Source organism: Myxocyprinus asiaticus, chromosome 14 (assembly GCF_019703515.2).
Source record: "Myxocyprinus asiaticus isolate MX2 ecotype Aquarium Trade chromosome 14, UBuf_Myxa_2, whole genome shotgun sequence".
NCBI lineage: Eukaryota > Metazoa > Chordata > Actinopteri > Cypriniformes > Catostomidae > Myxocyprinus > Myxocyprinus asiaticus.
In genome coordinates, this window is record NC_059357.1 from 34,036,408 (window position 1) to 34,293,431 (window position 257,024).

Sequence of the window (257,024 nt, forward strand, 5' to 3'; positions counted from 1 at the left end):
TCGAGACATGCATAACATAATTCGATGTTCATCGAGAACATGTGTACACAAAACACACAGTGAACATAAGCACCACATGTTGAGCCTGCTTGCTTTCAATTCCCCCCGATGTTCGCACATTCTTCCCCATTCTATGATAGGGAAGATGGTTTATCTGGCATCCTCTGCTGTAAATACATTCAGAGTAACTGCCTGATTGGATTCGGCCTCTGTCTCCACGACCAAGGGTTTCGAGACATGCATAACAGAATTTGATGTCCATCAAACACAAGTGTACACAAAACATACAGTGAACATTAGCACCACACATTGTCCCCCCATAAAGAATGCCGGGGCCATTGTGGCGAACCAGTTTTCTGAAACAAACATTCAACCCAATGTTCATACACTTTTTCCATTCAAATACCCTGTTTTTGATCCTGGAAACTCATTCTCTCTTACAAAATGGGGCAATAGAGGAGATTCCCTCTTCTCAGAGAGAATGTGGCGCTTACAGCCATTATTTTCTGGTCCAAAAAAAGACACCGGCTTGCGTTCCATTTTGGATTTTGAGACGTTTGAATTTGCTCTAATGAAATATCAATTCAGAATGCTGACGCAGAAACAAATAATGTCATAAGTGCAGCCAGGGGACTGGTTTGTGACAATGGATTTGAAGGATGCTTATTTCCATATTCAGATTGCGCCGAAGCACACAGATTCACTTTCGGGGGCAAGTGTATCAATTTTGTGTCCTTCCGTTTGGACTTGCACTGGCAACATGCACTTTCACAAAATGCATGGATGCAGCTTTGATGCCCTTGATGCTTCAAGGCATCTGCATTTGAATTATCTCGACAAATGGTTGGTGTTTGCCCACTCGGAGACTTTGGCTGCCCAACATCGAGATGTCATTCTCAGCCATTTGATCTAGGGCTGTGTGTAACCTAGCCAAGAGTGTCCTGTTGCCAGGGCAACAGACTCTGTTTCTAGGGCTGGAGCTGGATTTGCGAACGATGCAGGCGCATCTGTCTCCAGTTCGTGTTCTGTCATTTCACCAGTGTCTAGTGATGTTCAGATTGGGACGTGTTCTCTCTGTGAGAACATTTGACAGGCTTTTGGGTCTCATGAACTCCACAAAGGGACTTCAATCACTGACACATGCGTTCCATCTCCTCAAAGTGATGTGTGGGCGCTACTGAGCTCTGTTACCATGGAAACGGACCCACCTTTTTATGTCGGGCATTCTGTTGGGACTGGTGTGTCGCCGCAAAGTTATAATGACAGACGCCTCCTCCACGGGTTGTGGCACTGTATACAAGGGTTGTCCAGCCTACGGGGTTTGGACAGGCCAGTGGCAATATTGGCACATAAACTGTCTGGAGATGTTTACGGTGCTGCTGGCGTTAAAGATTTTCTTCCTGGTGATTCAGGGCAGCCATGTCTTCATCCAGTTGGACAACAGGATGGTGGTGTCCTACATCAATTGCCAGGGAGGAGTGCGTTCTCATGCCATGCTGAGACTGGCACGTTGCATTCTTCTGTGGGCACGGGACAATGTACTGTCTCTACGAGCTGTGTATGTCCCGGGCCGGTTGAATTTGGGGGCGGATCTCCTGTCCAGACAGGGCTTGATGCCTGGAGAGTAGACATTACATCCTCAAGGTTATGGAACAAATCTGGACAAGGTTCGCCAGAGCGGAAGTGGACCTGTTAGTTTCGAGCGAGACCTCACACTGTCCCCTCTAGTTTTCCCTCTCGCCCCTGGCACTGCTGGGCATCGATGCATTGGCACATTAGTGCAGACAACACATATTTACACGTTTCCACCGATCAGATTGCTGCACGCAGTTCTGCAGAGAGTTTGGGAGGCTCAGGTTCGGCTTCTGTTAGTGGCACTGTTTTTGCCATCTCAAGTATGGTTTTCGACTCTTGTCTCGCTTCTGGAGGAAATGCCTTGGGAGATTCCTGTCAGAACAGACATATTATCTCAGGCTCGGGGCAGCATTTGGTACTCCTGGCTGGACTTGTGGAAGTATGGGTATGGCACCTCAATGGGGCACTCTTTTGAATAATGGGTTATCCCCCGCTGTGGCTGATACCATTCTGAATGCTAGAGCTCCATCAGTTAGGAAGCGTTATATGTTCAAGTGCCATATTTTTGCTTCTTGGTGTACAGCGCAAGGTGAAAATCCAGTTCACTGCCCTGTCGGTACAGTGCTAGATTTTTTTTGCACTTAAACGCATAAAGTCTATGTTACCGCTGTAGCGGCTGAGCATGGACATTCTCTTATCTCTCATTTTATGCTTGGGGTACGCAGGTTCAGACCTTTTCGTCCCATCCACTTTCCCTTATGGGATTTATCTGTTGTTTTAGAGGTGCTCTTGAGTGCTCCGTTTGAACCCTTGGCAAGTTTCTGACTTTTAAAACGGCTCTGCTAGTAGCATTGGCATCATTTAAAAAGGTTGGTGATTTGCATGCCCTGTTGATAAATCCCTTATGAATGGATTTTGCACCAGGGTGTTTAAGATTGGTGTTAAGACCTCATTTGGGCTATTTGCCCAAGGTCATTTCTACATCATTCGCTAGCAGACTATTAATTTTCAGGCTTCCTATCCTCCACCATTTGAGTTGGAGGAGCATGAAAGATTGCATGTGCTTTGCCCAGTTCAGGCACTGTGAGTTTATGTTGACCGTACTAGCCAGTGGCTTAAGTCAGAACAGTTGTTTGTGTGCTTTGGTGGCCACAACAGGGGAGTTTCGGTGTCCAAGAAAAGGCTGTTTTAATGGCTTACTGATGCAATTCCAAGTGCTTATGAAGCACGTGGTTTACCTTTGCCTTAGGGTATTCGAGCCCATTCTATGAGGAGCATGGCATCCTCAGGGGCTTTGGCTAGAGGTGCATCCTTGGAGGACATTTGTAAGGCAGCAGGGTGGTCCTCTCCACATACATTTGTAGATTTTATAATCTGGATGAGGGTTTGACTCCTGCTTCCCTGGTTCTCTCTGTTGGAACAGGAGTAAACTCATAATTTTCTCTGTTTTATTCAGACACTTCAGCTCGCTTGTGCTGGTCTAGATCACTTAGTCAACAAGATTAAGATATGCAGGATTTTAAGTTCTGCAACAGCACTAAAATTACAGACTATTAAGCAATGAGGCAAGCTGGATCACAAAGCAAATTAACAGGTTTTTAAACCCACTTCATGTGATGCGATGCCGTTCTCTAAACCTGGTGTGCCTACAGTGAAAAATATTAAACATGTTGGATTTTCATTACAGTAATTCTCATTCTCTCTCGATAACCCAGTGAGTCATTTGTGAATTTCCACCATTGTGGAGTAGCTCCCTCCATATACAAAGATCTTGCAGTTAATGCACTTTAAAAAAAATTAATAATACCAGGTTTCCTTTAGATTTCATGCTAATTCAACCTTTCTGGAGCCTTTAAGTGATTGAATGTGTTAAGTCACCATTGTTCTCTCTAACACCACCTTTCAGCATTTCTGACATAATGGCAGCTGTTAAATCTTTGTTACTGTATATATGCCACTGTCTTTAATATAGAGTGGACTGCTGCCCTTTATTTGATCAGTCTTATTTAAACCCTCACACTTATCACATAATGTGAATTCATCCTCTGATTCTATTCTAACATTTTATAAAGGGGCATATTTTCCACCTGCAATTTATTGCCCAACTATATATATATATATATATATATATATATATATATATATATATATATATATATATAAATATATAAACAGTATTTATGTCCAATACAGTTGAATCAAACAAATTAAATACATTCTAAAAAAATCACAATAAATACTGTTCTAGAATATAATTTAAATAATTGGTTGTTCCCTGTGTTCAATTATAAGCTCATTCTGTCACAGTAGAGGGCATGATTTAAGTTTTTTCATAAAAAAATAAAATAAAATAAAAACATTTGGTATTAGCTACATATTCAACAACAATCGCTTTTGATGCCATGAATACATTTATGTGTCTGCATAGGCACTATACTCATAACTAGATAGGCCTAATATTATTTAATGAAATATTTAAAATGCTAGATGACAGATTAAAAAACATATGAATTCACTACTGGGGCATTTTTGGCACCCATATTTGAAGCATGCGAGGCATTTTTGTCACTTTTATTGGCAGTTTTGCCCCAAGCCCTGGTAATATCCTGTTCTAGACTATAAAAGTTCACCTAACCCAAAAAACGTTTTTGTTTTCTGGGGGGATACAAACATTTGAGAGGCTGGGGCGATGAGCAGAGTGGACCAAATTACTGTGAAAATTATTGAGAAGGTGGTTCCTGTGATTACTCAAGCCAACTGACCTAAAACCTCTGCCATCAACTCACAATCTTTATCTAAAAAGTAACATTATGAGAAGTCCACCGACCTAGAGGCAAGTGTTCCTATCTGTTATTATTTTCATGAGAGATAAAAAAACTATTTTGAAGAAAAACATGAAAATGTACAGTATTATTTGGGCCCTTATGTGTTAGAAAAATAGCAATAAATTACTTTTTTGAGGTATATTTATGTTCTTGCCCTTAAGGGTTTTTAGTTTTTTTTTTTTTTTTTGATGTCTTTAATGTCTTCACTGATGTTCATGTTCATGCTGTGATGGATTTGTTATGTTTTTCACATGTACAAAGTGGTACATTGAAAGTTGAAACGCATGACGGTGCTGTGTGGAACACTAGCAAATATGTTGCGGTGACGACTGTTGTGTTTGCTGGTGAGGGATGCGAGTTTAGCATATATGACACATTTTGGACAGGAGTGGGTGTACAGCCCACATGGCAAAATGAGTGGAGAACCTCTGCAAAAGGCTTTTGTTATCCTGAGTAGCAGGCTTTTTGAGAACAACATCATGCTTAACATTGTTTTCAGAGGCTTAGACTGTTGTTTTGCTAATGTCACAGATATACAGTAGTTGCATGCAACAATGTGTTAGGCCATCACTTGGTGCTGGGCCTGGTATTTGTCAATGTTAAGTGTTATCTACAAAAGCATTTTTTTTTTAATCGGTTTTGCTTTAGGACTTTACACTAGACATCAAATGTCAACCCAACACAATATGAAAATTGTCTATTCAATAAAAGTAAACAAAAATATTCTTAAAGGAATATTCCGGGTTCAATACAAGTTAAGCTCTATTGGCAGCATTTGTGGCATAATGTTGATTACCTCAAAAAAGTATTTCGACTCATTCCTCCTTTTCTTTAAAAAAAGCAAAAATTGAAGTTACAGTGAGGCACTCACAATGAAAGTGAATGGGGCCACAAGACAGAAATGTGAAGCTTATAATTTTATAAAAGTACTTACATCAATTCTTCTGTTAAAACTCATGTATTATTTGAGCAGTAAAGTTGTTTAAATTATAATTTTTACAGTAATTTTAGGGTTTTATGATTTGTTGACATTACATCGTCATGGCAACAAATTTGTAAAATTGGTTATAACTTTGTAATGATTCAAGGAATGCATGGGCAAGGAGGAAGCTGGGACAAGCTTAACAAACATGTAGACATTTATTTCTTAAACATAACTTAAATTGGGGGGTCCTGGGTAGCTCAGCGAGTATTGAAGCTGACTACCACCCCTGGAGTCGCGAGTTTGAATCCAGGGTGTGCTGAGTGACTCCAGCCAGGTCTGCTATCAACCAAATTGGCCCAATTGCTAGGGAGGGTAGAGTCACATGGGGTAACCTCCTCGTGGTCATGATTAGTGGTTCTCACTCTCAATGGGGCACGTGGAAAGTTGTGCGTGGATCACGGAGAGCAGCACGAGACTCCACATGCGGAGTCTCCGCAGTGTCATGCACAATGAGCCACGTGATAAGATGCACGGCTTGATGGTCTCAGAAGCGAAGGCAACTGAGACTTGTCCTCTGCCACCTGGATTGAGGTAAGTAACTGCACCACCAGGAGAACCTACTAAGTAGTGGGAATTGGGCATTCCAAATTGGGAGAAAAGGCAGCGGTTCCTCCTTCTCCTGGCAGACAGCAACAGCTCCTCCTTCTCCTGGCGGAAGGCAGTGGCTCCTCCGCTTCCCGGTGGACGGCAGCGGCGATGATTCCACAACAGCACAACCTTCCTCCTTCCTGGGCTTTGGCACCAGTGTAACGGGTTCACAGGATGGGCAAGGAGGAGTCGGGAACCGGCTGAGCATTCAATGTAAACTTTTAATGACACAAATGAACAAAACACAACATAAAATTGACGCGCTGTGGCAGGGTGGAGGGCGGGGCCGGGTCATGATTCCGCATACCCGGCCCCGCCCTCTGTCCTGCCACAAGCGCACACACAACTTTGTGCATCTTTCTCTGTCGAATTGTCCTCTTTATCCCTCTCCCGGCTGATTGGGCTGGTTCAGCACTGGATTTCCATCGTTACGGCCCAGCCACGCCCTCCTCCTTGTCACATACTTTACACAGAAAAAGTTAGTAAGAGATTTAATCACACTAAAATCATGTTAACACACATATTATTTGCGTCTTGTGGCTATACTTTTGAAAAAGTGAGTATTTTAACGTTTACGGATTGGCCCCATTCACTTCCATTGTAAGTGTCTCACTAGAACCCATATTTTTGCTTTTTTTAAAGAAAAGGAGGGACAAATAATTTTTTTGTAGTAATCAATTTTATGCCACAAATTCTGTAGATTGAGCTTGACTTGTATTGAACCTGGAATATTACTTTAAAAGCAAACATAGAAATGTATTACATTTATTTATTTATTAAGCAATTAATTAACAACACAAAACACACTGTGGTTGGCACAAACCATGTTTATTCTCATTACAAGTAAACCCAGATTAATGTAGTATTTTGACCTTGTATAGTATTGTTAATGATTTTCAATATGACAGGATGTTCATGTAGGTATATACCTACAAAGTGGTTCTACAAAGTGGCAGATTAATTTTTGCCAAAATACCATGGAGTTTTATTGTATGCACAGAATAAAAAGATATGGGAAGCTTTTTCTCTTCCCTTTTTTAAAGTTAAGCCTTTTATTTTGTTATCTTAACTATGCACGATACAGTATATGGTTAGTTGCATTTCATTGTTTGCATATATAGCATTATTTTTCCCTGTTGTCCACTATGCTATCAGAACAGACATGGGACTTATTTTTTGGGTTGGAACCCACCAGTTAATTTTTTGTTCAGACTTACTCTTAGTTTTTTATATTCTTTCTTGTTTATGCATCAGCATATTTCATTACTGTAACAGGTTCGTTGACAGAGGAAGAGGAAGCGAGAGTCAGTTCAACAATCCACATAGCTTTTACTTAAAAAACAACAGAAAATGGTCTCTCAGCAAACTCAAAACACCCCGAGCACTCTGCTGCTTGGGTCCGACTCTCTCCCTTCTCTGCCATCTGGCTCACTCTTAAATACCTCTCACACCCTCACTGCAAATGAGAAACAGGTGTTAGAGACAGGTGATAATTTGCGCCGTGCTCATCTCCCGATCTCGCTCTCCATTCACAAACCGGTGCTCAACCATGCCCCCACTACCAAAATTATATTATATTTCTATACATATACTTCTACATACAGTATATAATTTTTCACAATATGCTCCCATTTTCTTTTAGAACTTACATTCGCAAATGTGTTAATGTATAATCACCATCCACCATAGCTGACCCTACAGAGTGTCACTGCTATTTAAATGTTCTACAAAAAAATCTGTTGAAATTCAAATCTAAGACCTCAAAATAGAGAGACTGCATGCTGTTTCAAATGTTGTTATTGATTTTTTATTTTAGTTTTTTCTGTATGAAATTGCCAAAATTTGAGTTCTTTGTGATGTGAGGAATTGGATGTGGGGTGCCTGCAGATGAGCTGAAAAGCCATTTTTTTATTTTGCATCGCTATTTGGCACCCTCAGAATGCAGGAGGAGAAGAAAGACAGCTGAAAAACAGTCTAGATGACCATTAGTGAGAAGTGCCTATTTTGGCACTTTTCCACTGCACGTTACGGTTCGACTTGACTCTGCTCGCTTTACATTTCTGAGCTTGTTTTTCCACTGCAGTTTAGTGCCGCCTCAACATGGGTGGGATTACAGGCTGATCGTCATAGTTGCGCCGCCTCTACTGCCGTGACATCATCTTAAACACGACACAAACATTACTGACCATAAACAATAAAATGACCGCTAGCTGTTAGCTACTAGCTCATTGTGCTGCATAAAGCAGTTGTTGCATGGTGATTTTACACAAGTGTAACAGTTAAATTGGCATGGTTGTTTTAGAAGCAAGCTTTCCAGTAGTTGGTCAACTAAATAAAGTGAAGCTTTAAAGCAGAATATAGTATAGAATATAGAGTTAACATAATAAAACATACCATCCTCCATCGTGGACTCCAACAACGCCGTGGCCGAGTCCAGGGCACTCTCCCTCCCATTGCTCGCCGGTCTATTGCCATAGATATCGTCCATTTGGTCGAACCACTTCCACTTTCTTCTGTTTGAACCACTCCGGCTGTTGTGGTCTTTGATGGTTCTGTAGTCACTTTTAAGATTTTTTAACTTTTCCCTACACTGTTGGTAGGTCCGGTGGTAGCTGTGTGCAGCCAACAGCTGAGACACTTCCTGAAAGACTTTTTCATTTCGCGTCGTTTCGTTCATCACTAACGAGAGGAACGTCTGCACCTCGTTTATTGACCACGGCGTGGTTTTGCGTACAGCCATTTCTTTTTACAATTCGAAAGTCACGTGAACAAATGATACTGCTATTGCTGTTGCTAACTTTAAAACTAGCGGGTTGTTGTCCCGTGTAGCAAATCCAGTGACGCTGGTAGTGACGATTCTCTCTGACCAATCAGTGATCTGCAGGGTTTTGATGGCACATTTAGTATCGGCTCGGCTCACTTGGAACCTCGACCGAGGTGGTACTAAAAAAAGTACCAGGTACCAGGTACTATCCACACTGGAAAACCCCCCAAAAGTGAGCAGAGTCGAGTCGAGTCAAGTCGAGCTGTACCGTGCAGTGGAAAAGCCCTTTAGCTAAGTCCATTGTGAGAGACCCCATTGGACCTGACATAGCCAATGCATATATTATATATATATATATTTCACCAAAAAGTGTAAACACTGACAGGCAAATTCATTAAACATTTGCACCACTCTTGAGCATGGTATTTCACAAAAATTACCTGGCACAATTTATATTGTGCTATTATCGGCAGATGAAAGCATGAGGTAAAATGAATTTTATTTAAAATTAACTGATGCTTTTAGCTGGCGCAATTCATTCTTCGTGAATTCCCTCCTGTGGCTCTGTTGCACTTTCAAGACATCGCTATAATTTCTACTAGTGCCACTATAGTGACACCAAATGTAAAAGCAAAAATAAATGACTAGAAAAAAAATGAATAGATGCAAATTTACAGTTGTAATTACTGTGGAAAAAATGACTTTGGCAATAATCAAATTGCTTTTAAAACACTATAAAATGATTGTTGACTTCAAGTGTGTGATCATCAGAATGGAGCCAGTTTGTCTACTGCTGAGGCAAAGATATGTCATAGTATCACAATACCTGCATTCCCCTGGTTGTTGTTGTTCTGCACAAAGACACTATTAAAAGTCTAAACAAGATAGCTTTGTAGCAGCAGAGCCAAATTACTTCTGATGTTCTGTTGCTGTGGAGCTAATCTAGCACTGTTGATTCTGACACAGTTTCAGTGGCTTAATTGTGCTTCGGGGACTGGTGATAGAATTGTGATTCATCCCGTCTCATTACAATAAACATGTAAGCCATCCTCCTGTTTCATCCCAGAGCCTACTTTCAGGCATTCTTACAGCACTAAGAATGAGGACTGAATTTGAATTGATTTCCAATCAGCAGTGTTGGGCGGGAATGTGGCACTCAACACATACTTCTGGTTTCTGGCAATGTGAGAGATGTTTTTTGGTTTAAAAGGTCATGGTGAAGTGTATCTCAGAAGGATAATACACTTATGAACTGAAAAAGAAACCAGAATTATGACTCCGACAGATAATACTCTTGTAAATAAAAAAAGAATAGAATACTTTGACGGATAATACTCTTGTGATTTGAAAAGAATACAACATTTTGAATCTGATGGCCAGGCAATACTCTTTTGAGTTGAAAAAACAGGTAAAAAAAACATCACTAGCTGCGAGTAAAATGGTCACAAATGCGACAGTGAGTTTTAGGGCCGAAACATACTTTACACAAGTATGTGAATGCAGATGCATCTTGCCACTCAAGTTCAATTACATGTGTTGTTGTGTTCTTAAATGTGTCAGACCACAAAAATATTTTTTTCGCCATCCAGAATAACAGATTAGAGCATTCACATCGGAAGCATCAGCAGTGCGTCAGAGCGTAGCTTGAGCGTTGCGTTGGGGGTTTCGCAGCGCCGCTCACGCTCAATTAAAGTGACCATGCACTGTTAATGGATAAAATGAATGTGATTTGACACAAAAAAGTACACAATGCACAGAATAAGCATATATTAGTAGTCTTTATACTGTATGAATTAAGCACATCTGAAAAACAAATGAAAAGAAAATATGAAATCCCAGGAGATTTTACAATTTAAACCAATTTAAAATATTTTATTTATAGATCTTAATCAGAAGTACGGTTTATCATTTAAAACTACAGTAAACTACAATTTATGAGCCTGAAAATATGGGACATAAAATTGTCTTTTATATACAATTAAACATAGAACAGGTCTATAGGCTTCAGTAATACCCACTCACAGCCGAGTTTGCTTTCATTTGTAAACACATGCACGTGACAGACCGTGACATCGGTAAATTCAGAACATACCTCATTCGTGTTCAACAATGGATAATACAAGACTGATTGTGGAGGTGGAGAAACACAAAGTGCTCTTTTGTTTACCTTTTAGATGCAAATGTGGTCCCCCTCCTCATGTAAATATGATTTCACAACAATCAAGTTTGTAATACTTATCAATGACCCATTCCTAATAACCATTTTATAAGTTATGGACTTTATTAAAATAAATACTCACCATAGTAACATAGAAATCACAGTATCTTTCTGTATAGAACCGCTGCTGTGATGCTATAAAAACGCTTCCAGTGTGAAAGCTTTGTCGTGTCTGCAGCTGCAGTTACGCTGTAGTTAAGCTGACACTATGCTCATGTCTCGCTCAAGCTTGTGATGTGAAATGGGCATAAGTGTATACATGTAGGTGTGTCTGTAATACAAGTGTTAAAATGTTTATTTTTTCAAAAGATGCATTAGATGCATAACATAGCGGAATCTGAGTAATAGACAGAAAAATAAGTGTTTATAAAGTCATAATCAGCCATTGATGAGTGAAAGTGAATAAAACATAGTTGTTGTAGCGCCTCTAGTGTTCATTTCACCTGGAAACTGCAGGGAATTGTACCTGGAGACACGTATAACAAGTTTTGCAAAAATGTACAGTACATAGAGTAACGTTTTCACTATGCAACCAGGTTGTATTTATAGCAACTTACCTGGCACAGATGTTTGAAGTTAACTTTATCGCCCCCTTGACTGCTGAGGTTTGTTACCAGTGGCGTATCCAGGACATTTTTACTGGGGTGGCCAAGATGGGGCACAGACCTAGTGTGGGGTGGCGATACCAGGAGAACCTTTATGAATGGTACATGATCAAAATGTGTAAATATCGCATTGCTTTGCTTCAACATCTACACATGTAGAATAAATGAATTCTTAAACTCATGTTAGCATTCACTGAATTGTTTGTATTCAATATCAGACTGTTGTTTTGACATTTGACAGTTTTCTATTCCTGTTCTATTTCAACCTGTTACAGTTTCTGGGAATCCCTGGTTATTTTAACATAACATCCATTTTTAAATCAGTTCTTGTTTAGGAAAAGTCAGTTCCACATTTTTAAGAGCTATTCTCATTGTAGAGAATTAATCTGCGTATAACATCAGGTATAGTGTATAATCATAAAAAGATACAAGTACAGGTGATAACTGATTGAGGCACAATTCAATCAATCATTCAATCAATTATTCATTCATTCATTCATTAGCTATAACTGCACTGTCCAGCAGAGATATTGTTAAATTGGGTACAAATCAGTGCGTGAAATTGGTTATGAGGGCTTATAGGTGTCTGTCTGGAAACCCCAAAATTGCAGATTGAGCTCTGAATACAGTAAAAAACAAAACTCTATTTACAGTGTCTACTCAGGTTTATTTTCCACATGTTCTGATAGCTTCAATTACTTTGAATATTACCAAATAAAATAGTTAGTCAAATCCTTTGCGGCATTTAAGTGCATTTTGCCCTGCCTCTGCATATTTAAAATGTCGAATAAGGTATAAAAACTTTGAAGATTTTATTGGTCTGACTGACCAATAATACACATAAAGAGCTCATAAATAACTCATGTAAAGATTTAAAGTACAGTCACAGCACAAACCCTTCCATTTCACACACAGGTTAGCCATATATATATAACTTTAGCTATTGAATATACATCTGTAAAATGCTTTACACACCTCCGGCATTAAATCAGAAAACATGGCATTTCATATTTCATGTCAGTATAAAGATAACCTGCTGAATGTGGTGAAGGGTCTAGCTTACTCTTTAACCTAGCTACTGTAACAATGAAAAAATGTTTTCACATTCACATGGAAATTCGGGATAAATTAAACGTTAGATTAGATGAACATACCTCTCAAATAACAGCTTTCTTTTTGACCACAAATCGACGTCGTCAACTCATTGGATGTTGGAGGTAGACGCTAGCTCGTGTCAGCTTCGTGCTTCTGACTGACCATTATACTCCAGACCTGGCGCCCACTGCCCGCGACCTGCGGCACCTGCCTGGCCACCCGCGGCCTGCCCCTCCCCCCACTGATCAAAGATCAGCTCACACAGCTTCAGTCCCACCACTACTATAATGGTCAGAAATATAAAACTGACCCTGGGTCAGTGTGGCTCTAAATCAACAAATGACCTGAGATGTCATCTTTGATTGACAGGTGTTTCTATTGGTTCTTCGTTCTTGTGTAGATGAACATGATGAACTACCAATCAGTTCTGGGGTGGCCACAGGGTGGCCAATGAGATTTCAGGGGTGGCCCAGGCCACCACAGGCCACCCCGTAAAATCGCCACTTTTTGTTACCATCAGGATAAGGCAAGAACGCACATTAAGCATGTTCAACCGGACTGCACATTGGCAATGCGGTGGACAGAGCTGGCATCTGCGTCCATATACTTGCGTAGAGTATGTTTTGGCTTTTATATTACTTTTTAAGACTTTCTGTTCAGTTAAGGAGAGTTCACTGCACTCAGCAAACACAGCACGAGGCATGATGTCCAAATCATGGAAAAAAATTACTCTTTTGAACCATTTTTTTTTTTTTTTAATGAATCAGCAGAAAAGATTCACAAAATAGGTTTGAATTCAGGAGCTCAGGTTAGCAGTTTGAATCAGAGTCACTTTTTCAGTGAATCCTAAAGTGAATCAGCCGTCAAATCAAATCAAATGTGTATTTCATGCTTGTTTACTTTTGTCACGCATTATGTACCAATTTTTTTTCTTACGTTTTTTGTTTGTGTTTTGGTAGCACAATATATAGATATATTATATTATATATATTTTTTATTTATTTTATAATTTATTATTATCATTTTTATTTTTTTACTATCGGCTAATTAATTGGTAAATTGATCATATCTGTAATTTTGCTACTAAAAACAGCCTTTTGGCTCCTAAATGTTTCCTAAATGGCTCCGTATCATTTTTTTTTTTTTTTTTTTTAAGTCTAGAGCACTGTAATGACTACTATATCAATGCTATAATAAGGACTCTTCTTGGAAATTTCTGTTTTACGAATAAAAAATAAGAAGTGAGATTCGAACTTCATAAAATTAGATGGGTATGCTTTTTCCTGGCACTGTTATCTGTCACGACATAATCACTTCAGGGCTTCAAGCTTCAATTTGCACTTTTCATTTTCACACAGCAGCAAGTGAAATGAGAATAATCAAGGCAATAGGGCAACCAGAGTAACACCAAAATATACCAAATTAGGTCTGTGTATCTGCATCTGTGTATCTGGCATTATTAAACCTATGTTTGGCCTCATGTGCTCAGATAGGAGACAAAGGCAGGCCTACACACAGTCATAAAGCCTGACTGAGGCCTGTAGGAACACTCAAAGCCAAATGTTGCCAAAATCAAACAAAGGGAGTCCAAACAGACAACAGATCCCATCAAGCCTTGCTCACTTTACACCTAGGTGTGAAATTCTGAAGGATCGAACTCTCAACTCCTGTTGGATGAAACACACGACAGAAAATGTCTGTCAACCATGATGTCATCGAGAGTATAAAACCCATGAGGTTCCTCCTAAGCTTCTCTTCCAGCGACAGTATTCGCCGCGTCTAGCAGCAGCCCTGCTGCTCCCAGGTGTAGCCTGGCTGCCCAAGGAAGTAACGTACATACCTGAACTTTGGCCATACAATCTCCATCTTGCTGGACGAGCCGAGATTCTCCGTGTTCCACCGAGTATGCTAACGGATCTGAAGGAGACCGCCGAGCAATCCACGTCTCACCCTTTTGCCTGCAGAAGTGAAGAAAGAAGCTTTCTCTACTTCTTCAATCGAGTCGACTTCGCAGATTTTTCGCCAACCCGCTGAGAATCAGCCACTGTACCGCCCACCGACAGAGTAAGGAATAGTCCTCCCATCATCATCTGGGCTTCGAGTAACCGAGTCAGAGTCAAACGACGCATGAACACACATTCTACCCGCGTCCTCATGCGACTCAAATAAGAGGTTTACATCTGGGCAGAGATAGATTATTATAGTGTGTTATTCTTGTGTATCAAGGTTATTGCTTGTACAGTCTACAGACCACTGAGTGTGCTCATTATGCGGCTTATAATACTCAAGGTATTACTATAATTACTGTTACCATGAATGAGATTTGCTGTGTTGTCATCCAGCCATATTGGGCTGTTTGTGCATTTTCGCCATCGCGGGTGAGACCAGCACACTGAGTTTATCCATTAAAGAACCAACGACCGCGGCAGACGGATTACAAGCCATTCACCGCGTCTCTGAGTGATAAAAACTAATGGTTGCCGTCTCTCTCATGATTGCTAAACTGGCTTCGGTGCCGTCACTCTGTTCTCGCTCTCTTGTACTAACCGCACACACACGACCCCTCACAAACATACCCGCACACACATTTGGCAAACAGACAACTTGGCGATAGAGCCCAGCTTTGTCCCTAAGTTATTGTACTAGCGGAGACACGTGTTAAACGGGCAGGAGTCATTAACCGGTCTCTCCGCCCACATTCGCGGCCACATTCTCACTCTCCACGAGAGCCACGGCCGCCATTTTGTGTACTCCTTCACACACACACACACACACACACACACCTCTACACTCCTGTCATGTATTATAGGCTTATCTATTACCATATCTAATCATGTTACTATTTAGTTTGTAGTTGGAAGCCGGAAGTTTATCGACTGCATTGTATTTATTATTAATTGGTATTACTGCATCAATAAACTTTGTTATACTTTAAAGAGAAGTGTTTTGGTATTGTTCTGCATGCATCTGTGCCAAGGGCTGGCAGGGGATATCAGTGCTCGGATTCAAGCCTTCATTGTTCCCTTTTTGAATGTCAATGTTCTCCGGACGTCGACTTTCCTAAGAGAACAATCCTATATTGAGACTGCTATACTGTCTGGTTATTAGTCCCTGATTCCAGGGTGGTGCCCCGGCAATATTAATTCTTATTAATATTCTATTGATTTTGATAATTGATAGTTATCTTTGATGATTGTTGATTTAAAGGATTAATAAGCTAATGTTGATTCTAATCAATGTTTTATTGATTTTAATAGTTAATATTAACTATTAATTATTGCTAATAACCAAAGGAAGCCCCAACACCTAGTATATCTACGCAACTGGGAGAAGAATATTTTAGAGCATAGCTTACATACCACCATTACACAATGTTTATTCTAGGAATGAAGCCAAAAAAAATGCATTTATTTTGACCTAATACATCACAGTTGCTGTGGGGTTGTGCCAGGATTGAAAATTCTACATTAAGCATGCTAGAGAAGTGACAGCTATGCTGGAAATACTTGTATCAACTGGAGTTCTCCACACTGTCCCTCACCCCAGGGACAGAGGCTATGGAATATAATGATTGACACATACTGTCTTATTTGAAGAGTCATACTTGAATACAGACAGGCACTGTCTGTTTAAGGATCTGCCCATATATAAGGACTCAGAAACCTGTTACTTTCTGGTTAGGGTTTTCAAAGTATCTCATCAATAGAGAACCAACAGAGTCAGCATTGAAACATTGATGAAGTCTCAAATAAACTTTGTGTTGTAATAAAGATACTCAGAACCCAGGATGTATGCAAACACCTCATTCCCCCCAATTCCAAAGAAATTAACATCAGTTATGTATTTTATTAGGCATTTCCATTACTTTATAATCCATCCAGTCTTTAATGAGGTGGGCAATGTCTTCAACTAACCCTTTCTGACAATGCACTCACAACCAAAATAAGATATTTTTTCACTGGACAAACGAAGAAAGTAGCACCTTCAAGGGCATATTCTTTCACAGAGTGCATGTCCATCACAGCTTTAACCTAAGCCTAAAAAAGCTCTCTGTTGGCAACCTATCCTCAAAATACTATGACTGAGCCAAGTAGAGAGGAGAAGAGTGTCCTCAGGTGTAGTCTGACAGCAGTGTTGAAGAGAGAAGAGAGAGTGGATAAGGTATAGTGCTGACACACAGGACAGCACGATGGCACTTATCGAGGCAGGCATGACTCACAAGAGCCCAGCATCAGAATCGTAGCCTAAAACCATTATTTTTCATCTTTTTAAGAGAATACTTTAAAGTATTGGCAAGGAATAATAATAATAATAATAATAATAATAATAATATCAGTGGTTAGCACTATCACCTCACAGCAAGAAGGTCCTGGGGTCAAGTCCCAGCTCAACTGGGCCTTTCTGTGTGGAGTTTGCATGTTCTCCCCGTGTTAGTGTGGGTTTCCTCCAGGTGCTCTGGTCTCCCCCACAAGTCCAAAAACATGCAGGTTAAGTGAACTGGAGACTCTAAATTGCCCTGTGAGTGAGAGTCCCCCAGCCACTGGGGTTGTGTCAGGAAGGGCATCTGGCATAAAACCTGTGCCAAGTCAAATATGCAGATCATGAATGGTCTGCTGTGGTGACCCCTAATGGGAGCAGCTGAAAGAAGATAGATCATCTATTTATCTATAATATTGTATTATAATTATAATAATTGCTGAACAATAATAGCAATTTAAAATGTGATATTTTGTTTTTCTGGTTATTTATTTATTTTAAATACTATGATTTCTATGAAAATCTGAATCTGAAAAGAAAAAAAAGAAAAAAAACAGTAAATAAGATGCACTCAACAGCTGCACTCCAAAGAGGTCAGTTGCATGATGCCTGAGATACGTTGATAAGATCCTAGACGCCCTTAGAGGGCATCAGAGGGAAAGCCTGGTCTCTGTCTTACTGTGTAATATGAATTACAATGAATTTGATCAGCCCTTCTATTTACAGCCTACTCATTCAGTGTCTCAAAACCATTCCACCAGAACCCTGCGCATTAACTTATTTGAGAAAGACAGGTGGGATCAGGACAGCTCCACATAGAAATGGTATAATAATTTGCTCATTATTCTTATAAGTGGCACTCATTGAAGTTTCATAAAAGTTGCCCAGGAACACTATGGTCATATTTCTTTCACCCAGGCCAGGACATGAATAACCTGTTAATACACAATTAATAATAGTGATGGATTTAAGACTCAATAGATGTGACCCTGACCACATAATGCACTGGAGGTTTTACATGTACAACAAATCTCAAATCAAAATCAAAATCAAATCACTTTATTGTCACACAGCCATATACACAAGTGCAATGGTGTGTGAAATTCTTGGGTGCAGTTCCAATCAGCATAGCAGTCGTGACAGTGATGAGACATATACCAATTTACAATAACATCAAATTAACACAGCACAATTTAAACATCTGATATACACATAATTACACTCAACAATATACAAATAATAACATACACTGAACAGTATACAATACACACTATATAGATACACATTATTCAATAAAAATAAAAAATAAAAATATATAAACAATGTATATATATATATATATATATATATATATATATATATATATATATATATATATAGAATGTACAGTATTGTACTGTATTGACATTCAGGCTGTCGGTTGATAGTCAGTTGTTAAAAGAGAATATAATATAATAGTAATATAATTTATGACAGTCCGGTGTGAGATATAAGAGTAAGGGTAATAAAGTGCAGTGCTGATGGATTTGATCGTGGGAGATCAAGAGTTCAGAAGTCTGATTGCTTGGGGGAAGAAGCTATCATGGAGACGGCTGGTGCGGGTCCTGATGCTGCGATACCGCCTACCTGATGATAGCAGTGAGAACAGCCCATGGCTCGGGTGGCTGGAGTCTCTGATGATCCTCCGAGCTTTTTTCACACACCGCCTTGTATATATTTCCTGGAGGGAGGGACGCTCACCTCCGATGATGTGTCTGGCAGTTCGCACCACCCTTTGCAGTGCTTTGCGGTTGTGGGTGGTGCTATTGCCGTACCAGGCGGAGATGCAGCCAGTCAGGATGCTCTCTACAGTGCAGGTGTAGAACCGTGTGAGGATGTGGCGGTTCATTCCAAACTTCCTCAGCCGTCTCAGGAAGAAGAGGCGCTGATGAGCCTTCTTCACAACGACTTCAGTGTGGATGGACCATGTGAGTTCCTCAGTGATGTGGACACCCAGGAACTTGAAGCTGCTGACTCTCTCCACTGGTGCTCCATTGATGGTGATGGGACTGTGTTCTCTGTCTTTTCTTCTGAAGTCCACCACAAGCTCCTTTGTCTTACTGACGTTGAGGGAGTGGTTGTGCTCCTGACACCAGTGTGTCAGAGTGTGCACCTCCTCTCTGTAGGCTGTTTCATCATTGTCGGTGATCAGACCTACCACCGTCGTGTCATCAGCAAACTTAATGATGGCATTGGAGCTATGTGTTGCCACACAGTCATGTGTGTACAGGGAATACAGGAGTGGGCTGAGAACACAGCCCTGTGGGGCTCCAGTGTTGAGGGTCAGTGAGGAGGAGATGTTGCTGCCTATTCTAACCACCTGGCGTCTGCTTGACAGGAAGTCCAGGATCCAGCTGCACAGCGAGCTGTTTAAGCCCAGAGCCCGGAGTTTCTCATCTAGCTTGGAGGGCACTATGGTGTTGAATGCTGAGCTGTAGTCTACAAACAGCATTCTCACATAAGTGTTCTTTTTTTCCAGGTGGGAGAGAGCAGTGTGTAATGTAGATGCAATGGCATCATCAGTGGAGCGGTTGTTGCGGTAAGCAAACTGCAGCGGGTCAAGAGAGAGAGGCAATACAGAGCAGATGTAATCTCTGAATAGTCTCACAAAGCATTTGCTGATGATGGGGGTCAGAGCAACAGGACACCAGTCATTTAAGCAAGTTATTTTTGATTGTTTTGGAACAGGCACAATGGTGGATGTTTTAAAGCATGTGGGGACTACAGACAAAGAGAGGGAAAGGTTGAAAATGTCTGTAAAAACACCAGCCAGCTGGTTCACGCACACTCTGATGACGCGGCCTGGAATGCCGTCTGGGCCCGCGGCTTTGCGGATATTCACCCGTCGGAAGGATCGGGTTACATCCGCTACAGAGACGGAGAGTGAACTAACCTCTGTAGCTTCAGCCGCGAGAGCTCTCTCTGCGAGGGCGGTGTTATTTCCCTCGAAACGAGCATAAAAAGTATTTAGCTCATCCGGGAGTGAGGCAGCGGTGTTCATGGCAGAGTTTTTAATTCCCTTTAAAGTCCGTGATGATGTTAATTCCCTGCCACATGCTTCTAGAGTTGGTGGTGTTAAACTGTTCTTCAATCTTGCTCCTGTACTGATGTTTTGCGGTTCTGATAGTTTTTCGGAGGGCATAACTGGCTTGTTTATGCTCCTCCGCGTTCCCGGAATTAAAAGCAGAGGTCCGCACATTAAATGCTGCGCGAACATCGCTATTAATCCAAGGTTTCTGATTCGGATAGATCCATATTGTTCTGGTCGGAACAACATCTACGCACGTTCTGATGAAACATATTACGCTATCAGCGTAAAGCTCGATGTCGTCATCAGAGGCGGACTGGAACATCTCCCAGTCCGTGTGATCAAAACAGTCTTGTAGCGTAGAATCTGATTGGTCCAACCAGCACTGGATCGTTCTGAGGGTGGGTGCTTCCCGTTTCAATTTCTGCCTGTAAGCGGGCAGAAGCAGAATGGAAGAGTGGTCCGATTTGCCAAATGGTGGGCGGGGGAGGGATTTGTAGCCATCCCGGAAGGGATAGTAGCAATGGTCCAAAACCCGGTCCCCTCGCGTGTTGAAACTAATGTGCTGGTGGTATTTTGGTGCGACTGATTTTAAACTGGCTTTATTAAAGTCCCCGGTCACAATGAACACGGCCTCAGGGTGCGCGGTTTCCTGCTCACTTATACTCCCATCCAGTTCCTTGAGTGCCCGGTCTGTGTCGGCTTGTGGGGGAATGTACACAGCTGTGATAATGACCGCTGTGTATTCCCTCGGTAGCCAGAATGGTCGACACAAAAGCATAAGAAATTACAGATCAGGAGAGCAGAAAGACTTGATAGAATGTACGTTCCTCTGATCACACCAGGATTTGTTGATCATAAAACATACACCACCTCCTCTACTTTTACCTGAGAGATCTTTCGCTCTGTCCGCTCGGTGCACGGAGAACCCCGCGGGTTCAATGGCTGAGTCTGGAATCTCCGCAGACATCCAAGTTTCTGTAAGGCAGATAATGCAGCAGTCCCTTGTATCTCGTTGGAAAGAGATCCGTGCTTTCAGCTCACAGAGCTTGTTATCCAGAGACTGAACATTTGCCAGTAGAATAGTGGGTAGCGGGGGTCGATTTGCGCAGCGTCTTACTCTGATGAGAACGCCGGCTCTGTTTCCCCTTTTCCTTTTGCGTTTCCACAGCCGTGCTGCCCAGACAAGGGCTCCGCTTGCGTGTTTGTAAACAGCGGGTCGGCATTGAGGAATGTGAAGTCCAGTTTACGGTGTGAAATTGCTGAACCAATGTCCAAAAGTGTTTGTCTGTCGTAGACAATAAGGCAGACAACATCCAAGACAAAAATAAGAATTGTGAACAAAACAAACAAAACACTACTAAGTTGTGTCAGAGCTCGCAACGCAGCAGCCATACTCGGCGCCATCTTGAGTATGGCTGAGTATAGTATCTAAACACTCCCAATCAAATTCCAGGTAATTAAAGGTGCTGTAAGAGATGTTAGCCATATTAGAAATTCTTTCAGACTTTGCTACTTAATTAGACACGCCCACTCTTTCCAAAACTTACAGCTGTAATCAGAGATGGAACAGGAGAGCAGCAGCGTGTCATCTCAGTGCTGTAAATGTTGTTAAAAGCAACACTTAAGAATATGCGTTAAAGTGGAATGACCTGCTTCAACTACCATACTTCCTTCCACTCATATATGGGCTGCCCTGTGAACGTGCAATATGATTGACAAGCAGAAAGCTTTTCTGAATGACTAAACCGGAGCTAGTGCTGTCACAGAGACAGATGTGGTATTTTAGGACACCTAATTCAGCAATATCTTTCAGGTAATAGGACATTTTCTGCCTGACTTTCCATAAAAAATATAACTTATAGCACCTTTAAATTTAAATATCTTAAATGAATAGTTTACCCCAAAATAAAAATCGTGTCATAATTTACTCTCCCTCGTGCTGCTCCAAACCCATATAACTTTCTTTGTCCTTGGAACACAACAGAAGATGTCAGGAGGAATGTTAGAGACTATCAGCTTCAGTCCCCATTTACTTTCATGGTATCTTTTTTGTGCCATGGAAGAAAGAAAATCATACAGGTTTGGAACATCATGAGGGTGAGTAAATGCATACTGATTGATCAAGGTCTGGGTGTGTTTTTATTCCCAGAGATGATCATTCACAAGTTTACTTCTTCTTTTGAAATTCACATTCTATAAATCATGCATACATGTCATCACGCTAGATGTCTTGGGATAATTTTAATGAGACAGTGACACCAGCACTACATTTCAAAGCACTGCTACTGTCACCATTTGCCAGCACCCTCAAACATTCCCCATCTGTCTCAATGCTGGCAGACCTTGCGATTTACTTTTCCAACAGTTTATTTTCACACTCTCTTCTCTACTGAAACACTGAATGTACTATTCCATCTTAGCGAGAAGGGTGTCTATTTGTTTTGCTCCCATATTCCACTCTGTGTAAATTTACTTTCTCAAGTCGTATATCTCCCTGATCCAGCCAGCAAACAATATTTCTCAGGTTTTATTGCCCTGGTCTCTTCAGCAGAATCGAAGTTGACAAGCTTGTTACACTTGCAGCAACAACAGCATATTCCAAGAGATAAACTGAAATCTCTTAAAGAAGTTTCTTACTTTTCCTCTGTTGTTGTATTTGTGATGGCCAGATGAAGTATTGCAGGTGCTAGGTTTATTTATATGAACATGAATTATTAAAACATTTTCAGCCAGCTATCAATTTGCAATGCATGGACTTTCATTTTGTCACCATTTCAGTTAATTTTACACACTTTACCTCAAACTATAGGGGAAATACAACAAACCTTAGATAATAGTTGTTGTCTACAGAGTTATTCCATAAAATCTGATTCACTTCAGGGAATAAGCCCTTTTCACTCAAGGTACTTTAAAGCTGGTGTTGTTTAATTGCTCATGTTCATGTTAACTCGTGCTATCAATTAGTGTCTAGTACTCTTAGTTCTTATTTATCACATTTTACCTTTTGGGGGGGGGGAGGGGGGGGGTCAGTAGATTCTGTCTGGGCATGCTAAATATAGTCTCATGACAACTCCTAATTATTTGGATGAGATGGCAAAATCGTAAGATATCGTGCAATTTATCGTACGAAATGATATGATTTTTATTCCCTTTGAATTTTAAATCAATACAATAAGGCATAAAATTTTAGCTAGCCTCCTATCCAACACTTTTTTGAAAGGAAATGTCTGTGAACATATTTCATAACTCATTCAGTATTTGTTTATGCAATGCAAATGCATGATGTACGTCAAAAAGCTGTACGTCGTTCCAGATCCGATGTTTTCTTTCTTCTATGGTACACACAAGTATTTTACAATGAATATCATGGTGAAGTTAAGAGTTTTGCTAAGTTTATGGTTAGGCTTAGGTTTTGGTTAGGGGTTGAAATTAGTTAATTTCCTCAATGGGAGTAAAAGACAGACAAGAAGTTTTGGAACAAGTCAACTCGTACGTTTTTTTATTTTATTTTACGATTTTGCTATCTCGTACTATCATTACAACTTGTTATTACACCGGATTAGCATGCTTATGAACCATTCATTTGTCATGGATTTTATCGTGATATTTCTGAATAATATTTGATAAATCTGAATTTAACATTTTGAATAATACAGTTTATCTTATTTCTTGTTGGAACTCATTTTAATCATGATACACAAGAGCTTTGATACTGAAAGAAGTTCCACTACTGGCATGACTTGGTTCATAACATTTACAGTGGCAAGAAAAAGTATGTGAACCCTTTGGAATTAGCTGGTGCTCTGCATTAATTGGTTATAATAAAAATAAAAATAGATCTCATCTTCATCAATGTCACAAGTATAGACAAACACAATACACTTAAGCTAACAACACACAAACAATTATTTTTTTTAATGTCTTTATTGAACACATCCCATTATGCATTCACAGTGCTGTGGAAAATGTAAGTGACCCCTTGGATTTAATAACTGGTCAATCCTCCTTTGGCAGCAATAACTTCCACCAAGCATTTCCGGCAGCTGCGGATTAGACCAGCACAATGTTCAGAAGGAATTTTGGACCATTCTTCCTTACAGAACTGCTTCAGCTCAGCCATATTCCTATTATGTCTGGTGTGAATGGCTCTCTTTAGGTCATTCCACAGCATCTCTATTGTGTTAAGGTCTGGGCTCTGACTGGGCCACTTCAAAAGGTGAAGTCATTCTGTAGTGGATTTATTTCAATGTTTAGGTTCATTATCCTGCTGCATTACCCAACTTCTACTGAACTTTAACTGGCGCACAGCCACCCTGACATTATCCTGCAGGATATCTTAAATTAATTTTTCCCTTGATGATGGCAAGCAGTCCAGGCCCCAAAGCAGCAAAGCAGCCCTAAATCATGATGTTCCTCCACTGTACTTACTGTTGGGATAATGTTTTCATGTTGTTATAAGGTGCATTTTTGCTGCGTGTTCTTCCAAAATAATTCAACCTTAGTTTCATCAGTACACAAAACATTTTGTGGAGTGTCTAGGTGGTCTTTGGCAAACTTCAAGCATGCAGAAATGATTTTGTTGGAAAGCAGCAGCTTCCTTCATGGTGTCCTGCCATGGACACCATGCTTATTTAATGTTTTCCGTATAATAGATTTAATTAACAGAGATGTTAACCAGTTCAGATGATTCCTTCAAATCTTTAGCTGTCACTCTAGGGTTCTTTTTTACCTCACTGAGCATTTTGTAGTGTGCCCTTTGAGACATCTTGGCTGGAAAGCCACTTCTTGGAAGATTAGCCACAGTACTAAATCATATCCATTTATAGATAATTTGTCTTACCATGGACAGATATATATATAAGCTCTTCGAGATAACTTTGTAACCATTTCCAGCTTTATGCAAATATCAAAAATTCTTGATCGTAGGTCTTCTGAGATTGCTTTATTGCGAGACATGATCCACTTCAGCAGATGCTTCTTGTGAATAGCAAACTCAAAATGTATGAAGTCAAAGTAGCTCTAACCACCTCCAATCTTGTTTCATTAATATGATGGCAGGTTTGCCAACTTCTTACTCTAATTAGCTTTTGTTTATGTCATTAGCCTACATACATAAATGCAAGTAATTCCAAGGGTTCACATACTTTTCTTGCCACTGTATGTTGAATATCTCAAAACCAGTGATAAACATTCTATGGTCATAAGTTGTGAAGTGTTATGATGGAGACTGACAAATTATGTTTTTTTTTTTATCTCCTCAAGGTTAGTTAGAATATCCACTTGTTCCCCTGTGACATTGAGACATGACATAAAACATGACTTCAAACCCTCTCACTTTGAAAAAATGGATGTTATCTTAAGGCCAGACTGATTTACAATTATTTGAAGCAGCATGTTTTCTTGTTTTTTTATTATATCTCAGTATGACATTTTCTTTGCGATAAGTTCAGTACCAGTGGTTATAATAAAACCCATTGTAAATAAAATATTTTATACATAAAATGTATGAGAAATAAAAGACTTCAGTCGGAGTGCAGTTTCATTCTGTATGCTCTTGCACAGCTCTACTGTATGCTACTGTGGTGAACACGATGCAGAGCCCAGTTAAATCACAGACATCTATGCAGCCCTGGTCTGAGGCCCTGCATATCTGTGATCAGACAGAGAAATTTAAGTGAGACATAATCTTGCTCTTACATAATCTTGACACCATACCTCACTTACGCTTGCTTGTCAATCATGCATGTGAAGTCATTTCACGTGATTTGCCAGATTGCCCTTTAAAGGATTTCAAATGAAACTGTTACCTTCAAATCAAGGCTAATAAAACCAAAAATATCTATACTTTTGAAAATCAATGTTAAAAGGCTGGGTCATATTTCTGCACACACTTTGCATGGTCTACAAGGCCATGGACTCTCCGGTCTGGTTGGCATGAGTGACACACACCCTTTTGCATGTCAATTAACAATGCGCCATTTTACTCCACCATGGAATGTCATTATGGGCTATTGCAGAATGTGGCATGAATTCTGAAGCCTGGCAGGACTTTAACTGTTGCACTGTAAGAATGCATGGGTGGCACAATCGTTTCGGCTATAAACAGTGGCGTACTCACATCATCATGGGAGGGGCACTAAATTAGATGCAGATGTTCAGCTTTCAGCATCCATCCATTGAAAAGGGTTTCATAACACACCAAATAAAGCTCCCAAAACCTCCCCCATACACACTTTCTGATGCTCTTTTTTCTAATGTTAGCTGTCAGGCAGCATCTGCTTTCCAATCAGTAAACATTTTACAATTAAGGCAAGTGTGTGAGTGTGTTCAGGTATATGTGGTTTACGAGGGCATTTTTTAGGTTACACAATGGTAATTAAGAGGGTATTATACTATAAATGTGGATTATGAGGACACCTCAAGTCGGGGGGGGGAGTGCTGCCCTGGGCAGCTGCCCGTGTCGCCCATGCCTAAATCCACCACTGTGTGTGTGTGTGTGTGTGTGTGTGTGTGTGTGTGTGTGTGTGTGTGTGTGTGTGTGTGTGTGTGTGTGTGTGTGTGTGTGCGCCTGCGTGCACACCTATGCATACTTTACTGTTATATCCAATTTCATCATTAGAAATAGGGCCTAGTTGATTATTCGATTATTGTAACAGAATAAATTAGTGAATCTCAATATGATGACATATTATATAATACGAGTATGATCATTTGTGACTCTCTTGTCTTTATCCAACAGAACATGTAATGCAGCTTTAATTTGACAGACAAATCAGAATAATAATAGTAATAAAGCACACCCCAGCACCCCCTAGATCCACCCCTGCGCCCATGCGCACGTCTTGAGTAGGACGTGACCACAAAGTGTAATTTTGAAGCAGCTTCTGACTCTTTCTGAAAATACAGAAAATTGGGCCTCCACACTCCCCTTTGATTTTCTTCTGTTCCTGACATGGTGAGACATGCATTTTTCTTAGTAATGTCATAAAAAAGCAGCGTATCGCCTGACATACAGAAACAGAAATGCAATACTGCCCTCTTCTGGTGGAGGAAATCTCAATAGTGTATTCATACAGAAAGTTATTCAAAGGGCTTTTTGTATACTCTGTTTTATCACAAAGCTGGATCGTTTAAAATGAACTAGAGGAGGCAAAAAGGTAATTAAAAATTCGGAAAAACTTCTGGGGGAAAATGGTGACCAGTATCAGCTTAAAAAAATCACTACATTATACTTTCCTTATGCATTCGTATCCATTTTAACCAAAAACCTTCATGTTAATTAACAAAAAAGTTTGTGTTATGCATAACTACCCCTAGATTTAAATGCATTACATAATGCTAAGTTTAGTTAATGTTTGGGAAAACATAATAGAAGAAATTATATAAATCTATAAAATGTCCTGGCTCTGACTGGGCCACTCAAGGACATTCACAGAGTTGTCCCTAAGCTACTCTTGTGTTGTCTTGGCTGTGTGCTTAGGGTCGTTGTCCTGTTGGAAGGTGAACCTTCGGTCCAGTCTGAGGTCCTGAGCACTCTGGACTAGGTTTTCATTAAGGATATTTCTGTATTTTGCTGCATTCAGCTTTCCTTCAACCCTGACCAGTCCCCCAGTCCCTGCCACTGAAAAACACCCCCACGGCATGATGCTACCACCACCATGCTTCACCGTTGGGATGGTATTGCGCAGGTGATGAGCGGTGTCTGGTTTCCTCCAGACATGACGCTTGGAATTGAGACCAAACAGTTCAATCTTCATTTCATCAGACCAGAGAATCTTGTTTCTCACAGTCTTAGAGTCATTTAGGTGCTTTTTTGCAAATTCCAAGCAGGCTTTCATGTGTATTGCACTGAGGAGAGGCTTCCGTCTGGCCACTCTGCCATAAAGTCCAGATCGGTGGAGTGTTGCAGTGTCTCCCAGCTCAACCAGAGTGACTCTCAGGTTCTTGGTCACCTCTCTTACCAAGGCACTTCTCCCCCAATTGCCCAGTTTGGCCGGGTGGCCAGTTCTAGGAAGAGTCCTTGTTGTTTTAATCTTCTTCCGTTTAAGAAATATATAGGCCACTGTGCTCTTGGGAACCTTCAATGCAGCTGAACATTTTTTGTAGCCTTCCCCAGATCTGTGCGCTAATATGGGAGGACACAAGGCAGATTATAGGAGAACTCCCCATTTTTACAGGTGGAAAACTATGTTTTATTCCAAAGAATAGCATGTTATTACTAATATATATATATATATATATATATATATATATATATATATATATATATATATATATATATATACACACACACACACACACACACACACACACAGTTGAAGTCGGAAGTTTACATACACTTAGGTTGAAGTCAATAAAACAAATTTTTAACCACGATTAGCAAACTATAGTTTTTGCAAGTCATTTAGGACATCTACTTTGTGCATGACACAAGTAATTTTTCTTTAAACTGTTTACAGACAGATTGTTTACTTTTAATTGACTATATCACAATTCCAGCGGGTCAGAAGTTTACATACTAAGTTAACTGTGCCTTTAAGCAGCTTGGAAAATTCCAGAAAATTATGTCAAGCCTTCAGGCAATTAGCTAATTAGCTTCTGATAGGGTAATTGGAGTCAATTGGAGGTGTACCTGTGGATGTATTTTAAGGCATACCTTCAAACTCAGAGCCTCTTTGCTTGACATCATGGGAAAATCAAAAGAAATCACCCAAGAACTCAGAAAAAAATTGTGGACCTCCACAAGTCTGGTTCATTCTTGGGAGCAATTTCCAAATGCCTGAATGTACCACATTCATCTGCACAAACAATAGCACGCAAGTATGGGACCACGCAGCCATCATACCACTCAGGAAGGAGACGCATTCTGTCTCCTAGAGATGAACATAGTTTGAAGCGAAAAGTGTAAATCAATCCCAGAACAACAGCAAAGGACCTTGTGAAGATTCTGGAGGAAACAGTTAGACAAGTATTTATATCCAAAGTAAAACGAGTCCTATATCGACATAACCTGAAAGGCTGCTCAGCAAGGAAGAACCACTGCTCCAAAACCACCATAAAAAAGCCAGACTACAGTTTGCAAGTGCACATGGGGACAAAGAAATGTCCTCTGGTCTGATAAAACAAATATTGTTTTATCAAACTGTTTGGCCATAATGACCATTGTTATGTTTGGAGGAAAAAGGGTGAGGCTTGCAAGCTGAAGAATACCATCCCAACCTTGAAGCATGGGAGCATCATGTTGTTGGGGTGCTTTGCTGCAGGAGGGATTGGTGCACTTCACAAAATAGATGGCATCATGAGGAAGGAAAACTATGTGGATATATTGAAGCAACATCTCAAGACATCAGCCAGGAAGTTAAAGCTCGGCTGCAACTGGGTCTTCCAAATGGACAAAGACCCCAAGCATACCTCCAAAGTTGTGGCAACATGGCTTGAGGACAATAAAGTCAAGGTAATGGAGTGGCCATCACAAAGCCCTGACTTCAATCCGATATAAAATTTGTGGGCAGAACTGAAAAAGCATGTGCGAGCAAGGAGGCCTACAAACATGACTCACTTACACCAGTTCTGTCTGGAGGAATGGGCCAAAATTCCAGCAACTTATTGTGAGAAACTTGTGGAAGGCTACTCAAAACGTTTGACCCAAGTTAAACAATTTAAAGGCAATGCTACCAAATACTAACAAAGTGTATGTAAACTTCTGACCCACTGGGAATGTGATGAAAGAAATAAAAGTTGAAATAAATCATTCTCTACTATTATTCTGACATTTCACATTCTTAAAATAAATTAGTGATCCTAACTGACCTAAGACAGGGAAGGTTTACTACGATTAAATGTCAGGAATTGTGAAAAGCCTGTCCTGTTCTCTGTGGCTGTCGACAAGCCTGTCCTGTTCTCTGTGGCCGTCGACAAGCCTGTCCAGTTCCCTGTGGTCATTGAGTCTGTCCAGTGCCCTGAGGCTGTCGACGAATCTGTCCAGTTCCCTGAGGCTGTCAACAAGTCCGTCAAGTTCCCTGAGGCTGTCAACGTGTCCATCCAGTTCCCTGAGGCTGTCGACAAGTTGTCCAGTTCCCCGAGGCTGTTGACGAGACTATCCTGTTCCCTGTGGCAGTCAACGAGCCTGTTCAGTTCCCTGTGGCCGTTCCTGACTGCTCCCCAGCGGCAATTCTCCTGTCTGCCCTGCCTATTGTGTCTGCCCTGTCAGCTCTGTTTTCCGTACTTCTTGCACTGTTGAAACCTTCTCCCAGGCCAGCTGACCCTGCTCCGTGCCTGGAGCCGCTTCCATGGCCACCTGACACTGCTCCGTGTCTGATACCTCCATCCTGGTTTCCCCAACCCTCCCTCCCTTGGTCTGTACTGCTGGCTCCACCCTGGTCTATCCTTCCAGCTCCACCCTGGTCTATCCTGCCGTCTCTGCCATGGTCTGTCCTGCCAGCTCCACCCTGGTCTGTCCTGCCGGCACCATCATGGACTGTCCTGCTGGCTCTTCTCTGGTTTCCCTCCCTTTCCTCCCTTTCTTTTGTTCTTTTTGTTCTGTGTTTGTGCCTGTTCTGTTTGTCTTGTGTTTGATGTCTCCCTGGTGGGACGCCAGGTGGTGTCCTTTTTGAGGTATGGGGGGGGGGGGTAATGTCAGGGTTAAGCCACTTTGGTTAGTTATGTTTTTATCGTCTTTGTGGCTGAACTCTGACATTGGAGGCAGTGGAGGCAGCTGAGCCTTCCAGCACCACTGCTGAGCTCAGCAAAACAGCACCTGGAAGCTCAGAGGAGCTCTCAGCTGAGGTTCAACTTTCATCTCCAGCACGTCCTGAACAGGAGGCAGTGGAGGCTGCTGAGCCTTCCAGCATCACTGCTGAGCTCAGCAAAATAGCACCTGAAAGCTCGGAGGAGCTCTTAGCCACGGTTCAACTTCCATTTCCAGCACTTCCTGAACAGGAGGCAGTGGAGGTAGCTGAGCCTTCCAACACCACTGCTGAGCTAAGCAAAACAGCACCTGAGAGCTCAGAGGAGCTCTCAACTGAGGTTCTGCTTCATCTCCTGCCCTTCCTGAACAGGAGGCAGTTGAGGCAGCTGAGCCTTCAAGAACCACTGCTGAGCTCTCACCTGAGGTTCTGTCCACCTCTCCAGTTCTGCCTGAAAAGGCTGCAGTTGAGGCAGCAGGACCAGAGATCGATACTCCTGCAGCCGAAGGGCCTCTCAAATTAGTGCAACGAAGGCTCTCTACAGTGTCCTTTACCTCATGTCCCTCATATATATCTGCCATGTGTTACAACTGGTGTTTTAACTTTTTACAGCACCTGGAGAGAAGATTACATACAGCAGGGAGTTTTTAATGAACTTGCAGTTCATGTCTCCCTGCCTTACAAAACCAGAGGGGCTTCCAGATTATCTAAATGTCTTGAACAAGGTCAATTACAATCTCTTCTCTTTTTCTTATGAAATAGATATAATTTTTACCACATCATTAAATTGACTACAATTGCAGTGAAGGGATATAACCTGCTTGTCCTTTAGAGGGGGTAGATCTAATATGTGTCTGTCTTGCTGATTGACTGCTTTTACAGCCGCATTAACACAAGCTACCCTTGCATCCTGAACCTCAGAGGCCCAAACGCAATGTGCTATCGCTGACAGAAATCTTCAAGAGGCGAATTGGTTTGTCCCTCATGATTATGTCTGTACCCTCAATAGCAAAAGGAACATGTGTTCATGGAACCTGAATGAAAAGTAATTGACCTGAAACCGGACAGTGAGGTGCAGCTTAAAATGACCACAAATGCCTGGAAGCCCAGCATGAAGAGGAGCGAGAAAGCTGAAGATCAGGAGACCCAGAAGACTTGGGTGTGCTCCTTCATTCTGGGTTGAACAAAACACATTTCAGCTAGCCTTTGTTTGATTGAATTTATTTGAAATAAGCAGAGAAAGCATGCTTTGTTGCACCTGTGATTAAATATTTTACAATACGCCTGGAAAACAGAGAGACAGAGAGCAGACTTTAGGATTTATAAACACAGAAGATTGTGCTGAAGAGCATTCAGTGATATGTTCATTGGTGTTTCCTCTAGGAGCTCTACAGAAACTTCAGGAGCATCCGCAACAAACTGACATCTCAGAAATTTGAGCAGCTGATGGCCAAGGTGGCTGACACAGAGGAGAGGCTAATAGGTGTCGCAGACCTGGTCTATGACAAAGCCATTAGGGAGCCGAACTTCTCTGCCACATATGCAAAGATGTGCAACAGTCTTGCCAAAGTGAGCCATACAATTTTGTAATATTGGGTCAGTCTTCAAATTCACAACTCTCCACTACCTAACAATTTCAGTGGGTCATTGGGTTTCTAATAATGAAAAGTTTTTATTTCCAAAACTGTTTTTGGAAATGAATGTTGATTTTTGAATCATATGGTGCTTTAGATTAAATCTTTAGCTCAGAACACATCATGAAGGCTTCACATTCCAATTTCAGTTAATTATGTGTACTGTGTTTGTAGATGTACGTGCGCAACAGTACTGCACAATTTCAGGTGCTGTTGCTAAGACGCTGCAAAAAGCAGTTTTTTTTTAAGGATGAGGGTGTTGACGACACCTTGGCAGTGAAGCAGAGAGAAATGGAGGCAGCCAAATCAGTATGTGCTTCAGTACTCAAAGTATTTACTTAATTTTAGCACAAGGGCTTTGACAATGTGTCTCCAGATGTTGTGTGGGTATTTCTATGCTGATTTAATGTCTTGACTCTCTAGGATTGTTTCTGAGCTCTCTCTCTCCTTCTCTTCTTACACTCAGGCTGAAAACGAAAGATTGAAAGAAGAGTTAGAAGAGGCAAGGAACAAGGCGAAGAGACACTCAATTGGGAATATAAAGTTCATTGGTGAGCTTTTCAACATACAAATGGTTACAGAGGCCATCATGAATGAGTGCGTCGTGCAGTTATTGAAACATCACAACGAAGAATCGCTTTAGTGCCTCTGTAAGCTCCTTACCACAATTGTACAGCACCTGGAGTTTAAGAGCACAAAAGTGAGCCCAGAATCATAATGAATGTACAGTATTTGGGTTAAACATAACCCTGTATTTGCAGGGAGGTGCCAGATAAACTGGTGCCAAACATTATTAATTCCTGAGGTTTGTCAGCAGAATAACAACACCGCATACAGTATTGGACTGTAAATAGTGGTCTGTTATAATATTCATGTCTCAAATGAAGCCTTTGAATCTTACACCTTTTTTTTTTTTTAGTCACAAGTAGTCATCTATTTCAACCAAATAGAGAAATTGGTGAAAGAGTGAAAGACGTCTTTACATCTTCACGTCTTGATGCAGGATGTTATTTAATTGCGTCTGGTGATTTGTGTGTTTTGTGTGTTTCCAATCGTGAAGGTGTGTGAAAATAAAGAGAATAAATGTTATTACTGTTTGAATGTTGTTCTCCACTCTTCTCAGAACAATTGGGTGTCTTGTCAAGCCAATTAAAGTCCCACAATGATCAAACAGATCCACCAAGAAGCTAAGTGGAGGAAAAAGATTAGAAGAGTGTCTACTGACAGACCTGAGAGACTAATAACATCAGGGGACATTTTTAAAATAATGGTGCATTTAAAAAAATGGTGCACTTAAAAACAATGGTGCATTTGGTGCATCAGACACACACATGAATACATAAAACATAAATTAATTAAAAAACAATATCATATCATATATAAAATTCGCCATAATGCTCCCATTCCTGAGTTATCATCTGTCTTTCCTCTCAGAGTTAAGCATTCTAATTGCTGTAGGGACAAAATAATTTCCTAATCTTTTAGTCCTTAATTTTAATGCCCTAAAATGATTTCCAGAGGGCATAAGTTCAAACTGTCCTGACAGTGGATGCTCAGTATGGTTGGTAATATTGTTAGCCTTCCTCATAACCTGCCTTTCGAACATATCTGCTGTACCTGGCTCACCAAAGTAATTTTACTTGCTATTTTAACTTCCTTTTTTTTATTTATTTTTTTAATCTGAGCCGATTTCGAAGGCTAAGTTGACCAAACCATGCTGACATACAAAAGGATGAGACTGATTCAATCACACTATGATAAACCATAGACATCAGCTTTTTACAGACATTAAAATAATACATTTTCCTTAAAAAAAAAACAACCGCTTTTGAACGTTCTTACAGATAACCTCAGTATTTTTCTCAAAACATAACTGGTTATCAATAATGATACTCAAATATTTACGTTTACGCATTTGGCAGATGCTTTTATCAAAAGCAACTTACATTGCACTTATTACAGGGACAATCCCCCTGGAGCAACCTGGAGTTAAGTGCCTTGCTCAGGGACACAATGGTAGTGGCTGTGGGGATCGAATCAGCAACCTTCTGCTTACCAGTTCTGTGCTTTAGCCCACTATGCCACCACCACTCCAAATTTATGGTGTTCTACCATGTCAATTTCATTCCCTTTGATGACAATAGGCTTAGGAACAGACGAACATCTTCTAAAATCAATTACCATGTACTTGGTTTTCGAAATAATCAGTTCAAAATCATTTCTGTCACACCGAGAAACAAAGTCGTCCAAAATAGGCCCATGGTCCTCCTCTTTTCCACGTAACAGACTGACAATGACACAATCATCTGCAAACAATATGTCTGTTTTCATACTGACCGCAGCAGTCATTTGTGTATAATATATACAAAAGTGGAGAGAGTACACAGCCTTGTGGAGAAACTGTGGATGATATAATTGATTCTGAGAGGGTGCCATTCACAGTGACTGAGCCCTATTTAAATGTCCATACACAAAATGAAGCAATGTTAACAGTGCATCATCCACACCCCTGCCGGCTCTACATGCAAGCTGTAAAAGATCTAAAACATACAGAGTCAGTCCATTCATCAAGGGTATTTGCTAATTTCTCAAACACAGTCAAAGTATACCTGTAATGCAAGAGTGTTATCCTTTGTCCAAATCTTAACGTGCCGCACCTCAGGTTACTCTCGTCAATACTGATTTGTAGGTGGGAAATAGATGTATAATCCTGTGGTCTAATTACCCCAGATGAGGGCCCCCTACCGATTTGTATGCCCCCTTTATCGAGCCATAGCACAGTCTTGTTATAGTGTTTAGGACATGTCACATTACTGATAAAAGCTGCTCAAAGTCTTTTTCAGTGAACAGAGAGTGCACTTAAAAACAATGGTGCATGTAAAAAACAATGGTGCATTTTTTATAACAAATGGTGCACGTAAGAAACAATGGTGCATTTTAAAAAATTGTGCACTTAAAAAACAATGGTGCATTTAAAAAATTGTGCACTTAAAAAAAGTTAGAAATAAAATAAAATAAATAAATAAGAACTGTGTGAATATTTATTTATCTGGGACAATAAATTTCAATTAGTGGAACACTGTTATCAGTGCTTGAAATAGAAGACAAAAGTGCAGGTACTCTCTTTGTTAGTATTAAACTTGATATTTTTGTAAATAAAATTATCCTCTGAGACTTCGCTTTTGTTCACAATCTATGTTATTAGTCTATGTTACTATATTTAAAATAAATAAATAAATACATTTGAATGTTTGAACTAAATGGCAGGGCTCTTCAAATAATTTCTTAAAGGTTTGCCAGATTATCTAAGGTTATTGTTTATGAAAACTGAGTTAAAACAGTTTGATCTGTAAAAGCTTTTATCTTTGACAATTTGAACCCACACAGGAAAACAATAGTAATCTAATTTAGAACTGTGTTTTTACATCAAATAAATGTAAAAATCAAGGTTTGTTCTTCTTTTTATCAATCATCCTCCCATTCTATAAAGGGGAAAAAATAGCCTTTCATTGTCTTGCACATACTGTATTGTGAATTTGTGCAAGAGCCAGATACTTGTGTAGATAATCATTAGTAAACGGAAAGCAAACTGATTTGATGATTTTTTGGATTGAGAATGCTGACACACATCTGTATATAGAACCAAACACCATCAGGATATATGCATGCATGCAGATTCATTGAAACTACACATTTTAGCAAGCACTATGACCTTGAATTAATTAGGCACGTGCGTTTAACACTTGAAGAATGGAGAATAAAAGCACACATTTCTGCATATTTTCTTTGAAGGTTAGGTTTTCATCTTTGCTTTTTCTTTTGTTGAAAAGGGTTGTGCATAAGAGCTGATATCACTGTGATCTGACATCACAACAGCTGTGATGTATTCTTTTAAGTCTTTAGTTTTGACTACACCCAGCAGGTATGCAATATGCATAAATACATTTGACTGAATAGTAAGACGCAATAAAATGTGCTTGCTGGTTCATGTTTTGGAGAGCAGTCAGTGTAACTGAACTAAGCCCAGACAAGCTTAAACATGCGTGCTTCTGTCCAGAACTGGACCACCACAAGCACTGTTGCTGATGCACGTGCATGACGCGCTGCTGAGTGTTGTTAAACTCTCCGCTGCACTGAGTTTTGCGCAGAGAGCGCTCGGATGTTTAGACTGTGATTTTACTTGCATTAAATAAAGAAATTACACCATACCATGAGACTCTTGAGAAGTGGTGGTGCTCAAGAAAAACTGCCAGAACAAATTATAGAAGTGCAGGTACTGAGTACCCGCCCACTTCAAGCTCTGACTGTTATATAAATGTGCCAGATTTAGCCAAAGTAGCTAATTTTCTTTTACATTTCTAAAGAAAACACATTGACTTCTAGTAAAAACATATGGAAGTACTGTATATCTAGTCATGGCAAGGGTGTAGCAGCCGCGGGGGACCAAATGGTGGTTCCCTATCTGTCACTCACTCGACGTTGTGTCGCTCAAAGCCACACCCCGCCCCCGTTCCTTTCTTCCCGGAAGTGCATGAAGAGCTGACAAGGTCGCGGGAGGCACTTTTTACTGCCCGGTCCCGATCTTTTCAGCTTCCCCGCCCTCACTGCCCTTGATGGTGGGGCGGCCAAGGGCTATTTGGCAATCACCTGGTGGATAAAGGCGCTATGCACCTATGCCCGCAGAGCACCGCCACCTGGCACGGGTGCCCAAAGCCCCCGTCCATGCCCAGCAGTTCTCGATGGTGGAGCAGTAGACGGATGCTAGCCGGCATATCCTGCCCCGGCGCGGCTCAAGATCCCGCACCCCGTGTACTCATCGCCAAGGGCGTCCCCCTGCAGTGACTGCATCGACTCTGCCGCAGCCCGACCCTTCGGCCCGGCCCCGGCGTGGAGCCCACTGCAGGAAGCAGACGCCACCTGTCTTGCGGGCGACCCAGGGACAACGAAACCCGCTGCTCTGGAGCTGGTAAGCAGATCTCTTTATCTTTTTGTTACCTTTTGCATTTAATTGCACTGCATGCCCAAGTGGCTGCAGTACTCAAGAGCTCAGCAAGAGCGGTTTCCTTGTTCCCTGGGTCACGTATCCGGTGTGCACGGCCGTCATCACGACCACAGTCCACCACTCTATTTGGCAGGTTTGGCGCTCCAGCGGCGGTCTCCCGCCCCTGAGTGCCCAGCTGTGGCACAAATCCACCCCAGATGTGACAGTCTCCACGGGTCACGAGGACAGGCCTCTTCCTCCCCCGTCCCAGGCTGTTCCGGGGGTGGTCACAAGGAGCCAGGTAAGTGCTTCGATGTCCTTAGACTCAACACGGCCACGACGTGGTGTGGCACCTCGAGCTCCGCCCCACCACAAGGCCCCACCTGCCGGTACATCCAATGATGTTGTCCCTTTGGTCCCCCTTGCACGGAACTTGGACACATGGCTTGTGCTTTCCAATCTGTCGCGAGGGCTGGTCCGGACCGTCCGACTCGGCAATGCGATTCACTTCACCGGGCGTCCGCCCAGGTTCAGCGGTGTCCACTTCACCTTGGTACCCTCCTACGGAAGGGCACGATAGAACCTGTCCCTCCAGCCGAGATGAAGTAGGGGTTTTTCAGCCCCTACTTCATCGTACCGAAAAAAGGCAGTGGGTTGCGGCCAATCTTGGACCTGTGAGTGCTGAACTAGGCTTTACACAGACTTCTGTTCAAGATGCCGATGCAAAAACGCATTCTGGGGAGCGTCTGGCATCAAGATTGGTTCGCAGCGGTAGACCAAAAGGATGCGTACTTCCACGTCTCGATCCTTCCTCGACACAGACCCTTCCTGTGGTTTGCGTCCAAGAGTCAGGCGTATCAGTACAAAGTCCTCCCTTTTGGCCTGTCCCTGTCTCCTCGCGTCTTTACGAAGGTCGCAGAGGCTGCCCTTGCCCCGTTAAGGGAGGTGGGCATTCGCATTCTCAACTATCTTGACGACTGGCTGATCCTAGCTCATTCTTGAGACATGTTGTGTGCACACAGGGACCTGGTGCTCTCACACCTCAGGAGAGGTGCTTAGGGCTTCTGGTCAACTGGGAAAAGAGCAAGCTCCTCCCGGTTCAGAGAATCTCTTTTCTTGGTTTGGAGTTGGACTCAGTCTCCTTGACGGCACGCCTTAAGAATGCACCAGTCAGTGCCAGCCGGTGAAGGCGTTCAAACAGAAAACAGCGGTTCCACTGAAACTTTTTCAGAGGCTCCTGGGGCATATGGCATCCTCGGCGGTGGCCACCCCATTCGGGTTGATGCATATGAGGCCGCTTCAGCACTGGCTCCAGACTCGAGTCCCGAGATGGGCATGGCGCCACGGGATACGTTGTGTGGTCATCACGCCGGTCTGTCACCGTCTTTTCAGCCCTTGGACCGACCTCTCGTTTCTACGGGCAGGCGTTCCTCTAGAACTGGTCTCCAGGCACGTCGTGGTCACGACAGACGCCTCCAAAACGGGCTGGGGCGCTGTTTGCAATGGCCATGCAGCCGCCGGCCTCTGGACGGGTCCGCGACAGCATTGGCACATCAACTGCCTCAAGTTGTTGGCAATTCTGCTCGCCCTGCAGAGGTTTTGGCCGTTGATCCAAGGACCTGATGGAGGGAATGAGATGTTGTGTCCCTCCTGTCACAATGCTGAACTACCCGCTGAAATGGCCGTACCTTATATCGGCTCCTCAGCATAAAACCTGAATGAGTGGTTGCATACCAGCTCCTTTTATACCCGTATGTCCGGGGGAGTGGCATGCAAATACCACTCGCCAATTTTCATTGGCCTTTTATCAAAGACCAGAGGTGTCTCGGGCTCTCAAGAGTGACCCCTAGTGTCACTACATCGACACAACATCTCGTTCCCTCCATCAGGGAATGGAGGATACACAAGTAACAATGACGATTTGTATACAGTATTCTTTGTGTTTTGTTACTTTGGCTGATTGAGTGACCATCCATCCAATCACAGGTGAGTTTCATGAGCCGAAACAACCCTTACCTAATAGGCTGTCAGTCAGACAGTCTAATCAACTTGGCTCCATTCATTTCTACAAAGTTGCTTTCAACAATGCTCATTTATCCATTTTTTTTATCGGCATTGATGTTGATCTAAATTAATAATATAGAGATGGGGAACACACAAACGAGAGTTATTTATCGGCATATCATTCTTGCACTGCACTGCAGAAAAAAAACAAAGGACAATCCTTCTTTTAAGCACACATTGTAAGTGGAGTTTCTATCGGCGCATGAGTCTTCATTAAGTTATGCTTTTTACATGTTTGTGAGGTAATAGTTTGATTGGTTCTTTTGTCAATTTAATCAGTTCACTAGATCTGTGTTAAATATGTAAAGTTAATTTTTAATATCAGCTCCTGTTTTTGTTGGTGTGCAGTCAACAAACTGAGAAAATACATGAAAACGTACGGACATTATTGAAACTTATTATAATTATTATAAGACTATTATTGTTGTCTTTTGATAAAAGTCATGCTCAGGAGCTCAAAAACTGTAGGGTAATGATAGATTTGCTTTGTTCTTATAATGCTTAAAACCTCTACTAAAGTCTTTTTGTAGGTCTGTAGACATACAAATTTGAAAGGATTAATATTTTATTTTTATTTTGTTGATTAAGTAACTAACTAATTTCACACAAGACACCCATTTGTCACCACCTTCTGGCATCACCAGAAATTGTCACTGAATCATTAAATGGATCTGAACTAATTTTGCTGAACGTAGTCAAAACACTCGAGCCACTTTTTAAATCCTACACATTTATATCTTACAATGCACAAGCACAGAGTAAAAAATAAAATTGTGTACTTGAACAATTGTCATTATTGTTTCATGTGTGAAACAGAAGTGCTCCACAAGATGCCCTTTATTTTTGCAGCAAATTTTGCAAAATGTTGCAATTATTTTGCAATACTTGAATCTTTAAAATACTACAAATATTAAAAGTAAATAATACGTATATATTAATATAAAACTTATATCATACTTGTATATATTAATATATACTGTAATATATTGTAGGATCTACTGGTTGTTTAGATCAGTGTTACTATCAGAAATAATTAATAATTATTCTTTAGTTATTGATTAATATTTAAATTTAATAATAGAATCTAACTCATTAAAGCCTCATACGGGGCACCAGTAAATGTAGTGCGCTAGGTTCAGGAGCGGATTTGGTTATTAGCAATAATTAATAATTATCAAAGATAATTATCAATTATTAAAATCAATAGAACATTGATTTGAATCAATGTTAGCTCTTTTAATCCTTCACATCAACAATCAAAGATAACCATCAAATTCAATAGAATATTAATTATTATCAAAGATAATCATTAATTATTATAAGCAATGGAACATAGATTAGAATTAACACTAGCTTATTGATCCTTCAAATTCAACAATCATCAAAGATAATTATCAATTATCAAAATCAATAGAATATTAATAAGGATTAATATCACCGGGGCACCACCCTGGAATCAGGGACTAATAACCAGACAGTATAACAGTCTCAATATTAGATTGTTCTCTTAAGAAAATCGACATTCAAAAGGAAACAATGAAGGCTTGAATCCGAGCACTGACATCCCCTGCCAGCATTTGACCCAGGTGTATGCAACACAAACCAAAACACTTCTCTTTGAAATATAACAAAGTTTATTTATACAGTAATATCAATTAATAATCAATACAATGCAGTCAATAAACTTCCGACTTACAACTACAAACTAAACAGTGACATGATTAGATATGGTAACCAAAATAAGCCTATTACACATGAGAGGAAGGTAGGTGTGTGTGTGTGTGTGAATGTGTGAATGGGTGTGTGTGTAAGGTGTGATGCGCACAAAATGGCAGACATGACTCTCGTGGAGAGTACGTCACGCGAGATTTCCGGCCAGAGAATATGGCTGCGAATGTGGGCGGAGAGTAGCCGGTTTATGGCGTCTGCCCATTTACCGCGTCTCCGCTTGTACAATAACTTAGGGACAAAGCTGAGCTTTATCACAAAGTTATCTACTAGCCAAAAGTGTGTGCGAGAATGTTTGTGAGGGGTCACGCGTGTGTGTGTGTGTGTGTGTGTGTGTGGTTAGTACGAGAGAGAGAGAATAAAGTGGCGGCACCAAAGCCGGTTTTGCGATCGTGGGAGAGAAAGCATCTGTTAGTTTATCACTCAGAGACACAGTGGACAGCTCATAAACCATCCCGCGGTCTTTGGTTCTTTAATGGATAAACTCAGCGTGCCGGTCTCACCCGCGATGGCGGAAATACACAACAGTCCAATGTGGTTGGACTACAACACAGCAGATCTCATTCGTGATAACAGTACATTACAGTAATACCTTGAGTATTACTAGCAGCAATGAGCGGACTCAGCGGTCCGTAAACTGTACAAGCAATAACCTTGATACACAAGAATAACACACTATAATATTCTATCTCTGCCCAGACGTAAACCTCTTACTTGAATCACATGAGGACGCAGGTAGAATGTGTGTTCATCCGTCCTCTAACTCCGAATCGGTTCCTCGAGGCTCGGGTGATGACGGCGGGTGGTACAGCTGCTGATTCTCGGCGGGCTGGCGGAGAAATCAGCGACGTTGACTTGATTGACGAGGGAAGAGAAATCTTTTTCTCTTCACTTCTGCAGGCAAATGGATGAAGATGCGGATTGCTCGGCGGTCTCCTTCGGATCCGTTAGAGTGTTCGGTGGAACACAGAGTAATCTCAACTCGTCCAGCGAGATGGAGATTGTATGGCCACAGTTTCAAGTCGGATGTTACTTCCTTGTGCCACGAGGCTACACCTGAGAGCAGCAATGAGCTGCGTCTACACACGGCGAGCAAAGTTGCTGGAAGCAATGCCCGGAAGGGTCTCAGAGTTATATCTACTCCCGAGACTCCCTTTGTTTGATTTTGGCGCGGGTTTTATCAGTAAGATTTATGACTTGTGTGTGGGCCTCAGTCAGGTTTTACGACTGTGTTAGGCCTGCCTTTGTCTTCTATCTGAATACATGAGGCCCAACAATATTAATACTGCACTGTAAGTGTTGGGTCTGTGCGAGCCACCTACTGACAGCTGTGTACTCTTTACATAGGGAAAGACCATTAAGAATTTACATTAAAAGACAAGTAGTTCATCTGAAAATAATATTTTACCAACTCCAAAAAAATCATACTTTGCCATTCCCCCACAATGGTGATACCTAATGTATATTGTATAATGAGGGTATGTATATGCATATATGACTCAGTGTGCCATACTGTGAGAAATGGGCAAGAGATACTGAAAAGGCATATATTAATTCCTGCCCTTGTTGAGGAGCTGCACCTGAAATTCACATTTTCAGCAAGGCAAACTAATTGTGCTCTAAGATTTGCATCAATGACCCCAGACAGGGGGCAAGGACATTACAGAATGGATATTTTCAATGAACTGGAACCCAAGCCTACCTGGACCACACCGGCTATAGAAGCCTCATTGTGCACTGAGGTTCTCATTGAGCTGAAAAAAGAAAATGAGGTGCAGCTGAAAAAGGCAACAAATACCTGGAGGTTGAGGATCCGGAGACCCTGAAGACTGAGGTATGCTCCTTCACTCTGGCTTAAGCCAAATACATATGTCAACCAAACAGACTCTGGCTTTATTTGCAATAGAGAAAACGTGTTCCCTTTCGATTTCGGTCACTTACATCGCGTCGCTGACGTTTATGGAAAAAACTCCTTTTCTCCGATCTCCTATTGGATCACGCCTATTCAGATGCATTGACATTGAGCGCTCTGCGCTCAGCTTTCTATATAAGCGGGCAGCATAACGGCATCAGTCAGAATGTATCTCCTTCACTCCTGGATTTCACCATAGAATCGCACTTACCTGCAGTGGACGGCACTTCCCTTCCTGAAGACGACTGCTCCCCTACCGTGCTCAGGTGAGCTAAAAGAGTTGAATATTTCCACGCTTGCACTGACTGGACTGTCTTTTTCAAGATGCCATCGCGTAAGTGCAGATGTGGGAAACCTGTTCCCACGTCTGATGGCCACAAGAGCTGTGTGTTCTGTCTGGGCCGTGCCCACGCAGAAGCAGAGCTGGTCGAGGCTGAATACCCACATTGCGAGGCAATGTGCCTCAAAATGCTCCGTGCTTGGATAGCGCTATTTAAGCGCAATGACCCGACCGCTCTCGCTCCGTTGTCTCCCCCGTCCCTTGAGGACCTGGGGAATGACGATGCTCAATGCGAGGATATGGAGCAAATGGATTGTGAGGCTGTACCGACGGCTCAGGTCCCGCATTCACCCACACCCCCACACTCTTCTTCCCCCGTCCTGTTCACTAAAAGTGTTCGCCAAGCTGACGGCGCTTCCGCCCTTGTGCAGTTCGGCAGCAGTGAACATAGAGAAGAGGACAATGATGATGCCATATCTCTCACAGCTTCAGACACTGTCACCTCGTCTGTGTCATTAGAGGACGCTGCTTCTCCCCCCCCAAAAGGCGGAGACCGTTCTTTGACGGCGGATGCGGAGCATGTCCACATTCTCACTAAGGCTATAGACAAGCTGGAGCTCGAATGGTCATCTCCATTAGTGCCAACTCATACTCGGCTGGACGAGAGGTTTTTTCCGGGCCGCCAAACCAAGACCACCCCGCATAGACCTGGCCCATTTTTCCCAGAGGTCCACGCTGAACTCACGCTGAATTATGGAGTTCACCATACTCAGTGAGGCTGCACCTCTCCAATACAGCAGCTTTCACATCCGTCGACCATGGAGACCAAATGGGATATATAGCTCGCTTCCCCCTGTTGAACAGACGGTAGCAGCCAACTTATGTCCCTCAACTCAAGCTGGCTTGAGATCCTGCCCACTGCTCCCATCTAAGCCATGCCGGCTTACTGCAACACTAGCGGGACGTGCCTATAATACAGCTGGGAAGCTGGTGCCGCCTTGCACACGATGGCAGTGCTCCAGGTCTACCAGGTCAAAATTCTTAAAAAAATTGATGAATCCGGTCCCAACCCAACCATGTTCAAAGAACTTCACGTCGCGACCGATTTGACGCTAAGAGCAACAAAGGCCTCCGGCGGAGCGATTAGGTGCTCCATGGGAAATCTGGTCATCCTAGACCATCACCTTTGGCTGACGCTGACCGACATGTGCAATGGGGACAAGTCGGCCCTCCTCGATGCGCCAGTATCCCCCGCTGGTCTCTTCAGCAATACAGTGGAAGCCCTATCTGAGCTGCGCATACTCAATTGCTAGACGACTGGCTAATTTTAGCACAGTCAGAGACTGTGGCGCACTCGCACAGGGACAGGCTGCTCACGCATTTGAATACACTTGGCCTACGGGTCAATGTGAGGAAGAGCTCATTAATTCCCAGTCAGGAAATATACTTCCTGGGTTGCGTTTGAACTCCGTAACAATGCGCGCTTCGCTCTCGGCCGAGAGAATACACTCGATATGTCTCACAGCCGGCGCCTAAGAACCAACGGAGGTTGTCAAAGCGCCCCTGAGATGGGCGACCCAGAGACGAGGGAACCCACTCACCTGGAGCTGGTAAAAAGACCACTCCATCCCCCGGTGGAGGGTCGGGCACAAAATCTTTTGTTCCCTTTTTGTTTGATTTCGCCGCATGCCCAAGTGGCTGCGGTACCCAACAGTTCAGCAAAAGAGCAGCTTCTTTCCTCCCTGGGTCACATACCCGGTGTGCATCACCATGACTACCGTCCATGGGTTTTTTCTTGTAGGATTACAAGGCCTTTCTTCCCCTGAGCGCCCAGCTGTGGCACACAGCCGCCCCCGATGTGGCAGTCTCCACGGGTTAAGAGGACAGGCCTCTTCCTCCCCCATCCCAGGCTGTTCAGGGGTGGTCACAAGGAGCCAGGTAAGTGCTTCGATGTCCCTAGACTCAGCACGGCCACGACATGGTGTGGCACCTTGAGCTCCGCCCTGCCGTGAGGCCCCACCTGCCGGTACGTCCGACAACATTGTCCCCTTGGTCCCCCTTGTGCGGAACTTGGACGCGTGGCTCGCGCTTTCCAATCTGTCGCGATGGCTGATCCGAACCGTCCGACTCGGCAACGCGATTCAGTTCGCCAGGCGCCAGCCCAGGTTCAGCGGTATTCACTTGACCTTGGTCAAGAGCGAAAACGTTGCTACCTTGCGCTCGGAGATCGCTACCCTCCTACGGAAGGGCGTGATAGAACCTGTCCCTCCAGCCGAGATGAAGAAGAGGTTTTACAGCCCCTACTTCATCATACCAAAAAAGGCGGTGGGTTGCAGCAAATCTTGGACCTGCGAGTACTGAACCGGGCCTTACACAGACTCCCATTCAAGATGCTGACGCAAAAACGCATTCTGGCAAGTGTCCGACATCAAGATTGGTTCGCGGCGGTAGACCTGAAGGATGCATACTTCCATGTCTCGATCCTTCCTCGACACAGACCCTTCCTGTGGTTTGCATTCGAGGGTCAGGCGTATCAGTACAAAGTCCTCCCTTTCGGCCTGTCCCTGTCTCTTCGCGTCTTCACGAAGGTCGCAGAGGCTGCCCTTGCCCTGCGGTGGTAGACACGATCACTCAGGCTAGGGCCCCCTCTACGAGGTGCCTGTATGCCTTTAAGTGGTGTCTGTTCGTTAAGTGGTGTTCTTCCCGACGGGAAGACCCCCAGAGATGTGCAGTCTGATCAGTGCTTTCCTTCCTGCAGGAGAGGTTGGAAGGGAGGCTGTCCCCTTCCACCTTGAAGGTGTACGTTGCCGCCATAGCAGCACACCACGACACAGTCGACGGTAAGTCCTTAGGGAAGCATGACCTGATCATCAGGTTCCTAAGAGGTGCCAGGAGGCTGAATCCCTCCAGACCGCACCTCGTTCCCTCATGGGACCTCTCTGTAGTTCTTCAGGGTCTACAGAGAGCCCCCTTTGAGCCTTTGCAGTCAGCTGAGCTTAAGGCACTCTCCTTGAAGACTGCCCTCCTGACTGCGCTCACTTCCATCAAGAGGGTAGGAGACCTGCAAGCATTCTCTGTCAGCGAAATGTGTCTGGAGTTCGGTCCGGGCTACTCCCACATGATACTGAGACCCCGATTGGGCTATGTGCCCAAGGTTCCCACCACCCCTTTAAGGGACCAGGTGGTGAACCTGCAAGCGCTGCCCCAGGAGGAGGCAGACCCAGCCCTGTCGTTGCTGTGTCCGGTGCGTGCTTTACGCATCTATTTGGATTGCATGCAGAGCTTTAGAATCTCTGAGCAGCTCTTTGTCTGCTTTGGTGCACAGCGGAAAGGAAGCGCTGTCTCCAAGCAGAGGATCGCCCACTGGCTCATTGACGCCATAACTATGGCATATCATGCCCAGGACATGCCGCCCCAGTAGGGCTATGAGCCCATTCTACCAGGGGTGTAGCGGCTTCCTGGGCCGTGGCCAGGAGTGCCTCTCTAACAGAAATTTGCAGAGCAGCGGGCTGGGCAACACCCAACACCTTCGCAAGGTTCTACAACCTCCGGGTTTCGTCCCAGGTAGTGGCATGCATCACAAGCGGATAAGCCCAGGATAGCCGGCCGGGTGTATCGCTTGCACATAGCACCTTCCACTTCTTTTGAGCTGAAGACGTGCGCCATTAATTCCCAGTAGTGTTCACAAGGTTGTTCCCTGGTTGACTTCCTCCAAGCCTTGTGGCAGTCAAGTTTTTGGAGAGATTTGCTGCCGGCCCAGTACACGTGCTAACTAAGAGCCCTGTTCTGGGGTAGGTGCTCCACATGTGGCGGTTCCCTGTAAGGCTAACCCCATGCGATATGTATCTTCCGCTAATTCGTTTCCCTGTTGGCAAACTGCGTCTTCCTTGGGCAGAGCCCCTCTGCCCCAGTCTCCATGTTTGTAGTAACTCCTCCCCCATTGGGCAGGATCTACCTTGAAGACTCTCCACATGGTTGGAAAGACCATGTGACGTATCCTTCCACTTAAATATCCCCCCCTCTCTTTGGGCAAGGTGTGGTCTCCGCTGTGTCTTCCCCTTGGGAGGGACATCCCCCGACTAGACCTGGCGGCCCAGTCGGATAATCCCCCTTCTTTTTTAGGGAGTGGAAAAAATAGAAGGGGAAAAGAGGCCACGACTGGGTTAAGCCTGTCTCTGTCTCTTGGGTAGTCGACTTGTCCCCCAAAAAAGGGCCGTTCGACACTCATAAATATGTTGGGGGAGGTTACGTGCTGGCTATGCCCACCACACACCTCCAGTTCACGTAACACAGTTCAGCCAATTGTGGCATTTCGTATAGGGACCCCTAGTGTCACTACATCGACACAACATCAAGTGAGTGACAGATAGGGAACGTCATGGTTACTTGTGTAACCTCCATTCCCTGATGGAGGGAACGAGACATTGTGTCCCTCCTGCTACAATGCTGAACTACCTGCTGAAATGGCCGGACCTTATATTGGCTCCTCAGCATAAAACCTGAATGAGTGGTTGCATACCAGCTCCTTTTATACCCGTATGTCCGGGGGAGTGGCATGCAAATACCACTCGCCAATTTTCATTGGCCTTTTATCAAAGACCAGAGGTGTCTTGGGCTCCCAAGAGTGACCCCTAGTGTTACTACATCGACACAACATCTCGTTCCCTCCATCAGGGAACGGAGGTTACACAAGTAACCATGACATTTTACAAGCCTTTAACCCCCATCCCTTTCAGTTAGAAGAGCAATGCTTCCTCCATACGCTTTGTCCAGTCAGAGCGCTACACACCTATGTGTCCCGCATGAGCCAGTTCAGAAAAACGGACCAGCTTTTTGTCTGTTTCGGAGGTCGCTCGAAAGGAATGCCAGTCTCAAAGCAGAGACTGTCACATTGGATTGTCGATGCTATAACACTGGCGTACAAATCTCAGGGAACCTAATGCCCTATTGGCATTAAGGTCCACTCAACGAGAGGTATGGCTGCCTCTTGGGCATGGGAAAATGGTGTTTCCATACAAGAAATCTGCCTGACGGCAGGTTGGGCTTCGCCCAGCGCCTTTGCACGATTTTACAACCTTAACGTGCATTCGGTGGCTTCACAGATATTGTCTGTGCAGCACCATTATTTAATTGTGTTCTAAGGTCCACTTCGAGTACTCGTTGAATTCACTTCACTCCCGGACCGCACACGCCTGTGCAACAATCCAATACTCGGCCCTTCATGTTGAGTGCCATCATACTTCGTTTATACTGCCTAATTACACTACATGCTGTATCTCTTACGTCTCGGCTGTGCTTTAGACATTCAAATGTAAAGCGGTGCCACACTTGGGCCATACCCCATGAATATATATTTACTATGTTTCCCACACAAAAACATTAATATACTTGTGTCTCGATCACACCTTAGACACTCATTCTCTGGTTAAAAGATAGATATGCACTGTGATCCCTTAGTGGAACTCAGCTGTTTCACTACCGGTCTGTGCACCTGGCTGTGCTCTACTAGGTCCGCTTGGAGCTCTCTTAAAGGCAAAGCATTCCACTACTGAGCAATGCGAATGTGCTTGTTACCTCGCCCCCTCAGAACTGTCAGGGCGAGGTTGATTTCTTATACTCTTCCTATAAGCTAAGCGCTGTATCTGTATGACACAGTCTCATGTCCTGCCCCTTCTATACACTCGGGGTAGTTACAACGAGAGTCACTCTTGAGTGTTATGTGTCCTTTGTCCAGTACCGCGGCATGATCGTACACGTTCCCATAAGCGTCAGCGACGCGATGTAAGTGACGTATGTAACCTTGGTTTGCTGAGATGTAGGGAACGAGACATCGCATAGCTAGCCGCGCTACCGGACGTCACTATCAGGCGGCTCAGCCAGCGCTTTCAGTTGATAAATTCTGACTGACTGCATTATGCTGCCCGCTTATATAGAAAGCTGAGCGCCACGCGCTCAATGTCATTGGCTGAGCAGATGAGAACGCCATTGGCTCAATTCAGTTGCATCTGAATTGGCGTGATCCAATAGGAGTTCAGAAATCAGAGAAAAGGAGTTTTTCCCATAAGCATCAGCAACGCGATGTCTCATTCCCTAAATCTCAGGGAACCGAGGTTACATATGTAACCAGAGACGTTTTGTAGCAACTGTGATCTAATAGTTTTTGTGACTTTTTGGTGGGTAAGTACACACTATTGGTACTTAGAATAATAAGGGAAAATAATAAGTATAATACAACACACAGTGGTTTAGACACCAATAGTATAGAACTGCATTCATAAATGGTCACAATAAAAATACAATAAACAGTTAGAAATCAAAAATGTGTGATGTGTGTGTTTTGGTTTTTGTCAGTGTAAGTGTATAATATTGTGTAGGTCCCACTCATGCTGCCAAAACAGCGCCAACCCGCATCTCAGAATAGCATTCTGAGATGCTATTCTTCTTACCACAATTGTACAGAGCGGTTATCTGAGTTAACATAGACTTTGTCAGTTCTGCCGCTCACTGGATGTTTTTTGTTTTTGGCACAATTTGGATTAAATTCTAGAGACTGTTGTGCATGAAAATACCAGGAGATCAACAGTTACAGAAATACTCAAACCAGCCCATCTGGCACTAACAATCATCCATGCAGTTATCTAATCATTCAATCGTGTGGCAGCAGTGTAATGTATAAAATTATACGAGTCAGGAGCTTCAATTAATGTTCACATCAACCATCAGAATGGGGAAAAATGTGATCTCAATGATTTGGATCATGGCATGATTGTTGGTGCATCTCAGTTCAGAGGAATTTGAGTTTTAAGTTTTTCTCAGCTGAGTTAAAACATTTTTGTGTGTTTAGATTGGTTGCGGAGCAATCTTTTAAAAATGAAATGTTCAAGGGGAGAAAATGTTTAGAGTTAAGGTATCAGTCAAATCCAACAAAATATGAGGCTCCTATATGGTCTTCCCACATTATTATGCACTGCATACTACAGGTATGTACATCAGTCAGAGAATGTTAGCTTGTAAAAATTAATTGCGTTTAAATTTATAATTGGGGTCTCTGTGACAACAAACATAAGTAATTTAAAATTTTCATTTACATCGTTGGAAGCATGTTATCAAGTTTTTTTGTTTTTAATAAAATCTACTTTAAAAACAGATTTGGAAAAGTATCATTCAGATACTTAAATGTTAAGTTTGTTTTTTAAAGATATTGTAGCAAAGATAATAACAAAGCATAATATAACAACTGCACATGACCGTAATAATAATTTTGTGATACATTACTGAATACTATACTCTGTGGGGTTTTCTTTATTTTCCCCCCTTTTTTTTTCTTTTTTTTTACAGTGCAGGCTATACTTTGTACACATTATTATTATCTCACACTATTTGTCATTTATCAGTATATATATACCTTTAGTTGTCAAATTGAAAAAAAAAATTATATCCTCTTTTAACTGAAGACTACAACTGTCTTTGTCTCATGTATAAAATATATTATTATTATTATAATTAGTAGTGTATGCTGTCTGTTAATACTGTATGGATTTACACTGACACCTAGTGGTGTGGATGCAGCATCATTCAAATGCAATAGTTTTCAGTTATTGATGCCATTGTAGAAATGTACTACACAGAGTCAGCCATGATTAATTTAATCCATGAGGGAAAGTGTCCAATTACAGGGTGGGTACTTAGATAAAGAGAGTAGTATTCGGCTGGTCACGTGATCATAACATGAGGGGACCCTCTTCATGTAGAATAAAACAGCTTTTATAAGGTTACTGATATGACTGGAGTCTTCATCTCATGTGAGTCGACATAATTATTTACATATGTTTCAAAATAACGATGAATTTCTTTAGGAGTAAAACTTTTAGAATGTGGAATAAATTACTGAGTGCACTTTTAACTCTTTTAAAATACAGCAATACAGATATAGTTCACACAAAATGAAAATTCTGTCATCATTTATTCACCCTCATTTTGTACCAAACCTGTATGATTTACTTGTGGCACACAAAAGGAAATGTTAGGCAGAATGTTTGTCTCAGTCACTATTCACTTTCTTTAAATGGAAAAATGCAATGAAAGTGAATGGTGACTTTCATGTGATGTGAAGAGAAGTGAAGACTAACGTTCTGTCTAACATCCCCTTTGGTGTTCCAAAGAGGATAGAAAGCCATATGGGTTTGGGAAAAAATGAGGATGAGTGAATGATGACAGAACTTTATTTTTTGGGCAAACTTTCCTTTTAATAGGCTATAAAAAATGTTGCATTATTAAGATTTTTTTTAATTTTTAATTTTATTTTGTATATATATATACAGGTGCATCTCAATAAATTAGAATGTCGTGGAAAAGTTCATTTATTTCAGTAATTCAACTCAAATTGTGAAACTCGTGTATTAAATAAATTCAATGCACACAGACTGAAGTAGTTTAAGTCTTTGGTTCTTTTAATTGTGATGATTTTGGCTCACATTTAACAAAAACCCACCAATTCACTATCTCAAAAAATTAGAATATGGTGACATTCCAATCAGCTAATCAACTCAAAACACCTGCAAAGGTTTCCTGAGCCTTCAAAATGGTCTCTCAATTTGGTTCACTAGGCTACACAATCATGGGGAAGACTGCTGATCTGACAGTTGTCCAGAAGACAATCATTGACACCCTTCACAAGGAGGGTAAGCCACAAACATTCATTGCCAAAGAAGCTGGCTGTTCACAGAGTGCTGTATCCAAGCATGTTAACAGAAAGTTGAATGGAAGGAAAAAGTGTGGAAGAAAAATATGCACAACCAACCGAGAGAACTGCAGCCTTATGATTGTCAAGCAAAATCGATTCAAGAATTTGGGTGAACTTCACAAGGAATGGACTGAGGCTGGGGTCAAGGCATCAAGAGCCACCACACACAGACGTGTCAAGGAATTTGGCTACAGTTGTCGTATTCCTCTTGTCAAGCCACTCCTGAACCACAGACAACGTCAGAGGCATCTTACCTGGGCTAAGGAGAAGAAGAACTGGACTGTTGCCCAGTGGTCCAAAGTCCTCTTTTCAGATGAGAGCAAGTTTTGTATTTCATTTGGAAACCAAGGTCCTAGAGTCTGGAGGAAGGGTGGAGAAGCTCATAGCCCAAGTTACTTGAAGTCCAGTGTTAAGTTTCCACAGTCTGTGATGATTTGGGGTGCAATGTCATCTGCTGGTGTTGGTCCATTGTGTTTTTTGAAAACCAAAGTCACTGCACCCGTTTACCAAGACATTTTGGAGCACTTCATGCTTCCTTCTGCTGACCAGCTTTTTAAAGATGCTGATTTCATTTTCCAGCAGGATTTGGCACCTGCCCACACTGCCAAAAGCACCAAAAGTTGGTTAAATGACCATGGTGTTGGTGTGCTTGACTGGCCAGCAAACTCGCCAGACCTGAACCCCATAGAGAATCTATGGGGTATTGTCAAGAGGAAAATGAGAAACAAGAGACCAAAAAATGCAGATGAGCTGAAGGCCACTGTCAAAGAAACCTGGGCTTCCATACCACCTCAGCAGTGCCACAAACTGATCACCTCCATGCCACGCCGAATTGAGGCAGTAATTAAAGCAAAAGGAGCCCCTACCAAGTATTGAGTACATATACAGTAAATGAACATACTTTCCAGAAGGCCAACAATTCACTAAAAATGTTTTTTTTATTGGTCTTATGATGTATTCTAATTTTTTGAGATAGTGAATTGGTGGGTTTTTGTTAAATGTGAGCCAAAATCATCACAATTAAAAGAACCAAAGACTTAAACTACTTCAGTCTGTGTGCATTGAATTTATTTAATACACGAGTTTCACAATTTGAGTTGAATTACTGAAATAAATGAACTTTTCCACGACATTCTAATTTATTGAGATGCACCGTGTATATATATATATATATATATATATAAATGTCATTTTATTGAAATTTTGAGAAGGGACAGGAAACTATGGGGGGAATATGATCAGGAAATGGATTTGAATGCCCATATTAGCACCATCATGAAACATTTCACATGCACAGACCACCAGGCCATAGCTCCAACACAAAATGCTAATATTCATACCTTTTCAGCAGAATTAAATAGAAAAAATAAAAAACTTCAAATATTTCCATACCATACAGCCTACTGTCACGCTTCATTGATTTCATTTTATTCTGCAGTTAGACTGCTTTGTGGTTGCACAGTCAAATTCTAATCTAAATTAATAGCCGATCAGCCACTGTGGCCCCAAAGCCTCTCAGGCAACTGGGGCTCCATCCTGCCCATCATCTTTCGCTGTGTATGAAGCAGAATGTAAAGACACACAGCATGAAAATGAGTCACATCTCACGCCAGCACTCACAGAGATACGACTGGCATCCAGCCTCCAGCCTACCTCCCCCGGCACACCCCCCTGTCCCAAACCACACACTATTCTGGGCTGTGATTAAGCCTCACACCTCCATCAGCAGGGAAGTGTGGGCAATGTGGGATATGATCTTTTAAAACCAACTATGTGGGAGTAGACATGAGAAACAGAAGCATGGAGAGAGAGATAGAGAAACAGAAAGAGAAAAGAGGAAAAAAGAGCAACCTTTCCCATGACTCACACTATCTCAGTTTAGTGTGTTGTTGTGTTGGCTCTCATTTGGTTTGCAGATTATGTGTGATCTCCTGCTTTCTAAAAGGCTATTGAAAGTGTGCTACTGAAGCTTTTGGGTATATCAAGGGCTGTTCTTTATCTCTAATATTATGTAAACTTTATATAATATAATATAATATAATATAATATAATATAATATAATATTATCATATAATATTAGTCTTCCAGGTGTTATTTACTTTAAGGTGTGCCATCATTAACAATGGCATAAAATCAGCAATCAAATATCACATGCATTTGCTCTCTGACATATTGAGGTAACCATAAATATCTTGAATTGAGGTAATCTTATGACTGTAAACAGGACTATTTTAAATACCTGGACTAATCCAGTGAATGATTACATGCAGTACAGTATTTCAACATACTTGCATTTTGCAGTCTTAAATATTTTGCGCAGTCTTTGTATTTGCACTCCCCCTACAAACAGCATTTTTAAAAGATGTTTTATTATTATTATTATTATTATTATTATTATTATTATTATTAGTCTTCTTCTTTATATTTCTTATTTTCTACACTACCAGTCAAAAGTTTTCACACACTTGACTAAATGGATGTTTGTGTGTGTGTGATCTTGACAGTCTTTTGATCTAAAGGCTTATGCTTAATGCTATAAATTAGTATCTGCACCAAGTTATGAAGCATGCAAGCATGAACTGACTTTGGGAGCACACCAGATGGCAGTGTCATATAAAATAAAAAGTTTATGATAGCTCACTATTTCTGTTGCTTTATATATATATATATATATATATATATATATATATATATATATATATATATATATATATATATATAATTTTTTTCAGTTTTCTTTTCTTTTCTTTATTATTATTATTATTATTTATATATATTTTTTTTTCAGTTTATTTTTGTTATTTTTTTTATTTTTTTTTATCCAAATATCTGAATATTGCCTATATTTTTGCTTAACCTTCTTGGACTGATGCTAAACATTTAGCCGTAGGGTTCACCTCATGATCTTAAACTGATCGTATGTGACTTATGAATCCTTTAGCAGTACACTAATACTCATTTCCGTGATATTGCATGTGCATTCATGGGTGATTTTTGTTCACAACATTGTTTCGTTTCGTCGTTTTGAGAATTAATCAGAATAATCGTTTGTAATTGTAGATGAATAATTGATTCTATTTCACTGACTATTGTTTCGCAGTGTAGACGTGGTGTGTCAGTTTTGATGTGTGTTGTGAAGGGTTAACACAACTTCATTACATCATCGGCTCTAGCTAAACACAATAAGAGCGGCCATCTTTCTCCAACACTAACAACTGCTACTCCAGCGAAGAAAGAAAATAAATGTTCAGTCGGAAGTTTCATTTTGTTCTAGATGTGGCCTTTATGTGAACTCAGCTGCTTTGGAAGCCAAAAAGTGAGGTAAGATTTCCTCCTCTCAAGCCCGACTGTTGTCTCCTGTTGCCTGTGTATTACTGTGGGACAAGTGATTGAATGATACACAGTATCTGTCTAGTACATTAGAAGAAGTGCTTTGACAGATTATGAATTGGATACCTGCGCAATCATTTAGAAGAATGATCATAAACTTTATTCTTACCTATCAGAATGACTGTTATTTTTATTTATTTATTTATTTATTTATTTATTTTTACATTTTTTGCTTTCCTAAACATTGTCATTTCAGTCTCAACTCTTTCTAGTAAATTTAGGGGAATGTTTATTTAACAGTTTATCACGTTTAAGAATTGTGCATCAGTAGTTTAAATATAGCAACGTCTGTAATTGTTCTCTAAACTGGAGCCCAAAGATGTCTTGATCACACTTTTTCGAAGGTAGTTAATGTTTTGTCAATTTTAATAATTATTGATTAATTAAAATAAATTAAATAATAATATAAAGTTTGTAATTGTCCTTTGGATTGAAGACAGTCAATAACTTTTTTTAAAGCTATATGTCACCATAAACTTTTTTTTTTTTTTTTTTTTTTAACTATGAGGAAGAGTTTCTCAATTTGGAATTTAAAATGGAATTAATTGCCACTTACCCTTAAAGGGATAGTTCACCCAAAAATATAAAATGTTCTCATTGTTTACTTCCCCTCATGTCATCCCAGATTTGTATGACTTTCTTTCTTCAGTAGAACACAAACAAAGATTTTTAAAATAATATTTTTCAGCTCTGTAGGTCCATACAATGCAAGTGAATGGTGACCAAAACTTAGAAAAAAAGCACACAATGCAGCATAAACATAATCCACACAACTCCAGTGGTTAAATCCATATCTTCAGGAGTGATGTGATAGGTGTGTGTGAGAAACAGATCAATATTTAAGTCTTTTTTTTACTATAAATCTCAACTTTCGCATTCATCTTCTTTTGTTTTTGGCAATTCAAATTTTTTGTGCTTCTCGCCACTAACTGGGTAGGGAGGAGACTTTATAGTAAAAAAAAAAAAAAAATGGCTTAAATATTGATCTGTTTTCTGTCTATACAGAAGATATAGATTCAACCACTGGAGTTGTATGGATTATTTCTATGTTTCCTTTATGCGTTTTTGGACCTTCAAAGTTCTGGTCACCATTCACTTGCATTGTATGGACCTACAGAGCTGAGGTATTCTTCTAAAAAAAATTGTTTGTGTTTAGAAGAAGAAAGAAAGTCGTATACATCTGGGATGGCATGAGGATGAGTAAATGATGAGAGAATTTTTATTTTGGGTTGAACTATCCCTTTAAATCAACATTAACTTATATTTTATGTTATGTGATAATAAACAGTAAATAACTAGGACTATAATAGAATATTAAAAACTATATTAGAGGGGGGCCTGGGTAGCTCAGCGAGTAAAGATGCTGACTACCACCCATGGAATTCGTGAGTTCGAATCCAGGGCATGCTGAGTACCTAGGGAGGGTAGAGTCACATGGCGTAACCTCCTTGTAGTCGCTATAATGTGGTTCACTCTTGGTGGGGTGCGTGGTGAGTTGTGCGTAGATGCCGCGGAGAATAGCATGAAGCCTCCACCTGCTCTGTCTCTGCAGTAACGAGCTCAACAAGCCACGTGGTAAGATGCGCGGTTTGACGGTCTCAGACGTGGAGGCAACTGAGATTCGTCCTCTGCCACCCGGATTGAGGCGAGTCACTACACCACCTACTACTTAGAGCACATTGGGAACTACAAATTGGGGAGAAAAAAAAACTATATTATATGTGCAAATAAAAACAAAAAACAAAATAATTTATTGCAGAGGCATTTTTTGCCCTTATATTTTGAATTTTGGTGGCATTTTTGCCCTGAGCCTCCCTTAATTTTTGAGCCTGATATATACACATTCTGTTCTTACTTCACCACAATAGCTGTGAGGGCATTGATTGCAGTTTGATGTTGTCAGAAAAACTGAATGGCCTTTATACAGCTCATTAAAATGTTGTTAACTATGCACACATTCATGGCATTATGGGTGTGTCTGCAAGGCAGCATTGTTGAGCATTCCCATGCAGTGACCTTTGGCCCCTTTTTTTTTTTTTTTTTTTTATTTGTGTGGAGGTGTGGTGCCTGAAACACTCAGTGTTTACTGCCAGAGGACAGAGGAATTATTCAATACTGCAGAACCCTTAATTTGGTAGCTTTGTTACCTAAATATAAAAAGGGCTGTAGGCTTATTTTTCCTTGCAATATAGAATACTTAAATTCAATTTCATTTTTGAAAAACCTCAGCGAATAACATAGTAAATCATAAAAGGGTGTGGTACACTGACGTATAATGCCACTTGTGTTGCTTTGTTTCTTACAATTTGCAACACACTGTAGCACATTTGAATTCCCAAAGAAATACTTTCTAAATAGACTGAAGCGCAGAGGACTGGAAGAACCAGATTGCCACTATTGAAATTACTTTGGCATCTTTTTATATTAATGAAGTCCACTATAATGTGCTAGGCAAACCAGACAGAATTGTCCAAGAAAGTGAATGTGTGTTATGGTTAAGAATAATATTTGAATGCAGCTTTTAAAAGGCAGGGCCATGTGTTTTAAATCTGTTTATCTGTGCCAGTTTGCCTAGGTTTTATCCCCTAAAGGCTTTGGGGCTACTTCGCTTATATGCACGTCTTTTTTTTCTCTAAATGTTTATTATTATTGTTATTATTATTATTAATATTATTTATTTTTTAATCAAAAATAAACTTTCCTCACCTAAAATAAACAGCTTATTTAAATAAATCAAACATTCCTCTCTGATGGCAGACTGAATTTTACCCACCACAGGTGTCGGTTCACCACAGCATATTTCACATATATGAGTTCTTCCTCAACCAGTACTGAAAGAATTAATGGTCCGGACTGTTCCCTTTCTGTGAATTAAAATCAAAGAAATTCTGACCATGTCGAAAAGAACTGCCTGTGTTTTTATATTGCTTTCCATCCCGCAGTCCATGTCCACATGTCTACAATAGATTTTTTGTGTAGAGAGGACCTTTAGACCACAGCTGTGTTCAAGCAAAACTTAGAGAGTTGGAGGTCCTGGTATTTATAGTGATCGTAAGCATGGTGTGTCCCTGGTGGTCTGGACATTGTTTTCTTTGTCTGCTGTGTTGCCTGTTTGACTTAAAATTTGAGGCTTCAACATTGTTATCGTTACCTGTAATCAACGGGTAAATGTTATTTTGTGCATTTTAACTATAGTTTGGAAAGTTCAGGTTCACAAACAAGATTGAGATCATTGCTTTTTTGTTTAGTTAAACCAAACATCATCCCTGCTCTTTTTCTTTAGATTTCAAACGGATGTCTGGTAAAAAGAGAAATAGGACAAATAAACGTTTTTTTTTTCTTCTGCACAATAACATTCCACTGAGATGTCATGTGATGCCCGTGACCTCATAGGCTTTGATGCTGATGAACCAGATTCAGGTGTCTTTAGATCAAACAAAGTCAACTTAATTAGACAGCCAGCGTCGGCAACCAAAAATGTGAAGCTTCTCAAATGGTCAACAAATTTGCGTGGGATGCCGCTCTCTGATAATATTACTTAAAGAATGCCTTTGGTCTGCTCTCTATGCCTCATGTAGCTGTCTTCTATGAACCCATCTCTATCAGTATATTACAGAGCGTAAAGATGACAGCAGTTCCAGCGGGAATGAACATGAGTAGTTGACGCACAACATGTCCATGTTTAAATTTTTTATAAATGTATAAGAGAAAGTGCATATCTTAGGTCCTGTGGTCGCAATCTCTTTTAAAAGGATAGTCACCCAAAAATGAACATTTCGGTCATTTACTTACCTTTATGTTTATCCAAATACCTGTATGACTTTATTCCGTGCAACAAAAGAGAGAAATATTAGATAGAACGCTCTGTCTCAGTCACCATTTACTTTCATTGCATGTTTATTCATACAACGAAAATGAAAAATGACAGTGGCTGTCTAACATCTCCTTTTGTTTTCCATGGAGAGAAAAAAATGTGAAAAACAAAATGATGACGGATTTACATTTTTGGTTGAACTATTCCTTTAAAGGAATATTCCGGGTTCAGTACAAGTTAAGCTCAATCTACAGTATTTGTGGCATAATGTTGATTACCAGGAAAAAAATTTTTCGACTCATCCCTCATTTTCTTTAAAAAACAAAACAAAAATGTAGTTAAGCTTAGCTTACAGAGAGGCACTTACAATGGAAGTGAATGGGGCCAATTTTTGGAGGGTTTAAAGGCAGAAATGTGAAGCTTATAAATTTATAAATGCACATACATTAATTCTTCTTGACATTACATCATCATGGCAACAAAGTTGCAAAATTGGCTATGACTTTACACAGAAAAGTTTAGTAAGCAATTTTATCACACAAAAATCACATATTGTTTATGTCTTGTGGCTATACTTTTAAAACAGTGAGTATTTTAATGTTTACGGATTAGCCCCCATTGACTTCTATTGCAAGTTCCTCACTGTAACCCAGATTTTAGTTTTTTGTTTTTAAGAAAAGGAGAGACTATTTGAAATGTTTTGTGGTAATCAACATTATGTCATAAATGTTGTTGATTTGAGCTTAATTTATATTGAACCTGGAACATTTCTTTTAAGTTTTTCACCTTTTTGCATTCAGTAGCTCATATTAAATGGTCCTGCAGGGTGGCAACGGATGTTTTTTTTAAAGTACAAATTTTCTAAGTAATCTCTCAATTAAAGTTAGGTCATAAAAGCTGTGTGCATAATTATAAAAGATTTCGTAAAATGCTGTTTTAGATGAAGTATAGCATAAGTATCTCACGTAAATAATTCTAGTAAACAACAAGACTAATCGCAATGCAGTGTGTCGAAAGATGTGCTGCTGAAATCATGTAGCTTACTAAAATTACTGATCCACTGCCCCTAGTGGCCAAAACTAAAACTGTTGTTGAACGTATGGGCACGTGTGAGCTTGAGGTTCTTGGTAATATGTCCACTAAGTGGCGCCAAAAGCAAATTGTATTTTTAGTTGTAAATTATATTATAGTCGACAGGAATGTATATTTTATTAAATCTACCCCCCCCCCCCCCATCCCTAAACCTAACTGTCAGTGAGTAACAGTTTAGTTTTAGAGTGAAAATGCAACCTCTGAATTGTGCATGCCATTGTTTACTTCCTAGTTTGCATTGGATCAGAACCTGTGTCTTGGTGAGTGCTCAAGTAATGCGCTATCAAAAGCACCAGATGGAAAGGTGATTGTTTGAGTTGATGCCAAACTGGGAATGGGGACAATTTCAGGGTGCATTCGGATCCAACATGTTGATTTCCAGTGTGATCATGTTGAAACAACCTTTTCATTAAAAGTCATTGTCATGTTGGCTCTGAATAAGGACTGTGTGTCACTGATGTCTTGTGTTGTTATGTTTCTGTTTACCCAATTATAAAAGAGAACACTATGAAAGCACTTATTTCATCACTTTGGCCATTTTTCAAAATTATCAACAGGTTTTTGTCATTGTTTGCCACATTGTTGCTTGATGAAAATGGCCCACTATCATGAATCATACTGAGATACGTCCGTTGTTCTAAAAAAAGTGAAGTAATGTTTGAGGTTTCATGGAAACCTATTAAAAACAAATAACAAATGCATGTCTCACTTATTGGGTTGAATCGTGTGCTTGTGATAGTGGGAAGTAGAATTGGAGAAGTATTTGTATGGTTTAGAGAAGAACCAGAGAAGTCAGCTTTTAAAACGGATGATTTCATTTTTGAGCATGACTTTTAAGCAAATCTGCATCATTTTGTGGATTGATTGAAAAATTAAATCTATTATGGCCTATCAGCATGGCGATTTGGCTGATAGCAAGCTATTTTGGATTATGGTTTAACAATCTCCTCACTTCGGACTCCCTACTGAGTCCTGCTGTGGCCAATGGGATGAGGGCAAGTGGGAGGGGCAAAGGCCATGTGCACTGCTCAGGGATGGCCCCTTGGGAATTAGCAGGCTTTCTGGGAATGCTGGTTGCAATGTTGGGTCATTTTTGGGAATGGTAAAGGAATTTTCACTCTCTCTTTCCTTTTCCTCACTCAAGCGGGTCTCACAGTGTTTTTTGTGTGCTGACTCCTGATGCCTGCGTTCTCTGCACACACATGGAAAAGCGTTGGAGGGGTTTCTTTTTTATTCCAGATGCTTATTCTGGCTGGTCTCACAACTATATTTAGCAACACAGCTGACCCCCTCTGGTTTACTGTGGATGAGTCATGAAGTGTTTGTGTGGGTTGAAGTTCTCATTGTGTAGTAATGTTGTAATATGGCCATTATATAGTCAGCCAAACACCATTTGGATTCGTGTTTGGACTTTTTGTAACAACTGTTAACTACTCAAATAAACACAATTGAAAAATTGACATTTTGTGATATTTTCCGTTCAACGTAGCGTACTTAGTTTAGAGACTTAAAGGGATAGTTCACCCAAAAATGAAAATTCTGTCATCAATTACTTAATCTCATGCTGTTCCAAACCTGTGTGATTTTTTTTATATATATATATATATATATATATATATATAAATAAATACAATTTTATTTTATGTATTTTTTTCTTCCATGGATCACAAAAGGATGTTAGGGACTAACAACCTCAGTCACCATTCACTTTTATTTCAATTTAACCAATTTATGTTTCAGTTTCAGTTACAATTGAGAGTCCATTGTTATGGAGTAATGTGTGATTGTGTTAATGAGCCCCACACTACAGCCATAATTGGTCTCCCCAGGGAGAGGTAAATGGTTTGCACTGAGTGCTCAGTCATGCACATTCATACTTCCTGTTCTAGGTGGAGTGTAAATGCATCCCAACGCAAAGTATCCACAGCAGATGAGGTGTGGCAGAGCTTGCATTGGCCATCCAAACTAAGTCCAGTTTACTGGCAGCTGGCAATACAACGATGTCCCCACTTGACCCAAGTTTCCTCTTTAAAATATAAAACATAATTCTGTTTGAGGTTCAGAAATCGTGCTGGACTAAGATGAATTGTCAGAGTGTCACTGAGAGGGGCTTATTGCTGATCCTTAGCGAGAAAACAGCAGAAAGTCTTTAAACTCCATTAAATAAGATTGAAAGCAGGGAATGTGAGCAGACAAGAAAGCACACCAAGGGGGTTTGCATGTCTGCTGAAGTTAAGACATTCAACAGCCAGGTTTTTTTTTTTTTTTTTTTTGCAGAAGATAACAAGATCACAGTGCACACTGAGTCACTTAATTTGCCTTCCCTGGCTTTGTTTAACTCCATGAAGCATGACATCCTTTAATCCACACATTTAGGATTACATTTTTATCCATTTGTCATAGAAATCAAAAGCAACAGTTTAGATGAAGCTGGCGTAAGACTTAAAGTATTGTGTTAAAATACTTTCTCTTATCCCAGCTTAATATGCAGATGACAACTATTAGTAAGCCATTCAAAGGTTAATTTTCTCTAAAACTGTAAACACTGTTTCTGTTGCGCTATGAAAATTGCTCTGTTTGAGAGACCCACTTAGACCCGCCCCAACAATGTTACTCAACAAATGGCATGAGCTGGGGTTGGGACAATCTCTTTGTTTGACCAAAGGCATGTATTCAGAAAGCTGCTTAAAAACTATGTTTATTTTTGCAATTTCGTTTGGGGGTGCAGAAATTACATAATTCAGCTTTAACCTCATGTGACTCCGCGAACACATGCGTGGACATTGTATTTTGGCTTCACTGTACGCGACGCATAAATTAAATTGGTTTAAACCGACTGATTTTAGTAAAGAAGACTCTGGGCTGTCAGTAAAGAGTTAGACTTATGGAGTCATGTGACAAAACAGCATGGTGCCAACCACAGCGGAGTTTGCCTTCTGATGGTGACTACATCTGATGGTAAACCTAATTAAGTTTTTACATCAAAAGATTAGAGTCTCTAGTTTCATCCGAAATGCCAGTTTTAAATAGTTTAAGCAGTTAATCGCAGAACGCCACGTTGATAAACCCAATGTACACTAATATATACTTTAGTACTATTTTTCCTTAGAAATCCTATATTTACTGTGCATTGAGAATCAATGGGTTCATCCAAAAGCTGAAAATGTTTTGTATGGAGTTAGGATGAAAATAAGGTGCATTTCAAACTGTTCTGAGACCAGTGCAGACAAACAGCACACTGAAGGTTAAGTCATTCACTAAATAGGGAGCAAAGGAGCATCCTATAGCTCTCTATGCAGCAGACACTAAGTGCATTCAATCCAAACTTCCTATCAAAAGTTCAGTTTCAGGCTGCAAATGATTTTTGTACCACTCAACATTTTTGACAGACATGGGACAATGGTAATCAGTACATAGATTCAGACTTTACAGTGTATTATAAAGTGAATGGATGATGTTAGCCATTACTTTGAATCAGAATTAATTATGCAAATTTCTGATGTAGTATCTGTAACGTCTCAAAAACATGAATAACCAACACTCCTGGAAACATATTAAACAATTTAATAAAAAAATCTGACTTTCTATAGCTTGGTATTAGTTACAATTTCACAACTTAGTCCCGCTGTCCACATATGAGGACATCAATTTTTAGGAAACCTATTTACTTTGTTTATTAGGTGCTACTAGTTACAAATCAAAAAGGGAAATGGAAAATGTGCACAGTAGTCACGCTCTGGTATAAGATACTAATGCTAAATTTCTATTTGGAAGTTGCATTTAAAATCCACTTGGCTTAAAAATCTGTTTGAATGCCACTTTTGATATGTGAGAATAAAGATAAAAAGTAGCCACAGTATTTGTGCAAAAGAGAGCGAGGCCAGCTGAATAATTGTCTTGCTTTAATGAATATTAATGTCTCCCTTGTTTGCGGAGGCTGTGTTTGAGCGTTGAGTGCAGACTATCATGAGCTTGTTTTCCATATCTCTTGATGGCCTCTTATGTGGAGTGGCATACATCCATAAATATCTGTCAAGCTATTGTTTAGCCATTAATCAGCACACAAACAGATTTTCCACAGCAACTGCATTGATTAGAAGCATACCGCCCTTTCTTTTCCTTGTCCCCTTCACTTGCTGTTTTGCCAGCCGGATGGAATGGTGCTGGTTTCACCTGTGGAAAACTGTGCTGATGAGAAGGTTTACAGTATGTAGTTTAAACAAAAGAGAACAACAACAACCGTTTAATGTCAGCATATTCCTGTGTGTTTCAGAGACACCATGACCTAGTGATCTTTAACAGGAGCACAGCGGCACAGAGTGTCCTTCCCCTCCCCAGTCCTCTTCTCTTCTGACAGGTAAATTTCACTCATCTGTTGATTTTTAATTTTTTATTGTAAAACAGTTGATCAACTTTAATGAACAGCTTTTTTTGCTTAAAGGGATAGTTCACCCAAAAATTAAAAAATTAAAATAATAAAAAAAAGGGAACTGCAGATCAATTCAAAGTCCTTCCTGTCGGTCTGTCTCTGGCTCCCTGCACATTCATGAAATGTATTGATGCAGCGTTCACCCCATTGGAAATGAACAGTTTGCGTTTTTTTAATTACCTCAATGATTGGTTAATACTAGCCCAATCAGAGGAACTACTGAGCGAACACAGAGACTTGCTGCTTTGCCATCTGAAAAATCTGGGTCTGAATATCAACTGGGCGAAAAGCACACTTTTCCCCAGCCAGCAAATCTCCTTTTTAGGAGTTTGTCTCGACTCCGTGAGCATGCACATGCACCTCATGAACGAGTGCGTACAGACCATTCTTCGGTGTCTATCTCAGTTCAAACTGGGGAAAACATTGCCACTGAAGTCATTTCAGAGAATGCTGGGTTGCAGTATCTGTTAGGTCTGTTACACATGAGATCTCTCCAGGACTGGCTCAAACGACCCATTCCACTTCGTGCCTGGAGCCTCGTGCGCATGCACATCGCGGTGACTCGCTGCTGTCTGGCTGCTCTAGCACCATGGACAGCACCGGCCTTCTACCAACAGGGTGGAATGCTGTGTAACATTTTCAGAAGTGGTGACCACAGATGCAGCCAACAAATTTTGTGATGGACGCCTGACTTTCGGCACCTGGACAGGTGCGAAACGGGCGAGGCATATCAAGAACCTAGAACTACTGGCTGTCTTTCTAGCCTTGAGAGCTTTTCATTCCGACATTGTGAATCACCACATTCTGATTCGTTTGGACAACACAACAGTAGTGGCGTACATAAATCACCAGGGCAGACACGATCGCCACAATTAATGAGCATGACACAACGCCTCCTCCAATGGAGTGGGTGTCATCTCCTCTCATTGCGTGCAACACATGTCCCAGGCCGTATGAATTTCGGAGCGGATCTGTTTTCACGCCAGGGAGCATTACCAGGGAAATGGAGACTTCATCCTCAGACAGTGATGAGGATTTGGGAAATATTTTGCAAAGCGGAAGTCGAACTATTCGCCACTGCGGAGAATGCCCACTGTCCCTTTTTGTACTCCATGTCCCAAAATGGCCGGCAAAATGCAAGTATGCATTTTCCCCGGTGCGCCGCCTCCATTCTGTCATCAACGAAGTCAGAGTGGACATGGAAACATTTCTGTTAATTGCGCCGAAATGGCCCAATCTGTCCTGGTTTCAGGAGATGACAGAAATACTAGATGGGGAAATACCACTGAAGAAAGACCTTCTCTCTCAAGCGCAAGGCACGATTTGGCATCCCCAGCCAGAGCTGTGAATTGTCTCAGTCAGTGATGAACACCATTTTACAGGCTAGAGCACCGTCCACGAGACACCTCTATGCGCTTAAATGCTGCATGTTTGCAAATTGGTGCTCTTTGCGTAGTAAAGATCTGGTGAATTGCCCCATAGCTGAGATTCTGACATTCCTTCAAGAGCATTTGGATGCTGGTCTTACCCCATCAACGCTCAAGGTTTATGTAGTGACTATTTCAGCATACCACACCCTGGAGTCTGGCTCTTCGATAGGCAAACATAATCTAGTCATAAAGTATCTAATGGGGCTTTTCTACTGCACGGTACAGCTCATCTCAACTCTGCTCGCTTTTTGGGGGTTTTCCACTGTGGATAGTACCCGGTACCTGATACTTCTTTTAGGACCACCTCGGTCGAGGTTCCAAGTGAGCCGAGCCGATACTAAATGTGACGTCAAAACCCTGCAGATCACTGATTTGTCAGAGTAAATCGTCACTACCAGCGTCACTGGATTTGCGACACGGGACATCAACCTGCTAGTTTTAAAGTAAACAACAGCGACAGCAATATCATTTGTTCACGTGACTTTCGAATTGTAAAAAGAAATGGCTGTGCGCAAAACCACGCTATGGTCAATAAACGAGGTGCAGACGGTCCACTGTTTAATTCGGATGAAGAGCAATCTATGCATATGTTATGCCCGGTGAGGGCATTGCATACATATGCTGAGCACACCCGTCAGTTTAGGCTGTTGGATCAGCTCTTTATTTGTAATGGAGTATGCAGAAAAGGAATGTCCGTCTTCAAACAAAGGCTCTCTCATTGGATCGTTGATGCGATTGCCCTCACTTACGAATCACAGGGTGCAAATTGACCTATTGGTGTCAAAGCGCATTCAACCATGAATGCAAGCATGGCCTCTTCATAGGCATGGACAAACGGTGTGTCCTTACAGGACATATATTTGGCAGCAGGATGGTCCTCACAAAACATGTTCATGAGATTTTATAGCCTGGACGTGGCGTCCATCTCCTCACAGTTTCTCTCTGTATAGTAGGGATGTACCGATACCACTTTCTCTTCCGATCCTATTCTGATATCGGAAATCTCGATACCAGTGTTGTTTTTTTGCATAATCAGTTTAGAATATCTTTACATTATTGTGTGGAACTAACTGGGTGTACTCTTTAATATGTAAAGAAACACAAACCTCTAACTACACATTATTTGAATATAAATGTATAGCTTATTAAGAAAAACATTATTGTTAACTAGTATACTGGATAATGTGGCAGCAAAATTAACAGTAATTCCAGTATAAGTCATCTGTAGAAAGGAAGCCGTTTTTTTTTTTGCTAAATTTTTTCAACTTGTATCTGGACTTTTGTTCAATTTAGTTGTAAGATATCAGCTCCATTTTCAATCACACAGTTATTTTTTGGAACCCATTCAACTTGAATATTATTATAATTTATAAACAAATGATAATAATAATAATATATTATAATAGTAATATATAGTAATATATCTCAATTGTGCACCTTTTGTCATGGATCCACCAGTCTCTCTCTCTCTATTTCTTCCTCACTGCCGTCACAGCTCTCACTCTCCCCTGAGTTCTGATTGCATGCACCTGCATATCATTAGTGGCTAATCAAGGACTGCATATATACCCCGCTTTCACACACACTCTTTGTCTGTTCTCATCGATAGTATCTCTGAGACTCCACACCTTTCTACTATGTCAGACATACCTGTGTCTTCATTATTTCCTGCAAGTATCATAAGACTGTTGTGAGTTATCTGTTCATCGTGTCTATACCCTGTCTGGATATTACTCGCCTGCTGTTTGCCACTCTGCTCAATTGGAATTACTCACAATGTTTACATCACTGTTTCAATCATCTTTTCAATAAACCCTGTTACTGAGTTCATATCTCTGCATCTGTGAGTCTCCCCGTGACACCTTTTAACTTTTAAAACCCTCACGCTTTTATCATGACATTCTGAACTCTCCAGGATGTCCTGTGTGTGTCTGTTTGTAGGCAAGTTCACAGTAGTTTAATTTGCTTCTTATTCAAATTCTGCTAAAAATGCACCTCCGGTGCCGTTCTAAATGCATATAAGTGAACCAAACTATTGAGCATCTACATCTGAGATGTTGTTCATGAGTAGTGCTCAAATATTGCGCACCGCTGTGAAGGCTAAAAATAGCCACGGGTGTGTGTAAACAGAGCAGCGCCATTCAATAACGCGCTGGAGCTGTGCTTGCATTTTATATATTAACTTATTAAACACAGCCTTTTGTGATTCACAGAGCTATCGCATGTCTTCAAGTGGCTTTGAATAAAATGCATGAATCATATGAACTACTTTAATTGTGTTTTAATGGTTCGTTTATGTCATTTTTTTGAGCTTGACAGTAACGAACATGACTAACACACAGTATCGGATTTGGATCGGGCTCGTCGGACCGATACCCGATCCATTTAAAAACGTCGGTATCGGAGCCAATACCGATCCAAGTATCGGATCGGTGCATCCCTACTCTATAGAGCGCTTCTTACATTTCAAGCGGGTGAGCCCAAGCACTTATTACGGGTGGGCTACTAACTATAATCAACACAGCCACCTAATTATATGCTGCTGAACTGCCCCTTTAAAAGTCAAAAGCACTCCCATAAGAAATAAAACATACTTTTCCAACTATGTTGTGAGAGGGTTAATTAACCATACTGTGTATATTTATATGATTCATATAGATACCAGACTACATTCATTTCTGTCTGGCATCTGCCATGTGGGACTATTCATATACACTTTAATATGACTTATAAGTCATTGTCCTGTGGCCTGTGTCTCCTTATGAATGTCTCTCTTTATTGTTATAACTCTGGGAGTGCAATGTCACGTTACACATGTAACCTCGGTTCCCTGAGATGAAGGGAATGAGACATTGCGAAAGCTGGCTGCACTACTACTTCAGAGTTTCATAATACGAGTGACCCACTCTTCAGAAAAATCTGAAGAAATGGTGACTGAGCACCCGCTTATATAGGCCAACTGCACGCCTACAGGGGCGGGGCTCAGACACCTTTGCCAAACAAAGGATTGGCGTGATTGTATAAGGGTTTCAACAAGGTCGTGTAGAAGGACAATCCCCATAGTGCTTACAGTAATGTCCTTCATCTCAGGGAACCGAAGTTACATGTGTTACCAGAGATGTTTTTTGCCAACTAGACTACTAACCAAAATATGACCTTGTAACAATGCAGAGTTTTAATTAATTGAGGTTGTCTTTTGCAAGCCATGCCTCTGAAGTCCTCTACATCTTCATCATTATAAAAATGTCATAAGAACTTATATAGCGATAGTAATGCGGAACATAGACTTCTCCAGAAATCAACATAGTAGGCTGGGGATGTTTTGAACACTTGTGCCAAGTTAACGCCAACCCATAAGTACTTTTAGGTGGTTGTGAGACGCATTACTTCAGAACAGAAACATGGGCCCATAGGGATAGGCTTGTGCATGTTCTCACCATAAACCCTGCAGAACTCAAGCCCCCATAGAGAATATCACCATGAGAAGATGGTGGGTGTTGGTTGGGACATCAGTAAAGCAAGTCCTCCTCTGAATACAAAAACAGTTACTTGTCTCACAATGCTTTGTAGTAGATAATAACAGTACTTAGCGATCCTATTAGACAGCTTGGTTTCGTACAGTATTATGATTGGTTAAAGAATAAATTGCTAATGGGTAATTCATATGGTTGATTTGAAATGTTTTTAAAGCTGAATAAAAAAAAATACACACAAGCTTTAATCTTTTCCAATGTAATTTTTTAATGGCTATAAGAAGTCAGTTCACCTCAAGTTCACTCGGGTGTCTGAGCAGAGAAACCACAGGTGTAGTTCTGCACATTAACTATGATTGTGTTCCAGTAAGTTTGAACTAATAAACTTCTGTTTGCTTGTGCTATCATTCTTTAAAATAAATGCCACTTGGTTTGATATTATTTTACCCATTGCAATAGCATTCATACATTTGTATGTGTAGCTTTAGTGTTTAAATACTTTGTGCGGCCACTGTATGTAGAAAATTGAGTCAGTGTGTTTGCTGGAAAGTTGTAGCTCTTTTAGCCTTGAAATCGTAACTTGAAAATGATAGAAATACAAAAGTTCCACACTGATAGACAAAAGAACAGCCAATGAAATTTCTTTAAAGTAATATTTAATTACATTGTAAAGTCATAGAAGAGTGATTAATGGAACCAAACTGGCACTGCGGCTTAGCAGGTTTTTTCTTTATTTTTTTTTAATACACTGGACTGAATTGTAAAGAAGAATCTTCACCCAACAGGCAAGTGTTATCTTAGCTTTTAATTATAAACCTTAAGGGTAAGTGGAACCTAAGCTATAAGAGAAGAAATCTTCCTATTTGATTGGACTACTACACCACCTTATAAAAACTACATATATGCACAGATGAGCCAAAACATTATGACCACCTACCTAATATGCCATTGGTCCTCCGTGTGCCACCAAAACAGCACAGACCCACCAAGGCATGGACTCTACAAGACCCTTCAAGGTGTCCTGTGGGATCTGGCACCAAGACATTAGCAGCAGATCCTTCAAGTCCTGTATTTTGTGAGGTGGAGCCGCCATGGATCGGACTTGTTGGTCCAGCACATCCCACAGCTGCTCAACCGGATTAAAATCTGGGGAATTTGGAGGCCAGGGAAACACCTTGAACTCTTCATCATGTTCCTTTACCATTTCCAAACAATGTGTGCAGTGTGACAGGGCGCATTATCCTGCTGAAAGGGGCCACTGCCATTAGGGAATGCCATTGCCACGAAGGGGTGTACTTGGTCTGCAATGATGTTAAGGTAGGTGGCACATGTCAAATTGACATCCACATGAATGGCTGGACCCAGGGTTTCCCAGCAGAACATTGCCCAGAGCATCACACTCCCTCCACCGGCTTGTTGTCTTCCGACAGTGCATTTTGGTGCCATCGCTTCCCCAGAAAAATGACGCACACGTACATAGCCGTCCATGTAATGTAAAAGAAAACAGGACTCATCAGACCAGGTGACCTTCCACTGCTCCAAGGTCCAGTTCTGACACTTGCCTGCCCATTGTAGGCCTTTTCGACGGTGAACAGGGGTCATCTGTGGCTACGCAGCCCCATACGCAGCAGGCTGTGATGCACTGTGTGTTGTGACACGTTGCTCCCGTAACCATCATTAAAATGTTCTGTAACTTGTGCAACAGTAAACCTTCTGTCAGTTCAGACCAGACGAGATAGCCTTTGTTTCCCTCGCACATCGATGAGCCTTGGGCACCCAACACCCTGTCACCAGTTTGTGGTTTGTCCCTCCTCGTACCACTGTCAGTAGATACTCACCACTGCTGACTGGGAGCACCCCACAAACCTTGCCATTTCAGAGATGCTCTGACCCAGTCATCTGGCCATAACAATTTGGCCCCTGTCAAAGTCACTCAGGTCTTTACTCCTGCCCATTTCTCCTTCATTCAACACGCTGACTACAAGAACTGATTGTACCATCTAATCTACCCAGACCTTGACATGTGGCCTTGTTAGGAGATGATCAACGTTATTCGCTTCACCTGTGAGTGGTCATAATGTTTTGGCTCATCAGTGAATATGTATATTTCTTATATGTTGGTCATAAATTTAGGAAGCGACAAGTTTTGAATCTTGTGTGTCTTGTACTTTATGAAGACCCACTGTAATTTAAAATGTTGTTTCATAAATCTCTATGTCTGAGCTTTGAAATATGTTAAGGTATATTTTTTCTAGTGCAGTACATTGCTAAATTAGACTGAGTAGATCTAAAAAAACATCCTTGTCCTTTGTGGACTCTCGGCCTACCACGATGTAGATCGCATTGCACAGAGAGCATCTGTCAGAATAACACATTAAACAGCTGGCCCAGACTTGCTGCCTGCATATACTCCCATATACCTTGTCTTGGATTGCAGCCACAGCAAGTCTTATAGAATATGCACTTTTTAAACATCAGCCATAAGGATTTAAGAGTTGTTTTTTATAGGGTTTACCGGGAGGACCATCAAACTTATTTGATTAAATACATGGGAGTATATGGTAAATGGTTTGTGGGGGTTGACAGGTCACATTTCTCTTAAGCTATTTAGAGGAAGTTCTGTAAAATAAGAGCATGTCTTGCGTCTCCTGCTTTCATCCTTTTCTTGTGGGTTTATCGCATAATTTGTTCGGAATATAAAAGTACAAATTGAGTTGCCGGTACATGAGCTGCTGAGCTGCATTTTTGGCCTTTTTGAAGTTTATTAAAGGGGATAGTTCACCCACAAATGAAACTTTTGTCATTTACTCACCCTCATGTTATTCCAAAACCATATGACTCTTTCTTCCATGGAACACAAAAAGCCTATCTCTTCCACGGAAGAAAGTGATATGAGTTTGGAACAAAATGAGCTTGATTAAATAATGCAGAAGTTAATATATGGGTGAATGCTCTCTTTAACAATCAATCCACTTACAAGTTAATTAGGTTTGTCACCACAACCCAACAACATCAAATTTCAGCTCCGTTTGCAGTCTTAATAATTATTATTATTATTATTAAATTCTAAAAACTTGAAAGCCTTTTGTTTCTTTCTGGCAGACTGCAGTCCGTGGTTCCCACCAGTTCCGCCCGCTAGCCGTGGTAGTTTCCAGGTAGAGACCTTCGCCTCTCCCCACGCCTGAGGAGATATGGAGCCCCAAGAGAGTCTGGGAATGGAGGGGGACTTTGTTACACTGGGGGTCCTCGTGCCGAGCCCACGGAGTGAAGCGGTGACCCATGACTTGGAGGAACTGTCTCTGCTGCCGGCTCAGAGCCTTCCACCCATTAAAGAGCGCAAGAATGGTAAGTGAGCACATTTGGTCATGCCCTTAGGCCACTACTCTGCTCCCAGGCTCCTATTTCCTCATCATCCATTACACTACCGCCCGATTTGACACTGAGAAAATAAGGCCTGCCAGACTGTTGAGAAATTTGTTTGTGGTAAGATGTGGGGAATTACACAGGAATTGCAAGTGAAAGCCAACATATAATCATGGCTTAGGCGCTCCCTTTAAGTCTTATCCAAAGTGTTCTTGGCTCATGTTAGGGTGCACAACTGGTAAACTAATGTGATAGATTTTGTGTCAAATACAATTGCTGGAAGTCTCTGATATAGAGGAGTCTTATATCGCACTCATGTTGCTGCTATTGTCGTGGCTGGAACTTTACAGTTCTGAAGTATGGTATTGAATCACCTTCATGTTCTGTTTGGGGTTTGAGAGACCGTAATGCCACTGTAATAGCTTGAAAAATATACTTTAAAAAAGGAATTTTTCACCCACAAAAGAAAATTCTGTCATCATTTAGTCACCCATATGACTTTCTTTCTTCTGCGGAACACAAAAGGAGATCTTTAATGAAGATCTCCGTCCTTTCAGTACAATGGCAATGGATAGTGCCTCACTTTGAAGCTTAAAAAAGGACCAGAAAGTCCATTCAGCTTCATATTCCAAGGCATCTGAAAAATCCGGTATTTGAGTCATTCTTCATTAATTCATGATAGAAGCTCATTCACAATGGCTCACATATTCACACGAAAACTTGTGTTTTTTTTATTGCATTAACTATTCCATTAAGTATCAGGATGATTCTAGGGATGGACAATTTTGAGTAATTTTGTAGCAGAGTACACTAACCCACAAAAACGAATAATCGATTGCTCGTAAATTAAAATGTCAGTTTAAAATATAATGTATGACACATACGTGAAATTTTAGATTTAGTTTTATTTACAAACATTACCAAGAATGGTTTCAAAATAAGCTAACTTTAACAAACTATGCTTTTCTTTTGGGGGAAAAATTAAATGAAAAATTTGAATTAAAAAAAAAAAAAAACACTTTTTTAAATAACAGTAAAAAAACATTTGCACTCAACTGGATCTGACTTGGAAACCAATACAATTGGCATTTAGGTACTGCACACAGAATGTCTACACAAGTCTACATAAAGACTATCACATTTTTTATAATTTCACACAATTTTATTTAGAAAACAAGTGTTGAAAGTTGGCTTTTTATAAAATGCGCTCTGCCCCTGTTCATATATTTAACCCACATACCATTCTGATAAGCTTCCAAGTTTCTCGTACTGCTTCGCATTTCCTTTCCACCATAAAAACAGATAATGGTCCTTTGGAATGCATTACTTCAACAAGACCTGAATACCAATAGAGTAAAATTAAATAAGAATCAAAATATTACAAGTATTGCCACACTTGGCTTTGCTTAAAAGCACACAAAGATGGCATAATTTCTCCTTCCAGCATCCAGCAACTCAACGTCACACATCCACAGCACCTCTCAGTGGACTCAATTTTAACTGCGATATTTGGTGAGAGATCCAGCTGGAAAGTACAGGACAATTCAGCGTTGCCCACAGCAGGCCAATGCACAAAGGAAAATAAATGTTTCTTATATGAGTAGTGTTTTTAATAGTTGATTGTCTGATGCAGAACACAATATTTCAAACTTGATAACATGCATCAAATATCATCCATGAAAAATGTTACGTTAGTTATGTTTGGGGTCTCGGAGACCACTGTTATAAAACATGAGTCAATGTGCATACTGAAGTTCTCTGACTTGTGTAAATACTGTAGACAAACTCTCATTCCTGTTGTTTATTTTGATTTTTTTTTTTTTTTTTTTTTCAATGTATTTTGCTGGGGTCAGTTTGACCCCAAACCGAAAAAACATTACTATGTGAGATACTAGTCAAATTTCTGAATGTTCACATTTTCTCTGTAGAACAGTAATACAGCTAAAATAATAACTGCCTGCTGGGTTTTGATTAGGTCAAACCAACATTTGAAGGGAAAATTTGAGGTTAATTTCACAATTACTATTATTACTTTTATATGTACATCATTGGGGTCTGGGGCCCCAAACATAAAAACATTAAAATCAATCTCAATATAACATGAGACTCTTGTCACTGTTATGTTATCATTCTGTCTGGCTCTCCCAATAGTGGCCAAAGCTTCAGTCTGGAAATGTTTACTGGTGTATGAGCCCTAATGGGAAGGCCCAAAAGGGCTGGTCCATTGGGCAGTCTAGCAGTGTAGCACTGAACCATGTCCAGCTACCCTGCAACATCTGTTCGTCTACAAACTGAGCCAACTACAGCAAATGTTTATGTCCCACTCCCTACACACATTCCTGCCCCTGAGAATCTCACTGTGTCCTCGATGCTTCCGGGTAATTTAAGGAAGAAAACAGAGACCCCATCAGGCATGTTTGTATTTCTGCTCCCACTACTTGGCTCTCTTGTCATTACGTTCTGTGCTAATCAGCCGTTTTCTCAGACCTGTTGTATTTAAATAGACATGAAACTTTGACTCACTCAGATACTTCAGTATTTAACATCACCTTGGAATTACCCTGTTTGTTTGTTTGACAATGACAAAAATCATATGTTATTGAAGCCTATAATTCCTGTATGTTAAAACGATATAAATATTTCGCATTGTATTGATGTTTTTGATATAAACATATGAACCAGGTGGGGATGGGCATTTTGTTCATTTTGTTTGCTTTCTATAAATCTTTCAAGTACTATTGAGAGGGTGCACATCTGTAATATTTATATGTGTGTCAGACAGACATCCTCAGCTTTTTCTATATTTAGAAATTATATAGAAATTATTTTTGTTTAGCATGTCTCACATTTTTAAGACGCCGACGTGACTGAAACCTAGCTCGCCATTTTAACCATCTTTAAGTGGTATACATACCTATGTGGCCTTTTGAAAGTATACATTCCCCAACTCTACAAATTAATAAATCAAACTTTTGTTGGGGGTTTAGTGCGTCTCGCACTACACCCCCAACAAAACCAGCGTGGTGCGAGCTGTGAGGTGATCGTCTATGTTCCGTAACTGCTGTCGAGTCCTTGAATAACGTATAACAGTCGAGGAAGGGCAGACGGTGGAGTTTCTGGTGCCCCCCTTGGGGGAGTTAGTGCCCTACGCAGACTGTAATACGTGTATAGGGAGCGGCGGAACTGCTCATGCACTTTACATTCAAAAAAACGATAGCGAGGTGCTTGATACTTAAAGGTTGATAGATTGATACATTTCTCTTTATGATTAACCAATGTTGAAGTTTTTTATTTTTTTTAATTAGACGAGGCAACCTCATGAGCAGGCTAATATGATTAGACAATATAAAAACCTGTCATTTTATTCTTTAGAAAAAAAAATAATATGTTAAGAAAACATTTGAGAACTGGTCAGCGCATTTATATATGGACAATTTATATATATTATAAAGGCCAGAATTTGTCAATGTTAATGCATGAAAAACATACCATACATGTTAGCTAGAGTACTACTAATGGTAAATTGCTCCCAGGTAAAACGGCCTTTTCTTATGAATTGTCTTTTTTAATGAAAAGTTCATTTTGGCAATATCAAGACTATATCAAATGTACATACACAAATGGAATGACATACATCTACTTATTCGGGAAATAAGTAGTGTAGCGTTTGAGTGCGGGTCAAAGCTGTTCGTGAGCAGCCAATGAAGACCAGAGGTGGGCTTTTTGTTACCAAATTACTTGGGTTAGTACAGGAAGTAAGTCTGGAGTTAGTAACGACTCGTTTCAGTTGTTCAGAATCGGTTCTTTCTTTTGGGAGTCAATAACTCCATTTGTCGTGCACTTTGATTTTTGAAACTTTGCAGACTTTTTTACATTCACAAACAGCTATAAAACACACTACATGAAAGGTAATATTTGAAAAACCATAGTAGGTGCTCTTTAAGATGTGTACTAGGTTGTGAAGGATGAAGCAGTATACAGCAAAATAAGAAATGAGGCACTATGTGGAAAAATTTTTGTATTGTCCTTGGATTTTGATCCAAAAGAAAATTTGCTTATGCAGTGAGTATTTTCATGATCAATTATTTCTGTTAGATCCAAGTAATCAGGTACAACCCATTCCTGGTAAAAGGCAAGGATGTAACCAAATATTTAAGGGTGGACAGACCTAAGAGAACATTTGAATTGGAAATTCAATGAAACAGCCATTTTACATGACCTCTAATTAGAGTGGTGTAGCTATATAATGAGAACATTGTGTTCTATCAGTGATAAACCTAACAAACTCACAATAAATCCTAATACAATCAAGGAATCTTTTCTGCTTTTTATCAGTTTTGAGATGCAAGTTATGAGTTTAGTAAATGTCAATTATCAGAACACTTGCACCAATAAATACCTTTAAGGGAACACTGATTTCTTGTATATTTATAAGACAAGCCAAAAATATGTTTAAAACCTATTGTTTTGCTGCCAATAGTGTTTGATTCCAATTGATTCCTGCTCCCTTGAGCCTGGAGATATTTTGGTCTCAGGGAGGGTTTGTGTTACGCGGGGCCACATCAACATGATCTGTTCCTGCTCAAGCTAGGGCACAGATGATACCTGTCCTTCCTCTTTTCAACCCACCCATCTAGCTGTATTGAAATTTTACATCATCACTGTTTCAACAAATTCCCCTTCTAATACACAATTTCCAATAAAATTGCAGTGCCTCTTCATTAATAAGAACTGCAGATCCTGGCATTGAGTCATAACTATTATATGTACAGTATACCACAGAATGGCCAACTGATTGGAAATGAATGATGTTCATGTTCTCAATCTTTGGTTTGATCAGTTTGGCTGAAGAGTTCACAGACACTCCCGAATAAATCCATTCCAGGGCCGTCACTTAAATTCACATGGCCTGGGCTTTTTTATTTGCTGTTGCTTGTTGCTTTTCTCTCGCTTGTCAGGACCATGTGCACACCTGTCTAGTTCGAAATTTGTCTTAAAAATGAACACACTAGAACAGGGCTCCAGACTGCACCAAATGGTCACATTTTGCAACAATTTTTCCTGCTGGCGCAAAAACATTTTGATAGAGGTCGCACTGGTATGACTAAAGTTGGCCAATGCTCTCTCTGTTTATGCGTTGTCTTTTTCTGTAGCATGTTAGGAATGTCAAACGACAAACACTTCAAAAGTGTAACGTATATGCCTCCGCCTCCACATATCCCCACCGCCCGACTCAGGCAGGAGAACCATCCTGCCACTGACTACCAACCCCCCCCATGAAATCAGCCATAGCTATCTGTGCCCACAGCCTGTGGACCACCTCGAATTTAAAGGGCTGAAGTGCCAGATACCAACGAGTGATCGGCACATTAGTATCCTTCATGCTGTGGAGGCATTGGAGCAGTCCATGGTCCGAACAGAGGGTGAAGGCCTTCCCAAGCAGGTAGTACGGAAGAGTGAGGACTGCACACTTGATGGCCAGACACTCCTTTTCTATCGTGCTGTCTCTCTTACCTAGAGCTTTTGGCTAATGTACAGCACGGGCCGTTCCTCACCCTCCACTACCTGGGGCAACACAGCCTCCAACCCCTTGTCCGATGCATCCGTCTGTAAAACAAAAGGGAGAGAGAAGTCAGGGGAATGTAACAGTGGACCGCCACAGAGTGCGGCTTTTACTTGTAAGAAAGCCTGTTGTCATTGCTCCATCCACTGGACCGGGTGTGGCGCTCCCTTTTTAGTGAGATCAGTCAGTGGGCTGGTGACATCCGAATAATTAGGCACAAACCTCCTATAATAGCCAGCCAATCCCAGGAACGGTCTCACCCCCTTTTTGGACTTAGGCCTCGGACAAGCCGCAATGGCTGCTGTATTATCAATTTGGGGACGCACTTGTCCGTGACCCGCCCAATTGCACACTTCTTCATATTTGCCGTGAGTCGCGCCCGCCTCAGCAACCTCAGAACAGCCCTCAGATGCTGGATGTGCTTCTGCCAATCGTTGTTATAGATGATATCATCCAGATAGGAAGTGGCATACACAGCATGTGGGAGAAGGACTTTGTCCATGAGTCGCTGAAACATCGCCGGGGCCCAAAACAAACCGAACGGAAGAGTAACGAATTGGTGTAAGCCAAATGGAGTGGAAAAGGCAGTTTTATCTCGGGACATAGGAGTCAAGGGAATCTGCCAATATCCCTTTGTTAAATCCAGTGTAAAATAATAATAAAAACAAGCCACACCCAACCGATCGAGCAGTTCGTCATTGCAGGGCATTGCAGGGGACATAATTTAGACACCATGTTCCACTTTTTCCATGTTCACCACACAAAAGCGGACCAACCCATCACTCTTAGGGACTAAGACTACTGGACTGGCCCAATCACTGTGGGATTCTTCTATTACCCCCATGTAAAACATAGCCCTCAATTCCTCCCGCACTACCTTTTTTTGTTTTCGGGTAAACGGTAGGGACGACTGCATACCACTACCCTTGGGGTTGTTTCGATATGGTGTTGTATGAGATTTGTATGCCTGGGAAGAGGCGAGAACACATTGGAGAATTCTCCTTGCAACCTGGCAACCTCCGCGATTTGGGACGGTGAGAGGTGGACTCCACAGGGAACCGGGGTGACTTGATCGGTGATTTTTAAATTCACCTCCAGACCAAGCTCCTCCCTCTCCGGGACCACCATCACCAAAGTCATGGGAACCGCCTCTCTCCATAGTTTTAGGAGGTTGAGGTGGTAAATCTGAAGTGCTCCGCTTCTATCCTTGCGTGTCACCTCATAATTGCCTTCCCCAACTCGCCATGTGACAAAGGGCCCTTGCCACTTTGCGAGTAATTTAGAGCTGGATGTGGGTAGTAATATAAGGACTTTATCTCCCTGTGTAAATTCCCGTAGCTGAGCCCCTCTGTTATACAGCCGGGATTGACATTCTTGAGCCTGTAGCAACTTCTCCTGTGATAGCTGCCCCAATGTGTGGAGTTTTGCTCTCAGGTCAAGAATGTATTTCGCTTTTGACACCATCTAAGACACCACGAGGCTTACACCCGTACAATAATTCAAACGGGGAGAACCCCATGGAGGCTTGCGGGACCTCTCACACTGCAAATAATGGGTTCAAGCCACTTTTCCCAATTCCGAGCATCTTCGTGCACAAACTTACAATGTATTCGAGGTTTGATTAAACCATTTGACCAATCTGTCCATTTGCGGGTGGTACACACTTGTCCGAATCAATTTAATACCCAATCATTCGTACAGTTCACGTAGTGTACGTGACATGAAAGTAGTGCCTTGATCAGTGAGGATTTCTTTCGGAATCTCCACTTGAGAGATTATTCTGAAGAGTGCCTTCGCAACACTACGTGCTGAAATGTTGCATAGAGGGACTGCTTCTGGATATCGCATTGCGTAGTCCACCAGAACCAACACAAAGCAGTGTCAGCGTGCCATCTGCTCTAATGGCCCGACGAGGTCCATACCAATTTTTTCAAAGGAAGCAGGCGCAAAGGTGCTCTTGGGGTGGCCAGCAGATTCACCAGCTGACATTCACGGCATGCTGCACTCCACCTGCGAACATCCCTGTGAATGTCTGGCCAATAGAAACATGCCATTAGACGGTTTAATGTTTTTTTCTCGCCTAAGTGCCCCGCCATCGGATTATGATGAGCCGTCTGGAATAACATTTCCCAACGGCTCTTTGGTATCAAAACCTGGGTTGAATCCTCTTTTGTCTGAGAATCCTGCATCACTCGATACAACCGATCATTTATAATAGAAAAGTACGGATATGCGAGTGTAATGTCTGGCTGGAGACATTGACCATCAATCATTTTCACTTGATCAAAGGCGTGCCTAAGGGTGTCGCATCTGCTCCAGAGGGAAATCCCCAGCAGGGAATCCTCTAAGGGCTGGGGAAGCTGGGTCTTCCCCCTCCCTTGCGTCATCCTGACATGGAACTGACACAGATGGCCTGGCTCCACCTCCCCAGCCAGAGAGTCACACACCACACTCTGATACGCTTTGGTGCAGAACCCATCCGCACATAATCTTCCCCCAAAACAACTGAAATGCCTGCCAATTCGTACCCAAAATCAGCCAGTGGGTGAGACAAGGACTAACCGCCACCTCTATTCTACATTTTTGACACTGAAATTGAAAAGCCACAGGCACTAAGGGATATTTATGAACGTCCCCATGCACACACCTCACCTTGACCCAACATGCTGTACCCAAAGCCTCCCATTGAACCAAGCATTGATGAATCGAGGTTTGATTACAACCCAAATCCACCAAGGCTCAGTATGTACCCCCTTGAGTGCTCACAGGTGTCTAGTATGTCCCTGCTTGGTCAGGGGTGCCATGCGGCGCGTCAGGGACCCGGATCAACATGCCCCCATCCATCACTGAACATTGGTCCTGGAAGTGGCCCGGCTCCCCGCAGTGCCAGCACACCGGCCCAGACTTTCCCCCTGCTCTTGCAGCTACAGATTCTCCAATCTGGCGGGAAAGGGAAGGAGACACAGGAGGTGGGGTAGAGGTGCCCGGAACCCCCTGGCCCTGTGGAGCAGGGTTTGGGGAAACAAACCCCTGTCTCTGGGGAGCAGGGACGGGAACAGGGCGAGGTAGGGGAGGGGAAGAGACAGCAGGAGGAGAGAGAGAGAGAGAGAGAAAGCTTGGCCGTCTCCCGAATATGCCATCAAGTGTTCCTCAGCCAGGCGGACTGCATCCTCTAGCGACGTCAGGTGATGGCACCGGACCCACTCCGTGGTCCTTTTGGGTAGTCGGTCAACGAACTCTTCCAGCACCACCAGGTTGACGATTCCCCCGGCATCGCGGTCCTCCGTTAGCAACCACCTCTGGCAGGCATCACGGAGCTGCTGGGTGAAAGGTGCAGGTGTAGCCTCGTGGCACAAGGAAGTAACTTCCGACTTGAAACTGTGGCCATACAATCTCCATCTCGCTGGATGAGTTGAGATAACTCTGTGTTCCAACTGAACACTCTAACGGATCCGAAGGAGACCGTTGAGCAGTCCGCATCTTCATCCATTTGCCTGCAGAAGTGAAGAGATAAAAGATTTCTCTTCCATCTTCAATCAAGTCAATGTCGCTGATTTCTCCGCCAGCCCGCCGAGAATCAGCAGCCATACCGCCAGCCGACAGATTGAGGAGACGGCCTCCCGTCATCACCCGAGCCTCGAGGAACCGAGTCGGAGTGAAACGACGGATGAACACACATTCTAGCTGCATCCTCATGCGATTCAAGTAAGAGGTTTACGTCAGGGCAGAGATAGAATATTATAGTGTGTTATTCTTGTGTATTAAGGTTATTTATAGTTTACGGGCCGCCGAGTCCGCTCATTGCTGCTAATAAAACTCAAGGTATTACTGTAATGTACTGTTATCACGGATGAGATCTGCTGTGTTGTAGTCCAACCGCATTGGACTGTTGTGTATTTCTGCCATCGCGGGTGAGACTGGCACACCGAGTTTATCCATTAAAGAATCAAAGACCGTGGGACGATTTACGAGCCGTCCACCACGTCTCTGAGTGATAAACTATCAGCTGCTTTCTCTCCCATGATCGCAAAAGCGGCTTTGGTGCCATCACTTTATTCTCTCTCTCGTACTAACCACGCACGCACGCACGCGTACGCGACCCCTCACAAACATTCTCGCACACACTTTTGGCTAGTAGATAACTTCGTGATAAAGCTCAGCTTTGTCCCTAAGTTATCGTACAAACGGAGACGCGCGGTAAACGAGCAGACGCCATTGACCGGTTTCTCTCCGCCCACATTCGCGGCCATATTCTCTGGCCGGAAATCTCGCATGACGTACTCTCCATGAGAGTCACGTCCGCCATTTTTTGCGCTTCCCTCCTTACACACACAGACACATTCTCTCTCTCTCTCACACACACACACACACACACACACACACACCTTCCTCATGTGTTATAGGATTATTTTGGTTACCATATCTAATCATATCGCTGTTTAGTTTGTAGTTGTAAGTCGGAAGTTTATTGACTGCATTGTATTGATTATTAATTGATATTACTGCATAAATAAACTTTGTTATATTTCAAAGAGAAGTGTTTTGGTTTGTTTTGCATTCACCTGTGTCAGATGCTTACAGGGGATGTCAGTGCTCGGATTCAAGCCTTCATTGTTTCTTTTCGAAAATCGATATTCGGATGTCGATTTTCCTAAGAGAACAATCTAATATTGAGACTGTTTTACTATCTGGTTATTAGTCTCTTATTCCAGGGTGGTGCCCCGGCAATATTAATCCTCATTCTGTTGATTTTTGATAATTGATAATTATCTTTGATGATCGTTGAATTTGAAGAATCAATAAGCTAGTGTTCATTTTAATCAATGTTTCATTGATGTTAATAATTGATGATTATCTTTGATAATTGTTGATTTAAAGGATTAAAAAAAGCTAACATTGATTCTCATCAATGTTCTATTGATTTTAATAATTAATAATTATCTTTGATAACTATTAATTATTGCTAATAACCAAACCCGCTCCTGAACATAGCGCACTACATTTACTGGAGCCCCATATGAGGTTTTAATGAGTTAGATTCTATTATTTAATTTAAATATTAATTAATAAAGAAATAATTATTAATTATTTCTGATAGTAACACTGATCTAAACAACCAGTAAAGCCCTACAGCTCTCTGTATACACACTGGGACATCCACACCAAAATAAGTTACTTCAGATGTTGAAAACAATTATACAGATAAATAATATAAAAATAAAGTCGCACACAAGTGATCATCACTCGTTTGATGACAGCTAATTTTTCAGTTTAGTCCAATTCAAAATACTTACTTATCCATGACTTGTTTCCAACTATCCGTGCGATCCATGGTTTTCTTGGCTACAACTTCCACAGTTGTAATGAAAAATTCTGTTACAATTAACTGGGATAAATGTAAGTAAGGGTGCAGATGTGTAGATGTGTAAAGTCTTATAACTGATGCTGGTGCTGAGCAGGTGTTTCTATTTCCCTCGTTAGTGCTGTTCAGAATGTCGGCGTTGTCAAGATGTTTCACATGGTTGAACTTCTCCATGGTACTTTAAAATGGCAAATTCTCATGTAAAATTCAAATGGGTCACATGCGCAACGATATCGATGGAAGCCAGAGTTAATTGCACATGTGAGCCAATCTGCGTTTGTCATGAGAGCTCACATTTTAAGGAGTGCCCGGTTGATACGCTCGCACGGATCCTGTCAATGGAGCTCACATTTTGCAGCAAGCCTGGTTGACACGTGCGCACGCCACACGGATAGCAGAGCACAATTTGGCTTCAAAGACCCCGCGCACATCCGTGTCCCACATGAAAAGCATATATAGCTCTCATAAAGTCAAATGAATAAGTTTGCTTCATCACCTGATGGAAATGCGTACGGATATGGCTGACATGAGAGTATTAAAATAAAGGTACATCTTAAAAAAAAAATGTCTATATCGATATTTACACGTTGTATTGATAACATTGGATCGTTGGTCATTGGATCGATGCATCAATCCTGATCGTTACACCCCTAATATGAGGACCATCTTCATGTAGAATAAAACAGCTTTTATAAGGTTACTGATATAACTGGAGTCTTCATTTTAATGTGAGCAGTCATGATTTCCTACATATATTGCAAAATTACAATTCATGTCTTTAGGAGTTAAACTTCTTTAATATGAGGAAAATGAGGGCACCTTTTAAGATTTTATATTTTATAAAATATAAATATCAACTTATGTGTATATTAAACTACACATATCCATATGAACATGTAGTCAGTCACTCTGATTTAAAGGTGCATTCAGCAATGGGTTTTTTGTTTTTTGTTTTTTCATCTTGAAATTACACTGATACCTAGGGGCGTCATTCAAAAACAGTAGTTTTCAGTAAACGGTGCCATTGTAGAAATTCATGAGTGAGAGTGTCCAATAACAGCAGAGTTACTGAGATTAAGCGAGTAGTATTCGGCTGGTCATGTGATTCTAACATGGCAGCCCCCATGTGCGGACCCTCTCCATGTAGAATAAAACAGCTTTTATATAGTTACTGATATGACTGAAGTCTTCATCTCATGTGAGTGGTCATGATTTTATGCATATGTTTCAAAATTATAACTTACTTCAATGGGTAAAACTTTATTTAATGAGAAAAAATGTGTGTTTAAGTCTCTTGAGTTGAAAATGGGGAATTTATCGATTTCATCAAGTTTTTTGATTCAATAAAATGAACCGGCTAATAAGTCATTCATTCGGAAGGTAGCTTTTTTTTTTTTTTGTTGTTGCTTCAAAGGAACTGGCTCATATGAGTCATTCGTTCTGGAATCTGGCTACACTGGTTGTGCTGTATATTTTGCTCTCTAGATTCAAAGAACCAGCTGATATGAGTCATTAATTTGGAAATCGGGCAACACTGGTTGCACTTTATGTTTTGCTCTATTTTATGGCATTGCGATGCCGCTGAATAGCAATGTGGGAAAGATTGACAGAGTGTTCTGTCTACACAGACAGCAGTATGCTCATTGAGAATGAAATCCACTTGGTTTCATTCTCCAAGCTAGATGAGAAACTCCGAGCTCTGGGCTTAAACAGCTCGCTGTGCAGCTGGATCCTGGACTTCCTGTCAAGCAGACGCCAGGTGGTTAGAATAGGCAGCAACATCTCCTCATCACTAACCCTCAACACTGGAGCCCCGCAGGGCTGTGTTCTCAGCCCACTACTGTATTCCTTGTACACACATGACTGTGTGGCAACACATAGCTCCAATGCCATCATTAAGTTTGCTGATGACACGACGGTGGTAGGTCTGATCACTGACAATGATGAAACAGCCTACAGAGAGGAGGTGCACACTCTGACACACTGGTGTCAGGAGCACAACCTCTCCCTCAACGTCAGTAAGACAAAGGAGCTTGTGGTGGACTTCAGAAGAAAAGACAGAGAACACAGTCCCATCACCATCAATGGAGCACCAGTGGAGAGAGTCAGCAGCTTCAAGTTCCTGGGTGTCCACATCACTGAGGAACTCACATGGTCCATCCACACTGAAGTCGTTGTGAAGAAGGCTCATCAGCGCCTCTTCTTCCTGAGACGGCTGAGGAAGTTTGGAATGAACCGCCACATCCTCACACGGTTCTACACCTGAACTGTGGAGAGCATCCTGACTGGATGCATCTCCGCCTGGTACGGCAATAGCACCGCCCACAACCACAGCACTGCAAAGGGTGGTGCGAACTGCCAGACACATCATCGGAGGTGAGCTTCCCTCCCTCCAGGAAATATATACAAGGCGGTGTGTGAAAAAAGCTCGGAGGATCATCAGAGACTCCAGCCACCCGAGCCATGGGCTGTTCTCACTGCTACCATCAGGCAGGCGGTATCGCAGCATCAGGACCCGCACCAGCCGACTCCATGATAGCTTCTTCCCCCAAGCAATCAGACTTCTGAACTCTTGATCTCCCACGATCAAAATACATCAGCACTGCACTTTATTACCCTTACTCTTATGTCTCACACCGGACTGTCATAAATTATATTATTATTATATTATTTTCTCTCTTAACAACTGACTATCAACCGACAGCCTGAATGTCAATACAGTACAATACTGTACATTCTATATATACTATATATACTTTTTTATATATTTTTATTTTTTATTTTTATTGAATAATGTGTATCTATATAGTGCGTATTGTATACTGTACAGTGTATGTTATTATTTGTATATTGTTGAGTGTAATTATGTGTATATCAGATGTTTAAATTGTGCTGTGTTAATTTGATGTTATTGTAAATTGGTATATGTCTCATCACTGTCACGACTGCTATGTTGATCGGAACTGCACCCAAGAATTTCACACACCATTGCACTTGTGTATATGGCTGTGTGACAATAAAAGTGATTTGATTTGATTTGATTTGATTTGGTTTCAGTATTTATTTGTTTTACATGGAAAAAATGGGTTCTCATTTTCCAAACATAGTGACAAGCATATAGTGGTGGATTCCCCCATCCCAAAACCCCCACACACACTACAGATGGTTCTTCTCCATTGTTTAGGTCACTTCAGCTGATTCAGATAGGACTTGTTCCAATATTTTCTTGACTTCTAAGCAATATTAATCTCCAGTGACTGTGTAAGAGAGCACTGAATGTAGATAAGCTCAAATGTAATGTCTTTTTGTGCAGAATCCCTTGAGACACACAGTGCTTTATTAGAAAGGAAGATAGCTGAGATAGCAGTGGGAAAGAGTGAAATATGAAATCTCATCTGTAATCCCTAGATATGATCTGTTTATAGCCACATTGAGTGACAAAGACAAACACCGATATGCCTGGGGCTGCTGTTTGTTTTTGTTGTTTTTGTCATTTTTGTTCCATGATGACATGTTTTTCAAGAACAAAATACCTACAGAATTTATTTTCTCACAGCTAAAACTAATGTAGTGAATATTTTTGCTCTCAGTTCCTCCTTTTATTGTCTAGAATACAGTTTGTTTTTGAAGTATAGAATTTACGCAATGATCAGTGCTGTTGAGGGTTAACCGCTAGAAGCTTTTGTCCCGCCCCTCCTGTCACCCACTGACGGAGCCTGAGCTGAACCGCTGCAGAGAAAGCACACATTCGCTCACTCCACTGAGAACTACACGCCCACAAACACTCACACAAGCAGTCTAGAGACAGAGCCTGTGAAGGAACTTGTCGGAACGGGCTGGGGATTTTCCTGCCAGATCTCGCTGTTTTGCCTCAGTCTTCATTTCCCACAGCAATCCATGGGACTCCAGACACGGCCACTGTCTCATCCATCTCTCAGCTCCATGGCCTGCCTTGAGGTGGAGACCTTGAATGTCTGCAGGGGTAAATCCAATTCATTAGAAACCTTTTTTAAATTCCAGTGTGGATTGCATGTGAGTTTGCATTATGATGGTGATGTTGATAATAAACGTGAGGGAATACATGGAATAGTAGCTGGTAATTATCACTGAACACATCTTGAGAAGATCATGTTGAGTGGTTACAAATTTTGTGTTAAACTAAAGACATTAACTCAATGGAATTATGCCATAATGCCATAAAAAAAGAATTACACTGTGAAAAATGTAAAGTATAAACTGGTTTTATTCAAGTCATAGTAGTATTAAATATGACTGAATCAACTTAAATTCTTTGGGTTACACCAATGGAAATCATTTTTAAGGATCATATCAGGTAGAAATGGCTCCTTAAGCTAACAACAGGGTACCAAATTTTGTGTATTGCAATGATTATAAGGATAATATATATATAAGAATAAAGATGATGGTTGTTAAAAAAAAAAAAAAAGCTTTTTTTTTTTTTTTTTTTTTGGCTTTTTGAGATCTAATTTCACATTTTCTGTAATAACATTCAGGTTTTCATTCAAAAGCACACCCAAACATTACCTCATCGTTCAGTTAATCATTTGGCACCTTTATCGTGTCTCTTCAGGATGTTTATCTGCTTTTAATTCCTTGTGGGAGTAACACCTCTTACTGGTTTACTTAGCAGTAAGACTCAAGCAAACAAAAGATATCAGTGCAACCTTCAGTACTATTGATGTATGGCTTAAGTTATGAGAGTTTTGTGGATGAGTTATTAGTTGTTGGAATAGTGCCCATCGCTGATTGCTGTAAACCAAAGGGTATTTTCATTTATCAAATCTCAGACCTGAGCCAACATACATTAGTCTTCAATCGCTTCACATTATATACGGTTCTTGCAAGAGTCTATGAATATACAGCCATCGGTGGAGCTGGTAAAATATATTTCCTAATGGTAATGTCAACAGAGCGCAGGTCAGTGTCGGAGCTCAGTCAGAGTTAAGAGACTCGGTAGCCATAACAAAGCCCATTCATTGAATTTATGTTGCTAGTGTCTGGTTATGTTGGGCTTAACATAAATAAGTTGGTTACATCTTACAATAAAAATGTGAACATTAACATTAATTTAAACAATATTTACTATTTTGTTAACAATTTACAAAAAGGTTTGTATTTGTTAACATTAACAACATTAGTTAACATGTACTAAGAATGAACAATACATTTACAGCACTTATTAATATTGGTTATTTATTTTTATTTTTTTACATTTAGTTAACATGTACTGACAAATTTTAACATTTACTAATACAATTTACTAATAATTTAAATGAAAAGTTGTATATGTTAAAGGGATAGTTCACCCAAAAATGAAAATTCTCTCATAATTTACTCACCCTCATGCCATCCCATATGTGTATGACTTTCTTTCTTCTGCTGAACACAGAGGTTTCTAGAAGAATATTTCAGTTCTGTAGGTCCATTCTATTCAAGTAAATGGGTGCCAAAAATTTCACTCCAGTGGTTTAATACAGTATATGTCTTCAGAAGCAATATGATAGGCGTGGGTGAGAAACAGATCAATATTTAACTCCTTTTTTTACTATAAATCTCCACTTTCACTTTCACATTCTTCTTTTGTTTTTGGCAATTCACATTCTTTGTGCATATCGCCACCTTCTGGGCAGGGAGGAGAATATAGTAAAAACGACTAAAATATTGATCTTTTCCTCACCCACAGTTATCTTGTCACTTCTGAAGACATTGATTTAACCACTGGAGTCTGGAGCTGCAACATATCACTTGCATTGTATTGACCTACAGAGCTGAAATATTATACAAATCTTAGTGTTGAGCAGAAGAAAGAAAGTCATACACATCTGGGATGGCATGAAGGTGAGTAAATGATGAGAGAATTTTCATTTTTGGGTGAACTATCACTTTAACACCAGTTAATGCTTTGTGAACTAAACCAATAATGAACAGGTTTACTTTCATAAATTAACATTAACCAAGATTAATATATGCTATAAAGATATATCGTTGCTTCGTCCATGATACCTTATGCATTTACTACTGTTAACTAATAGAAAGTTTGTGAAGTGTTGTAGAGTGTTGCTGAAATTTTTAACATTTAAAAGTTGTACATGTTAACATAAGTTAAAGGGACAGTTCACCCAAAAAGTAAAATACTGTATTCTCATGTTGTTCCAAACCTACATGACTTTCTTTCCTTCGTGGAACACAAAAGGAGATGTAAGGCAGAATGACAGCCTCTGTCACTATTCACTTTCATTGCATCTTTTTTTCAATACAATAAAAGTAAATGGAACAACATGAGTATAAGTGAATGATAGAATTTACACCTTTAATGCATTATGCTCTAACAATGAACGCTAGTGCATTTAATCAAATGCTTTTAGAATCACAAAGATTAAGAAATGCTGTTTTAAAAAAAAAAAAAAAAAAAAAATATATATATATATATATATATATATATATATATATATATATATATATATATATATATATATACATACATACACGTATATATGTATGTATGTATGTATATGTACATATGTTTATTTTTAGTTCATGATGCTTAATGCATTAACGTATATGTTTAGAACCTTATTGTAAAGTGTGTTACCAAAAAGTCTGGGGATTTAAGATTGAAAATTGAGAGAGGGTTTTAGGGAAGTAAAACCCAGAGCGATCTAAGCTGCCTTTTGTTTATTGCAGAGATTGAGGGTGAGCTCTGGAGCCAGCTTGAATCTTACAGGGTCAGCCAGGGTTCACCAAAGAACATCAGGGTTGACATCAGCTCAACAAACATTGGGATGACTGCAGGCATGTCTTGTACCTCCGGTCCTGATAAGAAGATAAATTATGGTATTATTTTTCTGCCAATGAAATGCCCCTCTTCCATAAAGTTTCAGTCACCACTTTGTTTAGAAAAAGCCACTTGCTGGTGGTACAGATCTTGATTTGTAATGGATAACTGCTTTAATAATGAAACCCACTACAGAACAACCTTGTGCAGATGCATAATCGAAAATATGGGCTGGGACAGAGTGTTCTGAGCTTTTGGGTTTTAGGGGGCATTGAACGTACAGTCACTCCCCCTTTAGTCTCTATACTGGGTTTTTACCCAGCTGCTATCTGTGATGGAGAATGGATGTGTTCCACACAGCTCCCCCCCATGCCATTTTTAAAATCTTCTGTTTCCCAGGCCTTGTTCTCACAACGGTTTGGTTTATTTTAGCAAGGGTGAGTCAGACAGAATGGTCGCTCTCCTGGGAGCTTGGCAGAACTGTGCTAGGCCTCATTTGGCAGCCAATCAGAATCACTCTCTTCTCCCAGTGCTGATGATGGGCAGAAGGGTTGGGAGGGTGGGTATGTTCCACACTGCACTGTCCCGTTTGTCACCATCAACTGTCACCCTCCTTTTCAAATATTTTTGCAGAGGAGCTGTGTTATTCTGTTGAACAAACATGTCCATGCTTGCTTGTTTATAAATGTATAAACCGAGCCCCATCTGCAGTTTATTAGGATGGTAAAATAGCATTCAGCACTGACCAAAAGGTAGTAGGCTGTGCATAATACATTTCAGCCTTCCACTCAGGCATTCACTGTCTTCTTGATGTTCTTTGATTTTAATGGATCAGTGCTTCCTCATCCAAAGCCAAACTCGAAGCATCTCACTTTTTATGGGCAGCACATGGAAAGCAGATGGTTCTGCCAAGGCTTAAGATGACATCATCATGATAAGTTGATAGGACCACTGCACTGTTTATTATTTTCCCACTTATGTACTTTGGAAGTTCTTTTGTTGTTGATCGCTCTTTATAAATAGCAGTCTGTTATATGATTGCGTTTGAGGTCAGTACTATCGATCTTTTGTTCAATCTGATACTTTTATTACATTCCAACGAATAAATCTTGAGTTGATCTTCAACCCTGTTACATTCAACCCCAAAACATTTAGAATGTAACAGAGTTAGTACAAATTATGTTGAAAGGTAATTTTTTCAAATTATATAAAGTCTGGACTTACGGTGATGTGGTTGAAATAATATTGTACTCTAGGTTAAGGCTTAAGGCCCGGGTATACTTTGTTTTTCTGCGTTCTGGATCGGATCGCACCTGGCACACCACGTTGCCTTTAAAATATACTTTTCTGACCGTGCACAAATACGAATGCGTTTGATGCATGCGAACTACAACTGCTTTGTGATACTCTTTTAGTATATTCAATGGTTGGTGCATATGTCAACGATACACACAGACAAGGACTGCATCCGCGGGTCGAGAAAATCTGGGCCGAGTGTGGTCAGGCTGTGTAGTCTGTGCTGATGACAAAATTTGCATCATGCATACCGTGCACGGAGCGATCAACAATGCAGACAACCAAAGTACGTATGTGTAAGTTTGGCCTTTAGGCTATCAATAAGTAACTATTGGAATTTTTGAAGGCTGTATCTACATATTTAGGATGGTGGTAATAGTTTAAAATGTTGAATACTGATCTGAATATTGGGGGGTAACGAGTTCAGCTGTGGTGGCTCCCAATGATTTCTTGAGTCCCTAGGGGGACAGGGAGGGAATTTAATTGCTGAAATGGTTAAATTAATTGCAAGGGAATGCAAATCTATTTGACTTATTATTATTATTATTATTATTATTATTATTATTATTATTATTATACTATGGTTGAACTTTTTTTTTTTTAGTAAAACCACACTAACCACAACATTTACCAGGGTTGTACTATAGGAACCATATTTTAACCATTATCTTTGTAGGAACCCCCCCCCCCCAAAAAACATGGTTACAATAGTTTGACAATAGTAGCAACGTGGTTAATTTGTGGAAGATGTAACATGCTTTTTAAAACCATCGTAACCATGATCCATTTTCGTACAGGCATGTTTTTTGTTGTTTAAAAAAACATGGTGTTACTATAGTAAAACTGTAACCATGTTTTTTGGCAGAATTATTGATTTTTATTTCTATAGTTTTGGTTTTCCTTTATTATTACTGTGAACAGTAAAGAATGATGCAATGTCTTTATGCATTCATGCATCTGTGGCAGTGTGCAGTTAGGATGGCATGTACCTTGTAGATGGGTTTTTTGCATTTTATGCACACCGTGACAGTTTTAATGTCTCTTGGGTGACAGTCCGCACAGCTTTATTTCTGTTTGTGTGTTTGGGTGGGTGTGTATGTGTGGGTTATGTTGTGGGTTATGCCTCCTGGCTGTTTTAGTCTCACCAATTTATTTCTGTGTATGTTTGTGCATGTTATGCCTTGTGGGTGTTATTTTCTCACCCCCTCATTTCGGAGTGTGTGTGTTTGTTTAGCATTGTGGCTGATTTATTGGATTTATTTGACAAATTAAAAAAAAAAAGTTCTGTGTTATAGTCTCACCAGTTCATGTGTGTGTGAGTGGGTGTGTATGTTTTGCACTCTGAATGTTTTATAGTCTCACCCTTTAATTTCTGTGTGTCTTTTCTGCATTGTGCTGATTTATTGATTGTATTTGATGGATAAAAAATTGCTCTGTGTTATGGTTAAGTCTTGTACTGCACAGATAAAGTGATATTAAATCAGCAAAAGTGATTCTGGTCAAAAATGACCAAAGACCATAGGAGGTTTTAAGAAAGAAAGAAAATAAAATGATGAGAAGTAGGAAATAAAAAATGTCCTAAAATTGTCAGGCACAAAATCATTATTTTCTGAGAATAACACAGATATTTAGCTAGAACAAAGTGGTTGCTCTTGGCCATTGAACCCTGGATGAAGAATCTGATAATGAATGGTTTTGTGGGAAGCGCTCGCAACAATATTTGATTGTATCTAGTGCTATCTCAGGCAATATTTGAAGTGTGAAACTCGCATGTTATACTGAGTTCTGTTTCTTGCTTCCTCCACAGTGCTTCAGCTCAGACTACAGCAGAGGCGCACACGCAAGCAGCTCGCAGACCAGGGCATCATGCCACGTGAGTATGCTTACTTCATGGAAACAGAACGTTTAACTGTCTGTTAATGTTTAGACAAATTTTGCCTACCCGAAGTGGACTTTCATATTACTAAAATCTAAAACTAACCCTTATTAATTTAACACTTAATCCACAGTCATAGACACACAGCCTCACAACTCTGTTAAAACAAATAGCTAAGATCTGGCCTAAGATGTTTGGTTTGGCTTGTCTTAACTGGTCTCCCAACCTGTTAAGACTGGTCAGTAGGCTTTAGTCAGGCTGAGAACACAGCTAAGCACCAGCAAACTATCTTAAAGGGGTAGTTCACCCAAAAATGAAAATTCTCTCATCATTTACTCACCCTCATGACATCCTAGATGTGTATGATTTTCTTTCTTCAGCTGAACACAAAGTTTTTTTTAGAAGAATATTTCGGCTTTTTATGTCCATACAATGCAAGTATGGTGCCAGAACTTTGAAGCTCCAAAAAACACAAAGGCAGCATAAAAGTAATCCATAAGATTCCAGTGGTTAAATTCCTGTCTTCAGAAGTGATATGATGGGTGGAATTGAGAAACAGATCAATATTTAAGTCCTTTTTTTTTTTCTTTTCTTTTTTACCATAAATCTCCACTTTCACTTTCTTCCTTTGTTTTTGGCAACTCTCATTCTTTGTGCTTATCACCACCTTCTGGGCAGGGAGGAGAATTTATAGTAAAAAAGGACTTAAATATTGATCTGTATCTCACCCACTCCTATCATATCGCTTCTGAAGACATTGATTAAACCACTGGAGTCATATGGATTACTTTTATGCTGCCTTTATATGCTTTTTGGACCTTCTGGCCACCATTCACTTGCATTGTATGGACCTACAAAGCTGAGATATTCTTCTAAAAATCTTTGTTTGTGTTCAGCAGAAGAAAGAAAGTCATACACCTCTGGGATGGCATGGGTGAGTAAATAAGAGAATTTTCATTTTAGGGTGAACTATTCCTTAAACCTTGTATACATTTTATTCAACAGGATCATTCTTGATTTTGCACAATTCCATCATCTATGCTCTGCACAAATGCTTTCTCTGAGTAAAGTGGAGCACATTTACCACCAAGCACTTTTTTTTTTTTTTTTTTTTTTTGTAGATTAGTCCTTTGGCAGTAGGGGGATGGGCTAAGTTATAAGTGTCGGTAAGGAGATCAGTTCTAATAAAAGAAAGCGTCTGTTGAGGATACGATCTGATAAGAAAGTGGAGATAGAACAATGGTGTGACTGATCTCTGTCTGAAATAGCGGAAGCTGTCCTGCTGTCTGTAGAGGGCCCCTAACATCACGGTCCAAGCTCCAAGAGTAACAAGAGTGAGTCAGCGACTGAGCTTGCACTTTTGGTCAGCAAGATCTGCGGTTACCTCCCGGGCTTTATAGTCAATGCATAATGGCTCGGATTCTCCCACAAAGACCAGTTATTGGCTTCATAAAGGGATTGTTCATCCAAAAAAATTCTCACCCTTGTGTCGTTCCAAAGTCATATTACTTTATTTCTTTGTGGAACACAAAAGGGGATGTTAGGCATAATTTTAGGGAGTGACATCCTCAGTCACCATTCACTTTCATTGTATCTTTTTTCAAAAAAATGTAAGTGAGTGGTGAATTAAAGTCTTACAGGTTTGGAAAGACTTTTATCATATTAATATCAAGATTTTATATTAGTTGTCATGACTGTTTCAGAGGCAAGGTTTGGTTAGTGATATGAATTATCATAGAGGAGCAAGCAAAATATATCTTGACTAATCAAAACACAGCCACTTTGTCTGGACATGAAGGAGTAGAGCGCTCATTTCCTGTTGATGACAACTCAACTCTCACAGAAATAGTCATAGCAGTACTGTTTCGGTGATGTATTTATTTGTTAAAGGTATAGTTCACCCAAAAATGACAATTCTGTTGTCATTTAGTCATCAGTCACCATTCACTTTCACTGTATGGAACAAAGGTGCAATAAAAGTGAATAGTGACTGAGGCTGGCATTCTGACATACATCGCCTTTTTATGTTCCACAGAAGAAAGCATACAAGTTTGAAAAAATATGAGGATGAATTTTCATTTTTGGGTGAACTACCCTTTTAAGCACAGGTTCTTTGAAGTGTGTCAAATTGCTGACTTTCTGGTTTAACTTTATCAGATAAGATCATTTTAGATGGGTCTTTAGGGCACAACTGCTTAGTATTTCCTTTAGGCAGATATTTTGAACAGTACATGCCACTGCAAAATGTTTTTGAGAAAAAAAGAGGTTTTCACTGTGCTGCTGTTGGAATCAGATCAACAATATCAGCCGATTTACTTGATCTTAGAGGTATTGGAAAAATATGTCTAAAGAGGTATTAGATAAAGATGAAATATTATATAAAGATGTCATGTCATTTGACTTGTATAAATGAAAGTTTTTAGGGGGCCTGGGTAGCTCAGCGAGTACTGACACTGACTACCACCTCTGGAGTCGCGAGTTCGAATCCAGGGTGTGCTGAGTGACTCCAGCCAGGTCTCCTAAGCAACCAAATTGGCGCGCTTGCTAGCGAGGGTAGAGTCACATGGGGTAACCTCCTCGTGGTTGTGATTAGTGGTTCCCGCTCTCAGTGGGGTGCGTGGTAAGTTGTGCGTGGATCGCGGAGAGTAGCATGAGCCTCCACATGCGAAGTCTCCGCGGTGTCATGCACAACAAGCCACGTGATAAGATGCGCGGATTGACAGTCTCAGATGCGGAGGCAACTGGTACTTGTCCTCCGCCACCCGGATTGAGGTGAGTAACCGCTCCACCACGAGGACCTACTAAGTAGTGGGAATTGGGCATTCCAAAATTGGGAGAAAAGGGGATTAAAAAAAAATGAAAATTAAAGTTTTTAATTTGTTGTCCTTTCCAGCATTGAAGACTCCTGCAGCTTTTCATGAGCAGGTCAAAAGTCTAGAGAGGGCAAGGGTAAGACTCAGAAATATTTTTCTTCTTTCATTCTTCATTACTGAACTGACCAATGATAATTATTTAATGTTCCTATGCAAGTTTTGCATCGTAAAATTATGAAAGGATCACTAATCAGTTTGATGCATTGTTGCATAATTGAATGTGCAGGTACAATAATTACATGCCGAGACTTGTTTACTCAAGTTCTGCCATCATATTATTTTTTTACAGACTGAGAATTTCTTGAAACATAAAATTCGGAGCAGACCTGAACGCGCTGAACTCGTCCGAATGCACATCCTGCAAGGTAAGCAACTCACCAATCAGGTGCTGTGATTTAGCATAGTCAGAGCACTTTTGTTCATTAGAAATTAGTGACTAAGGTGTGATATGTGGCTATAATGTGTTTTGAAATTGTTTGTATATTTCAGAAACCCTGGCGGAGCCTTCTTTGCAAGCCACTCAGATGAAACTGAAGAGGGCCCGTCTAGCTGATGATCTCAATGAGAAGATTGCACAGAGGCCTGGACCACTGGAACTGGTGGAGAAGAACATACTTCCTGTTGATTCAAGTGTCAAAGAGGCCATCATTGGTAAATAAAGACAGTGAATAATTTATGTGCTTAATCATTAGAGGCATGTTGCACATAGCTAGTTGAATGAACTCAGAGTTTCAGAGTAAGTTTCAGGTTATTTGTTTAGGTGGAAAGACTCGTCACACAACAAACGTGTCTTTAAAGTGTGAGAATCACCTTACGAACGCTTCTGCAAACAATATATTTTTCTGTGGTTCTCAGCATCACGCACTGCATAAAAGTACAGAATGTAAAGAAATGAAAAGAAATATTTATACATTTTTAATCTGCTGCTCAAAACATACAAGGTTCCCGGATCTTTCAAATAAACCATATTATAATATCTTAATATATAGGTTTAATATATTAAATCTTAATATATAAATCTAAATAAATTAATTATATACATTTCCACATGAAGCGCGCTTTCATTTGGAGCGAGAGATACAGGGGGAGTGACTTTTATTGCATCAGAGATGTCACTTTACTCACAGTTGATTAGTTCAGCATCAGTTTGCAATCTGTTACCCAGAATAAAACTTGTATCAAGCCATGTAGCTTAAGTTGCTATGGCGTTGAACACCAGTAAAAACTGGCCTGCTGCCTTGAGACAAAAAAAACAAAACAGAGCTTACATGGGTAGCCACTGAAGCCAGCTATGTGCAACAGGCCTCAGATTTACTGCAACTAGGGAGAAATTACATCACTATCTTCATATTTGATTGTGTTTTGTTTGTCTTTTTTTTTTTTTTTTTTTTTTTGCCTCGTTTTGTTTTGCCATGCCTTGCCCTGCTATTTTTTTTTTGTTTGTTTTGTTTTTTTGCCTTGCCTTGCCCTGCTTTGCCTGGTTTTGTTTTATTGTTTTTTTTTTTTTATATATATTTTGGTTTTGTTCTGCTTTGTTTCTCTGTATACTGTAGTTGGAGAAGTGAACTACCCGAGGACACTGGATATTTATAACTTTGAAGAGGACAGTAGTGATGCTCTGTCTCCAGAGCAACCGGCTAGTCAGGAGTCTCAGGGCTCTGCATCGTCCCCTATAGAGGCCAGACTCCCTGATGCTTCCTCTGTATCGCCTCCGACTGGCTCCAACCTACAGGTCAGCCTCTCGACAAGCCATTCCATTTACATCCAGTATAGTGACCGATAATGGTACATGAAACATTGGTGTGCTACTTTTTACAGTTAGCTGTTGATAAAAAGGCTTGATATAGAGAATGCTTTCATTAAAGCATATGAAGCAATGTATCAATGAAACAGCTTTCCAGAAGTGCTAAGTAGTTAGCGTCTACTTTTCCTCTGGCAGCTATCCAGACATTAGCCTTGTGCTGCTGGTTAGATTGATGTTTCTCTTCCTATCCTGATGGCCTCATGGTATTTCATCTCATTTTATCACAGTTTTGTCCACCTACAACCCAGTGCACAGATTTCCTGAGTGGAACATCAGTAGGAGATCAAGCAAACAGTCGAGTAATGACTGCCATTCAGCCAGTGACCGCTGCTACTCCCACTAAACCAGGACCCACCCTTGTGAAGGTAAACCATATGTCCCAACCACACTGATGTAATTTCCTGCCCGTGTTTACTCTTTATAGATAATGGCCAGTGACTCACTGCATTACTAGCTGAATTCTCAATAGCAGCTCAAACTAGATGATAAACTATGGCACACAGACTGAGAAACAGAAAGAGTGGTTGTAATGGTTCACAGAAAGCTCAGACCAATGGGAATTTCCATGCTAGTTTATACTGGTTTTTGCTGATCTAGCTGGTGAACCATACATAATCTTAGCTGTTGAGGCTGGCTGAACAGAAAAATTGTTCTGGTCAAGCTGTTTGACCAAGGAAGTATTCCTGGTTTAGCTAGTTAAGATGCCTGGTGGGAACTCCAGCATACTTGTATACCATGCTGAGAACCAGCATCCAGAACATAAGATATGCTGGTGACCATGCTGGTATGCTGGTCTTTTCAGTAGACTTGATGTCAAAGGATTTACTTTACCTTTATAAAACATGCTAACATGGGCATTCATTCAGTAAGCCAAAACATGATCTAGTCTCTTAAGCCTTTTGCACTCGATCCACTCGGTCTATAGTACTGCTTATGTGCAAGAGTGAAAAGATAGGAGATACCTAAAGCTGTAGTTTGTCATTGTAAACAGCCTGTTTAGAGGAACATGTCAGGGTATATTTGGCTAAAAGCTTTAAAAGAGCAGCAGATGTAGAGATAGAACTACCAGCTGACTTATGTCTTCAATTAAAGGTCAAATTAAATATTCACACTCATAATGCGGAGAAGAACAAACTGAAACTGGGGACAAACAAACAAGAGTCCGGCAATAACTTGTGCATTTATCATAATACATACCTTCAAAGCATTCTCCAGATATTTACTTCATGACAGAGGGTCACTGCTGACCCTGTCTCCCAGTCGATCTTGTGCAAGGGAGCACAAACATTTTGAGTCTGTGCGCACATAAACTGGCTTGAAATGGGGTTATTACATCCTGATGGCTTTCAACTGCCTTCAACAGAAGACAAACCATTTTTAATCCTGTATCCTGTGACTCAATCATTTGAAACAATAAAGGTCATGTTCCCTCCATGCATCCTGTTTCCTCTTCCTGTCATTTGGTAGATGTTCGTGCATGTCCCACCTATTCACAGCAGTTACTTGCAGTTTGACCCACAAATCTCTCACCTCATGGTTTTGTAAGAGTGCTGACACCTCTATTAACAAGAGAACTGTGCTAGTGTGGAAGATTTTGGGAGTTATCTGAAATTACAAAGCAAACAGACTGGTGCTAACAAGGCGTTGGCACCAACAAGATAGCTTTGATTGGTAAGTTTGCTGTGAGATTTCAGGTGACGCCTTTAATAATCTTCACTAGCTCAATTCTTGTCCCTGTTCCCCTCTTTCCATGCAGCATAGCCAGCCCAAACAGCCCAGTGACAAGAGCCGCAGTAGGAAGAGTAAAGAACCCAAACCACGGGTCAAGAAGCTCAAGTATCACCAGTACATCCCGCCCGACCAGAAGCAGGAAACCAATGAAGCCCCAATGGACTCTTCATATGCCCGGCTGCTTCAACAACAGCAGCAGTTTCTGCAGCTCCAGATCCTCAGCCAACAGCAACAGCACTACAATTACCAGGCAATACTACCTGCGCCCCTCAAGTATGTGTCACGTTTCCAATAAAGTTAGCATGCAAAACAAATCCAGCCTTATTAGTTTGGTTCCTCATGTAGCTCACAATCCCTTGCTGAACATTTTGAAATTAGACCAGCATACATTTCCATGCTGGTTCAGGCTGGTTTAAGCAGGTTAGTGCTGGTTGGTATAGTAAGTGCTGAATATTAGTTTAGTTCTTGAACTACTTCAGAATCCCCTGCTGAAAAGACCAGCTCAGACCAACATTAATTTCAGGCTGGTTTGTGCTGGTTTGGTTCTGCTCTAGCCAGTGGACCAGCATAATTAAGTTTTCACCAACAAAAAAGCTGTTCAACAGCATGATCTTGCTCATTAAGATATTTAAAAGTCCAGGTAAAAATACCAGCACCCAAAACAACAGAAATGGAAGCGTAAGTGTAGTTCTAGCAGGAAGCCTCAGGATTCTCAAGCATTCATTCAATTCGGGCATCTCATTCAATCACAATACAGCCTCCTCTTTATAAGCTCTGCACAGCTGTCTTTCATCGCTTGTATGCCTCCATTGTTTTCAACCTGCTCCACACCATCACCACCAGTTTAGGTCCCGTCCTGTGTAAGGGTAAGCTTCACTCCCCTGCTGTTATCATCTTCTGGCAGGATCTGACGGTTCGAGCAAGTATCTGAGTGCTGAACCATTGGATGTGGCCTACTTAATGATCTAAATATCTCTACATTCATATTAATTCCAATCCCGAGTTGTTTCTGATAGAAATGCTGGTCATTCAACGATTCAACTGACCTAAATAATTGCGTATGATTTGGATATTTCAGAGTCTACTGACATTTAGAGTAGTATCAGCCTGATTGCTTTTCAAGATAGCTATACAACTCAAAAAGGAATGCAGGCATTGTGTACTAAGAATGATAGCCTTTCAGAAACATGGTTTCACCTATTAATCTTGTCTAACAGACCTGCTATTACCCAAGTCATAGTATGGCAGTTCCTCACATTATTTTCCATTTTGGCTTCTGTTGCCACAAGATATACCTCTGCTTCTATTGTTTGAAAAGGCTGTTGATTGTGAATGATGAGGGAACGGGAAGTTCTCATTGCATTTAAAATCCTGCATACCCCTTTGCAGGTCTGTGGCTGAGAGTCAGAACAGCTGCCCTAATGTCACCCTGAGCAACAGCCCGACTTCAGTTGTGGTGTCTCTACCGAGCGCAGCACCTTCACATCCCAACAACACCTTGACCAGTCGTAAACCGGGGCCTCTGCCCGCCAGCCTGGATGAAATGAAGGTGTGTAATACAGTGGTTCTCAAACCTGTCTTGGAGGCCTCTTAAGGAGACTCCTTAAATTGGGTGTGTCAGAAAAGGGCGACATGCAAAATGTGCAGTGCTGGGGGGCCTCCAGGACCGGTTTGAGAACCACTGGTGTAATACCTGTCCAAGTGTAAATCTCACAAGGTGTCAAAAGGTGTCCAGGTCACATTTTACCCCAATAATCAAAATAATCATTTTATTTTGCATAGACAAAGTATATTATTATTATTATATATTATAGTATATATTAGGACACTTAAAATTGTATACATTGTGACATTGTCCCCATTTACATGCACTTAAGAAAACGGTTTATTCCAGGGTTTTTGCAAAAAGCTGCGTTTTCCTTACACTGCTTAAACGATTAAGGGAAACTTGTTTAACACACCTAGGTGTACATGATCACATTATGCAGTGTTCTCTCCCGGAGAACACTGCTTATGTGATCATGTAAATGCAATTGCGGTGTTCTTAAACATTTTTGAAGAGTGTGCATGTGTGTGGAAAAGACCATAGAACTGAAGTAACGTCACAGATTGTATTGCTGCATCATATCAACAAGTCAAATGGCACACATTCAACATTCCTGGGGGCTGCAGTGTGAAAAGGGTAAATACACACATGAAAACACACAATCAACTAAAACACACCAATTTAAAATATTGATTATTGTCCCTCGGATCTGCGTTTGCGCTCAAGTGTGCCGGGGGAATCACGGAGTATGATGTAAGAGGGAAACCCCACTATTGCAGCACAGTGCAGCGGCAGGCGCAGTTAAAAGTTAAGGAAACAAACACAGCAGAAACTGTGAAACAATTGGAACAAATATAGAGAACAAAAGTAGCACATTTTTCCTCAGATGCCGTGTTTGTTATTTACACAATTATCGCAAGGAAATTACGTGCTGTGGAGAAAGTAGCTTCCTGACCGTGCCGCATGTATCAGCCCCAGTGCGGCTGCTCACCCTGCACTGCATGTAGTTATGCCACTGGTTTTGAATAAATTACTTGACAACTTGAAACAGTGTTTACCTTATTAACAAATAATATTGGTTAGTATTATTTTGGTGTCATCATAACAATGTGTATTTAAATTGTGCATGGTAGATCTTACTATAGCATTATGAAGAAGTAGATCTCATGCCATAGAAGTGTGAGAACCCCTGGTCTAAAGCATGTTTACATAGGAAAACAAGTGAAAAAACATGATGGACTGGCTCAAAAACACGTTCGGTGTGAATGGCCCCTTAGACTATATTGTCTTTATGCCAAATACGATATCTTATATTTTTCTTTTGGTTTTGGTGTGAAATGTGACCTTGACTTTTCTTGACAGGTTTCGCGAGATTCACCTTCATATCCAGCTTGTACACAGTAAGTTGCTTAAGTAGAACTGTTCTTTTGCCCTCTAGGTGGCTGAACTCAAGATGGAGTTGAAGCTGCGTGGACTTCCTGTGTCAGGCACAAAAACAGACCTCATAGAAAGGCTTAGAGCCAACCAGGAGAGTCTTCAACCTGCTTCAGCCATGGACACCAACATCTCCAAATATTCTCTGCAACCAGACAGCATGAGCACAACACCTCCCTTGTCACCAGAGCAGTTGGAGGTCTCTAGTGTCAGTATGGAGGAAAGCAGGAACAGTCCCACCAAATCTCCAGCCCGCCCACCCACCATCACCTCACCCATCAGACCCACACCTGAAAACATGGTAATGGAGACCAAGGTGTCTGAGAAAGACCAACGCCTCCATGAGAAGGAGCGTCAGATTGAGGAGTTGATGCGTAAGCTGGAACAGGAGCAGCGACTGGTGGAGGAGCTGAAGATGCAGTTGGAGGTGGAAAAGAGGAGCCAGCAGGGTGGAGGGCAGCAGCCAGAACCCATATCACTGATCCAGATCAAAGAGGAGAACAGTGCTGCCCCCAGCTGCAGCTCTGAGAACAGTCCCCTGCCACAAACTACAGGTGTGAAACGGGAAGAGCCACATGCCCAGATGCACCACACCCAAGTCCAGCAATTCTATATAAACACCCAGCATGTCCCCCAGACACAGGCCCTGATCAACACTCACTCTGCCACACAGATCCTGCTGCCCATCTCACTGCCCGCCAACATCAGCCTGCCCAGCAACCCCATCACCACACAGGTCTCTTGATATGTCTACTTTGTTTACAGTGTCTCCTGAAGGAAATTATGCAGTATTATTTTGTCTTATTTGGAATTTGTCTGTATACTTTGCAGGCGCATAATATTCTCCAAGGAACAGTGCCCAGGCTGGCTCAAAACCTCATACAAACGGCACTGCTGCAAACACAGACGTCCGACAATACAATGTTACAACAACACTCAAACCAGACGCAATCTGCAAATCAAGTGAGCAAAATTTTCCTTTGTAACACTGGTCAAAACTTAATGGTTGAATGTCCTGTTTTACATAAGTCTTACATTAAAGCAGGCTCTCAAGCCATATCTAGGCACTAGAATACCATAGAGGCTTGGGAATGGGTTCTTCTGACTTAGGTCAGTAGGTTACCACCTAGGAATGCCATAGCAACCCCCCAAACACCCTAGCAACTGCACAACAATTTGGTAACACCACTCACATATCATGACATCGGGGTTTGCATGGAAAAGCACCCATCCCATCTTCTTCAGGAAATGTAAATATCTAGTTTAAGTTCTAGTTCTAAAAAGAAACTGAAATTTGAAACGCAGTTAAAAACTCAACTTAGTTACTTGCATTTGGTTGTGTACAGTATACGTACGATACCAGGTAACTAGGATATGCATTATGCCTAATTCTTATAGAGATACCACAAATCACAAACAATAAAATACATTGTTTTATTGCAATACAACAAGAATTTGAAAAAAATAAACATTTGAACTGTGTTTTATGCATGTATATTTTAGGGTGCTTATAGATCTTATCATAACCTTTCCTCTCGCTCTCAGTGTTCCCACTCGCACTTCATAAATTTAATTCAGCTTACTATTGTGATGACAAGGCCTAGATGCATTTCTCTCTGATTTGGCACATAGGTTGAAATGGAAATCCTCTCTAAGGCCTGATATGTGTTCTGTACTTATCTTTGATGTTGCCAAGGCAATAGCAGTTGAGTTCAGGTGATACATTACCCTCTCAACAACATCAAAAGCAGACCTGAATAAATATGTGACAAAAGTAGAGAGGTAGAGAGAAAAACAGAAAGAGCACTCATCAATAACAAAAGAAACCTGGGCCAAGAACAAGAGACTGCTGTTTACACGCATACAAAAACACACACACATTTTTAAAACATTATGTAGTGGCCTAATACTGCCTCCTGCTGCATGTGTGTACAGCCGTTGCCCTTGTGTGGAAGTTCCTCTCCTGGGTTTGAGTACAGGCAGAACCAGAATCACCCTATGGCCGAGATGCCCCAGTGCTTCCTCAATAACTCGCCCAGAGTCTCACCCAGACACACCCCAAATGGACCCATTAACAAAGTAAGCAAAACTCTGTCCTGTAAGGCCCAAAACATACTTTACGCAAATACACTAACACAAAAAATTTTAGTAACACAAGCTCAATTTCACACATTGTTGCATTGCATATTATATCAGAACACAATTAATAATGCAGCACAGGTGGAGAGCTGTAGTTCCAACCACATAACTTTGCAATGCTGTTTGCGGTTTCGGGAAACACCAAATCGTTGAACTATGTTGGTTACAATGGAACTTGCGAACAGGGACTAAAAATGGTTCAAGGAACGGAAACAAAAACCGAAAACGAACTAATTTTTTAGCAGAATGTAACTGAAAACAGGAACAAAGTGATTTTCAATTGTTCTGGAGTGAAAACTTTATTTTTACATGCTAGAAGCCGGTTATAACCGGTTAATGTTGTTCCAGTAATTTTTTAATGAAACTAAAGGCCAAAGGGTTTATCAGTATATTTTTGGAGCTACACCACTTCATGTTGCCCGAAAAAATGAAACGTGCTTTGAACCTGAAGGAATCTGCTGCATTACACATTTTTTTCTCTAATTGTCCGTTGTAGATGTCATATTCTGTGAATGAGGACCTTTTTAACAACTATGTATAATTACAACATATACATGCATGGCTAATTCAGATACAAGGAAAACATAATTAAATGTAAAAAGTACTTTTCTCAGTTGTTTTAAGTTTAAAAAGTCTTGTTAGTCTTGTATCTAAAATTGTTGTTAGATATGATGCATTAATACAGATTTGATGTAGCCAGGTTTTGACTCAAAGGCAGATTTTTTAAAATGTTACTGAACTGTTAATTAACTGTATGCTTTTATGATTTCTGTTGTGATAAATCTCAAAGTTTTTGTTTATTTTGAGGCAAGTGGCTTATTTTGAGCTTGTTTTTCCAGACCAGTTTGCTTGCTTCTCTTGTGAGATCTGGCAACGCTGCAATTGGTATTTCACCCACCCCTTAGCGCAAAGTACTGTAATTTTAAAATGAACGTTATTAACTGTTCTTTTATTTTGTTCTAACTGGTAACCATTTGGAAATGAGGCTGCAGAAATTCAGTTTTTGCTCAGAACAAACTGAAATGAAAAACATTTTGGTTTTAGTTCCTGCTTGCGACCTATAGTTGGCTAATGATGCTTTTGGAAAATACGCCCCAGTATGACTCTGGAAATGTTGTAAAACCAAATGTTAAAGTCTCTTCAAATATTGTTCACCACAGTCCTTATTTTACTCTTAAATCGAAAAATCCCTATTCTAAAAGCCTATTGGAAATTTCAAAGGCAATACAAGTTTACCTCAGTTGACTGAAGGTAACTCACCCCCTTGAGTACTGAGGTTCGTTACCGCCAACGTAATGTACTGTAGAAACATTACCACACACTTGCAATGCATTGTCCAAGCATTCACATTTGCATACTTGCTTAGTGTAAAGCCTAAATCTACTCATATTCTCTAGCTTTGTTTTCTAGGGCTCCATTATATCTTTATATATTACATTATTTGCTCATTAATGTATATGTTTTGATCAGCCCCCCTCGCCCTGTCAGCACAACTATATTCCCCAGCCATCCACGTTCCCCAATCACCACAGCCCAAAGGGTAAAGACCCACCCCGCTATGAGGAAGCCGTTAAACAGACCCGCAGCCTGCAAGCCACAATGCAGGTAATATAAACATGCAAATATTTTACCATAAAGTGACACAGCAAAGCCTAGCTAATTTACTTGTCAGATTTGCATACTTCACCATGGACTGTCATCATTTACTCCATGTTGTTCAAAATGTGTATGATTTCCTTTTCATTGAAGATAAAAAGGACATAAGTGTGAGTAAATTAATACAGAATTTTCATTTTTGGGTGAACTATCCCTTTTGAACACTTTATATTCCTCCATAAAGGTACCCACTACTACCAGTCAGCACATGGATGATTTGTTTGACGTTTTAATCGAGAGTGGAGGTGAGGACAGTAAACGAAGCTATATTGAGTTCTCTTTTTCCATAGAACATGTCTTTGTTTTCAGCTGCAATGTATTTGTATACGAAAACCATAACAAAACCATCTTACGCTTGTACAGAAATTTCCCCACTGACCAGACATGATCCCTTACTGGAGAAACTTCTCCCAGTGACTGCTAACATCACCACCCTGCCCATCAATACGGTGCTGTCACGCCCTCCCCCACAGATACACATGGCCCACATGCCCAACCAACTCCAAGCACCTCCACTCAGCCTGGTGGCCTTGGCCACAGATAACCAGTTGGAGGCCCTGCTGGAAGATACAGAGCCACGAACCCTACGACTGATGGAAGAGCTGAAGAACCAGCTGCTGGAGCCACACTCCCCAATGGACACTTCAGACCTGACCTTCACCGACAGGCCAACTTCCACCCTCAATCTGCAGGAAGCCACCATGGACAACATGGAGTGGTTAGACCTGACAATGCCTGGAGCTGCAGGTATCTCCTCTCCGGCTGCAGTCTTCTCCTCTGATTTCTTGGACTCACCTGATTTACAGTTACACTGGGAGTGAGGACACAAAGGGAAGGAGATTATGGAATGTCAAAATTCTGAAGTTCTGAAAAAATCTGTTAACTTTAAGGGACCACTAGCACAGAGGCTAAGTGGGCCTGCAATAATAAATGACACGCAGTGCTTAGACTCTGAGAACTGGCTCTGATGATTCGTTGAGCTCCCAGCAACACCCTGGGAACATTAGTTTCTGGTTATAAAAAACGTTAAGAATTGGTTCACAAAAAATAACCAAACGGGAACCATACGCTAATGTTATGGGAACATTTTGTGTTTCCTGGGTTAGAATGTTTGAGCTTACGGGGATCATTGAATCTGGAATGGTCCACTGTGCGCAAACCACAATCTAAACAGTCAGCAACCACTGATAGTTTAGCATCGGCTTTTCTCATTTGTGCCTATAAACACAGGCCTGTACGCGGCAGTATATTGTTACCAACATCTCTTTCCAGACAGACAAAGAATGTAGAGACACTTTTCGCCTATATATGTAGGCAGTTTTGACCTTCTGTTTTTCATATTATGAAGCAATCTTTGAAACATGGGATATATTATATAGAAATGTTAGAATGTTGTTTTCTAGAATTCTGACCAGTATAATTTCTTCGAACTGAGTTTTGGGGAAAGGAAAAATTATACACACATTTAATGTGCCTTTGCTGTTTACATTGCCCAGAAACGTTCTAGTTTTAGAATTTATTAAAGGAATAGTTGAAGATTCTGTCATTATTTACTTCTCCTCATGCCGTTCCAGACCCGTAAGTCTTTTTTTCTTTTGCGAAACACAAAAGGAGATGGTTTAAAGAATAGGGGTCACTTCACGATACGATGCGTACTGAAATACACGTCACGATTCGATATGTTGCGATACATCACGATATCATAATTTGATTTGATTACGAATCGATTCCAATTTCAATTCCAGTTCATTGTGTATGTTTCATTTATATACTGATGTCTGATGAAGACCATGTAGCTCAAAACATCACGTTTTTGTCTCTTGGTGAACTCATTCAATTTATTTGGAAGTAACAATGTGCCAACTTTGTTGTGTGGTTACATTATATGAATAGTTTCATATAAATATCAATACATGGATCCCAAGTATCGGTACAATATCATGAGGAAAAAATATTCCGATATATCGATATTTGATTGTATCGACACCGCCCTATTAAAGAATGCCGGTTTCAATACAATAGAAGTTGATAGTAACTCACTTGTACAGAGTGAGTCATATATAAAGCACCCAAATCAAATATCACAACACATTATACAGTGTTGCATAAGTTACTCAAAGTTGAATTAATCAGTTACTCAAATTACAAATTACTTTTGTAAATCAGATTATTTTAATGATTATGTCATTGAAAAGTAATCACATTACTAATTACTTTTGAAGCAATATTCCATTTTCAATACAAGTTAAGCTAAATCGTCAGCATTTGTGGCATAATGTTGATTACCACAAAATTATTTCAACTCGTCCCTCCTTTAAAAAATAGCAAATATCGAAGTTACATTGAGGCAGTTACAATGGAAGTGAAGGGCAAATTGTTTGAGGGTTTAAAGGCAGAAATGTGAAGCTTATAATTTTATAAAAGCACTTGCAGAAATTTTTGTTAAAACTTGTGTATTATTTGAGCTGTACAGTTGTTTAAATTGTCATTTTAGGGCTTGTTGGCATTACATCATCATGGCAACAAAGTTGTACAATTGGCTATAACTTTACACAGAATAGGTTAGTAAGCGATTTTATCACACTAAAATCATGTTCATCAAGAATTTAAAATGTAATGTGTTTCACTACTTTTTGACTTAAAAGTACATTACAGTTACTAATTACTTTGTAATCAGATTACACCAAACAGTGCACATTAATAACATCAAACCTCACTGGTTCTTGAGCATCTTGACACGAGGTTTGATTTTATTGAAGTATGGATTTAATTGATTGATTTGGGCAATTTGAGTGTCACTCACAATGTAAATTTCAGTCTGTTCATCATACAAAGTGAAGGTATGCCTTCAAAAAAGACTTGGAATATGAACTACTATTATGACACTTGTGGGCGCTTCTTTAAGCTTTAAAGCAAGTCACTATCAACTGCTATTTTCCAGAAATTGGTGATCATGACGTTATTTAAAATACCTCCTTTTCTATTCCACAAAAAAAGAAATAATGGTTTCGGAATGACATGGGTGAGTAATTAATGACAGAATTTCATTTTTGGCTGAACTATTTCTTTACCTCATTGTGTAGAGTTTGCAAATGTCACACATTTGTGAGGGGAAACGTTATGCCATGGTAATTGTTACCCATGTTACATCACCTTTGCTGAAGGAACCTGTCTAGTGGCTTTCTTTAGATTCCCAATCAGTTAACCTTTGCTTTAGGGTACTCTTAATTGTGACAGCTAAATAGTGGCATGCAAGACAAAGAAGAGAAATCTGTGGCAACCTGTTGTCTTTAATTGGTAATACATTTAGATTAATTCACACCAGATCACTTGCAACCAGTACATAGGACGGGTCAAGGTGAGGAAGAGTTTGTTTACCAAAACCAACATGGGGCCAAAGATACACTAGACCTAAAGGGAGGGAGTGGCACACAAATCATCATACCGAACAAAAGAGTATAGGTGGGTCTGGACAAGATTTCGCTCATAAAGACCAGCTGAACTGGCACTGTTGCGTGTCTAGTCTAGGGAAACGACACTAAACAGAACCAGTGAAATGTACATTTCCAGATGAGGTGATCAGAATGAAGCCCACTGCATTTTGATTGGTCAAAGTGTCACGCATTTACTATAATACAGCCCACACTTGTTTCAGTAGAACTGCTGCGACCCAAATTCTGAATATTTCACAGCATAAGAGCTTCTTTTACATAAGCACTGAAATACAGGTAGCTGGCAGTGATATGCCTTTGTGAATGTACCTTAATCACTAAACCTTATTGACTCCGTGGGTAATGTGGAAGTAGTTTAAAGTCTGATTTTAAGTTAGGTTTTTTTTTTCTTTTTTCTACGAAATGTGAAAATGTAGCGACATCTGCTGGACAATTTGGAAAAAGAGCTGAATGAATTTCTTCGAGGAGATACATATTACTCACTCTCTGATTTAGTTATCTGCAATGTTTGTCAGATACGATGGCAGATCTCTCCCTGGACTCTCTGTGAAAAGTATGCCAAAAATGTTGCACTTACTTAACCTTGGACTGAGCATCAACTCATTGACAATCAGTTCCTAATCCAAACACATTGTCCAAGCGAAAGAATGTATTTCTATATTTAGAATTGTTATTTCGAAAGGGATATCATATTTCTGTCTCAACCAGAAATCAAAAACTCTTATGTAAACACACCTGTTTACTGCATTTATGCAGTTCTCACATATTTTAAACATAAAAATATGGCTGTATAAATGTTTTTAGTGTGGGGAAAAAGACCCTTGGTGGAATATCTGTAGCAGTCAAGGCTGTGGAACATAAAGTTAATATTTTAGGTGAGCTTGTAAAGACGATTAGGAGTGTGTCACTTTTCCCTACATGCTCATCAAAGAAATGTATATGTTTTGAAGAGGAATACTAGAGTAGGGAAATATTTCAAATCTTACTAACCCTTTGGAGTATGATGTAGATTGTATGCCTCATATTTTGCATAGTGTATATATTGTTGCATTACATTTGATACAAACATATTTGTGCAACTGTAAATAATGTTTTGAGGTTATCTTTGTACATATCTTTATTGTATATACAGCCTTTTATCATTAAAATGTTTCTTTATTTGAAAAATGACTTGTTTGCTGAATTAGAGTTCTATAACTCTAGAAAGACCCAAGGGGTACTATAAGAGTAAACATTTGACATTTGTTTTAATAGTGATTTATTTTTATTTTTTTCATAAATTATATATTTTATATAAAAATATAATATTCATGTGGGCAGATTATACAGCTGTTTCCAAAACAAGATCATAGAACAATTTTGAATTCAATTTGATCATAGAACTCTTGTTCCATTTCAAGGTCCCATTGTTTAGTGTAGTGTTTTGATCCCACATTTTATATTCCAGTAAACCCTGAAAGTGTTGCGCAAAAATTCAAAATTCTCTGTTTAGCACAGATGTTCTGGTGATGATTCAGTTTAATTCTCTCTGTTGTGTTTTCAAGAGCTTCAACCATCAAAGCTTCTTGCAGGTGTGTATTTTACTCCGACATTTTGGACACTTGTGAACGACATCTCTGAAGGCATCCACACAGAATGGGATCAAGCAGCAGCCAGCTACACAACTATAAATAACCAGAAAGACAACTGTTAAGAACACCAATATATCATCATACATGTCTTCTCTGGATATTTTATTGAATTATACATTTATCTTGAAACAATTGTATAACTTTTCTGTATTCTCTGTAGAAGTTGTTAAGAGTACATGAGTTGGTAAAAGCTGTAGAATCATTGTACATAACAAATATGGTAAACTTTTGTACAATCTAACATAAAATTAACATGAAAAGTAGCTTGTTTTAAACACATCAAATGTCTGTATCCCCCCCTTAAAGGTGTGATTTTGGCCAGTCCTACCCTGAGGTCTTGACATTTTTGGCTGCATCCAAATCATACAACAGTGTCATAATTTTAACAATCTATTGAACTGATATTCAATTCATTGTACTTTTAAAAAAAAAAAATAATAATAAAAAAAATATATATATATAGAAATGTTAGAATGTTGGTCATTTTTAACTAATTTTAATGACCAAAAATGTACTATTTTGCAGTGCATATAACAGTTAAACAAGTTACTGTATGAAAAAATAACCAAACACATATTTTCCTTCAAAATTTGGAAAATATACATTTATTATTAACTTTAACACTTTAACATCCCAATCTTCCAACCACCTGCTAAGTGATAGTTTAAAGGGATAGTTCACCAAAAAATGAAAATTCTTATTTACTCGCCCACCCTCACGCCATCCCAGATGTGACTTTCTTTCTTGTACTTGACACAAACAAAAATTTTTAGAAGAATATTTCAGCTCTGTTGGTCCATACAATGCAAGTGAATAGGTACCAAAACTTTGAAGGCCCAAAAATCACATAAAGGCAGCATAAATGTACTCCATAAGACTCCAGTCTCTTCAGAAGTGATATAAGTGTGGGTGAGAAACAGATCAATATTTAAGTCCTTTTTTACTATAAATCTCCACTTTCACATTCTTCATGAATATTGCCACCTACTGGGCAGAGAGGAGAATTTATGGTAAAAAAAAAGGACATTACTATGGATCTGTTTCTCACCCACACCTATCATATGGGGCTTTTCCATGGCACGGTACAGCTCAACTCGACTCTGCTCGCTTTTTGGGGGTTTTCCACTGTAGATAGTACCTGGTATCTGATACTTTTTTTAGTACCACCTCGGTCGAGGTTCCAAGCGAGCCGAGCCGATCACTGATTGGTCAGAGAGAATCGTCACTACCAGCGTCACTGGATTTAGCGTCAACCCACTAGTTTTAAAGTTAGCAACAGCAACAGCAATATCATTTGTTCACGCGACTTTCGAATTGTAAAAAGAAATGGCTGTGCGCAAAACCACGCTGTGGTCAATAAACGAGGTGCAGACATTCCTCTCGTTAGCGACGAACGAAACGACACGAAACGAAAAAGTCTTTCAGGAAGTGTCTCAGCTTTTGGCCGCACACGGCTACCACCGGACCTACCAACAGTGTAGGGAAAAGTAAAAAAAAACTTAAGTGACTACAGAACCATCAAGGACCACAACAGACAGAGTGGTTCAAACAGAAGAAAGTGGAAGTGGTTCAACCAAATGGACGCTATCTATGGCAAATGACTGGTGAGCAATGGGAGGGAGAGTGCCCTGGACTCGGCGTTGTTGGAGTCCACGATGGAGGATGGTACGTTTTGTTACGTTAACCCTATATTCTGCTCAAAAGCTTCACTGTATTTAGTTGACCAGCTACTGAAAAGCTTGCTTCTAAAACAACCAGGCCAATTTAACTGTTACACTTGTGTAAAATCACCATGCAACAACTGCTTTATGCAGCACAATGAGCTAGTAGCTAACAGCTAGCGGTCATTTTATTGTTTATGGTCAGTAACGTTTGTGTCGCGTTTAAGATGATGTCACGGCAGTAGAGGCGGCGCAACTATGACGATCAGCCTATAATCCCACCCACGTTGAGACGGCACTAAACTGCAGTGGAAAAGCAAGCTCAGAAAAGTAAAGCGAGCAGAGTCGAGTCAAACCATAACATGCAGTGGAAAAGTGCCAATATACTTTCAGAAGACATGGATTAAACCACTGGAGTCGTATGGATTACTTCTATGCTGCCTTTACGTTTAACCTGCATTGTTTGGACCTACAGAGCTGAAATATTCTTTTAAAAATCTTTTTTGTGTTCAGCAGAAAAAAGAAAGTCATACACTTCTGGGATGGCATGAGGGTAAATGATGAGGGAATTTTATTTTTTGGGTGAACTATTCCTTTAAAACACTGAACACTAAGAACTGTCCCTTTAATTTAGGCTATAGGTGTAACTCTGTTACAGTCACAAAAAAAAATATATATATATTAAGATTTATATATTTCAATTTTATAACAAAATTCCATTAAGTTGAATTAATGTGTAATCTTGAATGAAATCAAATAAAATTAAATATTTTAAGTTTTATTTATTTTGTTAAACGTTACACAATTCAGTTTGATGGAACTGAAATGCATAAATCTTAAAAATAGTGTACTTGCAACCATGTTAACCATTCTGAAGTAGTTATATATATATATATATATATATATATATATATATATAAATTGCAAACATCATCAAATAAAATAGGTGGGGGAAAAAATGGCTAATAATATTTAGTTTGACCTTCTGAGGTTGACAATCAACATTATCTGATGATTTTGCACCTCATTTCACTGACCATTTGGTAAAAAAGAAAGTTTCGGGCCCAATTATGTACCTTTTCATGGAAAGTGCCAAAGAACATCATAAAACAGCATTGAACTCACCCAAAGACAATGGAAATAAGACACACGAGATAGGCCACACTACCAGTGGTGGTCGTGACCTCTGTGGTCACAAATTGGCGGCAGAATGGACACTGTGTCTGGGCTGGGTTTCGAGGAAGTAGTTGAACATCCAAAATAACCTGCGGAGCTTTTATAAATATACAATTCAGCTACTTACAAGAAGTTCTGTGCAGTTGTATTTTGTATTTAATTAACTCTTATTCAAACATAACTCGAGGCACACTGCTCAAATCATACCTCATACTACATCACAAGTATTATTGTATCCACACACACAAAAATCAATAACCTGGAAAGGAAGGTGGAGTCTCCACAAAAATAACACCAGACGATACAGATGTGTCTAAAAATAAAGGTATAAAAATATAAAACACACAGACAGTAACATGTCAAATAAGTTGAGAGATCAACTTCCATATGTAAAACAAAATGTAAAAGCTGAGCATAATAACTGAAAAAAACAATGAAAAAACAAATCTAATTTGAGAAAGGGTCACCAATTAAACGTGTAGTTCTTCTTAATCTCTCTTGCTCTGCCAACAGTTGTATCTTCCTCTCAGAAAGAACTTCAAGTTCCTTATCAAGTTCTTGCATTTCTGAGTTTAATTGGGAGTACTCTGTTGGTCACAAGAACTACAGTTTAACACCTGTTTATCACATACATTTTAACACTATATAATGTAAAGGCTCATATTAAAATTAGGCTACAATCAAAAATCCAAATATTTGCATATATAACCTTATTTCTTAATGAAGATGTCATATATAAATGTCTTTCACAGTTTGTTTGGCTTATGTGACAAAATGGTATGTTTTTAAGAGCTATTATTGTACTGACGTTGTTCATTTCTCCCGGTATTTTGCCTGAATTCGATCAGCAAACCCAGAACATTGCGTCTGTCGTTGATCTGCTGCCTGCGGATGGAGAGTTGGTTCAGCTCCTCCGAGATATTCGCCAGCTCCTGCTCACGATACGGTCCAGGCATATTGAGAGCTGAAAAGTCACGTACACTTGATCCTAAACCTCTAGGAGCCCCATTCCTCTCTGATGTGATATCACTAGAGTTTGTGGACAGAAAAGAACAACTTCAGAATAATGGAGAATGAATGGTCCTGTCATGCTGTGAAAATACTACACTCTACACATTTAAACTAAACACTTTTAAAATGTATCAGACAATAATTAGAATACATGTTTAAAAGTAGACACCATTTTAATTTACAGTTACTTACAAATAAAACACATTTCATAACCCATGTGTGATAAAATTATAATGTGAATCTACATAGTGAACATGAAAAAATAAATCAGATTTTTAAGTTTAAAAAAGTATACAGATATATAGCACATTTACCCGCGTTTCCTGCAACCTGTGCATTTCGTTTCTCCAGTCTGCTGTACATGTTGTAGTCATAAGGAAATATTAGGCTAGTCATATCGAGGAACATGTTTACAATATTTAAAGTATGTGGTAAGTCTGTATTTTCCTAAATTCAGGTTGCAGGCCTAAGAACTCGTGTCAGGATGAGGGTTTTAAACAGCAAATTGTGTGGTTTGGTAGAACCATAAAAACAAATAATAATACATGAAAACATGAATGAAATCAAATCCAACTCTATATTTTCACCATGTTCACATTTCATTATTTGATCAGTATACAATTAACATAAAATTCCACAAATATGACGTTAACGTACTTCATTATAGTGATTCAGATCTAGTTGTGTGGATCTAAAATGGGTTTATGTTACATGGCTCTGGGTTTTTCTGTTAAGCATCACACATTTGCATCTTTGCAAATGTATCAGTTTGGGTTTCTGTCCCACAAAAAACAAAAACAAACAATGGCTCTTTTATCATTACTGATGAAAGATGCTCTGAATTTTATTTACTGTAATAAAAAATAGAAAAAATAGGAATAATTCTTGAATATTCATTTTAAGGCAAAATTGCTTGAGCAAAAGTGACTGCAATTGAATGTCTTTTAAATGTCAAATTTGACCCTTAAAAGAGGACTGGCAATTCCCCTTGTTCAGTTTTGTCCTCAGTTTCTTCAAGAACGTCACTTCATCTCGGTTCCTGATCCCGTAGCTAAAAATATGAGAAATACAATTCTATTTATCACATATGTAGTAATAATCGTAATTCAAAAGAAAATTGAGAGTCAACACGAAACAGCATTTGCAATCTATTTTAATTCTGTAATCTGACATATTTCAGATGTTAATATTGATATTACTGGAAAAATCAAGTTGTTTTAATTAAACATTACTTGAAATGTCAAGTTTTGGGCTCATAACTCAAATATACAAGTTCCTTATATTTTTCTTAAAAATCCATAGACTTAAGATTTGAAGCGTTAATAACTCAAACGATCAAGTACAAAATTGAGGCTATGGGGAATACCCACAATGCCTTGCACTTGAATTATTTAATTATGTTTCCTTGGCCCAAGTTCCCTTTGGTCAAGTTGGACCTTGTTAACACTATCTTAGTTCTATTTGCGCAAGTGCAACTGAAGTACAGGCACGTGCGCATTTCTGTAAAGAAATGAGTTTATTTAATGATTGACCTAGAATCAGTTATAATCTTCATTTTTAATCTGTGTTATTGTATGACCTAAATTTAAGACCATTCAATTAGAAGTATTAAGTTGAAACAACAACATTTAAATAGCAAATCTGAGTTAAGTTTATTTGCATCTCGTTACCTCATCTTAAATAGTAAGTTCTTTCTACATGAACACCAAGTTAAGTGGACTTAATTCCACAAGTTTTGGAGACACCATTACTCAATTCAATTCAGGGAATGAGTTTACTCAATCAATTGAGTAGAGTCAATTTATTAGGCTTTTCAGTGCAGGATATACAACAAGCAAAATTTCATTATGGAGTCAGGTGGTTTGAGGGGAAAGAATGAAAAGTGAGAGAGATTTGGTGACATGGGCCAATACAAAACGTAGGCGGAGAGACTAAAAAACATGTTTCCTTTCTAATAATATTCACTGATAACTTGTGCACAAAAAGGTCAGATTAAGAAAGTAAATTGGGTGATTTTTTATTTCATGTTGACTAATGTGCACTATGTGTTTTTTTACAACAGCAAAAACTGATTTGAACTCACTCCTTCAGCTTTCTTTTGTCGTCTTCTAATTTTTCTCCATTGAAGACCAGATTAAATGTTCTCCACACATATTTCCTTGACAGGAGAAAGGTAATTGGTCACAAGCAACAAAAAAACAAAACAAAAAATGACTTGACAAAATTAAATCTATCATATACTATATAGTTGTTATTAAAAAATTTTATCTGTAATACTTATACCTTCCAACTTAACAGTAAAGTCAATATTTGGTCTTGAAACAATGTTATATTTTAATAATTCAATAAGTTCAAAAGGTATAGCATCAATCACAGTCATAAACTTGGCATTTTCCATGTCCCACCAGCTGATGTGCTTGACACCTCCCTCTCGCTGCTGTTTGAGCTCCATATATCTGCGAATGGCTTTCTTCAGATCCAGCACTGTAGCAGACTGCACAACAACAATAGCTGCAAAGAGGTATGCTCCAATTATAATCAATAAATTCTTAACTAAAAACAATTCACTCAAGAATTTGACTCAGAACTAACAAATCTATTCTCCTCAAACAAATCATTAGACATGGACCGATAATCAGTTTAAATGATATTTATAACCGATACTTACACTTTTGAACTTAATCGGTTAACGGTTCTTTAAAGGTGCTATATGTAATTTGTTTACTGTACTAAATCATAAAATGATTATAATGTGTCATTAGAGAATTAGAAAACATGCTAAGTTGAAATACTGGCTTCTCTGATAACAATGCTTCAGCCAGTATATTCTACTTTGAAGTTTCCATTCCGGGCCAGAATTTCTGTTTATGTTTTGGCCTGTGTGATCCCGCCCACTGCCCATTCACCAATAGTATTTCCACACCGCCGGGTTGCCAGATTTGAACAAGTTTGCAGGCAAACAACACTGCGTGCTGCAGCCATGGAAGCCAGCAAACGAACTGGATCAGAGATAAAAATTTGATCTCAGTGATTTGGACCGTGACGGGCTGGTTTGAGTATTTCTGTAACTTCTGATCTCCTGGGATTTTCACACACAACAGTCTCTAGAGTTTACTCTGAATGGTGCCAAAAACAAAAAAACATCCAGTGAGAAGAAGTTCTGTGGATGGAAACACTTTGTTGATGAGAGAGGTCAACAGAGAATGGCCTGACTGGTTTGAGCTGACAGAAAGGCTACGTTAACTCAGATAACCGCTCTGTACAATTGTAGTGAACAGAAAAGCATCTCAGAATGCACAACACGTCGAACCTTGAGGCGGATGGGGTACAACAGCAGAAGACCACGTTGGGCACTTTTTTAGGACCATAGTGTTCCTAATAAAGTGAGTGTAGGTTCTGCATCTCAATTATCTTACACTTAAACAAAAATAATCAGTGTTGTACAGGTCATGGAACACAATATGGGCCAGTCTCTACAAATCATATCACAGGGCAAGGCAAGCTGAATGGATCAGTAGGAGGTGGTTTGGTATAAGAGAACAACATGGGATCCATTATTTGAGAGTGACTCCAAGAAAAACTTACGCATGACTTCTCCATCAGCCTTACAAACTCGAACAGTCATGGCCTGACCATACTCCAGAGCTACCTGTGAGTTCACCTCCTCCAGTGTGACCTGAAACATTTGAAGATAAACATCAAGCAGATTAAAAATATCAAAACCATGCTGTGATGGATAACATTATTATTTATTTTACTTTTTCTGAACTGATTTCAAATTTCACTTGGATTTAAATATGTGAATGAATGACATAAACTCTTCATTGACACCTGAATTGGCAGATCACACAGTAATGGGTCCTGCACCATCAGAGCAAGACCTTCCTCAAAGATGTCAAGAAATTCAGAGTGTGGCAATGCTTCTTCATCCTCTTCTTCTTGCTCCTCTTTTTTAAAATCATCTACAAAAGCTGTGTCTTTCAACTCATTCTCATCGTTATTAATTTGATTTGCCTCCTTTAGTTCTTCCATATTCGACATGAAACCGCGAGAGGTCAAACTGGTGGTTAACAGATTTCCGTTACTTCAGAAATCTGCTGTAAGGGTTATTTCCTTTTCTTTTAAGTTAACGATATGTGTACATTAAATTCAGAAATCGTAATATTTTTTTCAGTTGTTTGAGAACACTGTGGAATTGCATCACATAACCAAAGAGGCGTGAATATCAGCATGATTATATTTTACAAAGACGCTGTCGGCACAATTCTTGGGTGCACAAAGACTTCCTTTGCATTTAGTTCCGCTTGTTTTGTAAATACTTCTCTATATTATCGTTCTGCTATTTTATGTATAATTATGCTCACCTAATTAATTTTTAGTTGACCTTTACCAACTATAGCTCACATTAACCTTCTCCGTTTACTATTATCAAAGTATTTTCACATTTTTGTGTCGTTTCATGTCGAGCCTGAAATAGCGAGGCACATTTACTATCACGTGTTTCCGTTTGCAAATAGAAGCGAGAACCTTTATAACCACTTTATGATAACTGAATTGGGATAACACAGTAGCACTTTTTGCATACATTATTATGTTGTCGGTTGGAAAATGCTTCTATTTTGTCCAACGTGTGGAAATGTGCTGATCGTGGAGGAGGGTCAAAGATGCTACAGATTTGCTTGCAATACATGCCCATATGTTCACAACATAACGAGAAAGGTAAAGTTATCATTACACCTTAACGTCTGGCTCTAAAAACTTGGTGAGTTGTCAGCCTAAACTAAATTTTGCATCCCGAACAATCGAATCGAACATGAAGTATTACGACTTGAAATGACGTGAACATTTGATTTTAACACATGAACGTTTTATTTTAACACATGAAATGAAGTGAACGCTTGATTTTAACACAGGAAATGACGTGAACGTTTTATTTTAACACATGAACGCTTGATTTTAACACATGAAATGACGTGAACGTTTTATTTTAACACATGAACGCTTGATTTTAACACATGAAATGAAATGAAGTGAACGTTTTATTTTAACACAGGAAATGACGTGACGTTTTATTTTAACACAGGAAATGACGTGAACGTTTTATTTTAACACAGGAAATGACGTGAACGTTTTATTTTTTTTTTTATTTTTTTATTGCTTTAACCAATATAACATGAGTCAAACCAACTGAAAGCATAAGAAATAAACTAAAAGAAAAAAAAATTACAAAAAAGTATAACGACAATATACAGATTTCAAAAGGATATAAATTGTACAATATACAATTCATATAACATTAAGATTCAAAAGGGGATATTTAAGGCTTTATAAAAGTTAATACTCTTTAGTGCTATACTGTTTTTTACTCCTGTTAACAAATTAAAGTAATACTTCTATTTTGAAGTGTATGAAGTTTGGTTTCTGTGACGACCATTTACATTTATGAATAAAAAAAATTCCATAAATCAACAATAAATTTATAATATACCATGCTTTGTTCAATTTTACTATCAAAATAAAACAAAACATCCTCTTTCCTTAAATGCACATCAATACCCGTATTCATCTTAATAAAATATTCTAAATCACACCAGAACATTTTTGTATAAATACAGTAAAAAAAAAAAAAGGTGTACAATGCTTTCAATTTCAAAGTTACAAAAAGCACATTTTAAATCAATATCTTTCCTAAATCTTGCAATAACTTGTTTAACAGGGTAAATCCTGTGAATAATCTTAAAGGAGACCTCACGAATCTTATCGGTCACACAATACCGTCTTGAAATTTTAAAGGTTTCTTCCCAAATAATATTTTGAAATTGTGCATTCCAAAAACTTTTAGCTGATGGAGCTGCACAATTTTGACAGATTTTTAGATAGTTGTTATTATTTTTTTTTTTATCTGTAATACTTATACCTTCCAACTTAACAGTAAAGTCAATATTTGGTCTTGAAACAATGTTATATTTTAATAATTCAATAAGTTCAAAAGGTATAGCATCAATCACAGTCATAAATTCCTTAAAAGATACTGGGAAGGAATATTTTCCAGAGAATTCAGAGTGTGTAAGTAAATTACCATTGCTGTTAAATAGTTGTGACACCAATAAAATATCATTTTTAAACCAACTGTCAAAAAAAAAAAAAAAAGATTTATTTCTGTGCTTAATGTATTTATTGTTACAAATTAAACATTTGTGGGGGAAAAGTTGTGCTTATACATAATCATCCATGATAGTAAAACCTGTTCATGGAAATTAGATAATTTAATGGGAAGTCTACTAACATCAAAGTTACAATTAAGAAGAAAGTCAATGCCTCCAACTTTCTTAAAAATTATATTTGGGATGTAAAACCATAATCTATCTCTTAAACGAATGTAATTTTGAATCCATTTGACTGAGTATAATGTTGGATGATTCAAAATCGAGTACATTTAACCCACCTTGATTAACAAGATTACAGAGAGTTTTTTTATTCAAATAGTGAGGCTTATTCCTCCAAATGAAATTATATAAGTTTTTATTTACCTGATTAATAAGGGATTTTGGAACATCTATGACCATTGCAGTATAAATTAGTCTTGATAAGCCTTCTGACTTTGACAGTAATACCCTCCCATTTAAGGATAAATCCCTCATTAACCAGGAATTAACTTTTTTTGAATATTGTTTATTAATGGAAAGTAATTTAAATTTGTCCTTTCTTTCTGATTTTTACAAATTTTAATACCCAAATAAGAGATTTGGTCCTTAATTGGTATACCATGGAGTTCAGACAAATTATCAGGTCTGCTTTTGAGAGCAAATAATTCACATTTCTTAATATTTATGTTTAACCCAGATACTAAAGAAAATTCATGGAGACACTCAAGAGCCAATTTTAATTCTTTTTCATTTTTTAGAAATATAGCTGTATCATCTGCCAATTGGGAACATTTAATTTCATGATCAAATATCTGAATGCCTTGAAATGTATTAACTTTAATATGGAGACACATTACTTGCATGACCATCAAGAATAATAAAGGAGATATTGGATCACCTTGCTTGACTCCTCTGCTTATATTAAATCTAGAAGTGGTCCCAAAGGTGAACGTTCGATTTTAACACAGGAAATGACGTGAACGTTTGATTTTAACACACGAAATGATGTGAACGTTTGATTTTAACACAGGAAATGACGTGAACGTTTGATTTTAACACAGGAAATGACGTGAACGTTTGATTTTAACACAGGAAATTATGTAAACGTTTGATTTTAACACAGGAAATGATGTGAACGTTTGATTTTAACACACGAGATGACATGAACGTTCAACGGAATTGAACTGGTGAGACAGTTATTTAAGAGTAATGGACAACTTTTTAATTATTGTGAATTTCTCAATTACTATAAGATTCCGGTAACTGCTAAAGAATTTGCAATCGGTTTTGATGCCATTCCTGGTGGCCTTATTCAACTCTTATCAGATGATATATCCTTATCAGAGTGTATCTCCGTATATAATACTCAGATAAGTATTAATGGTGTGGAGATTTTAGATAAAAAATGTAACAACTTCTTTATAAAAACAATATGCAGAAATACATCGTTACCTAAATGCAAACCATATTGGAATTCATTGTATAATCAGATTGAATGGAAAAAGGTCTGGAAGTTACCTTGTAAATCTCACCAATAAAGTTAAAGAAGTCACATATAAAGTTATTCATTTAATTTACCCTGTGAGACAAGTAGCCTCAAGGTTTTTTAGAGACATGGAGACTACATGTGTCTTTTGAAACTTAGAGGAAGAATCCATAAAACACTTATTCTTTGAATGTGTGTTTACCCAATTTTTTGGGATTGATATTGAATATTTAATACTTAAACACACAAAATTAAAGATTCGGCTAACTGGTAAAGATATATTTTTATTATATAAGAATAAGAGTTTGGAACAAAATTTGGTGATAAATCTGTTAATTATATATGGAAAATACCATATACACAAACAAAAATGGGCAAACAATAAACCTAACATTATACCATTTAAAACTGAACTGATGCATTATATTGAGACTCTAAAAGATACAAGAAATAAAAAGGCAAAACGAATGTATAGAATACTTTAAACCTTTTCTCTTGTTAATTCATTTTAAGTTATCCCCTGGTTTTATTTGGTTAATTATTATTATTTGTTATTGTTTTTTCTTTCTTTCTGCTTTTACTCTGCTGCTACTATGAGTGTAACAGTGAGTTCATTGTGATCCTTTGTATGTATATTTTGTTGTAAGTGTTCTTGTTCTGTAATAAAAAAAAAAATTAAAAAAAATGACGTGAACGTTTGATTTTAACAAAATGATGTGAATGTTCGATTTTAACACATGAAATAATATGAACGTTCGATTTTAACACAGGAAATGATGTGTACGTTTTATTTTAACACGTGAAATTATGTGAACGTTTTATTTTAACACATGAAATTGTGAATGTTTTATTTTAACACATGAAATAATATGAACGTTCGATTTTAACACAAAATAACGTGAACGTTCGATTTTAACACACGAAATGACGTGAACATTCGATTTTAACACGGGAAATGACGTGAACGTTCGATTCATACGCATGACATGATGTCAACGTCCCATTCATCCGCATGACATGATGTCAACGTCCCATTCAAACGCATGACATGATGTCAACGTCCCATTCAAATGCATGACATGATGTGAACTTGCATAAGAAAGTGAATGTTCCAAATGTTGCCAAAGTACACTGTTAAGGCAGCTCACTAGGTTTTTAAGAAAATATTTATTTCATGTGGGTCGAAGAAACTGTGGTGGTAAAACCTTGTGATTTCTTAGGTCAATAATAGAAAGTACCCCAAACTGAAAGAGGTTGATGACGTTCTCGGGGGCTCAGCTGCTTGGGAAAACGTGGACTCCACACCAGGTAAAACAATGGATCCTAATGTAATTCATGTACTTCTACATGTTTGTCAGAGTTTATATCTTGGATATATCATTACATTTTGTGATTGCTCTTAATCACCTTTCTTGGTTCATTTCTGAGACATAATGCACATTCTCACTTTTTTCTTTTTAGAACCTTGTCCAAAATGTGAGCACCCAAGGGCCTATTTTATGCAGATACAAACCAGATCTGCTGATGAACCTATGACAACTTTCTACAAATGCTGCAATCCACAATGTGGGCATCGGTGGAGAGACTAAATCAGGCCTCAGAAGTTTTGGCTCAGAGTATATGCTCACAATAGAATTTACCTTGCTGTTTTCATATACAGTTGTGCTCAAAAGTTTGCATACCCTGGCAGAAATTGTGAAATTTTGGCATTGATTTGGAAAATAGGACTGATCATGCAAAAAAACTGTCTTTTATTTAAGGATAGTGATCATATGAAGCCATTTATTATCACATATTTGTTTGGATCCTTTTTAAATCATAATGATAACAGAAATCACCCAAATGGCCCTGATCAAAAGTTTAAAACCCTTGAATGTTTGGCCTTGTTACAGACACACAAAGGTTTAAATGGCAATTCAAGGTTAATTTCCCACACCTGTGGCTTTTTAAATTGCAGTTAGTGTCTGTGTATAAATAGTCAATGAGTTTGTTAGCGCTCATGTGGATGCACTGAGCAGGCTAGATACTGAGCCATGAAGAGCAGAAAAGAACTGTCAAAAGACCTGCGTAACAAGGTAATGGAACTTTATAAAGATGGAAAAGGATATAAAATATATCCAAAGCCTTGAAAATGCCAGTCAGAACTGTTCAATCACTTAAATGGAAAATTCGGGGATCTCTTGATACCAAGCCAAGGTCAGGTAGACCAAGAAAGATTTCAGCTACAACTTCCAGAAGAATTGTTCGGGATACAAAGAAAAACCCACAGGTAACCTCAGGAGAAATACAGGCTGCTCTGGAAAAAGATGGTGTGATTGTTTCAATTTATTTATATGCAATAAATGCAACAAGTTTACAGCTAGGTTTGTCTGACCTAGCGACTGAAAAAAAAAATTGTGCGTCAATAACATAACCACTCAAAGCTGGTACGGTTTGTCTTTTTTTATTTGTTTAAATAATCATAAGTCCATATGTTTTGTTTAACATACACATTTGAGATTTCAGTTTAGCATGGCATCATGTGTTGTGCCACAGGCTATTCTCAAGGCATCTATCTACAGTTGCTGCATTCCTGTAACACAAGCTTGACGTTTACTCCGTCTGGCACAGCATCAAGTCACTTCATGAAGCATGTAAACCAAAGTAGTCAAGAGCATATTAGATTAAAGGGAGCCAGCTTGGATTGTGCAATAAAAGCCCAGGAACATGCATATATTTTGACAGTAGAGTATTTTTCAATAATGAAACAGAGACATCCATGACGTTTTTATGTATGTGTGGATGATGAAGAGGTGTCTTTTATGACACCAGGTAGTGGCTCATGGGATGACATGAAGCAGGTTTAGATAAGGTACATTTTCACTCCAAAAAAAAAAGAAAATGAAGAGTTGGATTCCCAAGTACTGGATACTTTGGAGAAAATAAAAACAAGGTTGCAAAAGTTATTTTTGTAATGCCTGGGTATGCATCTATGGCAAAGGTGCAAATACTATGAAAAGATACAGAGAAAGTAACTATCTATAACAAGACACTGAGTTTATATGCACATTTACAGAGAGTGCTAAAAAAACTGTACTTGATGAATACTATAATGTAAAGACAGGGAAAGTCTGACGCTTAACTACAATGTTGTCGGATTGTCTACAAGAGAAACATGATATAACATCTGAATCATCTTACAAAAATGGTAGAAAGCAGAGGTTTAATGCCATTTTCAGATACACCAATCAGCCACAACATTAAAACCACCTGCCTAATATTGTGTAGGTCCCCCACATGCTGCCAAAACAGCACCAACACACATCTCAGAATAGCATTCCAAGATGATATTCTTCTCACCACAATTGTACAGAGCGGTTATCTGAGTTACCGTAGACTTTGTCAGTTCGAACCAGTCTGGCCATTCTCTGTTGACCTCTCTCATCAACAAGGCATTTTCGTCCGCAGAACTGCTGCTCACTGGATGGTTTTTTGTTTTTGACACCATTCAGAGTATACTAGAGACTGTTGTGCATGAAAATCCCAGGAGATCAGTAGTTACAGAAGTACTCATACCAGCCTGTCTGGCACCAACAATCATTCATGTAATTATCTAATCAGCCAACTGTGTGGCAGCAGTGCATACAATCATGCAGATACAGGTCAGGAGCTTCAGTTAATGTTCACATTAATCATCAGAATGGGGAAAAAATGTGATCTCAGTGATTTGGACCGTGGCATGATTGTTGGTGCCACTTGGGCTGGTTTGAGTATTTCTGCAACTGCTGATCTCCTGGGATTTTCACACACAACAGTCTCTAGAATTTACTCCGAATGGTGCAAAAAATATCCAGTGAGTGGCAGTTCTGCGGATGGAAACGCCTTGTTTATGAGAGGTCAACAGAGAATGGCCAAACTGGTTCAAACTGACAAAGTGTACGGTAACTCAGATAACCGTTCTGTACAATTGTGGTGAGAAGAAGAGCATCTCAGAATGCTATTCTGAGATGAGGGTTAGCGCTGTTTTGGGGGCAGGAGGGGGACCTGCACAATTTTAGGCAGGTGGTTTTATTGTTGTGACTGATAGGTGTATAGTGTCTAAGCACTGCTGATGTGGTATCTTCAATTTCTATTTAAAAAAATAAAAAATAGCAGTAAATTACAGCTTCTGGACAGATCAGAATGACTTGTAATGTTTACAAATGTTATTTTGCAATCAGAACAGTTATTCCAAGCCAAGTGCTCATGGCACCGCTCGGTCATTTACCTTCAAAAGTGATCCAAAAAATTCAAAAGAAACTATTCATAGTTAGAGATTACAAAGAAAATGAAAAGTAATCACTCTAGAGAAATTACCATTTCACCACCACCACCAAAAAGAAATCATGCCCTAAAATCCTTGTGGCCTGTTGCACACAATATTAATAAGTGAATGATTAATCTGCTTTGAGTAATGAAGCCCAGTGTGACATGATGAGCTCAGAGTACTGAGAGGACATATGGCCCAATATACCACTATGCAAGATTACAATGATATCATGCAGCATGATTCATCATGCTGGTGAATTCCAACAGCAAAGCAGCTTTGAACAGCTTGACCAGAAATGTCCTCCCATTTTAAAGAAAAAACACCTTTACGATGTTCATGTAAAACAAATAAAAGACCAAATAAAGCATCTTCATTGGTCCTCTTCCAAAGCAAATGTTAATTTTAGACATGTTTTCACACCAATTATGTAAGTGAAGATTGTTCTACCTTATTAAGTACCTGTACTGGTTAATTGACCTGGATAATAGCTTATAAAAGTCTCAAACAGCTTTCATACAGCTTACTGACATCACACAACATCTAGTATAGTGGTTCAACATGCATCGTTGCTATCATTTGATTCACAGTTTAAAAAAAAAGAAAGTAAATGTGTATTGGTCAAATTCCACAAATATGACCAAAATATGAACTGCATGGGGTTATTACACCATGAGCTTTATGAAACCTATCTAATATCTCTTAATTATTACAAGGAGGCTGAGATTAATATACACATGCCTTAGCAATAGAAACCCTTCATCTAAAATTACACAATTCGAAACAAGTCTTATTAAACAAATTTAAGTAATCAAATATAAAAGTGAAATAATTTTTCCCCCATAACATTTGCATAAGATGCCAAATATAGATAAACATTTTCACGTCAAAGCAACATTACTCCAGGACATCGCAATGTTAGTCACAGACCCAGCCATCAAAATATTTTGATTTGAATATGTTAGAATAACAATGCATAAAATAACATATCTCCTACAATTAAAACAATACTGACCCTGAAGTGAACTTCATTTAGTTTTGCTACTGAAATGTTCACATAACCATTTTCACACATTCTCTAAACTAATTCACTTGGCTCAACTTAGAAAAATAAAATAAATCCTACTTCTAAAATAAAGAAAACCCGAACAGTGCTTTGATGACAACATGTTACCCTTAACATTGTGCATATAAAATGTACTGATCCATAATGCCTTCTTCAATGACTGCCAGTCTTCTATACTTCATTTAGAGTCATTAGTAACTACAGTATATTATCATGTCTGTACATTAAGTGTGAGAATCAATAGTTAAATAAAATGAGAGGAGGCTAAAACTGTGGGCTGTCAGCTGAGGCAATATGAACACAGAGCAGACAGAAATGAAAGGGAGTCATCTACACCCACCAGAATGAGGTCACAGCACAATTGTTGAGTATAGGATAAACCGTTAGCATTTGCGCTTGTATGTGTAAATATAGCCCTTGCAGTTCGGGCAAGTGTGTGTCACATCCTTGAGGTCGTCAATCATACAGGGGATTAAGCAACAGCCTAGATCACAACTGGAAAAGAAAAGAAAAAAAAAGTCAAGTGCTGTCAACAGACATGAGAAATCTTTAATTTTACAGGATGCCACTTTGAGATCAAATTCTCTTAAAACTGATGTGGCTGCATTTCAGATCATATTGACCCTGTTTACACCTGGTATTAACATCTGTTTTGGGTGATCCGACAAGTGGAGAGTGCAATGAATACAGGTGCAAATAGCACAAACAAAACCAAAACATTTAGTGATCTGATGACTAAAATGCGTGACCACATTGCAATAGAGTGCAACAGTCTGGTTCCAGAAGTAAAAATCCCATTTATTTTTTTATACTGATAAACTGATTTTCAATGATAACCTTTAAAGACAGACCTACCATGAGCTCCGAGGTTTTTCATCAATGGTATATGCTTCCGTTGAAGCCATCAGTCTGTGTTATTTCAACTTCATTGTTTAAAAATCGTGTTTGATAGCGGAATTCATGTTAAACAACTACATTATCCATGGGCCAGCAGAGAAAGCTTCACCAATCAGAGAACCGCGGCCAACCTATCCCACAAAACATGGCTCGGAGCGACCGCACGCTCCCATGACACACTGTGAATGACGTTATCGAGTCGGTCTCCCTTCACCCTTAAACTACTTTTATTTTTGTACATATCTGAATATTTTTCAATAAATGTAAAATATATTGTTTCTATACAAATAATCAACAACCGAAAAAAAACAATCAATAGTTTTATATATTCCCATAATTGTTTTTTCAATGACATCATTCACAGTACTTCATGGGATTGGAGTCCGTGTCCTCATGAAAGATGATGGTAAGTACACAGTCTTGTAACTGTCTTTTTATCTGATTTTCAAATACTTGTTTGCCTCAAAACAAAGTTTGTGATGTGATTTACCTCGGAGCTGGTTGATTTGAATCATGGCTTACAACTCTCAATATTTGCCCCCCTGGATTTGATTTTCAGGGGCATTTTTGTCTTTTATTTTTATTTATCTTTTTTCCCCTTTCTTTTATTTCTAACCATTTAAAACAAACTGTCTCATCCGTTCAATCAGCGTTTGTCGGGTCTTTACATTTACATTGTGCAATTTACAATACAATTGTAAATGTAAATGTTTAAGCAGTTTGGTATGATTTTCCAACAAACTCTGATGTAATTCTGACTTCATTATGAACCCTTGCCATGTCTATGAGGTAAGCATCTCTGTCAACTCATAGAAAATGAATGTGTATGGGCGCAAGTGCATTGGTAGAGCAGAAGTGCTGTCAATCACAATTAATCAAATTTTTGGTAGCATTCCGTTACTTTCTAAATAAAGAAGGCAAAATGTGTTGTGTTGAGTTCAGCAGTTTGTGTGGATGACACTCGTGAGGGATTATGTACAAATAGGCTATATCAAGACACGGACAGAGATAGATGTGTGATGAAGCGCATTTACTTGCATGAAAAACACAGATTCTGTAGTTCTCAAACTGCGTCAAATCGCACAGAGAATGCAAACACTGAACTCATTGCAAATCTGAAATAATTACAAATATCAACTCTCCCAAATGTTTATGGGCATAATCTCAAATGTAAAATATTGTGGTGCTGTATTGCTGCACCGAACTCTCAAAATGAATAAGTTATAGTCTAATGTCACATGGAATAAATGCTAAGCATTTTTAATCAATAGTGCATATTTTTAATTTATTGTGCGTGTTTGGCTTCATCCGCAACCTCTTTCTTGTCAGTCATCTTCAAAGGCGAACAACGACACGCAAGGATGCAAGTTTGTTGGTGTTTGTAGGATCAGTGTCCACACGACAGTTATGTTTCCCAACATTATAAAACAAGCCAACTTTAGAATTGAACTGTTGGCATCTCTTGGCATTTGTTTGGGCAGTGTGAATGTGAAGTGTGTATGTCCAAAGTTCACTTCATCTACTAAAATAACAATGATCATTCTGCTCAATGTAGTGTTTGTGATTAAAATGTAAGTATATTTAAGAGCAACACATTTCCAACTTTTTTAACCTTTTCTGCATTTTAAAACATCCACTGACCCACTAATATAGTGAGGTACGAAGTCACAAAACCAGTGACCCTCCTCTCGAAATCCGATCACAAGGGGTCACAGAAGATGTATTTGAGAAGGCAATCGGTCTTGCCTGACCACTTGTGATCGTATCACCCGACATGGGTGCCAATACCAGGTAAACAAGGCCATTACGCTGTACTTCCATTTACCCAACAAAGAAGCAGAAGAGACAGAAGAGGGTATTCATGAGGCCGACGTCGTGGCTGATGCAGGTATTGATGGGTTGCTGGCAGTGTGGACACACCGTTTGCACTGGAGCAGACTGGAACATCTCACCCTGCAGAACAGTCACAGTGGTGGTGGTTGCACCAGGAGGGGTGATAACTGTGGCTGTGTGACCAGGAGCAAAGTGACTGGGCCCCGGAGCATAGTGCTCCGCCATTGGATGAGGATAGTGCCCAGGGGGAGGGTAGTAACCACCTGCAGCGCATTTAAATTTAGTTTAGGTGAACGAATTTCTACACACAGATTGTACATTTTGACTACAAGGAGAAAATCAGTATTACATGAGTCCTAATTAGGAGCAATGTACAAAAGCAAACAAGCGATTAATCTTTTCTGTGCTTGTCAAAGTTTTTGTCCTTACCAGCTGCAACCGCAACAAACGACAAAGAAATTTTTTGTCGCTCACTTGGGTTGTTTCTCAATGATAAGAACGCATTCTCATTCTTGCGAAAATCAATCTTGTCTAACTACCTTGAAAGAGCGAACTCAGAAGACTTGAGGATGTAAAATGCATCTACACGAGTTTTGAGATGTGCTGCAATATGTAGATTCAACAACCTCTTAACTATTTTCTTTTTTAGGAAGTGGGTGATGACGTCAAACAAGTCCACGAGAATGTAAGAGCACAAAAAGAATGGACATTGAGAAACTTTTCATGTCTGTTGAATCACACAGTGTAGCCACACCCACAGTGAAATCCCATTGGTGCAAAGGTCCAATAGTAATGTCCCCATCCCCCCTCATTATTTGCTATTAGGGCCTTATCCTATTTCACATTAACCAAATCAACATTTTGATGAAATATTATATTGTAAATACATACAAGAATTAATATTTTTTCTTCTGAATAATATGCATAGATTAATCATGTACAATACAACCAGGAACGTACATTAATGAAAGTATTAATGCTCTGATTGGTTGTGATTTTATCGATTTGCATTCATTTAGCTTTCAGTGTGAAAAAGTACTTGTCACATCGCATCTGGTTAGAACAGTCAGTACGTTTACATGTGCAGTTATAATCAAGCTACAGAAGGTTTTCGTAGTTGAGCTATGCAATCTGTCTGTCCAAGTATACATGACTCGATGCACAATCGAATATTTGAATGAAGGTCATCAGCTGAGGAAGTGCCAGTTTGCATGTTGTGCGTCACCTCTGTCTTTTAGAGCACGTGAACAATGCTGAGACCAATTGTTATTCGATTAAAGTGTGTACATGCCGGACCAAGCTGCACTACAATCGCATTATCTAGATGTGCTAGTCTAACTTCACAAAAATTCGACTATATGATTTTTTTTATATTGGTCACTTTATATTGGTAGCGTTCCTCTGTTCAAAGGTGAATTACAAAAAATTTAGCAAAACATAGTGTTTGGTTAGCAGACCCACCATGGGGATGAAGCATGGGCATTGGCATAGCCATAAGCTTAGGCATTGCGCCTTCACCTGGGACGTGCGGAGGAACAAAGCCAGGTTGTAGTGTGGCTTCATAAGGTGGAGGTCCATATTCTGGAGGCAGGGGTTGTCCCTGTGGAGGTCCCGTCACTACTGGAGCAGTGGCTGCTGAGGAAATAGCTTGATGTAAAATTATAAGAAACGACAGGACTTCTGTTTCCCACCGCTAGACTTTCAACTCTCAAAATGAATTATAGATGAATATCTGAAAGCAATTTTGTACAAAGAGCTGTGTGGATTTTACTAGACAATTCAGAGTAAGGCTGCACAATTAATTGAATAAATAGTTGAGTAAGGTCTGGGCGGTATGGCGATATACATTGTGGCGATGGTATAAAGTGTCTACCAGTAGAGATTTTTCTATACTGTCTACAGTATTTGGAAGTATGTAAATATCTGTGTGTGCAACACTCCACTATTTTCTCACAGTCTTGGATGCAAGGCCTCTTTCTGAGAGAGAGAGAGCACATTAAAGGAATAGTTCAACCAAAAATAAAAATTCTCATCATTTACTCACCCTTATGCCATCCCAGATGTGTATGACATTCTTTCTTCTGCAGAAGACAAACAAAGATTTTTAAAATAATATATTTCAGCTTTGTAGGTCCTCACAATGCAAGTGAATGGGTACCAAAACTTTGAAACTCCAAAAGCATAAAGGCAGCATAAAAGTAATCCATATGACTCCAGTGGTTAAATCATGTCTTCAGAGTGTGGGTGAGAAACAGATCGATATGTAGGTCCTTTTTACTATAAATCTCTACTTTCACATTTTTCTTGTGTTTTTGCCGACTCCATTCTTCGTGCATATCGCCACCTACTCGGCAGAGATAGGAATTTATAGTAAAAAAGGATTTAAATATTGATCTGTTTCTCACCCACACCTATCATATCACTTCTGAAGATATAGATTTAACCACTGCAGTCATACAGATTACTTTTCTATTGCCTTTTTGTGCATTTTGGAGCTTCAAAATGTTGGTACCCATTCACTTGCATTTTATGGACCTACAGAGCTGAGATATTCTTCTAAAAATCTTTGTTTGTGTTCAGCAGAAGAAAGAAAGTCACACATATCTTGGATGTCATGAGGGTGAGTAAATGAAAATTTTAATTTTTGGGTGAACTATCCCTTTATTATGAAAACTGATGCGCTAATTCTATTTGATACCTCATAAATGGCTTTCTTTATTGTTTTTTTAATCTGTCAAAATGACAAAGCATTTTGAAATCATCCCACTTACGTGACCTCAGTCACAGAAAGAAAAGCAAATCGCACTTAGTAAATTACCTCAGGAATGATTAACCCTGCATTTATATCTAGTATATAGTCACCAAAAAGGTTTCCAGTTTCCAACAAAAAGACATAATCCAAAACAAATATGTTTCATAATCAAAGCAAACGCTTATATTCAATTAGACAGAAGACTAATCTTTTTATTTGGATTCAAAAACAATGCAGAGTAAATACAAATATATTTATTATTTTTAAATATTATTTTTAATAATAAGTTATTTATTATGTTTATGTTTTTTCATTGCAATGGATATGACTACCATTAGGCTCCTTTGGACATTGTTTTAAATAAAAAAGGAACTTTCATTATCTTTTCAGAAGAATGTGGGCTATATCGTCATATATACAGGTGCTGGTCATATAATTAGAATATCATTAATAAGTTGATTTATTTCACTAATTCCATTCAAAAAGTGAAACTTGTATATTATATTCATTCATTACACACAGACTGATATATTTCAAATGTTTATTTCTTTTAATTTTGATGATTATAACTGACAACTAAGGAAAATCCCAAATTCAGTATCTCAGAAAATTAGAATATTGTGAAAAGGTTCAATATTGAAGACACCTGGTGCCACACTCTAATCAGCTAATTAACTCAAAACACCTGCAAAGGCCTTTAAATGGTCTCTCAGTCTAGTTCTGTACGCTACACAATCATGGGGAAGACTGCTGACTTGACAGTTGTCCAAAAGACGACCATTGACACGTTGCACAAGGAGGACAAGACACAAAAGGTCATTGCAAAAGAGGCTGGCTGTTCACAGAGCTCTGTGTCCAAGCACATTAATAGAGAGGCGAAGGGAAGCAAAAGATGTGGTAGAAAAAAGTGTACAAGCAATAGGGATAACCGCACCCTGGAGAGGAATGTGAAACAAAACCCATTCAAAAATGTGGGGGAGATTCACAAAGAGTGGACTGCAGCTGGAGTCAGTGCTTCAAGAACCACTACGCACAGAGTGGGTTTCAGCTGTCGCATTCCTTGTGTCAAGCCACTCTTGAACAACAGACAGCGTCAGAAGCGTCTCGCCTGGGCTAAAGACAAAAAGGACTGGACTGCTGCTGAGTGGTCCAAAGTTATGTTCTCTGATGAAAGTAAATTTTGCATTTCCTTTGCAAATCAGGGTCCCAGTGTCTGGAGGAAGAGAGGAGAGGCACACAATCCACGTTGTTTGAGGTCCAGTGTAAAGTTTCCACAGTCAGTGATGGTTTGGGGTGCCATGTCATCTGCTGGTGTTGGTCCACTGTGTTTTCTGAGGTCCAAGGTCAACGCAGCCGTATACCAGGAAGTTTTAGAGCACTTCATGCTTCCTGCTGCTGACCAACTTTATGGAGATGCAGATTTCATTTTCCAACAGGACTTGGCACCTGCACACAGTGCCAAAGCAACCAGTATCTGGTTTAAGGACCATGGTATCCCTGTTCTTAATTGGCCAGCAAACTCGCCTGACCTTAACCCCATAGTAAATCTATGGGGTATTGTGAAGAGGAAGATGCGACATGCCAGACCCAACAATGCAGAAGAGCTGAAGGCCACTATCAGAGCAACCTGGGCTCTCATAACACCTGAGCAGTGCCACAGACTGATCGACTCCATGCCACGCCGCATTGCTGCAGTAATTCAGGCAAAAGGAGCCCCAACTAAGTATTGAGTGCTGTACATGCTCATACTTTTCATGTTCATACTTTTCAGTTGGCCAAGATTTCTAAAAATCCTTTCTTTGTATTGGTCTTAAGTAATATTCTAATTTTCTGAGATACTGAATTTGGGATTTTCCTTAGTTGTCAGTTATAATCATCAAAATTAAAAGAAATAAACATTTGAAATATATCAGTCTGTGTGTAATGAATGAATATAATATACAAGTTTCACTTTTTGAATGGAATTAGTGAAATAAATCAACTTCTTGATGATATTCTAATTATATGACCAGCACCTGTATAGTTATTGACCAAAAATTTCAAGAATATTGCTATATAATTTTTTCTTATATCGTCCACCCCTACTACATGGTTATTTAATATTTAAAACCTTTTTTGTTGATTTTTCCAGAATTATATTGTGATATATACCATTACCGTGATATCAAATGACTTTTACCTTTATATAGAATTTTGGTCCTATCGCCCACCCCCAAATTGAGATTAAAATTACAGCTGCCATAATTAACTAATCGCAAAAAGTGTTAAATATAGCAGTTCATGTAGGTCTATGTACTCTTCTTGCGTCTAAATGTTTCTTATTTAATTTTCAATTTAACGTGTTTGTGCAGCGGTTGAGAATTGTAGCCAAATCACAGATAAATCTGTTGCTTGCTTCGGTGTATAATTTATTCAAAATTTTAATAACAGCTTTGTTTTTTATGCCACTAAGAGGGCCAATGAAAAGTTGACCGTTTAGGCAACTAATCTTGATTTACTGATGTATAAAACATCAATAAAGTAATTAAGGAACACAGTTCTCAGCTTGTTTTAAATGTGTAGCCTACATAATGAATACAGCATGCAGCTGATCCACCTAAAATTAGCATTGTAGTGTGAATTAAATTAATCGTAATTACGATATCAATGGAAACATATTTGTGCAGCCCACATTAAGAGTCTATTCATGTAGCCTTCCCTATTTTACCAAATACGGCCAATACGTCAATGTAATTTATGGTCTGGCAAGAAGATTTTCTTAATGCTTTGAGTGATCCATTACTACAACCAGGCCCACACGAAACCTGAGCCTGCAGAACTCCACAGAAAGCTCTGCGGATTTCAACAAGACTAGAACACTCATCATTCACAAAGTTCTACACATTCAACACATTTGTTCCCTTATTAAATAATATTTATATAATAAATATTTGACTAGTGTGATTATGTTTTAGCTACCCATAAGAATGCAGTACACTCAGTTCTGTTTAAAACATTTTACCATATTTAAATCCATTCCACAAAATTTTGAAGATTTTCCCTCAAAATCAGTGTGGAAAATGTGATTCTGCAAATTATGTTGCCTTCCTACAGAAAATGCATTATTTTTGGTCCCATGAAATTTCAAAGAGTTTTTTAAAAAGGTTGTGAGGAAAGTGCCTTCATTCATGTTTCCATGGTTTCCTTTGCAATTCTGCTCCAGCGGGCTGCTAACGACAATGGTGCATAGGGCTTCTTCAAAGCAGTGCATTTACTTTTTTTTTTTTACGTTTTTCACGAAAGCAAGTTTAAAAAAGTATTAAATAAACCAACAAGAAAAATATCTAGGAATTTACCAGAAACAGGAGGTTGTCCATTTTTCTCCTCGAGTAGAGGGGCATTGGGGCCCCCTGGGTAGGGAGGAGGGGGGTCATTGGACATGTTGGTTCTCTGGAAAGGGGGCCAGATAAAGGAGCTCTGCTCACACTGCCTTGAAGACAAACAGGAGTGATGGTTCAATACTCACACAGTGTAATCTGATAGCTTGATCTCTGACTACTGTTGCCGAGGCATTTCAAGCACTGCCAATTATCACTGATTTGCAGTAGCACACTGCCTCAAGATTCCCCTGAGCCCACAAATAAAAAGAACATATCCATAACCAGAAATGATCTGTCTGTATGAACACTATATGCTAATAAATGTCAGTAGGGCAACCCACATGGCTCACTGGGAAATGGGCCTGGATCCCAATTCTATAGGTTGCGATTAGAAACACTGGCATATCTGTGCTTTAAATGAGTCGATTGTTTATACTATGAAACAAATGTATGAAATGAAGTATTAATATATGAACTCTCATAATATACACCTTACCTGTCAGTTAAAGGTAGTTAGTTATTCCAGCAAATCAAGCCTCTTGTTGTAGTCACCAAAACAGCTAGGAAACCAATCAAGAGCCACAAAACAGGAAAATGAAATAAGTTAACTTCTTGCAATGGTCAATAATTAAGCACCAAGTGTTATTTTCAGTATCTTTGGTTTAAGCTTTTGTCCTTAAGAGATTAAGGTAACAATATTTACAGTAATAACACAATAGCACAGTATTCTTGGAACCTCAAATACATGGGTAATGCCCAATCCAATGTCAAACATTGTTAAATGTGTGCCCATTTGTTCAAAAATAAAAATGATACAAATTTAAGAAAAATAAATACAAATCAGGAACAAGGTGATGGAGGAAAATGCAGCTCCTTTGGAAGCCATACAGACTCAGTGGATGCAATAACTGAATAGAATATGCACTGAAAAAAGCTCTTTAACAACTTGCAAAAAACAGCCCTCACAAGGTATAGGAACATATAACTGCATGTATGCATAAGCAAATACACCATTGCACAAAGAAGTATAACAATGCTCTATTATGGTTCCCCTCAAATATTTACAATCAGACAGTCAATATGGCTCCTTCTTCTTAGTAAGGAATGACAAAAGTGGGCCACAGGTGCATCCCCTACAAGACTCAGGTAAACAGGTGGTATGACAAGACATTATCTAATTAGTATTTTCCTGGAATGATTACCAGCAACCAATGGGGATAATGTAGAATGTGTAAATATAAAGACACGTGACTACAGCTATATCTGGAGCATATAAATATTTAGTGTGCCTTTTGTCTATTGGTTTATGTACTCGAGAGTAACTCATCATAGACCCTTTCCCAGTTCATGCCCTCTATTATTTAACATTATGGAAAAATTAGACTGAAAGCTACTCTCAAACCACAAATGGTGACAGATATGTAGATGTACACTGCCTGGCTAAAAAAAAAAATTAAATTTAGATTTAAATAAGCAGATACTTAAGAGCCTATGATTGGATCATTATTGCAGTGATTAATATGTTTCAGCTGGCAACAATTCTTTTAACCCTAACTGATGCAGTGTGAAGCTTCTCATTTCTTAAACAAACATGTCGGAAGACGTATCCCGTGTTTCCGAAGGGGCAAATTATTGGCAAAGAAAACAACTAAGGAGATTGCTGAAATCACTGGAATTGGTTTAAGAACTGTCCAACGCATTATTAAAACCTGGAAGGATAGTGGTGAACCGTCAGCTTTGCTGAAGAAATGTGGTCAGAAAAAAAATCTTGAATGATCGTAATCGGAGATCACTAAAACGCCTAGTCAAGTCACATCGTTAAAAAAAAAATCCACAGTAGAAATCACGGCTATGTTTAATAGTGAAAGTAAGAGCATTTCCACATGCACAATGTGACAAGAATTTACAGGATTGGGACTAAACAGCTGTGTGGCCACAAGAAAGCCACTTGTTAGTGAGGCTAATCGGAAAAAACTACTTCAATTTGCTAGGGAGCATAAAGATTGGACTGTGGAGCAATGGAAAAAGGTCATATGGTCTAATGAGTCCAGATTTACCCTATTCCAAAGCGATGGGCGCATCAGGGTAAAAAGGGAAGCACATGAAGTGATGCACCCATCATGCATAGTGCCCACTGTACAAGCCTCTGGAGGAAGTGTTATGATCTGGTGTTGCTTCAGTTGGTCAGGTCTAGGCTCAGCAACGTTATGTGTCAATAAAATGAAGTCAACTGACTACCTGAATGTACTGAATGACCAGGTTATCCCATCAAAGGATTTTTTATTCCCTGATGGCACAGGCATATTCCAGGACGACAATGTCAAGACCCATCGGGCTCAAGTTGAGAAAGAGTGGTTCAGGGAGCATGAGGAATCATTTTCACACATGAATTGGCCACCACAGAGTCCTGACCTTAACCCCATTGAAAGTCTTTGGAATGTGCAGGAGAAGACTTTACGGAGTGGTTTGACTCTCCTGTCATCAATAAAAGATCTCGGGCAAAAATTAAATGTTGTGAAGTTGCATAAGGTTGTCGAAACAATGCTACGACGAATCCGCGCCATAATCGAAGCTAAAGGCGGTCCAACAAAATATTAGAATATGGGATTTTTTATTTTATTTTTTGGCAAGGCAGTGCACAATGCATTAGCCGTTGTTGTCAACATGTCTAAAGCATTGCTGGCGTTTCATTAGAGCATTTGAGGTGTGCGTTCTCGTCTTTTCTGGAGTTTCATCGCGCTAGCACCGATTACAATAGACTTTCCCAACCTTAATGCTCTCACTATTGCTAAACTTTTCTGTTTGTGACTCACTATAACAAAATGAATACATGCAAACTATAATTTGCACCATCAGGTATTCCCCTCAACACTTGGTACAGAGAAGGAAGGGGCTGTTCCATCGAAAGCATTTTTTATTATTATTTAAAAATGTAAATACGCGATCGACGGACGCGTCTCGCCCAGGTGCGCCGCGTTTTTTAAGCGCAAGGACTTCAACTGTTAAAAACGCATTTCGAGACACCTGCGTCTAGCTTTGTGTGAGTGTGAACGCCCCCTAACTCTAGAGTCATATCTTATCAATTTAGATCATGATTTGAACTTGTCAGATCTTCATTTCAGTCTTATGATAGTAAAAAGTATCTGTAATACGGTCCTGATCATTCCTAATAATATTATAAAGTCAAATGTTGCTAATCTTGAATGGAGACATTTACAGTTACTCAGGCTGAACACCTAAAAATACGCCCACTGTTCCCAAATATAGTACGCAAGTGTGGAGTGACTATTTCGCTTTGATGCAATGCAAGCAATCGTCTGATAAAATCAGCAACACGCCTGGCTAGCTAACATAGCTCACTTTGGTTTAGGCGTATTAACATTATAATTTCAGCAAAGCATGACAATGTAAATCTGTCTTTATTAAAATCATGCATCAGGTAGGGGTAGCAACTTTCATAGATCATGAAATATAAAATAAAATCCCTCGGCGATACATACTAGTGCTGTTAATGATGCGAACACAGGCCTGAGTCAAAGCTACGCTACCATGTCAACGCTCTAAATAACAAAACAATAGTGAGCATCAGAAACACTGCTAACGCAAGCAACGAGCCGTTACCTTCTGTATTCCTGATGTTACTGTATATGTCAGGCTGGAGAACTTTTCAAGGGTTTCTAGCTCAAACGTTGACGTTTGTAGCTCACCAGCAGTCCTACTTTTCCAGTAACATCCGCTGCTGGGAAGGATTTTGACATAAATATGGGAGGTGCATGAGGCCCATGTGGATCCCGCTGGACCTATCCTACTATGGCGAAGGCCTGGATCACGCGTATTAATTAGGTAAAGTGCTGGCTCATGAATACTAATTAGGTAACGTAAATGGATGATCAAGTGGAGTTACCAAGTTACGTCATCATGTCTTAATTAATATTCATGTAGTAGACCTTCGCTGTAGTAGGATTTGTAAATTAATTGTCGAGTTGAGTGTTTTGCACGTTTAACCCCTTAAACTCTGGCCCGTTTTTTGGATTTCCGCCTAAATCTGTCCTACCCCAATTTTAAACGCTCACCTTACACACATATGATGGAGTAAATGCAAAAGATTGGTCTCTTTGTAAAGACAACCCCTCAAATTAAAAATTGACATGTTAAATATTCAATAAATATTATTGTAGATGTTCAAAATATTATTAAAAAAACTCACAATAAATACAATAAATAGGCGCTTTTTGGATTTTCTTTTTTGCATACTGTAATATGATTGTAAATTGTGTATAAAAATAAATAATTAAATAATAAGTGTATTTAGAACCCCTGTGAGCAACCTGAAGGTGACTGTGGCAAGGAACACAAAACTCCATAAGATGTTGGTTAATGGAGAAAAATAACCTTGGTAGAAACCAGACTCACTGTTGGGGCCAGTTCTCCTCTGGCTAACAGCATGAGTATAATGCCAGTATTAATTATCTGTGTGCAGTGCAAGTCATGGTTTAAAATTAGTAAACTAAGTAAGTGTTAAGGGCCAGTGTTTAAACAAAGATTTTGTATGAACTTTAAGATTAATGACTAATGTCTTTGAAGTCCATCCTGGATTAACTGCAGAAGTTCACATAGATGCATTGTCCTTTGTTAGTTGGCTGATGAAGGGTTTTGTTGGCAATTAATTGATAGTCTGTGTATTCCATTATAAGAGTGTAGTCCATCATTAGACAAAGGTAATGCAGGCAGAGATCATTGAGGTGCACCGCAGTTCAACCAGCAGGTCATTTCTGTGAGGTTCGGTGGAGTCGATCCTAAATTCAATTTCCAGGCAGTGGCATATGAAGTATCCGATATCTTACAGTTGGAGTTGGCATCAGTTCATCCTTTGAAGTCCATCGTAAAAGACCGAAGTGATGTCTGGCTAGCGACACGTAGCAGTGGAGTCCCACACGAAGCAGGAACGGAGCTGGATCTGGCTGGCTCTGGTAACCTTGGGATATGAATCCCAGGGTTGAAACAGGGAAACAAATAGAATAATATTAGCATAGATGCCATTCAATTTATTGCAGAATTATAGATTATGAGAAATGTTTCTGGTTCCGGCAGCCCTAACTAAAGCAGCCTAATTGTGAGTTGATGGATAAATTAGGTGTATGCCTGGCAAAATAGATAAATCTTTAGTCTAGACTTAAACTGAGTGAGTGTGTCTGCCTCCCAAACAGTATTAGGGAGAGAGTTCCGTAGTGTAGGAGCAAGTAGGAAAATGATCTACCTCCTTTTGTGGATTTTGATATTCTAGGAACTATTAACAGGCCAGAATTTTGCGATCTTAGTGAATGTGATGGAATATAGTGTGACAGAAGGTCACTTAAGTACTGCGGAGCTAGACCATTCAAAGCTTTGTATGTAGTTAACAGAATTTTAAAATTAATATGAAATTTAACAGGTAGCCAATGTAACGATGTTAGAATAGGGCTAATATGATCATATTTCTTGGTTCTAGTCAGCACTCTGGCAGCTGTATTTTGAACCAATTGAAGTTTATTTATTGAACTTGCAGTACATCGTCCCAGTAATGCATTACAGTAATCTAGTTTTGAGGTCATGAACGCATGAATTAGTTTTTTGGCATCAGCAACAGAGAGCACGTATCATAACTTAGCAATATTTGGAAGGTTCTACAAATGTTCTACAAACATCCATCGAGAGTCAAATTATATTTTAGCAGCTTATTTTTAGAGGTTTTTGGTCCAATAATTATTAGCTGTTCGGAATTGAGTAGAAGGAAATTTCTGGCCATCCAATCTTTGATTTCATTGATACACTTTGCTAATTTGGAGAATTGTGAAATTTCATTGGGTTTAGAAGAAATATAAAGTTGGGTATCGTCGGCATAACAGTGAAAACTTATTCCACGATTCCTGATAATATCTCCCAGGGGAAGCATAAATAAGGAGAAAAGCAGAGTCCCTAAAACTGATCCCTGTGGCACTCCATATTTAACTTTTGTTTGATTTGACAATTCCTCATTTACACATACACAGTGGTAGCAGTCTGATAAATAGGACCTAAACCATGCTAATGCAAGTGTACTAATGCCAACATAATTCTCCAGCCTATTCAAGAGAATGTTGTGACCAATCGTGATGAAGGCAGCACTAAGATCTAAAAGCACTAGAAGAGAAATGCAGCCACGATCAGATAAAATGAGCAAGTCATTTATAACTCTGATAAGTGCAGTCTCTGTGCTGTGATGGGGCCATAATCCTGACTGAAATTGTTTATATATACCATTTATCTGTAGAAATGAACATAGTTGGGATGACACTACCTTTTCTAGTATTTTCTACATAAATGGGAGATTTGAAATTGGTCTATAATTAGCTAATTCTCCAGGATCAAGCTGTGGCTTCTTAATAAGCGGTTTGATAACTGCCATTTTTTATTTATTTTTGTATCCCCCTTTCTCCCAATATGAAATTCCCACTAATTAGTAGGTCCTCGTGGTGGCGCAGTTACTCACCTCAATCTGGGTGGCAGAGGACATGTCTCAGTTGCCTCTGCTTCTGAGGCCGTCAATCCACGCATCTTATCACGTGGCTCGTCGTACACGACACTGTGGAGACTCCGCATTTGGAGGCTCAAGCTACTCTCCGCGATCCACGCACAACTTTCCAAGCGCCCCATTGAGAGCAAGAACCACTAATTGCGACCACGAGGTGGTTACCCCATGTGACTTTACCCTCCCTAGCAAACGGGCCAATTTGGTTGCTTAGGAGACCTGGCTGGAGTCACTCTGCACGCCCTGGTTTCGAACTCGTGGCTCCAGGGGTGGTAGTCAGCGTCAATACTCGCTGAGCTACCCAGGCCCTCCGATAACTGCCATTTTTAAGTTTCTTGGGACATGTCCTAAGGATAGCGAGGAGTTAATAATATTAAGAAGAGGTTTTGGGATTACAAGGAATACCTCTTTAAGAGCTTAGTTGGTATTGGATCTAACATACATGTTGTGGCTTTTGATTTTTTTGCTAAGTTTGATAGCTCTTCATGACCTATGACAGCGAAGGATTGAAGTTGCTCGTGAGGAAATTTGTGAGACACTGTTTTGTGACAGTTGATTGCACAATTCCAATTTTATTTCTGATGATTTCTATTTTATCAGTAAAGAAATTCATGAAGTCATTACTATTGTGCTGCAATGGACTATTCAGTCGATGCTTTATTCCTAACCAATTTAGCCACAGTAGTGAATAAACACCTAGGATTGTTTTGGTTATTTTCTATAAATTTGCAATAATCTGCTGATCTGGCAGCTTTTAGTGCCTGTCTGTAGCTACAGACACTATCCTTCCATGCACTGCGAAATACCTCTAATTTTGTATTCTTCCACTTGCGCTCTATTTTCCAAGCTGCTGTCTTGAGAGCATGAGTGTGATCATTGTACCATGGTGCGGGGCTTTTTTCTGTAATTTTATTTAATTGAAGGGGAGCGACACTATCAAGAGTGCTAGAAAAGACTGTATTTAGATTTTCTGTTATTACATAGAGTTCTCCTAGACTTTTTGTATGTGAGACAATTCTGGAAGATTATTAGTCAAGCTATCTTTAGTGGTCGAAGAATAGTTCTACCTGAACGTTAGCATGGTGTAGATTGAGTGACATTAGCTGATCGCAGAATACAAGAGACGAGGTAATGATCTGAGATGTCATCACTCTGTGGTAGAATTTCTATAGTATCAACATCAACTCCAAATTACAGAATTAAATCTAGTGTATGATTGTAGCGATGAGTTGGTCCTGTCACATTTTGTCTGACTCCAAGAGAGTTGATAATATGAATAAATGCTAATCCCAATGTGTAATTTTCATTATATATGTGAATGTTGAAGTCACCAACAATTAAAGCTTGTTGTGGAGTGCGGAAGACTTTTCTCCCCTCTCTGTAAGAAGACTCTTGAAGTCAGGAGTTCCAGGTGTCAAAGGTTAGAGTTTATTGAGCAAACCAACAAAACCCGAGATATCAGCTGAGATGTCTAACTCTCTTGGTCAAACCCTCCTTTTTTATACAGTTTGTTATCTAGCATTACCTCATGTCTACACCCTCTTAATATTTTTTGTATCCAATGGTTTATGTTTCCCACCATTATTTCACAGAGCCTCTGACCTCTTTTTAATGGTGGGAACCTGGCTTTTAGTCCAAAACAAAATAACATTTTAAATTCATTTATTATGAAAGTATACTTTCTGAGTAAATAATACATCACAATCTGAGCATAATATAGTTACTTTTGATTATTGGTTGTGTTAATCTTTAACTTTTGCTGTGCTTCCTAGAGTTTTCTTGTATCATTGTATCATTGTCTCTGCTTCACCTGAGTGCACAGTGTGTTTTCTTGCAACATCAGCACTGTCAGTAACCTCATATGCCCTCTCCTGGGTCACACAAAATCCAGGCTCTCTAGTAACCTCATATGCCCTCTCCTGGGTCACACAAAATCCAGGCTATTTTATATTAGTACTTTCTACATTTGATATATAAAAATCTACTTTACAGTGCATCCGGAAAGTATTCACAGCGCTTCACTTTTTCCACATTTTGTTATGTTACAGCCTTATTCCAAAATTGATTAAATTCATTATTTTCCTCAAAATTCTACAAACAATACCCCATAATGACAACGTGAAAGAAGTTTGTTTGAAATCTTTGCAAATTTATTAAATATAAAAAACGAAAAAAATCACATGTACATAAGTATTCACAGCCTTTGCCATAACACTCAGAATTGAGCTCAGGTGCATCCTGTTTCCACTGATCATCCTCGAGATGTTTCTACAACTTGATTGGAGTCCACCTGTGGTAAATTCAGTTGATTGGACATGATTTGGAAAGGCACACACCTGTCTATATAAGGTCCCACAGTTAACAGTGCATGTCAGAGCACAAACTAAGCCATGAAGTCCAAGGAATTGTCTGTAGACCTCCGAGACAGGATTGTATCGAGGCACAGATCTGGGGAAGGGTACAGAAAAATTTCTGCAGCATTGAAGGTCCCAATGAGCACAGTGGCCTCCATCATCCGTAAACGGAAGAAGTTTGGAACCACCAGGACTCTTCCTAGAGCTGGCCGCCTGGCCAAACTGAGCAATCGGGGGAGAAGGGCCTTAGTCGGGGAGGTGACCAAGAACCCGATGGTCACTCTGACAGAGCTCCAGCATTTCTCTGAGAGAGGAGAAACTTCCAGAAGAACAACCATCTCTGCAGCACTCCACCAATCAGGCCTGTATGGCAGAGTGGCCAGACGGAAGTCACTCCTCAGTAAAAGGCACATGACAGCCCGCCTGGAGTTTGCCAAAAGGCACCTGAAGGACTCTCAGACCATGAGAAACAAAGATTGAACTCTTTGGCCTGAATGGCAAGCATCATGTCTGGAGGAAACCAGGCACCGCTCATCACCTGGCCAATACCATCCCTACAGTGAAGCATGGTGGTGGCAGCATCATGCTGTGGGGATGTTTTTCAGCGGCAGGAACTGGGAGACTAGTCAGGATCGAGGGAAAGATGAATGCAGCAATGTACAGAGACATCCTTGATGAAAACCTGCTCAAGAGCGCTCTGGACCTCAGACTGGGGCGAAGGTTCATCTTCCAACAGGACAATGACCCTAAGCACACAGCCAAGATAAAAGGAGTGGCTCCGGGAACAACTCTGTGAATGTCCTTGAGTGGCCCAGCCAGAGCCCAGACTTGAACCTGATTGAACATCTCTGGAGAGATCTGAATATGGCTGTGCACCGACACTCCCCATCCAACCTGATGGAGCTTGAGAGGTCCTACAAAGAAGAATGGGAGAAACTGCCCAAAAATAGGTGTGCCAAGCTTGTAGCATCATACTCATAAAGACTTGAGGCTGTAATTGGTGTCAAAGGTGCTACAACAAAGTATTGAGCAAAGGATGTGAATACTTATGTACATGTGTGTTTTTCTTTTTTTTCTCGTTTTTTATTTTTAATAAATTTGCAAAGATTTCAAACAAACTTTTTCACGTTGTCATTATGGGGTATTGTTTGTAGAATTTTGAGGAAAATAATGAATGTAATCCATTTTGGAATAAGGCTGTAACATAACAAAATGTGGAAAAAGTGAAGTGCTGTGAATACTTTCCGGATGCACTGTATATTCCCTCCTTTGAAAGTCTCACTTCTATCGCCCTTTCCCAGAGTGCAACCTCAAAAGTCAGTCTCCTTCATTTCTTCCAAGTGACCAATATAAGTCACATATTCCTCTAACAATGCCTGCTCTTATGGAGCTGCACTCTGGAGGAGCAATAAGACCAAACATCTCCCTCCACATTTGACTAGAAGGAAGTAAAATATTTCATCGCTCCCTAGCTAAGTTGTTTCACGTGCATGCAAATGTGGCCTTGCGTTATGTAGAGTACATCAGTGATTAGACTTATCTCAGTAGGTTAACATACCATAGTGATTAGACAATATTAGTATATCATCCAGCATAAGATACGTCCCACGGTGCCACAGGAACTCACAGACATTTCCGGTAGCCTGGAGCGCTATCTGGTGGTGTTGGAGCAGACAGTGGGTTTTTAAACCACCAGTAGAGTCTTGCTCTTGCTGCTAAGCACTGAGGTGCTCGTCGATCCTGTCTTTGTGATGTTTAATTCTCTGGACCTCCAGTGGCACTTTCAGTGTATTTAGTGTTCAAAAATGCACATTCTATAGTAATTTACTTGGTTAATAGTATCTTCAGAGATGATTCGAACAATAAATTATACATTTAAACATTTATGAAGTACATAGAGTGCAGATAATCATAGTACACCTTCTTTCATTTTTAATTCTGGTTACATTACCTAGTTACATTACCTCATAACATGGATAATGATCTGCTTCAGACCTTCACCATTCCCTTTCATTCACATGGTTTGATTAAACAACAAACATCATTTAAAAGAAAATAAACACTTCAGGAAGGGGTATATGCCAAAATAATAAACATAACACCCTCTATCTTCCTGCCTACTCTATCCATTCTAAAGTACTACATAATTTTATTATAAAAGAAAATACAGTGAGTATACTGACTCCCTTGCTATCCAAAAACAAGAGAAATTTGAAAATAAAGAGTCAAAACAAAAGGCTCCCCTTCCCTACCATTCTTGTGTCATCCAGTCCAGGGCCTATGGTGAGCCCTATATCAACTCCAGATGGCTTTACTGACACATTGAGCATTGGTTTAGCTGCAACAGTGGCCATCATTGATCTGAAGAGAGGCACAACACAACACCACAAAAATAACAATAGCTACAGCCATTATTATACCTACTTTAGTAAGCCATTCTCCCCAGGATCCAAATAGGTTGTCAAACCATTTGCCAATATGTTGATCTCTCCCAGCATTCAAAGTCACTTCTTCTCATAAGTTTTTCAGCTTTTCCATGGCTATGGTAAAGGATCCATCAGGAGCTGTATTATTTGGGATATAAGTACAACAGTCAGTTCCAAACATTACACAAACTCCGCCTTTTTCTGCCAATAGCCAGTCTAGGGCCTGTCTATTCTGCCATGTCATTTTGCTGGTTGCAGCTAACTGTTCACCTAATCAGTGTAATTAATGAATCTCTGCTGATTATAATAAATGTAATTGATCCATTCTGCATTTTTATTGGTTGTTATCCATACAAATATAGACTCAAAGCCTGATTTTATTTCATCTCTGGCCTTAAATTCTTGTGGTATTCCTCTTGGTCGACCAATTGCATCTAAATAAACATTAGGGTCTGGTTTGTATGCTCTCTTTACTCTGTGTTAGTTTGGGACAATTTTTCTTGGTTCAGTCTGGGTTTCAGATTCTTGGGGGTCCCATGTTAACATGGTTACTTCTTGCACTAGTTTTACTCTTGTACATATTCCTTTCCAATTTTTAGGTAATATAGCCCTCGACCGTCTTCCTCCACAAATCCAAAGTAATCTGCTCTGGCTGCTGTTTGTTCCTCATATATTTTTATTACTGGGGAGACTAGAGTTTGGTTCTCACATTTTATAAGGCAATTTCCCATGAGTTTACCCACACACCTTGAACCCTCTATTAGTGTGAAATATTCTTTTATTGTGGCCGTTGCAAATATCATTCTGCTAAACTTCAACATAAATTGATCATAAATTTTGTCATCTAGATGCCACAGTACCGCACAGTTTCCTTGAAATTCTCCCATATCTACCTCTCCTTTGTATTTATTATAAGAACTCATATTCTAGATCTCGATTTATTACATATGTTAGAGGGCTTTCTCTCTTTCTCGTATCTATTTGAATATCTAGATGTCTACAGTCATCCCCCGAGCCTTCCTGAATTCCCTAGAAATGCCAGACATTCAGCTGGGCAAAAAGATTTTCTTTCCCCTTTAACACAATTTTTTGAGTAATATTACACACAATGTATATTGTCATATACAAGTTTTTTTGGGGTTGATGGTGAACATAACACGCAACTAGACATTCCTGATTGTTTTACTGTGTATTCAGCCCATCTAAACCAGTCATTTTGATGTGCATTTTTCTAACAGCCTTTCCTCTCTTAATGATGGCTCAGTTTCAACATCTGAAACATCATACATCATTGTTAATGGCGGTTGCATAGGCTGGTATGGAGATTGTGGCGGTTTTGTAGCCTGATATTTCAATCCTGTAGTCTGAGGGTTTTCTTTATGCTTTGCCTCAGAATCTGTGGACTGATTGTCATAATCATAGTTGTCATATGTGGGGTCAAAGGACCTCTTTTTAATAGATCTATTTACTCTAGTACCTTGCGTTGACTTAATGGTCAAGCTCTGAGAAGTTGACTGTTCGAAACTCTCCTGGCCTTGGTGAGAAGTTGGGTTGGGAAGGCCCTGCCTGCGCTGAGTCTGGGGAGTGGTCACTGGAAAGTCTTGGGATTTGGTATCTGTGAGACCTTGAGTCTGGGGTATCCGTTGCAGCAGGTGTACCAACATCAAGATCCATATCAGAACTTTCCTCACCTTCCAGTTCTGACCCCACTGGTTGCCGTACATCCTCCTGCAGCTGTACTTCATCTCTAGCTTCAGCATGCTCAGCTGCCCTAGAATGAGGTGTAACAGCATCACTACTTTCTCCCTCCTGCTCTGAGCTTTCCTCTTGTTCAGCTCTTCCTTGGTCATGGGTTTCAGGTTCTCCTTCAGTTTCAGAAGACTCTACTTCCTGATATTCTGCTCTATCTCTTTGCTCTGCTGGTCTTGGTAACCTCAGCTTAGGCACCCTAGTGCAGTGATTTAAATGATACCACGTTGTACTATCTTCGACCTGTACTGCTGTTGGGGTTGTTCTCACTACTTTATAAGGGCCTTCCCTTCTGGGTTCATTCCATCTTCTCCTAAAAACTCTCAAATAAACTTGGTCTCCAGGAACTATGGGACATGGCACTTCTTCTTCCTGCCTGGGTCCCCTGTTCTGTGCCTGTGAATAAATAGCTTTGTATATAGCAGTTAATTGTCTCATGTAAGCCCTTAGCTCCATCTGTAATTGTTCTAAAGGTGGACCTTCATTAGGACCTCTCAAATACGGTACTGGCATGGGCCTGCCTGTTAGCATTTGTAAAAGGGGTTAAAAAACCAAACTATTTGTTCAGATGTCAGATTCCAATAGAATGGCCCCTTGAAGGTCTCTGCATTGTTCTGTATTTTCTGAGCATTGAAGTCAAGCAATTATTGTTAATTTACACTTTACAAATTGATTCCATTATTCATTTTATCTGACTCCAATTTTATATTAATCTGACTCCAATTTAAATTGACCTCTAATTTAGATTACATCTCTAATTAACTTATGATCATTCTTTTAATTTGATCTTTTTAAGTTATTGATTACTCTGAATCATCTTAATTTTCATTTATCCTTTCGATCAATACTTGAATGTCGCTTAGAGTCTCACGCCGGCCGTTATTTCAATTACGAGGATCTCACGTCACAAGCGAGCCAGCTCAGTTCATAGTCAGAGGTTGTAGGGTAATCTCAATATCATCTGATTTGGCTTCTCTCATAATTAGATGATACCATCGCACAGAAATGTACACACAACTTGCTATGACGGACGAGAAGCAGTGAATGAAGTCTTACATGGATTCTCCTATCATTAAGCTTCAGTAATGGTCTTAACCTGGTCTCATACTTGCAGTAACAAACAGTATCTTAACACAACCTACCGGTCACAAATGATTTCGGAAGGATTCAGAATAAATCAAATAATAACAATTTATTTGCCAGGTAGGATATAAAACATTGTTACAAGAATTAAATCAAAACTAATTTCACATATAATCAGAATAAACAAACATTATATAAGTCAGAGAAACATACTTGGCACATAGAACTACATACAGCAACAGTATGGGAGATCTGATTACAGACTCCCCGAGCTTCTTGCCAACTTTCCTTAAATACCCAGACAGAATAAACATTGTGTACCAAATGGTATTATCCTTTGAACAATGAGAATTTGGGGGTGAATGTGTTCTTGACTTCCTGGTGTTTAACCTTTTTAACATACAGGAGATCATTTAAATTGTAGGTCAAGGAGGGGGATAGACCTCCAGAATTATGCAGTATTTGGCAAAGACCTTATAACTTTGTCACCATTGGTTTTATCAACATGGGAAAGAGACCATTATTCCAGTTGCACAGAGACCTCTTAAATTATATCAAACACATACAGCTGCATTCTTTGTTTTCATGGTATTTATTATAGTTTTTCATATAAATTTTGTGTCTTTGTATTGGTCCTGAGCTGTTGAAGGGGAGAAGGGGGAGAGAGAAGAGGGGGCAGCAAGATGATTTGCAATTTATCACATTGTGGTGATATTCAGGTGAAGATTTCAGCTTTATAAAACAATGCAAAGGCGATTTGCAATTTATCACATGTGGTGATATTCAGGTGTAGATTTCAGCTTTTGTGAGAGAGTTCTATGACGTTGATTCTCGCAGAGTTCTTTGACTTTTACCGGAAATGGCAACTTTTGGGTGTAGTCATCCTGGTGCCAGCCTTACAATTTCATGCGGTGTTAGATTAGTGATTCTATTGGTCTGCATGCAGTATTTCATCAATGCAAGGGGTAGAGCATCTGCCCAATTGAGATTGGTGTCAACACAAATTTTATTGATTTTAGCTTTGAGAGTTCCATTCACTCTTTCAACCATTCCCTGGGACTGTGGATGGTAGACACACTCTAGTCTTTGTTTTATTCTCAACTTTTGTATCACTGTTTTCACTGTTCTTTGAATGAATGCTGAACCATTGTCAGAGCTAATATGAGATGGTATGCCAAATCTTGTAATGACCTCTCTGGTCAAAAACTTCATCACAGTTTGAGCTCCCTGGTCTGCTGATGGTACTGCCTCTACCCATCTGCTGAATCTGTCTATTATCACCAAAATGTATCTTTTTCCTCTTATTGATTTTGCCATGTCAACATAATCCATTACAAGATGTTTAAATGGTCCTTCTGGGACTGGTATGTGACCTATTGGTGCCGATGTACCCTTTTTGACATTGTTTTGGGCACAAATTTCACATTCAGCCAAAAATTCATCTACCATGGCTTGTAGATATGGGGACCAATATCCCTGTCTTTTTATTTTCCTAAATACCTCCCCCCTTGCGCAATGGTCAAAACCATACGCATCTGAGATTAGAATAGTAAGGAGTGCTGTCAAAGCAATCATGTGTCCTTCATTTGATCACCATATACCATTTACATCTCTGTTGGCTGTTACACATTTATACAGTTTCTGTTCCACCTTCTCTCTTTCAGCTGGTCATCCTGACCTAACTTGTTTCAATGATGGCAACAGCATGACTATTTCATTTTATATGCATAAAGCACAGTGTAATCACCTCATATGGTTACATATTTTATATTAACTAACAATCATTACTTTCTGCATTAATTTGATTAGTATATTAAATAATTTCCCTTATTACAGTCATTGGATACACACATTCTTGTAAGAAAGGCTTTAAACAGAGAGAAACTGCAAGCTAAGCTGTTTTCCATAGTTTCAGACTGCATCAGAGTAAATCAGAGCATTAAATCAATAAAAGAATTATTAAATATGTAACATATCATTCATCTCCTCATACATGTCTTCACTGGAGGAATCAATTTCCTCCCAATTTGGTCTTTCTGTCCATCCAGGGTAATTGTCATTGTATTGCATTGGACCATTCACATTGATCAGTGTCATCTGTTTCGTTATAGCTCAGATCAAGAATGATTTGATCAATGGTAACACACAACAGAATATTATTCCTCCCTCAAGAATTGTTGTTTCAATCATTATACCAGTTTTAGCCAACCATGCACCCTATTTCTTAAACAATTCCATTTAGATGGAATCTTAATCTTTAATCTTAATCTTTAATCTTAATCTTTAGTCACCACCATGTTTTTTTCCATTCTTCATTACTATTAAAATGTACATGAGTTCAATAAAAGCATAAGTAAAAGTAATAAATCATATTCCAATCTAAATTAATTATCATACAAACATTCCCAAGTTTGTTTAATACTTCCTTAATAAGTCAGACACTCCCTTGTCTGCAACGGTTCTCAAAACTTTACCCCTAAAACCAATCTATAAATAATCTTCTACACAGGGTATGATCCGCTAATGGCGCAGTGACAGAATGCTTGGTATTTAACACTGTGATAAGTTGTTTTAGTAAAGCGGTTATTAAAATGCAGTTGGGCTGAGTGGAACTCACAATTTCCCTTTTGATGCTTCTGGCCTAAGAGAATTCATCCACTTTCTTAAAGCCATATCAAACCTTCTTGGTCAGGTTTCCAGGGTGGTGATGCCCTGCCTTAGGTTGCCCCCCTTTTTTGCCATTGGAGAGTCTTGCCCGTCATTGGGTCATCACCTCTTGCCACTGGTCTTGATACCGCTCAGTACTATTGGCAAATCCTTCAAAATTTGGTATCAGTAGATACTATTTTCTTTCTTTTCAGGGAGTATCACCTGAGAACCGTCACAGCCAATGGAACCATCTACCACTGCTTAAATATGGAGACAGTTCAAAAATGGTTAAATTCAAAAAGCATTGTTCAAAATTCAACAATCTATTAAAATTGTCCAAATTAAAAGTGAAATAACAATTATCAAACTTAGCCTGAGAGTAAGTGAGTGTAGGGCAGGGAAGAAATTAGGAGGAGGGACATTCCACTCCCTCAAGCTGTTTCTAATCTCATTACAGCTATTCCTTCTTTTTTCATTTTAGTATCTCACATTAATATATTTAAGATATTCTTCAACAGTGAAAATAGTAATAATAACTCTCTTATGTTTACTTTCTCCCTTTCCTTACTCTCTCAGGAGAAGGACCTTCCAATCTATCTAATAAAATAACATTAAGTTTTTAAATTAACAGAAAAGTAAGTATAATTTTAAACAGAATAATGTAGTAAAGAGGCACAATGGAAATTCAAACAAATTTCTTTTCTTGTGTTTTGAAAAAATTGGTCAGTAAAATACACTACGTCCTTTTAATTTCTCATGACTCTTATTCTTTTTCCTATATATCCAAATATTTCAGCATAATTTAACAATAAGATTTTTCAGTTATTATTCTCTTATACTTATCAGCATTTCTTAACAAATTATTCAGTTAAATAGCAGAAAAAAATTCACAGTGCAGAAACTGTATGCCTCTAAAATGATACTTTCATGGATTAACTATGGCAAATGAAAATAGTAGTAATAGAAAAAGACACTCAATCCTTCTTTGTAGCACCCACTAACCTTTTTTTTTTTTTTTTTTTTTTAAGTGAGGGTACTTTCTGGAAAATTTGGGGGAGTAACCAATCCAATAGGTAACTCTAATTTTGCCGGACTTCTGGTTATGGCGACGTGTTGACAAGACGCACGAGTTGGCTCCGCTGTAATTTGTATAGAGATTTCTTAAATTTTATCCCTGTTTCATTCAAACTTCGACCACAGTTTGTTTCCTAAGTGAATGTTGTCTGAAATTTCGCCTAAACCAGCAAAGCAGAAGCCGAAAAAAGTAACAGATATTGCGTCGAACTCTGAGGGCCTGGAAGAACTGTCCCGTGTTGAGTATGGTGAAGAGAACTCATCACCGAGTTATGGAGATCAAGATAGCGGCTTCCGTGCTGACACAAGTGATATCCTCCAAGCAATACATTCAGTGAGAGTCGACATGGCTTCTCAATTTGAAACCGTCCTTTCAGCTGTACAATATGTTAAAAATCCAGTTGCAGAGTGTTTCGGAAGATTGACGCAGATGGAGGAACGCATTTCACAGACAGAAGATTCGATTACTACACTTCAATCGACAACCAGCACTCTCGAAAAGAAAGATGCTGCACTTACCTGGAAAATAGGTGACCTTGAGAATTGCAGTCGACGCTCCAACCTGAGACTCTTAGGTTTACCAGAAAAATCAGAGGGCAGTGACGCATGTGCATTCTTAGAAAGCTGGTTACCTGAGGCGCTGGACATGGAGCCACTGCGAAAGCCTCTTGCCATAGAGAGGGCACACAGGATTAGCAGTATGCGAAGGTCTGATACGGTCACGAATTCAATGCCAAGAGTGATGATTGTGAAGTTCTTGGATTACAGAGACACGGAGCGTGTAATGCATGCAGCCAGAGCAAAGAAAGATGTGCTGTTCCAAAATCATCAAGTCATGTTTTTTCCAGACCTTTCTGCTGAAGTAAACAAACAACGGAGACAATTTGATGAAGTCAAGAAGAAGCTGTGAGCTAAGGGCCTACTGTATGGGTTTGTCTTTCCAGCACGCCTTCGGGTGACTTAATGGCCAATCTCATGTCTTTCAAACTCCATCCGAAGTTGATGACTTTCTAACAAATATGTAATCTGGTGACATTATCCCAAGGATTTGTTCACACTCAGGAATATGTGAATAATGGACGATTATCAATACGACGTATTCTTTATAAGGGGACAAGGTAAATTCAGCGGAGATCAGGTGGGATGTGATTCATTGTACCATTTAGATGGGGGAAGTTAGAAGTAAAGTAGTGTGTGGATTTGCTGGTGGTTCTCGGCAACTCACAGTTTTGGTGTTAAAATGTTTCTATTGGTTGATGTTTCTAATTGTGTTGTTTTTTAGTTTTACTTTTTATTGTCACAAGGTACAGGTGATTTTCTGTTTCAAAACTAGGGAGAGTATTGGATTATCTCATACTATAAGATATGGCAGAGATTATTGGGGTTAAGTTTATTTCTTGGAACTGTAGGGTGCTGCATACTCTTTCTAAAATCAAACAAGTGATGACTAGGATAAAGCAGTTACAATCTAAAATTGTTTTTCTCCAGGAAACACACTTAATGTCTAAATATATTTGTAGAATACGTAATAAATGGCCTGGTCAAGTGTTTTCAGCTTCATTTAGTTCTCAAGCAAGAGGGGTTATTACAATGATCCATAAATCAATCCAATTTCAAATAGCTAAGACAATACAGGATCCATCAGGTAGATATTTAATTGTTCTAGGGACTTTACTGTCTAAATCACTGATTCTTGTCAATATTTATGGCCCTAATGTGGACATCCCAAAATACTATAGTAACCTCTTTCTGACTTTATCCAGTCTTTCTAGGTTTATGTTATTGGAGGGGATTTCAATTGTACACTGGACCCAATTAGAGATCGTTCTTCTTGCCTTGATCAGTCACATAGACAGACCAGAAAGACACTTCATTATTTTATAAAGCATTTAAACTTATTAGAAATATGGAGACAATTACATCCTAAGGATATTCAGTACACTTGCTTTCCTAGAACACACCAGTCTTATTCCAGAATTGATTATTTTCTTATTTCAGCAACACTTATGTCATATATTACTGATTGTACTATCATTGTAAATTGTAATAAAATTGTAAATTTTATGATACAATAGTAATTTCAGATCACGCCCCTATATTATTCACATACACTGACCCTAGGTTATTAGGTAATCCTCCAAAATGAAGATTTCACCCTAAATGACTCCTAGACTAAAAACTCTGTGAATATATTACACAACAGATAGAAATATATTTTGATTTTAATACAACACAAACCTCAGTTTGTATCAGATGGGAATCTTATAAAGTTTTCATTAGAGGTGTTCTTATAAGCATCACAAGCAATAAATCAAAAGGCTACAGAAAATAAATGACTGCACTTGATACAAAAATTAAACTTATTGAAAAAAAAACGTATCATATAAAGATGATTTAATCATTCATAAAGAATTGTTAATTCTTAGAACTAAATACAATGAATTATCTGCCCAAAAAGCAGCTGCCAGTCTTATGATGTTAAGGCAAAATTATTATGATCAAGGTGAAAAAGCTGGGAAATTGTTAGCTTGGAGAATTAAAAAAAATCAATCTGAAAGAATAATAAATTCTATTGAAGATAATAATGGCAATATCACAAGTGACCCGGTTAAAATTAACTATACTTTTAAATGCTTTTTCGAGACTTTATACACCTCTGAATATTTAAACAATGCTGCACAAACAACCTTTCTGGATAGTCTATCCATACCTATTCTTTCTGAAGAGGCAAAATTGTCCCTGGACATAGATATAACAGGGGAAGAAATTATAGAGGCTATTGATAGTTTAACAGCAGGTCGAACACCAGGGCTAGACGGTCTTAACATAGACTTTTACAAGAAATGTAAAAGAAAACTTGTCCCACCAATTTTAGATATGTTTAAAGAATCCTTAAAAAATGGTGTGCTCCCAGACTCTTTAAGAAATGCTCTCATTATGTTACTTCCTAAGCCTAATAAAATAAATACCAAATGCAAATCATTTCAGCCAATTTCATTACTTAATACAGATGTTAAAATACTGAGTAAAATTCTGGCAAGGAGGTTGGAGGCATTTTTTCCTGATATAATATATCGAGACCAAAACAGATTTATTAAGGGCAGGCAAGGTCTCCATAATGTTAGAACTTTGCTTAACATTTTATATCTTAAAAAAAGAGCTTCTGATACAGCCATTCTGTCCCTAGATGCTGAAAAGGCCTTCAACAGGGTGGAATGGCCCTATCTATTTGAGGTCCTGAAAAGATTTGGGTTTGGAGAAATTTTTCGTAAATGGATTAAGATACTTTACACGGATCCTATGGCTGAAGTACTTACTAATAGTATAGTTTCCGGGGCTTTTAATATTCAAAGGGGCACTCATCAAGGGTGCCCCCTATCACCTCTTCTTTTTGTCTTAGCAATCGAGCCACTTGCCATAGCAGTAAGGTCTCATTGTAACATACTAGGCATCAGATTAAACACCACAGATATAAGTATTTCTTTGTACGCAGAGGATGTCATTTTATATCTAACAGGTTTGGCTCACTCCGTTCCTTCCCTAATACAACTTCTTTCAATTTTTGGTAACTTCTCTGGTTATAAAATCAACCAATCTAAATCATGTATTCTTTTATTGAATAAGGATGATAGTCAACTATCAGCTGTTACTCACTTTAATGTAGTTGACTCCTTCACTTATTAAGACTATGAGCCAAATTACTAGAGAGGAGAGCGGCACCTTCCCTGGAGGGATGGAGTCCGTCTCTCTTTATTTATTGTAATTACAATGTCTCTGTAGTTTTATTCACTAATCCCCATCCATTAATTGGCTGTATCACTCTACTCTCTCCTCTCCGCAATTAGCTGGTGTGTGGTGAGCGTAATGGCACACTATGGCTGCCGTCGCATCATCCAGGTGGATGCTGCACACTGGTGATGGTTGAGGAGAGTCCCCCTATACAATGTAAAGCTCTTTGAGTGCCTAGAAAAGCGCTATATAAATGTAAGGAGTTATTATTATTATTATTATTATTATTATTATTCATTTAAATGCCCGACAATCTTTGGATTGCATATTAATTTGTATATTCGTTATCTAAAGACTAACTGATTTAGACAAGTGCATGAATGATGAACAATCTGTCATGAACAGGTCAAATATATTAATTATATGCTATCATTTGTAACATGATCTGTTTGATAAGTGGCAGATTAAATTTTTACATTAGTTTCTATTTGTCATTAAAATAACTACTATTAACTACAAATGTACACTACAATTCCTTTTTTAAGATCAATTTGTGTTAGATAGCCTGACATAGGTTGTGTATGAATGTTTAGCAAAACATTACACAGGAATAGTTCACCCAAAAATGAAAATTCTCACATCATTTACTCACCCTCATGCCATTCCAGATGTGTATGACTTTCTTTCTGGAGCAGAACACAAATGAAGATTTTTAGAAGAATATTTCAGCTCTGTAGGTCCATATAATGCAAGTGAATGGGTGCCAAAATTTTTACGTTCCAAAAAGCACATAAAGGCAACATAAAAGTAATCCATAAGACTCCAGTAGTTTAATCCATATCTGATATGAAAGGCGTGGGTTAGAAACAGATCAATATTTGAGTCCATTTTTGCTAGAAATTCTTCTCTCTGTCCAGTAGGGGATGTATGCATGAAGAATGTGAATCACCAAAAACACAAGAAGAATGTGAAAGGGAAAGTTAACGTGGAGATTGACTGAGCAGGGAGGAGAATTTATTGTAAAAATTTACCAAAATATTGATCCGTTTCTCATCCACAGCTATCAAATCACTTCTAAAGACGGATTTAACAACTGGAGTCATATGGATTACTTTTATGCTACCTTTGTGATTTTTGGAGCTTCATAGTTTTGTTCACTATTCACTTGCATTGTATGGACCAGCAGAGCAGAGAAATTCTTCTAAAAATCTTCATTTGTGTACTACTGCAGAAAGAAAGTCATACACATCTGGGATGGTATGAGGGTGAGTAAATGATGAGATTATTTTCATTTTGGGGTGAACTATCCCTTTAAAGTCTATTCAAATTTTATTGTAATATGATTAATTATATTAAATTCAATATAAAATAAATATGATATTCTTGTCCTTTTTGCGAACACTCCAGAATGTCTTAGCTTGCAGTTTACACTAACACGGTTAAAAAAAAACATAGGCATTGTCCAGCTTCATTTTTTGAATATTTCCTCCTGAAACCTTGCAATTCCGGAGAAAATTTTAAAAATCCATGCTGACTTATTACAAAATTAAACAATTTTACATGTAGGATTCATTTACCACTGATTAGCCTGCACGACATGAAAAGTGATACTTAGCCTATAAGTTAATTGTCAGATGCTCAAAAAATCTTGCTAAAGCAACAGATATCGTTTTTATGACATAACTACATCGTTATTAAGAGAAAAGATGTGGTTTTTATGACATAACTGAGGGAAAAGAAATAACAAGTATGTGGCACCGAACTTAGGAGCAGTGGATAGGGCTTTGTTACTCAGGCGGGGCAGGGACTCAGGCACAGTTATCGCTAAAAATGCAGGTGGCCGTCGAACTTTGGGGGCAGTGCAGCATGCTGGGGGCAGGGGTTGTGTTCCTGTGGATGTAGTGTGTACATAATGTGTATATATGTTTGTGTGTATGTATATGTGTATGTGGTGTATGTGTTTATATAACATTATCATTCTACATATTTGACAAGGGATCTGTAAACGTATCCTTTAACTGCTCTGATCTGCATTTTTCTGGGTATTGTGACAGTTGAAGACAGAAGTTTACATATACCTTAGCCAAATACATTTAAACTCAGTTTTTCACAATTCCTGACATTTAATCATAGAAAGCATTCCCTGTCAGGTCAGTTAGGATCATTACTTTATTTTAACAATGTGAAATGTCAGAATAATTGTAGAGGAAATAATTTATTTCAGCTTCTATTTTTTTCATGGGTCAGAAGTTTACATACACTTTGATACTATTTGGTAGCATTGCCTTTAAATTGTTTAACTTTGGTCAAATGTTTTAGGTAGCCTTCCACAAGCTTCTCACAATAAGTTGCTGGAATTTTGGCCCATTCCACCAGACAGAACTGGTGTAACTGAGTCAGGTTTGTAGGCCTTCTTGCTCACACACACTTTTTCAGTTCTGCCCACAAATTTTCTATCGGATTGAGGGCTTTGTGATGGCCACTCCAATACCCTGTTTTTGTTGTCCTTAAGCCATTTTGCCACAACTTTGGAGGTATGCTTGGGGTCATTGTCCATTTGGAAGACCCATTTGCGACCGAGCTTTAACTTCCTGGCTGATGTCTTGAGATGTTGCTTCAATATATCCACATAAATTTCCTTCCTTATGATGCCATTGATTTTGTGAAGTGCACCATTCCCTCCTGCAGCAAAGCACCCCCACAGCATGATGCTGCCAACCCCATGCTTCACGACTGGGATGGTGTTCTTCGGCTTGCAAGCCTCACCCTTTTTCCTCCAAACATAACGATGGTCATTATGGCCAAACAGTTACATTTTTGTTTCATCAGACCAGAGGACATTTATCCAAAAAGTAAGATATTTGTCCCCATGTGTACTTGAAAACTGTAGTCTGACTTTTTATGGCGGTTTTGGAGCAGTGGCTTCTTCCTTGCTGAGTAGCCTTTTTCAGGTTATGTCGATATAGGACACATTTTACTGTGGATATAGATACTTGTCTACCTGTTTCCACCAGCATCTTCACAAGGTCCTTTGCTGTTGTTCTGGGATTGATTTGCACTTTTCGCACCAATCCACGTTCATCTCTAGGAGAAAGAATGCGTCTCCTTCCTGAGCTGTATGATGGTCCCATGGTGTTTATACTTGCGTACTCTCACGTGTACAGATGAACGTGGTACCATCAGGTGTTTGGAAATTGCTCCCAAGGATTAACCAGACTTGTGGAGGTCCACAGGAAGTCTTGGCTGATTTCTTTTGATTTTCTGAATTTCCATGATGTCAAGCAAAGAGGCACAGAGTTTGAAGGTAGGCCTTAAAATACTTCCACAGGTACATCTCCAATTGACTCCAATTAGCCTATCAGAAGTTAATTGCCTAATTGCCTAAATGCTTGACATAATTTTCTGGAATTTTCCAAGCTGCTTAAAGGCATAGTTAACTTAGTGTATGTAAACAAGCCCATTAGTCGAGTCGAATTCATCTAGTCGTGACGTCATCGACGTCATCCATTAAATTCAGAGGGAATGTAGATGTTATATTTAAGGGGGAAATTGTCTGTCTTCCCACCTTCCTCCTTTCCTACAACCTCATCTTCACACACTGGTAAGACGAAATTTCACTTTTTTACTTGTTGCCATATCAACACTGTGTAGAGAAACAATTGCGGCAAAATTAAAAAAACTTTGGAAGATATCGCCAAAAGTTAATTTTACAGTAGCAAAAGTAAAAATTAATATGAAAGTTAATTTTCATCTCTGTTTTTAGTGTTTATTTTAAACAAGGCAAACTTGCTAGCATTTTAATCTCCAATATGTTAGCTAGCATCTTGCATAATCTTTTCATTCTTAGCCAGCCAGCAGAAGTCACAGGTTTAAATCCCAGTTGCACTGATGGGGCTTTTAACATTAACTGTTGTGTTACCACGTGCCCCAATTAGAACAAACTTTATGCAGGCAGATATGTAATTTACATAATTCCCCTTTATGCTTTTGTGTGTGTGTGTGTTTTGTCATCAATCCATGTATTTCTTCAGCCAATTCTGTAGCTTTGTTGTGTATTCATTGTCAAGTGTCAAAATTATTGCTATACTATATATGACAAAGTTAATAAATGGCTTTTATTGACATAATATTTCAGTTTATCTTCTATTAATTTTAATAACACTGGTGACCAAAAGTTTGGAATAATGTACAGATTTTGCCCTTATGGAAAGAAATTGGTATTTTGATTCACCAAAGTGGCATTCAACTGATCACAATGTATAGTCAGGACATTAATAACCTGAAAAATTACTATTACAATTTGAAAAAAAAAATTAAACTACTTCAAAGAGTTCTCATAAAAAAATCCTCCACATGCAGCAATGACAGCTTTGCAGATCCTTGGCATTCTAGCTATCAGTTTGTCCAGATACTCAGGTGACATTTCACCTGACGCTTCCTGTAGCACTTGCCATAGATGTGGCTGTCTTGTTGGGCACTTCTCACGCACCTTACAGTCTAGCTGATCCCACAAAAGCTCAATGGGGTTAAGATCCATAAAACTCTTTTCCAATTATCTGTTGTCCAATGTCTGTGTTTCTTTGTCCACTCTAACCTTTTCTCTTTGTTTTTCTGTTTCAAAAGTGGCTTTTCCTTTGCAATTCTTCGCATAAGGCCTGCACCCCGAGTCTTCTCTTTACTGTTGTACATGAATGTCAGAGTTTTTGCTTTAATGTTATATTTTGGCCACTAGAGGTCCCTATGGTACTCATGTCTATCTTGTGCCTCTTGTAATCAGTGCCATTGTTTTCACATGTGTCTCATTCTGGGCGGTGTATTTAAGCTGATCACTTCCTTTTGTTTCTTTGCTTGGTTATTGATGTTCCTAGCCAGTTGCTGCCATAAGTCTGCTCTAGTTCTAAGTACTAAACTTTGAAAGCCTTTTGGATTGTTTTTTCCCTGTGTTTATTTTTGCTGTTTTTTGGTGTCTTTTTCCTGAGTTCTTTGGAGATTATTTTTTCCTCCTTTTGGATCCTTTTTGGACTAAAGATTTTTCTGTTTTGTGGTTGTCAGTAAGAAATTGCTTTTTGTACCCTTTTTGCTATTTTTGTTAATAAACTCTTCTGAGTTCATTTAAGAACGCATCTGACTATTGGGTGGCTCAGTGGTGGAAATTAAGACTCTCGCGCCAGAGAACCAAGTTTGAATCCCGGCTCTGACAGAATAACCAAGCCACATTATGAACCCAGAGATGCCTAATGCTCAAGAACTCAATTGCTCAGCAGGAGTCCACAATCCAACACCATGAGTCAGCACTAGTTCAGCAGGAGACTGTGATGGCTAAACACTCACAAGTGCTGTCTGATCTCATGATTTCTGTCTGTCAGATCCTGGACCGGCTGCCCTCTACTTCAGCTACTGCTTCTATTGCTGCCTCGGTACCCCTTCCGGATTCTCAAGCGCTCTCTCCTCTGATTGAACCTCGCCTACCTCCACCACAACATTTCTCAGGTGATCCCAGTGCATGTGATGGGTTCCTGACTCAGTGCTCTCTCACATTTGAATTACAACCATCTTCCTTCCCCTCAGATCGGGCCAAGATTGCATATGTTATCATATGCGATCTTCTTGGGCAACAGCGGTCTGGAAGGCACAGGCACCCTTCTGTTCAATTATTCTGTGTTTGAAAAGGAGTTCAAGCGAGTCTTTGACCAACCCCTCAGTGGCCGGCAAGCCTCTAAGAGACTTCTCACCCTCCGACAAGGTAATGGCAGCGTGGCTGAATATGCCATACAGTTTCGAACAGTTGCAGCAGGGAGCGGCTGGAACGACGAGGCCCTCATGGTGTGTTTCCTGAATGGTCTGTCTGAGGCAATCAAGGATGATATGGCTACCAGAGAACCTGCTCGTGATCTCGAGACCCTCATGGATCAAGCAATCTGGCTGGATAATCACCTGAGGGAGAGAAGACTGAACCGGCCATCTGTTTCCACATTGTCTGCCAGTCCAGCACTTGCTCAAATGCTACCAGTGCCCCACGAGTCCTCAGAACCCATGCAATTGGGAAGGACTAGGCTTTCCCCATCAGAACGAGACCGTCGCATGAGAGAGCGCTGTTGTCTATATTGTGGATTGTATGGTCATTTTCGCTCCACCTGCCCCGAGCTTCCGGGAAACGCCCAGTCCCGTACAGGCAAGGAAGGACTGTAACGGGAGTTACACGCACAGCTTCACCTTCCAACTCTGGATTGTTCCTTCCCATCACACTCACTTGGGGAGATCAAAAACACCAACTCCAGGCATTGATTGATTCTGGTGCTGCCGGGAATTTCATGGATATTTCCTTTGCCAAAAGTCTCCAGATTCCTATTAATTCCCTTCCTGCCCCCCTAACTGCGACAGCCTTGGATGGAAGACCATTAGCTCCAGGGAAAATAACCCACCTCACCTCTCTCCTTTGTCTCCTCACTTACCAGCACCAGGAGAGAATGTGCTTTCACCTTATACAGACTCCAGAGTTCCCTATTATCCTGGGTCACCCCTGGCTCCTCCAGCATAACCCACACTTTGACTGGTCCACTGGTGCTGTTCTCAGTTGGGGTCCCACCTGTCAGACTATATGCTTGGCCCAGAACTCCCCTGATCTTGTTCTCGAGTCCCAAGAAGCCCTAGATCTGTCTCAAGTCCCTGCTCAGTACCACCACCTCAAAGCAGTGTTCAGCAAAAGGAAGGCCACCTCCTTACCTCCTCATCGCCCCTATGATTGCGCCATTGAGCTGCTCCCAGGAACCTGTCCCCCCAGAGGTCGTATATTCTCTTTGTCTCCCCCCGAACGAACTGCTATGGACAAATACATTAACGAATCCCTTGCGGCAGGTATCATCCAACCATCCACTTCCCCTGCTGGAGCTGGATATTTTTTCATTGGGAAGAAGGATGGCGGACTCCGGCCATGTATTGATTACAGGGGCCTTAATAAGATCACTATTCGAAACCGCTATTCCTTGCCGCTAATGGCCACTGCTTTCGAAATTCTGCAAGAAGCCTCCATCTTCACTAAGCTTGACTTGCGCAATGCCTACCATCTCGTGCGCATCAGACAAGGAGATGAATGGAAGACCGCCTTCAACACGCCCACTGGGCACTATGAATATTTAGTTATGCCCTTCGGTCTCACTAATGCTCCTGCAGTATTTCAAGCTCTCATCAATGATGTTCTCAGAGACATGCTCAACCAATTTGTGTTTGTCTACTTAGACGATATCCTCATCTTCTCGAGTTCCCTCCAAGAGCATGTAAAACACATCAGTAAGGTTCTCAGATGTCTTCTTGATAACCATCTTTATGTTAAACCTGAGAAATGTAAGTTCCATGTGACCAAAGTTCAGTTCCTGGGGTTCATTATCAAGCCTGTCCAGATACAAATGGACCCTCAAAAGGTTCAAGCAGTTGTGGATTGGCCCTCCCCCTCATCGGTAAAGGAAGTACAGCGTTTCCTTGGCTTCGCCAATTTTTATCGCAAGTTCATCCGGAACTTCAGTACTGTGGCGGCTCCTTTATCTGCCCTCACCAAGGGGAACACAACCAGCTTTAATTGGGGACATGAAGCAGAGTTGGCCTTCAGCAAAGTCAAAAGCCATTTTACCTCTGCACCTATTCTCATTCTCCCTAACCCAGATAAACCCTTCATCGTGGAGGTCGATGCTTCGGACGTAGGGGTTGGAGCTGTGCTGTCCCAAAGAGGGGAGGACAACAAGTCGCATCCATGTGCATTCCTTTCCCACCGCCTTACACCGACTGAGATGAACTATCATGTAGGGGATCGAGAGTTACTGGCAGTTAAGCTAGCGCTTGAAGAGTGGAGGCATTGGCTTGAGGGGGCCAAACACCCATTCCAAGTATTCACGGACCACAAAAATCTGGAATACATTCAGCAGGCAAAGCAACTCAACCCCCGCCAGGCACGTTGGTCCTTATTCTTCAACCGATTCAAGTTCACCTTATCCTACCGCCCCGGCTCTAAGAACCTAAAACCTGATGCTTTGTCCCGAGTATATGTAAACACTCCTCAGGAAGATTCTATTGCATCAATTATTCCCAGTTCCAAGATAATAGCTCCTATCAGGTGGGATCTGGAAAATACTGTAAAACAAGCCCAAGCCCGAGAACCTGACCCAGGAGGGGGGCCAACCCACTGCCTGTTTGTCCCTAAAGCTGTCCGCTCCCAGATCCTCCAGTGGGGACACTCCTCTCGTCTCACTTGTCATCCTGGTAACTCTCGCACTCTTGAGTTCCTCCAAAGACGATTTTGGTGGCCAACTATCAAGGAGGATGTGACAACATTTGTAAACGCATGTCCCATGTGCAACCAAAGTAAGGTCCCTCACTGTTCTCCTCAGGGGATATTGCATCCTCTCTCCATACCTCATAGACCTTGGTCTCATCTTTCCATGGATTTTATCACTGGACTTCCACTATCACAAGGCAACACCACTATCATGGTCATAGTTGATAGATTCTCCAATGCCGCCCGATTTATTCCTCTGCCCAAACTACCCACCGCTAAAGAAACTGCTGAATTGGTTATAAACCACGTCTTCCGAGTCTTTGGCATCCCACAAGACATCGTCTCTGATCGAGGACCCCAATTTTCCTCCCGATTCTGGCGGGCATTTTGTCAGTCTCTGGGGGCTACAGTGAGTCTATCTTCTGGGTTCCACCCGGAGTCCAATGGGCAAATGGAGAGGCTTAACCAGGATCTTGAGACTACACTGAGGTGTATGACAGCTAACAACCCAACCTCTTGGTCTTCCTTCATCATGTGGGCAGAATACGCTCACAATACCCTTCGCTCCTCTGCTACAGGCACGTCCCCTTTCGAGTGCCAGTTGGGATACACCCCTCCACTATTCCCTGAGCAAGAAGTGGAGGTTGCAGTTCCCTCTGCTCAACAGTTCGTTAAACGTTGCCGCCAGACATGGAAAAAAGCCCGACTCAAGCTCTTGAAGGTCTCTCAGCAGTATCAGCACCAGGCCAATCGCAGACGCAGACCTGCCCCCACTCTGTGCCCTGGCCAAAGAGTCTGGCTCTCCACTAAGAACATTCCCTTGTGGGTGGAATCCCGTAAACTTTCCCAGAGGTTCATTGGCCCCTTCAAGATTGCCAGGAAAGTAAACCCAGTTACTTATCGTTTATACTTGCCTAAGTCTTTGAAGATAAATTCCACTTTTCATGTCTCACTGTAAAAACCTGTTTTGTCTTCTCCTTTTCTTGCGACAGGTAAACCTCCCCCTCCTCGTATCATTGGTGGCCAGCCAGCTTAGACAGTCCACAGAATACTGGATGCCCGTTGAGTACGTGGGTCCCAGCAGTATCTTGTGGACTGGGAAGGCTATGGCCCTGAGGAGCGCTCCTGGGTTCCTGCCAAGGACATCTTGGACCCCAAACTAATTCAAGAATTTCATGCTCTCAAGTCCAGTCGTCCGGGAGGGAACGTCAGGAGCCGTTCCTAGAGGGAGGGGTCCTGTTAGAGTTTTTGCTTTAATGTTATATTTTGGCCACTAGAGGTCCCTATGGTACTCATGTCTATCTTGTGCCTCTTGTAATCAGTGCCATTGTTTTCACATGTGCCTCGTTCTGGGCGGTGTATTTAAGCTGATCACTTCCTTTTGTTTCTTTGCTTGGTTATTGATGTTCCTAGCCAGTTGCTGCCGTAAGTCTGCTCTAGTTCTAAGTACTAAACTTTGAAAGCCTTTTGGATTGTTTTTTTCCCTGTGTTTATTTTTGCTGTTTTTTGGTGTCTTTTTCCTGAGTTCTTTGGAGATTATTTTTTCCTCCTTTTGGATCCTTTTTGGACTTAAGATTTTTCTGTCTTGTGGTTGTCAGTAAGAAATTGCTTTTTGTACCCTTTTTGCTATTTTTGTTAAACTCTTCTGAGTTCATTTAAGAATGCGTCTGACTATTGGGTTCAACTCAGTGGTGGAAATTAAGACTCTTGCGCCAGTGACCCAAGTTCGAATCCCGGCTCTGACAATGAAACTGGTGTTGAGCGGGTAGAATTCAATGAAGCTCTCAGCTGAGGACATGTGAGGCATCTATTTCACAAATTAGAGACTCTGATGTACTTATCCTCTTGTTTAGTTGTACATCTGGCCTTCCACATCTCTTTCTGTCCTTGTTAGAGCCAGTTGTCCTTTGTCTTTGAAGACAGTATGACATATTTGTATGAAATCTTCCGTTTTTTTGGCAATTTCAAGCACTGTATAGCATTCATTCCTCAAAACAATTATTGACCAATGAGTTTCTAGAGAAAGCTGTTTCTTTTTTGCTATTTTTGACCTAATATTGACCTTAAGACATGCCAGTCTATTGCATACTGTGGCAACTCAAAAACAAATACAAAGACAATGTGAAGCTTTATTTAACGAACCAAATAGCTTTCAGCTGTGTTTGATATAATGGCAAATGATTTTCTTGTACTAAATTATCAATTTAGCACGATTACTCAAGGATAAGGTGTTGGAGTGATGGCTGCTGGAAATGGGGCCTGTCTAGATTTGATCAGAAATGACTTTTTTCAAATAGTGATGGTGCTGTTTTTTACATCAGTAATATCCTGACTTCACTTTGTGATCAGTTGAATGCCACTTTGGTGAATTAAAGTACCAATTTCCCTCTGAAACAACAAAATCTGTACATTATTCCAAAGTTTTGGCTGCCAGTGTAGATCAGATACAGTTGTTAGAGGTGGATTTTAAGCCGTCATATGGTCTTGTTACAATGTGCCCCTCACCTGTTACAACGTGCCCCGCCTATGGGTCTGTAGTCTAAGCACCTGCATGCAACCATCCATGTGTCTGAATCATGTTTATTTGTTCTCTAAATATTTAAACACATGGGATTTATATGTTGTTATACTGTATGTGCACTTTGTTTTTCAGAGTTTTTTTATTTTATTTCAGTTTTTATTTAACAAAAAATGGAAATGTATCAACAAATAAAAAATATCAAATATAACATTAGAAGGAACAAAAAACATGGAATTTATTTTACATTTCTAGAATAAGTTACATAAAATACTTTTTGCTGACATTAAATTCCCATTAAACAAACAGTTTACAGTGCAGTGCCTGAATTAAAACACCCAATAGAAGATAGCTGGTGACCTTTAAAGTACAAAATAAAAATAGCTCCAAGTTCCTTCCACGATTTTTCCTCACATGCCGTCAGAAGACTGGCCCTCAGCTGTCTTTTTTCTGATTAACACTTTTTATTGATTCAGACACATGAAACAGAAAAGCGAACATATATACACCGAATCAACTTTTAACCACCATTATTTTTTTTACATTTTAGAATAATAGTAAAGTCATCAAAACTATGGAGTAACATAAATGGAACTATGGGAATTATGTTGTGTTAGAATTTAGCATCTTCAAAGTAGTTACCCTTTGCCTAGAATTTGCAGACGAATTCCACCATATTAATTTAATTCATTATAAAATTACAATTTAATAAAAAAAAAAGTTTTTGAAATGGATGACTTGGACCAAATAATAAAGAAAAGCAGCCAATAAGTGACTAACATAGTTGGGAACTCCTTCAATACTGTTTAAAAAGCATCGCAGGGTGATACCTCAAGAAGTTGGTTGAGAAAATGTCAAGAGAACATTAATAATTAATAATTATTTCTGTAGTTATTAATTAATATTTAGATTAATCAATTGAATCTAACTCATTAAAACCTCATATGGGGTTCCAGTAAATGTAGTGTGCTACGTTTAGGAGCAAGTTTGGTTATTAGCAATAATTAATAATTATCAAGGATAATTATTAATTATTAAAATAAATAGAACAATGATTTTAATCAATGTTAGCTTTTTTAAATCCTTTAAATCAACAATTATCAAAGATAATCGTTAATTGTTAACATCGATGAAACATTAATTAAAATTAACACTAGCTTATTGATCATTCAAATTCAACAATCATCAAAGATAATTATCAATTATCAAAAATCAATAGAATATTAATAAGGATTAACATTGACAGGGCACCACCCTGGAATTAGGGACTAATAACCAAATAGTCTCAATATTAGATTGTTTTCTTAGGAAAATCGGCATCCGAAGAATATCGATTTTCGGGAAAAAAGAAAACAATGAATGAAGGTTTGAATCCGAGCACTGACATCCCGTCAGTATGACACAGGCGTATGCAAAACAAACCAAAACACTTCTCTTTGTGTGGTTAGTAAGAGAGAGAGAGAGAGAGAGAATTGACAGCCCTAAAGCCATTTTCGCGATCGTGGGAGAGAAAACAGCTGTCAGTTTATCACTCAGAGATGCGGTGGACAGCTCGTAAACAGTCCCGCGTTATTTGACTCTTTAATGGATGAACTTAGTTGCTGTCTCACCCGCGATGGCGAAATTTGCACAACAATCTAATTTGGTTGGACCACAATACAGCAAAACAAATTTGTGATAATTAATACCCTGAGTATTAATAATGAGCGGACATGGCGGTCCGTAAACTGTACAAGCAAAAACCTTGAAACACAAGAATAACACACTATAATATTCTATCACTGCCCAGACGTAAACCTCTTACTTGAATCGTTTTCCTCCGTCCTTTAACTCTGACCCGGTTCCTTGAGGCTCGGGTGATGACGGGAGGCCATTTCCTCGCTCTGTCGGCGGGCGGTACGGCTGTTGATTCTCGGCGGGCTGGTGGAGAACTCAGAAATGTCGACTTGATTGAAGATGGAAGAGAAATCTTTAATCTCTTCACTTCTGTAGGCAAACGGATGAAGATGCGAATTGCTCGGCGGTCTCCTTCGGATCTGTTAGAGTGTTCGGTTGAACACAGAGTAATCTCAACTCGTCCAGCAAGATGGAGATTGTATGGCTACAGTTTCAAGTCGGACATTACTTCCTTGTGCCACGAGGTTGCACCTGAGAGCAGCAAAAAGCTACGTCTATATTCGGTGAACAAAGTCGCTGGAAGTGAATTCTGGAAGCATTTCAGAGGTATTTCAACTCCTGATGATGTCATGTTTGAGGGACATTCTGTTGTGTGACTCATCCAATAGGAGTTGAGAATTCGATCCTTTAGTGAACAAGGCTTCATGGATTTGTAGTCTGTTTTGGACTCCCTTTGTTTGATTTTGGCGCGATTTTTATCAGTAAGATTTACGACTTAGAAGGTGGGGGCTTGAGTTATGTTTTTACGACTGTGTTAGGCCTGCCTTTGTCTTCTATCTGAATACATGAGGCCCAACAATAATAGTAAAGTCATCACATCTATGGAGTAATAGAAATGGAAATATGGGAATTATGTTGTGACTAAAAAAATCCAAAATAAATCAAAACTATGTTATATTTTAGCATCTTCAAAGTGGCCACAGTTTGCCTAGATTTTGAAGAAATGTACTCTTGGCATTTTCTCAACCAACTTCTTAAGGTATCACCCTGGGATGCTTTTTAAACAGTATTGAAGGAGTTCCTATCTATATGCTGGATACTTAGTGGCTTCTTAATTATTTGGTCCAAGTCATCCATTTCAAAAACTTTTTTTAAAATAAAATTTTAGTTTTGTAATTAAATAAATTAATATGTTGGCACAAATATATTTTTGTCTACAAAACTAATTTCAAACATTTAAGCATACGCCTTCAGATCAAAATGTTTTTAAGATCATGAGAAACATTTCAGGCAAGTGACACCAAACTTTTGAACGGTAGTGTATGCCAAGTTGTAATAGGACAAAAGTCAGAGACAAACACTCTCTCACATATACAGGTTCTTTACTGGACCATTAATTTTGCTTGGGCATCAGTAACCAAGAAAAACACTTCACCACCTCATACTTGGTTCAGTAAAATATAAAATATTTATTTGTATACAAATATCTTATATTTAAAACACTGTAGGGAGCAGCAGGTTGATAAACATCATAACAGAACATGCATGAGATATTAAGAGCTTTGTTTACATTGTTAGATGTTCAACAATAAATGTATACCCACGATCTGGTTACATATAAGTAAAGAACCAGACTACGCCACCTTGGAATTACAACCAAGGAATAAACCTTGAAAGTAAGCCCAGAATAGTTACAAGCAAAATAGGACCCCTTGGTACGTTATTTGAATAAGAGACTGAGGCGTGACTTCCAAAAATAAAATAGCAGAGTTTATTAAACTCATAAACATGTGGTTATGTTTATGAGATTCATAAACATAACCACAGCTTACCAGTTAAATACCCACACAATACATCAAATAATAAGAGACTGGATTGAGCAATTGCACCATAAATAGATAACAGTTTACCATTTAGTTACCGTAACAAGGTATCAGAAGGTAACAGACTTGAGAGAGATTACAAAAATAAATAAACAAAACAATGTATAAACACCAAGGCAGTAAGGAAGGGGGGCCAACCCGTATTGCAAACCTCGCCCCTAGATTCAGTGCAGACACTTCACACCATCTGTAAAACAACCTCAAATAGCAAAGTGACCACACACCGAGGCAAGTCATATTCCCTTCTGTTACAAATAACGTATTAAGTAATGAAAACCAGTAAGTATGGAGATGACAGTTTAAACCAAAAATGTATCAAAACAAAATACAAATAGACCAATTAATAACCAAAGAAAACAAAAAAGAACCAAAAACAAAACCACTGCAATAATGTTTGAACAATAGCTGTGCACCCTGTAATGAACAGTATGGAGCAAACTCATTTAATCACAAAAGTTCATAGAGCATTTTTGTTCAAACAACCAACAGTTTTATAAGCCGGCCGTACCAAAGAGCAGCAGGTAAAACACAGCAATAGCAAAATAGTAGAAAACGACAGCAGAAAAACAGCAGCAAGCATTATACACACACAAGGCCACATGGCACCTTTAAAAAGAAAGAAAATAATTTAGGTCAACCATGAAATCTAAATGGAGACCCTTAACAGTCTCGCCCAAATACCCTATAATAAAAACACCCTTACCGTTAAAGAGAAGGCTTGTGCCACACATCGTCAGACTCGCCACATTGATGCACCTCGACCTAATCATATTAAAATAAATATTTGCGGGACACTAATAAATGAAATCAGGCCAAGAGGCGGAACTCACCACAGGATAGGGAAAGAGTGCCTAAAGCTGCTAGGTTAATCCAGCTTCTTGTGAAAATGACATGCACGAGAAGCATTAAACAGCTCAGAGACTACACGGCTCTCAAGGAACAAACAGCTCACAGGGAGACAGAAGCAACCACACTGAAACCATGCTTCCTCTTTATAACGCCACTGCTGATCAAATCATTAGTGTGCGCTAATCGCATCAATAGAACACACGTGCACTCAATAAAGAATTGAGCCTAGCGCGTACCTTTACTAACAAGTATGTGCTGAGTGTGTCCAGCAGGAAATACAAACAGAAAAGTTATTCTGTGGGTCAAAATCTACCCCCTGGTTTCAAAATCGGCCTGACGATGTAGTTAATGCCAAGGCCTAAAAAATACTGAGACAATATTATTAGTTATAACCCTTTGAGAGTTCACAGTATCCCTTACCCTACCTCCCACTGCCTTTGGCAATTGATGGGCATTAGGATGGTAGTCTGCAGGAGTTCGATGTAAGGGAGCATCAAGGGTAGGGACAAGGCACTCTGGCAACTCGGGAGCACAAGACGGGTCAAAAGGGCGGTCAGAATTATAGAATTTACTGATCAGTATAGGTACTCTCCAGGCTCTGAGGCAATAACTGGTCAACATTTAAAGGGAGTGGCTGATCAGGATACAGACGCAGTGCTTCACAAGCAGGGGGCGACCCTTGAGGTAGAGACTCTTGCTCTGGAGGCAATGATACCCATATTCCTTCGTCTGGCAGATCATCCTCACCAGATTCTTGCGATGTGGAATCTGATTCAGAAAGAGGAGAACTGGAAGGCTTATCCAAAGGCTGCTCAGATGGCTGGGCCCTCAACAGTACTCGACTGACGTGTCTGACTTTTGCTAAATTTTCAACAGGGGCAATGGTATACACAGACCCTCCTCTCTGAGGTGCTCTCAGGACTTTATAAATCACTGAACTCCAGCAATCTTGGATCTTGGCTCGGCCACGTACATGAAGGTCCCGTAGATAAACCAGATGACCTTCCCGTAGAGGGTCCTCCTGCACCCTCGTCATGCCGCTCCTCCCTGCGCTCAGCCGCTACTTCCATTCGACTTTTAGCTCCCTCAAAAGGCCACTTGAAGCCTGGCCTGATACTCACAGACCCAGACATGAACATTGCCCTTAACAGGAGTCTCAATTCTACCCAGGAGGAAGTCAACTGGCAGTTGTGGGTCTTGCCCAAACATCAAAAAATGTGGAGACTCCCCTGTGGATTGATGTGGAGTGGTATTGTAAGAGAATACAACTTAAGGAAGATAGGTGAACCAAACCCTCTTCTTATGAGGTGGCAAGGCGTGCAGCAGATTGTGGAACGTTCGATTAAATCGCTCACATTGGCCATTCCCACCTGGATTTACTGGAGTAGTCTGACTCGCAGAGTTGCTGAATTAAGGTGCTCTCAAAGTTTCTCCCCTGGTCTGAATGGATTTGACCTGGAACTCTGAACTTATAGAACCAATCGTTAACCAGAACCTTGGCTACTGTAGCAGCTCGCTGGTCTCGGGTGGGCACTGCTTGAGTATATTAGAGAAAACATCTGTCAAAACAAGAACATTCTCCATTCTGTTTTGAGATGATTCCAGAAAAGTGTAGTCAATTGCCAAAATCTGGTTAGGTTTTGAAGCTAGCAAATGTCCCATATGTCTGAGCTCAAGGAAAAACATCTTTGGCCACGATACAGCGTTCACATTGTTGACACCATTGCTTCACATCGGCAAACATACTTGGCCAAAAACATCTCTGCCTCACCAACTCTGTTGTCCGTTCCACCCCCTGATGGCCATGTTCATCATGAAGCTGTTGCAACACAGTGGACTTTAAAGAGGCAGGTAACAGGAGCTGGAAGGACTCTCCACCACCTTGAGGATGGTGATGCTGGCGGTATAATATGCCATCCTTTTCTTTCAACCGATTCCACTGCTTTAAAAGATTGGTCACATTAGGGGACACCTGCAATCGCCCCACACGAGAGGGATATTTCCCCTTTCTCCACATTGCCAAAAATTCTCCAAGCACAGAAACGGCTTCCTGTAACATATGCAAATCTTCTGAGGTATGACTAGGGAAGGCAGTAATAGAGGCTTGAATACCTTCACACCGGCGTCCTACAGGGGCAACTTGTTGAAGGAGCTCTGGCACAGAGCTGCCAGGAGTCAAACCTTCCAACAGGGGTGCAGCAGAATACTGTCATGACAGGGCATCAGCATTCCGGGTACTACGTCCAGAAAGATACCTGATGCTTTAGTCAAAGGTAGCAAGTTGAGTGGCCCAGCGCTGTTCTAGAGCTCCAAGTTTGGCAGTGTTAAGATAACTGAGGGGATTATTGTCAGTGTACACAACACACTTGTCCAATTAGGTACTCACAAAATTTCTCTGTCATGGCCCATTTCAGGGCCAAAAACTCCAACTTCATGGAATTGTAGTTTGACATATTCCTCTCAGGGGGTCTCAAACCTCGGGTGGCATAGGCTATAGGCCTCACCTTGCCCTCTTGCTCCTGTGAAAGCACTGCCCCCAGTCCACTACGGCTGGCATCAACTTCTAGGATGAGAGGCAATGAAAAGTTAGCATATGCTAAAACTGGGGCACTCACCAGTTGATTTTTCAAGGCATCAAAGCTCTGCTGGCACTCTGCAGTCCAAGGCTCTTTACATGATCTTACAGTTCTTCTTTGTATTGGTCAAATCTGCCACCAAGCGGTGCAAGGGGGCAGCCAACTTGGAAAACCCTTCCACAAACCACCTGTAATAACTAGCGAATCCCAAAAAAGACCTGAGTTCTGAAATGTGCTGAGGAGGTTGCCAGTCAGCAACTGCATCAGTCTTTTTGGGATCAGTAGCTACTCCTTGGTTGGAAATGACATGCCCCAAATAGCTCATCTCAGGCTGGAAGGATGAACACTTCTCCAATTTTGCTTTCAAGCCTTCCTGCTGCAAGCGCTTCAAGACAACCTCTAGTCTTTCCAGATGCTCAGCCACTGTTGAGGAAAACACTGACATCATCCAGGTAAAGCAACAAGGATTGACAATGTTGGGAACCAAACATACACTCCATCAACCTCTGAAAGGTGCTAGGGGCGTTACACAGCCCGAAGGGCATCCTGTTCCACTCAAATAACCCAAAGGGCATGCAGAAGGCAGTCTTCATCTTGTCTTTCTCTGTTACTGGCACTTGGTTGTAACCACTAGCTAGGTCCACCTAGCACCTGAGAGAGCATCCAATGACTCCTCAATTCTTGGTTAAGGGAATGCATCTTTCCTTGTCTTACTATACAGTTGCATGTAGTCAACACACATGCAGGCTACCATACTTTTTCTTCACCAGGACAATGGGAGAGGCAAAGGGACTGCTACTTTCTCTTATAACCCGAGTTTCCAGCAACTGACTAATATGATTCTTAACTGCCTCATATTCTGATGGAAGAATACACCGATAGCGCTGCCTAACTGGAACCTCATCAAGTAAGGGAATATCATGTGAGATAAGACTAGTACAGCCCAGGTCACCATCATGTGCTGAAAACACAGAAGAATACTTCCTTAAGAGGGTCCTCACTTCACACTGTTCATCTGGTGTAAGTATTGACAAGTCAACTGAATTTACCCTGTCCTGCACAGAGCTAGTAACCAACTGAGAAGAAAGTGGCCTGTACATTTACTGGGAGTTCCTCAATGTCTGCGGATAAACTCACAACAGTTACAGAGCTTATTATACCAAGGACAGTTCGTGGCTGGAGCTCAGCATCAACTAGGCCTACATTAACTACTGGGACATAAACCTGCCCACCAGCTACTCCTGGAGAAGTAAGACCTGCTATCAGGCCACTATTGGATGGCTCAAAAACTACAGTCAACCCAGAATGTTGCTTGGAACAAGTGGCGGGGACAAATTTCCTTGTACCCCCGGAACACAAAAATGCCTACCTCCTCAAACCTTTACTCTACATGAATTCAAGGGTGAGTGAACTTGAGCCTGATGGCACTTCTGCAGAGCTTGTTGCCAGGAGTTAGTGTCTTGCTGCACTAAGGCTGCTTCAAAGAGAGCTGGTCCATGCTGCCCAAACAATTCATTGTAACATTCTCAAATGACATTCATTCCCAACACACCTGAAAGTGTAGTAGTACCAAGAGGGTCTTTAACAACAAGAACCCCATGTTTAGGTATAACTTTATCAAAAACTTCTACATCCAGCTTTAGATATCCTATATACGGAATATCTAGACCATTGGCAGCCTTAAGCTGCAACCAGTGGCAAGAACGAAGTTTCTTTCGACCCCAGGGCACAAAATTCTGCAGGAAAAAAAATACTTTCAGTTACAGTAGACACCACTGAACCAGTATCTAAAAAGGCAAGAAATTAATACACCCCCTATGCTAACAGTAACATGGGGACAGGGAGATAGCAGGGGAATCATATTTTCAACACATGAAGGGACAGCTTTAAAGCCAAACACAAACCCTTCTGAACTGTGGCTCTGAAGAACAGAAGGCTCTAGTTTTCCTGAAAGGTGACAGAGGATTGAGGCCTTGATACAAAAGGCTCAGGGGAATGTAAATGAGGGGGAGGTAGACTGGAGGAAGAGTTCTGATTGCTACATTCTCGGGCAAAATGGATATGTTGCTGGAACCACCTACAAATGGCCGAAACTTTATTAGAACTAGTCAGCCTGGGATAAGTTCTCTTAGGGCCATTCTGAAGCAACGCAACATTACGGGTTAAGTGATCAAGCTGCTCTTGCTGCTTCTTGAGCAGTTCCTTTAACTCTGCTAAATCTGCCCCATCAGCATTAGAGGTAGACCCATAAACCCCACATTACATGCCATGAGTAGAGGAAGTGGAATACCTTCGGCCTCGACTACCCCCTAACATACCCTCCCGTTCCCACCTAATCACTTCACCCCTCACATCTAGTAACGTAGCACTAGAATTACGGTGTACCAGCTGTTTTAATTCCCTACGAAGAGAGGGATCCTGCACATACTCAACGAACTGATCACGCAAAAGGACCTCAGAATTAGGCATACAATTTTAACTACTTTCTCCATCAAACATAGAGCATGTGAAAATTCTTGCAATGATTCTCCCTCTTGCTGGCATCTAGAAAAGAAATTTTCCTGCAAAATAATGTAAGAATCGAAAGATCCATACAACTCATTCAGAATAGAAATAACTCTGTTGTAGGTTCTACTGGTTGTTTAGATCAGTGTTACTATCAGAAATAATTAATAATTATTTCTTTAGTTATTAACTAAAATTTAAATTAAATAATAGAATCTAACTCATTAAAGCCTCATACGGGGCACCAGTAAATGTAGTGCGCTATGTTCAGGAGCGGGTTTGGTTATTAGCAATAATTAATAATTATCAAAGATAATTATCAATTATCAAAATCAATAGAATATTAATAAGGATTAATATCGCCGGGGCACCACCCTGGAATCAGGGACTAATAACCAGACAGTATAACAGTCTCAATATTAGATTGTTCTCTTAAGAAAATCGACATTCAAAAGGAAACAATGAAGGCTTGAATCCGAGCACTGACATACCCTGCCAGCATTTGACACAGGTGTATGCAAAACAAACCAAAACACTTCTCTTTGAAATATAACAAAATTTATTTATGCAGTAATATCAATTAATAATCAATACAATGCAGTCAATAAACTTCCGACTTACAACTACAAACTAAACAGTGACATGATTAGGTATGTTAACCAAAATAAGCCTATAACACATGAGAGGATGGTAGGTGTGTGTGTGTGTGTGTGTGTGTGTGTGTGTGTGTGTGTGTGTGTGTGTGTAAGGTGTGACGCGCACAAAATGGCGGACGTGACTCTCGTGGAGAGTACGTCACGTGAAATTTCCGGCCAGAGAATATGGCCACGAATGTGGGCAGAGAGAACCCAGTTAATGGTGTCTGCCCATTTACTGCGTGACTCCGCTTGTATGATAACATAGGGACAAAGCTGAGCTTTATCACGAAGTTATCTACTAGCCAAAAGTGTGTGCGAGAATGTTTGTGAGGGGTCGCGTGTGTGTGTGGTTAATACGAGAGAGAGAATAAAGTGGCGGCACCAAAGCCAGTTTCGCGATCATGGGAGAGAAAGCAGCTGTTAGTTTATCACTCAGAGACGCGGTGGACGGCTCGTAAACCATCCTGCGGTCTTTGGTTCTTTAATGGATAAACTCAGTGTGCCGGTCTCACTGCAAAATACACAAAAGTCCAATGTGGTTGGACTACAACACTGCAGATCTCATTTGTGATAACAGTACATTACAGTAATACCTTGAGTATTATTAGCAGCAATGAGCGGACACGGCGGTCCATAAACTGTACAAGCAATAACCCTGATACACAAGAATAACACACTATAATATTCTATCTCTGCCCAGACATAAACCTCTTGCTTGAATCGCATGAGGACGCAGGTAGAATGTGTGTTCATCCGTCGTTTAACTCCGACTCGGTTCCTCGAGGCTCGGGTGATGACGGGAGGCCGTTTCCTCGCTCTGTCGGCAAGCGGTATGGCTGCTGATTCTCGGCAGGCTCATCGACTCAATTGAAGAGGGAAGAGAAATCTTTTTCTCTTCACTTCTGCAGGCAAACGGATGAAGATGCGGATTGCTCAGCGGTCTCCTTCGGATCCGTTAGAGTGTTCAGTGGAACACAGAGTAATCTCAACTCGTTCAGTGAGATGGAGATTGTATGACCACAGTTTCAAGTCGGATGTTACTTCCTTGTGCCACGAGGCTACACCTGAGAGCAGTGATGAGCTGCGTCTACACACGGCGAGCAAAGTTGCTGGAAGCAATGCCCAGATGGACCTCAGAGGTATTTCTACTCCTGATGACGTCATGGTTGAGGGGCGTTCTGTCGTGTGCCTCATCCAATAGGAGTTGAGAGTTCGATCCATTAGTGAGTAAGGCTTCATGGGATTTGTAGTCTGTTTTGGACTCCCTTTGTTTGATTCTGGCATGGTTTTTATCAGTAAGATTTATGACTTAGTGTGTGGGCCTCAGTCAGGCTTTTTACGACTGTGTTAGGCCTGCCTTTGTCTTATATCTGAATACATGAGGCCCAACACTATCTGGGTCTTCCCAATCTTCCCTAGGCCTGTATTTTATCTCATCCCTAGCCTCCCCTTCTAAATGGTCATAAATGAAGTGTGCTTTGTCAATTGCAGATAAATGGCGGACACGCATACTTGCATTAACCTCTTCCAGCCATTCTGCTAAGGAAATACCAGTGCGGCCTCTAAAAACAGGGCATTTTCTCTCTCTTGGAACAAATCAACCTCTCTGTCATTACTGGACTAACAGAGGAAGATCTCAGATGAACATTCAGTACTGCCTACTGTTCATTTACAACCTCAGCGAGAGCAGCACTAGAACTTGCCTGAACCTCAGCACGGTCCTGACACAAGTGTTCATTATCAGCCTTAAGCTGAGCTACCAGGTCTCGCAACTGCTGCATCTCTTCTTCCATGGTGAGAGACTAAATAGCACAAAGGGCAAAGAAACAAAACCAATTTAAATATCCCTCCGTGTTATGCGCTAGCTGCCATTTCTTTTAAGGTAAAAATTGACTAATTAATAAAATTTAATGAAGTCACGCCTCTGCTCATTACATCAAATTAAACATCCTGCCGACTATACGCCAAGATTGTAACCAGATCTTGGGTATACAAGTTCATAGAGCATTTTCCTTCAAACAACCAACAGTTTTATAAGCCGGCCGTACCAAAGAGCAGCAGGTAAAACACAGCAATAGGAAAACAGTATAAAATGACAGCAGAAAAACGGCAGCTAGCGTTATACACACACGAGGCAGCACGGCACCTTTGAAAAGAGAGAAAATAATTAAGGTCAACCACAAAATCTAAATGGAGACCCTTAAGAGTCTCGCCCAAATACCCTATAATAAAAACACCCTTACCGTTAAAGAAAAGGCTTGTGCCACATGTTGTCAGACTCACCACATTGATGCACCTCAACCTAATCATATTAAAATAAATATTTGTGAGACACTAATAAATGAAATCAGGCCAAGAGGCGGAACTCACCACAGGATAGGGAAAGAGTGCCTAAAGCTGCCAGGTTAATCCAGCTTCTTGTGAAAATGACATGCTCGAGAAACATTAAACATCTCAGAGACTACATGGCTCTCAGGAATCAAACAGCTCACAGGGAGACCGAAGCAACCACACTGAAACCATGCTTCCACTTTATAACGCCACTACTGATCAAATCATTAGTGTGCGCTAATCGCATCAATAGAACACACTTGCGCTCAATAAAGAATTGAGCCTAGCGCATACCTTTACTAACAAGTATGTGCAGAGCGTGTCCAGCAGGAAATACACAAACAGAAAAGTTATTCTGTTTACATATACAAGTCATATATACAAGCTTTTAAACTGTAAACACATCAACACACAGATTAATATTCAGGCAAGGTTTCAAGGCTCTTTTGTCCCATAATTCATTAAATTAATAACTCATGTGAACCCCCAATACACAGCAATTCAATACTTATTCAACACACACAAATTCATAAATACCTTACAATAAATACACACCAAAACAAAATATCAAAAGTACATACCATTGATACCAATCAAGTCAAATACATAACTGCCTTCGATTAGCTACAGTAACTGAGGCATGGAAATAAACAAACACACACACATACCCCCCCAGGGGGTCACTAGTCATTAACACACACACACACACACCCGGGGGGTCACTAGTCATTAACACACACACACCCGGGGGTCACTAGTCATTAACCCACACACACCCGGGGTTCACTAGACATTAACACACACACACACACCCCCGGGGGTCACTAGTCATTAACACACACACACCCCCGGGGTCACTAGTCATTAACACACACACACACACACACACACCCTGGGGGTCACTAGTCATTAACACACACACACACACACCACACACACCCCGGGGGTCACTAGTCATTAACACACACACACACACCCGGGAGTCACTAGTCATTAACACACACACACACCCGGGGGTTACTAGTCATTAACACACACACACACACACACCCGGGAGTCACTAGTCATTAACACACACACCCGGGGGTTACTAGTCATTAACACACACACACACACACACACACACACACACACCCGGGGGTCACTATTCATTAACACACACACACCCCCGGGGTCACTAGTCATTAACACACACACACACACCACACACAACCCGTGGGTCACTAGTCATTAACACACACACACACACACACACACCCCCGTGGGTCACTAGTCATTACTACACACACACAGACACACCCAGGGGTCACTAGTCATTAACACACACACCCCCCAGGGTCACTAGTCATTAAGATACACACACCACACACACCCCAGGGGTCACTAGTCATTAACACACACACACACACACACACACCCCCAGGGATCACTAGTCATTAACACACACACACACACAACTGAGATTCATCCTCCGCCACCAGGATCGAGGTGAGTCACTACGCCTTGAACAAGGACGTTTTAGGAATTGGGCATTCCAAATTGGGGAGAAAAGGGGTGAAAAAAAAAAAGTTTAGAAGTCTGGGCCATGATATCAAGGTAAGCCATATGATCATCAAGGGAAGCAGCCGCGATATCAAGTGATCAGCTCTAAACTATCCTATCCGGAGCCCTGTTGAAACGCACGCTTCAGAATTAAATTACAATAGAGCAGCGAGCTTCTGTGATGTCTCACTCCACATTAATATGAAAACCAGGCTTCAACTACACCATGCAAATGCGCTTAAAGCGTATTGAGTGCCAGACGGCCTGATAGCACAAAATTGTATCGCATGTGCATGTGCATGTGCTTTACTTGAATAGATCTTAGGATTTCGAGATCGTACAAATGAAGATTGCGATGTATCAGAAAATCTATATTTTTACCCACCTATTGGGAACTTCAATACATTACCTATTTTTATAAGTTCAGATCATTATCTCACACATGTTTGTGTTAACTTTAATCGTGCACTCAGTAAATTTGGTCTTTGTGTCATTTTGGACTTACACTGACACCTAGCGGCTTGGATGCAGCATCATTTAAAATAAATAGATTTAAGTTTCAGATGCCATTGTAGAAATGTAATATTCACAGTCAGCCATTAATACTTTAATCAATGAGTGAAAGTGTCAAATAACAAGATGGTTACTGAGATTAAGCGAGTAGTATTTGGCTGATCATGTGATTTTAAATTGGCAGCCCCCATGTGTGGACCCTCTCCATGTAGAATAAAACAGCTTTTATAGGGTTACTGCCTTCATTTTAATGTGAGTGGTCATGATTTCCTACATACAGTTCATGTAATTTAAAATTACTGAATGCAACTTTAAAGACTCCTTTCTTGCATTTAGATATTTGCATGAAATGTAAGATCTGACAGTCAGTGTGAACTGAGCCCAGTCTTGGAAAGTCAATTTTGAACTTTCAAGTGATAATTATTTTTTTATTTTTTTTATTTTTTATTTTATTTGTGTTCTCTCTCTCTCTCTCTCTCTCTCTCTCTCTTCGATTAGTTGGACATTATTGGACATGTCTATTCTAAAAAAAAATTTGTGAAACCTCAGGTCTGTACAACATTAATGCTATTATTCTTGCCATAAGGCCCTTGCACCAAACAAATATTCACCGATTGTATGATAATATGTAGGTTTTTGATACAGTTTATCTGTCACCAAATATGTATTTTCTAGAACAATCTATAATAACACTTTAGTATTTTTAATTATACTCATGGTTATAACAAAATATTGATATTGGTTGAATACTATTTTGTAAAGACCTTATTCACAACAGTGCCATCTTTGATTTTTGGCAGGAATGACAACAATGCTGTGAGGGATAGACTTATGTTGCATTCCATTCAATTCGGAAAGTCGGATTTTCCAACGTTCTACTAGGAAAAGTGTAATGGAATGCCACTTGAAGTCGGAATTCCAAATTTTCAACTCCGATTTAGCTGAGATGCAGGTGTGTGACGTCACACAAACATGTTGACAGTGGTGGTTCTAGCTTACTTGGTGCCCTAGGCGAGCTCCGACGTGGCGCCCCCTTAATATCAACAACAACAACATGAGAAACAAATCAATATTTAAGTCCTTTTTATACTCTAAATCTCCACTTTCACATCTGAAAGTCACATCTGATACCTGTTAGTTTCACTTTCACGTCTGAAAGTGTAAATGGAGATTTAGAGTAAAAAGGGACTTAAATTTTGATCTGTTTCTCACCCATATCTATCATGTCACTTCTGAAGACATAGATTTAACCACTGGAGTCATATGGATTACTTTTATGCTGCCTTTATGTGCTTTTTGGAGCTTTAAAGTTCTGGCCAACATTCACTTGCATTTTATGGACCAACAGAGCTGAAATATTCCTCTAAAAATATTCATTTGTATTCTGCAAAAGAAAGAAAGCCATGTTTCTGGAATGGCATGACGGTGAGTAAATGATGTGAGAATTTTCATTTTTGGGTCTCTCTCATGTTACGTTAAAATGAGATCAAACTCAGCAAGTAAAGATGCTGACTATCACCCCTGGAGTCACGAGTTTGAATCCAGGGCATGCTGAGTGACTTCAGCCAGGTCTCCTAAGCAACTAAATTGGCCTGGTTGCCAGCGAGGGTAGAGTCACATGGGGTAACCTCCTCATGGTCACTATAATGTGGTTCGCTCTCGGTGGGGCTTGTGGTGAGTTGTGTGTGGATGCCGTGGAGAGTAGCATGAAGCCTCAACGTGCTCAACGAGCCATGCATGGATTGACGGTCTCAGACGTGGAGGCAACTGAGATTCATCCTCCGCCACCCGGATTGAGGCGAGTCACTACGCCACCACAAGGACTTAGAGCGCATTGGGAACTGGGCATTCCAAATAAAAAAAAAATTAAAAAAGAGATCGAATGACTATTCGACAACTAAAATTTCTGGCGACAATTTTTTATTGTCGATGTTGTCGATAACGTCGACTAATCGTTTCAGCCCTTCTTTGGAGCTTTGGACCTGGGCCATATTTAGGCACCAGAATATATACTGTAGAGACTTGGGGGTTTGCTCTTTTAGATTGGGCCAGTACACAACCACCAAATTAATCTTAGCAACACCCTAGAAACTTAGCAACATGCTCAAAATAACTAGCATCTGGATAGCTACATTATTGTTTTGAATCCTAACTCATGTATCCTAGTCACTTGGGTCTTCAGTCACACCAAGAAAAGACTGTCTGCATTGTGCATATTTATACTAAGAAGTCAATACACATTAAGAAAGGATGTTAGAGCAGTGGTTCTCAATTTGAAATTAGAAAAACTCTTGCATTCCTTCAGCGTGTTGTGCTTCTAGTCTGCCCACTGAAATATAGTTCCTGTTTGTTCGAGATGAAGTTATTCAGTCACAGATCTCAGTTGAGTGGTGGACTTACTAGTTGAGGGCTACTTACAACATACTCTGTTTAATTGCACGTTTAGTCTGGTCGACTTTTCCTTAACACACAATATGCTTCAGAATTTGTTTGGACTTCTTTATCTGTCTGCAGTTTTGCAGTTTGTCAGTCTCACAGGTATTTGTATGATGACTTAATTTCAATTTTAATTCTTCTGATACATAAAGCTCAAACATTTTATATATGGCATGAGGTGATATGTATTTTACACTTTATCTTTTAATTTGTTGAAATGTAGATGGTTTTATAGTTTGTTTTTGTTTTAGGACCTACTGTATGTTACTTTCTGTTAACTCATTTCCTGTTTAGTGTTAAATTGTTGATAGGTTTTAAGCTTGATTACCGTACTGTACACTCAGCAGTCACCCTCATAATCAGCCATTACTAATTAAAGTTTAGTAATAACCATAAAGACTACAGAGTAAAGATCATTAAGACTGCTTTATACAATTGTACAACTATTTTAGGATATTTCTTCTCATTTCTTCAGCACTGTAACATGGACATACTCTGTCAAATGTTCACTACCGCTTCTGTATCAGTAAACCTTTTTTGTTGCATAATATGGTTATGAAAATAGATCGTCTTACACCAACCAAAAACATTTCTCAGTAGCTTGGTCATGTGTTCGTCATCGGCCCAACAAACCCTGGGCACCTAAACCAGTGGTCAGTTTGTGAGCCTGAACATCTCATAGTATGCTATTTCTGTGTTTGCATATAACCAGATACTTGAGTGTTGTTATTCTGTACTCTCCCTTTATCAGTTATAAATCATGTGTTTAACAGGTGCACACAATGAATGCCCTATCCAGCTCAATCCACAGAGTGTCATAGTGAAGTACAACAGTTCTGTTTCAGTTAACTGTAGCACTAATGTCCCTCATGGTGGGATGGGATGGGAAGCCACTGAGGGAAGTGTACCCATGACCAATGACAGTCTGATCACCTGGAACATACAACACCTGAGACAATGGGACATAGAGCCAATCTGCTACATCAACTATAATAATGGATCACAATGTGAATCACGTCTCCCAATCACTATTTACAGTGAGTTTTTATGCATTATAGGTTTTCTGTCTTTCTTTTCTCTGAAATTATTAAAAGAATATACTTTCAATCATGTAGAGAATCAGGTTGTTTAAATCTTCCTTCACAGAGACTATAGATAATATGTCCATCAGCACAGTGGATCACACAGGACCAATGATTGAGGGCAAACAGTATAAGCTCCAGTGTGACATTCAGAATGTGGCTCCGGTTAATAATCTCACTGTGAAATGGTTCAAAGGACGGTCTCTGGTGAATTTCACCACCTTCAATGACAAAACCAAGACTCCAGTGAATGAATCTGCAACACTCTTGATCACTGCAAACAGAACTGATGATGGAGTTCAGTACAGGTGTGAAGCAGAACTGGAACTGGAAACAGAAGAAAGTGTAATGATGGCAAAACTTCTCTACAGTCATGTAAACTGTAAGTCTCCTGAATTGGTAAACTGTTAAAATTTTAAAGAATAGCACACCTAAAAATGAAAGTTCTCTCATCATTTACTCACCCTTATGTTCTTCCAAACCCCTATGACTTTCTTTCCTCTGTGTAACAAAAAAGCAGATGTTAGGCATTCACTTTCATAGCATGGAAAAAAGATGCAATGAAAGTGAATATTGCAAAAAGGTGGCACAATGGAGCATCATAGTGTTACAAAAGTATAATAAAAGTAGTCCATTCGTCTTGTGCATTATTTTCCAAGTCTTCAAAATTCATAGGATAGCTTTGTGTGAGGAACAGACTGACATTTAAGTCTCACTGGATTCTTTGCCTCCAGTGAGTTGTTAACTGCTGTGACCGGATCATTGTTTTTGAGGGTTGAAATCGAGTACGTGATTTGTTTTATTTATTGAAAAAATCCCATGTAAAAGAACAATTCTTTCACTGTTTAGACATAAAAGAGAGTCATACAGGTTTGGAACAACATGGGGGAAAGCAAATAATTATATATTATAATTTCTTTTCTTTGCCTTTTGTTTCTGGTATCTGGAAATGAAATGGAAATAGGAGGACCCTCATGATACAAGGGGGATTGTATCTGCATATAGCTGCATTTCTTCTGATCTATCAATAACGGCTGCTAATTAAATACTAAGACTGAGTGTCACTTTTGTGCTGAGAAGTTTATATCTTCCTTCTTCAGATAAACCAAAACACTCCAGTTCATTGGAGATCATCAGTACAAATGGCAAAGAGGTCTCACTCAATTGTACAGTGGTGGCAAACCCGGCTCCTACGTACACTTGGCACTCCAAACATTTGCAAGAGAAGATTACCTCGTCAGTGCTCACATCCTCTACACTTACTCCAGGCAACTACACGTGCACTGCCACAAACTTTCTAGGAGAATCCAGCAAAGTGTTCATAAAATCTTCAGGTAAGTTATAATTTAAAAAATATAAATATATCATTTTTTCATCTGTCTCTCTGACCTCTGTAAAAATTAGAAATAACTGTAATTATTTTTCTATTCTGTTCTAAGTGTACACTTTAATTTTCTGGAGCAAGCCTATATGTGTGTTACACTTTCACTTAAGATTTTATAAATGTACAGCACAATTATTTCAATTGTATACAATTAAAAATTCTTTAGAAATCTCAAATATATATGGGAAAGCAAGAAAACCAAACACTTTGGTTGGATAAGAGTAGGCCTACGCGCCATCTATATTTACATCTGTAATTTTGCTCGGCTTGAATTAATTACTGCTTTAATGTATTATAATAAACATACGACATTTTATGACATCTTATTGTTACATTTAGAATATAAGGAATTTTTATTAGTAATATACTGTCATGTCTTTCCATATAAAGTCAAACCCTTTCAGTGATGTCAATTCAGACTTAGGAAAATTGTCACAAAATTCTGTTTACACTAATAGTATTTTGATAATAGACACAACAAATTCTGAGACAGGACTGAGACATTTACCTGATTAATTAATGTAGCTCATTTATTCAAGCAACTTTTTTATTTCACATTGGTATCTTTGAAATTATTTGGCTTAGTTATTTTTTAACTTGTTGAAATGGATGAAGTAAATACAGTGTGCATTTATGGCATTTCAGCATGGTCATATACAACTTAGATTTTCATACCAAATTTAAAATTAATGATGCTGATCTTATGACTTTGCCTTGAATCCTTTTGTATTGATTTATCATAGTTCATTCTATATGTATGGTATGGTATGTGAAGTTCCTTCCAGGCAGCCCCAGAACTGCTGCTGACATTGTAATGACTGTACTGTTAAACATATTTTTTTTTTTTTTTTTTTTTTTTTTGTGGTGTAAAACCAGCAGAGTCACTCTTATGTGTCTTGGACTGTAGAGACAGGGATTCAGCATTGAAGCATTTTACAGTATTTCCAGTTGTATATCATCATTAACACTGCTTTCCTTCCACAGGTTCTCAGACCACATTCTGGGCTATTCATATATCCTTCCAATTACTGGTTGCATTATGGAATGTCATTTAAGGGAGATAAAAGGAAATGTTCCTGGTACTTCATTCTAATTTTCTTTTTCCTTTATTTTGCTGAGAAATAATTTTCTGGGAATGCTAAACTGTTGTGATTTATTCTGTGCATTACTGACTTGATATGCATGCTTTTTTATTTTTTAATTTTGGCTGAGGCAGATGTGGAGAAAGAGTGTTAAGGGTATTGGGAACTAGGGCTGGGTATTGATACAGATTTCCTGATTCAATATCAATACAATATCGATTCATATGGGTATATTTCAGTTACAATGTCCATTTTGCTGACATATTAAAGAAATTCTCTCTCAGCTAATCCTGTCAATTTATACTGGGGACCTTCTTACTGGGTACATTATGAAATGATAAATTTTACACATTTTATTCTCATCATTTTGGTCACATTTTAGCTTTTTAAAAATGCACAAATTACATGTTTTCCATCAATAAATATGATTTCTTCATAATATATATGTTAAATTGCAGATGTTATATTGCATATATATATATATATATATATATATATATACACAACACACACACACACACACACACACACACACACACACAGTACATGTTTATTGTTTATGTCTGCATAATCTTAGCAACTGAAACCTTTTGAATTTGACACTGAATTTTTACTCTATGTGAATTCAAGCAAGTAAGCAATGTAAGCAAGGGTGATGATGTGTAATAAATTTTTTATTTGGCACGTATAGAGTGTTGTCTTTTTTCCTTGTCAGTGCTGTCCAGCTGATTAAGAGGTTTGACTCCTAAACTCTTTTTTTTTTTTTTTGGTTTACTCTATCTACCTTTAAAAGTCTTATTTTTTTCCACTAAATGAAAGCAAGTAATAGGAAATTTTTTTTTTCCTCTATCACATTCCATCACAAAATGCAGATCTGAAATGTAGGTGGCACTCTAATGTATTTTAGCCCCCACAGATGTGCTCATCTATAGATATTCAGTCTAATGTTCAGTTCATGTATCACCCTGGTTGTTTCATCCAATATCTCGGCCTCTGAGTGGACTAGAAGCTCAATCTAGGTGTCATTAGAAATCTGAGATTGCCCCTTTGCAATGATTTATATATATATATATATATATATATATATATATATATATATATATATATATATATATATATTTTCTGTATAAACTCCTCCTCTGTCTCTTTCTTTTGCAATAGCGCCTATACTACTCCAGCCATGTTGAGAACTTGGCAGTAGAACACAGCAGATATTGTTGAACTTTGTATAACTAATTGCTTGCTATGTTCCTCTTTGTAAGTTGCTTTGGATAAAAGGGTCTGCTAAATGACTAAATGTAAATATACATTTTTTAATCAACAATAGTCGATAACATATTTTTCCGATTATTTGTTTAGCATGCTTTTCCTGCTGGACCACATAGTTTGTTCTGGAAATCTACGATATAACACTGGATTATTCACCCACGCAAGCTCAAGTAAAAATGTCTCATTTTGTAGAAAACTGCCTAAGGTAAAAACATATATAATTTTTTTTAATTTGTATTTTTTATTATTTAATTTTTTTTCTATTTGGGTCTTTCAGCTGCATTGATCGGCGCATTAAAAAAAATACATTTGTATTTGATGTCTTACAGAAGTTATATTTTAGTTTGTGAGTCTTCTGAAAATCTTTTTCAAACTTTGGTATTACAGCAGCAAAATAAACTATACAGTCACATTCCTGAGAATGAGAGCTTTCATTTGATATATGATGTCCATTTTAGTGGTATGTGAAAGACTTTCATATTCACATTATTATTTCTACCGCAATACTTCTAGGTGGTGCTTTTTTTTAAAAAAAATTTTTAATTTTTTTTTTTTTTTTGATGCTGATGATTTCAGCACTTATTTTGTTATTTTATGTAACATAAATGCAAAATGTGTGGTATTTTATGAAAAGTTCAGATTCTAAGCTTTCAAATGATACCCCATATGCCTGATTTATGTATCCGGGGACTTAAAATTTTTAAGCGTAAACTTATTTCGCATTAGAACCCCCTATGTGGACCCCTAAACGAGGATTTTTCAGAAATCAAATGGATCTTAAGTTTAGAAGTCGGGGGGCCTGGGTAGCTCAGCGAGTATTGACGCTGACTACCACCCCTGAAGTCGCCAGTTTGAATCCAGGTTGTGCTGAGTGACTCCAGAAAGGTCTCCTAAGCAACCTAATTTGCCCGGTTGCTAGGGAGGTAGAGTCACATGGGGTAACCTCCTCGTGGTCGCTATAATGTGTGGTTCTTGCTCTTGGTGGGGCGCGTGGTGAGTTGTGCGTGGATGCTGTGGGGAATAGCGTGGGCCTCCAAAAGCGCTGTCTCCGCAGTAACGCGCTCAACAAGCCACGTGATAAGGTGCGCGGATTGATGGTCTCAGATGCGGGAGGCAACTGAAATTCATCCTCCGCCACCCGGATTGAGGTGAGTCACTACGCCACCACGAGGACTAAGAGCGCATTGGGAATTGGGCATTCCAAATTGGGGAGAAAACTAGGAGAAAAAAAAAAAGTTTAGAAGTCTGGGCCATGATATCAAAATAAGCCTTATGATCATCAAGGGAAGCAGCCGCGATATCAAGTGATCAGCTCTAAACTATCCTATCCGGAGCCCTGTTGAAACGCACGCTTCAGAATTAAATTACAATAGAGCAGCGAGCTTCTGTGATGTCTCACTCCACATTAATATGAAAACCAGGCTTCAACTACACCGTGCAAATGCGCTTAAAGAGTATTGAGTGCCAGACGGCCTGATAGCACAAAATTGTATCGCATGTGCATGTGCTTTACTTGAATAGATCTTAGGATTTCGAGATCGTACAAATGAAGATTGCGATGTATCAGAAAATCTATATTTTTACCCACCTATTGGGAACTTCAATACATTACCTATTTTTATAAGTTCAGATCATTATCTCACACATGTTTGTGTTAACTTTAATCGTGCACTCAGTAAATTTGGTCTTTGTGTCATTTTGGACTTACACTGACACCTAGCGGCTTGGATGCAGCATCATTTAAAATAAATAGTTTTAAGTTTCAGATGCCATTGTAGAAATGTAATATTCACAGCCAGCCATGAATACTTTAATCAATGAGTAAAAGTGTCAAATAACAAGACGGTTACTGAGATTAAGCGAGTAGTATTTGGCTGATCATGTGATTTTAAATTGGCAGCCCCCATGTGTGGACCCTCTCCATGTAGAATAAAACAGCTTTTATAGGGTTACTGCCTTCATTTTAATGTGAGTGGTCATGATTTCCTACATACAGTTCATGTAATTTAAAATTACTGAATGCAACTTTAAAGACTCCTTTCTTGCATTTAGATATTTGCATGAAATGTAAGATCTGACAGTCAGTGTGAACTGAGCCCAGTCTTGGAAAGTCAATTTTGAACTTTCAAGTGATTATTATTTTTTTATTTTTTTATTTTTTATTTTATTTGTGTTCTCTCTCTCTCTCTCTCTCTCTCTCTCTCTCTTCGATTAGTTGGACATTATTGGACATGTCTATTCTAAAAAAAAATTTGTGAAACCTCAGGTCTGTACAACATTAATGCTATTATTCTTGCCATAAGGCCCTTGCACCAAACAAATATTCACCGATTGTATGATAATATGTAGGTTTTTGATACAGTTTATCTGTCACCAAATATGTATTTTCTAGAACAATCTATAATAACACTTTAGTATTTTTAATTATACTCATGGCTATAACAAAATATTGATATTGGTTGAATACTATTTTGTAAAGACCTTATTCACAACAGTGCCATCTTTGATTTTTGGCAGGAATGACAACAATGCTGTGAGGGATAGACTTATGTTGCATTCCATTCAATTCGGAAAGTCGGATTTTCCAACGTTCTACTAGGAAAAGTGTAATGGAACGCCACTTAAGTCAGAATTCCAAATTTTCAACTCCGATTTAGCTGAGATGCAGGTGTGTGACGTCACACAAACATGTCGGCAGTGGTGGTTCTGGCTTAATTGGTGCTCTAGGCGAGATACGATGTGGCGCCCCCTTAATATCAACAACAACAACATGAGAAAAAAATCAATATTTAAGTCCTTTTTATACTCTAAATCTCCACTTTCGCATCTGAAAGTCACATTTGATGCCTGTTTAGTTTCACTTTCACGTCTGAAAGTGTAAATGGAGATTTAGAGTAAAAAGGGACTTAAATATTGATCTGTTTCTCACCCATATCTATCATGTCACTTCTGAAGACATAGATTTAACCACTTGAGTCTTATGGATTACTTTTATGCTGCCTTTATGTGCTTTTTGGAGCTTTTAAGTTCTGGCCAACATTCACTTGCATTTTATGGACCTACAGAGCTGAAATATTCCTCTAAAAATATTCATTTGTATTCTGCAAAAGAAAGAAAGCCATGTTTCTGGAATGGTGTGAGGGTGAGTTAATGATGAGAGAATTTTCATTTTTGGGTAAACTATCCCTTTAAATAAAAATAACTAGACAATGAATATATAAATGAAGTAACTATAATATATATATATATATATATATATATATATATATATATATATATATATATATATATATATATACACATACAATATAATATATGTATATAAACTGGTGGCCAAAAGTTTAGAATAATGTACAGATTTTGCTCTTATGGAAATAAATTGGTACTTTTATTCACCAAAGTGGCATTCAGCTGATCACAATGTATAGTCAGGACATTAATAACCTGAAAAATTACTATTACAATTTGATTTTCTTTTTTTTTTTTTCTTTTTTTTCAGAACTTCTTAAATTACTTCAAAGAGTTCTCAGCAAAAGATCCTCCATGTGCAGCAATGACAGCTTTGCAGATTCTTGGCATTCTAGCAGTCAGTTTGTCCAGATACTCAGGTGACATTTCACCCCATACCTCCTGTAGTCTTTTCGGGCACTTCTCACGCACCTTACAGTCTAGCTGATCCCACAAAACTCAATGGGGTTAAGATCCATAACACTCTTTTCCAATTATCTGTTGTCCAATGTCTGTGTTTCTTTGCCCACTCTAACCTTTTCTTTTTGTTTTTCTGTTTGAAAAGTGGCTTTTTCTTTGCAATTCTTCCCATAAGGCCTGCACCCCTGAGTCTTCTCTTTACTATGGTACATGAAACTGGTGTTGAGCTGGTAGAATTCAATGAAGCTGTCAGCTGAGGACATGTGAGGCATCTTTTCCCTATCTGTCACTCACTCGACATTGGTGTCGATGTAGTGACACTAGGGGTCACTCTTGGGAGCCCGAGACACCTCTGGTCTTTGATAAAAGGCCAATGAAAATTGGCGAGTGGTATTTGCATGCCACTCCCCCAAACATACGGGTATAAAAGGAGCTGGTACCACTCATTCAGATTTTTCTCTTCGGAGCCGAACGGTCATGCTCGCTGAGCTGAATACTACTGTTCATTCACCTGCTGGATCTGACGCCGCATTTCAGCGGCTTCTCCCTCCTCTGCTCTGGTGCACTGCAGAGAATGCCCCTGGGCGCTTCGGCAGAAAAACTAGAGAGTATATTTTCTGAAAGAGCATTTTTCCCCTCTAAAAGAGTATATATTTCTCTAAAAGAGCGCACACACGGAACGTCTTTTTAAAGACGCGTCTTTTTAAAGATGCTTTTCCGATTGTGTGTTATTCCTGGTTGTGCTCGTTATCTCTTGCCTTCTAAAGGTCACGATCACTGTTTTTCATGTCTGGCACTGCTCACGTGGAGACAGCGTTCGTGGATGGTCATGCTCTCATTGCGAGAATATGTCCATGGCAACGTTGCGGTCGCGGCTCGCCTTCGTAAGAAAGCGAGCCACCCCAGAGGCTCCCGCCTCGGTCCTTTTACCCACAGTTTTGAGGCCAGCGCGGCTAGCACTGGGGGCGATTTGGGGACCCCAATGGGACCGCCTCTGCCGGGTATCCCCCCGCGGACCTCCCATTCCCCAGCACGCTCGTCTGCCCCGATCGGGCTTCCGGGTGAGTCCGCCGGCTCGTCTCACGGCGAGTTCGACCTCTTATTCAGAGCCCGCGAAAGTGATGAGCTCTCGAGCGCAGCATCGGAGAGCGGGCTCGTCCAGTCAGAAGCCTAAGTTGGGCTCCTCCCTACGGGGTCGATCGTCCAGTCACAGGCTGATGCGGAGATGACAACATGTTTTCCCGGACAGCCGCGAGCGTCGGTTAGAGTGGATTTCACCGCTCTTCCCTGAACCCTCGCGACTCTGTGATTGGTTCCTGGGCTCACGGCGCCGCTCAAAGCCACGCCCCGCCCCATTCCTTTCTTCCCGGAAGTGCATGAAGAGCTGACAAGGTCGCGGGAGGCACCTTTTACTGCCCGGTCCCGATCTTTTCAGCTTCCCCGCTCTCACTACCCTCGATGGTGGGGCGGCTAAGGGCTATTCGGCAATCCCCCGGTGGATAAAGGCGCTCGCGGTGCACCTATGCGCGGGTGCCCAAAGCCCCCGTCCAAGGCCTGTAGGTTTACGTCGTCTCTGACGGTCAAAGCCTGCGGTGCCGCTGGACAAGCCGCCTCTGCCCTGCACGCCATGGCTCTCCTGCAAGTCCGCCAAGGCGCTAAAGGAACTGCACGAGGGTAGTTCCGCCCCGGGATTGATGCAGGAACTGCGCTCGGCGACCGACCTGGCTCTCCGAGCAACGGAGGTCATGGCGCGGTCTCTCGGGCGGACGATGGCCACACTAGTGGTCCAGGAGCGCCACCTTTGGCTCAACCTGGTCAAGATGGGTGAGGCCGACAGGACACGATTCCTTGCTGCCCCCATTTCCCAGGCAGGCCTATTCGGCAACACCGTCGAGGACTTTGCCCAGCAGTTCTCGATGGTAGAGCAGTAGATGGATGCTAGCCGGCTTATCCTGCCCCGGTGTGGCTCAAGATCCCGCACCCCATCTACTCATCGCCGAGGGCGTCCCCCTGCGGTGACTGCACCGGCTCCGCCGCAGCCCACCCCTCCGGCCCAGCCCCGGCGTGGAGCCCACCGCAGGAAGCTGACGCCACCCGTCTCACAGCCGGCACCGAAGAACCCACGGAGGTCTTCGAAGCGCCCCTGAGACGGGCGACCCAGGGACAACGAAACCCGCTGCTCTGGAGCTGGTAAGCAGATCTTCATCTTTTTGTTACCTTTTGCATTTAATTGCGCTGCATGCCCAAGTGGCTGCAGTACTCAAGAGCTCAGCAAGATTGGTTTCCTTGTTCCCTGGGTCACATATCCGGTGTGTACGGCTGGCATCACGACCACCGTCCACCACTCCATTTGGCAGGTTGGCGCTCCAGCGGCAGTCTCCCGCCCTGAGCGCCCAGCTGTGGCACAAATCCGCCCCCAATGTGACAGTCTCCACGGGGTCACGAGAACAGGCCTCTTCCTTCCCCGTCCCAGGCTGTTCCTGGGGTGGTCACAAGGAGCCAGGTAAGTGCTTCGATGTCCTCGGACTCAGCACGGCCACGATGTGGTGTGGCACCTCGAGCTCCACCCCGCTGCGAGGCCCCACCTGCCGATACATCCGATGACGTTGTCCCTTTGGAACTTGGACGCATGGCTTGCACTTTCCAGTCAGTCACGAGGGCTGGTCCGGACCGTCCGACTCGGCTGCGTGATTCACTTCGCCGGGCATCCGCCCAGGTCCAGCGGTGTCCACTTCACCTTGGTGAAAGACGGAAACGCTGCGACCTTGCGCGGAGATCGCTACCCTCCTATGGAAGGACGCGATAGAACCTGTCCCTCCAGCCGAGATGAAGAAGGGATTTTACAGCCCTTACTTCATTGTACCGAAAAAAGGCGGTTGGTTGTGGCCAATCTTGGACCTGCGAGTACTGAACCGGGCCTTACACAGACTCCCGTTCAAGATGCTGATGCAAAGACGCATTCTAGCGAGCGTCAGGCATCAAGATTGGTTCGCAGCGGTAGACCCGAAGGACGCGTACTTTCACGTCTCGATCCTTCCTCGACACAGACCCTTCCTGCGGTTCCCGTTCGAGGGTCAGGCATATCAGTACAAAGTCCTCCCTTTCGGCCTGTCCCTGTCTCTTTGCGTCTTTACGTAGATCGCAGAGGCTGCCCTTGCCCCGTTAAGGGAGGTGGGCATTCGCGTTCTCAACTATCTCGACGACTGGCTAATCTTAGCTCACTCTCGAGACGGGTTATGCGCACACAGGGACCTGGTGCTCTCACACCTCAGCCGACTAGGGCTTCGGGTCAGCTGGGAAAAGAGCAAGCTCCTCCCGGTTCAGAGCATCTCTTTTCTCAGTTTGGAGTTGGACTCAGTCTCCTTGACGGCACGCCTTAAGAATGCACCAGTCGGTGCCAGCCGGTGAAGGCATTCAAACAGAAAACAGCGGTTCCACTGAAACTTTTTCAGAGGCTCCTGGGGCATATGGCATCCTCGGCAGTGGCCACCCCGCTCGGGTTGATGCATATGAGGCCGCTTCAGCACTGGCTCCAGACTCGAGTCCCGAGATGGGCATGGCGCCACGGGACACACCGCGTGGCCATTACGTCGGTCTGTCACCGTCTTTTCAGCCCTTGGACCGACCTCTCGTTTCCACGAGCAGGTGTTCCACTAGAACTGGTCTCCAGGCGCATCGTGGTCACGACAGACGCCTCCAAAACGGGCTGGGGCGCTGTTGGCAACGGGCACGCAGCCGCCGGCCTCTAGACAGGTCCGCGGCTGCGTTGGCACATCAACTGCCTTGAGTTACTGGCAATTCTGCTCGCCCTGCGGAGGTTCCGGCCGTTGATCCAGGGCAAGCACGTGCTAGTTCGGACAGACAGCATGGCAGCGGTAGCATATGTCAACCACCAAGGCGGTCTGCGCTCCCGCTGTATGTCATAACTCGCCCACCGTCTCCTCCAACGGAGTTAGCAGCACCAAGTCGCTGCAAGCCACTCACATCCTGGGCAACCTCAACACTTCGGCGGACGTGCCGTAACAGGTTACCCTCAAGGGAGAGTGGAGACTCCACCTTCAGGTGGTCCAGCTGATTTGGAGTCGATTCGGTCAGGCACAGGTGCACCTGTTCGCCTCCCAAGAATCCTCCCACTGCCCGCTCTGGTACGCCCTCACCGAGGCCTTCTCGGCATAGATGCGCTGGCACACAGCTGGTCCCCTGGCATTCGCAAATATGCATTTTCCCCTAGTGAGCCTGCTTGCACAGACCCTGTGCAAGGTCAGGGAGGACGAGGAGAAGGTCGTCCTGGTAAGCACCCTACTGGCCCGCCCAGACGTGGTGCTCGGACCTCACGCTCCTTGTGACAGCTCCCCCCGGGCAAATTCCCCTGAGGAAGGCCCTTCTTTCTCAGGGAAGGGGCACAATCCAGCACCCGCACCCAGACCTTTGGAATCTCCATGTCTGGCCCCTGGACGGGACGCGTTCACTCAGGCTAGGGCTCTCTCTATGAGGCACCTGTATGCCTTGAAGTGGCGTCTGTTCGCTAAGTGGTGTTCTTCCTGTCAGGAAGACCCCCAGAGGTGTGCAGTCAGATCAGTGCTTTCCTTCCTGCAAGAGAGGTTGGAAGGGAGGCTGTCCCCTTCCACCTTGAAGGTGTACGTTGCTGCCATAGCAGCACACCATGACGCAGTCGACGGTAAGTCCTTAGGGAAGCATGATCTGATCATCAGGTTCCTAAGAGGCGCCAGGAGGCAGAATCCCTCCAGGCCGTGCCTCGTCCCCTCATCAGACCTCTGTAGTTTTTCAGGGTCTACAGAGAGCCCCCTTTGAGCTTTGCAGTCAGCCGAGCTTAAGACACTCTCCTTGAAGACTGCCCTCCTGACTGCGCTCACTTCCATCAAGAGGGTAGGTGACCTGCAAGCGTTCTCTGTCAGCGAAACGTGCCTGGAGTTTGGTCCGGGCTATTCTCACGTGATCCTGAGACCCCCGACCGGGCTATGTGCCCAAGGTTCCCACCACTCCTTTTAGGGACCAGGTGGTGAACCTGCAAGCGCTGCCCCAGGAGGAGGCAGACCCAGCCCTGTCGTTGCTGTGTCCGGTGCGCGCTTTACGCATCTATTTGGATCGCACGCAGAGCTTTAGAATCTCTGAGCAGCTCTTTGTCTGTTTTGGTGCGCAGCGGAAAGGAAGCACTGTCTCCAAGCAGAGGATCGCCCACTGGCTCATTGACGCCATAACTATGGCATATCTCGCCCAAAACATGCTGCCCCCGGTAGGGCTACGAGCCCATTCTACCGGTGGTGTAGCGGCTTCTTGGGCCCTGGCCATAGGTGCCTCTCTAACAGACATTTGCAGAGCAGCGGGCTGGGCAACACCCAACACCTTTGCAAGGTTCTACAACCTCTGGGTGGAACCGGTTTCGTCCCAGGTAGTGGCACGCAACACAAGCGGATAAGCCCAGGATAGCTGGCCAGGTGTATCACTTGCACATAGCGCCTTCCACCTCCTTTTGAGCTGAAGACGTGCGCTGTTAATTCCCAGTAGTGTTCACAAAAGTTGTTCCCTGGTTGACTTCCTCCGAGCCCTGTGGCAGTCGAGTTTTCGGAGAGACTCGCTGCCGGCCCAGTACACGCGCTAACTAAGAGCCCAGTTCTGGGGTAGGTGCTCCGCATGTGGCGTTTCCCTGTAAGGCTAACCCCATGCGATCTATATCTTCCGCTAGTTCGTTCCCCTGCTGGCAAACTGCGTCTTCCTTGGGCAGAGCCCCTCTGCCCCAGTCTCCATGTTGTAGTAACTCCTCCCCCATTGGGCAGGATCTACCTTGAAGGCTCTCCACATGGTTGGAAAGACCATGTGATGTATTCTTCCACTTAAATATCCCCCCCTCTCTTGGGGTGAGGTGTGGTCTCCGCGGTGTCCTCCCCTTGGGAGGGACACCCCCCGACTAGACCTGGCGGCCCAGTCGGATAATCCCCCTTCTTTTTTAGGGAGTGGAAAAAGAGAAGGGGAAAGAGGCCACGACTGGGTTAAGCCTGTCTCTATCTCTGGGTAGTCAACTTGTCCCCAAAAAGGGCCGTTCAACACTCATAACTATGTTGGGGGAGGTTACGTGTCGACCTGGTGCGCTGGCTATGAGGCACACAGCAAGTCTGCCCACCACACACCGCCAGTTCACGTAACACAGTTCAGCCTTGTGGCGTTTTGTATAGGGACCCCTAGTGTCACTACATCGACACCAACGTCGAGTGAGTGACAGATAGGGAACGTCATGGTTACTGGTGTAACCTCCGTTCCCTTATGGAGGGAACGAGACGTTGGTCCCTCCTGCCACAACGCTGAACTACCCGCTGAAATGGCCGGACCTTATATCGGCTCCTCAGCGTAAAACCTGAATGAGTGGTTGCATACCAGCTCAATTTATACCCGTATGTTCGGGGGAGTGGCATGCAAATACCACTCGCCGATTTTCATTGGCCTTTTATCAAAGACCAGAGGTGTCTCGGGCTCCCAAGAGTGACCCCTAGTGTCACTACATCGACACCAACGTCTCGTTCCCTCCATCAGGGAACGGAGGTTACACCAGTAACCATGACGTTTCTAAAACTAGAGACTCTGATGTACTTATCCTCTTGTTTAGTTGTACATCTGGCCTTCCACATCTCTTTCTGTCCTTGTTAGAGCCAGTTGTCCTTTGTCTTTGAAGACTGTAGTGTACACCTTTGTGTGAAATGTTCAGTTTTTTGGCCATTTCAAGCATTGTATAGCCTTCATTCCTCAAAACAATGATTGACTGACGAGTTTCTAGAGAAAGCTGTTTCTTTTTTGCCATTTTTGACCAATATTGACCTTAAGACATGCCAGTCTATTGCATACTGTAGCAACTCAAAAACAAACACAAAGACAATGTTTAGCTTCATTTAACGAACGAAATAGTTTTCAGCTGTGTTTGATATATTGACAAGTGATTTTCTAGAACCAGATTAGCAATTTAGCATGATTACTCAAGGATAAGGTGTTGGAGTGATGGCTGCTGGAAATGGGGCCTGTCTAGATTTGATTAAAAATTACTTTTTTCAAATAGTGATGGTGCTGTTTTTTACATCAGTAATGTCCTGACTATACTTTGTGATCAGTTGAATGCCACTTTGGTGAATTAAAGTACCAATTTCCTTCTGAAACAGCAAAATCTGTACATTATTCCAAACTTTTGGCCACCAGTGTGTAAATATATATATATATATATATATATATATATATATATATATATATATATATATATATATATATATATATATATATATATATAAAATACTGTTGATCATGATTATCTTATGTTTGTTCAGAATGTAAGAATACATTATGAACATTCATAATCTTAACCATATATAACTGCTAAGCTAACAGGAGTGTTGCAGCTTTGTTTTCTTAAATGTCATCTTCCAAATATTGGGCAATGGAATGCATTTATGGTCTGAGATATCAAATAGGAATATCCTACACCTGACTTGAATGGAATGCAGCATTAAAGCCCAGATATACTCCATACGAAATCAAAAATGAAGGGGTATGACGTAATTTAGAACACAATCTGGCCAAAAAGAAGGTGTTTTTGCGTTCAGCTAGCCTGGGCGAATTGCTGCCATTGGTCCAGGTCATCGGTAGGTGTGACCTGAAACTCCACCTACTACTTTGTTTACATTTTTCAGTCAGTATTCAACGTGAACACATCGGCATGCAAGACCATCTCATGCGATTTTTTGTTTTTTTTGTTTTGTTTAATTAGTCTAAAAAAGGAATCAAATCTACTCAAATTTTCTCAAGTGCCCATTCACTCATGTGCCATCTGTAGCGAAAGCCATTCACACATCTACCCAAAGTAAGATATGCCCCTTATCATCATTCTTTTGTCTGTATTTTGCCCATTATTACTCTTTTACCCCCCTGACCCCCCTCACAATTCTAAACAGCGCTGTGGAGACATTCAGGTTCCTGGGCACTACCATCTCACAGGACCTGAAGTGGGAGACCCACATTGACTCCATTGTGAAAAAGGCCCAGCAGAGGTTGTACTTCCTTCACCAGCTGAGGAAATTCAACCTGCCACAGGCGCTGCTGATACAGTTTTATTCAGCAGTCATTGAGTCTGTCCTCTGCACTTCAATAACTGTCTGGTTTGGTTCAGCTACGGAATCAGACATCAGAAGATTACAAAGGACAGTTCGGACTGCTGAGAGGATTATTGGTTGCCCCCTGCCCCCCCTTCAAGGACTATCCACTTCCAGAGTGAGGAAAAAGGCTGGACCCCACCCACCCTGCCCACTACCTTTTTGAACTGTTGCCTTCTGGCCGACGCTTCAGAGCTCTGAGCAGAACCGTCAGGCACAGGAACAGTTTTTTCCCTCAGGCTATCCATCTCATGAACAGTTAAATTGCCCCACTGAGCAATAACTATGTGCAATACACAGTTTAGTCTTTTTATATTTATCCAACACATCCAACCTCTTCTGCCATTTCATTCCTATGAAAAAAAACCAAACAAAAAAAAAAACATTTGCACTGTACATAAAAGGTTTTTATTTGCACTGTACATAAGAGATTGTATTAGGTTTGCACTACCCATGTGTATGTGTGTATGTATGTATGTGTGTGACTGTATGTATGTGTATAATTATTTTTTATTTTTTATTATTATCTATGTCTTGCTGCTGTTTTTGTATTGTTTTTGTATTGTTGTACACTGGAAGCTCCTGTCACCAAGACAAATTCCTTATATGTGTAAGCATACTTGACAATAAAGCTCATTCTGATTCTGATTCTGAATTGTATCGGATTTAACCACACAGACACCGGACTGAACTCACATCCATCTTTACTCTTCCATCCTTTACTCCCAGTGACGCACATACAACTGTGTTGTAATGATGTTCCACCAATACACGACATCCCCCCTTTCTTGAAAATAAACTCACCTAATTTATATATACAGTTGTGCTCAAAAGTTTGCATACCCTGGCAGAAATTGTGAAATTTTGGCACTGATTTTGAAAATATGACTGATCATGCAAACAAGTTTAATGTCTTTTATTTAAGGATAGTGATTATATGAAGCCATTTATTATCACATAGTTGTTTGGCTCCTTTTTAAATCATAATGATAACAGAAATCACCCAAATGGCCCTGATCAAAAATTGACATACCCTTGAATGTTTGGCATTGTTACAGACACACAAGGTGACACACACAGGTTTAAATGGCAATTAAAGGTTAATTTCCCACACCTGTGGCTTTTTAAATTGCAATTAGTGTCTGTGTATAAATAGTCAATGAGTTTGTTGCTCTCACGTGGATGCACTGAGCAGGCTAGATACTGAGCCATGGTGAGCAGAAAAGAACTGTCAAAAGACCTGCGTAACAAGGTAATGGAACTTTATAAAGATGGAAAAGGATATAAAAAGATATCCAAAGCCTTGAAAATACCAGTCAGTACTGTTCAATCACTTATTTAGAAGTGGAAAATTCAGGGATCTCTTGATACCAAGCCAAGGTCAGGTAGACCAAGAAAGATTTCAGCTACAACTGCCAGAAAAATTGTTCGGGATACAAAGAAAAACCCACAGGTAACCTCAGGAGAAATACAGGCTGCTCTGGAAAAAGACTGTGTTGTTGTTTCAAGGAGCACAATATGACGATACTTGAACAAAAATGAGCTGCATGGTCGTGTTGCCAGAAAGAAGCCTTTACTGCACCAATGCCACAAAAATGCTTGGTTACAATATGCCTGAAAACACCTTGACACGCCTTTGGAGTGACGAGACCAAAATAGAGCTTTATGGTCACAACCATAAGCGCTATGTTTGGAGAGGGGTCAACAAGGCCTATAGTGAAAAGAATACCATCCCCACTGTGAAGCATGGTTGTGGCTCACTGATGTTTTGGGGGGGGGGGGGTGTGAGCTCTAAAGGCATGGGGAATCTTGTGAAAATTGATGGCAAGATGAATGCAGCATGTTATCAGAAAATACTGGCAGACAATTTGCATTCTTCTGCACGAAAGCTGCGCATGGGACGCACTTGGACTTTCCAGCACGACAATGACCCTAAGCACAAGGCCAAGTTGACCCTCCAGTGGTTACAGCAGAAAAAGGTGAAGGTTCTGGAGTGGCCATCACAGTCTCCTGACCTTAATATCATCGAGCCACTCTGGGGAGATCTCAAACGTGTGATTCATGCAAGACGACCAAAGACTTTGCATGACCTATAGGCATTTTGCCAAGATGAATGGGCAGCTATACCACCTACAAGAATTTGGGGCCTCATAGACAACTATTACAAAAGACTGCACGCTGTCATTGATGCTAAAGGGGGCAATACCCAGTATTAAAAACTAAGGGTATGCAGACTTTTGAACAGGGGTCATTTCATTTTTTTCTTTGTTGCCATGTTTTGTTTTATGATGGTGCCATTCTGTTATAACCTACAGTTGATTATGAATCCCATAAGAAATAAAAGAAATGTGTTTTGCCTGCTCACTCATGTTTTCTTTAAAAATTTTACATATATTACCAATTCTTCAAGGGTATGCAAACTTTTGAGCACAACTGTATGTATATATATATATATATATATATATATATATATATATATATATATATATATATATATATATAGATAGATAGATAGATAGATAGATAGATAGATACAGGGTTGGGATGGTTATTTTTCAAATGTATTCCACTACAGATTACAGAATACATGCTGTAAAATGTCATTTGTAATGTATTTCATTAGATTACTCAAGGTCAGTAACGTATTATAATCTAAATACTTTGGATTACTTCTTTAGCACTGGTAGATATTTTCACTTGTTTTGACTATAAAAACTCTGCCAGTACAGTAAGACAAAATACACGTTAAAAATACATTCTCTGAAAAACCTAAATATCTTATGCAGTGTTGTTTCTAAAACAAGTTAAATCAAGTTTTAAGGATTTTTAGATATTTTTACAGGAAAACAATACAAAAAATTATTATCAAGAATATGATTTTTGCCCCAATATCAAAGGTCTTACTAGAAAAAAAGAAATTATGATCCAATGTAAATTTTCTTGATAAAGAAATATGATCGTGCCTGGTAACGTGCTTGTAAAATGGCTAGAAATAGCATTTTAGCTTAGCGTAAAGATGACAATTTACACAAGGTTTATTTCTATTTCTTCTGCTCCATACTTACTTCTCTGTCTGCTCGTATGAATGTAACACATCATAAGAAAGTGTTTCACCGCTGTTCAAATGCACTTTGGATCGCATCATATATATGTATAAATGTTTTCCATCTGAAAGGACTAAATATTAAATTAAATAAATTACAATAAAATGCAAAGTAATCTCTTCAGTAATCAAAATACTTTTTGAATGTAATTCTGTATTCTAAATACCAATGATTTAAATTGTAACTGTAGTGGAATACATTTACTTATATTTTGTATTTTAAATACATATTCCCGTTACATGTATTTTGTTACTCCCCAACCCTGTATATATATATATATACACTATATTGCCAAAAGTATTCGCTCATCTGCCTTTAGACGCATATGAATTTAAGTGACATCCCATTCTTAATCCATAGGGTTTAATATGACGTCGGCCCACCCTTTGCAGCTATAACAGCTTCAACTCTTCTGGGAAGGCTTTCCACAAGGTTTAGGAGTGTGTTTATGGGAATTTTTGACCATTCTTCCAGAAGCGCATTTGTGAGGTCAGACACTGATGTTGGACGAGAAGGCCTGGCTCGCAGTCTTCGCTCTAATTCATCCCAAAGGTGCTCTATCGGGTTGAGGTCAGGACTCTGTGCAGGCCAGTCAAGTTCTTCCACACCAAACTCGCTCATCCATGTCTTTATGGACCTTGCTTTGTGCACTGGTGCGCAGTCATGTTGGAACAGGAAGGGGCCATCCCCAAACTGTTCCCACAAAGTTGGGAGCATGGAATTGTCCAAAATCTCTTGGTATGCTGAAGCATTCAGACTTCCTTTCACTGGAACTAAGGGGCCAAGCCCAGCTCCTGAAAAACAACCCCACACCATAATCCCCCCTCCACCAAACTTCACAGTTGGCACAATGCAGTCAGACAAGTACCGTTCTCCTGGCAACTGCCAAACCCAGACTCGTCCATCAGATTGCCAGATGGAGAAGCGCGATTCGTCACTCCAGAGAACGCGTCTCCACTGCTCTAGAGTCCAGTGGCGGCGTGCTTTACACCACTGCATCCGACGCTTTGCATTGCACTTGGTGATGTATGGCTTGGATGCAGCTGCTCGGCCATGGAAACCCATTCCATGAAGCTCTCTATGCACTGTTCTTGAGCTAATCTGAAGGCCACATGAACTTTGGAGGTCTGTAGCGATTGACTCTGCAGAAAGTTGCCGACCTCTGCGCACTATGCGCCTCAGCATCCGCTGACCCCGCTCTGTCATTTTATGTGGCCTACCACTTCGTGGCTGAGTTGCTGTCATTCCCAATCGCTTCCACTTTGTTATAATACCACTGACAGTTGACTGTGGAATATTTAGTAGCGAGGAAATTTCACGACTGGACTTGTTGCACAGGTGGCATCCTATCACAGTACCACGCTGGAATTCACTGAGCTCCTGAGAGCAGCCCATTCTTTCACAAATGTTTGTAGAAGCAGTCTGCATGCCTAGGTGCTTCATTTTATATACCTGTGGCCATGGAAGTGATTGGAACACCTGAATTCAATTATTTGGATGGGTGGGCGAATACTTTTGGCAATATAGTGTATATATATAATTTATTTATTTTTTAGACAATGACACAGAACTCTTCTTTCTAATGGTTATTATAGAACCATAACATAACAATACCTCAATACCTTTAAGTTTCACAGAGCTCTGGTATGACTCCTTTCATTAGCAAATATCAGTTACTCTGAATTTCATAATCTATTTTGTAATATAGTCTTTGAATCTTTCAGGCAATTTGATTTGTCCCTGGGGTCTGGAGGCCTTAGGTATCAGTTCTTCACTTTGCAGTTCATTTCACATTCTTCTGCCTTTTCTTTGTGCTTCTGCTCGGGCAAGCCGTATCCTTTTCATCAATGAAGTGTTTTGTCTTTCCACTTCTCTGTTCACTTGTGCCCACTTTCAGTTAGTGGTAGACCATGTCAACTGAAAATGTCCTCCAAATTATCAATCACTGTTTCTGCAGTAGTTGACTTGAGGATTTCATATTCATAGTATCAACTGTAGTAATCAACGTCTACCAGAATTTAATGTCCTCATGGCAACAGGCCAAGCAAGTCAGTGGTTTGGTGTTGCCATTGTCCTTCAGGCAACAATGTGGGTGACAACGGTTCTGGAACGTCTGGTCTGGCCACTAACAAATCTCTCAGCAGCCTTGTCCATTCCCGGCCAACAAACTTTTGTTCTCAGGTGTTGCTTTGTCTCCACAGCACCCAAATGACCCTCATGAGCCAACTGTAATGATCTGATCCACAGCGACTGAGGCAACACAATCCTAGTCCCTCTCAGTACTATCTGACCGATGACACACAGTTCACTAGCAATGTAAGCATATACTGGACAGTTGTCAAAACAACTTGTTTGAATAGCATTCCTCACGTTTTTCAGCTTAGCTGAGGTCTGTTCCACTTCCTTCGTGATCAGGGCTTTTGGTGTTGCGTTGACAGCCACAAATCATACATACTCTTCTGCTCTCTGTGTGTGTGTGTGTGTGTGTGTTTGTTCATTTGCTGACTGTCCTAGCAAACCTGACAGAGGATCTGCAATGTTGTGTGTACCGGGTATGTGAACCACTCAAAATTCGTCTCAAAACCCATCTTTCATTGCATGCATATGGTTTTGATTGAGGGCTAAAGATCATCTTCGGAGCATTGTGGTCTGTAACTAAATCAAACTTCCAAACATACACACATGGGTGTAGTCTTTCGCATGCCCATACCAGTGCGAGTGCTTCATGTTCAGTTTGAGAATATCTATGTTCACAGTCTGTTAAGCTCCTGCTCACATAGTAGACTGGAACCATCACTACTTTCTGTTCCTGCACCAATACTGCACCGATGCCCATCGGCCCTGCATCAGCGATGACCTTGGTTGGTACATCTTTATCGAAATAAGCAAGTGTTGTAGCTTCAGAAAGCTTGTCTTTCAGAGTTTTGAAAGCTTCCTTTTGCTCTGGGCCAAAATGAAATTTGGTGTCCTTTTTTGTCAATTTGTGGAGAGATTCTGAGAGACTTGCGAACTGTGGTATGAAATGACTGCTATAGCCCGCTAACCCCAGAAAACTCTGCACCTCTGATGCATTTTCAGGCTCCCTTGCCTCCACAACGGCTCTCACTCTCACTGCCATTGGACCTATATCCTTCTGTGACAGCAGTATGCCCATAAACAGCAAAAGTGGTGATGTCTCTTGGTTCTGGTGTCAATTCCAGCTGGTGGTATCCCCATTTTCAGGTCTAATTCCATTCATGTCTTGCAATAGTCCATCCACTATGGGGATTGGAAAACTCCCACAAATGATTGTTGTGTTCACTTGCCTCATGTCCAGAAACATCCTTATTTCTGCATTTGCTTTGGGCACAACAACTACTGGATTTACCCATGGAGTTGCTCCTTGAACTTTCTCAGTAATGTCCATTTCAAGCAGTTCATTAATTTTTTTCCCTCAACTGCACTTCTGAGGTGGAACTAAACACGCCTTAGGGGTTGTGCTACTGGTGTCACTGTTTTGTCTATGTACAAGCTGGTTTGTTTTGTGTTTAATTTGCTCACTCTGCAAAACAATTTGGGATACTGCTATCTTACCAGTGATTTCACGTCATTTACTGCAGCCACATTAACACCGATCCTGAGCACTCCTAATTTGATCGCTGTTTCTTTTCCAAGAAGTGGTTCACCATGTCCACAAATAACAGAAAATTTGGCTTGTGTGCTGTGTTTCCCTATTCCTACCTCACACCAGAAAATTCCTTTCACTGGCAGAGGTTCACTTGATGAGTATACGTACAGCTTTTTGTCTGACTTTGCTGAGCTGCATTTAATATTCTTCTCTTTCTTTCCCATGTTCCTTCATCTAATATGTTGCCTGTTGCTCCCAACTAACTGAGAATATTATTCTGTCCATGTTGCAGTCCTCTTTCACTACAAAAGTCTTGGTTTTGTTCCTCTGATTCAGCTCTCACTACTGTATGTTTTTGTGCTTTCCTTTGTTTTGCACATTCTGGCAAAATGATCTTTTCCAATGCATTTTCTGCAGGATTTACCTCGTGCGGGACAGTTAGAGTCTTTTGCAAGGTGAACAGCGTGGCCACATCTATAACATATTTTGTCTAAGTCTGTTTTACCTTTGTGACTTTGTTTTTGTTTCTTCAGATCTCCGCCACCCCCACCCCCCCTTCTGTACACCCGACTCACTGTCTCTTTTATCTTTGTGTCTGAAGTCATCTGTAGTTCAACTCGTTCGCAATGCACTGCAATTTCCAAAACGCGAGTCAGGGACCAATTTTTCTGCATATGTACTCTGAGTTGCATTTACTCAAAACTGCATCTCTGATTTGATTATCTTTTGTCGGCACCAAAATCACAGTCTTTGGATGATTGCCTTAAACAAGTGACAAATTGCTGTACAGTCTGCCCTGTTTTCTGTGTTAACTGATAAAATGTCTGTCTTGAGAATGCTGTATTCACCTGAGCCACAAAGTATGCGTTTAATGCTGCTACCACCTGAACATAATCTGTCAGCCCTCCTGTTTTGGTGAGCGTGGAGAAAACATCCTGCACGTCTGTTCCAGCATGGTGTAAAAGCAGGGCTCTCCTTCTTTTTTTAGTAAATTCTGAAGTGTCGTCTGACAGGATCAAACCTTTACCGTCTGCAAATAGTTCGAAAGCATTCAACCACCTCGTCTGTCATGGACCCAGTGTGGCTGGTTCGCTGTAGCAATCAAACTTGGGAACTGCACCGTCTATTTTTCACTTGCGTTGCTAATCTGATACTGAAAACTTTGATTCAACTAACTAGACCCGTAGTACCGCACGCCTACCTCTCTTAAAGAACCGGCTATCGATGAACTACTGCATTAATATCCTTGTCGCCATTGTTATGTGATGATGAAGTGTATCAGATTTAACCACACAGACACCGAATTGAACTCACATCCATCTTTACTCCTCCATCCTTTACTTCCAGTGATGGACACACACCTGCGTCGTAATGATATCACACCAATACACAACATAAACTCAGCAAAAAAAGAAATGTCCGCTCACTTTCAACTGCTTTTATTTTCAGCAAACTTAACATTTGTAAATATTTGTATGTACATAAAAAGATTCAACAACTAAGACTGAACAAGTTTCACAGACATGTGACTAACAGAAATGGAATAATGTGTCCCTGAACAAAAGGGGGGGGTCAAAAGCAAAAGTAACATTAAGTACTGCAGTGCATCTCCTCCTCATGGACTGCACCAGATTTGCCAGTTCTTGCTGTGAGATGTAACCCCACTCCTCCACCAAGGCACTTGCAAGTTCCCGGACATTTCTGGGGAGAATGGCCCTAGCCCTCACCCTCTGATCCAACAGGCCCCAGACGTGCTCAATGGGATTGAGATCCGGGCTCTTTGCTGGCCATGGCAGAACACTGACATTCCAGTCTTGCAGGAAATCACGCACAGAACAAGCAGTATGGCTGGTGGCATTGTCATGCTGGAGAGTCATGTTAGGATGAGCCTGCAGGAAGGGTACCACATGAGGGAAGAGGATGTCTTTCCTGTAACGCACAGTGTTGAGATAGCCTGCAATGAAAACAAGCACAGTCCAATGATGTGCCACACCGCCCTAGACCATGACGGACCCTCCACCTCCAAATCGATCCCACTCCAGAGTACAGGCCTTGGTGTAACACTCATTCCTTCGATGATAAACGCAAATCCAACCATCACCCCTGGTGAGACAAAACCGCGACTCGTCAGTGAAGAGCACTTTTTGCCAGTCCTGTCTGGTCCAGCGAAGGTGGGTTTGTGCCCATAGGTGACGTTGTTGCCGGTGATGTCTGGTAAGGACGTGCCTTACAACAGGCCTACAAGCCCTCAGTCCAGTCTCTTTCAGCCTATTGCGGACAGTCTGAGCACTGATGAAGGGATTGTGTGTTCCTGGTGTAACTCGGGCTGTTGTTGTTGCCATCCTGTACCTGTCCCACAGGTATGATATTCGGAAGTACCGATCCTGTACAGGTGTTGTTACATGTGGTCTGCCACTGCGAGGACAATCAGCTGTCCTTCCTGTCTCCCTGTAGTGCTGTCTTAGGTGTCTCACAGTACGGACATTGCAATTTATTGCCCTGGCCACATCTGCAGTCCTCATGCCTCCATGCAGCATGCCTAAGACATGTTCACGCAGATGAGCAGGGACTCTGGGCATCTTTCTTTTGGTGTTTTTCAGAGTCAGTAGAAAGGTCTCTTTAGTGTCCTAAGTTTTTATAACTGTGACCTTAATTGTCTACCATCTGTAAGCTGTTAGTGTCTTAACGACCAATCCACAGGTGCATGTTCATTAATTGTTTATGGTTCATTGAACAAGCATGGAAAACATTGTCTGTAAAGATCTGTAGTTATTTGGATAACGGAGGGTAATCAGCGCATATTATGGCCACGTATAGCGTGTTAGAGCATTAGCGTCATGAATTCAGAATCTAAACAAGACAAATAAAAAAAATTCTTCTGCAGTTATATTCATTTAAATCATCAAGTGGTTAAAACAACTTCTTTTACTGATCTAGTGTGAATTCTACTCATTAAATGAGGTATAAAGTCTGATAACACATTTTAATGTCACATTAGTTAAGGATTTACATGTAGTTTCCTCAAATTAAATGCTCATCTAAATGCCTCCCACAACAGTGTGGCGGGTGTCTGAATGTTCGGAAATAGTATATCATTGCTCGGCTGTTTTGAACTTCTTTTTACCCCTGAACGAAGTAGAACTTCTCCGGTAGTGTATAGGGGCCTATAGAGTCTCTTAAATGGGTTGTACTCTTGTTTAAAGTGTTTCAGATAGTTCCGATAGAAATTTCAGTTGACAAAAAACTCCATGAAACTAACATGAAATGTGATCTACGAGCTTTATACAGCTTTATATAGTGCATGCCATTGAAGAGACTGTAAATCTATCCCTCACAGCCTTGTTTTCATTCACATAAAAAAATCAAATATGGTGCTACTGTGAATAAGATCTATGTTGTGTGGATGGTTCCCTGTTTTTTTATTAAAGGAATAGTTCATCATCTCTCATCATTTACTCACCCTTACGTCATCTCAAACTCGTATGACTTCTATGGCTCGCAATCAGTATTGTTTTCATTTAATGCATGTTATTGACATACAATTCTTAATTAATCGTAACAACCTATACATCGTTAAAAAGGTGCACTCCAGCTTCGATATTTCACCACAGTTTTACTATGTAAATGTATATTTTATAGTTACATGGACTTCCGCATACCATAGTGTATTATTCTTGGAACTTCCGTGTTAAGCATAAAAATATTGTTTTGGCTGATGGAACATGTCATGAATAAATAAATGTTTATGTCAATATATGGTTTGTCTATATTTTCCAAGAAGTCTCTTGTATATTTATGTTTATTATAGAGAAAAGACAAAGATGTTGCAGCTACGCAGTTGTCATTTGGTCCACACTGCATATAAAGGATATGCTTACTGCCTCATTCTATAAATAGAGTGCTGAGATCAGTAAAAGTAACTTTTGTAACCACTCGATGATGATTGGACATTTACATACTGTATGCAGTAGATAATGTGTAATTTGTAAGGTTTACATTCTGCATCAATGGCAGAGATCCATGGCGCAAATACCAATGCAAGTTGTGTTGTCATCAGTCAGCAACACAGTTGAGCACTCTAAGTTTGCCATCACAAAATGCCTGCACATTAAAGGAATCGTTTACCCCAAAATAAAAATGATCTTTTCATTTACACTTTAGGCCATCCCAGATGTGTATGACGTCCTTTCTTCTGCAGAACACAAATTAAGATTTTTAGGAGAATATTTCAGCTCTGTAGGGCCATACAATTCAAGTGAATGATGATCAGAAGTCTGAAGGTCCAAAAAGCACATAAAGGCAGCATAAAAGTAATCCATCAGACTCCAGTGGTTTAATCAATGTCTTCTGAAGCGATCCAATCAATATTGGGGGAGAACAGACCAAAATATAACTCCTTTTTCACACTTCATTTTGTCATTGCAGTCTCTAGACATGATCACAATTTCAAGTGAAAGTGTAATTCAGCTTGAAATCATGATTGCCAAGGAGACAAAAAATGTATAGTGAAAAATTTGTTATAATTGGATCTGTTCTCACCCAAAATATTTTCTCATTTACCTAATTAAACTACTCTTTTAGCATGGTCAGATAAGTTGAAATCGTTGATGCAGATCTGATGACTTTGTGATAAATTAGTACAAAAGGATTCAAACCAATGTTCATTCTCTATCAGAATCAGAATCAGCTTTATTGCCAAGTATGCATACACATAGAAGGAATTTGTCTTGGTGACAGGAGCTTCCGGTGTACAACAGTACAAAAACACTACAAAAACAGCAGCAAGACATAGATAATAATAAAAAATAAAAAATAATTATACACATACGTACATACACACACACAGACACACACATACATACATACACACATACACATACATAGTGCAAATCTAATACAAATCTGTTATCTGTTATGAACAGTGCAAAATACAAATCTGTTATGTATAGTGCAAATGTTTTTTTGTTTTTCAGAGGAATGAAATGGCAGAAGAGGTTGGATGTGTTGGATAAATATAAAAAAGACTAAACTGTGTATTGCACATAGTTAATGCTCAATGGGGCAATTTAACTGTTCATGAGATGGATAGCCTGAGGGAAAAAACTGTTCCTGTGCCTGACGGTTCTGGTGCTCAGAGCTCTGAAGCGTCGGCCAGAAGGCAACAGTTCAAAAAGGTAATGGGCAGGGTGAGTGGGGTCCAGAGTGAATTTTCCAGCCTTTTTCCTCAATCTGGAAGTGTATAGTTCTTGAAGGGGGGGCAGAGGGCAACCAATAATCCTCTCAGCAGTCTGAACTGTCCTTTGTAGTCTTCTGATGTCTGATTTCATAGCTGAACCAAACCAGACAGTTATTGAAGTGCAGAGGACAGACTCAATGACTGCTGAGTAGAACTGTATCAGCAGCGCCTGTGGCAGGTTGAACTTCCTCAGCTGGTGAAGGAAGTACAACCTCTGCTGGGCCTTTTTCACAATGGAGTCAATGTGTGTCTCCCACTTCAGGTCCTGTGAGATGGTAGTGCCCAGGAACCTGAATGACTCCACTGCTGCCACAGTGCTGTTTAGAATGGTGAGGGGGGTCAGTGTTGGGGTGTTCCTCATAAATTCCACAATCATCTCCACCGTTTTGAGTGTGTTCAGCTCAAGGTTGTTTTGACTGCACCAGACAGCCAGCTGTTCAACCTCCCTTCTGCATGCAGATTCATCGTCATCTTGGATGAGGCCGATGACAGTGATGTCGTCTGCAAACTTTAGGAGCTTGACAGAGGGGTCCTTGGTGATGCAGTCATTGGTGTAGAGGGAGAAGAGTAGTGGGGAGAGCACACATCCCTGGGGGGCACCAGTGCTGATTGTACAGGTGCTGGAAGTGAGTTTCCCCTGTCTCAGAAAGCTGGTAATCCAATGACAGATAGACATGGGAACAGAGAGTTGGTGTAATTTATTCTGGAGTATAGCTGGGATGATGGTGTTGAAAGCCGAACTGATGTCCACAAAAAGGATCCTTGCATATGCATCCCTGCATCTGTCTGTCCAGATGTTGCAGGATATGATGCAATCCCATGTTGACTGCATCATCCACAGACCTGTTTGCTCGATAAGCAAATTGAAGGGGATCTAGAAAGGGTCCGGTGATGTTCTTCAGGTGGGCCAACACCAGTCTCTCAAATGATTTCATGACCACTGACATCATGGCGACAGGTCTGTAGTCATTAAGTCCTGTGATTTTTGGTTTCTTTGGGACAGGAATAATGATTGAGCATTTGAAGCAGCATGGGACTTCACACTGCTCCAATGATCTATTGAAGATCTGTGTGAAGATGGAGGCCAGCTAGTTAGTACAGGATTGAAGACACGCTGGTGAGACGCTATCTGAGCCTGAAGCTTTCCTCGTCTTTTGTTTCCGAAAGACCTAGCTCACATCATCTTCACAGATCTTAAGTGTAGGTTGAGTAGCAGGAGGGGGAGGAGGGGGGTTGCAGGAGGTTTTGGTGTTTGTGTGAAGTGAAGGTCAGAGTGGGTGTGGGGTGTGAGATTGGGCCTTTCAAATCTGCAGTAGAACACATTCAGGTCGTCAGCCAGTTGTTGATCCACCACAGGGTTGGGGGTAGGATTCCTGTAATTTGTGAGTTGTTTCATGCTACTCCACACTGATGCAGGGTCGTTAGCTGAAAACTTGTTTTTCAGCTTCTCAGAGTATCTTCTTTTAGCTACTCTGATTTCCTTGTTCAGTGTGTTCCTGGCCTGATTGTACAAGACTTTATCCCCACCCCTGTAAGCATCCTCTTTGGCCTGACGAAGCTGCCTGAGCTCTGCTGTAAACCACGGTTTGTCATTGTTGAACTATAAATAAGTCCTAGTAGGAATGCACATATCCTCACAGAACCTGATATATGATGTAACAGTATCTGTGAGCTTGTCCAGGTCTGTGGCTGCAGCCTCAAAAACACTCCAAGCACATCGAAGCAGGCTTGTAGTTCCTGCTCTGCTTCATTGGTCCATCACTTTACAGTCCTTACTACTGGCTTGGTTGATTTTAATTTCTGCCTGTAGGTTGGAAGAAGATGAACCAGACAGTGATCAGAGAGTCCCAAAGCTGCTCTAGGGACAGAGCGATATGCATCCTTTATTGTTGGGTAACAATGATCTAGTATGTTCTTGTCTCTGGTGGGGCATGTAATGTGCTGTTTGTATTTTGGCAGTTCACGTCTGAGATGTTCACGTTTTTACATCTGTACACCAACTTTCATTGATGTAAAAGCATGTTCCACCGCCTCTCATTTTCCCCGTTAACTCCGCGATGCGATCCGCTCTGAACAGCTGAAAACCTGGCAGATGTAACACGTTGTCCGGAATGGCTTCACTCAGCCAGGTTTCTGTGAAGCACAAGGCAGCAGAGTTTGAAAAGTCCTTGTTTGTATGGGTGAGGAGATGTAGTTGGTCCATTTTGTTAGGAAGAGAGCGGAGATTCACTAGATGAATGCTCGGCAGCGCTGTTCGAAGCGGCGCCGACAGAGCCTGACCAGCGCGCCTGCTTGTCTCCCTCACCTGCATCTCCCAAACAACACAGCTGCGCCTCCAACTAAAATGTCCAGCAAAACATCTGAATATTCAAAAACCGGGAAAAGGTTGTCTGGTATATGCTGCCGAATGTTCAGCAGTTCGTCCCTGGTAAAACTTACTGGAAAAATATTACTAAACAAAAACAACAAAAGAACTGAAGAGCTACACACCGAGGCGGCCATCTTGTGATCAAGATGTAGGGTGTCTTGTATGATGTGTGTTTTGTTTTACTGCTGCTGGCATTGTAATGACTGCCCTGTGTTGTACATGATGATTCCGTCATTTAAAACAAGTCACTCTAAAGGCCATAGCACACTTAAGAAGTTCATCTTCATTCTTCTGTCAGAGGTAAAAAAAAGAAGTTCGAAACAGCTGAGCAATGACATTCTGTTTGCGAACATTCAGACACCTGCTACGCCGCCAGGGGAGGCATTTAGAATTACATTTAAGTATGAAGATGCACGACATGAAAAGTGCACTCAGTAATTTTTTGAATATGATGTCTTGGACTTGGCATTGACACCTAGCGGTGTGCATGCAGCATCATTCAAAAGCAATAGTTTTCAGTTACTGATGCCACTGTAGAATTTACTATTCACAGTCAACCATAATTCATTTAATCCATGAGTGGATGTGTCCAATAACATTGCGGTTAATGAAAATAAGCGAGTAGTATTTGGCTGGTCATGTGATTCTAACATGGCAGCCCCCATGAGGGGACCCTCTCCATGTAGTTTAAAACAGCTTTTATAAGGTTATTGATATGACTGGTGTCTTCATCTCATGTGAGTGCTTATGATTTTATACATATATTTCAAAATTACATTTAAATTCTTTAGAAGTAAAACCTTTTTTCAATGAGGAAAATTACTGAGGCAACCTTAAAATGTGTATCAATGACTTCATGTCTCATTCTATGAGGAGAATTCACACTAGATCAGTAAAAGAAGCCGTTTTAACCACTCGATGATGATTTAAAGTAATATATATATATGCAGTAGAACAAGTTTAATTTGTCTTGTTTACATTCTGAATTCATGATGCTAATGTGTTAACATGCTACATGTGGCCATCTCTTGCAAAAATCGAGAGTTCACTGCAAATTTGTGGCTAATTCGCCACTGAACATTTTCACGTGCAAATCAGCTTTGTGGCAAACTTACGGCAAATTGTCCATTGTTTCCAAAGTTTTGCCAGAGGTTCACCGCTAGCTGTGAAGAGCTGCAAACTTCTGGCAAACATTTGCTGCAAATTACAAGCTCATTTGTATGTGAAAATAATTAGCGGCACATTTGTGTCAAGGTTGCGTCTAGTTTTGATTTTTTGTAAGGGATAATATGTGCCGATTACACTTTGTTATCATAATTTAGGATGTCACTGATAATACTGCAAAGATGGGTGTATAAAAGAGTGAAAATGGGCAGAATACTACAAAAGAAAGATGATCGGCATATCTTACTTTAGGCAGATGTGTGAATGGATTTCACTGCAGAAGGCACATGAGTGAAGCAGCATATAAAACAAAAGAATGAATGAGCACTAAAGAGTATTTGAGTAGATTTGATTACTTTTGTAGACTAATTAAACAAACTAATGATGCATGACATGTTCTTGGAAAATGTCTCTACGTGAACGATCGTAAAAATGTGGGTACATTTTCACCAGTTTACTAATAATTGCACGGCAGTGTATTTATGTTGACTGATCTTAACTGACTGAATGGAGCTGTCAGCCTCGAAGTAGGTGGTAGTGATGGGTCGTTCATGAACGATTTGTTCATTTTGAACGAATCTTTTATGTGACTCAGAAGAACGAGTAGTTTCAGAGAGTGATTCGTTCAAAGAATTATGGTTTCATTATAAGAGTTACCTCCTGATTTCCTGAAGGTGACAATTTTTTTTTTTTTAAGTTTCATGTTATTTATTTCTATTTATTTTTATTCATTTATTGTATGTTTAATTTCTATTGCTTTAGATGTTTTGTGAATTAGTTTTTCTTTTTAGTTTTAGACTATCTCTGTCTGCTGTATCTTGTTTGAAAATGTACTTTATTGCCTTGCTCTACCTCAAGTTTCCTGTTTTTTTAAGTGTTTTTTGTTTGTTTGTTTGTTTTGTTTATATATATATATATATATATATATATATATATATATATATATATATATATATATATGTATCCCCTGTAATCTTTGTTCACTAATTTGTTTTTTATTATTATTATAAAAAAAAAAGAGAGTGATTCGTTCATCCGTTCGTTTGTTACGTGAAAACCGCATAGGCGCTGTACAGGAAATAGAAATGAGTAGTTCACCTCTCGAGTCTTTTGGTCCGAGTCGTTCGTTCTTTTGTCACGTGACAGCCATATATGCTATGCATTGCACACACAGGAAACAGAAATGATTAGTTCACCTCTCGAGACTTCTGGTCCGAGTCGTTTGTTCTTTTGTCACGTGACAGCCGTATACGCTATGCATATACAGCTGTCACGTGACAAAAGAACGAATGACTCAGACAAGAAGATTCAATCCAGAGGTGAACTAATTATTTGTTTCTCATAATTTGTCCTTGGCTGCATTATACATTTTTCCTTATTGAGACTATAAACAAAGTTCGCGTAAGTAGACGTGTTGGGGGATTTGGCTATTGAAAATGTAACATTTTAATTTAATTTTTCTCAAATGAACAAAATGAATTAAATGACTTGAAAAAAGATTCGTTAATTTTGCTGAGCGAGACTCAAAGATTCAAGTCAGTAAAATGATCCGATCTTCTCATCACTAGTAGGTGGAGCTTCAGGTCACACCTACCGATGACGTGGACCAATGGCAGTAAGAAGGTGTTTGGCAGCTGATCAGAAGTTTTCCTAAAAATTTGCCCGAATGGACATTTTAACCATAGAATGTACTAATTTTGGTATTTGTTTTTCCTAGCACAATTTGTTGTTGGTCTTTGGACGGATAAAATTGATGGATAAAATATCCCAAATTGGTATTGTCGCTATGTCTTCGCTACGGTTTACTGTCAATAAAATACTTTTTTTTTCTCTGATCATGTCACTACATCACAACTCTACTTTCATTAAAGTGTGGGAGAGATGCTGCAATATCGAGGAACAGGTAAGAGAGAAAAAGCATAAAACTATCAGGTTCCGAGGTAGCGAACATATATTCTGAGCTATCTACGCCTGTGACCGTTTCCCTAAGTTATGACAACAAATTCATAGCAAATAACACAATTTTGTTTTAGTTGTACTGGGGAAAAAAGAGGCTGGAGTTTAAATGTCTTAGGAGTTTTGAGAGCATATTTTATCATCCAAAATCATTTATTTCAGAGTATCTTATTTATGCCGTCACAGTCTGCTTTTGATGCAACAAATAGAAGTTATAACAAATCCAATTTGTAATCTGTTCAAACATATGATATTTGTAATTAACATTATTTTAACTTATAAAATAAAGTGGATGGAGTTTAGAGTTTGAGGAGGTTTGAGAGCATTTTAACACACAAAATTATTTAATTCAGCAACTTACATCAACTCAATCTGGTTTTTGATGAACAGGTAAGAAGTTATTTAAATATATATCCAAATTAATAGAATTTATAGCAAACAATTCACATAAATGATATATGTTACAAATATTTTATTAGACGGGGAAAACAAAGTGCACAATACGGGATGTCCGTGAACTGAACGAGCGTCTCATCGCCGCATCGGGTGTTTACAGTGTTAAAAGCTTTGTTATAATGAGAGTGATCTAGTTTGTTTTAACTGTTGTATTGGAAGCTTTGATGCTGACATCATCCAGCCCAACAGCCTCTGACGTTAGCAGTTTGTGGTTCGAGGCTAGAAAGCTTTTGGCTATTGGTGGAATAGGGGTGTAAGACAATGATTGGGTGGGCTTGAATGCCAGTGGTTGGTACCGGCACACCCAGGCCCACCTATGGCTACACCAGTGCTAATATGACAGCAGCAACTTTCCTATGGGCAAGCACCACTCACATTTTCTCAGACAATATAAAAATGTAGTTCTGTTTTCGACCTGACAGGCATTTTTGTTTATATTCGTAAACAAATTTGTTTAAATCTCTAAACCAGCATCTGGATAGCAACATCAATCCTAATTCTGTAATTTGTCCTAGTCACTGTGGGATGATGTAAGGAAGAACTGCATTGTGTGATTGTAATACAAAGTCAATGTGTAGAAAACATCTGGACTTTTGAAGAACACATAAATATTACGGTACATCTTACGCTTTTGATGTGCTTCTAAGTTGAACACAGTAAACTGTGGGACTTCAGTCTGCCAAAAATGTGATTGAGCACAAAGTGTTGGCATAGCAACCTTGCTGCAGTGAAGCTTGACCATGAATAGAAACATTAGTTAAATTCACTTAATAGGATTAAGCAGTAAGCTACTCAAAAAAAATGATTGTTAACAACTGATTAAAATGAATGATAAAGTATATGTATGTTTAGATGTGACAATAGATTAACAGAATTAAAACAGCTATATGATATTCTGTATTGCTAATGCATATGAGCAAACATTTCGATCCACTGAGACCAAACTATTTTATGCAAATGAAAAAAAAAAAATTGGTAACTTAAAAGATAAATTAGTAGCTAATAAGATCAGGAAAAGAGAAAATTCCAGATAAATGTTCTAGAGAGATGTTCTAATTTTCTAATCTTTCATTGAAAATCAAATCCATTTCCATCTTTAGTACACTAGACTCAGTTGATTTAATAAAAAGATGCACACTTGAATGAGACATTAATGTGCAAGAAGAGGGAGAGCTGATTCTAATGAGGCCCAGTATTTCAATCCCCCCTCCAGGCCCTTCAATACAAGGGAAGGCTTTTGTTAGCAGCCACAGTTCACTGTTCTAGTTGCCAAGCAGGACCGAGACGGAATTCCTTTTGCCTCTGTGCCTGGACTAAAGCAGATTTCAACCATTTTGAACAAAATGAAAAACATTCTCTTATGTTTTCTTGGCTTGTTCATTATTGGAATAGGTAAGTCTTTGCAGAGTGCATATAACAATGTTTAATAGTATTATGGGTTGCGCTAAGAGTGTAAAATAATGACATCTTATTTTTTAAACCTGTGTAGTGCATATCTGTTCATGGATTATACTATTAAAATTGACTAAATATTTCTTTATAGTTTTTGCCAGTTTGTAAAAACGTACTTAGTATGGTCTTGTATTTTTAAGAAATATTTAACAGTCACTAAGCATGTGCACTTTATAAACTGTGGTTTCTGAACCTAAGAGTGCTTAGGTTCAGGGATAGTTCATCCAAAATGAAAATTCTGTCATCATTCACTTACCTTCATCCTGTTCCAAACAAGACTTTTAAGTCGTCATTTTTATTTGTATAGCGCTTTTCACAACACACATTGTTTCAAAGCAGCTTTACAGGAAATCATGCATTAACAAAATAAAAAATTAAACTGTTATATCTATAATGTCTTATTGTGTATTTTGATTAAATACACAATTAAATACACAGTGATCGTTGTATAGTTTGATTAAATATGATTGTAAATTGTGTATAAAAATTAAATAAGTAAATAATAATTGTATTTAGAACCCCTGTGAGCAAGCTGAAGGTGACTGTGGCAAGGAACACAAAACTCCATAAGATGTTGTAACACAAAAGGATATGGAAGTATGGAAGTCTCAGTCACCATTCACTTACATTGCATCATTTTCCATATAATTTAAGTGAATGGTGACAGACAGAGGATGTAATTCTGCCTAACATGTTTTTTCCCCAATGGAATAAAGAAAGTCATATGGGTTTGGAACAACATGAAGGTAAGTAAATAATAACAAACTTTTCATTTTTAGGTGAACTATCCCTTTAAGGGAAATGAGCCACATTAATTTAATAACAATGTTTAGGCCTACATTTTGTATGAGACTGAATAACATTCATACAGTGCATTAACATTTAAATGTTGTATGCATACAGAATTAAAATTAGTATGTGTAATATTGATTATATTTTTATATTTTTGATTATGATGCACATATTGTCCAGTGTTAGGTGACAGTTGTTTCCTGGAGATATCTCCGTCCAGAGTAGTGGTGAAATTTGGGGATCCGGTGTCGGTTAGCTGTGTGGCCTCCCGTCCAGTGCGTGTGCTGGGATGGGAATCGATCATTGGAGCTTCACACACTCAACATGACCTCAGTGTTCAATGGCAGGTAGACAGTTTGACTGACTGGATTGAGGAGCCAATCTGCTATGGTGTTTTTTTCACTGCACCCAGGCAGTGTGAAGAAAAACTAAACCTTGTTCTATACAGTAAGTGCATTTCTTAGAATTAAATTGATCTGTTGTGATTTATCATCCTTCTGCAAAAAAAAAAAAAAAAAAAAAAGAAAAAGAAAAGGAAAAAAAAGCAAGTGACCAGCTTAAAATGACCTCTTCCATCTTATTCACCCATCATTTACTTACCCCAATGTCATTTTAACCCGATTTTATTTTCTTGTAGGCAGAATTTCCGAGCTGCTCTTTTCCATACAAGGAAAGTGGATATTTATTTATACTGCCAAGTTTAAAAAAAGACAAAAAAAAAAAAAAAAGACAAAAAAAAAAAACATAAAAGTACCTCATATAACTCATGCGCTATATTCCAAGTCTTCAGAAGCTATATGACAGCTTTGTTAAGGAACAGACTGAAATTTAATTCATTATTTGCTGATAATCTTCCCCATTGCTGTAGCTTTCAGATCTCTTTTGTTGTTGCCACGTGACAAAAAGAACCAATGGCTTTTAATGTGTATCACATCAAACCTGGCATAACACGTCTCAGGGTACCATATTTTATTTCAAAATAAGCGTGAATGAGATTTTTAGAGCTCCGACGAAGGAGCAGATTATCAGTGAATAATGGCTTAAATTTTTGGATCAACATGAGCGTAAATAATAAAATGTTTATTTTTGGGTTAACTATTTCCTTTCATGCCAGTTACCAGTTGGTCAAATTAGTGTATCTGCAACAATAACAAGCTTTAACCACCTTGTAATTATAAATTAAGACAATCTTGGAATTTAAGCTGCTTCAAAATGCCCCAAGCTGTTTCTTTTCAGCAGGCTAAGTAAAAAATTTGAAATGCTTTCAGTGTACATGAAATTTTGAAATATTTCAGGTTATTACATTTCATTGTTTAGATTTGCTATTATCTTCCTGCAGAGAAACCAGACAGTGTCTCCATAAGATTGAATCACACAAGCCCATTGGTGGAAGGCAGAAAGTACCAGCTACTTTGTGAGGTGCAGAACGTTGCACCTGTTCAGTACCTTGTTTTACGATGGTACAGAGGACAAAATGAGGTTTACAATCACTCATTTTCAGAGTTATCAACTGCTATACCAGTCCAGGTGTCCTCCACCTTGCTGATTGTCCCAAACAGAGCTGATGATGGAGCTCAGTACAGGTGTGAAGCAGAGCTGGAACTGGGAGCAGAAGGACCTCAACCTTCTCCTACAGTGCAGTCTGAAGATCTTAGCATTGCTGTTCAGTGTAAGTGAATAAAAACGATATCCAATGCTACAGTACAAACATTTTGTTACCACCAAAGTTAAGATCTTGATAAGTCATGTGTAGTCAGACCTTTGACTAAACGGCAACAGTCTGGATCACATTGAAGCTTAAACTGGCCAAGTACCAGGCATTAAAGACAGGAAGAGCCATCTAACTGACATGTAAAGCGATGAACAATGAGTTTGTTTACGTGTATGATCTTATGCAGATTATGCTTAATAACTCCTCTATGCGTATGGACATGTAATGCCTTAAACAGAGTTCTTTTATTTAGGAAGGGTCATAAACTGTTAAAGATAAAACCTTATTCTAAAATGGTTTATTCAGTGTGCACAAATGGTTTGAGCATGCCTATTTAAATTTTGACGTCAAAACCAGTGGAAAAACCCAATGTAAACACTGTTTTCTTGTGTTGTCTGATTTTTTTATTTTTGATAGTTATCAGTGCATAGTTATACATATATTATACCACAATAATAAACTGTCGTGGGGAAAAAAAAAAAATTATATATAAAAAAAATATATATGGTGGGGAATCTCTGGGAACAGTTGCACAGAAAACACAAAGAAATAGTGGCAAATGTGTAGATATTCTAAGTGCAGTACAGTACAGATGAAAAGTATTTCTATTTCACAGACATAATAGACTAATCAAACTTATGAATTCGGCAACAGGAGGTCGAAAGTTCTGCTGCTTAAATCGGTCTGTGCTTACCGAAATTCAAAATCACTGCCCCGAGTGGCTGAAGCTGGAAGTGGTGTTGAGGTGAAATATCCACAGAGGGGTGCCAAAAGCAAGTTATATTTTTAGTTGTAAATTATGTAATACAGTCAAATGGCCCAATACATATCTTATTAACCTTACTCCCTAATCCAAACATTAACCCTAAACCTAATAGTCAGTGGGCTAAAAATGTAATTTTAGAGGAAAATTACAACCTCAGAATCATGCTTAACGTTGTTTATTTGAATGTGATTACTTCCTGGTTTCCACAGGACCAAAACCCATGTCTTGAAGTGAATTGCACACGCAACCCTCTATCAGCAGCATTTCCTGGTTGGTCGGCCGCAAAACAGGGTCGACCGGGTGGCAATAATCTGAAATGGACTACCGCGTTATGCCGAAACCGCTCAACAACTTTTGGGCCGGTTATATGTAAAATCCAGGGCTGATTTCTCTTCCCAGTCTGCCCCTGGGGTACATGAACAGTCGGACGCAGTATGTGAATTTCCTGTGTGATCGTGTTGGAAAAAACTAAGAAAATAAAGCAGAATAAAAAGATTTAACCTGCAAAAATGGGCAAATTCAGTGATTATTTCATCCTCAAAAACACTCCTTGTACTTTGTAAACATGACTTTGTTTCCAGACAGGCTGTTAAAAAACAGGTTGCCTATACTCTCAAAAATTGTAAGCCAGTCAGTTTTTTGATTCTGTTTGAAGGCTTGTTGAAGTTATTAATTTTTTTATTTTATTTTTTATCAGACCCCCCTGAATTTCCCAGTCCAGAGGAGGAGATACTGGAAATCAGTGAGGATGGTGACATGAGGCTGAACTGTATTGCAGTCGGCAACCCTCCTCCTGTGTATACCTGGAGCTCATCAAACCTTCAGGAGAAGGTTGATAATCAGCCAGTTTTGAAAGCTGCATTATTGGGCCCAGGTGTCTATACATGCACTGCATCCAATATTCTAGGGAAAAGGAGCAAACAGTTTGTCATCAAGCACAAATCCAAAGGTGAGATCTGTAAAAACAGTAAGCATGATTTAACACTTTCATTTTTTTAAGCTTTTGATCTATGTGACTTTGACTTCTTTGAAGTCAAAAATAGTCTAGCTGTGTGTTTGCACTAGAGGAAACTGGAACTGTTGTAATTATGCTTGGTTGCAGAGATATGTGGTGGTATCAGATATTCGAAATGCTAGACCAACTATGGTCCATATCAAGATGAAAACATGTATTAGATGGCATGAGGAAAAAAAAGGGTACAAATTGTAATTTTGATGCACAAAAAAGCAAAACTCAAAACAAGACTATTATAATTATTTCACATTATGGATCCAATAGTTGCACCAGTTTATCCATAGTAACATTATAGAACCATTCAATGAGATTATGCATAATCAGTGCGTGGAGTCTGATTGTACTAACAGATCCTCCTAAAAGCAGATATTACACTCCTTTGGCTGGCTTTCCACAAATCTCTTATTAAATCTCAGAAGATGTAAACTGATTTCACATCTTGAAAAGGATATATAACCCACAAAAAAAATAAAAAAAATAAAATACAATGTGAAAGCTTTGTGTGATGACCAGACCAAAAGTCTTATTTAAGTCTAATTCAAAACTTATTTAAATTCTTCCCATCCGCTATTGCTCTCAAATCTTATTTGCACTTCATCAATGACATCAAACCTGGTGTGGCACATCATCACACTTTATATTTGAATATACAGAATGCAAGGGACATTTGTGCACTCTGGCAGAAGGGAAGATTGTCTGTGAATACCAATTTAAATTTCACCCTGTTTCAAAGCTGTATGAATTCAGAAGACTTGGAAAGTGAAATGCAAGTCAAATGGATCACTGTCCACTTTGATTGTATGTAAAACAGCAGCTTGAACATTCTTCAAAATATCTCCTTTTGTGTTCAACAAAATAAAGAAAAACATACAGGGTTTGGCAAACTGACTCTTCAATGCTCTCACAAGATTGCAAAACATTGCTTTCAAATGCAGTGACGGGAAGTCTGCACTTCCTCAACTGAAGACAGCAATGTTATCATAAAACAGAAACAGGATGCCAAACAGGAATTCCTGTAATGGAAAGTTGTTGCAATAGCTGGCCATAATCACTTTTTTTATAATGCCTGTTAAACATGCTTCACATGTCTTCATATGCTTCTAAGCCATGACTGTGAGCTTGTAAGGTATTAAATCCCTGTCACAGAGCAGTACAATGCCATATCATACCTTAACAAGTTGTGACAATACACTTTTTCACAATTATTTCCTTAACAGTGCATTTTAATGTTATAGAATAAATGTAGAACTTTACATAGAATCAACAGATTTTTGGGAAGAAATGCCCTTTTGTGGAAAGTGTCAAAAGATCACACTTGCAAGTGTGATGTGAACAAGTACAAATGGCAAAATGGTTACAATGACACAGTAAACAAATACTTTTGGACACAAAGTATATATTGTACAAAAATGTTTCAAGTTTATAGAGCCACACAAATTTGAATGTACATTTAGAGATGTGTACAAAAACATAAAAGGCTGTGTTATATACTGTAAATATACACTTACTGAGCACTTTATTAGAAACACTATGGTCCTAATAAAGTGCCTGACGTGGTCTTCTGCTGTTTTAGCCCATCTGCCTCAAGGTTCGACGTGTTGTGCATTCTGAGATGCTATTCTGTTCACTACAATTGTACAGAGTGGCTATCTGAGTTACCGTAGCCTTTCTGTCACCTCAAACCAGTCTGGCCATTCTCCGTTGACCTCTCTCATCAACAAGGTGTTTCTGTCCACAGAACTGCCGCTCACTGGATTTTTTTAAACTCTAGAGACTGTTGTGCGTGAAAATCCCAGGAGATCAGCAGTTACAGAAATACTCAAACCAGCCCATCTGGCACCAACAATCATGCCACGGTCCAAATCACTGAGATGACATTTTTTTCCCCATTCTGACGGTTGATTTGAACATTAACTGAAGCTCCTGACCCATATATGCATGATTTTATACACTGCTGCCACACAGTTGGCTGATTAGATAATTGCATAAATATGTGTGTAAATATAGTGGTCAAGTAACGTTTTTTTATTAAAACTACATTGGTACATTGAACATTGTTGTGCAATGTTTGGTGTTTTGAGTCTAATAATATACTATATATATACACAGTGTTGGGGAGTAACGGAATACATGTAACGAGAATACGTATTTAAAATACAAAATATAAATAACTGTATTCCACTACAGTTACAATTTAAATAACTGGTAATTAGAATACAGTTACATTCAAAAAGTATTTTGATTACTGAAGAGATTACTTTGCATTTTATTGCCATTTGTTTCATTTAATATTTAGTCCTTTCAGATGGAAAACATATATACATATAAATGATGCGATCCAAAGTGCATTTGAACAGCGGTGAAACACTTTCTTATGATGTGTTACATTCATATGAGCAGACAGAGAAGTAAGTTTAGAGCAGAAGAAATAGAAATAAACCTTGTGTAAATCGTCAGCTTTATGCTAAGCTAAAATGCTATTTCTAGCCATTTTACAAGCACGTTACCAGGCACGATCATATTTTTTTATCAAGAAAATAGTAAGACCTTTGATATTAGGGCAAAAATCATATTCTAGATAATAATTTTTGTACTGTTTTCCTGTAAAAATATCTAAATATCCTTAAAACAAGATCAATTTGATTTATCTTGTTTTAGCAACAACACTGCATAAGATATTTAGGTTTTTCAGAGAATGTATTTTTAACATGTGTATTTTGTCTTACTGTACTGGCAGAGTTTTTATAGTCAAAACAAGTGAAAAAATCTACCAGTGCTGAAGAAGTAATCCAAAGTATTTTGAATACGTTATTGACCTTGAGTAATCTAACGAAATACGTTACAAATTACATTTTACAGCATGTATTCTGTAATCTGTGTTGGAATACATTTCAAAAGTAACCCTCCCAACCCTGTATCTATCTAACTATCTATCTATTTATCTCTCTCTCTCTCTCTCTCTCTCTCTCTCTATATATATATATATATATATACACACACACACACACACACACACACACACACACACACACACACACACACACACAATAATTAGACACCAAACATTGCAAACATTTAATTAATGCTAATGTGCCATTAAACAATATTCTGTCTGTTTTTACAGGTGTTTAAGTCCAGAAACCGTGAGAACGAATCGAAGACATATTGATCTAGATGGTATGCTCAGGACTTTCTGGACACGGGAGTTCAAAATCTTGCTTGGCTGTAGAATGTCTTACATTTGCATGTTATATTTGAGGGGACTCTCTTTTTTCAGGGGTTTTGATTCGGTAAATATGAGAGCCAAACCTAAATATTTGTCATGAGTAAAATCAGTTTTCCTAGTTTGTGCTATTAATATTGTGTACAAGATTATTTTAACTGTGTATTTGTATGTTCCAAGACATATTGTGATGACTCTGACATTTTAATGTATTTTTACAGATATTTACTCACCCAATAATAAAATAATATTTTAAATATAAAATAAAGTAGTACACTTTATGTCCAATAAAGCATGTTTGTGTAATTGAATGCCCTATGCTATGGTGTTATAACCTGCTACTTGGGTGTTTTTTCCTCTTATTGAGTTTAATTTTGAATGGCTTAGTTTTCAGCTCATTTTATTTACTCTTTGGTATGTTGTGTTATGTATCATATTAGGGGCAAAGGACTTGATGTTCAGACTTTTACACAGAAATTGCATTTATCCAGACAATGATCAAAGTTAGTAAATGCTGTTAGTTAAAAAAAAAACATTTTTAAAGTGGAAATATTATAATTTATCAAGAATTATTATAATATAATTACGTATAGTACACAACTGATAGTGTTCTGATCATGCAACAAAACTATTTGAGAAATTACACATCAGAGATTCAGAGCTTTGAGGAAAAGAGAAGTGACACATCAGACCCTGTTAACTGGTGGTGTTACAATTGGGACATTTGCCCTAGAAGTCACTAGAGGTCGCTAGGCGGTGTTAAGCCTCTTATGTTTTCCTTGTCTAGTCATGTGATTTCCTGGTACCCTCTTGTTCATGTGTCTTGTTCTCATTGGTTTATTGTCTTGTTAACTTATTATCAGTCTTGTCTTTTCATTGGTTCATGTTTAAGTAGTCTTGTTAACTTGTAATTAGTTTAGTCTTGTCGTTGGTTGTCTTTGTTATGTGTTTCCCTTGTCAGTGTATTTAGCCCTCTTGTTTGCTGTAGTCCCTTTTTTGAGTATTGTTTTGTTGTAATTCTGTTTCATGTTCCTGCCTCGATCACCGCAAATAAACTGCAATTGGGTTCACACTCCAGCCATTTCGTTTCAGTCTGCTCTTGTCTTCATCCTGCCGGTATGTTACAGAATACTCGACCCACTATGAGCCCAGCAGTTCAACTTATTTGTCTCTGCCAAGGGAACCGTTCCATTGAAGAATTTGTGAGAGTTCTGTGAACTGTCGGGTGGATCTGGAAGAGATCACCCTCCAGCTGTTCTTCCATGCAGGACTGAATGAGCCAACTATTCCCAGATGCCTGCAGGTGGAATAGAATGGACTCTGGAACAGTACATTGATTTTGCCCTGTGTCTTAGTGGTTCACCATTTACTGTGGGAGGGGTGGATGAGGATGCCAACTCTCCTTCTGTAGCCGCCAAGCCCGAGTTCCCCGTCATGGCTGCCAAAGTCAGCGAGCCAGTTCTTAATTGATGTTGGGCAAATAAGGACATAAATTAGGTTAGAATACTGCATGTCCGCCCATAGAATTATTAAAAGCAAAAGTTACCAACAAACAACTATTGATCCACAACGTTGTCATGACAGACCGGCACCGATCTAAGTTGTGGCAACGAATCCAGGAATTTCACTTTTCCGATTGTCACAACGTAATCAGTTACATTGCCATGACGAAAGTTTGGTCATCAAATTACGGTGCAGTTATGAAATGGCCATGTAATTTGGCTAACTGGGATTACAAAATGACTGAATTTGCTGTGGCTTGCTACATTTTTTTGGGGTTGTTTTGCTGTGAAAACTCAAATTATTATATACCTCTGTAACTGTGTTAATTGCAATTACATGTAAATATTTTAGTGCATAATAACTGAATATGCAGTTAGCAACCAAAAAAAAAAAAAAAATACAGGAATTTGGATGGATGGAAAGTAATGCCATGTAAGCACCAAAGGTTATTTTCATGGCAAACAGAGTAGTTTAAAGCGCAATGACAAACAATAAACAACAATCACAGCACTGTAAAAATTTGTAAATAAACGAGATGCAAGACACGAGGAGACAGCATCTCTCATCGACACCAAATTTACAACAGGGGAAACAGAAGCGCACGTCCCGCAAAACACTGTATCCAGCTATGAATCATGGTCACGTAGCCTATGGTAGGCTACTATCAGCTAATTTTGGCCGCGGAATCAATGGGACCCGGCGCAACAGAGTTTGTGCAGGATGAGGTGTGTGCGGGAGCGGGAGAAAGAATTGACTCACGGGACTCCCTCAAAATATAAATATCTAAATAACAAAATTGATATTCCTCAGATTTATTTAAGGTACAGAGTGTTATTCGTGTTATTCGTCTATTGCACAGGACCAACAAAAAATAAACTATTTACAGGCGCAGGGTTGGTGGCTAATTCATACAAATTATTCCTTGTGCTCCATGTGGTGGAAAGTGCTATGGATGTTAATGCTTTATTAAAGAAATGTACAAACAAAACTTTGAAACCAACCAAAGGTCAATCAGATATTTTGCAATGTTAGAGTGATAACACAACGTGTTTCTCTCTCTCTCTCTCTCTCTCTCTCTCTCTCTCCAGTTTTTTTTTCCAGGTGGGAATTATAAAAAAAATAAAAAATAAAATAAAATAAAAAAAAAGCCTGATTCCGGAGCAGGACAGCATCTTATGGCACTTTTCCACTGCACTTTACAGTTCGACTTGACTCTGCTCGCTTTACTTTTCTAAGCTTGCTTGTCCACTGCAGTTTAGTGCCGCCTCAACGTGGGTGGGATTATAGGCTGATCGTCATAGACACAAACGTTACTGACCATAAACAATAACACGACCGCTAGTTGTTAGCTACTAGCTCATTGTGCTGCATAAAGCAGTTGTTGCATGGTGATTTTATACAAGTGTAACAGTTAAATTGGCCTGGTTGTTTTAGAAGCAAGCTTTCCAGTAGCTGGTCAACTAAATAAAGTGAAGCTTTCAAGCAGAATATAGAGTTAACGTAACAAAACTTACCATCCTCCATCGTGGACTCCAACAACGGCGAGTCCAGGGCACTCTCCCTCCCATTGCTCACCAGTCTATTGCCATAGATAGCTTCCATTTGGTTGAACCACTTCCGCTTTCTTCTGTTTGAACCACTCTGGCTGTTGTGGTCCTTGATGTTTCTGTAGTCACTTTTACGTTTTTTTTTTACTTTTCCCTACACTGTTAGTAGGTCCGGTGGTAGCCGTGTGCGGCCAACAGCTGAGACACTTCCTGAAGGACTTTTTCGTATCGCGTCATTTCGTTCGTCGCTAACGAGAGGAACGTCTGCACCTCGTTTATTGACCACAGCATGTTTTTACGCACAGCCGTTTCTTTTTACAATTCGAAAGCCTTGTGAACAAATGATGTTGCTGTTGCTGTTGCTAACTTTAAAACTAGTGGGTTGATGTCCCGTTTCGCAAATCCAGTGACGCTGGTAGTGACGATTCTCTCTGACCAATCAGTGATCTGCAGGGTTTTGACGTCACATTTAGTATCAGCTCGGCTCGCTTGGAACCTCGACCGAGGTGGTACTAAAAAAGTATCAGGTACCAGGTACAATCCACAGTGGAAAACCCCCAAAAGGCGAGCAGAGTCGAGTCGAGTTGAGCTGTACCGTGCAGTGGAAAAGCCCCATTAGGGGACCGGTGTTGTGCCGAAATCGGTGACCTAGAGAAATTTTTATAAAATGGATAGTTCCGTTCCTTGATTCTGATTGGTTGAGCCGCGTTCGAAGCCGTTGTAAATTACTCAACAAACATATACCTGTGACCGCATTACATTAGTATTACTGCGCAACTGCCGTTTGTGATTTTGTAAAACAATTCAGTATTACTGCGCCAAAGAAATTGTTTCAAAATGACAGATTTTGTTGTAAATTTTGACTTAATGGGTGGTCTAAGCGTGGATGAGTGGTGGAAAGAGATGGACAGGACAGAGAAAGAGGATAAAAAACAAAGCAGACACTCTGAAATTAATGAGAGAGAAATTGAGCTGGAAAAGTCAAGAAATGAAGCTGGGACCGATAAACAGACTATGTGGTCTGTTCGCTGTTTTCAGAATTGGTGTGCCAAGAAAGATCTGGCTATTGATTTTAAAACAATAACCAAAATTGACCTAAACCAGGTTCTCCGTCAGTTTTATGCCACCGTGAAAAAATGGGAAAGGTGAACCCTACAGTTTCAGCAGTTATGTCGGCCTACGTGCGGGGCTTAACTTGTACATAAATGATCCACCGATCAGCCGATCCTGGTGTCTGTTGAAAGATCCCGAGTTTATCACTAGCAACAACATTTTCGTTGGAGTAGTGAAAAATCTTCGCCGAGAAAGATGTGACAAAATATCCCACCATCCTGCGTTAACGGAGGCAGACTTTCAGAAATTCAAGCAGCCTGCAGCACTGAATCCAAATACACCTGAGGGTCTTGTCAACAAAGTCTGGTTTGATGTACAGCTGCATAAGGGACGCAGAGCTAAAGAAGGCAACCGCCAACTGAAGCCCGAATCATTTATCATCTGCCAAGACAAGAATGGTCAGAAGTATGTAACACTGTCTTTCAACAAATGCACAAAAAACCACAAAGATGTTGGCGAAAGAAACAAAGAAAGCCTATGGGGATTTATGTTTGAGCAGTCAGGGAATCCTCTGTGTCCTGTCGCCTAATTGGAGAAATACCTCTCGTTGCTGCCGGCCAATCCACCGGCTTTTTATCTCCATCCAAAGCGGACAAACTACACTAAAGATGTATGGTAAGTTAAACTTTAGTTTACTAGTTTTATTTGTAGCATATTGTGCACACCTTTCTGTAGTCATGCTGTCATTTGCCAGCAATATATTTTTTGTTACAGTGTAGCTCAGTTACTCTACACTATAACAAGACATTGCTGGCAAGTGACAACAGCTAGGGGTGAACTTCCTTGGTTCTATGTTGCCACGGATTTGTAAAGCAGCTGGCACTGAGACAGTCTACACCAACCACTGCTTGCGAAGCATGACTGTACAAAAACTTTCTGATGCTGGCCTAGAGGTGAGAGAAGTCATGTCAATGACGGGGCATAAATGTGAATCATCCCTGCAATCTTACTGGCGCCCAAACTACGAGGAGAGACGATGCTGGAGCAATATCCTTGCCTCTGGCACTGCACAATTAAAGCGCACCTGTACAGCGTTAAAAACTCCTCCTCATCCAGCAAAGAGGACTGCTAACTTATTTGATCAATGCTTCAGCCAAAGATGTATTAATTGCACAATTAATGGTGATATCCAGATAAATGTTAATCACCCCAATCTTTAAGCTTGTTTTTCACTGTCTTTGTTGCTACGTGTGTTGCTTGGCAACCTCTTTGGAACTACATTGCTTGGCGGAGGAATAAATGTGTTATATCATTATATTTTTTTGTTGCTGGTGTTTATTTTATGAATAAAATAAATATTAAAATAAATATTTGTATGGAGTAACCATTTTATAAAAGCAATAAGCCCCGTGAAGCAGTGTTTTACAGTGAATTTAGAACAGCTAAGGGGATTTTAGGCACGACGCGGCATGCCTAACAACGCCTCTTAGCTGTTCTAAATTCACTGTAAAACACGGCTTCACGGGACTTATTGCTTTAGTGACTAGAGGTCGCTGTTCATTAAATGTTCGTGCAAGAATGCGCCTGCCGCTCGTGCACGTCATCGTGAGTGCGCCTGGAGGAGAGTGTGACGTGCTGCAAAGAAAGCTGACTCGCCGAGTGAATGGTGAAAAACAGATTCCTTTTCTCATTTAATATGGTTATTTGATGAGTGCTACTGCATTCTCTAATATCATGATTTCTTTTTTCAGTTTGTTTTACTATTCTGAATGTTATTTATTAATCAAATACATGAATAAAATATTAATCATCACGATGGCGCTGCGGATGGCTGCCTTGGTGTGGAGCTCCTCAGTTCTTTTGTTGTTTTTGTTTGTTTGTCCTCTGTTTAGTAATCTTTTTCCAGTCAGTTTTAACAGAGACGAACTGCTGAATATTTGACAGCATGTACCAGACAAACATTTCCTGGGTTTTGAATATTCAAACGTTTTGCTGGACATTTTAGTTGGAGGCGCGGCTTTGTTGTTCAGGAGATGGAGGTGAGGGAGACGAGCAGGCACGCTGGTCAAACTCCGTCAGCGTGGATTTCGAACAGCGCTGCCGAGTATTCACTTAGCGAATCTCCGCTCTCTTCCTAACAAAACAGACGAACTACATCTCCTCACCCACACAAACAAGGACTTTTCAACCTCTGCTGCCTTGTGCTTCACAGAAACCTGGCTGAGTGAAGCCATTCCGGACAGTGCGTTACATCTGCTGGGCTTCCAGCTGTTCAGAGCGGATCGCATCGCGGAGTTAAAGGGGAAAACAAGAGGTGGTGGAACATGCTTTTACATCAATGAAAGTTGGTGTACAGATGTAACAACGTTAAAGAGGATGTGCTGTCCTAATTTGGAAGCGCTCTTTATTAACTGTAAGCCTTTCTACTCGCCGTGGGAGTTTTCCTAGTTTATTCTGCTGAGTGTGTATATCGCGCCAAACAGTGTTTGAATGCGGCGCTGCAACAGCTGGCTGATCAAATCACAGACATGGAACAACAATACCCGGACTCAGTTATTATTATTCTTGGGGATTTTAACAAAGCAAATCTCACACGTGAACTACCCAAATTCAAACAGCACATTACATGCCCCACCAGAGACAAGAACACACTGGATCATTGTTACACAACAATAAAAGATGCATATCTCTCTGTCCCTAGAGCAGCTTTGGGACTCTCTGATCACTGTCTGGTTCATCTTCTTCCAACCTACAGGCAGAAATTAAAATCAACCAAGCCAGTAGTAAGGACTGTAAAGAGATGGACCAATGAAGCAGAGCGGGAACTACAAGCCTGCTTCGATTGCACAGATTGGAGTGTTTTTGAGGCTGCAGACACAGACTTGGATGAGCTCACAGATACTGTTACATCATATATCAGTTTCTGTGAGGATATGTGCATTCCTACTAGGACTTATTTAAAGTTCAACAACGATAAACCGTGGTTTACAGCAAACCTCAGGCAGCTTCATCAGGCCAAAGAGGATGCTTACAGGGGTGGGGATAAAGTCTTGTACAATCAGGCCAGGAACACACTGAACAGGGAAATCAGAGTGGCTAAAAGGAGATACTCTGAGAAGATGAAAAATACGTTTTCAGCTAACGACCCTGCATCAGTGTGGAGTGGCATGAAACAACTCACAAATTACAGGACTCCTACCCAACAACTGGCTGATGACCTGAATGTGTTCTACTGCAGATTTGAAAGGCCCAATCTCACAGCCCACACCCACTCTGAACTTCTCTTCGCACAAACACCAACACCTCCTGCAACCCCCCTCCTCCCCCCTCCTGCTACTCAACCTGCACTTAAGATCTGTGAAGATGATGTGAGCCGGGTCTTTCGGAAACAAAAGACGTGGAAAGCTTCAGGCCCAGATGGCGTCTCACCAGTGTGTCTTCGATCCTGTGCTAACCAGCTGGCCCCCATCTTCACACAGATCTTCAATAGATCACTGGAGCAGTGTGAAGTCCCATGCTGCTTCAAACGCTCAATCATTATTCCTGTCCCAAAGAAACCAAAAATCACAAGACTTAATGACTACAGACCTGTCGCCCTGACGTCTGTGGTCATAAAATCATTTGAGAGACTGGTGTTGGCTCACCTGAAGAACATCACTGGACCCTTTCTAGATCCCCTTCAATTTGCTTATTGAGCAAACAGGTCTGTGGATGATGCAGTCAACATAGGATTGCATCATATCCTGCAACATCTGGACAGACCAGGGACATATGCAAGGATCCTTTTTGTAGACATCAGTTCAGCTTTCAACACCATCATCCCAGCTATACTCCAGAATAAATTACACCAACTCTATGTTCCCATGTCTATCTGTCAGTGGATTACCAGCTTTCTGATGGACAGGCAGCAGCTTGTGAGATGGGAAACTCATTTCTAGAACCTGTACGATCAGCACTGGTGCCCCCCAGGGATGTGTGCTCTCCCCACTACTCTTCTCCCTCTACACCAACAACTGCATCACCAAGGACCCCTCTGTCAAGCTCCTGAAGTTTGCAGACGACACCACTGTCATCGGCCTCATCCGAGATGACGGCGAGTCTGCATACAGAAGGGAGGTTGAACAGCTGGCTGTCTGGTGCAGTCAAAACAACCTTGAGCTGAACATGCTCAAAACGGTGGAGATGATTGTGGACTTTAGGAGAAACACCCCAACACTGACCCCCCTCACCATTCTAAACAGCACTGTGGCAGCAGTGGAGTCATTCAGATTTCTGGGCATTACCATCTTACAGGACCTGAAGTGGGAGGCACACATTGACTCCATTGTGAAAAAGGCCCAGCAGAGGTTGTACTTCCTTCGCCAGCTGAGGAAATTCAACCTGCCACAGGTGCTGCTGATACAGTTTTACTCAGCAGTCATTGAGTCTGTCCTCTGCACTTCAGTAACTCTCTGGTTTGGTTCAGCTATGAAATCAGACATCAGAATACTACAAAGGACAGTTCGGACAGCTAGGAGGATTATTGGCTGCCCCCTTCAAGAACTATACACTTGCAGAGTGAGGAAAAAGGCTGGAAAAATCACTCTGGACCCCATTCACCCTGCCCACTACCTTTTCGAACTGTTGCCTTCTGGCCGATGCTTCAGAGCTTTGAGCACTTTGAGCAGAGGTTTACAGCAGAGCTCAGGCAGCTTCGTCAGGCCAAAGAGGATGCTTACAGGGGTGGGGATAAAGTCTTGTACAATCAGGCCAGGAACACACTGAACAGGGAAATCAGAGTGGCTAAAAGGAGATACTCTGAGAAGATGAAAAATGAGTTTTCAGCTAACAACCCTGCATCAGTGTGGAGTGGCATGAAACAACTCACAAATTACAGGACTCCTACCCAATAACTGGCTGATGACCTGAATGTGTTCTACTGCAGATTTGAAAGGCCCAATCTCACACCCCACACCCACTCTGACCTTCACTTCGCACAAACACCATTTGCACTGTACATAACAGATTTGTATTTGCACTGTACATAACAGATTATATTAGATTTGCACTACCCATGTGTATGTGTGTATGTATGTATGTGTGTGTCTGTACGTATGTGTATAATTAGTTTTATTTTTTATTATTATCTATGTCATGCTGCTGTTTTTGTATTGTTTTTGTATTGTTGTACACTGGAATCTCCTATTACCAAGACAAATTCCTTGTATGTGTAAGCATACTTGGCAATAAAGCTGATTCTGATTCTAAAACTATGTGTTGTCTGATGCTTTTGTGTTAATTATACATTTTAATTATTTGTTGTGTTTAACATATTGTGTGTGTGTGTGTGTGTGTGTGTGTGTGTGTGTACAGCCTATATATATTATTTAATATGTATATATACATATATATGTAATATATTATCTGTATTAATAATAATAATAATAAAATATTATAATTATTATTTTCACAAACTTCACTCTGGTGATGTCTAATCTCCTCTGTGTCATACCCCAGAAAGCATTTTGGTCTGATGTCTACCGCTGCAGACATACAGCAGGGTCACCATATCCGACAGGGCAGTATTTGAGGTTACCGAAATCTGTGGTGATCTGTGGTATCCTCTAATACTGCCCTGTTGGATTTGGTGACCCTGATGTATGTCTGCAGCTGTTCACATCAGACCAAAATGCTTTCTGGGATATGTTACCCAAATTCACTCTGGTGATGTCTAATCTCCTCTGTGTCACACATAGAGGAGATTATCCCCAAAAATGTATCCAATTTCTGCAACAAAGTCACAAAGGTTTATAATTCGAAGAAGAGCATCCAATTATGTTCTTCAAGGTGAGAAGCTAATTAGCATTTTTCATAGGTCTTACATAGGTACATAGGAATTGTACAAATACAATAGGTATTTATGTTTATAAATATGTATAATGTTTATAAATCCTATACATTTACAACACATGTGACAGCTTGCCCCAACCTGACATTAAAAATATCTTTGTCCTGCGAACAGTTAACCCTTTCTGTTAAAATGTACCTTCATTATGTAGGTAACCCATGCCTGAATTTATGTAGTATAGTTTTATTGTGTCCACTTGTGACCATACAGCTATAGGAAAAATATGATGATTGAAATTTTACTTTGGATGAGAGAATTTACATAAACTGTTCTAATTTATGATAGTTTTGAATTAGGTGTTTGAAACCACAACCCCAATCCAGTTTTGGATCAACTCACTCATCTATGTGTGTATAATATTATTAAAATATTCAATTATAACTAACGGTTTTCTTAACTTAAACTTTTGGCCATATACAATATATAAATTTTTTTTTTATTAATTTTTTTTTGGCCCACTTATTTACTTAAAACTAGGGCTGTCAAATTATTAAAATAATTAATTGCACGTTTTTTTTGTAGTTAATTTCATTGAAAATTAAAAAACGTGAAAAATCCTATAAAATAATAATAATAACAATATGCGTTATTACACGGCTTTCTAAAATACTCTATTCTGATTGGTCATTCGATCCAAGCAGGCTGTGGCGCGAAATCTGAACTGCACGAGCCTGATGTCTTATATATTATATGCTTATATATTATATATTTGTTGTTTTGATCGGAACTTATACAATTTGTTAAATTAGTTTCATAATAACGTTCTCTGCATATATTATCTACTTTTTTCTGTACATATGTAACGGAGTTGGGAGAATGCTGCAGATGCTAATATTTTAGATGGAAAACCCATAGATAAGCTGACTACGCCACACTGTAATTACCAGGGAAATACTAACCCAATCCCAAATAGACAAGGGCACACAGGTGCGTTGTTTCAAAACAAAGGAGCTCATTAGACCATGACGCGCATCTAGTCGGCACGTAGCCGCCCTAATATAAACCACGAACGCACGCTGATAGGCTATAAAAACCCATCTAATACTGAGAGGCGTGATGCAGCTGTTCTTATGCACACTGCATAATGCAAGTCGCTTTAAAGTTAATATTATGCATAAAGAAATTACACACAAATGACAAAACTAAAGGAAAACCTACAAGACAGTAGTCTGTCTCACTACACATTGTTACCGAGGTGATTCAATACTCAAGGTGAGACTCACCTGGTGAGTGATGCAGTGAGATCCAGCAGATGGAAATGACTTCAATAAATCAGATGATTTGTAGAAGGAATAACAATTTTAATTTGTAAAAATTAATAAATGAATAAAAATGAAATAATGAATACTGAATAAATGTAATAATCCAGAAAAATAAATGTTTGATTATGCAATGTTAAGTAGATATATCTTAAGGATATATCCAAGGACTAAGTCCTGGAATAAACCTACTAACACAAAGTCTTGTCTTTGTCTAATGAACTAAGTAAATGGAAAAAAGTTAAAGTACAGAGAGTCAAGATGAGGCCTCAAAGTTGGAGATCAGATGCGGAGAGCCAGAGGGTTGAGGTGTTAGTCTGACCCTCAAAGATTAGTTTAAGGTCTTTATACCCTCTTGAGACTGTGCCAAAAAGACTTCACTTTTTGGTTCAGTGAGTTCTGCACGAGCTGAAGTTGTACCTCAAGGTGTCAGGACATATTGTTCTGACCTGCTGAAGTGCGAACTTTGCGGTTAAGTGATGTTGCAGAATACCTCATGCATATCTTTGCCAAGTGCTCGTAAATTTCATGATCTCAGCAGAGCACGGGTGTGACACACAAGGCACAAACCTTATACAAAGAGCATAAAGTACTCTTCTCACACACACACACACACACACACATACTGAACATATAAGGCTTACATCTGGTAATGTATAAACACAGGAGTACAAGGATGGGCAGGAATATATGGAGCACGAATACAGTGATATAGATATAAGCTAATGTCATAAAGGTGAGTATATGAATATATATTGCATAGCTTCTGATTATAGTTGAGTACATTGAATGTGGATATATGAATATGCTTGTATATCAATAAGCAAAAGTATAAAAAATATAGGAAGGACTCCAGCCACTTGCATTAGTGAGTATACCGTTACTGTATACGAAATCACCCTCTGTACTCTCATTCACTGTTCCCTACATTTATCCATTAATATAGTCCACTTGAATGAGTGAATGATAAGGAGCGAGTGAAGTCGGACACTGAGTGGACCGGAAGGCCTGTGTGTCATTCATACCTGCTCACATAGAAAATAGACTGTAAACTATTGGGTAGTTAGGGTTTGCTGTGTCCGCCATCTTCTGGCGAAACGCGGAAATTCATTCAGCGTGACTCCAGCAGCAGTCTGGTCGAGAGTATGTGAGTGGAGTTGAGCGGCAACAATTTCCTCTCCGCGCTCAAAGCATTCTTTAATCGCTCGAGCTCCACTACCGGTTGTCCATTTCCCGCTCCTCGCTCGCTCCACACTCCTGGATTAGAGAAACCCCGCTCCGTGTTCGCTCCATGGCTAAATTAGCGCCTAACTACCTCTCCACTGTAAAGTTATTTCAGTATGCTTTTTAATATCACAACCTTCCATGCAGAAGGTGTATTAAATGAAAAATAAATACACAATACTAGAAGAAAAGCTACAATGTGCTTTATTAGAACACTAACATTAGCCCAAGACTAAATTAAATAATTTTTATAGCTTACTTTTGAAACATATCGGCAGCATTCTCTGGGTATGATCAATTAAATTGGTAGATGAAAAAAAAAAAAAAAAAAAAAAAAAAAACATTATTAGGCCTATGTATTATTGTCTAATTATTGCCTATTATATTCTATTATTGCACTTCTTTTAATTAACCTTGCCATATAATTCTGTGAACGAAAAAAAAAAAATACATTCTCAGTATGTTCTATACTTTTTTTTTTTTAATCAAAACTAGATAAGACTATCAAAACTATATGTCTAATGCAAAGTTCGAAATACTAGCGTTTGAATTTTTTAAGATTTCAAATCTTCCTCTATTCGCATTTGCTGAGCTTCTTCATCTGCAAATGTATAATGCATAAATTAGCCCATGGCACTAATATAAATTTAGATGGCAATTGATAAAGGTCAAACTACGCAATATTAACATATTGATTAGTTCAGTTGGTGTTATACGTGGTTAAAAGTTCAATTTTATTTAATGCGGGACATAATAGCCTACAGTTAAGATTGAGATGCATTAGATTAGAATGTTGTCACTGTAAAAAGTGATTCATGTGTCAAGTATATTTGATTAAAAAATTAACATGACATTTATAAATATTATGGATATTTTATATTTGAAATTATGACTTTACATTGTATAAAAAACATTTAACTACTACATTTAAGAGAGAAGACAACTACTTTATTTTGAGAAAATTTGTGTAATTTTGTGGTTTAATTTACGGACACCAATTCATTTGAAAGTGAACTGCTGATTTGACGACATTTTGGCAGACTGGTCGACATGTGTACACGCTAAATGGTAAGCCTTAATTTTTTTGTAATTTCCTTTTATTTCTTAATTGTCTCGTTAAATGTTGACCAGGTGTGTTCAATCCAGTTCTAGAGCACCACTAACATCGCATATTTTGGATGGCACCCTTATTTTATAGGCTTATTCCCAGTTTATGTCGAAGCCTGCCCTGATGAACTAGTTGAATCAGGTGTGTCAAATAAGAGAAACATCTAAATGTGCGGTGTTCTTGGAGAAAATGTAGACGATGGTCTGATGAAAAAAGGGCGATGGTCGTTTATAATAATACCTTCTTTCTTCACCCATTCGCGCGGAAAGAGAGGATGGTTATGCTATGTTAATTGTAACCTTCTTGCACATTCAGACTCGTGCGTGAGCCGTGACGTCATTAACTGGAGACTGGAATATAAGTTTAAATATTACGCTTTTAGGAGCCCTCCTAAAAAAAAAAAAAAATAGCTCACTAGCAAAATATGTATTATAAAGTAATGAAATACTTCCGATTTAAATGTTTCTTGCAAAATAATAATAATAATAAAAATAATAATAATAATAATAATCAGAAAACACATCTACTTAACAAAGCTGCAGCTGCAAACTTTATATTTAAATCAGTAACAATGTGTAGAGAGAAAGCCAATACATAATACAGCATTCTATAGAAAAAATAAATAAATAAAAATAAGCATTTGTCATTGTAAAACATCATGTAATATAGTCTGATGAATATTAAGCCATTCTGAACTTTACATAAAGCAAATAAACAGCATGACAGACATTTATTAACATTAACACTCAACATAGAAAAATAGACAAACTATCATTAGAAAAATATAAACACATGCATACATTAGCCTAGCCTATGTACTATAAATAGCAGACTATTATGTGCACAAACCAAAAAACAAAAACAATACAGAGATAAATAAATTTATGAATAAAGACGGAAAGGTCCTTTGCAGGGTTTATCATAACCCTGCACCACTGTTCGGAGGGGCCGTGCCACTCATTCCTTGTGGGAGTATACAATTACAGGAAAAAATAAACATCAATGAGATGGATCCCTAGAGAACAAATTGAAAAGAGAGCCATCATGATTAATCATGGAGACACAGTAACGTTCATGACAATCTTACATCAACAGTGAATTTTTCATGACATTGTTTTATGTAAGAACAAGAATGTTTAATTCAATGTACATACATGTATTCTGGGAGGAACAATAGGTGATATTTTAATAACATTAACATTGCTTAACATTGCTTTTCTTTTCCTTAGCATGTACTATATTGTGGAATTTACAGAGGAGTCATCATCTGGCACTGTAGCCCAGTGTTGGGTCTATGAAGATGAAGTGGTATAACCATCCACACATCCAACCCACACAACAATATAATCTTAATCAAAATAGTTTAAACTGACTTAAGAAATTAATACAATTAGCCTCTGACTTTTTTTGTACACATTTTAGCAACAATACAGTTATTAGCCACCTACCAATCAGACAAAACGGGCAAAAAAAAAGAACTTTCTGATGAGGAAAATTGGATTTCAAGAAAAATACGTGTTTTAATCTATAGGTTCAATCTATGGCAGGATTGGTTTAGCATCTGATTGAACTAGATTATGTGATTACATTTTGATTTTCTATTTCCATTAACATTTCATCCCTATGTAATTTTGAGAGGGCCCTCAAGTGGAGCAAAACAGCAGAATATACTTCTGCTGTAGAGAGCGATGTTGGTAAAAGCTTAAAGAGGCCAACAAACAAACCCAGCAGATTTGAAGACAGCAGTGATGGTATGAGATATACTGTATATAACCTTATGAGCCCTTTTAAAACATCTGAAAATGAAACGGATTAGACATTAATTTTCAGGTAACAAGGTATTCTCTGTTGGAAGTTGATAATACAGACTTTTTTTGTTGTTGTTGTTTAGATGAGAACGCACTGTGGGTTCCACCTGCAACAAAGAGAAAGCGTCAAGGTATACCAGTAAATTCCCTACTACTTATTACCAAATTCAGCTTAAGTATTAGTCATTTAATATTGTGCATGCCATTTAGATGAACCCTTTCCTCGCCTCAAGGCAACAGTTGGCACTGAAAGAAAAAAGCCAGACAAAGGTATGATAGTATTGTTTTTCAATAATCACCTCTACTTATGGCAAATATCATTATAAAGAATTGCTGATGTTACATTTCATCCACTGAAACCAATTCAATTTATTGTTTAACAGTAATCGAAGCAAAGCTTCCAACTCCACCCCAACTGCAGTAATTTTTTTATAAACAAATAAAACAAATATAAGCACCATTGGTATAGCAAATACACATTGTCTGCAAATATCAGTAATTGTTTTTTTTTCTCTTACACACTCATATAGCCAAAGTTTTCACAGAAACGTCACCGCATTCCACCTGTGACCTATCATTTCCCCCTTCACATGATTTGCCTGAAGGTAGAATTGAATCAGTGATGTAACTGAATACTACTCTATGATGCCTTCAACTGTTAAAGTTAACAACTGTGTATTCATCTTGCTTGCAGATGTTGATGAACCTCCCATATCTTCCTCAGTGGAAGCAACAGAGGACACAAATGGTAAAATAAAAATAAATGCAGTTTACTGAACTCGCAGGAGACAGTCAATACTTTTATTGAATTGAGCATACACACACAAAAACACCCTTGGCCTATGTATTACAAGTTATTTGTATACTACAGATATGAGACAAACAAGTTTGCTACTATAATGCACACACAACTTTTAATTCAAATAACTTGTTATACATAGACCAAGGGTGATGTTTTTGGCTCATTCAACTAGCTGCTGTTTTTGTGTGTGCACTCCCAAGACAAGAAACTGATTGTCTCCTACAAGTTTAGTATCAGTCCCAGCAGAAGTGGTGTGTTGCAATGCAACAAAGTAACAGTGTTGCATTCTAATGTTCAAAGGGTTATATTATCTTCTTTAAACAGAAAGTGTTCTTCTTTTTTTTTTTTTTTTTTCTTCTTCAAACTTACTGGTTTTGAGGTAATATATGTTGTAATATGAAAACATAATGTAAAAACTCAAATGTACTTAAGTCTATCTACTTGTACAACAGAAAATTTACCTTTTCAGAGGAGAGACAACCATGGGCAAGGTCTTCCAGGGACGCCTCAATGCCAAAAGGTAAAAGACACAACAAGAGACCAAATTCATCGAAATGCAATCAAAAATAAGTACATCACTGTATTTACCACTTACCCTTAGGTTAAAGGAATAGTTCACCCAAAAATTGTCATTCTTATCATTTACTTACTACATTGACTTTTTTTCTACCCCCAGAATACAAATTTTATGTTTTAATATTTTGATATTTTAATGGAGATACGATGTGAATATATCTTTATAATGCAAGTGAAAGCTCCAGAAAAGTACAGAAAGGCACCATAATGGTAATCCACAGGTCTCCAGTGGTTTAATCCATGTCTTCTGAGGCAATTTTGGATGAGAATCATACCAAAATGCAACTCCTTTTCCACTGTAATTAAATCTTGCCATTGCAGCCTCTAAGCACGGTCATAATTTGATGTGACGCATGTACAAAGTGCTAGGAAGTGTAATTGAAAATATGATCATACTTAGAGAATATAATGGCAAGATATACAGTGAATAAATAGTTACATTTTGGTCAGTTCTCACCCAAAATTGATCATATTGCCTTAGAAGACATGGATTAAACCACTGGAGTCGTATGGATTATCTTTAGGGTGCCTACACAGCAGAGTTTATGCTGCGTCAGAGAACACTGCGAATGCATTGATATCAATGGGGATGGTGCATCAGAAGTATTTAGAGGGACAATGCAAGGGTTTGTGAAAGTGGTGCTACGCTGTGTCACCAAAAATTTAAAATTCCAACTTTTGCTGCAATGCACTCTGAGGTAGGCATCCGTTGATCAATGTGAACCTTAGAGAGATGGTCCAGTTGTGTCTTTAGAGATCCAATTTGCTTAATGAAAGCTTGAATCTACACCCTCCACACAGAGCGCGCATTCCTATCCGTCAAATGCTTCTCATAGTGGAGTGACACATATTGAATAATAGGAAGTCATTACCAGCCTATTTTGATCAGTGGTGAATTGTTTGGAGCATCCCTAGAAGCTACCTATGAAAAGGTTTTTTGCATTCATATTTGACCTCAAAGCATAAGTTGCTGCGCCCCCCCTTGTGAACGGCGTAGCACCACTTATATATACTCTATCACACCACAAGGATCAAGGATGGAGGAAGCATCCCGAGTCTTTTTGCTCAAAGCACCTGACGCATGCATAAATACTCCTCCCTTTACACATCTGTCTAAATAGTTTTGAGTCATGTTTTAGCTTTGCGTTTTAAATAAACCATACATTTCAGATATTTCATTAGCTTTATTGAGATTTATTAGGAATATTTTAATTAATCAACTTTAACAATATGAAGGCAGATCTCTTAAGCGCACTCAGGTAATGAATCTGTGCCAAGAAGGTGCTTTAAAATGATGCTTGAGTGAGCAAGGATATTACAATTAAAAATTATTTCTTCCTTTGAATCCTCCATCCTCATTTCCTTTCCTTGCATCGTTTCCTAAGAGGGTGGAGCTAGGAAACGAAAAAAGGAAGCAAGGAAATGAAACGAGGATTTACAAATAAGGAATTGAGAAGCACCCCTAGAGTGTAGGCACCCTTATGCTGCCTTTGTCCTTTATTTGAATTGGTCACTATTCACTTGCATTGTATAAATATATTCACATATCTCAATCAAAACTTTTTGTGTTCGGTAAATTTTCTCAGTCCTTGAATTAGCAAAAAACCTCTCAATTGCAGAAATACTGCAGGTGCTGCTACAAACATTAGAAAGCCTGGCAGCCTCTCAGAGAGAAATTCTACTTCTGTTGCAGAGGAATCAGGGTTGGCAAAGGGAGGAAGACATCTTGGAGCTCAATATTGCTCAGACCAAGGAGGAGTTAGAGTACTTTGAGCACCGCCTTAAAGATGCAGAATTCAGAAAAAAGTGATGGGTGCCGTGTTAATATTTAAAGGGTCATGTCATTTCCTTGATCTTTCAAAATAAGAGTTCAATGTACTATAAAGGTAAATAATAACAGCTTAAACCAACTTAACCAGGGCTGTGGCGGTAAATACAAACCAGTCATATGTGAAACTTGTTTGTGAAATCACTGCCAAGTAGCACAATGGGACAATTTGCACCTTTGCACAATAAGGCTGGAACTGTGACGTTTTCATTTGTAAATGGAGATTGAATAATTAAATAAATTACCGGTAATATTAAAAATATAGTATTATAACATTTAATCTTGACTAATTATCATAGAAAGGTTTAAGATTCCGGTTTCTCTTTCTCTCATGCACAGTTCAAACACAATCCAATTATGATATATTATGAGTGCAAATTATGAGTGCAAAAGTGCCCACCCACTTTTTCAGCTGCCCTGGTTCTAAAAGTATTTTTCCCATTTATTTTTCCCACATGGATTTTAAAAATATATTTAAGTAATTTGAGAGAGCAGGGAAACTCTATTGCTCTATTACGTCATTAGCAGTGTTTCATGGGAGTGGGCAGCAGTGTTAGGATTGTTTCTGTGCCAAGTCTATTTTTGCTGCACTGCTTATGCTGAATTAAAGTGACAATGACATTGTTCATGGTCAAAACGAACATTGTTTGATAAGAAAAAGTAGCAATTTTACTATAAAAGCATATAAATTAAGTCTACTGTGTTTCACACATTCACCATATGACTTTCAGCACTGTGTAAAACAAAAAAAATTAAAACACACTATTGCCAGTAGTTGCTCTGGTAAAAGGGAGGACAGAGACAGAGCTTAAACAGGTTAGAGCTCAATAATTATTAATTATTAGGCGCACACTCGAGCTGTGAGGATCATATTACTCCTGGATTATGGCTCATTTCCACACTGCATACGCTCTGCCTATACGCTGCTCATGTGTCCAGTGTGATACAGGCTTAACTTGTGAAAGTCTATGGTTATAGCGCCATTTAGCAGTCAAGAACTGCAAATGCATGTTGCTGCAGAGAGAGGGCCTCAGCCAACCAACTGTGAGAAGTAACTGAATGTGTAATGTGTAAAAGTAAAACATAAATTTGCTTATATAAGTAGTAATGCAACATTGCAAAGAATAAAACTAAAATGACATTTGCAATTGACCAAATGTGTGTCATATAATGAAATTGCTGGCAAATATTTTATAGCCAAATTATGTTAAAATGGCTTAATGATACTGTTAACTGTGGTTACCTGCATGCCATAACTTGTGGTATTTTCTCAGACTCACCATCTCAGCCTTATTGGTGGGGCCAATCCAAGAGAGTGTGTAAGGAGGGTCATGCAGGCAGTAGCAACCAACACTGTCTGGAGCCACTACAGCAGTGTTTCCCAACCACTGTGCCACGGCACACTAGTGTGCTGTGAAAGATTATCAAATTCCACAAAATAAATAAATGCATGAAATTTTTTTTTTTTTTTTAAATTCAGGGATCCAAACTCCTCACCTTTCGGAGAAATTCGCCGTTTTGAAACCATAATTGGTCACTTTTGTGATTGTGAAGAACAATGATTAATGTGCAAAAGTGACTGATATTTATACGCATTAAGGGTCTTTCACATGACTCGCATCAGCACTGCAGAATACATTGAAGTCTATGAAGTGACGTCACTTTACACCAAAGTATTTTTCACACACATTTTTGCTTCACCAATAATGTCTTTGAGAGTACTAAGCAACAAGAAATGTTTAAAAACTGTCCAAATTTGTGAAGAGATATTGAATGTCTCATAATTTCTTTTAATTTAACTTTAGCTTATTGTTTACGAATATCAGAGACCCCAGTTATTGAAATAATTTAAATTCACCAAGAAAACGCTTAGACCTAAACATAAACGATCCTTTTATTACTTTCTGCTAACAAAGCAACTGCTTTTTTTCTCTCTTCCAAATACATGTTTTCAATGTTTATTGTGCACACCTCCTGCTTTTCAAACTCATAAAATCGCCCCTCTGTGACTCTTTCTGCAACTCTTGTCATGTGGAGGGCAATGCGGCGCTTGACGCTGGCGTTGAACGGAGTGTTGACGCCTCGACTCAACTCATGTGAAATGCGCTTTACAATGACAAAAGAACGTTATTGAAACTCAAAATTATTATTATTTGTCTATTATTGTGGTCTTTTCTGATAAAAGCCATGCTCAGCAGTTTAAATAGGCTACTGTAGGAAAATGATACCGTAGATCTGCTTTGTGTTTATAATTCTTATACTGAAGTCAGTAGATTTGTAGCCATGCAAGTTTTAATAAAGGAGAAGGTAAGGACGTTATTGAAACTTCATCTTTTTGGATGAAAAATAATACTCAGACTGAATGAAGACTATAGATCTGGTTTGTTCTTTTAATGCTTAAACACTATAAAGTCTCTTGGTAGATTTCGGTCATGAAGGACTCAAAATGATTCACTGACTCACTCATAGCACATAAGACACTCATTTGTCGCCACCTAGTGACATTTCAAGAAGGGGTCACTGAACTAATCAGTTAATAAAATTGAACAAATTTGTGAAACAGAAGCAAGCCTCACCAAAATACTCTTTATTTTGCAGCTAATTCTGCACAGTTGTAAACTTGAATAAACTTGAATCACTAAAATAGCTGGAATTAGTGCTTTTAGCTTATTCTTTCAAAAAAAAAATATCCCCAGAAAAATTTTCATGGACCATTGATTGTCTTACATTTTTCACCCCTCATGAGTGTGCATCCCTGTAATTTGTTGTGGCATTGCAAGAACAAATCTACAAATTAGAAAAGAAGCAAATTTGTTGTTTTTTCATTACCCATTTTGCCACCTCACACAGCGTAGCCTACCTATGTGACTTGTTTTTTTGTTTTTTTTGCATAGCCGAATTTCAAACATTACAAGTAAACGCTACTAAGACAGACAGAAAACATGGACAAGTTCTTGAAAAGTAAAATTATTGATGGTGGTTAGCCTACGTGGGATAGTGGTGTGCCATAGAATTTTTTAGTTGTAAAAAGTGTGCCGTGGCAGAAAAAATGTTGGGAAACACTGCACTACAGTCTGCTGGGGACTGACAATTTTCATTTTTGGGTAAACTATTCCTTTAAGACATTTTTTAAATCATATGACTTTCTGTAAAGCTGCTTTGAAACTGTGTATTGTGAAAAGTGCTATACAAAAAAATATGATTTGACATGTGGTTTTGTCTTTAGTCTGTTCTGAACTCACCCTTCTAGGGCAAACCTCCACCTATGACAGCTGTCAATAACCCCTCAAGTCACATAATATATGCGTATTGCACATGCATACAATAAATTCACTGGGTCGGGTTCACGCAGAACATAGGACATTCAGGAAACAGATTTGGTGTCCTGTTACTGTTATAAGTTATGATATACTAAAGTTTCTCAGTATTATGAGATACTAAATCATTATTATGAGACACAAAGTCATTATTGTGACACCATTTTATTAATGAATACGCTATCTTTAACAATTTACAGTTGAACTTATTTTCAAGTGCATTGAAAAAATAAACATGAATAATTAAATAAATGGTACTTACATACTGTAACTGTTGTGACTTCTGTTTAATTCCAGACGCAGAACGTAGAGAAATGTAAAGCTGGTCTTGGAGAGAAGGATGTAGAATTGTTCATTGAATAGACACTTAAACATGCGCCTGCCCAACTGAAAAAACGTGTTCAGGTATGGTAGATGCAAAATATAACTAGAATGTTCTCTAATTCAAAGCCAATGTTTAAAACAAGCAGAAACAAAGAATAAACAACTATCGGTTATATGGTGTATGACACGTGCACAAATGATCATCACTCAAGGCGTGTTCACGGTATTCTCGTACATATATCATTGGGAAGAAAACGGCAACAATTTGCTTGCTTCAAAAGATGTATACAGCTGAAAAATTACACAAGAACGCAAACTAGACAACATACACGGCACTTTCTAAAAAAAAACACATGTAATTCGACTTGCCTCTGTAACATTTATAATCTATGTAACAATTATAATAAATTGTTTCACTGAAGAGCTAAATAATGTGTATTTAAAGGTTAAAATGAAAAACACTCACCTGTTCCTTTTCATTTTGTTAACAGGGCCTACTGAATCAGAATCAGCTTTATTGTCAAGTATGCTTACACATACAAGGAATTTGTCTTGGTGACAGGAGCTTCCAGTGTACAACAATACAAAAACAATACAAAAACAGCAGCAAGACATAGATAATAATAAAAAATAAAAAATAGTTTACACATACATACATACATCATACACATATGTAGTGCAAATCTAATACAAATCTGTTATGTACAGTGCAAAATACAAATCTGTTATGTACAGTGCAAATGTTTTTTGTTTTTGTTTTTCTCTCAGAAGAATGAAATGGCAGAAGAGGTTGGATGTGTTGGATAAATATAAAAAAGACTAAACTGTGTATTGCACATAGTTATTGCTCAGTGGGGCAATTTAGCTGTTCATGAGATGGATAGCCTGAGGGAAAAAACTGTTCCTGTGCCTGACGGTTCTGGTGCTCAGAGCTCTGAAGTGTCGGCCAGAAGGCAACAGTTCAAAAAGGTAGTGGGCAGGGTGAATGGGGTCCAGAGTGATTTTTCCAGCCTTTTTCCTCATTCTGCAAGTGTATAGTTCTTGAAGGGGGGGCAGGGGGCAACCAATAATCCTCTCAGCAGTCCGAACTGTCCTTTGTAATCTTCTGATGTCTGATTTCGTAGCTGAACCAAACCAGACAGTTATTGAAGTGCAGAGGACAGACTCAATGACTGCTAAGTTAAACTATATCAGCAGCGCCTGTGGCAGGTTGAACTTCCTCAGCTGGCGAAGGAAGTACAATCTCTGCTGGGCCTTTTTCACAATGGAGTCAATGTGTGTCTCCCACTTCAGGTCCTGTGAGATGGTAGTGCCCAGGAACCTGAATGACTCCACTGCTGCCACAGTGCTGTTTAGAATGGTGAGGGGGGTCAGTGTTGGGGTGTTTCTCCTAAAGTCCACAATCATCTCTACCGTTTTGAGCATGTTCAGCTCAAGGTTGTTTTGACTGCATCAGACAGCCAGCTGTTCAACCTCCCTTCTGTATGCAGACTCGTCGTCATCTTGGATGAGGCCGATGACAGTAGTGCCGTCTGCAAACTTCAGGAGCTTGACAGAGGGGTCCTTGGTGATGCAGTCATTGGTGTAGAGGGAGAAGAGTAGTGGGGAGAGCACACATCCATGGGGGGCACCAGTGCTGATTGTACAGGTGCTGGAAGTGAGTTTCCCCTGTCTCACAAGCTGCTGCCTGTCCATCAGAAAGTTGGTAATCCACTGACAGATAGACATGGGAACAGAGAGTTGGTGTAATTTATTCTGGAGTATAGCTGGGATTATGGTGTTGAAAGCCGAATTGAAGTCCACAAAAAGGATCCTTGCATCCCTGGTCTGTCCAGACGTTGCAGGATATGATGCAATCCCATGTTGACTGCATCATACACAGACCTGTTTGCTCGATAAGTAAATTGAAGGGGATCTAGAAAGGGTCCGGTGATGTTCTTCAGGTGGGCCAACACCAGTCTCTCAAATGATTTCATGACCACAGATGTCAGGGCGACAGGTCTGTAATCATTAAGTCCTGTGATTTTTGGTTTCTTTGGGACAGGAATAATGATTGAGCATTTGAAGCAGCATGGGACTTCACACTGCTTCAGTGATCTATTGAAGATCCATGTGAAGATGGGGACCAGCTGGTTAGCACAGGATTGAAGACACGCTGGTGAGACGCCATCTGGGCCTGAAGCTTTCCTCGTCTTTTGTTTCCGAAATACGCGGCTTACATCATCTTCACAGATCTTAAGTGCAGGTTGAGTAGCAGGAGGGGGGTTGCAGGAGGTGTTGGTGTTTGTGTGAAGTGAAGGTCAGAGTGGGTGTGGGGTGTGAGATTGGGCCTTTCAAATCTGCAGTAGAACACATTCAGGTTGTCAGCCAGTTGTTGGTCCACCACAGGGTTGGGGGTAGGAGTTTGTCAGTTGTTTCATGCCACTCCACTGATGCAGGGTCGTTAGCTGAAAACTTGTTCTTCAGCTTCTCAGAGGATCTTCTTTTAGCCACTCTGATTTCCTTGTTCAGTGGGTTCCTGGCCTGATTGTACAAGACTTATCCCCACCCCTGTAAGCATCCTCTTTGGCCTGATGAAGCTGCTTGAGCTCTGCTGTAAACCATGGTTTGTCATTGTTGAACTTTAAATAAGTCCTAGTAGGAAGCACATATCCTCACAGAAACTGATATATGATGTAACAGTATCTGTGAGCTCATCCAGATTGGTGTCTGCAGCCTCACAAACACTCCAATCAGTCCAGTCAAAGCAGGCTTGTAGTTCCAGCTCTGCTTTGTTGGTCCATCTCTTTACAGTCCTTACTACAGGCTTATCAGATTTTAATTTCTGCCTGTAGTTTGGAAGAAGATGAACCAGACAGTGAATAGAGAGTTCCAAAGCTGCTCTAGGGACAGAGCGATATGCATCCTTTATTGTTGTGTAGCAATGATCCAGTATGTTCCTATCTCTGGTGGAGCATGTAATGTGCTGTTTGTATCTGGGCAGTTCACGTGTGAGATTTGCGTTGTTAAGATCCCCAAGAATAATAATAACTGAGTCCGGGTATTGTTGTTCCATGTCTGTGATTTGATCAGCCAGCTGTTGCAGCGCCGCATTCAAACACGCGTTTGGCGCGATATACACACTCACCAGAATAAACGAGGAAAACTCCCACGGCGAGTAGAGAGAGCGCTTCCAAATTAGGACAGCACATCCTCTTTAACTTTGTTACATCTGTACGCCAACTTTCATTGATGTAAAAGCATGTTCCACCGCCTCTCATTTTCCCCGTTAACTCCGCGATGTGATCCACTCTGAACAGCTGGAAGCCCCGGCAGATGTAACGCGCTGTCCGGAATGGCTTCACTCAGCCAGGTTTCTGTGAAGCATAAGGCAGCAGAGTTTGAAAAGTCCTTGTTTGTATGGGTGAGGAGATGTAGTTCATCCGTTTTGTTAGGAAGAGAGCGGAGATTCACTAGATGAATGCTCGGCAGCGCTGTTTGAAAGCCGCGCTGACAGAGCCTGACCAGCGCGCCTGCTCGTCTCTCTCGCCTGCATCTCATAGCACGTTTAAACAACACAGCTGCCAAAAGGTTGTCTGGTATATGCTGCCGAATGTTCAGCAGTTCGTCCCTGATAAAACTGACTGGAAAAATATTACTAAACAAATAAACAAAAATAACAAAAGAACTGAGGAGCTCCACACAGAGGTGGCCATCTGCGGTGCCATCTTGATGAAAGAAGATATGGAGTAGCAGCCTAAACTGCACAATTCCACGTTTAAGCTTCTTTGTTGTTTATTGAATGTTTGTGTAATACTGTTGCGAACACTGTTGTTTTTTTATTCATAGTAAATTAACTGGACCAGTTCTGAGTCTGTATCATTCATATGCTGTTGAAAAAAGCCTCTAAAATAGTTTTGGGCAAATGAGGACAGAAAATAGATTGGTACTGCATGTCCACCCATAGAATATTAATTAAAATTAAAATTACCAACTGGTTACCAACACACATCTATTGGTCCACGACGTTGCCACAACGTTGCCACGACAAACAGGCAAAGTTATGTTGTGGCGACGAATCCAAGAATTTCACTTTTCCTGTTATCATGACGTAACCACTTACGTTGCCACGACGAAAGTTTCATAATGAGATTACGTTGCTGTTACGTAATGGTCATGTAATTTGGCTAGCTGGGATATTTGATAAGAGGGAGCCTGTGGTACATTAACA

The 257,024-nt window shown here is 39.8% G+C and overlaps 6 protein-coding genes across 23 annotated transcripts; 4 read left to right on the forward strand and 2 right to left on the reverse strand.

Moving 5' to 3' along the window:
* Positions 1 to 55,200: 55,200 nt before the first annotated feature.
* LOC127452092 (myocardin-related transcription factor B-like) lies at positions 55,201 to 114,739 on the forward strand. 6 transcript variants are annotated; one of them, XM_051717272.1, is made up of 18 exons: positions 55,201 to 55,330; positions 64,579 to 64,662; positions 72,740 to 72,982; positions 90,631 to 90,780; positions 93,825 to 93,890; positions 96,787 to 96,842; positions 97,056 to 97,131; positions 97,256 to 97,417; positions 98,320 to 98,498; positions 98,798 to 98,935; positions 100,327 to 100,574; positions 101,691 to 101,850; positions 103,286 to 104,017; positions 104,113 to 104,244; positions 105,217 to 105,360; positions 106,891 to 107,025; positions 107,261 to 107,321; positions 107,440 to 114,739. In XM_051717272.1, the coding sequence occupies exons 3-18, from the start codon at positions 72,829 to 72,831 to the stop codon at positions 107,895 to 107,897; spliced, it is 3,051 nt and encodes a 1,016-aa protein (XP_051573232.1). In that variant the 5' UTR covers positions 55,201 to 55,330; positions 64,579 to 64,662; positions 72,740 to 72,828; the 3' UTR covers positions 107,898 to 114,739. The 6 variants fall into 6 exon arrangements, with proteins under 6 accessions (XP_051573232.1, XP_051573235.1, XP_051573233.1 ...); XM_051717273.1 differs by having other exon boundaries at positions 55,255 to 55,325; XM_051717275.1 differs by lacking the exon at positions 90,631 to 90,780.
* Positions 111,770 to 120,265, reverse strand: LOC127452107 (U11/U12 small nuclear ribonucleoprotein 25 kDa protein-like). 7 transcript variants are annotated; one of them, XM_051717315.1, is made up of 9 exons: positions 119,839 to 120,265; positions 119,593 to 119,683; positions 118,413 to 118,518; positions 118,091 to 118,165; positions 115,805 to 116,025; positions 115,464 to 115,583; positions 115,256 to 115,309; positions 114,946 to 115,085; positions 111,770 to 112,192 (listed from the first exon to the last, which is right to left on the reverse strand). In XM_051717315.1, the coding sequence occupies exons 1-8, from the start codon at positions 120,046 to 120,048 to the stop codon at positions 114,985 to 114,987; spliced, it is 978 nt and encodes a 325-aa protein (XP_051573275.1). In that variant the 5' UTR covers positions 120,049 to 120,265; the 3' UTR covers positions 111,770 to 112,192; positions 114,946 to 114,984. The 7 variants fall into 7 exon arrangements, with proteins under 7 accessions (XP_051573275.1, XP_051573274.1, XP_051573280.1 ...); XM_051717314.1 differs by having other exon boundaries at positions 114,946 to 115,093; positions 119,839 to 120,263; XM_051717316.1 differs by lacking the exon at positions 111,770 to 112,192 and having other exon boundaries at positions 114,961 to 115,093; positions 115,204 to 115,309; positions 119,839 to 120,264.
* A 202-nt stretch (positions 120,266 to 120,467) lies between these two features.
* Positions 120,468 to 204,599, forward strand: LOC127452134 (DNA-directed RNA polymerase III subunit RPC10). Of its 2 annotated transcripts, XR_007899201.1 has the most exons (4): positions 120,468 to 120,726; positions 124,860 to 124,947; positions 125,101 to 125,311; positions 204,563 to 204,599. XR_007899201.1 is itself a non-coding variant. In XM_051717360.1 (3 exons), exons 1-3 carry the CDS (start codon positions 120,616 to 120,618, stop codon positions 125,226 to 125,228), a joined length of 327 nt encoding a protein of 108 aa, XP_051573320.1. In that variant the 5' UTR covers positions 120,468 to 120,615; the 3' UTR covers positions 125,229 to 126,926. The 2 variants fall into 2 exon arrangements, 1 of the variants encoding a protein (XP_051573320.1); XM_051717360.1 differs by lacking the exon at positions 204,563 to 204,599 and having other exon boundaries at positions 125,101 to 126,926.
* On the reverse strand, positions 126,067 to 141,578 carry LOC127452119 (cell death-inducing p53-target protein 1-like). Of its 5 annotated transcripts, none has more exons than XM_051717341.1 (6): positions 141,453 to 141,578; positions 138,328 to 138,391; positions 137,808 to 137,937; positions 133,182 to 133,355; positions 131,713 to 131,983; positions 126,067 to 129,485 (listed from the first exon to the last, which is right to left on the reverse strand). In XM_051717341.1, the coding sequence occupies exons 3-6, from the start codon at positions 137,890 to 137,892 to the stop codon at positions 129,374 to 129,376; spliced, it is 642 nt and encodes a 213-aa protein (XP_051573301.1). In that variant the 5' UTR covers positions 137,893 to 137,937; positions 138,328 to 138,391; positions 141,453 to 141,578; the 3' UTR covers positions 126,067 to 129,373. The 5 variants fall into 5 exon arrangements, with proteins under 5 accessions (XP_051573301.1, XP_051573304.1, XP_051573302.1 ...); XM_051717344.1 differs by having other exon boundaries at positions 133,239 to 133,352; positions 137,808 to 137,941; XM_051717342.1 differs by having other exon boundaries at positions 133,182 to 133,352; positions 137,808 to 137,941.
* On the forward strand, positions 187,023 to 191,348 carry LOC127452114 (intercellular adhesion molecule 4-like). Its single transcript, XM_051717333.1, has 5 exons — positions 187,023 to 187,218; positions 187,890 to 188,153; positions 188,263 to 188,580; positions 189,299 to 189,532; positions 190,567 to 191,348. The coding sequence occupies exons 1-5, from the start codon at positions 187,155 to 187,157 to the stop codon at positions 190,635 to 190,637; spliced, it is 951 nt and encodes a 316-aa protein (XP_051573293.1). The 5' UTR covers positions 187,023 to 187,154; the 3' UTR covers positions 190,638 to 191,348.
* Positions 204,600 to 222,167: 17,568 nt separating the features above from the next.
* LOC127452116 (hemicentin-1-like) lies at positions 222,168 to 230,846 on the forward strand. 2 transcript variants are annotated; one of them, XM_051717337.1, is made up of 5 exons: positions 222,168 to 223,011; positions 224,044 to 224,310; positions 225,365 to 225,532; positions 227,038 to 227,289; positions 230,480 to 230,846. In XM_051717337.1, the coding sequence occupies exons 1-5, from the start codon at positions 222,963 to 222,965 to the stop codon at positions 230,485 to 230,487; spliced, it is 744 nt and encodes a 247-aa protein (XP_051573297.1). In that variant the 5' UTR covers positions 222,168 to 222,962; the 3' UTR covers positions 230,488 to 230,846. The 2 variants fall into 2 exon arrangements, with proteins under 2 accessions (XP_051573297.1, XP_051573296.1); XM_051717336.1 differs by having other exon boundaries at positions 222,176 to 223,011; positions 225,203 to 225,532.
* The last annotated feature ends 26,178 nt before the right edge of the window (positions 230,847 to 257,024 follow it).

Excerpts from the sequence above, each read along its gene's own strand:
- LOC127452134 (XM_051717360.1), top strand. The coding sequence starts at position 120,616 with ATGCTTCTATTTTGTCCAACGTGTGGAAATGTGCTGATCGTGGAGGAG. Across the intron at positions 120,727-124,859 it reads TTCACAACATAACGAGAAAG|GTCAATAATAGAAAGTACCC; the intron begins GTAAAGTTATCA and ends GTGATTTCTTAG. Across the intron at positions 124,948-125,100 it reads AAACGTGGACTCCACACCAG|AACCTTGTCCAAAATGTGAG; the intron begins GTAAAACAATGG and ends TTTTCTTTTTAG.
- LOC127452116 (XM_051717336.1), top strand. The coding sequence starts at position 222,963 with ATGAAAAACATTCTCTTATGTTTTCTTGGCTTGTTCATTATTGGAATA. Across the intron at positions 223,012-224,043 it reads CTTGTTCATTATTGGAATAG|TGTTAGGTGACAGTTGTTTC; the intron begins GTAAGTCTTTGC and ends CATATTGTCCAG. Across the intron at positions 224,311-225,202 it reads ACTAAACCTTGTTCTATACA|AGAAACCAGACAGTGTCTCC; the intron begins GTAAGTGCATTT and ends ATCTTCCTGCAG.
- LOC127452107 (XM_051717314.1), bottom strand. The coding sequence starts at position 120,048 with ATGTCGAATATGGAAGAACTAAAGGAGGCAAATCAAATTAATAACGAT. Across the intron at positions 116,026-118,090 it reads GACAAAAGAAAGCTGAAGGA|TGATATCACATCAGAGAGGA; the intron begins GTGAGTTCAAAT and ends CACAAACTCTAG. Across the intron at positions 115,094-115,255 it reads GACTCCACCTTCCTTTCCAG|CTCCGCAGGTTATTTTGGAT; the intron begins GTTATTGATTTT and ends TATTTATAAAAG.
- LOC127452092 (XM_051717272.1), top strand. The coding sequence starts at position 72,829 with ATGGAGCCCCAAGAGAGTCTGGGAATGGAGGGGGACTTTGTTACACTG. Across the intron at positions 100,575-101,690 it reads ATACTACCTGCGCCCCTCAA|GTCTGTGGCTGAGAGTCAGA; the intron begins GTATGTGTCACG and ends ACCCCTTTGCAG. Across the intron at positions 104,018-104,112 it reads GCAACCCCATCACCACACAG|GCGCATAATATTCTCCAAGG; the intron begins GTCTCTTGATAT and ends TATACTTTGCAG.
- LOC127452114 (XM_051717333.1), top strand. The coding sequence starts at position 187,155 with ATGCTTCAGAATTTGTTTGGACTTCTTTATCTGTCTGCAGTTTTGCAG. Across the intron at positions 187,219-187,889 it reads GCAGTTTGTCAGTCTCACAG|GTGCACACAATGAATGCCCT; the intron begins GTATTTGTATGA and ends TGTGTTTAACAG. Across the intron at positions 188,154-188,262 it reads TCTCCCAATCACTATTTACA|AGACTATAGATAATATGTCC; the intron begins GTGAGTTTTTAT and ends CTTCCTTCACAG.
- LOC127452119 (XM_051717341.1), bottom strand. The coding sequence starts at position 137,892 with ATGTCCAATGACCCCCCTCCTCCCTACCCAGGGGGCCCCAATGCCCCT. Across the intron at positions 131,984-133,181 it reads GCCCATGCTTCATCCCCATG|GTGGTTACTACCCTCCCCCT; the intron begins GTGGGTCTGCTA and ends AATGCGCTGCAG. Across the intron at positions 129,486-131,712 it reads CTCTTCTGCTTCTTTGTTGG|TTGTGATCTAGGCTGTTGCT; the intron begins GTAAATGGAAGT and ends TTTCTTTTCCAG.